Source organism: Polypterus senegalus, chromosome 8, assembly GCF_016835505.1.
Source record: "Polypterus senegalus isolate Bchr_013 chromosome 8, ASM1683550v1, whole genome shotgun sequence".
In the NCBI taxonomy this organism is placed as follows: domain Eukaryota; kingdom Metazoa; phylum Chordata; class Cladistia; order Polypteriformes; family Polypteridae; genus Polypterus; species Polypterus senegalus.
This window is the reverse complement of record NC_053161.1, coordinates 41,673,471-41,961,828: the sequence shown is the minus strand read 5'-3', so window position 1 is coordinate 41,961,828 and position 288,358 is coordinate 41,673,471. Positions and strand designations below refer to the sequence as shown.

The following is a 288,358-nucleotide window of genomic DNA, read 5'->3' as shown; positions in this document are numbered from 1 at the left end:
ACACTTTGCATTTGAATTGACAACCTTTATGAACCAATGGAGGTTCTCTCAGCAAGTCTAGTTTGTTACCAATAACACACATGCCCACAAAAGTTCAAGTATTGACAGCCGGTTGTCAGAGGACAGTAAAGGGTTTGGAAAGTGAAAGCAGAGTGTGGACTAGTGTTTGTCAAAGCTATTTTTAATTCCATTTGTCCATTTTCTAAGCCACTTTATCCTGAGCAGAGTTGTGGGGGAGCTGGAGCCTATCCCAAAAAGCATCAGTAGAACAATCCCTGGACAGGGAGAACACACACACACACACACACACACACACACACTAGAACTAATTTAGTACTTCCAATCTACCTCACCCTCCATGTATTTGGACTGTGAGAAGAAACCATGCAGACTCCATGCAAGCTCCATGAACCCTGGCCTCCTAGTTGCAAGGCAGCGGCGCTACCACTGCACCACCATGCCACCCACCACTGTTAAGCATTTATTGTTCAATACAAAAGTCAAAGGCAAGCAAACAACCATTAAGTTAGTATAAGTTAGTATAACTAAAGTTGTCATGACCCCAATGTTAAAACCACAGCTAACGGGAATAGGTGAATAATAAACCAATACATTAATTAAATCCATTTTACCCTACGTAACAGTGTCTTGTGCGTCACCTATCCTTAATTCTGTAAAGCTTCAGTCTCCTGTTTCATATTTAGCTTAAGAGGGGTCACTTCAATGGGTATATTTCATTATTACAGTATTTTCCTCTTTTACAAGTTAGACAGCTGATCTTGACACTAGTCAGTCTGAGCTATTCAAATGGCTGCAGTGTCCTAATACACATGGTTTATGCCTGAATGTGCCACCTGTACAAACAAAGAGGAGGCAGTCTGAGCAAACATCCATCACAACACTGTGACAAAATATTCAATTACCAGAAATGTCTCTTTCATGAAGTAAATGAAAAATTAAAAATGCTACAACTATCAAAACTGTTAATCCAATCCCAGAATACACCCACATGTTACACCATGAATACATTTTCTAACCTGTTTATCCATCCATTTTCTAACCTGCTGAATCTGAACACAGGGTCACGGGGTCTGCTGGAGCCAATCCCAGCCAACACAGGGCACAAGGCAGGAACCAATCCCGGGCAGGATGCCAACCCACCGCAGGTCACACACAAACACACCCACACACCAAGCACACACTAGGGACAATTTAGAATCGCCAATCCACCTAACCTGCATGTCTTTGGACTGTGGGAGGAAACCCACGCAGACACGGGGAGAACATGCAAACTCCACGCAGGGAGGACCCGGGAAGCGAACCCGGGTCTCCTAACTGCGAGGCAGCAGCGCTACCACTGTGCCACCGTGCCGCCCTAACCTGTTTATATTAAATATTATTTTTATTTTTGTATTTGGAATTATTTCATTATCACCAAATTAAAATAAATCATTAAGCGACATTGGTTGGCCAAATGTTTTGTCAGTTTTGGCCCTCCCATACTGACTAAAGCACAACACATATTAAAAAGAAAAATGTCAAAATGATGCAGTTGTGAGCAACAGGGGCATTTAAGAAGCAGTGGTAGGGTTTTGGAAACCAAGATAATTACCAAAAAGGGGAAAACAACAAATCCTGGATCCCTTCTGGGCCTACCTAGACAGAAATACACATAGGTGGCACAGTAGTAGTAAGTAGATCATGAGTTCAAATCCTTGGGTCCCCCCTTGTGTGGAGAGTGCTTTTTAGTAGTGGGAAGAGCACTATATAAATGTAAAGAACTATTTTTTACCATTAATAGATACATTATCTCCCTGGTTGTGTGGCTGGCTCACATTCCTATCTTGTTCCTCACGTTCACACCCTTTGTGTTTGTCCTTCCTTAGGCTTCACTTTGTCCCATCTGATAAAGCTCATGTCACATTAGATGACTCTTTTAGTGATTTCCAGTCGCAGCTTTCATTTATATAACCTTAGCAAATTGGAGTGCACTTCTGTGATGAGAGTCGCCTAAGGTAACATACCCAGTGATTCACTCCAACTAGCTACGATATAATGAAAATGGCTTGATTTTTCTTTAGTCATAAGGACTTTGTGTGCATGAGAGATGACAGCCATTGAATGGTCATCTGGAAGTATAATGCATAGAATGTAACAAATGAGGAATAAGAAACACACGTGTTTTGAAGCTCAAAAATAGAAGAGAATCTTTTCTGTTTGATGTCTCATGATTTACATACTAAAACAGAATGGAAAAAAGAAAAAATGGCCATGATTGTGGCTCAACTCACCATAGCTATTAACCCTTGGGAGCCGTGAACCACACAAACAGAAGAGAAGTTCATCTCTGTAATGTCTTGTGTTTCACATACCATAACATAATGGAAAAAAGGACCAAGACTGCTGCTGAACACACAGCAGCTGTTAAGTCTTTGCACAGAGCCCATATAACATGTTATTGGCAGAAAAAGGCACACACAGCACTGTGGTGGAAGATCAGCACTTGGTCAGTAAATGTGACATGGGCTGCAATTTTCATTCATGTGAATTTCCCCTTGGGATTAATAAAGTATTTATCTATCTATCTATTTATTCATGTCAATTGAAATGGTGCAGCGACAAGATCAAAAAGCTGCGCAATGTGACAGCAGGTAAGTCATTGCCTTCATCAATACTCTCAACTCTGTGCTTACCTTTCTTGTTGTTGGAAGGATTATCCAGAAATGACTCTAGGAGCAGACCTGCAAGCCACTTCTGGGGTCAAGAGTGTGTCAGGAAACTGTTGGCGCCATCTTGCTAGCATTTGCACTGACTGTCCGATGTGTTCCTGCAACTCCAGCTTAAACATCCAGGCCAGCTTTCAAGTCACTTGACCAGCTCCAGCTGTGATTTAAATTTATCAATAATCAGAGGCACTCACAATCTTATCATTGTACAGAATTGTTTTATTGTGGAGAAAAGTGGCTCTACCAGAAGCATGTGACCACGTCCATGCCTCCCTGACAGCCCTCACCAACCGTGTTAACACACCCACTTGTCACGCGGACACATCCAAAACATTTTTTGTGAATTGTCTTGTTAATTAGATATTTAAAATTAATGGCTTTATTTCTAAAATATTCTTTATTAATGCTAATCATTTTGAAATTTTTTTTAAAAAGGTTGTTTTGTAATTTTTCTATATTGCTTTACTTCTTGCTTTTCCCTTTTTATATGAAGCCTAAGGGGACGGGGCCTGCAGGTGTTTGGCTGATTGAGCTGTCACTTGAGACTGTGCTATATAATCATTTAGCAGGGCCCCGGCATTTCTCTTTGTCTGTGGCTAAACCTTTATGTCTTCCTTCAGATTATTCAGTTAAAGTTCATTCCTTTTTTAGTAATATCTAGCCTTTTTGAACTTTGACTTCACTTAATTCTGTGTGTTCCTTATCTTCCATATTTCATATCTGGATTTCATGGGCTTTTTTCTTGTTTTTTTTTTAATTACCTGCTCTTATGTTTTTGATTGTATTTTTGATTCCTTGGTCATTCTTTCTTTTCCTGTTTCGAAAACAGTTGGCCTTTCCTTCATCATTGCTTTGGTGTTAGTTAATTGATCCTATTTTAATATAAGTAGTTCATAAACCTGCGGTGGGCTGGCACCCTACCTGGAGTTTGTTTCCTGCCTTGTGCCCTGTGTTGGCTAGGATTGGCTCCAGCAGACCCCCGTGACCCTGTAGTTAGGATATAGCGGGTTGGATAGTGGATAGATGGATGGATAGTTCATAAACCATTTTGGCAAATACCCTAAAATCTCACATATAATATATATGATTTAGCCCAAAATTTTCAGGTAATAAAGAAATCTTCTTATATAATACGTTATCATGGCTTTTCGTTTGTCTGTCCAGGATTTTAAATCACCTGTAGCTTGCAAACCATTTGACCAATTGACCTGAAATTTGGTACACATATACTACTTGACGTCTACTATCCGCTTTTGGAGTGATCATTGATATCCAATGTTATTCCTCTTTTAATTGTTATTTTATTTTATTGTAGAATCAACTCTCAGTAGCAGCCAGCAAGGCGGCCGTGTCGCGCATGCATACGGGCGCCATTCTCATATCAACCACCTTCGCCATCACTTCCCCTACCTCTTCATATCTTAAATCATTCCTGAGGCAGATTGAAGACTTAAGTGCCAGCTTAAGTGAAAAATTAAGAAAAACGTAATTGCAATGCTAACACTGACTTAATCAGTTTTAACGCGAAAAGATGCCGATGGAAGAAGAGAAGAAGCGGGCAGCTAGAGTGAAAAAAACAAGAGCTGTTCAGGAAGCAGCAAGCGCATCAACCTCAGAGCAAATGAATGCTAAATGTACAGAGAAAGAAGTGTATCAAGTGTCAAGACTCAAGTGTATTCACTGCAAGTTATGGTGCAGTCCGCCGTTACTGGTTCATATATAATACGCATCCTGAACTTTTCAAGAGCCGACATCTTTTAGGGTGGATGTCAACTTTTGTTGACAGAAGTGGTGAGAGAAATAATCAGCTGTAGGTGTTGAAAAAACACGCCATTACTATAAAGGTAGACTCCCTTTGCTTGGAGGAATGTTAGACTCGTTGACTTGTGACGTCTAATCCCTGCGTGTGTGTGTGAGTAGCAGAGAGCAAACAATGGTAAGAATTGCATTGATATCTGACTAGAGAGTGAAGCGAATGTGCAAAGCAAAATACTCAGTGGACAACTGAGTCTGACAAATCTGACAATTTTGGTGCAAGTGATCTGGAGATCGAGATCGAAAATGAAGCTGAGGTACCGGCATCAGAGGATTGTGGTGCTGAACACATTTCTGTAGCCAATGTGCTTATGGCAATGTTTGCCTGGGACGACAGCCACTTACAATAATAAGAGGTACAAACCAGATTGCATCACTTTGTGACTTCTGCTGCAGCTGATGCCAGAGACAGCAAACATGCAGAGAGAGTAGCCACAGATTTTATGTTGATTTATGTGTGAAACCATTGCTCCATGTATTTTACAGAAAACAACCCAGCAATTGTTCACCCCTCCACTGCCCCCCAACACTGCCACTGCTATTACCTCTGCAGCCAGTAATGGTCAACATGCAGCGACAGCACACTGCATGCAGCAACAGATGTTTTACAATGATTTATGTTAGAAAGTATTGCTTTGTGTGCTTTTCAGAAAACAGCCCAGCAACTGCTCGAAATCACCCCTACTCTCACTGTTGCTGCAGGCAGAGATGGCTAACAGGCGGCAAACAGCGAACTGCATGTAACAATATATGTTTTATGTTGATTTATGTGAGAAACGATTGTTTTAAAATGATGTCTTGTGTATAATGTACTCCCCAATTTTTAGTGAATTAAAATGAGTGAAAATTGCCTGCATTACAGCAATTCTATTCATTTTTTGGACTCACAGTGTTAATTTCTCTTGTGTAACATCAAATCATAAAAAACTGCCCCAGCCAAAAATAATAATTCATTTAGAAGAGATCTGGCCTGGTCACGTTATATCCGAGGGGATGTCAAATTTGAAGAGTGTTGAGTTAAACCTGTGTGATTTTGTTGGGGATGAGTTGCAGTCTGTTTGGACTGAGTTGCTGAATATGTCAGACTACATGACTTCCAGACGACTGCCTTTGACTCCCTACGATTATATAAATGAAGTCTGGGATAGAAAATCACTGGAAAAGTTGTGACAGGGCCTTTAATATAGAAAATTAGACAAGCCTCCACAGATATAAGCTTTATCTACCAATGAATTTTTAATGTACCATAAATATGAATTTAGCTGAAAGGGGATTTAGTTGATGTCATATATTACATAATGTGCTACCAGCTGTGTTTTGCTGGGTTTTTTTTTTGGTATTTGTTGCTCTAACATTAAGAAAAATCCCTAGCAACTGTGTTGTCTGGAAAAAAGTTCAAGTACATGATGTACAAACTACAGTAAGCATCCAAAGTGTCGATATATTCTGCGGCTATAATCAACCATTTGTGAAGCTTCATTCCTGAATGACACTTTTGTTATTTCAGAATCAATATGACACCAGAGAAAATGTACATGTAAAGTGAATATTAAAGGTTCACGCATCCTTACTGAAATGTCAACCATTGTTGATGTAAAGTCTGAAACCAAGCTAAAGCCTTTCAGATCTTTTTCCACTTTTAATACGATCTTGTATCTAAATTTAACTGAAAAAAAACAGATCATTTTTAGGACTGACATCTCTGTTACATAGCTACAGTTCTTCAATTTGTTCTCAGTAATTTAGGTTACAAAATGCGTCCACATTTTTTTGCCGATTCTGTTTGTTCTGGCATTTCAACCTCATGATTATCTAATGTAAATACTGAGCTAAATCACAGCAAATGGCTATTTTGAAAATAATTCACACCCACCATGGCAACCTAATGAATGTTTTCTTCTTTTTATTGGCCCCATTGCAAATGTTATATTTTTTTCTTCCTTTTATGCAGATTTTAATTTGAATGGCCCTGATTCCTTCCAGCTAATGGTATGCTTCACAGTTTATAGAATATAAATACTTAAAGTTTCATAGTTACTTATTGTCACCATATCTGTTATTACTTCTCATTGAAAGCAGTAAGCAGAGGCATTCTAGTGCTGAATGTCTGATACGCCGATGGTGTAAAGTGCATTGTCTGAGAATTAGGCATTTAAACTACATAATGCACTTGGTGTGATCGCTTCAGGACACATCATGGATCACAAGAACCAATTATCTGTCAGTGTGCTTGGCCACACATTTGAGCAGAGTTGCAATGCAGTATAAAGGTAAATGTTGTAGAAATGCCGGAGGGAAACAAATGAGCTCAAATAAAAAACACATGTTGTGCATTTGGCATGGATGCACTTCTAAATGTCTACAGCATCGCCTTGCTTTTTGCATGCATTACACAAGTAAGGATTGAAAAAACTGTTTGGATTATTTAATGTGATTTTTATATATTGTTGGGTGCTGAATTCGAAGTAAAAAAACTTTTTTCTCCATCATGTAACATTTTTTCACATTATATCTGTCAATTATAGTAATTTTTAATGTTTTTGCACTATATTAGTTAAATATGAATATTTGAATGATAATTTGTTTGAGGTCAATATTTTCTAATATTAAAATCTGTTTAAAGCAAAAATGTTATTTTATTCAATAATGAGGTCAGAATAGAGCTGAGCACAGAAGCTGTGTGTCTTCCTGAGTCATCAGTAGGGCCCATGATTTACCGCGGCAAGAAATGGTAAATTCCGCGGCATGTTTTTTAAAATTTCGCAGAGTAGCAGCAAACGCAGTACCAGAACTCCATAAGACTAATTCGTAACACAAGCAAAATAAATGCAATTTTTCTTATTCTTAATCCTTAATAATAATCAATCATAATTCGTAATACTAATCAAATAGGTATATCAAAGTGTTCACATCCGCAAATTTTAATCCACAGATTTGCTTTAGGAAAATGATGCTGCTACATGCTGATGCTATGTAGACATAATATTATTCTCAACAAACTATCGAATAATGTTTCTAAAGTTATTGTTTATTTATTGTTGAAGAAAACGGCACTGTAAGCTTGTAGGTTTTCTTGTGACAGAGAATATTGCAGTGGTGACAACACCGATCCATATTTTGAGAACGAATGTTCCACATCAACAGAAGAGATCGGCAACGCAATGTAAACTTTAGCAAGAGCTGCTAAGCGAGGCAGTCTGTCCTCTAAGGCACACCAAAAAGCTGTGATATTAGCTGGAATTACTTCACGAGATCCTATGTCAAGATAAGCTTGCCATTCATCTGCTGCAGCCATCATTGTTGGCACTGATTGTGCATGATCAGCAAAATTCTTTGATAAGAGTGGTAGCTGTCGTGGATCAAATATTCTCACAGATCTGAATAGATCTATTGCCGGCTGTTTGGTTCGCACAAAATATTCTTCAAGTTTAGCAACAGCATTGGGTTTTGCATCTTCACAGCTGCTGGTTGCAATTGGAAATCCGGACAATTTCAGGCACGACAGTAAATCAGACACTTTGTTGTAGACATCGACAGCCATGAATGACTGTGCCTCAAAAGAAGTCAGAGTGTTCATAATTGGCTGGCAGTGAACAGATACAAATTCAAGTTCAGCTCTCAGCTCGTTAAGTTTATCAGTATTTTGCAGAAACGCCGACAGCTTCTTTAACTGGACTGTAGCTCCACTGTGTTCGATTTCAGTAGCAATGAACGAGATATTAATGAGATGATGCAATAGGCTAAAGAAAGAACTTAAAGAAGTAATCGGAACTAATCATACTAATATGAATATGCCTCAAATGGTGAGATTTCATTCAGATTTGGTATTTTCCGCGGCAGTTAGGTTAATTCCACGGTGTATTGTTTTACCGCTGCAAAACCCTGAATTCTGTGGGCTACGGTAAATCATGGGCCCTAGCCATCAGTCAGGGTGGACATCTGAGCCAAGAACTGATATTCGCTTCAGAAGGAATGCCCAGCTTTAAAAGAGCTACAGCTCGGCACCAACAACATCATACCCTACTTTACCTATAGAAATTCACCTGGCTAATACTGTGGAACATTATAAAAAATTGCCAAAAATCCATTATTTTAATATGGCCTTTTCTTAGCTACATTTCAGCTGTAATCCTAATAAACTATATGCCTGTAGAATTATCATATTCTTCAAAAATCTGCATCTGTACTAATCTGTACTATTCTTTGCCATCTTTTCCGGTCCTCCTGCAGTCGAGATCTATACTACTACCACCTGATCAAAGCACCATACAGCTCATTGTGTTGATGGATTGAAGGCAGGTATCTCAGCTGTCAACAAGGCCAACTTCATGAAATCCTTTCATGTGAAGCCTGAAAACAAAGGGGGTTGATCTGGGAACATTTATGTTTGGTAGAAGGCCCAGTGGAAGCTGGGCAGTTTTTTTATGGCCTTGGAACCCTGCAGATTTTGTTTGTTTGCTTTTTTATTGTTCTATTCCTTAAATTCATTGCCTTATCTTCATCGTTTTTCTTTTCTTTTAACTTTCTTTTGTCGCCTTGTAAAGCACTTTGAGCTTCATGGTTGTATTAAAATATGCTATAGAGATAAATGTCATCGTTGTCATTGTTGATGTTGGTAGTACAACTTGTTTATTAAGAAATAATACACTCACCTAAAGGATTATTAGGAACACCTGTTCAATTTCTCATTAATGCAATTATCTAATCAACCAATCACATGGCAGTTGCTTCAATGCATTTAGGGGTGTGGTCCTGGTCAAGACAATCTCCTGAACTCCAAACTGAATGTCCGAATGGGAAAGAAAGGTGATTTAAGCAATTTTGAGCGTGGCATGGTTGTTGGTGCCAGACGGGCCGGTCTGAGTATTTCACAATCTGCTCAGTTACTGGGATTTTCACGCACAACCATTTCTAGGGTTTACAAAGAATGGTGTCAAAAGGGAAAAACATCCAGTATGCGGCAGTCCTGTGAAAATGCCTTGTTGATGCTAGAGGTCAGAGGAGAATGGGCCGACTGATTCAAGCTGATAGAAGAGCAACTTTGACTGAAATAACCACTCGTTACAACCGAGGTATGCAGCAAAGCATTTGTGAAGCCACAACACGCACAACCTTGAGGCGGATGGGCTACAACAGCAGAAGACCCCACCGGGTACCACTCATCTCCACTACAAATAGGAAAAAGAGGCTACAATTTGCACGAGCTCACCAAAATTGGACAGTTGAAGACTGGAAAAATGTTGCCTGGTCTGATGAGTCTCGATTTCTGTTGAGACATTCAAATGGTAGTCAGAATTTGGCGTAAACAGAATGAGAACATGGATCCATCATGCCTTGTTACCACTGTGCAGGCTGGTGGTGGTGGTGTAATGGTGTGGGGGATGTTTTCTTGGCACACTTTAGGCCCCTTAGTGCCAATTGGGCATCGTTTAAATGCCACAGGCTACCTGAGCATTGTTTCTGACCATGTCCATCCCTTCATGACCACCATGTACCCATCCTCTGATGGCTGCTTCCAGCAGAAAAATGCACCATGTCACAAAGCTTGAATCATTTCAAATTGGTTTCTTGAACATGACAATGAGTTTACTGTACTAAAATGGCCCCCACAGTCACCAGATCTCAACCCAATAGAGCATCTTTGGGATGTGGTGGAACGGGAGCTTCGTGCCCTGGATGTGCATCCCACAAATCTCCATCAACTGCAAGATGCTATCCTATCAATATGGGCCAACATTTCTAAAGAATGCTTTCAGCACCTTGTTGAATCAATGCCACGTACGAATTAAGGCAGTTCTGAAGGCGAAAGGGGGTCAAACACCATATTAGTATGATGTTCCTAATAATCCTTTAGGTGAGTGTATAATGGAGGAGAGGAAATATAGATGAGAAAGAGTATGATGACAAATCCAGAAGTAGTAACATCCAAAGTGAATGAAAGAGAGGTGGAAATGGAGGACCACAGAGATGTAGCTGAAGAGACCTCACTGACACTGTGACAGCTGCAACATATTCATTCATGTTAAAACTAGTTGGCTTCTAAGTAAATATAAAACGGATGTTGCTTGATCAAAATTAGATGAAATTCAGTTAGAAAAATGGAAAGTTTTATAAGGTTTATATCTTTGAAATTGCTGTAACCTGAGATCTACTTGAACTGTATAATGTATGCTCTGCTTTGATTTCCTTACTGTTATTTATTAACAATTTGTTAGGCTTACCAGAATATCCATAACAGAATTAAGTCTATAAATATCCAGTAGATTAACTGTGCATGTAACAGTACTTTTGACATTATGTAACAAGTCTGTTCATTTATTGGTCATTTGCCTTCCTCTGATCTTCCTGCTGTCTGCTATATACTAAGGAAGCTTATTAACACTACTCAGAAATGAAAAACTAATTGCGTTATTTTGCAAAGAATTGTGTTAATCTGCAGTAATTACTACATTATTTTGTAAAGATATTTCCTACTGCTGCTATTATCACCATATAAGCATAGTGTGCAAACGAGTGATAAGAACTGAGCAAAACTTGTAAGTTGACATTTTATTTCTAATCAGGTTAAGATTTAGTACAGATGTTTTAACATATAGGCAGAGTGGTAGCACAGAGCTGTCATTCCTGCCTCACAGCTCTAGGCTCTGCATTGATTTGCATATTCTCCTCACGCACTTGTGGATTGATTGTTTATTTGTGAGTGTGCTTAACTGTATATGACTACCTGTATTAACACCAAAGACTAGAAATGTGTCAGTAATACGTTTCAAATAACAAATTACTTGTAGTCCATCATGTGTTGTAAACTAATTAATATCCATATCTTTTATCCATCACCCAAAACCCTTGAAGATTCAAGGCATAAATATAGGTGACTACTTTAGTAACAAGCTTCTGTTCTGCATACGGCATACTTTTTTCTGATTGGCTGGGTGATTGGGCTCTGCAAAGGACCAGCATATACAGTCCACCACATTTGCTTTTTTTTTTATTTATATATATATATATATATATATATATACAGGTAAAATTCATTACAACGAATATCTATTACAACAAAATTTTCATTACAACGAAGTATTTTTATGGTCCTGACAGTTTCCCCATATGACACGAGTCTATAGAAATCTTTTTACTACAAAGTACATTCAGCAGATACTTTCATTACAAGAAAGTGCCCAAAAGACCTTGAAATGCCTGAACGAATCATCCACAGAGCGACTAGTTCTCTGGCCGCAGCTCAGTTGTGCACAACAATTCCCCCAAACAGAAATATTGTAATTTTTCTTTTCTTTCTTCGAACTTTCATCGTACTGTTTGTTTTTTTTTTGCCTTTTTTGTTTCCTGCGGTTTTCACTGATACCTTTTGCTTATTGCTTGTCAACATTTGAAAAAAATCCATTGGAATTTAACTCATTGTCACCCTCCTATAGAAACGGCAGACACGAAAAAAATGATAACAGTTCATATTAGAGAGAAAAAAAACTTTACATTTTTGCAGCTCTCGATTGCAGCAAAAAGAAAAAAGACATTGCCAGTGAATTTGGAATTTCGCCATCGACGCTGTCAGCTTTCTTGAAAGGCAGAGCAAAAATAGAAGAAAAATCTCGGGTTGCAAACATGCAGTGCATCCGGAAAGTATTCACAGCGCATCACTTTTTCCACGTTTTGTTATGTTACAGCCTTATTCCAAAATGGATTAAATTAATTTTTTTCCTCAGAATTCTACACACAACACCCCATAATGACAATGTGAAAAAAGTTTACTTGAGATTTTTGCAAATTTATGAAAAATAAAAAAGTTGAGAAAGCACATGTACACAAGTATTCACAGCCTTTGCCATGAAGCTCAAAATTGAGCTCAGGTGTATCCTGTTTCCTCTGATCATCCTTGAGATGTTTCTGCAGCTTAATTGGAGTCCACCTGTGGTAAATTCAGTTGATTGGACATAATTTGGAAAGGCACACACCTGTCTATATAAGGTCCCACAGTTGACAGGTTATGTCAGAGCACAAACCAAGCATGAAGTCAAAGGAATTATCTGTAGACCTCTGAGACAGGATTGTCTCGAGGCACAAATCTGGGGAAGGTTACAGAAAAATTTCTGCTGCTTTGAAGGTCCCAATGAGCACAGTGGCCTCCATCATCCGTAAGTGGAAGAAGTTCGAAACCACCAGGACTCTTCCTAGAGCTGGCCAGCCATCTAAACTGAGCGATCGGGGGAGAAGGGCCTTAGTCAGGGAGGTGACCAAGAACCCGATGGTCACTCTGTCAGAGCTCCAGAGGTCCTCTGTGGAGAGAGGAGAACCTTCCAGAAGGACAACCATCTCTGCAGCAATCCACCAATCTGTATGGTAGAGTGGCGAGATGGAAGCCACTCCTTAGTAAAAGGCACATGGCAGCCCGCCTGGAGTTTGCCAAAAAGCACCTGAAGGACTCTCAGACCATGAGAAACAAAATTCTCTGGTCTGATGAGACAAAGATTGAACTCTTTGGTGTGAATGCCAGGCATCACGTTTGGAGGAAACCAGGCACCGCTCATCACCAGGCCAATACCATCCCTACAGTGAAGCATGGTGGTGGCAGCATCATGCTGTGGGATGTTTTTCAGTGGCAGGAACTGGGAGACTAGTCAGGATAAAGGGAAAGATGACTGCAGCAATGTACAGAGACATCCTTGATGAAAACCTGCCCCAGAGCGCCCTTGACCTCAGACTGGGGCGACGGTTCATCTTTCAGCACGACAATGACCCTAAGCACACAGCCAAGATATCAAAGGAGTGGCTTCAGGACAACTCTGTGAATGTCCTTGAGTGGCCCAGCCAGAGCCCAGACTTGAATCCGATTGAACATCTCTGGAGAGATCTTAAAATGGCTGTGCACCGATGCTTCCCATCCAACCTGATGGAGCTTGAGAGGTGCTGCAAAGAAGAATGGACGAAACTGGCCAAGGATAGGTGTGCCAAGCTTGTGGCATCATATTCAAAAAGACTTGAGGCTGTAATTGCTGCCAAAGGTGCATCGACAAAATATTGAGCAAAGGCTGTGATATGTACATGTGATTTCTCAGTTTTTTTATTTTTAATTAATTTGCAAAAACCTCAAGTAAACTTTTTTCATGTTGTCATTATGGGGTGTAGAATTCTGAGGAAAAAAAAGAATTTAATCCATTTTGGAATACGGCTGTAACATAACAAAATGTGGAAAAAGTAATGCGCTGTGAATACTTTCTGGATGCACTGTATGTGAACTGCTGCATTTGAAGACATTGAAAAAGCAGTTTTTATGTGGTTCAGTGATGCTCGTTCAAGAAACATTCCTATTAATGTGGCACGCATTCTATAAAATGTGAGGTTTGTAAACTCTCTTGGAACCTCCCCCAAATAGACAGCATGCCGAAGAGCGTCCCGAAGTCCGATCTCCGCATCTAAAGAGGACTGTTTATCTGTTGCCAGGGCAACAGCAGGCTCAAATCTATGCTGCGTCTCTCCGCCAAAGCAAACAGAAAAGATATCGATGGGTGATTCAAGGAACATTGTAAATTTAGGTAACAGGAATACTTGATCACTGATCTGGCCACAACCCTGCCTGACTGCTGTGTCTGCGTATAGCAGAGTGGCAGATCACGCTACAATAAATAAGTGTGCCATTCCTGTTTCAAGCTGAATAAAGCTGGTTTTGCTAAAGTACTGAGACTCAGAATCGTGTTTTGGGGTGCAAGACAGGGACTTATAACGTGACCCCGATCTTTTATGATTTGCTTCTGTGTCGCTTCACTGCAGCGCTATGAGCCTGCTGTTGCCCTGCTGCAGCAACTGACAAACAATCTTGCACAGATGCTGCAATCGCGCTTCAGGACACACTTCAGCATGTCGTTCTCGTTGGGTGCGGAGTGGGGGTGTCTCAAAAGAGTTCAGAAACCTCACAATATGAAGAAGAAAAGGATGATTCAGCTCCTGACTGATAACTGTGCTGCCCACAATATGCTTCCACATTTAGATAATGTTGAATTCCTCCCACCCAATTGCACAGCAGTGCTTCAGCCATTGGATTTGGGCATCATTCGCACCCTTAAAGTGTAATATCGCAAGGAAATGCTGAGAAAAAATTCTCATCAGCATACCTTGTAGGCAGAAGGAGATTAAAATTAACGCGAAAGAAGCTATTGATATGATAGCAAACGCCTGGATGCAAAGAAAGCACTAAAATGACAAATACAGAATTTCATTACAACAAAATATTTTTTAAGTCCCTGGGAGTTCGTTGTAACGGAATTTTACCTGTATGTATTTTACATATTCTACAGTTCTGTGCTTTCCTGTTGAAGTATCATATTTGTATATGTGTGCAAGTGCTATAAGCCCATACTCAGAGAAGAATAAGGCAAGGCTGGAAGTGTATAAGATTTACAAACAAACAACATGGCTAGAACTAAACCTAAGGCAGCTTTGCCATTGCCCAACAGCTTGGCATGGGTTAAATTAGACTTTAACAACCCTTGAAAAAGAAAATTTGGAGTTTGCAGTAACAGTAATGATACTCAGCCTGTAATGCTGTATCATTTTGCAGTTAAGCTATCTGGGGAAATATGTCAACAATAATGAAATAACATACATCCATCCATCCTCTTCCGCTTATCCGAGGTCGGGTCACGGGGGCAGCAGCTTAAGCAGAGAGGCCCAGACTTCCCTCTCCCCGGCCGCTTCTTCCAGCTCTTCTGGGAGAATCCCAAGGCGTTCCCAGGCCAGCCGGGAGACATAGTCCCTCCAGCATGTCCTGGGTCTTCCCCGGGGCCTCCTCCCGGTTGGACGTGCCCGGAACACCTCACCAGGGAGGCGTCCAGGAGGCATCCTGATCAGATGCCCGAGCCACCTCATCTGACTCCTCTCAATAAACCTCTAATGAAGAATAAAAACCTTGGACGACGTTTTCCCTTGCCCGGACGCGGGTCACCGGGGCCCCCCTCTGGAGCCAGGAATGGAGGTGGGGCTCGATGGCGAGCGCCTGACGGCTGGGCCTGCACCCATGGGGCTCGGCCAGGCACAGCCCGAAGAGGTAACGTGGGTCCTCCTCCCCATGGGCTCACCACCTATGGGAGGGGCCAAGGAGGTTGGGTGCAGTGTGAGTTGGGTGGTGGCCGAAGGCGGGGACCTTGGCGGTCTGATCCTCGGCTACAGAAACTGGCTCTTGGGACGTGGAATGTCACCTCTCTGAAATAACATACAGTAAATATTAATATAAAGAAACATACAAAAAAGAGTAAGTAAAACAATAACAATGTGAAATGAAACATTTTCAAAAATGAACAAAGTAAAATAAAATATATATTAATAAATATGAGGAAAGAAAGAAGACTGTCATATTTAAGATTTATTTTTACTAACCCTGGACAATGAAAATACTCACACAAGTGTAATAACAGATGCCAGAGACAGTAAACAGCTGGAAACATACTGGGGAAAAGAAGAAAATCAGAGTGTGGTATGAGATAAATTGTGATTAACATTGTGGTCAACGTTGTCTCCACACATATTCACAATGCCTGTGGAGTTTGCATGCCCTCATTTCAGCAAAAGGTCTTCTGGAGGTTCACTGGAGTTTTTTTTCCAATATCCATAATGATGTACATGTTAGGTGGGCTGCCAAGTGTGAGTGCCAGTGTGGCAGGGCCCTTGTTCAGGGCTGTTTCTTGCTTTGCACCGTGTGTGTTCAGGATAGGTTAAATCCCCTCCTCACAACCTTGAGCAGGATCATACAGATTTGAGAATACTATTAATGTTATGACTTTTCTAGAAAGTATATTCCCAGTTTATAAATGTAGGGCTGGACTGAGAGTCAACTTCCTAGTTATAATACAAAAGTGGCAAGATTGTATTGTAGTTGTATGGCAGCCTTTTCTTAAGGTTGAGAAAGAAACTGGGAAATAAAGAATGCATACACATTCTTCTAACTATAGTGTTGTAGGCAGACATTGAAAAATGCAAATGCCAGGCCCTGGCTTAATGTGAGCCTTAGTGACAGAAAATGCTGTAATTCTTTGTTTGTCTCTGTATTTAGATTTTAAGTCTTTTGTTTATATTATAAATATTTTTATAATGTGGGGAATTGTGTCATTATGGAATACCACATGTGGACTCATGCTAGCATGATCTCTGAAGTCTTGTCAACACATAGTGGTTTCCATATATGACCACTTAAAACACATTTGTTTGCACTTGGTGCAGAATCACAAAGAAACGATTTCTGAAATCCTAATTATTATATGTGAACTATTGGCCAGGCATTTTTAGAGTTATGCCGATTCTGTGTTTGTTTCACCCATTAGCTCTGTCAAGTTAAGGAAATCCTAACAATGGGAGTATCGTCAAGTTTTAGGAAACACCTCATAACTGATTAGCCATCTATGACCAGACAGCACTGCCTACACATTTATTTTTATTGGATTCATTTTGAACTGGTTTTATGGATCCTCTGAAATTCATACAACAGCTATGAAATTATTGTTGATCAGCTTATAAACATAAACTTGCTTGTGAAACACCAACACTAATGACCAAAGTTAATTAACTTTAGCAGGAATTCATAACAATTTATTAATGCCAAATTCTTTTTTAAACTAGAATTCTGAAAATTACAGCATATACAGTATGAAGAGCAAAACAGTTGCAGGTCTGCATGGACCAAATGTATTAAAGGACCACTCTTATACTGAGCCAAGTAGATGAGGCAGAATCCTTGAAAACGTTTATGAGGTATCAGGATGAGATAGTGAGACAGCTAAACAAACAAGCCTGATGGAATGAAATGGTTTCCTTGCATCTGTCAAATTTCTTATTTGAGTTACAGCTCTGAATTATTAGATGAAAATATCAATAGTCCATACATTTCTTTTAAAACAAAAAAGAAATCTAAACTCTGACACATTCAATCTACAATTTGAAGAAATTACTATACAAAATTTTATGAGGTTTATTTAAATGCACTAACATTTCAGAATGAGTATTCAGCATCCTGCTCTGCTAGAAATAAAACAAAACACGTCATCCACTCCTTGAACTTTCTGTCTTCGCAAACTTGATCACAGAAGAGTAAAATGTATGAGTAATTTGGAAAAGTGAAATGCATCATATATGACTCAAACCAGGGGTGCCCAACACCTGTTTTTCATCTGGCCACTTCCTTAATTACTGACCAGCTCATGCTACCAATTTCACAAAACGCTTATCCCTTCATTATGACTGACTTACTTAATTGTGTTGATCCTAAATTATAAGCTAAGTAATAAAGAGCTACAAGGAGAGCCAACAGATGACCACCTAACTCTGGGGTCTCAAACAGTCCACCATTTTCACTCCAGCTATCCCCTATGTAGCTGTTAAACAAGGGTGAGCAACATTGGTCTTGGAGGGCCGCAGTGGCTGCAGGTTTTTATACCAATCCCGTTGCTTCACGAGAAATCATTTATTGCTGATGAAGCACTTATTTATTGCTCAAGTGATATTTTTCTACTTCATTTTAGTTGCTTGTTAATATTTTGAACCGTTAATTGCTTACTTTAGTCTTAAACAGCCACACTCACTATTTTTAATTGCTCCTTATTTGGAATAAGATAAGATGCAAGGGACAAAGGAACCCAGCAGTTCTCCATCAAGCTTATTTCCATTTATGCCTGTGTGTATTTATCATGAATTATCTGGTTTAATACAATATTTGAAATGAAAACTGAAGAATAAAAACTGAAGTACTGAAAATTAATTATCTGTTTTATGCTTCAAACATTTGCATGATATTCTTGGAAAGGAAAAAAAAGCAGTGCTATAAGAATGATATGATAGAACAAAGTTAAAACACTAACAAGCCATGAAATTAAATAAGAACTGTGATTGATAAGGACTGGTTTCTAATTAGACTAGGTTAGAACAGAAACCTGCAGCCACTGCGGCCCTCCAAGACTGGAGTTGCTCACCCCTTCCTTAAACTATTCGATTCTAACTATTCTATTGACATTACTGGTTATTTTAATATCACATAAATAGACATTAGATGCCAGTTCTAGTGATTCAAGAATTAAATCAATGTGATATTCTTCACTTCATACCTGATGTCATTCTACTGTGTGATTCAATCTTTGCTGCCTATTTCTGGAAAAATCAGCACAATGGATTGGGAAGGATGTTTTTCTTTTTTAATGTTTCATTAAAAATATTGAGTTAGCAATGAGGACACATAATTTGTACACATTTACCTGATTAGTTGTTGTGTCCCTTATTATTAGAAGCTCGTTGTTAAATATGACTGTTTTAATTAAATGAAACAATAAAACCCTGCAAATTCATGAAGAATGAGAGGAAAAGGTCACAAAATTAAAAGTCTCTTAAATTCAAGCTTCTTCGTGAATTTCAAAGAGAAGTAAATCATGCTATTTAAATTTATGAGAAAGACAGTCAGACCAAAGTCATCTGATTGAATGAGGAATTTCATTAATAACAAGAGAAAGTTTAAGTTAAGAAACTGTCTGGAACAATGCCTGCAGCCAATGTGTGACCAGGACTGCCCACTTCTAGGACAAGTCGTTTGTTTCTAATTAAGATTCACTTAGCATGGACTGGGAACCTTCATTTTCTTTTTGAGAAATAGCCCATCTCACACTTGTGTATTTCTTAGAGGACCAGCTGTGCTTTATATTCATCATTTCTCAGGTTTTTTTTATCAGATATTTGGTGAAGTCTTATATTCTTTTACAAGTGAATCAAAGTCAGTCAGTCAGTCACATCCTTATTAAAAACAGCTGCACTTTCCCAACATCCAACATAAAAGCTTAGCTGTTCGTTGTTCTCTGCTTCATGTTCTTCTCCTGTGGTCTTCTTCAAAAAAATCTGTGCAGTTTTGCTTATAAAAATGTATTCATTTTATATAGTCCAGCTTTAACTTTGTTTGAGGCTCTTTCTTTATTGTTGCTAATGTATAAAACATGGTAATTTGGGATATAACTTATGAAGTAAATGTAACTTCCCAATGTGACACACTGCAGTTTTTTTCGCTAAGATTAAACAAAATATTTATTCTCTTTTTCTAGCAAACCATTAAATTTTAGCAGAGATTTGAACATTGTTTAATTCCATTGTAATTTTTTGATATATAATAACCATTTCTAATTTATTCTCTTCTTAGTCTCATAGGTATGCGGTGGGCTGACGCCCTGCCCGGGGTTTGTTTCCTGCCTTGCGACCTGTGTTGGCTGGAATTGGCTCCAGCAGACCCCTGTGACCCTGTAGTTAGGATATAGCAGGTTGGATAATGGATAATCTCCTAGGTATCATGATTGGCAAGTACAGACAAAGCTGTCCTATCTGAAAAAAGAAACCACTTTGAGACCAGCAGAGAGGAACAAAGTCAATTTTTGTGTGTGTAATCGGCAGAAAGTATTCAATTAACAAATTAAGTTTGTCCCAAGAGCCAGTTTTTGTAGCCGAGGATCAGCTAGTGCGCGAGGTCGAGAGGTTCCGGCTAGATATAGTCGGACTCACCACGACGCACAGCTTGGACTCTGAAACCAATCTCCTTGCGAGGGGCTGGACTCTCTACCACTCTGGAGTTGCCCCCGGTGAGAGGCGCCGAGCAGGTGTGGGCATACTTATTGTCCCCCCGACTCGGAGCCTGTGCATTGGGGTTTACCGCCTTCGGGTGGGGGGGAAGGGTCCTGACTGTTGTTTGTGCGTATGCGCTGAACAGCAGTTTGGAGTATCCACCCTTTTTGGAGTCTCTGGAGGGGTTGCTAGAGGGCATACCTTCTGGGGATTCCCTCGTTTTGCTGGGAGACTTCAATGCTCACGTGGCCAATGACAGTGAGACCTGAGGGCGTGATTGGGAGGAATGGCCCCCCCCCGATCTGAACCCGAGCGGTGTTTTATTATTGGACTTCTGTGCTCGTCATGGATTGTCCATAACGAACACCATGTTCAAGCATAAGGGTTTTCATATGTGCACTTGGCACCAGGACACCCTAGGCCTCAGGTCGATGATCGACTTTGTGGTCGTGTCGTCGGACTTGCGGCCATATGTCTTGGACACTCGGGTGAAGAGAGGGGCGGAGCTGTCAACTGATCACCACTTGGTGGTGAGTTGGCTTCGATGGTGGGGGAAGATGCCGGTCAGACCTGGTAGGCCCAAACGTGTTGTGAGGGTCTGCTGGGAACGGCTGGCAGAGTCCCCTGTCAGAAGTAGCTTCAACTCCCACCTCGGCAGAACTTCAACCACGCCCCGAGGGAGGTGGGGGACATTGAGTCCGAATGGGCCATGTTCCGTGTCTCTATTGTTGAGGCGGCTGACCGGAGCTGTGGCCACAAGGTGGTCAGTACCTGTCGTGGCGGCAATCCCCGAACCCGTTGGTGGACACCGGCGGTGAGGGATGCTGTCAAGCTGAAGAAGGAGTCCTATAGGACTTTTTTGTCCTGTGGGTCTCTGGAGGCAGCTGATAGGTACCGACAGGCCAAGCAGAATGCAGCTTCAGTTGTTGCTGAGGCAAAAACTCGGGCATGGGAGGAGTTTGGAGAGGCCATGGAGAACAACTTTTGGACGGCTTCGAGGCGATTCTGGTCCACCGTCCGGCGTCTCAGGAGGGGGAAGCAGTGCAGTGTCAACACCGTATATGGTGGGGATGGTGCGCTGCTGACCTCGACTCGGGCGTTATGGGTCGGTGGGAGGAGTACTTCGAAGTCCTCCTCAATCCCACTAACATGCCTTCCAATGAGGAAGCAGAGCCTGGGGACTCTGAGGTGGGCTCTCCCATCTCTGGGACTGAGGTCACCGAGGTGGTCAAAAAACTCCTTGGTGGCAGGGCCCCGGGGGTGGATGAGATACGCCGGAGTTCCTTAAGGCTCTGGATGTTGTAGGACTGTCTTGGTTGACATGTCTCTGCAACATCGCGTGGACATCGGGGACAGTGCCTCTGGATTGGCAGATCGGGGTGGTGGTTCCCCTCTTTAAAAAGGGGGACCGGAGGGTGTGTTCCAACTACAGAAGAATCACACTCCTCAGCCTTCCTGGAAAAGTCTATTTGGGGATTCTGGAGAGGAGGGTCCATTGGATAGTCGAACCTCGGATTCAGGAGAAACAGTGTGGTCCCTCTAGGAATCCTGTGGGGGGTGCTCCGGGAGTAAGGGGTACTGGACCCCATGATAAGAGCTGTTCAGTCCCTGTACAACCGGTGTCAGAGCTTGGTCCGCATTGCTGGCAGTAAGTCGAGCCCGTTTCCAGTGAGTGTTGGACTCCGCCAGGGCTGCCCTTTGTCACCGATTCTGTTCATAACTTTTATGGACTGAATTTCTAGGCGCAGCCAGGATGTTGAAGGGGTCCGGTTTGGTGGACTCAGGATTGGGTCACTGCTTTTTGCAGATGATGTTGTCCTGTTTGCTTCATCAGGCTGTGATCTTCAGCTCTCTCTGGATCGGTTCGCAGCTGAGTGTGAAACGGCTGGGATGAAAATCAGCACCTCCAAATCCGAGACCATGGTCCTCAGCCGGAAAAGGGTGGAGTGCCCTCTCAGGGTTGGGGGAGAGATCCTGCCCCAATTGGAGGAGTTTAAGTATCTCGGGGTCTTGTTCACGAGTGAGGGAAGAATGAAGCGTGAGATCGACAGGCGGATCGGTGCGGCATCCTCAGTGATGCGGGCTCTGCATCGGTCTGTCGTGGTGAAAAAGGAGCTGCCGTAAGGCAAAGCTCTCAATTTACCAGTCGATCTAAGCTCCTATCCTCACCTATGGTCATGAGCTATGGGTAGTGATCAAAAGAACAAGATCGCGAATACAAGCAGCTGAAATGAGTTTCCTCTGCAGGGTGTCTGGGCTTTCCCTTAAAGACAGGGTGAGAAGCTCAGTCTTCTGGGAGGGGCTCAGAGTAGAGCCGCTGCTCCTCCGCATCGAGAGGAGTCAGATGAGGTGGCTCGGGCATCTGATCAGGATGCCTCCTGGACGACTCCCTGGTGAGGTGTTCCGGGCACGTCCAACCGGGAGGAGGCCCCGGGGAAGACCCAGGACACGCTGGAGGGACTATGTCTCCCGGCTGGCCTGTGAACGCCTTGGGATTCTCCCGGAAGAGCTGGAAGAAGTGGCCGGGGAGAGGGAAGTCTGGGCCTCTCTGCTTAAGCTGCTCCCCCCGCGACCCAACCTCGGATAAGTGGAAGAGGATGGATGGATGGATGGATGGAGGTTTGTGTCACAAGAAGTCGGACAATCTATTGTCAAACAAAAACTTGAACAAGAATTGCAGTCAAAGAATAACAACTGTAAAAGCTCTTTAAATAGTAGCTTGAATTTGTTTGCAAGTTATTACAAAAAAGAATTGTCTTCATGTCTGGAGGTCTCACTGTATGTGCTGCCTTCCTTTAAAGAACTGACAATTGGCTAATGTCACAAGCCACACAGGAGCATGTCTGACTGCAAAAGGTGGTGCCCCTTTAATAACATGAGAAATGATAAAAACTTAAAAAAAGAAAATTTAAATTAATGTTCAGAAACAAGAAAAAATGAACTAAACAGATGTCAGACATGTTTCAAACACTACGTTTGGTGATACTGTTCCTCCAAAATTACAGGATATATATACAATAAAAACAAAGGGGAGAAGCAGCATCAGTATTGCTGGACCAGAGGACACCTTTTTACCCCATGTAGATCATGCTGTAGTTTCCTGGAATTACTTTTTAACTATGAGAACAGCCCTTAGTCACATGGTCTTGGGCACCGTACACATGAAAGCTCATGAACAGAGGACGGTGCCCGGACTTCAGCATTGCTTACAATCTCTGTATATCCTTTTACTGTTGGTTTCTCTGACAAGGACAGGTTTAATTTATCTTATATATAAATGTCAACGTGTTTCCAAAGCACAGTGAGATACAACTTCAAATTTACAAATACAATAAACATAAGTACTCATCTCACAAGGAATCACCTGGTGCCGGATTAAGTATGGATGTGTGTTTTATTTAAAGTACTAGAATGAAAGACTGTGACCAGGATTATGGTTAATCAGGAGCTAGGTGCCACCATCTTTTATAGGTAACACAATGACAACAAAATACATCAGATGATATCTGTGTCACATGACCAGCAATGGGCAAGCAATCGTAAGACAATATGGTAGCAGCTATTGACAGAAGGCCACAAAATGACAGCAACCATCCAAATTTCAGAATCACAAAACAGCATTGTCAGAACAAAGTGAGTTTTACAAAAACAGATTGCAAATGTGCAAAAAAACAAATTGAGAACTAGATGTTTCAAAACTTTAAATATAATATGTTTACCATTTCTGCTATTTTATGTCATTATTTTGCTTTTATTTTTTGCTGACATTTTGCTTGTCATAGGTTCTTTCAGGTTTGCCAGTCATTCTGGGCATTGCAACATATCTCTATTTCTATGACATTACACCAGGAAGTTGCTCATTATGAGCTCCCCTTGCTGAGACTTTTTAAGATGACAATGTGTTCTTCTTGATGTCAAAGATTTTGGATTCTAAACAGATCTCTTGTAGTTGTAATTAGCTTTTCAAAAAGACCTTTAGGGCAACACATTTCTTGCAACAACTTTTGATTAATGTTTTGGTCTTTGGTAATTTGGTTTGTTAGATTTCCTGGCTTTTGACTACAGTCTGTTCATAGGCTTTTGAGTTTTATCTCCTGTTCCTGTCAAATAAATTTTACTGTCTGTTCCATCACAATAGTACAGGCGAGCTTGAGTATGTGATTTTCTATTTAGTTGAAAGAATTCTGCTGGATGAACTTTATTTTTTTTAATTCTGAAGACCCCCATTAGGTTTCCACACAGCCTCTTTTGTTCGAGACTAAAAAGTTTAACCCCCTAAGCCTGTCACAGTAGGACATGGCATTTAGTCCTGGGTTGCTCTTGGTTGCTCTCTTCTGAACAGCTTCAGGTGCTGCTATGTCTTTTTTGTAGTGTGGTTACCAGAATTACACACAGTACTCCAGTGAAGGACTTATTAGTGCAGTATTAAGTTTGAGCATAATGTCCTTTTATTTATATTCAACAGTGTTTTTACAATATAATCTAACTTTTATTTTTTTCTTTTAATTGCTCCTGCACATTGCTTATACAACGGGAATTTTGTGTCAACATAAACCCTTAATACTTTTCAAAAGTTTGCTTCCTTTAAGATAATGTCTCTCATCTTGTCTTCATAATTAGTATTACTTTTGATCATAAATCTTTAACAAACAATTTCATTACACTATGTACACATGACAATAACTTTTAACTTAAACTTGAACTTTCACTTAACAGATTGATACATTTTGTGTCTATAGTGATATGATTCATACTTGTTATAGTTTGAAATGCAAGGGCTGCTGGGCGTGGGAGGATGGTGATTCAGTTTTACAGTTTGTGGCAGTTTCAAAAAAGCTAGCTGAACATTGTAATTTAAGGACTCATTTATTGAGGCACTTCACAATAAATTAGTTTGTGGATTATAAAGACAGCATGTACAGAATCATTTGTTGATGGAGGTGAACCTAACTTGGCAAAGAGCTACTTAAACGAGGGGGTCTGTGATATGGGGAGGCTGGGATCCCAATTGGAGCTTTGTACATGCTCTACTAAGTATATTGTGAGGACGTGTTAAAACCAGGACATTTTGAAGTTCTGTAGTTATTTATCAAGACACAAAGCCTGAAATTGGGACTGTCCCTGTCAATATGATGTCTGGTCACCCTTGTAAATTACAGAGATAGTGAAATAATGAATCATTGTAATCTGCAGGTAATAGTGTAAGTTAACGTTTATATACTCTTGTGTATAATGTTACAGGATAAATCATTCATAGCTAGAGAACCTTTTGTTTTCCTTGGTTGCATTTTATACTTTTGCAATTAGGAAAATCATCTAACTCACCTGATACAACTTAAAGCAAAGTGCAGTGATTCTCCTTTGGTTGTGCTCAAGCTGCTGGGAAGACTTCAAAAAACAGAAAGAATTTGCTGATACGGAGGTTTCTGCGCATTTCTCGCTGGATATGGCAATGGAGGATTGCTGTCCTGTGCACATAGTCAGCCAGTGACAGTGACTTCCTACCCATGAAAGCAGTCTGCTGGTGCTTCATTAACTTTTACTGGGGATCTGTTTGCCATCAGTAGCAGGTATTGGAGGTGAAAAAGAGAAAAATAGATGAAATATATGATATATATGTTGGTGTAATTGGTAAAAAATTAAGGTAAAATTGAAACCATAAGCTTATTTGTTATTGAAGTTGCACAGAATGTTTCTTCATTTTAAGACTGACGAATTTGCAAATTCACCAATGCTTTTCAATGGGAAATTTTGAAATTTTAAAACTGTACAACATAATCTGTGCAAGATATCTCAAAGAAAATTGAACTACGAATATCTTTACATAAAGATTAAATGTGTCACATTTGAAGAAAATTGGTCCACTGTGTGACGATGCAAGGTCAGCCTAATGCTCCCAGCAGCTGTTCGGGATCCCTTGAACCCAACACCATCGGTAATGTTACCGATGAGCTAGACAGTGAGGCAATAACAATGGAGCAAGGGGATGATGTACGAAGTGAAATGTGCTTTTATTTAAAAAAGTAAAACAAAACAGTGTTCAAAGTTAAATAAAGTGCAGTGGTTCAAAAAGTTCAATAAATAATCCATCAAAGAAATGTGGATCGTGGAGGTTTAACTCTTTGAGGGCTGAATATTTTTTCCAAAAAACTCAGCTTTCTGAAAAGCACACAATGCATTGGTGTCACACATAAATCAACATAAAACATCTGTCGCTACGTGCTGTGGCTGCTGTTGGCACCTGTTCGGCATCTCTGGCAGCAGTGACTGCACAGGGGCGACTCGATGGCCAGCAGGAATGCATGGCAGGATGGCTACCTATCTATTTTTGCACAGCAGGTGGGCTACGGTGGCAGTCAGAGTGTGACACAATATGGTTTGGATTTCTTGTCATTATAATTTGTGGTCCTCCTAGGCGAACGCTGCTGTAAGAATATCAGCTAAATGAACATTTCCAGCACCACGATCAGCTAGGGACCAATAGGTTAATGCTTGTACCTCACTTTTGTTTTCAATATTCATCTTCAGATCACTTGCATCAAACTTGGTGTCTGAAAAGTCAAAGTGCGATTCAGTAAAAATACGTAAAATGTCCATGGAGTATTTTGCTTCGCACATTCGCTTTGGTCTCGCCAGATGTTGATGCCATTTCAGAGGATGTTTGCTTTTCACTACTCATGAGGTCAAATCAACAAAGCTTCGTAACTTTCCTTTAAGCAAAGAGAGTTGAACTAAAAAGTAAGGGCGAATTTTGTTGCAGTTTACAGCCGATTACCGTCCTCTACCCCTGAATTTCGACAAAAGTCATCATCAGCCCTGAAAGAGTTAAAATCAAACTAGAAACAAAAAAAATCCTTTAAAAGCCGAGGTTAAACCATTGCTGGAAGCAGTCTCCTTAAAAACAACGCCAAGTCCAGTGCTTCTTTTACTCTAGCATCTCACCTGCTTCTCTCGTTGGACTTTGCAACAGGCGAGCTGCTCTCTCTCTCAGCTGTCCTTCATTCACTCATCAACATGGGTCTGGAGGCCTCCCGATTCCTCACTTTGGGCGTGCACTTATCCCAGGCCCGAGACTTGGTTCTCACCCAACAGCCAGGACGCACACACTAGGGAATCCACCACCAAATCTCCCGACTCCCGCTGACTTCCCGGTCTTACGCAGCCAGTCGCCCTTCATTGGTCACTCCCGCTACTCGTTTACTCATGTCAGCCAAACACCCAGGCTTCCACACAGCTACCTGCGAGCGCTCGCTTGCTCACCTGCACCGGCTCTCTTGCTCGATCTCCTGCTTTCTCCAGCAACCTCCGTTTCCTTCTCTTTTCTTGTTTGTTCTCTTCCTTATTTTTTCTTCCTTTCTATCCGACTTGCGCTTCTATATATTTAGAGGGGCCATAGCAGCTGCAGAACATTAGCAGCCTCAGGAACAATCATGGATGTGGGCAGTCTCTCACCTGTGCACTTAGGTGAGAAACGCCCACACCGCAGATTGCCCTGAGATCCGCTACAGCCACCACACTCCCCCACTAAGCCGCGAGCGCAGTGATTATTTATTTAAAAACAACTGGCCTTTGCAGAGAGAGAGCTGTGGACCCATAACACCACACACTGGAGGCCAAGTTGTTTCATGTACACAAATGGTTGAACAGGCAGACAGACAGACAGATAAGGGATATTGCAGTAGGTGCTTCACACATTCCCGAAACCACCTTAAAAAGTCACATGGAGAGAAAATGTAGAGTTAACAAAGAGACTCTGGGAAAGAAGACATATCTAAGGAAAAATGGGGTATTTTGTGGCAAAGCAAATGGAAAATACTGAATATTGCTCATGGTCAACATATCAGAGAAGGTGACACCCATCTGCAAGATGAGTTGCCATTGCATATTTTGTGTGCTAATGGCAAGTTGCACTGACTATCATAGGTGTAACTATGCAAATACAGTAATATTTTTTATTTCTTACATTGTACATTGACCTCTCAGGAATATTAACATTAAGTTGATAGCTGGAGTGATGATACTTGATGTCAGTCCAGCAGTACTTCCTCTCTTCTTCTCAACCAATTTGGCCATCTTAAAACACCTATTTACATCAAAGGACTGGGAGGCAGTATTGAGAGGGTTATTTTTTTACATAATTTCATAAATATTATTTTAATAAGATTATTATTAAAGTATGTCTGTATTTGGCTGGTTCTCAGTAAACATTTGATCACAAAAAATAATTTTCTCAAAATTTTTATGTACTCCTGTAATATTGTTGTTTCACTTAGCTATGAGATGTAATTGTGGACATACGTGAAATGCTGCATTGCTAGAAACGCATTCTCATCTTTCAGGCAATGCACAGAAGCACTTAAAAAGAATATAGCTGTTGAATACAAATCAAGAGATATGATACTCTAATTCCATTATGCACTAATATGAATGCAACCATGAACTTAAGGGCATGTGCTAGTCTGACAGGCTAAGGGAATTAAACCTCTTTAGTCTTGAACGTAGATACCCATGTGGGCACCTAATCCAGGTCTTCAAAGTTGTTGAAAGTTGTTGATAAGGAAGGTCCAGGAGCATTCTTTCATTAAAACAGTGCCGCAGTGAACACAACCCATGTGGCGTAACACAGCTGGAATGCAGAAATTATATAGTTCAATAGGAAGTGAATAAGCACAGTGTCTTTTAAAGGAGGCAAGATAAAAGTCTCCAGTAATTTAAAAAGCTGTCACACTATGCAAATGGTTCACATGGAGCAACTGTAGACGTACATCTTTTTTTTAAAGATCTTAAATATCTTCTTTTAGTAAATGATTATAAAAGGAACCTTTTGAAAAACTATGTTCAGTGAATATATACTGCAGTGGCAGTAAGGGAATGTTTGGAGAATTTGTGATAAATACAAAGTAGCTCCTCTGAAATTCCCCTAAAGTAACTAAGACTAAATGTGTTTTGGTGACTAATAAATTAAACTGGAAAAACACTACAAACATAACCATAACTTAGATAATTTCATGTTTAACTGATACAAGCAACACTAATAATTCAAGTGGCAGGAAACTGTGCAAACTTACTTGAAAAGCCCACATTGGTTTATGGTGAATTAGTTACCTTGCAAATTCCTTTTTCCACTCCCTGTGGCCTTGGGAATTCATAGAAATGTGACATATTCTTTTGATGTTACCAAGCATCATAAGGTAAGAGGAGGTGGGTACCTTACTCCTTAAATGACCTAGAAGTGTGAGATAATAATTACCGAAAATAACAGAGTTTACTCATAATGAGGTGGCGACACTCAAGTAAGTACTGTTCATTAAAGAATTAAATTAGATAATGAGGTCCACTATTTTTGGGACAGTTTTTCTCTGAAGCTCCAGACAAGCCTTCCTGTAATGTCCTTATTTGCCATAGTACAGACCAAAGTTGCTATCAATAATGAAAAGTACAATTAAAATAACTTAAAAACTATTTTGTTTATTAATATAAATTAAAATGAAACTAAACTGAAGTTATAATTACAACCTAAAAACTAACTGAAATAAAATAGATAGAAACAAGTATGCTTTTAAATAAACCAATTGTCAGTAGTACCATAGTCTGTTCCTCCTTTTAACCTAACTGGTTACCCACCCACGGATATGCAGAGTAATAAGCATAATGGTTAAGCTAACTAGAAAGAACATATTTTTGAACATAAACATAGCAAATAATTGTTCGTAAATGTGAAAATATTGTCAGGAGTATGACACTGACAGTGAGAAATGCAAGTGTGTGATCATAGTACAGTAGGTACCTGGGTTTGTTGAACTCAATTACAGGGACTTTTAAAAATACAGTATGATTAAACTGCTTTCACAATGACGTTCTGTAAGGAGGTTAAGAACTGTGACAAACCTAGTAAAGCAGGTAAAACAATAGTGTGGTCTCAGGTGCACTGGCGAGCTTTGTAGGTGAGCATGAGGCAGTCAGGTAAGCCTCAGTAACTCCAACACACTGTTATTGCCTCTGTATCAGGACCCACTTTCAGAATATCCAGGGCAGGATCCTATGTTAACAAATAGCACACTTTTAGACCATTTTTTTAAATCAGTATTGGGGAGGAATCTCAACAGTCCTGTTAAACGATATTATATAGTATCTAAGAACTCTCCAGTGGTTCTAAAACAAAGTAACAGGTAAAACCAAGTCTTCATCAATTTTCATTTTGCTTTACTGTCAATCTCTGCATTCAACTGGAGTCATACGAAGGACTGGCTTGGGTATCCATTTTTGTCTAAGGTCTTTTGGATTAAAGAATCCTTCGTTTCATACCAGTCACTTTTAACATATAATAGTACCAAGCTTCTATGTGTAAAAATTAAAAATATCTCTATGGGCAGACTGATATAGGAAATAACCATTTATTAATTTGGTTTAAAGTTTTCTCATGTTTGCCATCATCTTGTGTATTGCTTTCATGGGTGCTTCAAGGCTGTAAATAGCAAAGATGCCTGCCCATTGCTAGCAATGTTGGCCAAATGCAATGTGATGAGTGACATTATTATGTGGCTGTTATAAAAGATGATGTCCAACAAAGTGCAGGGACCATGTAATTTTAAACATTTGGTTAAATAACATATCTAGTATTCTTGTGAGTGAGAGGTCAACCAAAACTGTATTAGAAACAGGCAACATGATTCGATCATCTGTATTAATAAATTCCATAAATCTAATCCAGCATATCAAGACTTTTTTAATCATTGCTTAAGATCTGAAACTGAAAACTTTATACTGACCTGTATAAAAGAAGCTGCCTGTTTAACTAGGACATTCTGACATTTGTACTTTTAAATTAGAAGGTGAGTTTTATATATATATATATTGTGGTCCCCGGCCGGGCTCCCAGGAGGACCAGAGAAGGGCTTGTGCCTCCTCCAGACCGAGAGGGGGCGTCCGTCCTGGTTATACTGGAGGCCTCGGGTAGAGGGCTTGGAAGCCCAGCCCTGTAGGGACCCGTGGCCACTGCCAGGCGGCGCCCCAATGCCTGATTATCCCGGGAGCCCCGCACTTCCGCCACACCAGGAAGTGCCGGGGGGAAGACTTTGGAGGACACCCGGAGAGCTGCCGGGAGGACAGCCGACACTTCCGCCATGCTGGGGTGTGGCCAAGGGAAGAATTCCGGGAACACCTGGTGTATAAGGGGCCGCCTCCCTTCAGTGAGCAGTGGATGTCGGGTGGAAGTGGACAGAGCTGGAGAGAGGACTGGAGGCAGCCAGGAAAGAAAGACACAAGGACTGTGAGGCCTGGACATTTGGGGGAACGGTGCAGAAGGCACTGGGAAGTGCACTGAGTTTATTATCTGTAAATAGTAGTGTAAATAAACGGTGTGTTGGGTGAAAACAAAGATGTCCGTCTATCTGTGTCCGGGTCAAAGTTCACAGTGGCGTAGCCAACAGGAAGCTCCACCTGGTACAAGGCGGGGACCTGCGTTAATATCACATATGTCTGTGAACGGCCCGGCGCAGCAGCGGACCCCACACACTGGCTGCGGGAGCGGCCTGTGCACAACCCTGCGGGAGCGGCTTGCCCCATAGTCCGTCGCCGGACCGCAGAATGGCCATCCCCAGGTGCGGAGGAGAAGGAACAGACGTCGCCAGAGTGCAGCGGGCTCCGAGAGCCACGCCGTCAGGAAGGACGGCCCGGTCGGTGTGGCGATACAGAAGGCCACGGGACCGGATGTCCCGCCCGCTGACAGGCACGGGATTGGCTGGTGTGTCTTGTGTGCCCGCCAATGATTGGATGGAGGCGGGACCAAGGAACGCCAGTCTCGTGCCTAAGAGAGACCCGATTGGGCCAGAAGGAATGGACCACAGGAGGCAGGCGTCGAGTGGTGCTGATGGACAGGTAAGCCCACCGGCGTGTGTCTCTTTGTTTCCACCAGCGGCTCGGCGCGAGCCAGAGGAGTCCCTTCGGCCCGCCGAGTCGCCTTTAATGCAGGTGCTGGGTGATCTTGTTCTCCACTTGGAGTAGCTGAGGGGGAAGGCGATCGCGTCGGGAGAGACGCCGCGTAAGACGGAGGATCGGCGCGATGCTGGAGCCTTCTGCAGACAGGACACCACGGGGAAGGTAGGTGGTACCGTCCCCGTAAAGCATGAGGGGGGATTCGCCGAACACGGCCGCGACTGTTTAAAGGTAGACCGGCAACAAGTAGGCAATTCCCCAACAGCGGACGCGGCGGTGCAGACGGCCGATCGGGCGAGGAGAGCGAGCACGCAGGCGCTGGCAGGACAGAGGCTGATGAGTGCCCTGGGTCCTAGCACCCTGCGCTCCAAGCCCGCAGCAGTCTCCTGTCGCTCTGCAGGGACGCAGACGGGATTGGATTTGAGCCGTTGCCATGCTCAGACCCAGACCGTCAAGACGTCCAAGAGAAGAAGGAGGAACCGAGGGAAGAATGCCGGTTTCTCCGATAGGAAGGGGCGTCTCGCTGGGAGCGAGCGTCCGGAGCAAGGCCGTCCTCTGCGGAGGCAGAGGGAATCCCCTGGGTGGCTGGGCGAGCCGCCTGTGAGAGCGGTCCCAAGGAGAGCGAGAGGACGGGCGTGGAACCTGCGGCGGAGGAGCCAGTCAGGCAAGTCGTGGGCTGTCAGAAGGGGGTGAGAGCACTGCCGGTATGGAGACCGACAGGACGCTCAGGGTGAGTGTCCTGGCAGTGCTTCTGGCCCTCCCTTTGCTCTTTTTACAGGTCAGAAGCCCCGACGAGCGCTGGAGCCGACGTCAGTTGGGACCTGCCTTCCTCAAACGGGCCGCTCTGCGGGAGGGGTGACCCAGCTGGTGGGGACGGCGGGGGCGAGAGCGGCGCAGATCAGAGGGGCACGTTGGTGTCAGAGGGAGTGCTGAACTGAGATGTCCCAGGGTGCCGTGTTGGACCCTGGGGATATAGTAGGACCCTCTCTGGGGACGTGCTGCCCTTTCGGGAAGTGTCGCTTGGACCCACATGTCCTCGCTAGTGGTGGGGCACTGTGGTCCCCGGCCGGGACGCCCAGGAGGACCAGAGGAGGGCTTGTGCCTCCTCCGGACCGAGAGGGGGCGTCCGTCCTGGTTATACTGGAGGATTTGGGTAGAGGGCTTGGAAGCTCAGCCCTGTAGGGACCCGTGGCCACCTCCAGACGGCGCCCCAGTGCCTGATTATCCCGGGAGCCCGGCACTTCCGCCAGACCAGGAAGTGCCGGGGGGAAGACTTTGGAGGACACCCGGAGAGCTGCCGGGAGGACAGCCGGCACTTCTGCACGCTGGGCGTGGCCAAAGGAAGAATGCCGGGAACACCTGGTGCTCGTCCGGGAAGCATATATAAGGGGCCGCCTCCCTTCAGTGAGCAGTGGATGTCACGTGGAAGTGGACAGAGCTGGAGAGAGGACTGGAGGCTGCCAGGAAAGAAAGGCACAAGGACTGTGAGGCCTGGACATTTGGGGGAACGGTGCAGAAGGCACTGGGAAGTGCACTGAGTTTATTATCTGTAAATAGTAGTGTAAATAAACGGTGTGTTGGGTGAAAACAAAGATATCCGTCTATCTGTGTCCGGGTCAAAGTTCACTATACTGTATATATATATATATATAACATTAAACATTATATTGTGTTCTCTGGTAACAGTTTACATATAAGAAGTCATTTCTATTCAACAGTATTCACCCATGACTCTTAATGATCGACTATATTGGAATTTTACATAATACTTAATACACAGGCATGTTTCTGGACAATACCATTTATCTGTATGCTGATTGGTGTGTTTGAAGTGCTTTATAGTCATTATATGTAAATGAACTTGGCTGATTAAATGACACGTTCTGTTAGATTTCTTCAGTCTGCCATGCTGCATTAACAAGATAACTAAATAAAGAATGTCCACATTTGGAGTTCATATATAGTATCAGGATGGTTCAAACCTCTTTTTACTAGGTTATTATTATTTACTAGGTAATCATTATTTACTAGGTATTTTCTGCAACACCTGCAATACACAACATACATATGTATACAAATATTGCGAATATTGTGAAGTTTAACACTAGAACTAACACACATTTTTTTCAATATTATAACTGCCAAAGCTACCTCAAGTTGCATCTGAATTAGATAGATAGATAGATAGATAGATAGATAGATAGATAGATAGATAGATAGATAGATAGATAGATAGATAGATAGATAGATAGATGAGGAGTTACTAATGATAGATAGATAGATACTTTATTAATCCCCAAGGGGAAATTCACATACTCCAGCAGCAGCATACTGATAAAAAACAATATTAATTAAAGAGTGATAAAAATGCAGGTATAACAGACAATAACTTTGTATAATATAAACGTTTACCCCCCAGGGTGGAGTTGAAGAGTCGACTAGTGTGGGGGAGGAACGATCTTCTCAGTCATGAAATTAGTCATGAAATCATGGAAGTGTTTTCTATATTTGCAGAATTTGGCAAACTACATGAAAGTCAATGGGGAAGGACTGGATTGTAACGGTGCAGTCATCTTTAAAGTGTCCCTGAGGGCTAGAGAAACTTTTGCAAATATACTGAACCAATTATTGTGGATTTATTGTTATTTATCTTTTGATTTTGAGAAAGTTTGTGAACATACTCCAGTAGCTATTGTGACACATTATGAAGCTTCCTCTTTAAAAATCCTCATGAGAGAAGCCTCTCTCCTTTCTGTTCCCAGCAGACAGAATACGATTTTTAAAGATGTGGGTCTGTTTTTCCAACAGAATCACTGAAGAAAAACAGGCATTGGCTTCAGCCAAGGTCCCTTTCTATGTCCTGTTACTAACCATGTGTGCCAGTGGCAATGTGATCCAAGAAGTCATTGTAACAAGATGGGGGCACACATCTTTTAACTTTGTGCAGGCCTGAGAAAGTTTAAAACTATAGTAAAGCAACCAAAAGAAAGAAAAAATACAAATAGGTTTAGTTTGGGAATGACTTGGTTAGACTTCCAATTTCTGGATAATGTTTCAGTGTTGGTAAATGATTATACTGACTCACAGTTGTCAGACTTTTGCTTGAAGAGTCTCTTTGTGGCTAATCTTATGACATGTCATGATGCTTTTTTTTTAATACCCTTGTGAGAAGAACCCATCCCTTCTCCCTCCCTGGTTGTCAGAAGAGGTGGTATTAGAGAGTGGAGTCAGCCTGGTTGTTAAAGGTCTTGTTCAAAGTCAACAGCTACAAGACAAGGGAACAAAAAAAAGGCTTGTTACGAGGCTTCAGATACTGCCCCTTTCTCTATCTTGATTATTCTGGTCCCCATAAGGACAGTAGAATGGGCACTGCTATGTATATGTATGTGTTTGTAATCCCAGGCAGTGGCTTCTCTCTTAAGGGTCTGAATATTGCCTGTCATTTGATAGCTTCAAAGGTTTGCTTGGGGGAAGGTGTGACCTTGTGACCTCTGATTCTGATCCTAAAGTGCACCTTCTGACTTGAGTCACAAGGAACAAAAGGAAATCTTCATTAAAAGGCTGTTTCTTATGGTTTACCATGGAAAGCTTTTTCCTTCTAGAGAGTTTGCAAAAGTGTGCATCTCTCTTTAATGGTGTCTGTCCCCTTTATAGATAGATATATCTTTATTGTCATTGTCACTTTTACAAAGGAACAACGGAATTGAAGGTGCAGTCGACTCAGTGTGAGGCATAAGAGTTAAAAAGACAAGAAGAGAGAAAATAATAAACTGAATAGTAATAAAAGTACTTATAAACTATACAAATTGCACTGGTTAAATGTACAAATTGCACTGGTTGACTTAAGGTCTATAATGAACATTGGGAGAATGATATGGAGCAGTTTTATTCTGAGTTCAGGGCCATGATTGCTTTTGGATAAAAGCTGTTTTTAAGGCGGTTTGTCCTGGTTTTCATTGCTCATGGCAAAAGCTGGAAGAGGCAATGACTGGGATGTGATGAATCCTGTGAAATTTCTATTGCTTTATGGTGGCATCGGGAGGTGCAGATTTGTTCCAGAGTGGGGAGGGTACAACCAATTGTTCTCTCCGCTGTCCTGACGACCCTGTGGATCTGGGTAGAATACTGTTTAACTGGGTTTGATATTAAAAGTGATCTATTGTAAGTTCTTGCTGATCTAATTCACAATACTTAACAAATGCAACATTTTGATGCCTGATTTTTTTAGGAACATAATTACTATGCTTAATTCAATTTTAGAAGGTTCCTCTTTTAATAATTTGGTATTATTCAAGCAGGCAAGCACTCAGTATATATACAAAGAAAGCACAAATTACAGCTTGAACAAGCCAGAACTCATTTTGCTGCTAACATTCCCCACAGGAGCTCCTACCATCCAGACAGCATTTTTGTATTTGTCTCTCTGTTTGTGAGGTTGAATCTATCACAATGCTGACATTTGCACTGAAACTCCTTCTGCTCTCTTTGTCCTTATTGTTGCCAACTCTTTCTTTAAAATGTACACAGTCCCACCAAATTTTACAACAAGTGTTTATACCATTAAATCACTCTGCCCTTTAATTTTTTTGTGCCTCACTGTTATCATATTCCCTTCTTCACAGTTTTATATATTTGATCTGTAAGTCTTTTTGATGTTACTTTCTATTAAAAATACCAGGTATACTTCTTAACTCCTTCTGTTATCTATTAGTGTTTTCTTTTGTTTAATTTTAATTTTCTGCTCAATGTATGTCCTGTGGGCGGCACGGTGGCGCAGTGGGTAGCGATGCTGCCTTGCAGTTAGGAGACCCAATTTCACTTCCCAGGTCCTCCCTGCGTGGAGTTTGCATGTTCTCCTGGTGTCTGCGTGGGTTTTCTCCCACAGTCCAAAGACATGCAGGTTAGGTGCATTGGCAATTCTAAATTGTGCGTGTCCAGCAGTGGGCTGGCGCCCGGCCTGGGGTTTGCATCCTGCCTTGCACCCTGTGTTGGCTGGGATTGGCTCCAGCAGACCCCCGTGACCCTGTAGTTAGGATATAGCAGGTTGGATAATGGATGGATGTCTTGTACTGATTAGCTTGTATATTTGATATTGTAAAGCACATTCTATTGGTGCATTCTCTTAAAATTAATGGTTTAACAAGATGCATTCACCAACCCATTTTCTTTCTTTTTTTTATTATGGGGTCTCAGGGAGTTGGGGCCTGATGTATGAGTGACAGATGCAAAGTAACAACGTTGGATGTGGTAACAGTCCCGCATTCATATCCAGACTAACACTGTGTGTTTTCAGGTTGTAGGAAGTAACACGTGCACACAGGGAAAACATTCAAACTGCACTCCATGCATGCTTTTATTTATAATAGATTCCAGCCCTAATCTTTACATTCTAGCTGTGCAAACAATCCAAAGAGTTAGATTGAAGTTTCATTTGAAATGCATCACCTTGGAATTAAAACACTGGTACAGATGCCAATCTTATTTCATTTCTGCTCTGTCTCTTAGTTATTTCACCTCATTTGCATTCAAACAGCAGAAATCCTTCTGTTGTAGAAGACTTCTGTTACTATACCTAATTTTAAAAGTGGAAACGTTTTACTTTGTAATTAGTATGAGTCTGTTTAAATTTTACTGTTTATCCAAAGCTATGTACAGTTGGTGAACAAGTAATCACTTGTGTTTGGATTTTTGGCAGATCTGGTGTGACCGCACATGATTTTAGGACTGACAATGTTGAATAACATTATAATGAAGTTAGACAACTAATTTGTGCTGTCCTCTGTAATATTAGACTAAAAATGGATGGTGCAGAGTGGCTCATCAGTTATCTCTCAAATGTTTACCCGGAGGGTTAAATCCAATAGCAATTTTTCATTGCCATCAGACATTGTAAAATGTGTCCCTTAAGGCACAATTTTAGACAACAGTAATTTTTTTTACCTTATACTAATTATGTACCTTGAACACCTGGGCTCTCCAGCCTCCTTCTATTTACACATGGCAGATCACATTATCTTAGTGTCTGCAGGACTGTGATGCCCGGGTTGCCCGGAGCTGACAGTTCCTTCTTGAATCCAGGACATCAACAGTCATGAAATGAGATGGATTAGGGTGAATGAGGACACATGAACAACAATGTGCAATCTTATTCAACAATGACAAAGCATCCAAAATAAAGTGCAGTGCAGTTTCATTAAAAAAAACACAAATAGTTCTGTAAAAATATGTGCTCCTCCATGAAGGATAAAAAGATCAATAAATAAATTCCAATAAGTGAAAATCTAGTTAAGTTAAATTCTCGTTGGTAATCGGATTTCTTTTCATTCTCACTCTCCAAGCCCAGCATATCTTTCTCCCAGCTCGGCCCTTTGATCTCAGCCTGTGGAGACGCTGCAAGCTCCGGTCCCTCTTTCCTGCTCCCAGTGGTGACTGGATGAGGTAGCTAGGATGATCAGAGCCTATCTCCATCATCCTACTACCATCCTTTTGGCCAGCAAGACACCTGGAGAATTCAATCACTTCCGTTCCTCTGCATTATGCGGCAGGAGTGACCCACCGAACGTTATGCCTCCTTCCCAGCTTGTTGGCTCTTTCCCCCAATTCTCTCTTTCATCCCTTCTCAATCAATCTTTTCTTCCCAATTCTTCCTTCCTTTCTGTCCTGCTCAGACTCTCTTTGAGACTACAGCCACCAGAATTATGACCTGTACAGTGCCAATGAAGTACAGCTGATCTGATCACGCCTGCATATTAATAAGCAGTCAGCTCGCCTCTCCACTGGACACACTGTTGGACACACAGTTCTACAGCTGGGAGTCCAAAAGCGCGTAAGCCCCAAAACCACTTCTAAAAACGGCCACTAGATGGGTGATGGCTGAAATCCCATCAAAAACCCCGGATAGATGAAAAAAGGGTCTTGTAGAATCTTTATAAAATAAAAGATTTATTCTTCACAAAGTCTGCTCTATAATACTGTGAAGATTCAAACAGCATAAAAGACATGCAAGGCACACTAAAGGCAATTTCTAAAGCAAACAAAGTTACAAAGGTTTCAGTTAAGGCACATTAAAGGGGGAAATCCCAATGAAAAACCCCAGCTAGATGCAAAAAGGGCCTTGTAGAACCTTTATAAAATAAAAGATGTATTCTTCACAAAAACTGCTCTGCAATACTATAAAGCTCTAATGAGCACAAAAGGCATATAACGCATGTTAAAGGCAATTCCAAAAAGTAAATAAAGACCCAATACAGAAATCAAAGAAAGATCAAAAGAAAGTAAGATTTAAAAAAAAAATCCAATAATATCAAAAAGGCACTAAGCAAAACAAAATGCAAGTAAGCTCACCAACTCCAAAGCACATTCACAACACATTCAGAAGACCCTCGGCCAGGATTATTTTTTGCCATACACTGTAGGTGTCTGCTACCTTTCATCTCTAAAATAAATGTTAGAAAATAAGAATCAAAACAAATTCTGACAAAAGAATACAGACATGGAAACATGAACAAATTTAACAAGTATGAAATTAGACCCAGTTACCACTCGAATCCTGACATTTTACAACTTTATATAATATACAGATATAGATACCCATTTTCACAGAAGCAGCACTGGCTGTTGCAATACTGTAAAGTATGGGCAGCAGATACACAATACAAAGAAGGAAACTGCTCGCTCCTCCAGCATACACCCACTGATGACGACCACAAGCTGATAAAAGTGGATGTTTGGTGTGCAGCCGCTTTTTGAAGCAGGCGCTAGTGTGAGAAACCCGTGGGAGTGGACATACAGAGTTATTAGGGAAGGACTGGAGAGACAGAGAGTGGCTAAGTAAAGAGAAGGCATGATTTAGATTTCAAGTGTTCTGCTGTTTATAAATGTGGTGGCATCTCGTGTAATCCCCGAGAAGTATGGACAGTGGCAAGAAAATAAATGTTGCAGCAAGAGCAAGGTGACTTGTTATTTTTCTAATTTTTCTGCTTATTATGATTTTTCAGAAACTCTCCTCGAGTTCTTTTTTAGTTTCTTCAAAACTGGTGTAGTGGTTAATAAATCCCCAACGGTGTCCTACACTGCTTATGTTGACATCACTCACATGAAACAAGAGGTTGCCAGAGAGAAGGGTGCTACCAAAGTAGCATAGGACAGACAAAAGTCCCAGAGGATACACAAAGAGAAGAGTTAAAGCCATGTTGTTAAAAGAACAGTATCAGCATATTACAATGTGATCTCTGGGGGAAAGAAGACCCTATCAGGCATACAACAGACAGAGATACCAGTGCAAGGCAGAAGCCGAGAGACAAAAAGAGCAGGAGAGAGAGAGAGAGAGAGAGAGAGAGAGAGATGTGCTGCCCCTTGGAAATTACAGTAAAGGTAACCTAATAGAGCTGACTGAAAAAGACAAGACTGAGGGTTACAAAGGAGCAGAATATGTCTTGGCTAGCAGGTAAATAAAAACCAGTTGCTCTTTTAAGGCTGAGGTCTGGTAGTACTGGCAGGAAGATAGTCATTGCCATTGAGTCTGTTACATGGCAGCACATGATCCTCAGCAGGGAGAAATGATAATGTGTTGGCCTTGTTAGGGCAGGCACTATACAAAAAACATGGCTTTGTTAAGTCTACTGAATACTCTAGGGTGTTGGAAAACAATATTATGAAGGAAGCTCCTTGAATTTCTCCCTTAGGCCTCACTCTTTCTCTCTTTTTCTGGTTTCCCTAAATATATTACTTCATGGGTACCTATTATAGTTATAGGGCTTGCCAAATACCAGCTGCAGTGATTTAGATTTTAAATTTACACTGGAGCCTAAAATGGTTCTTTTTCATTCAAATGAGTACATAAATAAACCATGGCAACTAAGAGAAAAAAAACACTCTAGTGGCAGCATTTCACCAAGCCCATTGAGGAAAACTTACGAAAATGACAAGTACAGGCAATGCCAGAACAAAATTAAAGGAAGACAGAATCCCAACCACCAGGCTAAAAAAATTGAGGGTTAAGGGTTAAAGCCAAAAAGGATTCCAAGAATCCAATGCCACCAACCTCCAACCTCCCACTTTCTCATTACTTAAAATCGAATGCAAGAAAGCTTATGTAAAGCAGCATGGGAGGGTTAATGTAGGGGTAAGGAAATGAGAAAAAACAAAAAGGTGGATGAAGATCATAAGATTACAGAATTGCAGTTGAAAAGTGACTAAGAGGAGTGGAATTCCTTTTAACACTTAAATTTGAGTTAATCGATAGAGGCTCCAATATCCTGTACTAAATTAGAAACATCTATGTTGAGGTACAGCATGTAAATGATTCTTGCCAATGAGATGTATGGATGAAGAAAGAGATTAATGGTGTTTAGAGATAAAAATAAGTAGTTTTAGACATGTTCATTTTATAACTAGGCTTGTAGTAACTAAAGAGGTTATTAAAGTTGTGAGAGTTGAAAAAATATATTTCAGAGAAAAAGTAGAAGTCCACAGTGCATTATACCAGTCACGGAAAAACACAAAACATCCCAAAAATCCACACTGCACACATCCACTGCACATCTTCTTTCTTAGACGGACTGTCCCAACTATCTCACTGGCACAAGTTTTAACAAAGAGATGCACATTTACTTCAGAAAAAAATAAAAATAATTCTTTTTCCGAAAGGCTGACAAACAAACTTGAAAACAAAAAATATAAATCAGAGGGCTTAGTAATAATGGTCAAGGTCCAGCTTACTTGTCTGAACTTATCATGACTTACAAACCAGAGCGCACATTAAGATCTCAAGATGCCGGTCTGCTTATGATTCCAAAGATTAATAAAATAACAGTGGAAGGTCGAGCTTTTAGTTACAGGGCCCCTAAACTGTGGAATGGTCTGCCGGCTACTATATGAGGTGCCTCTTCGGTCTCATCTTTTAAATCCCTGCTGAAGACTCACTACTACAATTTAGTATATCCTGACTAGAGCTGCCGATTGAAATTGTACAGACTGCATCTCTGTTGTTAGTCATTAGAACTAAAAAATAAGTAACATGATAGTTATAATTGGATACTAACCCTCACCTATTCTGTTTCTCTTCTCAGTACCCAAATGTGGCACTTGATGCCACGGCCCACCTGCCAAGTTGTTTTGCCTGCCTAAGGTAAAGTCATCCCTGAAGGAGGATCGCAGGAATCGTGTCAAAGAGGGGTCCTTTCATTGGATTAGCGCTATTTCAGCTGTGGAATGGCCAAATGGGGGAGGCAGCTTGATGGATGAGGTCTCCAGGACTCTAAACAAATCCAAATCATATTATGTGATATCATCTACTGTTAAATTCTACTCTGTACTTCTAAAAATTTTTATTTTTACAATGTATTGAGGATTTTGTTCTATGTATTGTATTGTATTGTATTGTATTGTATTGATGCCCTTCTTTTTGACACCCACTGCACACCCCCAACCTACCTGGAAAGGGGTCTCTCTTTGAACTGCCTTTCCCTAAGTTTCTTCCATTTTTTCCCCTAAAAGGGTTTTTTGGGAGTTTTTCCTTGTCTTCTTAGAGAGTTAAGGCTGGGGGCTGACAAAAGACAGGGCCTTTTAAAAATCATTGCGGCACTTCTTGTGTGATTTTGGACTATAGAAAAATAAATGGTATTGTATTGTATTGTATCAGAATGGAATTGCACAAAATCATTCACCAAGAAAATCCTATTCAGTAATCAGGTCCACAAAATTCAAAGAGTAAGATTTAAAACTAGAATATCAAATACTAAACTTTACATGAGCACACATTCACTGGTTAAACCTCTATCTCAGAAATAGCTGCACTACAAATTACCAGCTCATATCAGGTAAGCATATCAGGGGTTCACCATTACATGGATAAATGCCCTGCTAAGAAGAGACATGTGACTGCAGCTCTGAAATTTGCTGCCATTTTGAAAAAGAAACAAGACACTGACAGGCAGTGAAACAAAGGAGCTAGAATTTAATGGTAGTTAATTTGAATTACAAGTAGAGACAAATGAAATCACCAAGGAGCAGTCTGTGATGAAACCAACAAAGAATAAAACATTGAGAGGACACAGTAATGATCTGAAAGAAAAGTAGAAACAAGGGAGGCATTTCTAAATGAGAAAGCATGTGACTGTGGAAAATATGGAGATAAGTCTGGGCTGGGAATAGTAGCAGGAAAAGTATTCTTTGGTGTAGGGGTTTGTGAAGACAAAATAGTTTGCCAGGTGTACATAAAAGGCAAAATTGAAAAATAAACAAGCATGTTGGCAAACTAGGATGAGAAATTCCCAGAACATCAGTTATGTAGTGACATCCCCAGTGGTGTTTGTGTGTGGAAGCCGACAACTAATGAGCACTCAGTCAAATGAGTAATTCATACAATTCACCAGCAAGGAACAAAGGAAAACATGTGTTTAGGACTGAGGTTTGTCTGTCTGATGTTTTGTGTTTGTCATACTACGACTGTCCTTTGGATCAGTGGTTCCCAAACTGGGGTTTGCAGGGATATGTCAACGTCTCCGTGTTTAATGGGTAAAGAGTGCACCTTGTATTTTCAGAATACCGTTGTTACTTCGTTAGTGCACTTGCCATTTATGCCTATTAATATACGCATTTTTAAAATGCTACTCAAAGGCTACTCTAGACGTACACACGTTGCATCGTGGTGTTAAAGCTGTTCACAGCAAGCTATACATAATGTGTTGAATGCTAAAACATACGTAATAATGAGGTAATGAAAACTCATCTTGTAATTCTGCTTTAATTCATCAATTGAGTCATATTCTAAAGCAAAATCTAAATCTAGAAAGTATGAAGCTTCATACATAGAGTTCGGAATTGTGCTAGAAAAAAGACAGACTTGATTACCCCAAATGCGTTCTTTGTTCAAACAAATGTCTAAAGCTATCTAAATTGCAAAGACGTCTAGAACAAAAACATCCAGCTGATGTGGGGAAACATGTTGACTTTCTCAAAAGGAAAGAAGCACTGCTTGTAAAACAAGTGAACACTTTCACACAGCAAGCAACGGTTTCAGAGAAGGCTCTGAAGTCATCTTTTTTGGCATTGTATCGCATTGCCCGTGTCAAGAAATCTAACACAGTTGGAGAAGATCTGATATTACTGATAACCAAAGACATAGTCCGGGAATTGCTTGGTGAGGAAGCTTTCCGTAAGAATGACACTGTCCCTTTTGTCGGACAATTTGACAACAATTACTAGAACAGGTAAAAAAACAGCCCTTGGTTTGTGTTGCAGTTGGGCAAAAGCACAGATGTAGCTAATGCAGCACAGCTTACTGTCAATATCAGATTTATTGGAATTTAAAAGCTTGTTGAAGAGCTGCAAAGAAATTCGGGGAAGACAATGAACAGGACAGGACATTTTTCAAATTTTGGACGTGTTCATGCAGGCTAATTTAATTGACTGAAATTATTGCATGGGTATTTGTATGGATGGTGCCACTGCCATGACAGGTAAGTGTAGTGGAGTCATTGTGTTAATGAAGGCCAGAGCTCCAGATGCAGTGGATACATGCTTCACAGAGAATCACTTGTCCCTAAAACATTGGAGGACGAATTGCAGCAAGTTCTTTATGATGTTGTTAAAGTTGTAAATAGTATCAAAGAAATAAACACAGACTGTTCGCAAAACTGTGCAGTGACATGGGTGCTAGTTTTGAAAGTCTTCTAAGTCATTCTGAGGTCAGGTGGCTGTCTCGCAGGGCAGTTTTACAATGAGTCTTTGATCTTCCAAACAGCTGCATGAATTTTGTTCGTCTGAGAACTCCCATTTTGCTAGCTGTTTTGACAACCAGTCCTGGGTCCTGAAGCTTGTGTATTTGGCCGACATATTTCAACTTTTAAATACCTTGAATTGGAGCCTGCAATGCCGCAATCATAGCATATACTGGGCTACAAATTTCGGCACAGAAACAACAGGCAGACACTGAAATCACTGTTTTGAATTTGCCTCTTAAACAGCAAGAAGAAGCACAAAATACTCTCAAAAAGAGAAATTCCACTTCAACTCTATGATTATAAAAATGCAACACTGACTAAAACAAATGAAGATAATTGGTAACACTTTAGTTTAAGTACTGCAAAAATGCATTGATCTATTACTAGAATGTATTGCAAACAAGTTAGAAAGAAAGCCAACTCAATTCTGTTAGACAGTAGCCATCCTCTTTGCTCTAAATTCCAGCTGTTGCAGTCAGATTTAGGTTTCCAAAGGTAAAGAGCAACAGATTTAAGAACTCTTTTATTCCTAGAGCTATATGCATTTTAAATTCTGTTACTTGTAGGGATGATGCTAAATATTAAATTCTACATAATTATTTTCCATACTGTTGAAAGTAATTATTCCTGTTTGTATTGATCTTGAGTGTGTGTTTAAGCAATAGCATTGGTTGTCAAATGTTGTGTCTTTTTTGTATCTATTGGATCTCTGCAACAATGTCTTCTGTTTTTGTACTTTGCTGCTGCAAACAAATTTCCCTCTGTGATTATAAACTCTTCATAAACCTACCCCATTACACTTAAGAAATAAAAACTTAACAAATCCTTCTTTTAGTGTTAATTATGCTTATAAAGCATGTGGTTATTCATCATTCACATTACGGTTTTTCTCTATTGCTTGGGTGCAGTTCTCACATCAGGAACATCATTTTCACCACTCTTCATTCTCTTCATGAAATGTCCTGACACTGCACTCTATGTGGGAAAAACTGGACAAACACTCCGCCAGAGAATGAATTTACACAGATTCCACATTAAACATGGCAACACAGATGTTCCTGTAGTGGCCCACTTCAGCAGCCATGGACACTGTGAGAGAGACTTTAAAGTCACAGTGCTTATGGGTAACTTCAAAACGCAGCAAGAGAGAATAGAATCGAAAGTTAAACTCATGCTAAAATTGAATACATTACAATATGGCTTGAATAAAGACAAGAGTTTTATGGGCAGATATGAGGACTGTTTGCATCTCTCAGACTGACACAGATAACCTGTCTACAGACCTACATTGTTTTGAAAAAACTCATTAGAAACTTCAAAAGACTTTGTTGGACAGTTATCTTATCCAGAGATCTTGACCATACATTGTTCTTCTCAATTGTTAAATGAACCCTAGCCTGAAGGAATCTATTAATTTTTTACATTTAAGTTTTCTCACTTAAAGATTTACCAATGTTGTTTCTTGTCCTAGTGTGTGGATATAAACACATGGAACTCCAGTTTCTGTATTACATCTTGCCTGAAGAAGAAGCCTGAGTGGCCTCCAAAGCTTGCATATTGTAATCTTTTTAGTTAGTCAATAAAAGGTGTCATTTTGCTTGACTTTTCTCTACATTCATAATGGCTAACACGGTACAACACCGTAGTACTACAGGACTACCCAAAAAAGAAATCAATCGATTGCAATGAGTGCAGAATGCAGCTGCCAGAATCTTAATTAGAAAAAGAAAATCCGAGCACATCTCTCCAGTTTTGATGCCACTACACTGGTTACCTGTGCCATTTAGACTTGACTTTAAAATACGGCTTATGGTTTACAAAGCCTTAAATAATTTCACTCAATTATTAATTTCAGAATGTCTTTCACCCTACACTCCAAATCATAACCTTAGATTTTTAAATGAGTGTCTGCTTATAATTCCAAGATCTAAACTTAAAAGAAATGGTGAGGCAGCCTTCTGCTGTTATGCACCTAAAATCTGGAATAGCTTGCCAATAGGAATTCGCCACATAGAATGGAACACTGTTAAAAACTTCTAAAAACCCATTATTTTAACATGGCTTTCTCATAGTTTCATTTTAGTTTAACCCTGATATTCTGTATATGCATTTAATTATTATTTTTTTCGTGGCTCTGAAACTAACCCCTACTTTCTGTGCTGTTCTTTTTCCTGTTTTCTGTGGTGGTGATCTGCGTCACTACCACCTGCCAAATCAAAGTCCCTACGTCGATGGATTGAAGGCCAGAGGTCCACATGTCCATTGTCATCTAATTCTTCCACGAGAACCCTGAATACAATGAGGACTGATTGAGGTCATTTATGCTGACAGAGTTGTACCTGAAAAAGACAGTGAAAAAATCTTCTAGCATTGTTATACCATGGAAGACCCAAAGAGTGTCTGATTTAAAGAGAACATGCCGCAGAGCTGAGCGTCAATGGAGGAAGACTAAACTTACTATCCACCATGAAATATTAAAAGTCAAAATAACAGAATACAATAACACTGTCCGTCTTGAGAGATGCTGTTATTTCTCCAAGATTATAAATAACAATGCTAGTAATCCCAGAGCCTTATTTTCTACAATTGATCGCCTACTAAACCCAGGTAACTCAAAGAATGCCTCCAAAGTTCTTCCAGTAAAACCTGTGAGGCTATCGCTGTATTTTTCAATCAAAAAATTAATGATATTAGAAATAACATAGTATATCCCTCCAACACTAAGGATCCTCCTAAACCCCAGCATCCTGTTATAAACAAATTAAACACTTTCACTAGGATAGATTTACCTGATTTACAAAAAATAATCTCTCAATTAAAATCCTCCACCTGTGTCCTTGATCCAATACCAACAAGGTTTTTCAAAGAAGTATCAGGCGTGCTAATTGACAATGTTCTGGACATAGTAAATTCGTCATTAGATACGGGGGTCTTCCCTAACTGTCTTAAGACTGCTGTAGTTAAACCTCTACTCAAGAAAAATAATCTTGACCCCTCGGCTCTTGAAAATTTTAGACCCATCTCTAACCTGCCCTTCTTAAGTAAAGTTCTAGAGAAGGCAGTCATTATGCAGTTAAATGACCACCTCAATAAACATGCTATTCTTGATAAATTTCAGTCGGGTTTTAGAACAAATCAAGGCACAGAAACTGCACTCGTTAAAGTAGTAAATGATTTTGCGAGTGAACGCAGACAGAGCCCGTTTATCTGTTCTCATCCTCTTAGACCTGAGTGCCGCATTTGACACCATTGATCATAATATTCTTAGAAATTGCCTTAGTCAATGGGTGGGCCTCTCTGGCAGTGTCTTAAATTGGTTTGAATCCTACCTGACAGGGAGAAAATTTTTTGTTAGTTGTTGGAATTACAACTCGAAGACACAGGATATCCGATATGGTGTTCCACAAGGCTCTATCCTGGGTCTGCTGCTCTTCTCAATCTACATGCTTCCGTTAGGTCAGATTATCTCAGAGCACAACGTGAGCTACCACAGCTATGCTGATGACACACAGCTGTACTTATCAATAGCACCTGATGTCCCCGATTCTATTGATTCACTAAGAAAATGTCTGACTTGTATCTCAGAATGGATGAATAGTAACTTTCTCAAGTTAAATAAAGAGAAAACTGAAATCTTAGTGATTAGCAATAATGGATACAATGAGGCTATTAGAAATAAACTGGATACATTAGGATTAAAAGTCAAGACGGAGGTAAAAAGCTTAGGGTAATTGTTGACTGTAATCTGAATTTTAAATCGCATATTAATCAGATCACTAGCACAGCATTTTTTCACTTAAGAAACATAAGTAAAGATAGACCTCTTATATCACTGAAAGATGCTGAGAAATTAGTTCACGCGTTTGTTTTCAGTCGACTAGATTACTGTAACGCACTCCTCTCAGGACTACCCAAAAAAGACATAAATCGTTTGCAACGAGTGCAGAATGCAGCTGCTAGAATCCTAACTAGGAAAAGAAAATCCGAACACATTTCTCCAGTTTTAATGTCACTACATTGGTTACCTGTGTCATTCAGGATTGACTTTAAAATACTGCTTATGGTTTATAAAGCCTTAAATAATCTCGCCCCATCTTATATATCGGAATGTCTGACACCTTATATTCCAAATCGTAACCTTAGATCCTCAAATGAGTGTCTCCTTAGAATTCCAAGAACAAAACTTAAAAGAAGTGGTGAGGCGGCCTTCTGCTGCTATGCACCTAAAATCTGGAATAGCCTGCCAATAGGAATTCGCCAGGCTGATACAGTAGAGCAGTTTAAAACACTGCTGAAAACATATTACTTTAACATGGCCTTTTTATAACTTCAATTTAACTTAATTTAACTTAATCCTGATATTCTATATGTTCAATTTCCTCATAATAACTATTCATGGTGGCTCTAAAATCCGTACTGACCCCTACTCTCTTTTTCTGTTTCTTTTTCCGGTTTCTTTGTGGTGGTGGCCTGCGCCACCTCCACCTACTCAAAGCATCCTGATGCTCCAACAATGATGGATGGATTAAAAGGCAGAATTCTACATGACCATCATCATCAAGCGTTTCCGTGAGAACCCTAAATCCAAAGAGGACTGTTTCATTTATGTTAGGTAGAATGCCCAGAGGGGACTGGGCGGTCTCATGGTCTGGAATTTTTCTACAGCCGTCTGGAGTTTTTTTGTTTTTTCTGTCCCCCCCTGGCCATTGGACCTTCCTCTTATTCTATGTTAATTTATGTTGATTTATTTTGTTTTCTTATTGTGTCTTTTATTTTTCTATTCTTTATTATGTAAAGCACTTTGAGCTATTGTTTGTATGAAAATGTGCTATATAAATAAATGTTGTTGTTGTTGTTGTTAGGTAGAATGCCTAGAGGGAGCTGGGCGGTCTCGTGGCCTGGAACCCCTGCAGATTTTGTTTTTTTTTTCTCCAGTATTTTTTTTTGGTTTTTCTGTTTTCCCTGGCCACCGGACCTTACTTTTATTCTATGTTAATTAGTACTGCCTAATTTTATTTTACATTTTTTCTTTGTTTTCTTTCTTTATCCTATAAAGCACTTTGAGCTACATCATTTGTATGAAAACATGTTATATAAATAAATGTTGTTGTTGTTGTTATTAGAAGTATAACAGAAATGCAACTAAGAGAAGGCCAAATTGAAAATGTGAGTTTTTAGTATATATTTTTAAAATTGATCAATGTTATTAGCCTGGTGTATTTCTATCGGTAAAATATTTCATATTTTAGGTGCATAAAAGCAAAAGGCCACCTCAAAACTTCTTTCATGCTTAGCTCTCGGTATAATAAGCAAACAGTGTTAGCAAATCTGAGGTCACGACTGGGAATGTCAGGGGACAGGCACTCCAAAATATGAGTGAGCAAAATTAATCTAAGGTTTATATACCATCAGCAATATTTTAAAATCTGTTCTAAACAAGACTTAAACAAGAAAAAAGCTAATAAAAAACTAAACACACAACAATTAGGCAATTTAAGAAAAGACCAAAGCCAAAAATACACAATAACAGAAACACAATAATTTTATAAATTCAGAAACCTTCGACATTATTCTGTAAAAGAAATTACAAAAGGTTAAATAACAGAAAGAAGAGCAGATGGGGATTGGAGACTTAATACAGACATACTGACACTTGAAGCTGAGATATTTGTAAATGCTGCTTCAAGGTGTGTTCATTAGGTGTGTGATCATTACGAAGGAAAGCTCCAGTAAATGCCAGTATGTAACTGATATTGTATGCTTTTGCCTTTGAATGACACTGTATTTCCAAGACAATTTCCCAACCCAGATCAGTCTCACAGAATATCAAAGTGGTGGAAATGCATTCCAGTTCCTGGGTTTTTGTGAAACAAGTATGAATAGATTGCTATAGTGGGGCTCAAACAGGATGTGTCTGATATTACGAAGAAAAATCCTTGCAATCAGAAACCTAATTAGTTACTTGAGCTGACAGAGCTTTTTCATGTTTGGCTTGACTGCCTAAAATAGTTGTTATATAAAGTCAGAGCCGAATTTACATTCCAAAAGCCCAGCAGAATTAACCTGTGAAGGGAGTGCCCCCAAAGTTTCTCAACATTTGCAAGATACTATAAAAGATTCATGCAAGATAACCTGTTCTCTTTTGTAGAATCAATTCTTCTTAGAACCCCCATGAAATGCATAGATGCATAATTTGCAGCTTTTACAATGCAATAATGCATCTTCTATACTTTGCCATTTGAGACCTACAACTGCTGCCATTACAAAGGGAGATAACAAACCAGCTATATCAGCTTACACTGAATCCACCTGGATGTTGGCCCTGGCCACTGTGTGGAACGGATTTAAAACTCGTGAATTTAGTAATTTTAATATACTGTATATAAATGATTTAGAAAGGAATATAAGTAACAAGCTGGTTAAGTTTGCAGATGATACCAAGATAGATGGATTAGAAGATAATTTGGAATCCGTTATATCATTACAGAAGGACTTGGATCGCATACAGGCTTGGGCAGATTTGTGGCAGACGAAATTTCAAGTCAGTAAATGTAAAGTATTACACATAGGAAGTAAAAATATTAGGTTTGAATACACAATGGGCGGTCAGAAAATCGAGAGTACACCTTATGAGAAGGAATTAGGAGTCATAGTGGACTCTAAGTTATCGACTTCCTGGCAGTGTTCAGAAGCCATTAAGAAGGCTAACAGAATGTTAGGGTATATAGAACGATGTGTGGAGTGCAAGTCCAAGGAGGTAAGGCTCAACCTTTATAATGCACTGGTAAGGCCTCATCTGGAGTACTGTGTGTAGTTTTGGTCTCCAGGCTACAAAAAAGACATAGCAGCACTAGAAAAGGTCCAGAGAAGAGCGACTAGGCTGATTCCAGGGCTACAGGGGATGAATTATGAGGAAAGATTAAAAGAGCTGAGCCTTTACAGTTTAAGCAAAAGAAGATTAAGAGGTGACATGATTGAAGTGCTTAAAATTATGAAGGGAATCAGTACAGTGGATCGAGACTTGTATTTTAAAATGAGTTCATCAAGAACACGGGGACACGGTTGGAAACTTGTTAAGGGTAAATTTCACACAAACATTAGGAAGTTTTTCTTTACACAAAGAATGATAGACACTTGGAATAAACTACCAAGTAATGTGGTAGACAGTATGACGTTATGGACTTTCAAAACTCGACTTGATGTTTTCTTGGAGGAAACAAGTGGATTGGACTGGCAAGCTTTGTTGGGCTGAATGGCCTGTTCTCGTCTAGAGTGTTCTAATGTTCTAATCCATTCCACATCAGGAAGACTGAGAAACACTTCACATGAAAGTGTGTGTTCACCATGTCATCATCATCAGACACCAAGCATATGCAGCCCATAAACCTTGTTTTACTGTCTATAGTTGATATGTACCATAGCATAAAAGCATAATAAAGACATATGCAGCAGAACTGATTGTAATTGTTATTCAAACAGAGCAACAGGCATCAGCCTCACCCTGTTCATCATCATTATCATCATCATCATCTCCAGTAGCAGCAGGATCAGCATCTTCTACAGACAACGTGTGGGTGTTTCTAGTATGCTGTGTTAGTGAGACACAAAAGGTCCTCAGAACTGTCATTCATTGGCACACTAAATCCTGGCTGTAATCATATATCCAATGTTTACCAAAGCTCTCCTAAGAAAATAATTTCCATTAACTTTTTTAATCAAAACAATTCAACTATATCAATAGTGGGCATACCATGATCAGAACTGTGCGGAACTGGAGCCTACTTTGGCAACAACGGTTGTAGTGCATAATCTTATTCTGCAGAAATGGAAATGTAGCATTGGCAAATTTCATTAGGACATTAGAAAGGTTTAGATGAGAACAGGCTGTTCAGCCCAACCAAACTTGCCAGTCCTATCCACCTAATTACTCCAAAATAACATCAAGTGTTGAATGTCACTAAAGAAGTACTGTTTACCACACTACTTAGTAACTTATTCCATGTATCTATGGTACTCTGTGTGAAGAAAAACTTCCTAATGTTTTTGCAAAACTGTCCCCATGTTCGTTTTGAACTCATTTTAAAATAACTAATTCCTTTCATAATTTTAATCATATCTCCTCCTAATCTCCTTTTTATAAACTGAAAATACTCAGCTCTTTTAATCTTTCCTCATAATTCATCCCCTGTAGCCCTGGAATCAGCCTAGTCGCTCTTCTCTGGACTTTTTCTAGCGCTGCTATGTCCTTTTTGTAACCTGGAGACCAAAACTACACACAGTACTCCAGATGAGGCCTCACCAGTGTGTTATAAAGGTTGAGCATAACATCCTTGGACTTGTACTCCACACATTGTGCTATATATCCTAACATTCTGTTTGCCCTTCTTAATCGCTTCTGAGCACAGTTGATAGTGTAGAGTCCACTGTGATGCCTAAATCCTCCAGATAAGATGCACTTTCGATATTTAGACCTCACATTGTGTTTTCAAACCTAACATTTGTATTGACTATGTATAATACTTAAGATTTATTGACATTAAATTTTATCTGCCACAAATCTGCACAAGCCTGTATGCTGTCTAAGTACTCCTGTAATGATTCAATGGATTCTAGATTTTATGCCAATCCACCTAGATTGGTATCATCTTATTGTTACTTATATTCCTATCCAAATCATTTATATATTGAAAATAGCAGCGTCCCTAGCACTGACCCCTGTGGAACACCACTCATAACATCGGCCAGTTCTGATGAAGTTCCTCGCACCATCACCCTCTGCTTCCTGTATCTGAGCCAATTCTGCACCCATCTAAAAACATCACCCTGACCTCCCACTTCTTTTAATCTGATGCCCAACCTCTCATGTGACACCTTATCAAATGCTTTCTGAAAGTCCAGATAAATAATATTATAAACTCCACTTTGATTGTATCCTTTTGTTGCTTCCTCATAGAATTCCAGCATGTTAATAAAACATGACCTCCCTCATCTGAACCCATGCTGACTATTCATTAAAACTCCTGTTCTTGAAATGTGTTGCTGAATCTTATTGTTAGTAAATCAGTCTTACAGAATGCTTAAAAGAGGCTGAAATGCATTCCAGTTCCTGAGTTTTTTTTTTTTGTGAGACAAATACCAGTAGATTGCTATATTGGGGATCAAGAAAAGAAAACCTTGCAGGAAGAAACCAGAATTTTTCTGAGAGATCCATACAAACACGGGAAGGCACATCATCTCAAAAGCTGATAATTTGTTTCTTAGAAAGCCAACACAGAGTTACTGAAGATAAGCTTTGAAGAAGAAAAAGAACATTCAGTTTCAAAACAATATCCACCACTGCAAATATGCATCCCTAATAATTAGAATGTGCTCATGTCATTGCGGCATTACCCTTGCATGACCCATCTATATTAAGCAGTCACTCATTTGTTCACTTCATGTAGTAGTTTATTCCCAAGAAATCCAAATAATACATGAAATAGGCAGACCTAAATTTTGTACATAAACAAGCTGCTTTGGCAAGGCACTCCCAGACATTTTTGAAACTTTCACTTAGGGATTACTTACTGAGAAAACAGAAAACATTAAAATGCTTGCTGCCTCTTTTGTCTAATGGATTCCTTCCTACTCCTTTGCGCTTCAACTTCAAAGTTTATTTTTCTTGTCATTGTGTCACAATGTGGCCACTCTACACACACGTTTTCCATAACTTTTTCAAGGCAACCTTCTTGTAAACCCAAATGCACTAATATGAAGAAACACTGAAAACACACAGATTGAGGCTTTGAAATAAAAATAAAGAAAACGGCTACAAAAAAGCCTTTAAAACTATAAAATAAAAAGGCGATGCAGTAGCAGGAGCTAATATAAAGTAAAAAAAGTCTTATTTGTCAAATATGAATACCTCTTAGAGAGCTAAAGGCAAACAGCTAATCCTACAGGAATTCTGAAATGTAATTAGGTTTACATCCATACTATAATTATACATAGGTACTTATTCACTATATTATATGCCTGTTGAAATGTTTATTTTTAATTTCTTCACAGCATGTTTTCAAATTTTTTTATTAGCACTCACTTTCATGAGTGGTGGGTTCAACAGTTTTTACCTTTCACTAACTCAGTTTTCACCCTGGATAATAAACATTATTTTCGTCAGTATGATGAGGGGTTAAGAGAAACTGTTAACTATTTTAAAGTTATGCTAATATGTGTTTACTCTAGGAGTCCATTATTTTCAGTGCTCTCTGTGACAACTTCTAGACTGGCTGCTCTTCATCATATACATCCACACTGTCATGGAAAACAGATTTCTGCATATTTAGGTTTGTCTTGTGATGGCACTCGCCTTGTGCCCAACGCTACCACAAATGGCTTGACCCTGAAATGAATTAACCAGTTTTGAAAATTGCAAAATTTACTATTTAATAAAACACTGTGCCTCCAGTCCCCAAGATCAATCTGAATGGTCAGTTTGGTTTTGGTGACTCGATTAAAAGAGGAAGTGTGAGACTGAGATGTACAAGGAGGAGTAAAGGAGAAGGAAGCGTGCTGCGAGCCCCCTTCAAAGAACGCAAGTATGAAAACCAGACAGGAGCTGAGCAAGATGCCTCAAAAATAGACAGGCTTCACAGAAATGCGTTGGAAAGGGGGCATACTGGTTAAGAGACATTCAAACACATCCCAATACTGAGGAAAGGTGGTGAAAGTGAACATAGGGCAAGAGATAACAAATATTTTTAAATTAAAAAGTCATGTGCCTGAAAAATTATGGACAAAACTACTGAATTCAATTGGTAGTGAACTACATTGGTCTTTTCTATCATGGAAAAAATGTCATAATTTACCATCATTTTTTCATACAAATGAGGCTGTGGTAACTGATAATTATTCTAACCTTTTAAAATTATCCAGTAGCGTCTTTAACACAATGTTTAATACAATTTGTTGGTAACGACCCTGTTGCACATCCATCCAAAAGCATAAAAGGGACACTCTTGCATCCTGATGTTGTCCAAGAATCCGGATACTATACTAAAAATTGTGCATTTGTTTGTTTTACTGTTCTGATTATCTGGTTAAAGAACTCTAGCCTGGTTTTCTGGCTTCGATTTATGGTTTTCATTTGGTCTTGACAACAGTTAAATTGCTTGTCCTGGTTGCAAGCTGTGGTTTCCTTTTGACTACGTCTTGTCTTCTGATTCCATATCCCTTTTCCTGTGCCTGTTACCTTGTAAAGCACAACAACAGGACTGGGAAATAATGAACCTTTATAGGAAATCAAATGCACATCTGTCCAGAAGCAAGAAAAAAAATCAACATAAATATAGCAACAAAACTACTGTGTTACAGGCCAAGTTTTTTTTCCCAGGCTTGTATTTATTGACTGCTTAATGTCTGTTTTTGTTAATTTTGAATTATTGTTTTCCATGTTTTATGTTATTTCTGTTAGAGGTATAATTGTTATTTGTATTTGTATTCATCTCTTTAAATGTGCTGCCATTTTCTCGGCTTTGTGGGTGGAGCCCCAGGAAACTGAGCCACTCTGATATCACTGCTGCTGGGTCCTCATTATGGCTTTCTGTTCATCAGAAAGAGAAAACCTCAACAGGATAGCACTGTGATTGTAAAGGAGTTGTCTGTGAGTATTGCTGTTTCTTTGGATTTACATTTGTTTTGTGTGTTTTACAGTATATGCTTGCTTATTAGATTCTGCTTCTGAATTATGTATTAGGGTCTGTTAGCTATGAGTTGCTATCCCCTTTTGCCTCATTTTTGCCCTTTTCCTATTTTCTCCATTTTTGCGCTCCTTTTGTTTTTTTGTAATAAATTCTCTTTTTAAAAAATAAATTCTCTTTTTATAAAGATTATCTGTGGGACTTGTCTCATCCAGCCGATGGTTTTATAGTTCCTCTCTATTGTAAGGCATGTTTTATGCATTATAAACTTTTAAAAGCCAGTGTCATGTTATAGCCAAGGTTTGTTCTCTGGCTTATATTTTTTTTTGTTTTTGTTTCTGTGCTTTTGTTTACATTAAATTATTTTTCAAATGTTTATCTTAGTTGTGTTTTTTTAATATTGTTATGTTTGTTTATTTTTCAGCATCTTTGTATGTGTATTATGTTCTTTTGTGTTCCTTGAGCTTTGTGGGTGAAACACCAAGAGACAGGCCCACCCTGATGTCATTGCTGAAGGCCCCCCCTCCTCAGCCTTTATCTTCAGAAGCTGGAAGAAGGTCTTTCTTTCCCTTGAGAGGCATACACACACATTTTGGAACATTTTAGCTTTAAATGCCTGTTTTACATTTTTGCGGCCTGGACAGGCCTGAATTCTGTCTGTTGAATTATATTTAACTGTACTGTACAGTTTTGATCAGAAGTTTACATACACTCATCATGGACATGAACGTCATGATAATTCCATCCATTAATCACCCCGCTATATTCTAACTACAGAGTCACGGGGGTCTGCTGGAGCCAATCCCAGCCAACACAGGGCACAAGGCAGGAAACAAACCCTGGGCAGGGTGCCAGCCCACCACACACACACACACACACACACACCCACATCAAGCACACACTAGGGACAATTTAGGATCACCAATGCATCTAACCTGTATGTCTTTGGACTGTGGGAGGAAACCCACGCGGATAGGGGGAGAGCATGCAAACTCCACGCAGGGAGGACTTGGGAAGCGAACCCAGGTCTCCTTACCGTGAGGCAGCAGTGCTACCGCTGTGCCACCGTGCCACCCCATCATGATAATTGTGGGCTTTCAATGATTTCTTTGAACTGTTCATTTTCTGGGGTGGAATCCTTGTACATATATACATTGTTAATTACTCTAAAAAAGAAGAATTTGGTGCAAAAGTTTGCAGAGCCTTGTGGTCAAGTTGTGTCCCAAACCAGATGGTGGTACTTCCTGTCATAATACTTTCAATGGTGGATGTATAGAAGTTCTTTGGTGGGGTAGCCTGAGGCATCCGACGTGGTAAAGGCATTGTTGTGCCTTTTTTACCAAGATGTCATGGTGTTTGGATCAGGTTAGGTCCTCTTTGATGTAGACACCGAGGTATTTAAAACTGTCCACCCTCTCCACCTAGGTGCTCTTAATACTGAAGGGGTGGTAGTGCGTCTGTTGCTTTCTACCAAAGTTCACAATCATGTGTATGTTATTGTGGTTGTTTATGTTTATTATGTGTATAATTATGTATTTTTATCAGTTTTGTTTAGTGTTTGGTTTCTAGGTGTGGATGATTCTTCTGCCATTTCCCTTTGTGTTGTATGGATGGTTCCCTAAGAGGTGGGGCCACCTGTGTGCCTCAGTCGAGGGACTGATCCCAGCCCTATAAAGGCTCATGGACTTTTCAGTTCCTCCATGATACATTGTATGTACATGGTGACTGCTGAGTTTTTTCCTTTTTATTACTGCCAATTCTTGGTATTTACTGGCTTCACCACTGTATTTCTTCTGTTTTGTGGTATTCTGATTTCTGAATAGATTTCTGATTGTGTTTTGGGAATTATTTTATTAGAATTTAGTTGTTGGCAACTCTTTTTGACTCTTTTTTGCCCTTTTGAATATTTTGTGATATTTTCTGTTTTTATTAAATAAATCTCCTTTTATTAAGAATTTTTTGTTTTCCCTTTTATCCATAGCTGGAGGTTTGTGGTCATCCTCTCTATGGTGGGGCTTGGACTGTATTTTGTGATTTTTTTTATTTTTATTAATTTTATTGCAATCCATACAAAACAATCAAGTTTTTACAAAAAGAAAAAATTGAGTTAAGGACAAATCGATCCCCACCCCTGAGAGAGAGCAAAGGCAAACAGTGTGAAATTTAAGGCTTCTAAACATACCTAAATTAATAAATTCTCTGTGCTTTATGAGCTTATTTTAAAATATTACTGATGAGATCCTGCCATGTTTTGAAAAAAGTCTTTACGGATCCTCTGTATTTTGTGAATTGTACTTGTATTCTTGAATTTTTGAAGCTAAGCAAATTTTGGTACAGTGTAGGCCAAAGCTAGATTGGACGCTCACACTGCTGTTGGGTGCATCCTCTCTGGGAAGACATGTGGAAATACTGGCCTGATTTCCTGGAAATTCTTTGGCCATTCCAGGTGAATGCTTCACTATAAAATAATTTTGCTAAACTACAGAGAATTATTAGTTTGTTTTGTTAAATTAAGAGCTTCGGCACTGCATAGACTGAGCTATCATCTAAAACAGGATTCTTCAACTACTTTTTCTTGAGGGCCAGATTACCAAATATTAAATATTGGGAGGGCCAGGCATAATTCTTGGCTCTCAGCATTCACATGGGAATAAGATAAACAATACTAAATATAATATTGTGTATCATTGGTGTTTATTGAAAATATTGAATATTATTATTATTATTATTGATAATTTAAATCAATGTGAATTACACAGGCACAAAAAAAATCTTACAAATTTACCTTGGAATGCCATTTAACTGAATAACAATGGTCTGGATTATCAGTCCTTTGACACTATGTTACTTTTTGTTACTTTTCTTATAATTACATTTTTTAAAATCACTTTTAATTTTAGGAAAATAGAATACAACCACAGGACTACATAAAAAAAATAAATAACAAAATATTCCCAATATCAGTTAACACTCATTCTTTTTCCTTTACTTCTCTTTTGTCTTATTTATTTATGATGCACATTTAACTACCGGTTCTGTATTCGTTTTCTATTGACTATAATTGAACTTACTTGACTTTGCAAGATCATTAAAGTTAGGTTCATATGAAGTGAGAGCAATTTGTAGACATTGATGGAGGTGGGTGCTTGTAAGTGGGTAACGTTTGCTTGTTTCTATTGCATTCAAATGCAAAGAGCTTAACTCACACGTATACATCCTAGAAAACACTGTTAGAAGAAAAATAGCCAACCTTTTAGCATTAGGAAATTGGGCCTGGTTCAGATCTGTGCAAAACTGTAGTTGTACAAATCCCACAGATTGAACCACCTGTTTCAATTCAGATGATTCTTGCAAGTCTATCAGTTCTAATTTCAGGGAACCTTCATCAAGTGACACAAGCACCTTTTTATGCAAACTCTCCTCCCATATCAGTTATAAATTGATCGAATCACCTCAGTGGAAATGTTAAAGTTTTCAAACCTCTCCGTAAAGTTCACCCTTAACTTTTGTACAAATTCTGTCATTATTATGGTAACTTGTGTAGATACTAAGCTGTTTGTTGTCAATTTGGCAAATGAAGTATTTTCTCTGTGATTAAATTAGTTGAAAACAAGTCCTGTTTCTTTTTAAATCCGTTAAGTTTTGTCCTGTTTTGTCGCTGACTGTTTTGTCCTTTCTTTGCAAACCAAGATTAGGTCAGTTTAAATGTTGGAAGATGTCATTCAGGAATAACACTTCTGCCATGAACATCTTGTCTAGCATTTTTGATATAAATGTCTCTGCTCTCTTAAGAGGACAGCTGCAGAGAAAAGCAACAATCTCCTGCCAGAGTTCACAAACCCGATTAAGTGCATTGTCCTTACTTAGCCACCTAAGATCGCTATGCACAAGTAAATCATTGTGCTCAGCTGACATATCAGACAGAAGTTTGCAAAACAAATGGTGTTGTAGGCTTGAAGTTGCTCTGATGAAACTGATCGTCAACATAACACTTTCAATTGTGTTTTTCAACTCATCACTGAGTTTTGCGCACAGAATGCTTTGATGCATCAGGCTATCACCTGAAATTGGGCTCCAGAGACTGCAGCAGAAACTCATTGTTTCCTTATTGTTGTTTCAAATTTTGTGTAAATAAAAAGATATCTTGTTTCATCATTTTGTTCTGCCCTGTTGGACACTTACTATTATGAGCATGTTAAAAGAGCCCAAGTATTAATGTGAGCTTAATAAAAAAGACAGGCGATAAAAACTAAAAGGACTAAAGAAGAGGATCATTAGAGAAAAGCGTGTTCTTAACCAGGAAAATCACAGCCTTTAAAGCATCTTAAAGCGGAAAGGCAAAATAGGTGCAAAAGTGAAAGTTAAAAATGAAATGAAATCTAACAATAATCTCTTTGGATCTAATATGCTGGAATTCCTTTTTTGAAGATAATTTAACAACCACTAATGGATACTGAAATGTTTCATAGCTGCCATATTTATACTAGAAGTGTTACTAATGATATTGATGGAAATGATGGTAGTCATGTGGTAAGGCTGCTAACACAAGGAAAAGTGTGGTAGATAAAATGATGTCACGATAAATAAAAAATAATATAATAAAAAATCACATCCATCTTAAACAGTCCAAATCCTGAATTCAATTTAAAAAGAAACCATGGAAGAGAAAAGAAACTGCAGCAAATTGACTTTATAAGAAATCATAAATGAATGCCCATGAATATCAGACCAATGTAAAGTTGCATATGCTAAGAGCATAGTTAAAACAGAACCTGAACATGTGATGGTTATAATAGATAAAACTGGAGTGGTGTAAATAGTTCTCAGTCCCAGACTCAGTTAATATCTTCTGGAATGTCTATAGATCAATGGGTTTTGTGTCATGATAAAAGAGCCTTACAGCTAGAGCATCTCAAAGGAATTACTGTTCCCTTTGAATTCTGTTTACTATTATTTGAAGCTGATAAGATCCAAGCATTCAGATAACACAGTGGCACAGTGGTGCCTTCTGCCTTAAAGCTCCAGGGACCTGCATTCAGTTCTTTGTCAGCCCACTGTTTCAATGTAATGTGCATATTCTTCCAATGTGCTCCATTTTAATCCCAAACACATGCATGTGGGGTTCTATATAGTCACAGGACAAACAGGTCCAAGCACAATAAAAACTAACTTTAAAAAGTACTCAGGGAAAAGCCAAGCAAAATGACACTTTTTATTGGCGAACTAAAATGATTAAAATATGCAAGCTTTCGAGGCAACTCAGGCCCCTTCTTCAGGCAAAATGTAACACAGAAACTGGTGTACCCTATGGTGTACCCTATTGCTTGGCTTTTCTCTATATTCATAATGGCTAACAAGGTACAACACCCTAGTACAAAAGTACTCAAGGAAAGGTTAATTTTTTTTTTTTTTTTAATTTTATTTTTTTTTTACTTCAGTCTTTCCTGGTCAATAGGAGATCCCTTGTCAATATAATCACTCTGTAAATGTGGCTAGATATATGGAGGAGGGTGTTGTAGTGGACTATGAAAAGAGGCATTCATTTATGCAAATCAATGTATTTTACATCAAAAGGGGGCCGTTCTTTATACTGACAGTACATTTTGCTGTTACAAAAATAGCCCCGTCTGGCAACATGTTGCATGTTGGTCAGCCACACAATTAAGAATTTCATTGTACTTGTTCATATCTTGCAAAGCACTTTCAGATACATGCCTTGTATGAAAATATAAATGGTGTTGTTGATAACCATACTACTACTGCAAATACTGCTACACTATCTGACCATTTCTCTGTTGGACAGGGTGCAGAAATATGGTAGATAAATAATTTATGCTAAACTGACTTAATATGAGTGAGCTTACCTGTTATGGACTTTTTTTTAGAACATTAGAACACTCTAGACGAGAACAGGCCATTCAGCCCAACAAAGTTTGCCAGTCCTATCCCCCTTTTTCACCCAAGAAAACATCAAGTCGAGTTTTGAAAGTCCCTAACGTCTTACTGTCTACCACACTACTTGGTAACTTATTCCAAGTGTCTATCGTTCTTTGTGTAAAGAAAAACTTCCTAATGTTTGTGCAAATTTACCCTTAACAAGTTTCCAACTGTGTCCCCGTGTTCTTGATGAACTCATTTTAAAATACAAGTCTCGATCCCTTCATAATTTTAAGCACTTCAATCATGTCACCTCTTAATCTTCTTTTGCTTAAACTGTAAAGGCTCAGCTCTTTTAATCTTTCCTCATAATTCAACCCCTGTAGCCCTGGAATCAGCCTAGTCGCTCTTCTCTGGACCTTTTCTAGTGCTGCTATGTCCTTTTGTAGCCTGGAGACCAAAACTGCACACAGTACTCAAGATGAGGCCTCACCAGTGCATTATAAAGGTTGAGCATAACCTCCTTGGACTTGTACTCCACAGATCGTGCTATATAACCTAACATTCTGTTAGCCTTCTTAATGGCTTCTGAACACTGTTTGGAAGTTGATAGAGTCCACTATAGACTCCGAAGATCCTTCTCATAAGGTGTACTCTCGATTTTCCGACCGCCCATTGTGTATTCAAACCTAATATTTTTACTTCCTATGTGTAATACTTTACATTTACTGACATTAAATTTCATCTGCCACAAATCTGCCCAAGCCTGTATGCTATCCAAGTCCTTCTGTAATGATATAACGGATTCCAAATTATCTGCTAATCCACCTATCTTGGTATCATCTGCAAACTTAACCAGCTTGTTACTTATATTCCTATCTAAATCATTTATATATATTAAAAATAGCAGCGGCCCTAGCACTGACCCCTGTGGAACACCACTCTTAACATGGCCAGTTCTGATGAGGTTCCTCGCACCATCACCCTCTGCTTCCTGTGTCTGAGCCAATTCTGCACCCATCTAAAAACATCACCCTGAATTCCCACTTCTTTTAACTTGATGCCCAACCTCTCATGTGGCACCTTATCAAATGCTTTCTGAAAGTCCAGATAAATAATATCATAAGCTCCACTTTGATCGTATCCTTTTGTTGCCTCCTCATAGAATTCCAACATGTTAGTAAAACACGACCTCCCTCTTCTGAACCCATGCTGACTGTTCAGAATAACTCCTGTCCTTGTCATGTGTTGCTCAATCTTATCCTTAATAATTCCTTCCATTAATTTTCCTGTGATGCTTGTTAAGCTTACTGGCCTATAGTTGCTTGGATCTGCCCTGTCACCCTTTTTATATAATGGGATGATATTTGCCATTTTCCAGTCCTTTGGAATCTCTCCAGTGCACAGTGACTTCCTAAAAATATGTGTCAAGGGTTTATATATGTACTCACTAGCCTCCTTAAGAACACGAGGATAAATATTATCTGGGCCTGGTGATTTGTTTGATTTCATCTTATTTAATCTGAGCAGCACTTCTCCCTCTACAATTTCCAAATCCCTCAGTACCTCCTTAGTAGTTGTGTTTACCTCTGGCAGGTTATCCACTTGCTCACTTGTAAACACCTCAGAAAAATGTAAGTTTAGGGCATCTGCTATTTCATTGTCTGTATCTTTTAATTCCCTTTACTATTCCTGATGAACTTGACCTCCTCCTTAACTGTTCTTTTACTACTAAAATACTGAAAGAATCTCTTGGGGTCTTCTTTGCCTTATCTGCTATATTCCTCTCCAACTGTCTTTTAGCCTCTCTGATATCCTTCTTAATGGTTGCCCTCATGTTCTCATACGCTACGGTTCTCTTTGCAGTCATTAGTCTTATATGCCTTATACAGCAGTTTTTCCTTTGCAACTTCTTTTTAAATCTTTATTAATCCATCGTGGAGTTTTTTAGTTTCCTATTACTTCCAAATTTAGGTATGTATCTGTCCTGCATTACATGTAAAACATTTTAAACCTGTTCCACTGCTCCTCGACTGTCTCCACATTTAAAAGCTTATCCCAGTCTATCCTACTTAGACTTTGTCGCATCTGCTCAAAATTAGCCCTACTAAAGTTCAACTTAACAATTTTAGTCTTTGCATCTGTACTCTTACAAAATACTGAGAATTGTATTACATTATGGTCACTTGACCCTAGTGGTTCAATCACCTCTACACCCTCAATTCTATCCTGATTATTACAGAATACTAAATCCAGACAGGCTTCACCCCTTGTTGGTGCTTTAACATGCTGTGTTAAAAACAGTCACTGATTACTTCTAAAACTCCTGCTCTTGTGCTCCTCCATCTGTAAGGTTATCCCAGTTAATATTTGGATAATTAAAGTCCCCATGACTATAATATCCCCTGTAAACTTGCCTTTTGATATTACTAAAAGATGTGTGTTGAAATTACTGTCTGAATTGGGTGGTCTATAACACACTCCTAAAATGAGACCTTTTCCCTAATATTTTCCAGGCGAAGCCACATGTCCTCACTAAGATGGGGCTCATCATCCAACTGAAGATGACTTACATTTAATTCCTGTTTGGCATAAACAGCAACCCCACCTCCTTTTCTGTTCTGTCTATCCTTCCTAAAAATGTGTATCCCTCTATGTTACACTCATCCCCATCTTTGTTATTTAGCCAGGTTTCCGTTATTGCTATAATATCATAATTGTGCTCTGCTACATACAACTCCAACTCACTTACCTTATTTTTGATATAGCATTAAGCTATTTTTAATGTGTTAATCCTTCTATCTTTACGTGTTTGCTTAAAATTTACATTACTATGCATTTTTATTTCTACACCATTGTTTGTTCTTCCATGTATAGATCTAAATCTGGCCTGTCCTAAACTCCCTGCCCCCATTCCCTAGTTTAAACAATCCTCGACTAGCCTACACATACGCCTCCCCAATACATTGGTGCCCCTCCGGTTCAGATGTAACCCGTCACGCGGAACAGGTCCCATCTGTTCCAAAAGGAGTCCCAATGCCCCATAAACCTATACCCTTCTACCCTGCACCAAGATTTGAGCCACGCGTTAAGCCTTCTAATCTCCTCAATCTTACCTGGACTGGCGTGGCACAGGCAGAACTTCGGAGAAGACTACCTTGTCAGTTCTGCTCCTCAGCTTGGTACCTAACTCTTTGAATTTGGATCGCAGAACTGACAGACTACCCTTATGTATGTCATTTGTTCCAACGTGGACAATGACAACTGGATCCACCCCCGCTGGCCAAGAGCCTATCCACCCTTCCAGGGAGGTCTCCCACCTGTGCTCCCGGAAGGCAACACACCGCGAGACTCTCTCTCTCTGGAGCACACCTGCGCTTCAATCCCCCTAATGATTGAGTCCCCAACTATCACTACCTCTCTCTTTTTGGGAACTGGTTTTGAGGTGGCCCATTGCCTACCACCTCAGAATTATCAGAGTCACTGTTCAGCTCCGCCAGGACATGATAACGGTTAGACACTTCTAATTCTGGGGTTGATGCCCCCGGACAGTGTGCACCCTTTACCTTACGCCTTGTGACCGTGACCCACCTATTCCTACCTGTCTGGTCTGGAATCTCCTCCCGCCACCTTAGGGGTGCACACTATCTCTAAAGGACACCTGGGCCAAGTCCGCCAATTCTCTATTACAACGCAGGTCAGCCAACTCCTCCTCCAGTTCAGCGACCCTGAGCTCGAGGTGCTGGATCAGCTGGCATCTCTTGCAGATGTAGCCCTCATAGACAACTGGCTCTTCCAAACCATCATCTGAAAAGTCCAACATCCAACAGGACTTGCATTGCACTGGCCTCATTATTAAAATTTGACTTGGGATTACTAAGCTGCCTTAACTTTTTTTTTTCTTAAAATTAAATTTCTTCTTCTTTCAGCTGCTCCTTAACTTAAATGGTAACACTAAGATCTGCTACAGATATTTTACACCTTTTCCCCTTAAGCTCCTGTACTGTTCTCCCTCTCAGCTGCCTGCTATTTGCCTTTCTATGAGGTTAACTTTACTTTTCTCTGTCTCTTCTAACTTTGCGCTCTTCTTACTTATAAGCTCTTCACTCGCACTGTTTGTATTCCCCCGTATTAATGAACCAATACGCTGTCGCCCACTTAACTGTTCTGCCTCTGGACCGCTAAGGACTGTTTAATCTAAAATAAACAAATAAATAAAACTTTACTACCTTATTTGCTCCTACTGCTCCTTGTGCCTGAACGGTGTCTTAACGCAGGCCGCTTACCTGCGCACTACTGAGTTTCCACCTTTTACTGCTTTGAAGTCAGCCGCGGCCTTTTTTTCTTTTCCTTTAAACTAAGGAATCGCTGTTACGACGACGCGGTTATTTATTTACAAATGCCGATATCAGTTACTGCTGCTTTCTACCCTGCCGCCTCGATGCTAATTCAAATACAGATAACAAGAACAGCTACAAGTACAAATAACTTTTCCAAGCGCACTTCCAAACACCCAGCTACTTTTGCTCTTGTGCGGGCGAAAAAAAAGCCCTTCTAAAGGGAAAAAGCTTTAAAAATTCCCACACGGTTCCTTAGAGGCAACCAAAACCCAAGTTTTTAAGAGCAAAATGTATTTTTTTAATGTAAATCTCACACCACAGAACAAACCAACAACTCTCAACAGACTCTAGCGTTTGCAAAGCACACGTGACTCTCTCAGAACTCACTCCCACCCAGGGCAAGGTTCTGCCTTGCACCCCATGCTTTCAGGAAGCACTCCCTCATAGTGATTCTGCAATGGAAGAAAATGTAGAAAGGATAGGTAGATGAATTGCGTGCCTTTGGTCAAGCTCTACATATTTCAAATGATATACTTCATGTTGAAGAAGAGACAATGTGGTTAAAAATACAAATGTTTTCTTGGAGCAGTCTTTACTCATGTCATGACTCTGTCTCAGTGTGCAACCAATTGTTGCAAAATCATATTGGAATGCTGTCATGAGTAGTCTGCAGTCTTTACCCTTGATGGCACTACCTAACCCTATGAAGTGGTTCTGATGTAGCAGCTCAGCAACACTCCTCTGCCTAGACCCACACTGAACGAATAAGGGTTGATTCAAGGTCCACAGTGTAGCCCTTCAGTACTTAACAAGTGCTGATCAAAATTATAAAAGGCTTTGGAAGGCTGCACAGCAATCACATCTCCTGCCTTCCATTCATTTCAAGCACAAAAGAATTCTACAGGTGGATTAACTCTCATTTATACTATTTTTCCGTTAATGGTGGAGCAAAAAGTTATATAATATTTAAGATCTGATTATTATTAGAGAATACAGATGCAGTATTTGATGACTGTGCTATGGAGTGCTCAGAATGAAATCTTACCTTATGCCCGAGGCTGCTGGATAGACTCCCCCTGGACCTTGAACTGGATTATTCAGATTTGCAAATGAATGAATGGATGGATGGATGTCAGCAATACAGACAATGTACAATACATTTATCTATAAGATCATATGGAAAATCAGTGATACCACTACCATCTTACACTAGATATCTTGCCAGCATGCGTTCTCTCAAACTATGTATATCAAACTGTGTTTAAGAATGCTGTGAAAACAATTTGTAAAGAACACACAGCACATACTGTATGTACTCTCTTCACTTCATATGTCAATCACCTCTAATTTTCCATTTTCTTATGCACTAGGGAGTCTACTTAGCAGTATAATCTAAACAAGACCTGTGTATTCAAGAAAACAGAAAATTGAAGTGATAACATAGATTAGAAAGTGTTCAAAGGATTACAGATATTGGGTATGGAAAAAATAGGACACACCATGTCTGCTGGGTACATTTAAATGTCATTCTTCTTTATCTCTTCGTTGTACAGCCCTGTTAATTTAGTAAGCCAACAAGGATTGTGTTGTTTATAGAATGTACATCTGGAAGTGAGACCTCGATTTGTTTGTCTTTGGCGCTTAAAACAGCTTCCAAGGTCCAGGGTCCCTGTGGTTAGCTGAGAGTTCATGGGAACTAATACTGAATATAGATATATATAAAGCAAGCAAAGCACAGGCAGGAAATATACACATGAACTAAAAATCTGACAGTTATGAATAGTAACTTTTTAAACAGTACGTTGTCATGAATATATTTCAGTTAACAACTTAGTTGTCATGGGAATGTTCAAACCATGAGATCCTATACTGATAAAAAATTATTATTAATAAAACAAGTAATGCACAGGTTAAGTGAGGTCTGTGACTATCTTTGCACACTGGGCTGAAGAATCTCCTTCAACGCTAAGTGCTTGCTTTTGAAAATAAACATTAAGAAGCATAGCATTTATTTCAATTTGTAGGTTTCTAGAGAAAGAGTAGTTATACTAAGCTGGATAACATTAACTGTGAAAGCTTGTTGTTACAGTAGTTTAACTCTTCCCATCTGCCTTAATAAAAGTAATGCCCCAGCGGGCAAGCAGGAAGTGGCATGTGGTCAATAGTGTGTAGGAGTAATTGCAAAAAAAAAAAGAGGAATGTGTAGGTGTATTCCTCAAATAAGTACAGAACTGCTGGTGAGTTTGGAACTTTGTCGGCACAATAAAATCAAACGAGAAGAGATTTTAGTATAATACAGGTCAGATGAAGTTAAAAATAACTAGTACTCAAAAGAGCATGTTGACAAGATCACATGTTGAACAAAACATTTTTGGGTTATTATAATATTTGCATTTCCTTTCATAAAATTTAATTTTCCATGTTGCCAGTTATCCTAAAGTATATCTTAAATGCACTGTACATAAAAATGAATTCAGTAAGTTGTTCATGTCAGCTCGAGTATACATATCCTTTAACAGGATACTTACTGGACCACACTATGATTTCTGGATGCTCAAACACTATAAATAAAACCTTTCTGTAATTATTATGTTACATGCTTTCCAAAAGAAGAAGTTGGAAAAAGAATATTCATCCTTCTGAGGGTTTCTATGATACTTTTTACTTATAAAGCTGTGTAACAAATGGGGTCACCTAAAGCATGCCTTCTTCACTTTCTAACAATCTCACTGAGCAACCTTTAAGTTCAATTCAGTTCAGCTCAATTTAGAGTGCTGTAATAAGTTCATTGGTAACAAAACAAACAAACTACAAAGTTTACCCATTGCATATTACACACACATTAAAATACAGATTACCTTGCATCCCCAGCAAAACAAACTGATTAACCTAATAGAATATTAACAACATATGTGCATTAATATTATTGAGATATGGCCAATTGACAATAGAGCAGAGGAAACCAAAATCTCCAGTCAGCAGCATCCCTGAACGGTTCACAATCAGTTATAACAGATAAAGTCACACACAGTTTGGAGATCTGCACCAACTGTCTACCCATCCTCTTCTGGGCAATATACAGTGTTATACAGGTCTGTGCCAAAATGTCTAGTAACACTACAAAATTCAAATTTGCACCAATAAAATTCATTGTTAAAATTCATGCTGTCCTTCCAGATTCCATTGTTCAGTTTAACCCAAGATATTACTCTGCTAACAGGGTTGAGGTGGGGGTGGCAAGGTCACTATTTGTGTAAATCTGTCGAGGTCTTTATGGGTTTTACTCTGAGTACTGCAGCTTTCCAGGGACAAACATTAAATTGGTGGGTCAGATCTAAATTAGAAATGTAGCATGTATGTGAGTTGGCCCTAACCCTAGTTTGGTTCCCACTGTACCAAAAACATAAAAAATAGTGTGCTTACTGAAAACAAACTGCATACAAGGGGATACACAAAAGGAAGAAATCAAAGTGCAAGTAAGCAAGCTGACTACTGTATGCTATTTTTTAAACTCTTGCCAGTCCAGTGGAATTATATTGAAATCCTCCTTTCCTGACATGTCTGTCTGTCTGTGTCTCTCATGTGCTGTGAGCCTTTATAGTTGTATCAGAATTGGTAGACTCGTAAGAAAAAGAAAACAGAGGGAACCAGAACACAGTACCAAAACACAGGTTCTACCTCTAGTCATTAAAGGAAGCCAAATAGCAGCCCTATTTTGATCTCACAAAAGCTTGCTTCACTCACCTGCATCTGCACAGTCAATGTGAGTTGACGCCTATGTTAACTACCTCCTAATAGGTAAAATTAGACAGTGATAAAAAACAAAACAAAGACAAAATCAAAAATATACAATAATGTAAGTAAATAAAAAAATTAAAAGATTGCTGCTCAAAAACAAAAGGTGCTGAAATTATAAAGATATTAATGTGGTGAAGTACAGGCAAAATAATACAAGTTACTTTATGTTTAGATTCAGCTAAATGGTTAGAAAAGCTGATGATCTTACTACTAAACAAAAAATGTCAATTAAGACCACATACTATGACATTCTATATGTCATCACATGCCAACCATGCGGTCACACCCATCTTGCCATGTAACTGAGCCCTGTAATGCCACTGCAACTTGGATCCATGAAACTAACTGATATTGCCAGTCAAAATAGTAATAAAATAAATGGCAAAAAACAAAATAACTCCCAAAAATGTACTCAACTGCTGAGAAACCTGACATACAGAGGAAAGATGAAACCTACTCTTGACTCAACTGATCCAAGTCAAGAATTAGTCCTTGTTATATCACCAAGTCCATTATTCACTTTAATTCAACGCTAGTCTCAGCTACACTAAATTTGGATGAAGGGGAGTCAATACATAGGCAGATTTAAAAATTAATTTAAAGAAATTTATAACAGCACAATGACATGACTTTATTAAAAGTCACTTGCATTCTTTTTCAATATCATTTCTATTTTTACATCATTTCTTCTTAGTTCTTTGCAATTACAAAAATAAATCAAGAAAATTATAAGAGATACATTTGGTAAAATGATTGAGAATGATGTTTTAGATTATTAAATATGTATAAGTTGTATTTGGCACTAAGATTCATTTTAGCCTGTCCAAGAGCACATTTGGCCAATTCAGCCACTGGCCCACGATAAGAGAATTCTTTGTATTTGACACTAGTTACGAGAAGTCAGTGGAGATTAGCAGCCCAAGGCCACAAACAAATGATTATAGACATGAACAGATGATAACGTTTTAGCACGATGGTGAGAGTGGAAGGGGAAGTCTCTCTAAAACAGTAAACTAAAACTATCCTCCTGCCCAGCAACAACATTATGTGATAGTCAATTTCTATAAGGACACTGTACAGTGTCACACATGTGCGCATGGGAGGTAGCTAAAGTGCTTGAGGAAGGGCAATTCCGAATCATACTGGGATGTGGAAGAGTGCACAGACTCTTTTTCTCCCTTGCCTGCAGACCATTCACGGGAGATTCCACCTGGCCGTCTTGACGTCACTTCTGGGTCTGAGCCTATGGAAGAAGACCTTGTCGGCTCTGGCCCCTGTGATGTCACGTCCGGGCTCGAGCCTATGGCTGAAGACCCTTATGAACCCGACAACTTTAACCTCACTTCCTGTCTTCCCCTTTAAAGCCTCAACTTTTTCCATATTCCCACAGTTATGCTTTGGACTGTTGTGTAACATTTTTACGATTTTGCAGCCAGGATACCAATTATATGTGTGGCTGCCCCAAACCTTGCTATGGCTTGTGGTCAAGTTTGTGACAATAGTAAACAGGCCGGGAAACAGAACTCACCTTTCATTAGTTAGCATAGTGTTGACCCTGAGACCATCCTAACATTTGCAGGATTGCAGTTATAAAATGTCTGTACTCTGGTGAGTCTAAGGTGTTAACATTACTCAAAGGATATAGGCAGCACAGAATAAAGGACAGGTGTCAAGACTATGGTGGTTGGAAAAGAAAGAAAGTTGTATGATCTGTTGAAAAGGAATATCTGGTGGCATAGCAATTTTTGGTGCTCTCTTATAACTCTAGAGCCATGGCTTTAAATTCCAGTCTGAGTATTATTTGCACCTTTTCCTCCATGTTTTTGGGGGACTCACCTGATTATTTGGTTTCCTCACACATCCTAAAGCCATTCAAGGTTAATAGACAAATCTAATATAATGGGCAGAACTACTGTCAATGAGACATTTTTGTCCCTGTCTTTTGCCTGATGTTGCTGGGTAAGGTTTCAGCCCACAAGCAGACCTACAACTGAAATGAATGACCTCAAAATAATTTGAGAGGGGAGGAAAAATATGATCTAAGCAAAAAAGGCATAACTGGATCCTCCGCATACTATGCTGAGTATGTCCAGCTAGCAGAATGGTTTTGACTTCCATTATGCATACTTAGTGATTTTTTTTGTGTTTACATGGATGTGTCATCCATCCATCCATTTTCTAACCCGCTGAATCCAAATACAGGGTCACGGGGGTCTGCTGGAGCCAATCCCAGCCAACAAGGCAGGAACCAACCCACCGCAGGACACACACAAACACAAACTAGGCCAATCTAGAATCACCAATCCACCTAACCTGCATGTCTTTGGACAGTGGGAGGAAACCGGAGCGCCCGGAGGAAACCCACGCAGACATGGGGAGAACATGCAAACTCCACGCAGGGAGGACCCGGGAAGCGAACCCAGGTCTCCTAACTGCGAGGCAACAGCGCTACCACTGCGCCACCGTGCCGCCCGCATGGATGTGTCATACCATTGCTAAATAAATAAGATTGATTTTTCCAAAAGCTGGCAAGTATCCTACAAACTTCTGCATAATTAAATTGATTCCAGTCATTATTTCATTTTTTAAGTTCAAGCTCAAGTAAGGGCACTATTGGAGGGTCAAGGAAAAATAGTTGGATTTATTGTGTGCTATTTTCTTTCCGTATCAATGGTGTCCTAAAATAAAAAAACAAAGGATACATATATAAACTATTAAGCTTATCAGAGAGACATAAGTATATTAGTAACAGCATTTTCAATACATGTCCTGAAGCCTGTATGTTACTAGAGTTTCTTACTTCTGCTAATGTCACAAAAAAGTCTTCACATTTTTATGACTAAATTCAACACAACGCTGATAACAGTGCAGAAAACACTAATTTCTCCTTCCAATACACAGTAGCTCCTGTGAGGCTTTGAGAGATTTTTTTTTCTTATTACAAGACAAATTCAGGCCAGGGTATGACGACATTTGTCTTTTTTAGGATATCCTGTGTTTCATAAGATGGGAGTGCATAATGTGTTGTCGCAATCTGGTGAGAGAATTAAATACCATGTGGGATCCTCTATAGCCTGCCCAGGAAGTGCACTTTCATGTGGCTGGACGGATGAGTCATATAGTCAGAAGGCTGATGGTTTACACCCTGCTCCTACTGAGTCGGCGGGGGGTTTGTGTAGGATTAGTAAGATTCAAAGTAATGGAGTAGAAGCATGTTACAGAGAGTGCATTGAACATTTGTATATACTGAATTAAAATTTGCTCTGGAAACCAGTGTTTCTTTATATTCATTTGAGGCAGCATACCAGGAATTATATATTATTGGGAAGACAAATTAATTGAAGCAAAAAATAAAAATACAATAAATGTGGAAATATTACTGAAATAATGACTATAGTTCTTAAAAAAAAAAAAGATTTCTCTTTTATTACACTTTTATACCAAAGAAGACAATGCAACAGATTGTACTATAAAGTACACTCACCTAAAGGATTATTAGGAACACCTGTTCAATTTCTCATTAATGCAATTATCTAGTCGACCAATCACATGGCAGTTGCTTCAATGCATTTAGGGGTGTGATCCTGCTCAAGACAATCTCCTGAACTCCAAACTGAATGTCAGAATGGGAAAGAAAGGTGATTTAAGCAATTTTGAGTGTGGCATGGTTGTTGGTGCCAGACGGGCCGGTCTGAGTATTTCACAATCTGCTCAGTTACTGGGATTTTCACGCACAACCATTTCTAGGGTTTACAAAGAATGATGTGAAAAGGGAAAAACATCCAGTATGCGGCAGTCCTGTGGGCGAAAATGCCTTGTTGATGCTGGAGGTCAGAGGAGAATGGGCCAACTGATTCAAGCTGATAGAAGAGCAACTTTCACTGAAATAACCACTCGTTACAACCGAGGTATGCAGCAAAGCATTTGTGAAGCCACAACATGCACAACCTTGAGGTGGATGGGCTACAACAGCAGAAGACACCACCGGGTACCACTCATCTCCACTACAAATAGGAAAAAGAGGCTACAATTTGCACAAGCTCACCAAAATTGGACAGTTGAAGACTGGAAAAATGTTGCCTGGTCTGATGAGTCTCGATTTCTGTTGAGACATTCAAATGGTAGAGTCAGAATTTGGCGTAAACAGAATGAGAACATGGATCCATCATGCCTTGTTACCACTGTGCAGGCTGGTGGTGGTGTAATGGTGTGGGGGATGTTTTCTTGGCACACTTTCGGCCCCTTAGTGCCAATTGGGCATCGTTTAAATGCCACAGGCTACCTGAGCATTGTTTCAGACCATGTCCATCCCTTCATGACTAAAATGGCCCCCACAGTCACCAGATCTCAACCCAATAGAGCATCTTTGGGATGTGGTGAAACGGGAGCTTTGTGTCCTGGATGTGCATCCCACAAATCTCCATCAACTGCAAGATGCTATCCTATCAATATGGGCCAACATTTCTAAGGAATGCTTTCAGCACCTTGTTGAATCAATGCCACGTAGAATTAAGGCAGTTCTGAAGGCGAAAGGGGGTCAAACACCGTATTAGTATGATGTTCCTAATAATCCTTTAGGTGAGTGTACGTATATCAGTATTTATGGAGGGTCAAGCTGATTGTCATGCACTGAAGCTTTGCTACAATTTTATTTTTATTATAAGCATAATATTACTAAACTGACATTTTATTATTGCTACATTTGTTTAATTCCAACATATAGTAACTTTTGTCCATCATTCACTTATTGTACTCATTGACTCATTTCACTCATCAACTCCCATAGCATTTACTCCTTTACAAGTGTATTGCTTCACTGATTTCTTCATTATCTCTCCACACTTCAGTTCATTGAAAAAATAGTTTTCCTGATGAATAAACCCTGAATATTAAGACTGCAGTCGAGCCTTGTCCTTTTTTTTTGTTTTTGGTGCTTTTGTTATTTTCCCTGATCTCATGATTTTCTTTTGTTTTAATTTTGTTTTGATTTTTAATTTGTCATTATTGTTATATTTCAGCCAGGGTTATTCCTCTGCGTTGTGTTCATATACCTCCTTTATGTCTCCTGATTGATTCCTTTGTTTACAGCAGTGGTTCTCAACCTGTGGGGCGTGTGAAAAAAAGAAAACAAGACTCAAAAATATGAAAAAAACATCTGTTGAAACCAAAACAAATTAACTTAAACTACATTCTGATACTAGAACAATAAATATACTGTAGAGTTAGATAAATGTTGATAAAAGTTTAGTAGGTATAATAAACTATGCATCTACACTTCAAAAAAATGTTAGGGGGTGCGCGATTAAAACTGTTATGAAAACCCGGGTCGCAAATACTTAAAGGTTGAGAAACGCTAGTTTACAGTTAACATTGTTATTTGTGTAAATTATTTGAATTACTCTGTTTTTTATTAGTTTGTATATTTAATTGCTATGCAACTTTGCTTGTTCTGTTATATTTCATTTGTTTTGTGGATGGTTCCCCAAGAAGTGGGGCCACCTTTCCATTATGCATCAGGGGACTGCCCTCAGCATGGGACACAAACTTCCTTGCAGTACATGTAATGCACTAAGTGCTGGTGAGTTCTCTTTGATTATTGCATGGTTTTGTTAAATTACTGGATTTTGAAGTTGTGCTCATCTTTTTATTAATTTTATTACTGGATTTCCTGTTTTTAAGACAACTCCTTCTGTGCCTTTCGTTCTCCTTGGAGATTCTTGTGCTACAGAACATTTTTTTAATAAATCTTTTATTTTATAAAGATTCTCTTTTGGTCTTTTCTTTTATACAATCCAAAGGCTGACCGACCATTTTGCAACACTTTCTGGGACTTTAAAGTATGTCTGCCATTTTGAGGGCCTGCACCGCAGCAACTTTAGAGGCCTCATTTTGGGGTTTTGTTTGGAGAAACACTACAATAAAGTCATTTGTATTTAAGCACAAGGGCCCTTAAATGTCAGGAGCTGCTGTATTTGGCACCACAATCATCTGAATATATACAGTGTGATGGGCGGCCAGGTCCCATACCCAGCCGGTATGCCCCTGCTGCATATGTTCCGGGGGAGCAACCATGGACAGCTCAATACCTCCCCCGAGACACTTGGTGGCAGCCTCCCTGGTCGCTGGTGATTCCTCCCGCATGGTTCCATGGGAGATGGAGTCCTTCACAGCCTGGTTGGGAGCTGGGGTGGCCGCTAGGGGGTTCTGCCTGCAGTCAACATCAAGTTTAATGATGTAGGTTAGATGGATTGGCAATGTGTGCGTGTGTTTCTTTACCCTGTGATTGATCTGCACCCTGTTCAAAATTGTTCCTACTTTGCATCATTCCAATGATTTCTGGGACAGGCTCCAGCTTCCCCCCAACCCTACTTAGAATACAGTAGGCTTAGAAAATTAATGGATGGACTCTGATTTTGTTTATTCAGTTTTTGTTTGTTTTCCCTTAGTAATTTTATTTTCTTGTTCTTAGAGTTATACTTTTTTAAGTTTTATTCTTTGAATTTAGAATTTTTGCATCTAGAATGTTTTGTAATTTGAGTATTGTATTGGAATTTTCCTTTTTCTTGTTTGAAACTTTATTTTTATTTTTTCAAATTATTCTTTTTAGTTAATAAATTTACTTTTTTTAAAACTTTAAGTTGTTGTGGCCAGGAGTTTTGCAATTTTCTTTCCTATTTAAGACATTGGATCATAACACACATAAGCATTAAGCAAAAAGAAGACCATAAGATTCAAAGAGCAAAAAGGTTCAATAAATAAAATGTAAAAAATGCAGGAGCACATTACAGACCCAATGCCTGAACACTAAAAACATGCGATTGACTTTAGCATTTAAGGTTGCCAAACAACTACATGGCTAGAAATTTGAAGCATATCTTAGGTGTAACCAAAGTGGATGCTACAGATATTTCTTGGGATGAGGCATGCTAGTACAAAGATTCTAACATATCATCCACATTGTCTTTATTAAGTGTCTTCCAGAGCTAGCTCACTGTCCCATCTTAGGTGTTACTGACTCCTCCATCTAAATGAATCAGTTCCTTCAAGTCAAAACCATTAACCCACCAAACTTTTTATCTCTGGTCAGAGAATACATTTCTAGATGCATAATCTGCAGTTTGTGCTATGTTGTCTATACTATTGCTGGAGTATGTAAATTTCCATCCATCCATCCATTTTCCAACCCGTTGAGTCCGAACACAGGGTCACGGGGGTCTGCTGGAGCCAATCCCAGCCAGGGTGCCAACCCACCACAGTTTGTGAATTTCCCCATGGGATTAATAAAGTATGTATGTATGTATGTATGTATGTATGTATGTATGTATGTATGTATGTATGTATGTATGTATCTATCTATCTATCTATCTATCTATCTATCTATCTATCTATCTATCTATCTATCTATCTATCTATCTAGATACTTGGATTACTGCTATTTTCAGTGAAGGATTTTGTTACATCAAAATTGGAGATTTGATTTTCATCTGGATACAATAGTAGTGGAATGGGAACAGCTGTACCAGGCTTTAAGTCTTTCAGGGCTGATGTCAACTTTTGTCAAAAGGAGGAGTTGACGATGGTAATCAACTGTAAACTGTGACAAAACCAACCATTACGTTGGACTCTCATTGCTAGAAAGAAAGTTAGATTCATTGGTTTGACTGAGATTCCCTGAGCTCACGTGAGTTGCAAGGCGCACACAACGGCAAAAATGGCACTGACATCTGGTGAGAGATCAAAGCGAATGCGAAAACCAAAATACTCCGTGGATGATGTCTTGCCTATTATCTCTGAACTGGACTAAGACTTGCCAGACTCAAATTTTGATATAAGTGATCAAAAACAAATGTGAGGTTCCAGCTCCAGCTGATCGGTCCCCAGCTAGTCATGGTACTGACAATGTTCACCAGGGAGGACTGACACTTAACAATGACAAAAGGTAGAATTCAGATTATAATGCACTGCAACCATGACCGCCACCACTGCTGTCCCAGCCACGTGAAGACAGCCTGGCAGTAAACCTGCTGCTCATTCTTGGCAAACTGGCAGCTACAGCATCCAGCAACAAACATTTTATATTGATTTCTGTGTGAAAGCATCATTTTTTGGAAAAAATATTCAGCCCTCAAAGAGTTAATGATTTAATAAACATCGAGATCAATAAAACAAAACTAAGAAATCTGAGGTGTCAGCTTCATGCTCAGTGATTAAGCATATGACTCTTAGTACTACCGGTAATCTGGTATCAAAAGAGCATTTTTATAAAAGTTGGAGAAAGAGAGAAAAATAAAGTTTGTATCTCATTTGTATGCATTAATCTTTGCAGTAAGGACAGCACTCTGTTGCCACACTGTTTGCAAATTCTGAGGTGACAACATTATATCCATTAGTCATAATCTTATTAATTATGAAGTCAATTTAATCTAAAGTTATTATGAAACTTGAGAGTTCTCAAATCACACAAAGTTCTGAAATGACCCCAGATGTCCACTAGAGAAAGGAAACTTCAAAAGCCAGCATGTAACAAGGGCAAAAACACAGAATCTTTACAAATAAAAACATATATTTATACAAATATGCTCTGTAGCACACAAATAAGCTCTGAAGAGCACAAAGCAAAAGGCACAATATGCAATACCTTTGAAACAGGAAATTCCAAAATCAAACAAAGTCTCAATCCAAAATCCAAGAGGCAAAGTCACAAAAATAGGTTAAAAAATCCACTAAATCACAAAAAATCAAGAACACAGAAAATCACAGTAGGACACTCTCTAAGTCCCGAGCACATTTGAATGAACCACAAGGGACCGTGAGTTGCCCTTGCCTTTATAGGTCTGAGGGTACTGCCTTGCTTAGGGAACCACCCACAAACCACGTGGTACATAGGACAGATGCTTAAACCTAAGGAAACTATGTAATCAACAACGTTAACATAGGTAAATGAATCAAAACTAACCAAGAGAGACATAAAATGGCATTTGAACCAGAGCCAGGGGAGGAACCCTAGCTAAAACACAACAACAGTCAAATTTTAGTTCTCCCAATGTTAGATACAGGATGTGGGATAAAGCTGATTTGGGTTTCAGTCTTTAGGCCACAAAATGGCCTAGGTCACATTGTTTCCACAAACAGTAACCCTTCTTGGATATTGAGTTGTATTTATTTGTGCATGAGTGTAATCTACCCACAAATTTCCATTTTCTAAATAAACAATCCCTCAAATATAAAAATGTGATCATTGAGTGAATACGCTAAAAAGTCATACACATATCTGCTGCATTTTTTAATTTCTCCATTCCCATTCGTAAATTATGACAAGCAGAATTACAGAGGTCCAAAATACGAAATAATATTCTCATTATGAAGTACAGTATGACTATTACTGTAAGACCCATAATACCATTTATAGCAATAGAGATTACCAGGCAAATTCCAGAAGGCTATGTAGGAAGCTTTACCAGATTTAAAAGAGCAATTTATGAATAAATGACTGCTTTATATTTGGAGTCCACCTTTTTTTTCATCAGCATATTTTCAGTCTGCAGTAACAAATCCTGAGAAAAAAGGAAGTGGTGTGAACACTCACTAACCATTCCGCTGTGTTTTCTCCTGAGATACGATGCTTTTAGCTGTTGCACATTTACAAGCATGACACAATAATAGCCCAGAGGCTCTTCCTGGCAGCGTGATGACTACCGCTGTTTCTCTAAACCTCTAAAGAAGTGTAATCCACCATCTAAATAATTTTGCATGATGAAGGGCTTCAGATTCCCTAATGAGGTATTATTTTGCTTTAATAAAAGCATTCTTCAAAAAACGTAAAAAAAAATCTTAAGAAAACTGTGATAAAAAATGAAAACAGATTTTTGAAATGTTTGATGAGCCTGAACTTGTTGACAGTTTTAATCTAAATACTGGAATTTTCTCAGAAGTGAAAAAAAAAATACAAACTGTGTATTACTGACAGGAAAAAAATGTTTCCGGTTTAAAAGAATTATTTATTTTATATAATATCTTGGTGAGATTGTGTTGACACACAAGCAGGAAGTACTCGCTGAGGCAGTAACATACAATTCAAAACCAGGAATCACTAGGAATTTAGAAGGAAGCTATATAAGTGTTCATGCAGCTTCAGTGCATTAAAGTGTTTTACAAAAACAGAAACAAATTTGTGTTTCCCAATGTCGCCAATGGCAAGCACATAAAAAATATAAACATGTACAAAATGAGAGACAAAGCAAGTAAAGACAAGTTAAAAAAAACAACACTTGGCATTAGGAAGCCCGGAGAAAAGACCCATTAGTAACATGAAAATCTATATATATAATTCACTAAGGCAAGACAACCATGGAAAGCACGCCGGAAGGGGCGTGGATTCACTAAGCCGCCAACAAGTGAGACACCTATGACGCACGCAGGAAGGAGCCACACCCACCAACTCCAAGACCATTGGATACGACAACTCACAGAGCTACGCCCACCAACTTGGACGTGACGACACAGAAAAACCGGCGTCATTTATATTCGTCTGTCGTAGAGGTCACATGCATCTCCGACCCACGTTGACTGTTCATAGAGGCATGTTTCTCGCGGAGGTGAATCGCCATATGCAGCGTGTAAAACTGTTTGCGAGGGGTATCCCATGGGAACCTTACAACTGAGGTTAAAACACAATGAAGTGAGCAGTCTTTAAAAAATGAGTTTTCGGTTACGTGTGTTGGTTTATTCCGTGCATTGGTTAAAACCCAATGAAGGAGGCAGTCTTTAAAAACCAATAAGCCCTGTGCTTCTGTTTCATTACCGTCTCACCTGCTTCACCAATGCAGGCCCTGCAGCAGTCGAGACGCTTTGTCAGCAGCTGACCTTCTCTGTGCCTGACCGGTTCACACAGAGGCACCACATGACCAAGCGGTGTGTATGCTTTTGTTGTCCTATTGAACTTTCCAACGTCACTAATTCTCCAACTTCCTGTGTAGGTAGAAGGCTGAGATTTGGCAGGCTCATTCCTTACAGCTTACTTACAAAAGTTAAGCAGGTGCTTCATCCTCTTCCACCTGACTCCAGCTGACGAATGGAGGGAGGCGGCCCATTTTATGTCCACCCGGACATATTCCAGGTGCCTCCTGACGAGCTTTCTGCGGCAATTCCTGGTGTGATGGAAGTGCCGCATGAGCACCCGGAAGCACTCGGGGTGTCCCTGGTATTTCTTCCGCCAGCACCTCCGGGTGTGGCGGAAGTGCTGATGTCCAGGGCTTCACAGGCGTCTGGGTGCCCCTTGCCCTCTCGTGGTCCAGAGGAGGCATAGTCCCTCTCCCGGTCCTTTTAGGCATCCTGGCTGCCCGCCACAATATATATATACATACACACACACACAGGGTGAGTCAAAATTATGTTAACATTTGAATGGTGGAAACAATTTATTCACAAAACATACTTCATATGTGCAAGGTGATTTACAGGAATGTCTCAACCTGTTTGCCATCATGTTCAACACATGTACAATGTGTGGCACATCAATCGCTCACAAAAATTGTATATAAGTATACACACAGCAGTACCATTAGTGTTAACATAATTTTGACTCACCCTGTATATAGTAACTACAAGGGGGCACCACTGAGGTACAAACCACAGCCTCAATAGTACCCAGAAAAGCTCTGATCTCAAATAGAGGATTTTATTTGTCACCAGACACCTTAATAATTAAGCAACAGCTAAATCAAAGAATATACACAAACAAGTAATTCTTCTCTCCCTCTTTCCTCTAAGCGAGCTTTGCCAGCTGCCTTCCTTCATGACACTTACAATATATACTGTGTATATATATATATAAAGGTATAAATTACTTTGCATTATTTTAACAGAAGGTATACTGTAACTATAATTAATTCATTGAAACTGGTAGATGTGTTTAATTATGTACTGAACTCAAAAATATCGAATCATTTTCAACCTTTAAATGTAAACTTAAAATGCGTCTATTTAAAATGGCTTTTTCTTTATGATTACAGTGGCTTTGTTTGGTTTTAATTTTATATCTTCTGGTTTTTTGTTGTTTTAAGCTGTTTATAATGTGTCTTTTTATTTATTTATTTATTGTTTGTTCGGTGTACCTGAGTTCTCAGTAAAGGCACCTTATATAAATAAAATGTATTATTATTATTATTATTATTATTAATTTACATTTGAGTGTGTTAGATTTGCATGTTACCAGTAGATTTACCCTATGTTCTAAATAACAAGTCATTGTAATGGTTGGAGGTCTAGACAACAAATTGTTAAAATTTTAAAAATTAACCTAAAACAAAAAGAAACACCACAAATAAATTTCTTTGGCTTCAAAACCCAATTCTTTCCAGGGAATTTTGGGTAAATGCCCAAAAAATTTTTAAAAGCAGCTGATCATAATAGTTTTGCTTTAACGTACTCCATATATTCCATGTAATTATAAGGTGCATTATTTTTAATCATTATTACTAATTTATTGGGGCAGTAAAATGTTTTATTAAAAATAATCAGGATTTAGATGTATTAATTAATTTCTATATTTCAATAAAAGGGTATTTTTAAATTTTGAGTTGACTACTGCTTATTTGTAGTTATGTGCAGCAGACTGGGCTTGTAAATTAAAGTACTCTGTATAAGGATACATTGGAGTGAATTGTGTGTATTTCTTTTGTATAACTGGACTGACACTATCACCAGGCTTCAGAGACCCAAGATGCAAGTCATGATTTTAAAGCATTTTAAAAATAAATATTTTTCCTAATGAAGTTTTGAAAATTTAAAATGTGAAACTGGCAAAGGAATTAACCAAGCATGTTGAGCTAGAGGGTCCAATCTCCTAAAACTACTTCAAGTTCAAATGCATCCCCACCTTGGCTTTTGTTTCTGACTTGACTTTCAGAAAATTGCTTTGCCCTAGGCTATCAATGGCATAACTGTATAATAAGCATAGGTGTGGTGAGTTGGAACAGGCTATTTTTGAGAGTTTAATATGGGTCTTCTTAGTTTGTTGTGCTTATTTTACTACTGAATGATTTACATGGAGGAATTCTCTTTTTAGTTTCTAAAAATATCTGTACTTTTTTCTTGTTAGTTTCTTGTAAATTTAATCTGCTGCTCCCCCCAAAAAAGAAACAAACTATTTTTCTAAAAAGAATTTTTTAAATTACAGCTTTTAGTTGCTTATTTTTTTACAAATCTGAATGACTATTTCTAGCCTTAGATAGTGTAGACAAATAATGAAGTGATGTAATTTAATCTATCCTTCAACACTCTTCAGAGGAGCTTTGCTTTACTTACTGAATTCCACCCAGTTCCTTTGTTGCCTTTTCTTGCTTTAACATTCATATTTTTTAAAGGCAACAATATAAAAAAAGATACAGAGGAAAATCTAAACTGCACAGCACATTAGAGAAGAGGCTATTATAAAGTTTTAAGCTCGAGCCCATGCTATAAAGTGTTATACTTCTGTATTGAAATGCAGTCCACTTTCTCACTGTGATTTTTTTCATTACAAGGTCTTGTGGAGCTAGACTCAAACAAATGTATTAAGCACACAATCAGGAAATATCCCCCTTGTAGAAATGAAGCAAGGTAGGACTCCTACAGGCTTAGAAGAGAGTGTCCTATTAATCGACCATGCACTCTATCCTTTCATATATGGAAGGAACCCAGAATATCAGGAGAAAACCTTCAAGAACAAGTCTAGTCTATACAAACAATGACCAGACTCTGAACTGAATTTAAGTCCTCAAAGCTGTAAACCCAATCAGTGTTACACTCCTTCATACAGTAAATGCATTTTTCTTGTTGACTTGTTTTGTTGTGCTATTTTAATTCTAAAGTAATATGTTTATTACCATTTTATTGTTATTTTTGCCAGGGTTTAATAGGAGGAATATTACCATAACAAAGAACATTATGGGTGGCATGGTGGTTAGAAGTGCTACCTCACAGGGCAAGAGTTCTGGGCTTGATTGTTGGACTGGACACATTCTGTACATTTTCTCTGTGTGTGCATGGGTATTTCTCCAGGTACTTCCGTTTTCTTTCCGCATCCCAAAGATGTACTATTAAGTTAGCTTGAATTTCAAAATTGGCTTTGGGTGAGTAAGTATGAATGATCTATGTAATAGATCACTTGGGAATGGAAGGGTTTTTAAGAAGTTGAAGTTTATTTGCATGTATAAATTGTAAAATAAAATTCTTACTCCCTTGAGTAAGAATGACAGTAATGCAATACCAACAGCAGAATATACAACCCAATTCCAGAAAAGTTGGGACACTGTGTAAATTGTAAATAAAAACAGAATGAAATGATTTGCAAATCTCATAAACTGATATTTTATTCACAATAGAACATATAAAACATATCAAATGTTCAAACTGAGAAAAATGTACCGTTTTCAGAAAAGAATAAGGTCATTTTGAATTTGATGGCAGCAACATGTCTCAAAAAAGTTTGGACAGGTACATGTGTTCCACTGTGTAGCATCCCTTCTTGTCTGTAAATGTCTGGGAACTGAGGAGACCATTTGCTGGACTTTTGGGAGAGGAATGTTGTCCCATTCTTGTCTGATATGCAGAAGGATTCTAGCTGCTCAACAGCCCTGGATTTTCCTTGTTGTATTTTTCATTTCATGTTTTCAAATGGTTAAAGGTCTGGACTGCGGACAGGCTAGTTCAGTACTATGAAGCCATTCTGTTCTAATAGAAGCAGTATGCAGTTTAGCATTATCTTGCTGAAAAATCCAAGGCCTTCCCTGAAAAAAGATGTCATCTGAATGGGAGCATATGTTGCTTTAAAACCTGTATATAACTTTTAGCATTGATGGTGCCTTTCCAGATGCACAAGCTGCCCATTCCATAGGCACTAATGCACCCCCATACCATCAGAGATGCAGGCTTTTGAAATGAGCGGATGGTCCCTCTCTTCTTTAGTACGAAGGACGCGGTGCCCATGTTTTCCAAAAAGAAAGTCAAATTTTGTTTTGTCTGACCACAGAACAGTTTCCAGTTTTCCTCAGTTAATTTTAAATTAGCTTTGGCCTAGAGAAGATGGTGGCATTTCTGGATCATGATCACATATAGCTTCTTCTTTGGCCGATAGAGATTTAACCTGCCTTTGTTGATAGAAGGGTGAGCTGTGTTCACAGACAATGATTTCTGGAAGTCTTTGCAATTTTACATTGACGAACATTATTCTGAAATTGTTCCACAATTTGTAGATGCAGTTTTTTGCAAATTAGTGAACCTCTGTCTATATTTACTTCTGAGAGATTCTGCCTCTTTAAGATGCTCTTTTTATACCCAATCATGTTGCCAATTAACCTAATTAGTTGCAAATATTTCCTCCAGCTGTTTCTTTTTAGCATCAGTCACTTTTATAGTCCTTTGTTGCCCCCGTCCCAACTTTTTACAGACGTGTTGTCACCTTCACCTTTAAATTCAAAATGAGCTAATATTTTTCATGAAATAGTAAAATGTCTCGCTTTCAACATTTGATGTTTTGTCTGTTTTACTGTGAATAAAATATGAATTTATAAGATTTGCAAATCATTGCATTCTGTTTTTATTTACATTTTACACAGTGTCCCAACTATGTATGTATATTCACCTCAAGTACTTGTTTGCATTTACAAAGGTACTTAAAATCATGTGCTAGATGGTAAACGCATTGTTAGGCATCCAATCTTCAAAAACATCTTTTAAAAAGTGTGAATATATTACTTTTCTGTTTGCTTAATGTTGAACCTAGATCATCTGTCACTTTTAAGATGCTTAGATATTAAAACAAAGAGAATCATCCATAATTTGGAAATATTTTATTTTCAAAAGTGTATGGTACAAACTGTTAAACCACTGCAAGCGAACATCTACACAGCAAGTTAAAATTCAGGCCAATATGAAATGTTCATGAAAGCTAAACAAACAACACTAAGCTCCAGTAATATTAGGTCTATGACACAGATAACTGTTAATTACCTGTTTACACTAACGCATGCGTGTTTCCTGCAGGCTTTCGAAAGTAAAATCATAAAACAGTAGTCAATCTTATTTTGTTTATCAGAACACAAGGCTCCAATTAAAACTGTGCATAAAGGTGTTCAAAAATGATCAGTAATCAGGGAAAGAGAACTCATTCCCTACTGTAATTATTCTTCCAAAGTCACATTGTATTCACTTTATTCCACATTTCAGACAAAAATTATAATAGTTCTGAAACAAGTAGTACTTTATGCAACTACTACCGATTTGTGGTTGAGCAGAACTATGGAAGCATGCCTGAAGATAATGGTTCATTATACTGATGAGGAATATACACTGAAAGACAGATCCTAGCGGTGCTGCTTCTTGAAATGAGTGCCCCTTCTGTGATAATACTTTCTTCAGGAATGGGGACGCCACTGCTCAATTGAATTACTCTTGGTAACATTGTGTTACTATCGAAGTACTTCTCAAGTTTATTATGTACTAGCAAAATACCCGCGCTTTGCAGCGGAGAAGTAGTGTGTTAAAGAAGTTATGAAAAAGAAAAGGAAACATTTTAAAAACAACGTAACATGATTGTCAATGTAATTGTTTTGTCACTGTTATGAGTGTTGCTGTCATCAAGGATTTGATTATCATTATTTCTTTCAATCAGGTTCGTATCTGGAGGACGTGTTGAGTTCAAGCTACATTCCATGTTTGTCAATCGTTGTAAAGATAACAGGTTTCATTCATCGAAGTGTTCACTACCCAAATTGCTACTCGTGAATCTAAGATGTTTAACAGGTATTCCCGGTATTAACTTGTGGAATCGCCTGCGAGTATTTAGCAACAGCGTCTCTATGAAGTTGTGGATTTGCCTGTGAGTATTTAGCGACAGCATCTCTATTAAGTTGTGGAATTGCCTGCGAGTATTTAGCGACAGCATGTCCATTAACTTGTGAATTTTTCTGCGAGTATTAACGACAGAGTCTCTATTCTTCACAGCTTGGATTGCTGCTGTCATAATCGGTTTAAGTTTCCTGGTTTGTTTCAATGACGTTAGTATTTGTAGGACTTGTGTTGAAGAGACATTCGCCATCTGTCAAGCGTTGTAAGTATACAACTGGTTTCAGCGATAACTTCACATCCAGCTTTTGAGAGTTTAAACATTCATAAATATCAAAGTGTCCACTACTGAAATCGTCACCTATGAATCTAAGATGTTTAAGAGGCATTGGCGGTTGTTTAGTGGCAGCATGTCTATGAACTTGTGGAACTGCCTGCGAGTATTTAGCGACAGAGTCTCTATGAACTTGTGGATTAGCCCGCGAGTATTTAGCGACAGCGTGTCTATTAACTTGTGGATTTTTCTGCAAGTATTTGGCGGCAGCGTCACGAAGTTGTTTCCGTCTAGCTGCATCAGAAAATGTACCACGATGTCTGACACACCTCCTTTTCACTGTTTTCTCACAGCTTGGATTGCTGCTGATGGACGGCCTTATATGGGCAGGCAGTCAATTACGTGGGGGGCGTGGGGATGGGGGACGCAATATAGGCAGGCAGCCAACTGTGTGGGAGGCGTGGGGATGGAGGACGCAACTCCGCCACGGTGACCGAGCTGCAGGCTATGGACGTATATATGTAAGTAAGTAGGATTCAGTTATGACCGTTACGCGTAGAATTTCGAAATGAAACCTGCTTAATTTATGTAAGTAACCTGTAAGGAATAAGCCTGCCAAATTTCAGCCTTCTACCTACAGGGGAAGTTGGAGAATTAGTGATGAGTCAGTGAGTCAGTCAGTCAGTCAGTCAGTGAGGGCTTTGCCTTTTATTGGTATAGATTAATATTGTCACATTTAATGTTTTTTATATATCTGTACATCAGTGCTACAGTATCAGACTGTGTTTACATTAATTTCTTACTCTTACATTACTGGTATTTAAGATTTTATCATGTACGGTACTTTAGTTTTTACATATACAAGCAGCATTTGTTTTCTTAATACAGCTGAATCCCATGTTTAACATTTCCCCATGTTTTTTACATTATTGAACGGTAAGTGATGGTGATGGTTGTACTTTTCAGAAAGAACATTAATTTTGGAGGAAAAGGAGGAATGTTTGAGTTTTACTTCAATTTTACTATATAAATATTTGTATATCAGTAATTTACTGGATTTTGTATGCTGTTCCTTTTTTGTAAGAAATAAATAAGAAACATTATTAAACACTAATTTTTTTTATTCTTCAACTAATCTAGCACTTAACAATTTCATATTCATTTTTTAAGCAGTTCTATGCACAATGATGGTTGTACTGTAATGTGTGTTAACAGAATACAGGATAAGCAGTTAGGACGACAAGATGTTTATTTATTGTATTGTTAATTGAAATTAATAATCACAATTATAATATCAAAGCCAATATTCATCCATCCATCCATTATCCAACTCGCTATATCCTAACTACAGGGTCATGAGGGTCTGCTAGAGCCAATCCCAGACAACACAGGGCACAAGGCAGGAAACAAACTCCAGGCAGGGCGCCAATATTCATCAATTTTAAATTTGTCATAATCATGCACCCCTATTAAAATGTTCAGTTCATTGCATGGCCCATGTATATGTGCAACCTGTAAACGCCAATGCTGAATGAAGTAATTGAAAGTAAACCACAATTCAGTGTTTATTGCTTTTCATCTAAACCTTTAGTCATGGTGCAAGATTACAGATCAAAACATTAGATTGAAATTTGATTGAAACTACCATTTCCACATCATGTGCTACAAACATTTCGACAACTTTAAAGGTCCAGACCTTAAAGTAATGCTAAATCTTCTGCTCAATTCTATGGACAGTAGTCCATTTTCTGGAGCATCACTGCTGTTCCTGCAAGATATTAGAGAAAGAGGCTTAGAACATTAGGACACTCTAGACGAGAACAGGCCATTCAGCCAAACAAAGCTCACCAGTCCTATCCACTTATTTTCACTTAGTTGTAAGACAGTCTCCCAACCACTTAACCTTTGGCTAGAAAGGGTCAATATGTGCCAGAAACTTTATTGTAATCAAATAACTCATTATAGCTACAAATGAAAACTGCACAAGAATTTGAAGTTTGGCTGGTCTGGGTGTCCACAAGTGAGACAAGAAGTGATTGCTGTCTGTACATTGTCACTTTGAGGATGGGAGTGAACACTCAAGCTCTGTTGATGGAACCACAAATCAAACAGAGAGACAGGCAGTTAAGCTCTCAGAAGTCAACCCCCAGACAAATTATTTACCAAGAAGATAATTAATGATGGCTGCTTATTTTGAAGCTCTTTGCTAATTAAATCAAGAAAAAAACAAGCACCACAAATTCAAAATAAACTTTGAAACGCATTTTCTTGTTTTGTAATGAGTCAAGGACACCAATCTTCTTCTTTCGGCTGCTCCCGTTAGGGGTTGCCACAGCGGCTCATCTACGTTGTCCGCATATTGACTTGGCAAAATTTTACACCGGATGCCCTTCCTGATGTAACCCTCCCCATTTATCCGGGCTTGTGACTGGCACAAAGAAACCCACTGGTTTGTGCATCCCCTGTGGCTGGGTTGAGTCAAGAACACCAATGCACTCTCCTTATGTTTATTAACTGTTATCCAGGCTCCTTGTTTGATGAGAGTACAAAGTAACCAGTATGCATGACAATGTAAATGGACTTTCCATGCTAGAAAACAAACAGCAAACAGAATCCAAAAAACACGACACTAAGTCAAAAGACAGAGTGTAGCTTAAACATGATAATCACTGGCAGTGTCAAATCAAAGGTGTAAGTTCACTTCTGGAAAAGTGGTAAGCAGCTAAAAGTAAACTTATTTAAATATGTTTTATAATAAGAACTATAGGGAGGGAATATCCAGTAATAAATAGATAGATAGATAGATAGATAGATAGATAGATAGATAGATAGATAGATAGATAGATAGATAGATAGATAGATAGTTTTATACATTTTAACATTTGTTTTTTTATAAGTGGATTATATGTCTGTCTACAGTGTTGGAGAATGTCTCATTCTGTTTCAGCAGCCCTATTATAGCTAAGCCTTGATAAGATGCTGGCCTGGCAAAAGACACTTATGCACACAAACACACACACACTCTTATTCTCACTCATATCAATAGAATAGTGTTAACATGCATATCTCAGGAAGAAAACCAGAGTATCTTCACAAACAAGGGGTGAACATGCAAACTACAAAGAAAATGACTAGCTTGTGATTGAAACTTTGGGCCATGGAGTCATAAGCAAGTTCCATAGTGCTCGTTTTTAGAGTTCAATGCAGGGTTCATTGAAAAACTGAAAGGAAAAATCACTGTTTGGCTAGTTCACCAACACACTTCATATGAGTTATCTCATATCTGCCAGAACACATCGCCTCCTTGCACCAAACTCATTTGCCTATTGTAGCCTTAACTGCAATGTATACAGCAATATCATCAAACAGTGAAAGAACCCAGCTTATTATTCATTCATAGTTTCATCCACATTTTTCAGGATACATACCTCAATCAAATTATTAATCTCTAACATGAAATTAACCTCCTGTTTCACATTTTCACTGAAGAACCACCGTAATAGCTACAATCTCTCTTTCTTATGTTTCGTATACATCAGAAATAAGTAACCTCTACATTTGGATACACACTGTGCATATATTGCTGTGCTAAGTGCAGAATATTTACACCATATAATTTGTTTCAAAATTCATGCACAAGCAATGTTGTGTGTTGCAATGATGGCTAACATGAATTTTACTTAGAAAATGTAGAATTTGTCATAAATTGTATTTAACCTCTGACTGAAACTATCAACTGAAATGATCAAATCCTGCAGCAAGGCAGCACACAATAAACAAAGAAAAAAGCAAACACACAGAGACATGCAAACACAGACATCCACGCAAGAGCAGCTGAGTTCAGGAATGTACAACTAACAAGTTCTGACAAAGCTAGCAAAATAAAGAATGCTGTCGGTTTAAAGGTAACAGCCATGCAGGGCGCAGTGTCAACACAAGAGTCAATCACAAGACACTTTCTCTAAGTACATTATCCGTGTCTGCAAAGCGAATCATTGCCTGTTGCTTTTTTAGCATTTCAAAAGATAAGCTTTTTGTTTCCTTTTCCAGAAGTTAGACATATTTACCACTGGTAAAACATGTGACTTGTGTGAAGCTCAGTGTTCTATTTATACCGATGTAGCCTTTATGGTTCCACTTATTAATAAAACATGCACATGGTTTATATATATATATATATATATATATATATATATATATTTATACTTAAATATACATTATTATTTCTTTACATTTTAAAGCAGATATTTTAGCCCTGATAAAGAACTAGAGAACAGATAAGCTCTTCATTATGATGTTGGGCAGCTTGAAGATAAGCATATTGAATATAATGAACAAAACCACTGTGATCTGGTTGCTCAGAAATGACTGCTTTAATATGTTTGCCTGTAATTTTATGGCCAGCTTACACGCAAATGCAGGCTTTCTGCTAAGAATACACGCTAACTGCTTGAGGCCTCTTGCTTCAGGGCAATCATGTCTCCAGCTAAGTCTGCCTCCCTAAACACATTGAACTTTGATTCAAATAGACTCACTTTATTCTTCTATTCAACGTGGTGTTTTGATGACAGCAAATGTGCCATCAGTTCAATTATAAAGTGCTTCTCTTGTTATTTACTTGTTGCACATAATGAACTTTCAACAAGGGAACAAAAAAAAATATTATTACGAAATGGCAGACACCTTTTATTTAAGATGAGGGTGACTTAGAATTTTTCACATATATATTCTTTTTTATAGTTGGAACAAAGGTAAATTAAGTGACTTTCACAGAGTCATACAGTGAGTCAATGGTGGGGACTAAACTTTCCATCTTATACAGTCTTACTGAGCCTGACGTATAATATACACATCTGGAGACAACCATGAATACATTTTGCTTAAAAGTGTCTGGGAGCAGTTGGCTCACTGAGTGTCACATTTCTAAACCAATCCAATGCTGCCAGAAGGCGCCTCTCAAAGTAGGGAAGGCCATTTTGAACTGCAGGGAGCAGTGGTGCTTGTGTTAACCTGATCCGACACAGACTAAGCTACTGATTCTGATAAACTGTGTACAGCCAAAAAAAAAGACTCCTTAAATGACCCCATTAAATATGTAAATGTGTGTTGCATGTATAGAAAGCACATTGCATGTGTTAAAAATGAACTTGTTGCATGAAAAAAAACTTTCTATAACATCAGATTATACATTGGCATTAAAGACATCAATGGAATAGTGGTAAAAGTGAACAATACACTGTCATAGGTGTGACAAATAGTGTGTCACACTCGTCAAAAGGAAGTGAAAATGACTGCCTTTAAGAGAGCTCATAACGAAGAGGTACAGGAGATGCAGATTTCAGTACTCAAAACACCCGAATCAACAAATCAGCCAAACAACAGCAGTAGATGCACAGATGAGGCTACACAGCATCCACGTTCTGACTGCACATGTAAAGGAATAACTCAAGGAAATCAGCATTACTAATTGGAAATACAAATATGTCATGCCATAACCGCAGCATTTTAACACATTGTATATACCCAATGCATATCTATCTCTGTTTTCTGTTGTGATGCAGTAACATAACACAAAGATATTGTAATACAGCCAGAAACACTTCTCAAACAGTGTGGAGCAGAGTTTTACGTTTAGTGTATGTGTTTGTGTGCTTGTCTGTTCTGTCACAGCACTCATTACAATGTACACAACAATCATTAAGCTTCAGTTACCTTCTCCAGTTTTAATGTCACTACACTGGTTACCTGTGTCATTCAGAATTGATTTTAAAATACTGCTTATGGTTTACAAAGCCTTAAATAATTTCGCTCCATTTTATATATCGGAGTGTCTGACATCTTACATTCCAAATCGTAACCTGAGATCCTCAAATGAGTATCTACTTAGAATTCCAAGAACAAAACTTAAAAGAAGTGGTGAGGCGCCATTCTGCTGTTATGCACCTAAAATCTGGAATAGCCTGCCAATAGGAATTCGCCAGGCTGATACAGTAGAGCACTTTAAAACACTGCTGAAAACACATTACTTTAACATGGCTTTCTCATAACTTAATTTTAGTTTAATCCTGATGCTCTGCATATTCAATTAATTATCATAACTATTCACAGTGGCTCCAAAATCCATACTAACCCCTACTCTCTCTTCTGTTCTTTTTCCGGTTTTCTGTGGTGGCGACTCACCACCATCACCTAATCAAAGCACTATGATGTCCTTACATTGATGGATTAAAGGCCAGAAGTCCACATGACCGTCATCATCAAGTCCTTCCATGAGAACCCTGAATACCATGAGGACTGATTGAGGTCATTATGTTAGGTGGAATGCCTAGAGGTGGCTGGGCGGTCTCGTGGCCTGGTACCCCTGCAGATTTTGTTTATTCTCCAGCCGTTGTTTTTGTTTTTTCTGTCCTCCCTGGCCATCGGACCTTACTTTTATTCTATGTTAATTAGTGTTCTCTTAATTTAATTCTTACTTTGTCTTTTTTTTTCTCTTACTTCATCATGTGAAGCACTCTGAGCTAAATTATTTGTATGAAAATGTGCTATATAAATAAATGTTGCTGTTGTTGTGCGGTACTGAGCTCCTGAATTGATAACAGCAATTTTATTTTTAAAATTTTTTTCAAGAGTCAAGACATTTGGTTCAGTTTTTTGTCCTCTCTCCCTGAAACCCTGGCTACTCAAAGTACACAGACTGAAGGTATTGAGGGAGCGTTTTTAGAAAGAAAACAGTCAGTAGTCTACAGTGGTCAGTGAACTACAGTGGTCACAGTAGTGGCAGATTGGGCCTGCTATTCACTTCAAATTTTTTAACAAGTTGTCCCCATTTCAGAATCACATCTGGCCCCATGAAACGATATCTTATAATATAAAAGATCCAATACCCTAGACACCACAGCATACTACACACCTAATTATCAGAAATATTGGGTTGATTTGTTTTTGATCCTATTTCTGTAAAAATGTATCCATTTGTATGGAATGTTGTACGATTTCAATAAAACTAAAAAAAAGAAATATTGCAATGGGGAGTCCACTAAGCCCCTCCAAAGCTCAGAACAATAAAATGCCAAACCACAATAATACAAAAGAGGTCTTTTAATTTTAAGAGGTAACAATGAACATGACAATAAACACCTCAGATGTGTCATTCAGTCATTTAGAAAACCCTAGCGTCTTGGTTTAAAATCTCACACCCAGTGATTATCTGTGGGAAGTTTGCACATTCTTCCTGTTTCTGTGTGTGTTTTTCCTTCCATATCCTAAAAATGTGTGTTAAGTTAACTGACAACTCCAAACTGGCCCAGGGTGTGCTTGTGTATGTGAGTGTGCCCTGTTGTTGCACTGGGCTGGCACCCTATCTGTGTGTGGTTCCTGCCTTATGCTCAGTGCTCCAAACTATCCTCAAGTACCCTCAATGTGGCCCTGACCTATATTAAGTAGTTTTGGTAGTGTTAGGTTGAGTTTGGTTAAGTTAGAGATAGGTTAAGGTTGTCCTGACTCCCCACATGCACACTTTCCATTTCTGGTCTACAGTCCGTTTCCTACACATTATTACTTTCTTTTATGGGTGTGTATTAACAACCCCAAATAATATAGGTTTTGGAAGAACACCACCTTCTGGTGGCCCCTAGAATACACTTCACCCATGACATCCTGATATTTGAATAAATACAGTTCTTTGAAACATGTCTTGTTGCATGCACAGCAGAGACATTATGTTCCCAGTGGAGTTCACTTATAGGGTACTGTAGCTACAGATGATAATGCAGTGCCTATGGAAGATACAGGGGACTGTTACCAATCCCTGGTGATATACGTTCACAAGCCCTCCATCTAGCAACCAGAGAGCAAAATCACTTTTTCCCAATGAAAATTCCTGAACTCCCTTAAGACCCCATGCTCCAATGATCCCTGTTACTGTGTTCTGGCTACATGTCACATAATTACTGCATAGTAACAATTTCCAATTAATTTTAAATGTGCCCTTTTTGGTGAGTCTTCTAGCTTTTCTTTTTTTTCTGCTCAAGTTATTATTCCTTATTTGTAAAATGTTCATTAATCCATACACTTTATTTTTGTTAGTATTTTATTATTTTAATAAATTTTATTACAATTTTGGGTTTAGGCCATGCCAGCTAGATGGATCACTCCATTCCAATGGAGCAGACCCATTTAGTTTACTTTATTAGCTTTATTTGCCAGATGTTACTTGGACACTTCGGTTTCCTACTTGGGCTGGCCTCGTGTAGTAACCTGTACTTAACAACAATACAACATAAATGGCTACACACAAAAATGAATAAAATATCATTATGAATTATTTGTATATGGTTAAAGCAGGACAATACATAAGCCGGCACATTAAAAAAGCAAGGGTACACGAGGTTAACATCATGCTGAATCACTGAAAACTGCAAATGAGCTTGTTTTATATATAGGATGTTTAGAATTAAAGCGCAACAAGGGGACAGAGACTGTAAATGTGAAGTCAAGAAAGTATGAAATCGCCAGGAAGGAGATCAAAGGGGAGCAGGCAGAGGCAAATTGATCAATGATTAGAAAGACCAGGGAAAGGTGTAAAATGGGGTGGCAGTCTGCCAGTGAGAAAGTCTTTAAAGACTACTGATTACAAAAGGAAGTGACAAGTCAGCATAAGTAAAAGGCAAGTCTAGTGATAAACTTGGTTAAAAGTGACTATGAATTGCCATGAAAGGACACAGATGTAAGCTGTTGACAGAATGGAGACTTTGTTGTGGGGTCCATAAAGCCATCTGTCAGTGTCCTTCTTGTCTTTCAGATACCTTTGCCAATGCTGGCCGTCTCTTAGTTTCCCTCATCGTTTACTCTTTCTGTATCAAGCGGGGCTTTTCTCATCAAGGTTCCCAACTCTATTTCAGTTTTCTTGTTGTTTATCTATCTATCTATCTATCTATCTATCTATCTATCTATCTATCTATCTATCTATCTATCTATCTATCTATCTATCTATCTATCTATCTATCTATCTATCTATCTATCTATCTATCTATCTATCTATCTATCTATGTGCAAAGAAGTCCATGAAAGGACAGGTAGAAGGTGCATATTCCACACAGAGACTGGAGCTTTAAAAGCATTACACAACTATACCACCTTGCCCAATGTTCCTCTTGCAGTAAACACACAATGGATAAATGGAAGTAGTCAGAAAAAGAAATATGAGTGGAGAATGTAATGATTTTTAAGCAAACAAGTGATACAGAACATGTAGACTGCTGTCTTGCATAAAGTGACTGCTTCTTGCTGAAGCATTGCATCTTTTCAGAGAAGACCAGTACTAGAAGGCACTGCCTTGTGCAGATCTCATGTCTGCATTGTGAGGCACACCTTCAGAGGTGATCCAGCGCTTTCTTTTGAGTGCCTAAAGCATTTTTGGATGTGGCAGTCTGTGGGTAACTCTGAATTTAAAAAAAATTTCGTACATCTTGTGTGTAGCAGACGTGGGTGGAGGAGGTGGAGGAGGAGGAGGTGTTGGAGAATGTTTCTAATTAACAGGACACCAAACCTACTGGGACACGAAATTAAAAGCATTCTTTCAAAATTTAAGAAATAAATCCTGATCTGATTTTGTATCCTCATGCTGTGGGGAGTAGGATTTAGCTGATATCATATCACCCATTGATGGTGCCTTATATAAAGGGTGCTATATAAAAGAAAAGGTATGTTCTACATTCTAAGGTGGTCAGTATGCCATGCTTCATCTAAGACTGCATTTCCTTTTTCTTGTAATCCTACTTCCTATTTCTCATCTACTTGATGGCCTTAATGTGCTTGCCTTGTTAATTTCATTTCAGTAGGTTGTACACCATGTGCTGTTCAAAATGCCCAGCACAGCATTACTTCAGGACTCTATTGCTTCGTTATTGATGGGAAAAAAGAGAGGGCGGACGTGACTTTGTATCTCTGAAGTTATTCTCATGGGGTGAAATCTGACCATACTCGCTGATGCCTTAGCTAAACTGACAGGCACCTTGGGTAGTGTATTAGATTGCACAAGAAAATTCCTCAGCGCACTCCTGACCTTCTCCTTCAGCTAGTGCCCTGAGGTCATAAAACCATGGGGAAAGTGGTGGGCTGGAGTACAGTTTTCTGCTTTTTTTTAAATTTTTTTTTCACAGTGGGGTACGGCTAATATTAATGAGCTTGATGTCTGACACAGCAAGAACCAACAGTGGCGTCACCGCTGCTATTAGCCAAGGATTATCATGGAGCACTGATCTGGCCAGGCCTAGCTAAAACAGGGCTATGAGGTGGAAAATCTGCATGATTTATCAGCAGATTAGGAAAATCATCAGTGTTGAAAGGCAAAAAAAAGGTTAATCCCTATCATTTTAAGTGAAACGCTTAGCTGCATACAAGACCTTTACCGTTGACTGGGTCTCCATATGACACTTTTCCTTTGGCAACAGAAAACCATATGTTTATTTTGTAAAATGAAAAAAGCAGCCAAAAAAGTAACAGGGAAGGAGCAGGGTTATAATCTGGGTTGATCTCACAATTAAGGCACGATCTGTAAAGAGACAGAACCACTGCCTATGAATGAGCGATTTCTAAGTTTACCTAACCTACAAGGACACAAGGCTGAATTGTTCATCTTCCTCTGCAGAAACACATCTATTAGAGGTTTAGAAAATGACATATTTCTTTAAAGGGCAAGAACTGACCTCATTTCAATGTGGACAAATAAGCTCTCACAATGTGCAACTTGCCAGACCAGCAAGGTCTAAAACTCATAGCTGGGCTTCCACATAATTGTAATTCCAGCTTCTCAGTGAGTCACTTCTCCACTGTCTTTTCGGAGCAAAGGGCCTGGACTACAGGGATTATGTTAGACTGCAATTACAAATAAAAACACAAACATCTGGCAATCTGTGGCTGAGAACAAGTCAAAGGAAACTGAGAAACGCCTGTCTCTGCTGGATGCTGTGACAGCAGCAAACCTACCCTGAAGCACAACTGTTTGTTCAATAACTGCAGTATTACCAAGCTCATATTGTGAATGCTTAGATTTCAAATAAGTACTTTTCTGTGGTTGTATTTCTACAACTGACAAACTGTGCTCAGAAGGCAGTTGTCTGTGAGATGGGAGTGCTCATGTGCCTCATGGCATCACTTGTACAAAAGGAGATAGATAGATAGATAGATAGATAGATAGATAGATAGATAGATAGATAGATAGATAGATAGATAGATAGATAGATAGATAGATAGATAGATAGATGAGTGACTAATGATTGATAGACAGATAGATAGATAGATAGATAGATAGATAGATAGATAGATAGATAGATAGATAGATAGATAGATAGATAGATGCACTGTGGTCTGAACACACACCAAAATGACTAAAAAGAAAGAAAGGTTCTGACTTGGCAGTCACAGTCACAGTGAGGCATTATACAGGTGTATTGCTGTCGGTACAAAGGAGACCCAGTAGCATTTCTTGACACACTTTTCTCAATAATTCATTAGCTGAAAGTACTCAGTGTTAGTGTGACAGAGACAGGATGTGCAGCGTTGTTCATAATGGCACTCATCTATGTTATCTTTTTCTCTTTTGCTAGGGATACTACCTCCCATAACTGAGCCTGCCCTTTTAATTAGTTTGTGATTTGGTGGGCCTCTCTTTAAGTTATGTTACAAATCCAACACACCACAGCATAGAAAATTGCGCTGGCCATCACACAGTTGTAGAATATCTCAAGGATTTCACTACACACGTTGAAGAAATGAACTCGCCAAAGAAAGAGAGTCTGCTCTACCCTTTCTTATATAGTTCCTCTGTGTTATGAGATAGATATATTACAAAAAGATCATTTTAACAATTAAATATTATGAGGGCCCCTGACAAATTATTTGTCAAACATGAAATCTTCACAAAATGGTTGATAGACATATATGAACAGTACATTCATCTAATCACTGAGATTATTATAAGATAGGAATAAAATTGTAGTCTGAGCAGCGCTGTGTCCTTGTAGGTTGTTCATTCTAAGGAGTTTTTTATCTGTTTAGAGAGGGTGTCCCAAGTGTAGTGTCAATCCAGATTATAGCCCTGCCTGCTCTTTCCCTGTTTCTAGTGGTTGCTATTCCTCAAAAAGCACAAAGCTAGTACAAACGTCAGTGGATCACTTTAAAAATAATTACAAAAATAATTTTGTTCTCAGGTGGCATGGTGGTTCAGTGGGTAGCACTGCTGCCTCACAGTTAGGAGACCTGGGTTCGCTTCCCGGGTCCTCTCTGTGTGGAGTTTGCATGTTCTCTCTGTGTCTGTGTGGGCTTCCTCCGGGTACTCCGGTTTCCTCCCACAGTCCGAAGACATGCAGGTTAGGTGCACTGGCGATCCTAAATTGTCCCTAGTGTGTGCTTGGTGTGTGCGTGCCCTGTGGTAGGCTGGTGTCCTGCCTGGGATTTGTTTCCTGCCTTGTGCCCTGTGTTGGCTGGGATTGGCTCCAGCAGACCCCCCGTGATAAAGCGGGTTGGATTATGGATGGATGGATTTTGTTCTCAGAGCGCTTTTCTATAGCAAGAGAGAGAAGTATCATCTCTTTCTTCTCCCACAGCCTTGAGTAACCAACCGTCCACTGAGTGTAAGTAACTCCGCCCCCGTCCAGTCTCTCCAATATAAAGCTACCAGCAAGGCTCATCTCACTCTTTGCTGCCAAAGGTGCATCGACAAAGTTTTGAGCAAAGGCTGTGAATACTTATGTACATGTGCTTTCTCAATTTTTGTATTTTTAATAAATTTGCAAAAACCTCAAGTAAACTTTTTTCACGTTGTCATTATGGGGTGTTGTGTGTAGAATTCTGAGGAAGAAAATGAATTTAATCCATTTTGGAATACGGCTGTAACATAACAAAATGTGCAAAAAGTGATGCGCTGTGAATACTTTCCGGATGCACTGTATATGTATATATATATATATATATATATATATATATATATAGTCACAGGTGGCTGGGAGGGGCGACCCGCCCTGGTGGCTATGGGGACCACGGGGACAGAACTTTGAAGCTCAATCCTGTAGGGGCCCGTGGTCACCGCCAGGGGGCGCCCTAATGCCTATGGAGCCCTGGATCTCAGCATTTCCGCCACACAAGTGCTGGGGGGAAGAGGATCAGGGACACTCGGAGTGCTGCCGGGTGCGCAGCCAGAACGTCCGCCACACCTGGAGCTCGTCCGGGTGTGAATAAAAGGGGCCGCCTCCCTCCATTTGGGGGCTTGAGTCAAGTGGAAGAAGGATGAGGTCTTGGAGGAGAGGAATGGAGACAGCCTGAAGAGAAAGAGGCATTGAGTGTGAGGCCTGGACTTTGTGGGAGTTTTGGGGTTTGTGTGCACTTGTGTAAATAATTATGTATAATAAATGTGTGTGGGTGTTTGAACCATTGGTGTCTGCCTGTCTGTGTCCGGGTCACGTTCCACAATATATATATATATATATATATATATATATATATATATATACACACACACATATTTATATACTGTATGTATTCACATATATGTATATAGGGTTTAAATTATGGGTTGGGCATTATCTTATCTACTGGTATCCATGTTTGCTTTACTTTTCGTAGGTCTATTAGATGGAATGGCAAACTAAAGTGGTCTATGTCAGTAAATGCTAATGTGTGTGTATAAGTGGGACCTTGTGATGATCTGGTTCCATACACCCTGTGCTGCTGGCTTGGGCACTGGCTCCCTGGAACTATGAACTAAATAAAGATGTTTAAAAATGAATAGTGTTACCATTGTCCTTCACGTCAGTTCCTTCTGATATTTCCATTCACTTGAAATCGATACTTAGCTTACGGTTAAGGAAGAACACTTTACAAATATGTGAAGCTACAAAGGAACACCCATCCATACAAATGTTTAATGAAACTGTTAAATCCCATTTTAATGACACAAAGCAGCATTGCATACAGGGAAGAACCAGCTAAGGAACCCAGGGTATGTTCATGCACACCGGGTCAATAAAAAGTTACCAATTAATCTAACTTGGGATGTGGAAGGAAAATCAAGGTTCCCCTGAGAAAAACCTGGGAAGGCATATATACAAATAAATATAAACACAAAGCTGGTATTTTGTAAAAGGTAAACAGGAAATTTGAATGAAATATGATTTCTGTCACAATAAGGCACACCATCCTAATAGGAACAGGTAGCATTGCTTCTAGCTTGCTTAAGACAGTCTTACAACATGCCTCGTTTGCATTGCCGTGAATGGCATTTCACAATGACTCTGAAGCAGTTCATACGTGGTTATTCATGAACTCTGTGAAAAACAACTGCATATTTACACTACAAGAGCTGCAGCAGACACAGCTTCTATGGCCTGTCGGTCCATGCCTTGTTTGAAAAGCTATTCTTTTCTTGACCACTGGTTTCCTCTGCCAAAATAAAAATACTACAAGACAAGATTGGCTTTCTCAGATAATAAAAAAACTGCCGGTAGTCCCTAAAAAGGTGCCATTAATTGGGCCCATGAGGATGTTGAACACAGGTCTACTTCTTGTGTTAAATGAAGCAGTTAATATTTCAAAATAAACAGCACAGTAGATTCCCTGCTCTGATATCCTGGGTTCAAACACTCACTTGGTCAATTTGAACTACATGGAGTTTGCAGTCGGTATACAATTTGCCTGTTTACTAGTGACTCTAAATAGACCACATTGGAATGAATGTGGCCATGTGTGTGAGGAAATAGCTCCCTAGTGTGCTTTCTACTTTGCTCCAAGATTTGTGGCACTGGATGAGCATTCTGGTATGCCCACAGTTATCTGTAAAATGCTGGGGAAGCCTTGATGTCTATAATTGTAATTAGAAATGCAAGAAGATGATTTTTCTGTGACATTGGCAGATATAGTAATAGCCTCAGACAGCTCATCTTTTTCTTGTTTCATTAGCAACAGTATCAGAGGTCATGTCAGCAAGGGACTGAGGATGAGGACTTCATTAGTGATGAGCAACTGTGCACGAGTTTCTGGTCCTTCATAGCTGTGCAGGTGTCTGTGGTGAACAAGTGAGCTATTCTAAAATAGTTTTTTTGTAAATATACTGCATGAGTAGACAGTTTCTTAAAAAAATCCCTTGAGCATTTTAAAGAAGCAGAATTGCACTACATAAACCACTAATTACTAGTACAGCGATGCAAAGAGCACAGGCAATGGACTCCTACACAATGAGAGATTGTGATAAATGTCCTGTGAATCATTTTTCATTCATTTAGTTTCCCAAACCATCCATCCATGCATTTAGTGAACCCACTTAACCTTTCTGCTTGGTTACATTTCTGCTCGTTTTTTTCTATTGATGTAACTGATTATACCTTCAGCGCCCTTCATTCGTTCTGCATAGTTTATATCTCAGTCATTTTTCTTTCAAAGTATATCTATGCTGAAGTTCCAAAGCCAATTCCTGCAGCATCAGGGGGAAGGCAGTCATCTGTCCTGGATGGGCTTCCATTTCAATGCAAGGCACATTTCCTCACTATGTCCCCTAGAAACAGAAAAAGGAGCCAGATGTTTCCCACACTGAATGGCATATTTTCAATCATGGTTTAACAGGACCCTTCCACTTTGGAGGGAAGGCCAATGCTTTTCACTTGTAAATGATATGAGGTTTTACTTCTACTACATGATTGCTATGCCCCATTAACAAAGCACATAGGTGGTGACAGTGAAGATGCCCATATGTCAATACATTTTCAGTCACCGGATAACAGACTAGAAGCATATGGCATTTCCATTAAAAGAGCTTGGATGAAGTGACTTTCTTGCAAAGCTCCTGTAGAGTTCTGGACACTAGTAGATTTCATAATACAGCTCTACAAGCTGTTCTGGTGGCATTTGGTGGCCACCACCCTAATGATGACAGCAACCTTTGTAAATGTATTGTCCGTTCTCCTACATCTCCAAAATAAACTTTATTATTCATTTCCTTCTTTATATTATTTAAATCTTACTTTAAAATGTTTTAAAATAATGATTAGATTGATGTTTATGCCTACATGGTTGATAACCATGACCACTCATCTATACATTTTCTAAGCTGGACAACTATGCTGTTAGGTCAGGCATTTTTTGATGCATAGTATCAACATATTTTTTAAGGATATAAAACTTGTTTTGTGATCAAACAAATCGCTACAAATAGTAAGAAGTGATTTTCTCACTAAGACTATATGTCTTACAAAACCGAACCTGTGGGCTCCAACATCAAAGACAGCTAAGGCCTATGTGAGTGCTGGGCAGAAAAAAACCCTGTTAGGGATCCTAGTACATTGCAGAGCACATTCACAGGCTGCCAAAGTTACTCACAAAGACTCAATTCAGAGTCACAAGTTAACCTGACACATGTCTTTGTAATGTGGGAGTAAGACCAACGCCATTTGAGAAAAATATCTATAGATATAAGGCGACAGTGCCCGGGCCGAGATGTCCAGTCAGTCTCTGACAGCTGTGATGTGTTAGTGCTGATGTCTGTGCCATTTTCTTAATAATTGCTTTTGTAAATCATTATATTATATTCTGTATGTTTTAGGTATTACTTATGACTGAGGAGTCTAGATCAAGGACTTAAATTACAGTCATATGAAGTTTGGGAACCCCTCTCAGCCTGCTTAATAATTTACTATTGTGAAAGCCAGCCCCGGACAAAGACAGACAGATACCTCCATGTCTACAAAAGCACACGTTTCATGAACAAATATATACAATGTTCCGTACACAGTACACAATGCCCCTGCACCAATCACCCTCTATAGTCCTTCTCAAGGTCTTTCTCTGCCTCCACTCCTCTCCGCCGAGCTCTGTTCTCTTCCTCCCAACTGCAGCTCCCAACTGGAGGGAGGCGGCCCTTTTTATATCCACCCGGACATACTCCAGGTACTCTCCGATGGACTTCCTGCGGCACTTCCTGGTGTGGTGGAAGTGCCACATGAGCACCTGGAAGCACTCCAGGTGTCCTCGGTATTCCTTCCTCCAACATCTTCAGGTGTGCCGGAAGCGCTACTGTCCTAGGCTCCACAATTGACTGGGCGCCCCCTGGTGGTGGCCACGGGTCCTTATAGGGTTGAGCTTCCATGCTTGGACCCCGTGGCCCCCAAACCAGGCAGGACGGCTGCCGTCTCATGGTCCTGGGGAGGCACAGTCTCTCTCCTGGTCTGTCCAGGTGTTGTGACTGGGCACAGCCCCCAGCCGACCACCAAACTCTACTTTCAACAAAAAAGATAACAGTGGTATGTCTTTCATTTCCTAGGAACATCTAAATACTGGGGTGTTTTCCGAGCAAAGATTTGTAGTGAAGCAGTATTTAATTGTATGAAATTAAATCAAATGTGGAAAACTGGCTGTGCAAAAATTTGGGTACCCTTGTAATTTTGCTGATTTGAATGTATGTAACTGCTCAATACTGATTACTTGCAACACCAAATTGGTTGGATTAGCTCGTTAAGCCCTGAACTTCATAGACAGGAGTGTCCAATCATGAGAAAAGGTATTTAAGGTGGTAAATTGCAAGTTGTGCTTCCCTTTGACTCTCCTCTGAAGAGTGACAGCATGGAATCCTCAAAGCAACTCTCAAAAGATCTGAAAACAAAGATTGTTCAGTCTCATGGTTTAGGGGAAGGCTACAAAAAACTATCTCAGAGGTTTAAACTGTCAGTTTCAACTGTAAGGAATGGGATCAGGAAATGGAAGGCCACAGGCACAGTTGCTGTTAAACCCAGGCCTGGAAGGCCAAGAAAAATACAAGAGCAGCATATGCGCTGGATTGTGAGAATGGTTACAGACAACCCACAGATCACCTCCAAAGACCTGCAAGAACATCTTGCTGCAGATGGTGCATCTGTACATCGTTCTACAATTCAGCTTAATTAGCACAAAGAACATCTGTATGGCAAGGTGATGATAAAGATGCCCTTTCTGCACTCGCGCCACAAACAGAGTCGCTTGTTGTATGCAAATGTTCATTTAGACAAGCCAGATTCATTTTGGAACAAAGTGCTTTGGACTGGTGAGACAAAAATTGAGTTATTTGGTCATAACAAAAGCACTTTGCATGGCAGAAGAAGAACACCGCATACCAAGAAAAACACCTGCTACCTACTGTTAAATTTGGTGGAGGTTCCATCATGCTGTGGGGCTGTGTGGCTAATTCAGGGATTGGGGCCCTTGTTAAAGTCGAGGGTCAGATGAATTCAACCCAATATCAACAAATTCTTCAGGATAATGTTCAAGCATCAGTCACAAAGTTGAAGTTACACAGGGGTTAGATATGCCAACAAGACAATGAGTCAAAACACAGTTTGAAATCTACAAAGGCATTCATGCAGAGGGAGAAGTACAATGTTCTGGAATGGCCGTCACAGTCCCCTGACTTGAATATCATCGAAAATCTATGGGATGATTTGAAGCAGGCTCTCCATGCTCGGCAGCCATCAAATTTAACTGAACTGGAGAGATTTTGTATAGAAGAATGGTCAAAAATACCTCCATCCAGAATTCAGATACTCATCAAAGGTTATAGGAGGCGTCTAGAGGCTGTTATATTTGCAAAAGGAGGTACAGCTAAGTATTGACGTAATATCTCTGTTGGGGTGCCCAAATTTATGCACCTGTCTAATTTTGTTTGATGCATAACAAAAAACATAGCTGCACTACTTTTATTACATTTTTCACCTCACTGCCACAGTAGAATAATTGCATTTCTAGAATCTATAAGACCAATTTTTTTTCAACTCATGCATCAAGTCATCATAATAATATTGCTTCAGACACACACTTATGTCATTTGCGGCCACTTGTGTGCAACCACAAGCTGCATGTGGTCCATCTATGTTAGTCCATACTAAATTTATATACATTAGTCTTTTGTTTGAAGCATTAATTCCTTTGGGTTTTAGATGTTTCATCCTATTATCTCCAACATCCCTGACTTCTTTGGGCAACCAGTATAACCAAGTAAAGGTGTATGCACAAGTGTGCACTGAGATGGACTGGCACCTCCATGCAGGGCTGGCTCCTACCTTTGGCTGGGTGCTGCTTAGGTAGGTTCTGGTCTCAACAAGTCTGAACTGAATTATGCAGGTGTCATATTGGAAGGTCAAATGGAACAAGATCTCTATTGTCTACATGGAGTTTGTTTTGGCTGTGCCACTGAAACCGACAATAGCTTCTCCCCCAATACTCAATACCGCATTTAAAACAAAAACATGCTTAAAAATGTATGATTCAGTCTCATTTTGTATACTGTCTATTTAAAAAATGCATAATCACAGTCTACTTAATTTCATTTATTGTCACTATTTCATCCTTGGCACATTTGCTTTGCTCTTCACAATTGTCTGAGAAAGTCTCAAGAGTGCATTTAAATATTGCTTTCAAAGCTTAATTAAAATATACATATCACTCTGTGAAGCACTGACATCATTAATTTCATGTTTTTAAAAACTGAGACAGATAAACATTTCATAATTAAAAAGGTTGATGGCAAAGCATATACAAAAAGAAAATTACTTTATAAATAATTTTTTTAATGGCTGGGATTTTATAAAATTTTCAGTGCTGTAGTTTTACTTTATGATCAAAAAGTGCCACCTTGTGGTGCAAAAGAGTAACACTCACAAAATGAAAAAGAAATTTGGCTTTAGATCATGAAAGAAGACATTAAGTTATGCATAAAGGTACAAATGAACTTCAAAATACATTTAGTGACTATGCCCTTAAATACAGCAGTCCAGAATCAGGTCAGATTCCTTTCTGCCTCCAGAACTGCCTCAATTCTTTTAGGTGAGACATGATTTCTACAAGATACTGGATTAATTCCTTAGAGATTTTGGCCCATACTAACTTTACAACATAATGCAGTTGGCTACACATTAATTTCAATTCATCCCAGAGGTGCTTTGATTGACTAACATCTGGAATTGATGAATGTGCAGGTCACTGGCATAAACTGAAGTCAGTGCTTATTGAACCAGAATAAGATGTTGCATTGTGATATGGTGAATTATTTTGCTGGAAAGTATCAATTTGAAAAGGGTATACCATGGTTGCAACAGAGTGGACATGTTCAGCAACAATGTTTATGTGTGCTGTGTGATTCAAATAATGCTCATCGATAGTGAAATGCTCGCCAATCTCGCCTCCAGTAGCTTGTATTGCAGATGAAAGGCAGGAATGATCCATGGAGTCATACTGTTTATATCAAATTCGGACCCTAACATCTGTATGTTGTCCCAGAAAATAGGATTGGTCATTCAAGATATACAAGACCTCAAGGAGAACAAGACTGCTGCAGAACAAAGGCACCATTATAGCCGACTGCCCAAATAGTCTCTTCAGTCAATGGCATTCTCCTTTGTTTTAAGGGGATAAAATAATTTGGTTTCTGTAGTGAGTTCTGAAATTGTGCTCTGGTTGTTCAGTGGGATGGCATGCAACAGGATCACTGTTTTTGTGAAGAGAGCCTAGTAATATACAGGACATTTTTCCAGGTTTCAATTGTCCAGTTTTAGTGATTATTTACCCACTGTAGCCTGATCTTCCTGCTTTTAGCTGTCAGGAATGGATCCTGGCATCATCTTCTGATGCTGTACATCATCCAATTCAAGGTCTGCTGTTTACTTACTTCTGAGGTGACCTTCTGCACACCACTGTTGCAAAGAATTGTTGAGTATTTATGGCATTTCACTTACAGTAGGTTGAATGAGTATCTTAATTCTACTCTGACCACTCTCATTAACAAAATGTTTTTGCAAACACAGCTTCCACTTACATACAAAAAGATTTTTTGTTTATTGCACCATTTTCTGTAAACTATAGAAATATAGTTTGTAAAGATCTGTGAAGGACAGCTGCTTCTGAGAGGCTGAAACCATGCCTAACATCAACAATTAAAGGCTGCTCAGATCATGTGTTTTGCCAATTTAAGGTTTAAAGTATAACCTTTGGAGCAAATCTGCATGCATTTCATATGTACTGAGATATTGCTACTCAATTACCTGTTTGTACTTGCAGTCTATTTCTGTTAACAAGCAGGGGTACCCAAATAAAGTGGGTACTGAGTGTATATATGGTGGTATTCCTCAACCTTTCACTGGAAATAACACTCTCCTAAGCTTCTTTTTAGCTTGTCGTTATTCTCCTTAAAAAATCTTTTTCAGGCATAAAAGATTTATAATGAAACAAGCTAATAAACTGAGCCAAATAGAAAATCAATGTAGAAGATAAGGAGACAAGAAAAAGCAGGCAATACAGATTACTCAGGGGACACAAACACAGAAGGCAGTGTCTTAAAACACCAGATCTTCCTGTATCTACAGAGAGTCTTGACACTTGAGGCTCTCCTTTTTAATGAAGGCGTTTTAACAACATTCCCATGTTATGCCCATAATGGGAAACGCAACAAGGGGTCTGACAATTGGTCATTAATGGCTTCCTGGACCTTCTTTGTAGTTATCTTTTCCCACAGAGACTTTTCTTTTAAGCTGTTATGCAGCAAACCCATTTCCTGCATTTTACAGTGTGTGTTTGATAAAATCTTCCTTGACTTTTATGAACTTGAAAAACACTTTTTTTTTTTTTTACTTTACACAGTGTGATGGACTGGTTCCAGTTCTGTACCTGAATGAGAGGCCAAAATAGTAAGCGGACAGGAAGAGAGGCAACAAAGTCCCTGTCTCAGCCAGAAGATTGGTAGAAGATACCAGTGTGGAAGTGGATACGCTGGCATCCCAACAGAGTTGGACTGAAGATACGGAATACTTGCGCAGCATCCCAGGCTACTGTACCCATATGGACACTCACAGGGAATGCTTAGAACTCTAGTCCCTTAGGACAGCCCTGTTGGGATCCATAGAGGCTGCTAGAGGTGCTGTGGGGATTTGTGACCCCTGCTTTGTGAGGCTTGTGCCTGACCTAGATCTGTTTCCTAAGGACAATTTACTGGCACTGGAAGTGACTTCCGGGTCATATGTAAAAGGAGTCGCTCTGCCTCACTCAGGCGTGTTGGAGTTCAAGGTTTTCATTTCAAGAAGTATTTCATGTTAAATGTGTGATGTCACTGGAATAAATAAACGTAAGAAAAAGTAAAAAGAATACTGTCATATACAGAAGTGTGGGGAGAGTTTTATGGAATTTAGGAAAAAGGAAAATGCAAAGGAAGGATAACAGTGTGACACAACTGCTGACATATGGTCTGCTTGTTCCCCTAGTCAAGTTGGGGGAGCATGCACTGGTACAGTGCGTTGCCACACCAACTACACAACGAAACCGGGATCCCAGTTGGCAACCCCTCAGGCAGACACGCAGTCCAGTCCCACCCTCCGGAAATTACCCTCTATCTGCCGCAGCCAGGTGTTACGTGAGTGACCCCTTGGCCTGGTCCACCCACTCGGGTTCCCAACAATGAGGATCTTACGAGCTGGATCACCCTCAGGGAAACACGCCACATGGCCGTAGTGCCATATCTGACGCTCCCTCACAATGCAGGTAATGTGCTTCATTTGGGACTCCATGAGTAACCACTCACTCGACACAAAGTCAAAACAACGGTACCCAAGGATTTTCCGGAGAAACACAGTACCAAAGGAGTCTAGTCTTTGTCTCAGGTCACTAAATAGCATCCATGTCTCACAACCATATAGCAAGACAGGAAGCACCAGGACTCTAAAGACTTGGACCTTTGTCCTTTTGCATAGATATTGGACTGACCACACACCCCTTTCCAGCAACCTCATGACCCCCCATGCTCTCCCAATCCGTCTACTGACTTCATAGGAAGAGTCACCAGAGACATGAAAGTTACTGACAAGGTGGACACTCTGCTGATGGCTGTGCCCAAGAGGTCATTAAAGGCCTGGATCTTGGTTTTTATTCAGGACACTCGCAAGCCCAGACAATCAGACTCCTCACTCAGTCTCTCGAGCACCCCGATCAAAGCCTCCATGACTCCACGAAGATCACAGAATCATCAGCAAAGTCAAGATCTGTGAATCTTTCTTCACCAACAGATGCACCACAGCCGCTGGACCCCACGACCTTGCCCAACACCCAGTCCATACAAGCATTGAACACAGTAGGAGCAAAAACACACCCCTGACGAACCCCCGAATCAACTGGGAAAAATGCTGAGGTTCTGCCTCCATTCTACACAGCACTCACAGTACCAGTGTACAGGCCGGCCATGATATACAGCAACCTCAAGGGGATCCCTTAAACCCTCAGGATGTCCTACAGGGCAGCTCAATCAACTGAGTCGAACACTTTACAAAACTCGACAAAGGCTACAAAGAAACTGCCGATATTCGCATTTTCACTCCATGAGAACCCTCAGTGCTAGGATGCAGTCGATGGTAGACTTCTTAGACGCAAAACCAGACTGTTCTAGTCGCTGGTAGGTGAGCAAGTGATCACAGATCCTATTGAGGACAACCCTAGCAAGGACCTTCCCTGGCACAGAGAGCAGTGTTATCTCCCTGTAGTTGTTGCAATCCAGGCGATCACTCTTCCCTTTCCAGATAGGGACGACAAGTCCCATTTTCCAGTCAGTTGGGATAATGCCAGTCTCCCATATGGAAGCAATGATTGCTTGCAATGCCAGGAGGACAGCTTTACCACCTGCCTGAAGAAGTTCACCCCAGATATCACAGATCCCAGCATCCTTTCCCCCCCCCCTCAGCTGGTTCACCACCTGTGCAATCTCAGTGAGACTGGGTGGTTCACAGCTAATTGGAGGATCAGCCTCAAGAACCGTGGACCCAGAGATATCCAACGTTCGAGCCGGACAATCAGCTTTGAACAATTGCTCAAAGTAGCTATCCCAGTGGGTCACAACTGCAGTGTCATCTGTAAGGACCGTTCCATCAGCTGCACTGATTGCGACTCTCCGAGTAACAGATTTGGATGTTTGTAATGCTTTAATTTCTCTGTAAGCAGGACATGGGTCACTAGACCACAGATGGTGTGTCACTTGCTCACAGATTCCTCTAACAAATGCCTCTTTATCTGCACTCAGAGCCCTCGCAGCTGTCCTTCTCAGTTCCCGGTTCAGACCAGAGTTACCACTGAGCCATGTGCTGTGACTCCTCTTCATGATATCCAGGGTGGCCTACGAGATGAAACACCTCCATCTGGGAACACCAACACAACCCCTCAGCAATCTTCAGGGTTTTGTCACAGAAGGCCTCCTACATCATATTAGGATCGGCAGTTGCACCCAAATCTGCAAGTTCCTCACACAAACTGTGTGCAAACTCATTAGAAACAGCCTGGTCTTGGAGTCTGGCCAAGTCCAGGCTCATTTTCCTTGTAGATGATAACCTACTGGACATAAGCTGAATCCTATAAGTAGCAACAAGTCTGTGGTCAGAATTCATAAACTGGGTACTTCCGTTGACCCTGCAGTTTTGCAAGAGCCTCCAGCGTTTGCAAATGAGGATGTGATCGATCTCCTTCAATGCACCACCAGTATTGTAGTATCAAGTCCAATGATGCGGTTCTGGGCGCTGGAACCAGGATCCAATGATTCGCAGCCTCTGACCTTTTGCAAAGTCAAGGAACATGGAGCCAATTTCACCACGGTCACCAGACCCATGAGGACCGAGACAATCCTCACAGCCAGCCCTGTCAGTGCCAGTGGCTGCATTGAAGTCACCCATGACCAGAGGAGTGTCACCTTGTGGGACCCCATCAACCACTGAGCGAAGCTGTGAATAAAATATCTCCCTCGCCGAGACATCACTCACCGTGGTCAGAGCATACACTGAGACAAGAGACAAGGCACCCTGGGAGTGCCATAATCTGAGTCTCATAATACACTCGTGGAAAGGAATGACATTGGACACCATCGGAATAAGCCAATCCACTACAGCAACAGCTAATCCCTGAGTGTGACAGCCATCAGAGCGACCAGACCAATAAAAGGTGTATCCACCTACAGAGATCTGGCCAGTCCCCGATCTGCGCACCTCAGAGAGTGCTGCCACTGAAATACGGAGTTTACGCAGCTCCTCCGACAGCAGAGGAAGATGATCATCTTGCCTGAGAGACAAGACGTTCCATGCACCTACCCGTATGGGCCACCTCAAATTGGGACATGAGTGCTGCTGTGCAGCAGGCGACGCCTCAGCACCACACCAGTTCTGATCCCCAACAGACCTGACCACACTGGCTTTCCAACGGTTTCGACTCTTCTTCATGATGCAAGCAGCCTTCCTATTGGTGGCTGCAGCAGAGCTACTCCAGAGAAGAGCAAAAAAGAATCTTTTCTTTCATATCGGAGCTGTGTGAAGTTTTTTTTACTGTGGCTGGAGTGCCAATCCTGCCATCAACCCTCATGATTTCCCTTCGTTGGAGGACTGCTTGCAGGGCCGGATGCAGTTTAACGTCATACCCGGGATGTTTTCCCCTAGGGTGGAGGAAAAATCCTCCAGTCTCCCTAGTATTTAAAACATCATCCACCGAGAAATTTGCATTCACTCTTGGATTAGCTTCAGACCAGGTCAGAGCTCCTCCACTTGAACCCTTTTTTACTCTCTCTTTGCTTATGCATGTTTTGTGCTTTCATTTGTGCTCCGGATAACTTTATTAAGTGTGGCATCCTTCAGGACCCTTATCCTAATTCTGTTTTGTCCATTTTGTTCACAATGGAGTAGTTGGCAGGATTTCCTGGACGTTTGTTGTGGCAGGGACTTGCACTTGAATTAATATTGTTGTGGAAAAACCTTTAAAACACAGTGTTTACCTGTAAGGGATTGTGTCTGTAAAAACCCTAGGAAACTGGGCAAAAATCAAATAAGAAGAGTGGAAAACCCCCAGGGAACAAGTAAAGGTCTCCTGAATCTGGAAATTGTGTGTTAGTAGTTCTGTCAAGAGTTTGGGGCTTTAAGATGTCCCCTAGTGGCCACAAAATATATTTCATGATACATTTAACTATTAGGTTCACATACAATTTTTCTATTATAGTAATCCCTCCTCGATCGCGGGGGTTGCGTTCCAGAACCCCCCGCGATAGGTGAAAATCTGCGAAGTAGAAACCATATGTTTGTATGGTTATTCTTATATATTTTAAGATCTTAAAAACTCTCCCACACTGTTTATAAATATTCCCCGCACAGTTATACAGCATAAACCCTTTGTATTCTCTTAGATATTAGGTAAGATTCATTGAAATTATGTATGAAAACACACTGTTTATATACAGTAAAACCTAAATATTATTTTAAAAATATCAAGTGTCTCCGATATCACATATGTTACAGCCATCACAATAGACAGGACACCAGCAATAAATACTTACAATGCAAGAAAAATTGTATACAGTAAATGTGTGTACAGTGACACTAAACGTACATACATGCACTAAGTACTGTAAATAGAAAATTAATTATGGTATTAAATATACGGATGACTTGTACGATAATGATGAGTTTAGTTTTACTGCACAACAAAGGAGAGCAGCTCTTCTAAAGGAGCCTCTTCAGGCGACTGTGTAGCACCGCCATTTTTCTTCTTCCGGCAGTCTTTAATCCAAATCCCTAAAGCAGATTCTATCCAGACTACTGCCTTATTACATCCACTTACAACTTGTTTTGCACCCTGGTTAAAAGGACACTGCAGCCGTAGATCTTATATTCCTTTCCTACTTTTTAAATAAAAAGAATCGTAGCTTCATTGATGCCGTACTGGCGTCCTACAGCGGTGTAGCTTTCCCTTCCTTCAGCACATCCAATAAAGTTACCTTTTCGGCAATCGTTAACATCTTCCGTTGGCGCTTGGGCACGGCCCCTGAAGCAGTAGCAGGAGCAGATTGTTTTGGAGCCATAATGAAGGGCTTGACTATGCACAAAGCACAAAAGTTGACTCTTTACATAGCGAAACACATTGATGCTGAATGAGCGAGACGAGACTTCCTGGTTAACACCGCGGAATCGAATTCGGCACTCTGTTGCTTAGCCATTCACCACACAGGAACTTAACTGCGTGCTCTGATTTGTTAGCTTCTCAGCCGTCCGCCAATAGCGTCCCTTGTACGAAATCAATTGGGCAAACCAACTGAGGAAGCATGTACAGGAAGTAAAAAGACCCATTTAGGATTTTAGGTTAACTGGCAATTTAAAATTTGCTCATTATAAGTTAGTGTTGGCATACTCATAAGTGTGCTTTGAAAGGGACTGTCATCTTACCTGTAGTTGTTCTTTGTGTAGCATCTCATGCATTTGTGGTAGATTCTGCATCTTCACAATCTAAGACTGGATTAAGTAGGTTCTGATTCAGAAAATAGGTGGAAGGACTACCAATGAACAGAGAAAAACGGAATCATTATTTATGAGACAGATCAGTCTTTGAGAAGCATGTGGAGGGAAAAAGGGGCACAAAGTTTTCCTGTTCCTATCTTCAACAAAAACACCAAGGATAAGCCTTAATATTAACTATGCATTTTATTTAACAAAATTTATTCAAGCACATAGAGTGAGAATTCTCACTAAGTATAACTGCATACTTGGTTCCTGTTTATATACAGTATATGTGTTTATTATGTCTAGTCAGGTGTAGACCAATTCAGATGTAAGTACTGTAACTAATTTATTCATCCACGTTCTAACCCACTTACTCAATTAAGGACAGAAGGAGTTAATCCCTGTAGCATCAGGTACAAAGTGGGAACAAACAGTCTACTGCAGGGCACACTCACAAGCAGAGATGATTGTAATATTTTTGATGCCCTCAACTATGTTGTACTCCCCAGCCCATCTTGTTTTGATTGGAATCATCACTGGCAGATGTGTACAGTGAGACCTAGAGACACAAAAAGGAGACAAGACAGGGAACAGCAAAGAATGGAAATTTTGGAGACCAAACAGTAAATTTGCAGTTGATTACTTTTGCAAAGTCTATTTACAAGACTGTTTCAGAAAAATATACTCTTGAGGGATGCCATTTCAGCAAAAAAGTAGGAATTTGACTATATTAGTAGGCTTTATTTACTTCTTTATAGCACTTAAAATTTCTCTAAAGAAAACAGAATTCAAGTGACAGACAGACTATGGAGAAATGCTTTACTGTGCCAAGAACAAATCTCACACATGGTGGTGCATAACAGAGAAAGATATTTGCCAAGTTTTAAAACAAGCTTTAAAGTAAGCCAATTTGGGAGGTGAATATAGTTTTAATTAAATCAGCCTTTAGCAATGCAATCAACAGCTGTAGGCCTGTTATCGTTTTGTTTAATTTTATTTTGCCATGTCTGCCTCTTCTCTGCTACATACTGACTATTACTATTATCATTATAATTAGCATTACTGTTGTTTATGACATTAGTGGATTGTTCAGGTTGTCAGATGTTAACACCTTCTCTAGAATGCTGAAATAATACAGAACAACATGATTGGGCAATGTATTGGGTCAGAGTGTTTGTAAGACTGTTAAAGAAATGCCACTCTTTTTTGCCACCCTAGATGACTGCCTACTTCACCTAAATGGTAGAGCATGTGTTGTATCCAATGCAAGACAGAAACACATTCATGAATTATTTGAAAGGTTCAAGGCAACGCAGTTTCCTACCACATTAGGTCTCAAACGCAAGCCCACAGGTCGTTACCACTGTGCCACCTGGAAGACAAATGTGTTTGTGTTATTTCTTGGTCTTTTTTTTAAAGAGAATGGAATTAGGACTTTGCCCTGATCCATAGGGATGGGCATGCTCTAGTATTGAATTCTATGAAAGCCCAGATCATGGAATGTCACGGATAGATAGACAGATATTTATCCTCAGGCAGAAATCTGACTTTGTACAAGGCTCTTCAAATAAATATAAATACACTATGGTCTGAACACACACCAGAATGACTACAAAGAAAGAAATCTTCTGACATGACAGTCCCAGTCACATTGCTCTTGATATAAAGAAGCCCCAGTAGCTTTTCCTGGCCCACTTCTACAAAATGATTTGTTGGCTGAAGTATTCAGTGTTAGTGTCTCAGAGAGAGGCTGTTCAGCATTATTCTTAATGGCACTGTTTTTTTTTTGTTTTTTTTTTCATTCTTTCCATTACTACTTCCTCCAGGCCATCATTTTAATTAGTTTGTGATTCAGTGGGCCTCTCTTGAAGTGATGTTACCAGTCCAGCACACGTGTGTAGAAAATTGTACTGGCAATCACAAAGCTGTCAAACAAGTAAAAATTGTCACTACTTACAATAAAGGAGTGCAGGGCATGTAAGGAAATGTGCAGGACTAATGAGCTAATTTGGTCCAGTTTCTTGTTAAGGTTGTCTTTAGTGTAATCACTAAATCGCAAGCATAAAATCTACCTCATTCACTTTTCTAAGAATAAACTCTTAGCACCTCGTGCACGACTCATTTATGTCTGTCATTAAAAGTGATCTTTTATGGCTTTAAACATTTCTTGGGTAAACTTAAACTAACTTTCATCCATTCTTCCACTCATCCACCCATGTTCTAACCTACCCAACCAAAATAAAGGTGGCGGGGAGAAAAGTGTACCGCCCACTCACAAACAACCACACTCACTTTAATACTTCAGCATCGTTATTAATTTATTTTAAAAGACACTTATCTTCAAAGTGTACGGAGAAAACCTAGAGTAAGAGAGTGTTAGGTTTCACCGATAACTGTGTTCGCCCTGTTCTGCTCGCCGAGTTATTCATATTCACGTGCCCAACATCTAGCACAATCCGTTCTAAAATTATTCTCAAAACGACCCGGAAAGGAAATTTACATTTCATTATCTACGGACGTACACATACAAAAACGTGAATATGCCGGAGTCAGTAATTTTTTTCCTTGCTTTGTAAATATCTAAGACAGTCCATCGAAAAGATTTTCTTCCGCATTTTGTGGAATTTGCTGCCAAAATACAATGACGTTACAGGAAATGCTCGCAGAATAGCCAATGAGATTGTGCAGGGGCGGGACAGAACAGTTTACGAATTGAAAGTACCTTCACTTACTCAGGATAGGTAAAGGAGTGTAAGCGGATGGTGGTTAAGAGTGCTGGAGGGTATGGACAACACCCTTGCTGACAGCTGGGAATATTCTACAGGAAAAAAATGTCAAAGGGAATCTGATTAGTTCGTGGTGTGTGCTGGCAAAGCTTAAAGAGGCCTGTATCAGGCAATTCGCTTGTTACAGTGTGCGATTTCCCGGTGACTCCAGAGACCAATCCACATGTTGGCTTTAAAGTGTACGTTTGATCTCCACGCTGATGTGATACCCCATCTCTTGGAATTACGGGAAAACACAAATCAAGGGACAGTAGGTAATATACCCTACTTACTGTAATTGCAAGACATTTAGTGCAACGCAGGTCTGAAAAAAGGCACAGTTTCTTGTTTTTGTTTCCCAAATATGTATCGGAATATGCCTTTTATAATGTCGGAGGTTTAGATTGTCTGACAGTTTGTACAGATTCAGGAAAAACAAAACCGTTTGTTCTAAAGTAACACAAACTTAAAGTTAGCGCATGAAAGCAGTATTGTGCAATCACGACGAGAACAATGCGATTTATATGTTTTCTTTTATTGCGGTGTTGGCATACAACTACTCCTATAACTGGAAATGCACATTAGAATACTGAAATATTTAAGTGACACTCTACGACCTTTGACAAGTGGAAAGTAGTTCGTGCTATTTCTTGGAATGCTGAGGCAACGTTGATATAGGCCAAGAGATGGCTCCAAATGACCTTGTGCAAAAAATAATAACAACTGTGCTTGTCACACCCTCAACTCAAAAAGCTTTTTTCTTATTGCAACAATTGGCATGGAAGCAATTTGCACAAACGAACGCAATCTGAATATACTGTACATATATCGATGTTATAGCTTGTCAGTCAACATGAACGGACTAGTTTTCATTCTGTATTGAAAATAAATACTGAAATATGGCCAATGCTTATATTTTGTGTATAAATTATAGATACGTGGTACCGTTTTCTGCCACTTTTTGGAGTTCTGAAAGTCCTGTTTTCAAGTCATCTACGTGTGTGCTTTCCTAACATTTAGTAATGGTTTCCTGCTAGATCCAACATGTAAAAATGAATGGCAAGTTATACTCCCCTTGAGTATTAATTGTATACATTTGTGACCATTGCATTTCAAAAGAATTAACAGTCACACACATTAACTAAAGGCTGTATTGGGACCTTGTCTTGGCACACTGTATAAAACACACTGATTTGAGCTTGGTTGAAACAGTAGTGTTTGTAAGAGAGTCTGCTTTAAATTGTCTTTAGCTCATTCATTTTCAAAACATGTTTAATCCAATTTGAGACTGTGGCTACAGAGCTAGCCCAGGATGTAGTTCACATTTTTTGTCAAATGTAGCTTATTTAATATCAACCAGCGTAATTGATTTCCTATAGCTGCAGAATTTAAAAACTACATAGAGTCTTCAGTTTTTTATTAGGATTACACACTTTTGTTCTTTCAAAATGCAGTTTTATGTCAGCCTATATTCAGTGAGCATCTAGAAATTATTGTTTTAAATTGTTGTTCAGAGTCAACAAAGTGCTTGATATACTGTATATCTGGCTGTAGTGTAGTTATATATACAATGAAAGGCCTTTTCTTGTATAATTGTCAGTGAATGATCAATTATCTAACATTTAAGTTGAAGAATGAAATTATTTGCCACTAGATTATAAACTGTGTTTTGACATGTACTCTGGAGGTATTGATTTAACTTTGTCCCTTGAAGACCACACCAACAGTGTTGTTAATTTTGTCTCTTGAGTAACATTGCCCAGTGAAATCACTTTTTTTTTAATTTTTTATAGAAGTTGAATACTACTCTCTTAGTGAATTTGTATTCACTTTTGTATCTTATCAGATTAATTGATTTCTGCTAATTTGGGTATTGAAAAATCTCAAAAATCGTAGTTTCTTTAAAATGTTTATGATGTTCTGACTGTCTTTGAAATTATCGGTGGCACACGCAAAATGTAAGAAACAATCTTTAAAAATACCTGAATAGAAAATTAGCTGTAGATATACCCATAGCTAAAGCTGCCATATCTCTCTAATAGTGGAGAAGTGAGGACTTTGTAAAAGGCTTTTTCCTATGATGCCTCAATTAATCTTTGCATTGTCGAAATGTCTTTTGGTTTTGGAAACAGTTCATGGTAATCTCAAAGAAAATGAGTTTAGTTCACTGGCAGACTAATAATGGTAATAGTCATTTTCAAATCTGCTTACTCTGATCAGAGTAGCAAGGAACACCGCCCATTCCTGTCAGAAAATGGGCACAGTGCCGTTAAAGGATCAAGGAAGGGTACCAGTTCATAGCAGGATCCACTCATACTTGGAATCATTTAACAAAACTTACAAGGCCTTGAGATTGTGGGAGGAAAACTGGAGTATCCAGAAGAAAAACACTTACACACAAGGTGGACATGCAAACTCCATACAGATAATCGAGTGCTGGATTTAAACCTTGTACATTGAATCTGCAAAGTGGTTGTGCCAATCAGTGTGTGCTACTGTGCCACCTAATCTTAGACTATGTTAACTATATTTTAATTAAATACAATATTCACACTTGCATCTTTCTGTTGACTGCTCTACTGTCTTAAAGTTGTAGAAAACTATACTCTGCCTGGAGAAATGGCATAGTATGGATAAAACCATAAATACTTATTTTCCTTAACATATTTTATTCTACATTCTCTAGACTGCAAATACCCTACCGATTCAGTTTTCCTTGGCTTTCTGGCTACATACAGTAGGAGTGGACATCTCTATATGCAAAATTAAATAATTATTTATTGAAAGTTAAAATTACAGAGATACATTATTTGAAAGACTGACTGATACCTTTATCTACTAAAAATTTATGAACTGTTGTAAACATCAGAAAAAATAAAATAAAACTTCTGAATATTAGTATCCCAGTGCTTTTTATATTTTGGGATTTAAACACCCAATACCCTTTTCCACCATGTGTTTAATTCCCTAACTCCACACCTCCTTTTGAAAATTAACTTCAAGCCCTATGAAGAGACAATGTATAATTTAGTGTGAGTTGGTTGTTTAATTAAACTGTCTTCATCTTTGGCAGTTTGTAGTTAAATTATTTGTCTTTTGTGCATGAAAAGTGGTAACAACTACGTTTTGGTTAATTTTCTTTTTTTCATTAATTCTTGATAAAGCACTTGGTTTACGCAGCTTTGCTTAAAGATTGCCTCCCTTTTATGCATCGAAGTAGAAGTACCTCACTCAGCAAAAAATCTGAGTACCGTATTTAAGACCATAATATCGGAAGAGTACTCCCATTGTAAAACCTGATTTTTTTGGATTCATTTCTGTTGTGCATGCTTATTCATGTATGTGTATAGTTTGTGGTTCTTGTTGCCTTATTACTTGATAACTTTGGTTAGCCATCACTTCTGTTTTTTGTACTTTTCACATACACTTAGCAATTTTGCATTGTATAGTTCATTGCTTCACACTCTTTGGGTTGGTTGCCTGGTTAGCTTTATTCTAACATTTTGTGTCTGGTCAGCAGTACACAAACAATTGTTCTGTTTGATAGGAAGACATAAGTGATAGGTCTCAGTCTGTAAGGCTATATTTAAGAAAAAAACAATGTTAATACAACAAATAAAGGTAGCAAGGTCACTATTATTATAGACTTATGAAATGCCATTCCTTGCACTCCCCGGTACAATAAAAAAATTTAGATATTTTAAAGTGCATACTGTATGTCAAGTTAATCATTTACATTAATATTTCAAAGAGCACTTCGCTGAGCAAGCCAATCAAATAGTTATTTATGTGCTTGAGAATGTAAATTTGTTCAAATTCTAATTAGTAATGGTTCCCTTTTGGTTTTTATCCTAACTTTCACTTCCTCTGGTCAGATCTTTATAACCTAACTTTTTATCTGTTCGCTTACTATCTTTTATTGTTGAGCCACATATTCCAATTTACTGTCGCATTGTGTTACATATATTTGCATTTTTATTTATTTAATGTATTTTTAGTTTGATACTTCTGGTTTTCAGGTATTATTTATTGGATATCCCTTTTTTCTGTGCTTCTATTACTGTACTTTCCTTTTGAGTAGCTATTAAGGGCTTTGAGAATGGTGGAGGTGTTAAATAAAATATATATTATTATTAAATATTATCAGTATTGTTTCTTTTTTGGCTGTTTTTAAAATGTAACTTTAAGAAGACAATTGAGGGGTGACAAGTTTCAAGTGAAAAAAGGTTCAAAGTGTCCGACTAATTTGTAAAATCTCAGAACTTGTCATGCTTTCTCTCACTTCCACCTTCTGATCCCTCTTGGAGGCTACATATTACTTAACTATAGGCAGCTTGCTGTTGTACTTTGTGGTGTGTTTTGGTTTAGATCCCAGCATTTTTAAATTCATACAAGTGTAGGGTTCTTTTTTGTGCTTCCAACACTGAGTGACTGACTCATTGCTAGTGAAAAAAGAAACGAATGAGGTATGGAATATTGTGCATTTATTTTAGCCAAAAATGTGATGGATAAGATGGTAACTCATGAAATAGAGCTTAGTGGTTTTCTCTAACCTCTAGATCTACTATTCTTTTTGAGATTTGAACAAAAAGTCGATTCCTGTGTTGCATCTCCAGGGCACTTTCTTGAGGCCTCAACATATTTTTTCAGGAAGTTTCCATGAATCTGTTTACAGACAGAAGAATGTTATACAATATTCTACAGGGTGGCCCACGAAAAAGTAGCCCGCCTCCCTGCGAAAAAAGGCGCCTTCCATAAAGAAAGAACTTGAAATGCAAAAATCTTTACTCACTCTTTACAGAAAGTGCTGAAAATGATTCTTTGTGGAATGGAATACGTTGCTCAGCTCGTAATCACACGTTTGCACTACGTCTACACAGCTTTTGTGATGAGGGTAGTCAATTGGCACGCCACTCTGGCAGGAAGGCGGGCTACTTTTTCGTGGGCCACCCTGTACATTAAGATTGACTGCTCTTTTCTCTACGCTATCTTATATTTTATATACAGGTGTATTATAAGGGAAGCAACGTATGGCCATAATCAATACTGGAATTTCATTAGAAACCCAATGTGGTGGATAATGAAGGAAGATCAAGGAAGTATGTGTTGTTTTTGCATAAAATACAATCTATTATAAAAAATGTTTTTGTTTGAGGTATAGCTGATCAGAAGATTGAAATATCAATATTCAAGTTACTTAATGTCTCCACAATATTTTGAATATTGTTTAAATTAATTAGGAGTGTTGTTAGTGTGTAAAGGTGCAACTAATACTAACATTCATGCCTTCAGATGTTGGTTTCACTGATGACAGATTTTCAGTAATTGCTAAAACACTAAATTTTCTCTCTTTTTGGCAATTTGTAAATGTTGGTACATAAAATACATTGCACAGTGAAAAAGTAGTGAATTACCTTTTTTTGCAGATGTGGGTTCATTCCCAACAGAGCCCAAATATTTCCTTATTCATTTATATAAATATGGTTTCCAGGTACATAAATTGATAAACAGGTGAAAGGTATGTTGTTTCTCTTGGAGCGATTTTTATAAACCTGTAATTTTATTTATTTATTTAGTCCTGACGGGTCTTTCCAAAGATTCTTCAAAGATGAGCTAACTTGACTTGTCACCTGATGTTTCTTTTTCTTATGAGAAGATAACAATCTTTTCTGCAGTGCATAGTGATAGAGGTAGTGATGTCTCTTATTTTAGAGTAAGGATTCTCATTATGAGTTATCAAAAAAGACAAAGTATGCACAGTACTTAAAACAATAATCAATCTTTCAATTGTACCACTAGGCAAGTTTAAACTGACAGTGGTTGATGTGGATATATATGACTTCTGGTATTCTTGCGACAGAACGTATGGATATGCTGGCTGCTGATACGGCCTCATCCTTCCAGTAATGACAAGCACACTAGCAAAACACAAAATTATAGAAGAATCGGTCAGGAAGGATAAGGAGAGAGCAATTGTCTGTAGCCTCCACCTGCAAAACCATTCTTATTTTGGGGGTTGTCGTGTTGTTGCCTGTTCAGTACACCTGTTGTCACTTTCATTTGCAAAAATGCAGCTGAAGTTTATTCACAATTGCTTATGCTTCCTTACTGGACAGACTGATATCCCTGAAGCTTAATTGACTTGGTGTTAGTCTGTGATTATTAAGTGTTCCTGTAATTCTTTTTGAGCAGTGTGTATGTGTGTATATATATATATATATATATATATATATATATATATATATATATATATATATATATATATATATATATATATAGTGGTCTATGGCCGGCTTGTCATCACGGCCAATACCCCCAGGCCGCAAGCTGGAGCTCTCCCTGCAGCAGGGAGTCATGGACTATGAAGTTTTCCCTTACAAACCTGCTGGATACCCCAGGGGTCAACAGACGACGCTCCAGGGAGGCATAGAGAATCATATGTGCCCTATAACTCGGAAGTGCGTCATAGGCAGAGCGACAGCAGAAGTGACGTACTTCCGGGATGAAGAAAAGGACTTTTTATCTGACCCGGAAGTGATAAAGAATCACATGGACTGGGGATTGAAACACTTCTGGGTCAGGGAATATTAAAGGATTGTGGGAGCTCCCAGACTGCGAGCTGAGCTGGGTGGTAGGCGGGCAATGCGTCTGGGAGTGATGGATTAGTTTATTATTATTGTATTGTGTTAATTTATCAGTATTGTGGAGGAGAGGGTGCTTAGTGCACTGTGCAGTATAAATAAAGTCAACTATTGGACTTTTATATTGTGTCTGGAGTCTTGGACAGGGGTTCAAGGGAGCGATAGCGCCCCCTATCTGTCACAATATACACACACACACATATATCTATACTAATAAAAGGCAAAGCCCTCACTCACTCACTGACTGACTCATCACTAATTCTCCAACTTCCCGTGTAGGTAGAAGGCTGAAATTTGGCAGGCTTATTCCTTACAGCTTACTTACAAAAGTTGGACAGGTTTCATTTCGAAATTCTACGCATAAGGGTCATAACTGGAAGCTATTTTTCCCCATATAATGTAATGGAGTCTTGAGTTGGAGATGGCCGTGGGGGGCGGAGTTTCGTGTGACATCATCACGCCTCCTACGTAAGTACGTAGAGCACAAGGAAGAACTCCAAACAGCGATGAGCACAAAACGCCATTTCACAATTGAGAAGGCAGAAAAACATTATGAAGCAAATGATGCATACAAGCATATTCATAAGTACAGCTACTGCGGAAACAAAGCACGGCGTGAACCGTAAGTTTATATTAAATTAAGTTCATAGGCTACCACTAGCGTTTGTAATTTAGTGCCTGCCCATATAAGGCCGTCCATCAGCGCAATCCAATACAAACACTGCCGGTAAATATTCACGTGTGAAGGACTGTGCTTATGCAGAGGAAGATGAGATGGTCAGGGTGGTGTTTGGCACAAACTCATTGAAACTGCGAGAGAAAGTTTTAAGTGCCGGGTCTTAGCTGACATTACACGAGATGGCACCAGTACAGCTGGGAACCTTCGATGCAAGAACACCAAGCGGCTCACGTGAACTGATGCAGTGCACAGACAAAAGCAACAGTTCCAAAGAGTGCTGAACAAAAACCGAATTACACAATTGAGAAGGCAGCAAAAAAATATGAAGCGTCTTATACATAGAATCATATTCATAAGTGCAGCTACTGCGGAAACAAAGCACACGGTGGAAAAAGTGAATGTCCCGCTAAAGGAAGACAGTGTAAAAAAAAACCCGTGCATGCAGTTTGTCTCATCACAGATAAAAAGGAAGACGAGCTGTTTATTGATGCAGTAAGGAACTAATCGATGAATGAAACCTCTTATCTTTACAACGATTGACAAACACGGAATGTAACTTGAACACATCCTACAAATACGAGCCTGATTGAAAGAAATAATGATAATCAAATCCTTGATGACAGCAACATTCAATAACACTCACAAAACAATTACTGTATATTGACAATCATGTTACGTTATTTTTAAAATGTTCCCTTTTCTTTTTCATAACTTCTACTTCTCCACTGCGATACACGGGTATATATATTGTGAACGATAGGGGGCGCCCTCGCTCCCTTGAACCCCTGTCCACGACTCCAGACACCAGGTAAAAGTCCAAATGTTGACTTTATTTTCTTGCCACAGTGCACAAAGCACACTCTCCACCACAATTCTCATTAAACTCACAATAAACCACAATAATACACAAATAACCAATCCTCCAGCTCCCAGACGCGTTGCCACCCTTCCACCCAGCTCAGCTCGCCGTCTGGGAGTTCCCTCAGTCCTTTTATACCTCCTGACCCGGAAGTGTTTCTGCCCAATAGTCCACAAGTCCTTATTCCTTCCGGTCAGGGTAAATAGTCCCTTTCTTCAACCCGAAGTCCGTCGCTCTTCCTGTGACGAACCTCCGGGTCACAGGGCACGAAGAAGCCCTCTGTCCTCCCTGCAGCTCCCTCCTGTGGCCCCCACGGCATCCAGCAGGGCTTTGCATAAAAACTCCAATGTCCATGATGCCCTGCTGGTCTTCTGGGGACCTCCACGCTGCAAGGAGGGCTCCACCTGGCGGCTTGGGGGTATTGGCCGGGATAAATAGCCGGCCATCCATTACAATATAAATGTATATATATACCCCGATCTACAATACATACTTTAGCATAGACAAGCCACACGCTGTGGCGCAATTGTAGAGTCTTCGCCTCTAACGACATTCGAGGTTCGATTCCCGAGAGGGGATGTACTGACTATGTACGCGCTACCGATTCATTTTACCTTCGATCTCCTTGGTTTGGGACGTATGAAAAATATTAGGTTAACGCAGAATCATGTTACGTTATTTTTAAAATTTTCCCTTTCTTAGCACAAGCACAGCTGAGAAGCTTCGATGCATGTACTCCATAACGCGTTAAAAATAACGATTTCATCACACTTTCAATTCCAAGCAAACGGGAACTTTTGTCAATGCATGATTTCCTGGTACATCCATTACACTGATGCACACATCACAGCTACAAAAATGTTAGAGTCGGAATAAAGCGCGTTCCTACGACTGATCATTTCGACTTCCCGAAAGCCTTGATAAAAGCATTGTTTTGTGCACACTGAAAAGCAAGCAAAATTAGATGCATTACAGAAAGCGGACTTTGTGGCTCTTACTGGGGATCATTGGACTTCCGTGACCGTTAGTAATTCTAAATACATCTAATTACAAAATGTTCAATGATCACACTGTTTTAGCCTAATGTACAAAATAATTTTGGCTAATGTTACTCAGAGTTTAAAGAGTAAGCTGGTCAAATTACCTTTTATGTTTCTGACTTATTTTTTTAAGAAGAAAACTGCACTTTATGTTGAAATTTTGGTTATTATTATTTAAAGACAATACTATTCTGCAAATGTACTTAAAGTACTTAAACTACCACTTTATTTTTAAGTCTGCCCAATTTTAACCAGGGATGATATTTTTGTTTCTGTTTTGAATTCAAATGCAGTTTAAAGGCTTTTTTTTTTTTCAGAAATTAAAACAGCTTCAGTTTACAATATTCATGTCCATGTCTATTATTTGATTCTGTCGCCCACTAAAACCGTTTTAAATAAAAAAAAAACATTTGCATTTGGGGCAAATTTACGTGTGCGATTACATACGATTAATCAAGATTAATTCTTACACAGCCTCTAATTAATTGGATTAATTTTTTAATCGAGTCCCACCCCTAATATATATATATGTGTAGATATATATATGTAGATTTGTATATATATGTGTATATACAGTATATATGTAGATATGTATATGTTGTATATACAGTATGTATATATGTGTGTGTATATATACAGTATGTGTATATATATGTATATGTATATATATGTATGTGTGTATATGTGTATATATATATATATATATATATATATATATATGCCAGCAACACTCATATCAATGACAAAACAATTACATTAACAATCATCTTACGCTATTTTTAAAATGTTTGCTTTTCTTTTCATAACTTCTTTAACACACTACTTCTCGCATGCGCTGGTATTCAGCTAGTATATATATATATATATATACAGTAATCCCTCGCTATATCGCGCTCGACTTTCGAAGCTTCACTCTACCGCGGATTTTAAATGTAAGCATATCTAAATATATATCACAGATTTTTTGCTGGTTCGTGGATTTCTGTGGACAATGGGTCTTTTAATTTATGGTACTTGATTCCTCAGTTTGTTTGCCCAGTTGATTTCATACAAGGGACGCTATTGGCGGATGGCTTAGAAGCTACCCAATCAGAGTATGTATTACATATTAACTAAAACTCCTCAATGATATAAGATATGTGTCCCGCACGGTGCTTGATTGTTTGCTTTTCTCTGTCTCTCTCACCATCTCTGACATTCTCTGCGCATGACGGAGGGAGTGTGAGCAGAAGGGCTGTTTGCACAGAGGCTGTTTGCTTAGAAGATACCGACGCTCCTCTAAAAAATGCCGCTTTATCGCAGTGCTTTGGCATACTGAAAAGCCCAAAAACACGTATTGATTTTTTGATTGTTTGCTTTTCTGTCGGCGCGCTCTCTCTCTCTCTGACATTCTCTGCTCCTGACACGCATTCTTTGAAGAGGAAGATATGTTTGCATTCTTTTAATTGTGAGAAGGAACTGTCATCTCTGTCTTGTCATGGAGCACAGTTTAAACTTTTGACTAAAGGGTGTTATTTCATGTCTAGAGGGCTCTAATAATGTTAACAGTGTGGGAGAGTTTATAAGGGCTTAAAATATATAAAAATAACCATACAAACATATGGCTAGTATCACAGCCAAGTTCGGCAGATTCTCCTTTATTCTTTACGGGGACGGCTTCACTTACCTTCCCCGGCGCGTCTTTCCGGCTGAAGTCTCCAGCACCGCGCCGATTCACCCACTGTCGCAGCATCTTCACGGACGCAATCGCCTTCACCTCCAGCTCCTTCAATCCCTTACGGATGACGCGTATTACCTGCAAAAGCAACTCTGTGGGCTGCAGGCAATCCTCCAGCTCACGCAGAGCCGCCAGCAAGCACAAAGGGTTATCCAACGGCTGCCCTATCTTACAGTTAGGCAGATCCGCCGGCCACCCTCTGTGGGGCCCTTCCTCCGGCCCCATTGGGTCCTTCTTCAGCACGGGATTGATTTCTGAGGCCCGCCTCCATCCAATCATCGGTGGGCACATCAGACACACCAACCAATCCCGTGTCCGCCTCAGAGCGAGACTTCCGGTCCTCGGCCATTCTAGCTCTGTTTCTCCCGGTGCGGTGACGTCGCTCCAAGCAGCTTCCCAGCTGCTGCGGCCTGTCGAGCTGCAGCGACTCCGTCTTCACAGACCCTCACGCTGCCGCCTCTGCGCCGACAACAGCCCGAGGATCGGCCTGCTGTTGCCACTGACCGCACCAGGGGAATATGATCCGTTGGTGGACCGGTGGCTGTCCGTGAGGCGAATCGCTCCCACGGGGTCGTGCGTACACTACTCCTGCAGCGCGCGTGTGGGCTAACCTGCTGTTCCGGACTGCCCACAAAATTATTTTTTTGGGGTCCCTGCCTTATCTCAGGCAGGAAGTCCCATCTGGGATGCCATTGTGGGGTACACAGACAGACAGACATGTTGTTTCACCACACGTGTTTATTTACAAATGCACAAATCCAGTGCCGCAGCACCAATCACTCCTTCAAGTCCTGGCCGCACAATGATGCCTTGCTCAGTCCTCAGACCGCCTCCACTCCTCTCCTCCAAGCTCTGTCCACTTCCACCCGACTCTTGCTATCGACTGGAGGGAGGCGGCCCCTTTTATGCACGCCTGGATGGGCTCCAGGTGCTTCCTGAGGAGCTTCCACCGACACACCCGCTTTTGGCGGAAGCACCAACTGTGTAGCCGGAAGTCCTCCGGGTGTTTTTGCTTCTCTTCTCCCCAGCACTTCCTGGTATGGCGGAAGTGCTGAGGTTCAGGGCTCCCAAGGCACCGTGGCCCCCAAAGCAACCAGGGTGGCAGCCCCCACGTGATCCCAGATGGGTGCATGCCCACTTCCGGTCCCTCAAGGCGTCCCGGCCGGGTCATCGCCCCTGGCATCCTTGACAATATATATACACACAGTGGAACCTCGGTTTGCGAGCATAATTCGTTCCGGAAACGTGCTTGCAATCCAAAGCACTCGTATATCAAAGCGAATTTCCCCATAAGAAATAATGGAAACTCGGATGATTCGTTCAACAACCCAAAACTATTCATATAAAAATGATTAATCCAAAATATAAAGTAAAATACATAATACAAATTAACCTGCACTTTACCTTTAAAAAGAATCATGGCTGGTGTGAGTTTCTAAACTCATATGGGATTCCACCCAACGGGACGACACGCGGAAGAGCGTCCCAAAGCAATCGCAGTCTCCCAGCGCTGTAGCAGTTTGCCGTATAAGCGCATCCAAAAAGATCGCAGACATGCTATTAACGCCTGTCGTCAATGGGTTATACAAGAAGCATTATAAAGATCCCGCTACAATAAATAACAGCGCTGTTGCTGTTTCAAGCTGAATAAAGCTGGTGTTAAAGTACTGAGACTCAGCCGTGTTTTGGGGAGCAAGATGGGGACTCGCACTTCACAGCACACACACACAGTCACAATGCTGTAGTAAACAGTATACGCTCATACGGATGTTGAGTATATGAGTGAGGCACAAAGACTCAGACGGAGAATAGGAGATGATTGCCAGAGAGAGAGAGACACACGCTGGGCGAGCGAGCGAGATAAGGAGAGAGAGAGAGAGACGCACTGGGCGCGAAGCGAAGCGAGATAAGAGAGAGAGAGAGAGACGCGCTGGGCGAGCGAGCGAGATAAGGAGAGAGAAGAACCATCAGCTCAGTTGTGATCACATGATGCTCAGCAGACAAAGTGTGTCCATACTACTCTTATTGCAAGACATCGCTTGTTTATCAAGTCAAAATTTTATTAAAAAAATTTATCTCGTCTTGCAAAACACTCATAAACCAAGTTACTCGTAAACCGAGGTTCCACTGTGTGTGTGTGTATATATATATATATATATATATATATACTAGCAAAATACCAAGCGCAGAGCGTAAGTACTGCCTGAAAGTTTTTATTAAGAAGAAAATTAAACCTTTTTAAACTGAGGGAAAATATACCAATAATTATTTGTTATGGATCTCTTTATATACCACATTGTGAGTTCGGCCCTCCGGTTGTAATATGACCAAGCTGTGCGCTGAGCTTACTCTTGAGCATGTAACGTACAGTTGGCCATGTGAAAAGTAATCTTGTTTTAAATCTCACAGCTTGGATTGCTGCTGTCATAATCGGTTTGAGTTTCATGGTTTGTTTCAATTACGACAGTATTTGTAGGACTTGTGTTGAAGAGACATTCGGCATCTGTCAAGCGTTGTTAAGTATACAACCGATTTCATCGATAACTTCACATCCAACTTTTGAGAGTTTAAACATTCATAAACATCAAAGTGTCCACTACTGAAATCGTCACCTGTGAATCTAAGATGTTTAAGAGGCATTGCCGGTTGTCAAAAGGTGTAAAATATTTGGCCGTTGGTACACTTGAAAATAACAACCGAACAATTCACCGGCAGCCATCAACTCACATGCAGATGCATAGGTGAAGGGCTTATGCATTTCACTCTTCTAGTGCTCCTGTGTGGAATAATTATCTCCTGTATCGTCATCAGTCCACACCTTGAACCTGTCCCAGTCATTCAATACATAAGACACAATGTTCCTCCGGATATCAAGAGTGAGCCTGATATGGCCTTGCAATATGTAACAAAGAGAATGGAAAAGATAGGTGCCATCTCCGGGCATGGAAACCACTCGGTAAGTGACAGTTCTTTGATCGATGGTGATCACCTCGATAGACATGTTAATGGGGGTACGGTTGGAATGATAAAGGAAATGGGTACCTGAACAATGTAAAGTAAGTCTAAAATACCTACACAATAACTATAATTGTAATAAACGAACAATAAAACAGCGGAGAAGCCGTGGATCAAATAAAAAGGCTGTAGTTATCAGCAGGGAGACATGAATCCCGTGGCGAAGCAAGGAAGGGAATGTAGAGACTGGAGCGACAGATGGCCTTATATAGGCAGGCAGCCAACAACGTGGGAGGCGTTGGGATGGGGGACGTATATATGTACGTAAGTAGAATTCAGTTAGTGTTGGGAACCCTCATACCAAATTTCTTGAAGATGGGCCCATAAGTAACAAAGACCGTTGAAAAGTTCAATATGGTCGGCCGACAGTGGCATCATACCACCGAAATAAGTACCAAATTTCAGCCTTCTACCTACACGGGAAGTTGGAGAATTAGTGACGTTGGAAAGTTCAATATGATGGCTGACAGTGGCGTCATGCCACCGAAATAAGTACGTGCATTGGTTTCGGTTAGTGCAGGGAAACCGCCTACCAAATTTCGTGAAGATGGGGCCATGAGTAAGAAAGTTCAACATGGCGGACGTTGTTGACCATTATGACCGTTACGCGTAGAATTTCAAAATGAAACCTGCTTAACTTTTGTAAGTAAACTGTAAGGAATGAGCCTGCCAAATATCAGCCTTCTACCTACACGGGAAGTTGGAGAATTAGTGACGTTGGAAAGTTCAATATGGCGGCCGACAGTGGCGTCATACCACCGAAATAAGTACGTACATCGGTTTTGGTTAGTGCAGGGATGCCACCTACCAAATTTCGTGAAGATGAGGTCAGCCTTCTACCTACACAGGAAGTTAGAAAATTAGTGACGTTGGAAAGTTCAATATGGAGGCCGACAGTGGCGTCATACCATTAAAATAAGTACGTACATCGGTTTCGGTTAGCACAGGGAAGCTGCCTACCAAATTTCGTGAAGATGGGGCCATAAATATGAAAGTTCAACATGGCGGACGTTGTCGACCGTTATCAACCATCATGACCGTTACGTGTAGAATTTTGAATTGAAACCTGCCTAACTTTTGTAAGTAAGCTGTAAGGAATAAACCTGCCAAATTTCAGCCTTCTATCTACACGGGAAGTTGGAGAATTAGTGATGAGTGAGTGAGTGAGTGAGGACTTTGCCTTTTATTAGTATAGAAGATACTAGCAGAATACCCGCGCTTCGCAGCGGAGAAGTATTGTGTTAAAGAAATTATGAAAAAGAAAAGGAAAAATTTTAAAAATAACGTAACATGATTGTTAATGTAATTGTTTTGTCTTTGATATGAGTGTTGTCATATCTCTCTCTCTCTCTCTCTCTCTCTCTCTCTCTCTCTCTCTCTCTCTCTCTCTCTCTATATATATATATATATATATATATATATATATATATATATATATATATATATATATATATATATATATATATATATATATAGCAAAATACCCGCGCTTGGCAGTGGAGAAGGAAACATTTTAATAATTACGTAACATGATTGACAATGTAATTGTTTTGTCATTGTCATGAGTGTTGCTGGCATATATATTTGAAAGGGGTGCTATTTATAAATTATATGATGAATGCATGATTGTAATGCTTTACTACATAGTCAGGTCCAGTTATTCTACCTCTTGCCATATGTTGCAGTAAACCTTCCAAACTTCAGTATTAGGAGACCTTTGGCTAATACGCTGACATATGTTTTTAGATGTTGATCCTCCAATGATGAACATCAAAGAAAATTCACAGAATAAACCGCAGCCATCCCTTTTGTTCTTAAAAAAATGTTTTTCCTCTCCAAATCGTTTCTGTGTACATCTGGCTCAGAGCCTACTCTTCCAGGAAAATGGTTTTGTCAACAATGTGGGCTCAAACGTTGAAACATTTAATGTGGCTACACTCATAAAACATGTCTTTTCTTCTTACAACAATCTCTATATTTGTATTTTACTGATTCAATATGGAAAGGCTTGGTACCTCTGTTTGTGTGTGTGTGTGTTTGTTTGTTTGCTTGTTTTTTGTCTGTTTTTGTGGTGATAGAGTTGAAGGGATGTATGTTGATGAAAGAGGAAATACACATACGGCCAGTGATGGAGGTTGAGGCATGAATAATTATGAAAGAGGTAAGAAAGGGCTGGTGATACTGGTGTAACTGTGAATGATGATGGTAATGCAGTTTTTTTTCAGGGCCTGTTAAAAAGGTTAGAGCAAAATTGTTCATGGGGGGCATGGTGTAGGACTGTTTTGGACTGAGGTGATTTGTATTTACTGTATTATGTCTTAAGTGTACTGACCTGATCACAGTGACTGAACTGTAACAACAATGAAATTTGCTATTTTCCAACAGTTCAAGTTATATTTTGCAGTAATATTTTTACAATGATATAATCTAAACAAGGTGGCCCAGTGGTGAAGTGATAGTATTGCTCTCTCACAACAAGAAGATATTGAGGTTGGGTGAGTTGGTATTGCTAAATTGACCCTAGTGAGAGTGTGCCTATTTGCCCTGCGATGGACTGGCACCCTGTCCACGTATTGTTTCTGTTTTGCACTCGATAACTGCTGGGATATGCCCCAACAGCCCCTTAACTCTGCCCTGGATAAGTGGATTAGGAAGAAGGATAAATGTATAGATAATTTAACAATTACAAAGTTCAGTATATTAAAATAAATAAATGCTGTTGTTGGAATAGCATTACAAGTGAACCAAGTAAAGAGCTTTCTTCTACTTCATTCTGCTTTTAGTCCACATGCTTTAGTTTTCACTATTCTTGAAACATGATGTGTTCTTCTTTCTATACTGTAGATTGTATTTCTGTCAGAGCATTACTAAAAATGAAGCCCTTTCAAGGTCAAGTTGTCAGTATTTTTGTTTTTGTTTTTATTGGTGTCATGGGTAATCTTTCAGCCTTTATAGATCTGAGCAGTATTATTTGTGTCATACAGATGAGGGTATTGTTGTAAGTTTTTTTTGCGTTGCATGATTCCCTGTCTAAGCTACAGCTTTTTTTGGTTGTATATTTTTAGTGGCAGTTAGTGTGCTCTCATTGGATGATTCTCAGAGATTATGTCTGTTCACGTGAATAAATGCAGAAACATTTGGCTATGCTGCTTATTTTTCAGTGTTTTGACCATACAGGGCAAAGTTTTGAGAATCTGAAGTACAGAGGAGCCTGGGTAAATGACAGGCCACCAAAATTCAGTTTTTTTCTTAGGGAATTAACATCAGCTCAGTAGTGAGCTACACATGTCATGAATGTAGTCCACAGTAATGGAATTAAGTCTTCATTGTTCACTCAAGTGTGTAATGTTCTGAGGAACATACTGTGTATGTGTGTGTGTGTGTGTGTATATATATATATATATATAAATATATATATATATATATATATATATATATATATATATATATATATATATATATATATATATATACACTGTGTGTGTCCACTTTACATCAATACTCTTAAGAGGTGGAATACTCACAAAAGATTTTATACTTGATACTTGACATACATAATATATGATTAAGTTAGTGGAATTGTTTTAAACAAGTCAAGCGTTCATATTGTTTCAATTTATTGTACTGAAAATAGGATTCACAGTTCTTAATATTGTAACAGCACTGACAAGTGGTTTTCCATCACCATAAGTATAGGCACCTATGAAAATGGCCAACCTGAAATAATGAGAAGCACTTTTAAGGATAGCAAGCCACCTCAAAGAGACATGTAAAGAGAAAGTAAATCTGACACCAGTACTATGTTGGTGTCAGGTGCGGGATGGGGAAAAAAACCTAATGTCCGACACAGCTAAGCACTAAGTGCTGCAAAACCCTACAATGAACTTACCTGGCTCTTCAGAGGAGATGCTGGAAAGTGTTAATGGAGCTTTGGGCTCATGGAGCTGGAGAAAAGTGTGGCTGATTGAGTTGCCATTGTCCCCAGACAAGCCATGTACAACAGAGCTGATGGTAAAACTGCACAGGCAAAGGATGAGGCAGATTGCAGGGTGTTATAGGGAAGTCATGTTGGGAGAGTCTTAAAGCTGAGATCCTGACCGCTAACAGTGTTTGCAGTCTCAGTCCAGCACAGGAAAACAGGTGAAATACTGTTAGATCAGCAGCTCCACACAAGGAGTTTCTGCGGTTAACTTGCAATCGTCAGATCAGTGGACAGACACCTACTCTGTGCCACCTCACAGTTCTTTTTTGCTTTTTTATCAATAATAACTTAATATTGAAAGATATACAGGTAAAATTCTGTTACAATGAACTGCCAGGGACCTAAAAATTTATAAAAATATTTATTGTAGTGTGATCTGCCACTCTCCTATACACAGACACAGCAGTCAGACAGGGTTGTGACCAGGTAGTGGTCAAGTAATCCTGTTCCCTTCATTTACAATGTTCCTTGCATCACCCATCGAGATCTTTTCTGTTTGCTTCGGTGAAGAGCCACAGCAGAACTGTGAGCCTGCTGTTGCTCCGGCAGTGGATAAACTGTCTTCCACAGATGTGATGATCGCACTTCGGGACACTCTTCGGTGTGTTGTCCAGTTGGGGGAGGTCCCAAGAGAGTTTAGAAACCTAACATTTTCTTGAGTGAGTGCCGCATTAATAGGAATGTTTCTTGAATGAGCATCACTGAACCACTGTAATGGAATTATACCTGTAATATGCACTCACTCAAAAAATCTTAAATAACACTAATATTTATATATTATGATTTTAAGTGATATAATTTTCCATATTGTTTATATATTTTTTGACTTATTCCTCCTCTGCAAGTTTCTGCAATCTGTCAGAAAGCTCCTAAAATATTTATATTTATTATTCACGGCCATCTTGTGAATAACCAAAATCGCAAATAGTTCGCAAATGTGCAGTGGTTACTGTATTTTAATTACTACTCTATGTATTTAAGGCAAATAGATATAATATGATAGATCCCCCAACTGCTACAATATATATCTCTCCCTTGAACCCTCAGGTACCACACCAAACACCAGGTAAAAGTGCTACAATAATTATTTTTATTCTTATAACAAAGTACACCAAGCACCCTCCACTCTACACTACTCATAAATCAATCACAAACACAATAAACCAATCCTCCGACTCCCAGGCGCGTTGCCCTCCTACCACCCAGCTCAGCTCGCTGTCTGGGAGCTCCCACAGTCCTTTTATATTCCCTGACCCGGAAGTGTTCCCAGTCCCCAGTCCGTGTGATCCTGTATCACTTCCGGGTCAGGTAAAGTTCTTTTCTTCACCCCGGAAGCCCGACACTCTTCCTCTGACGAACTTCCGGGTTATAGGGCAAATAAGGCTCCCCAAGCCTCCCTAGAGCGGCTCCTGGTGGCCCCCACGGTATCCAGGGCTGTCCATAAAAACTACAATGTCCATGAGGCTCTGCTGGAATTCGAAGACCTTCCATGCCGCTGGGAGGGCTCCCTCTGGCGGCCTGAGGGTATTGGCCGGGATACAATATGGACCACAATATTTAAAAATCCGTAAAATATAATGGTAAAAAGGTAGTTAAAAAAAGAGGAAACAATCATCTGCTGCACTAATAAGTGTTCTGTTCTTTTGCTTTCTTCTCCTTTAGTATCTAAAGATAGTCAATTACTTATCCATTTGCCAGACTTGAGGCTTTAAAGCAAAATGTTTTTGTATTGGTATATACTGTAAGCAGATGTTTCCACCCATGGTGAATTGTGCAAACAGACTGGTTAAAAAAGCCTGAATGGGATTCCTACATTTTTGTAGTTGTTCCTTAAAGCTGTTCAGATATCTTTTGTTTAAGTAGTGTCTGTATTATACTTGAAGGAAAATAACCACCAGATTTCTTAAATGAGCAACATTTACACACCCTTATGTTGACTATTCAGCTGTCTTACAGCTACAGAAAATTATGTGCTGACAGGAAAAACAGCATAGCACATTTTTTTTAATATACAGTATACTATATTCTAATATACTGTACTTATATTTCTTACCCTGTTTTTTTTTTGCATTCTGTGGATGTTTCGGTATTTCTTTACTAATACAGTTTTTCCTTGCCAAATCTTTGTTTTTGGCTAGATAGGAGTGGAAATTTACTGTATTTATTTATTTAAATTTAAAATTGTAGAAATAGCAAATTATTTATTTCAACTCTTCATACTTCAGAAAGAATACGTTGTGATATTAAAAGAGGCATAAATTTTAAATTTAAAAGTGCTTTTTAAACTCTGTTGCTATTTACGGAGAATTTAAAATATGTGAAACAGCTTAAAATAGTGAAGTTCCATAGGATAACTTGCATTTGAGCAGGAAAAAAACAGCTTTGTCTCAGTTGACAGAAGGCTGTCCATTTGATTGATAATAATAGCAGTTACATGTGAAAAATATGAACATGTTGTACCTGGAACTCTGGACTTCTGCCACAGTTCTCATATGTTTAACTTTTAGTTTCTGAATTGGGTCGTCGCCAAGATGAGTGAAACTCATTCAATTAGTCTTACTTATTTCTGTTTTCATTTTAGGTGGCAAATGTCTTGAGTGAAATCAGGAGTAATTTTTTTCATTCTCCATTTCTATTCTTAAAGCTCTTATAGATAATGCCTAGTAAAAAGTAATCTATACTAGCTATGCTACCCATCTAAAGCAGATTGAAATCTAAGTGATCAATGTAGACCTTAGTATTAACGTTTGCAGTGCACCATATTTTGGAATGTATTTTGTAATGCATATAGTAATAAATAATAAAATGCATTACTACAAATGTTTGTGATGCATCATCTGTTGGAATAACAAATACAATACATGTCTTTGTTATTTGCCATTTAGCTTGAGATTTGTAAAAGTACTGTTAATGTTTGTGATTTGCCATCTGTTGAAATGACAAATGCAAAATGCACATGTCTCTGCTGTATGTCATTTGGTATGGGATGGTTAAAATCAGTATTAATGTTTGTGATGCACCATCCGTTGAAATGATGGAAACATTGCAATCCAGATGTACACACAGATGCACAAACATTTGTCCTTTTTTTAAGGCGGATCTGTGAAACAGACTGCTGTTTTTTCACAATGCCAATGTGGAAGGGATATTGTTTTACATCCTTTTCTGGTAATAATATATACTGTATATGGGGCATTTTTATATAGATGATTACCTTTTTAAACTTTGCATTTTCGTCAGAATACATTTAAAACCTTTAGAATTTTTATGAATGAATACTACTTAGCTACATACTGCCTTTTGTTCAGTATTTCTAGCCACTGTAGTAATCTCTTCTGAGGTTTAATGTAGTTGGTGACACAATATTAAAAATAAAATGTTAACTTTTGATTCATATCCTCTAACAAATGTATGCAGCGGCAAATAACATTACTTTTACATTGTAAGGCAAAAGTTAAACCGAAATATGTTTGTTAATCAAGTTTTTAATATAGTATACTAGCAAAATACCCACGCTTTGCAGCGGCGAAGTACTGCCTTAAAATTTTTATTAAGAAGAAAATTAAACCATTTTAAACTGAGGGAAAATATACCAATAATTATTTGTTAAGGATCTCTTTGTATACCACATTGTGAGCTCGGCCCTCCGGTTGTAACATGACCAAGCTGTGCGCTGAGCTTACTCTTGAGCATGTAACTTACAGTTGGCCATGTGAACAGTAATCTTGTCTCAAATCTCACAGCTTGGATTGCTGCTGGCATAATCGGTTTGAGTTTCATGGTTTGTTTCAATTACGACAGTATTTGTAGGACTTGTGTTGAAGAGACATTCGGCATCTGTCAAGCGTTGTAAGTATAGAACTGGTTTCATCGATAATTTCACATCCAGCTTTTGAGAGTTTAAACATTCATAAACATAAAAGTGTCCACTACTGAAATCGTCACCTGTGAATCTAAGATGTTTAAGAGGCATTGGCGGTTGTCGAAAGGTGTAAAATATTTGGCCATTTCGGTACACTTGAAAGCGACAACCGAACAATTCAGTGTCAGCCATCAACTCACATGCAGATCCATAGGTGAAGGGCTTAAGCATTTCACTCTTATAGTGCTCCTGTGTAGTATAATTATCTCCTGTACCGTCATCAATCCACACCTTCAACCTGCCCTAGTCATTCAATACATAAGACACAATGTTCCTCCGGATATCAAGAGTGAGCCTGATACGGCCGTGCAATATGTAACATGAAACCACTCGGTAAGTGACAGTTCTTTGATCGATGGTGATCACCTCGATAGACATGTTAATGGGCATACGGTTGGAATGATAAAGGAAATGGGTACCTGAACAATGTAAAGTAAGTCTAAAATAGCTACACCATAACTATAATCATAATAAATGAACAATAAAACATCGGAGAAGCCATGGATTACATTAAAAGGCTGTAGTTATCAGCAGAGAGACGTGAATCCCTAGCAAGGCGTAGCAAGGAAGGGAATGTAGAGACCGGAGCGACGGAAGACCTTATATAAGCAGGCAGCGAACCACGTGGGAGGCGTTGGGATGGGGGAACCCAACACCGCCTCACACAGTGACTGAGCTGCAGGCTATGGACGTATATATATGCGTAATTAGGAATCAGTTAGCATTGGGAACCCGCGTACCAAATTTCTTGAAGATGGGCCCATAAGTAACAAAGACCGTTGAAAAGTTCAATATGGTGGCATCATACCACTGAAATAAGTACGTACATTGGTTTTGGTTAGCGCAAGGAAGCCGCTTACCACATTTCGTGAAGATGGGGCCATAAATAAGAAAGTTCAACATGGCGGACGTTGTCGACTGTTATGACTGTTACGCGTAGAATTTTGAAATGAAACCTGCTTAACTTTTGTAAGTAAGCTGTAAGGAATGAGCCTGCCAAATTTCAGCCTTCTACCTACACGGGAAGTTGGAGAATTAGTGACATTGGAAACTTCAATATGGCGGCCGACAGTGGCATCATACCATCGAAATAAATACGTACACCGGTTTTGGTTAGCGCAGGGAAGCCACCTACCAAATTTCGTGAAGATGGGGCCATAAATAAGAAAGTTCAACATGGCTGACGTTGTCGACCGTTACGTGTAGAATTTCGAAATGAAACCTGCTTAACTTTTGTAAGTAAGCTGTAAGGAATAAGTCTGCCAAATTTCAGCTTTCTACCTACACGGGAAGTTGGAGAATTAGTGATGAGGGAGGGAGGGAGTGAGTGAGTGAGTGAGTGAGGGAGGAAGGAAGGGAGGGAGGGAGGGCTTTGCCTTTTTTATTAGTATAGATTTATTTATGTAAAACATTTTTTTGTAGAAACAGCTACTTTTCCTCATGAGAGAAAAGCTCAGATTGTCAATGTGGAAGGAAATGGCTGCATCCTGTACACATGGAAGGTAATATCTTTTTAACTTTGTCAGGTTTCAGTGACTAATTGAAATGATTTACAGAAGTGATGTGTGTCTTTATAAGATAGTTTAGGGAGAGAACTATAAGGTATAGGGAAAATGTCACTATATTTTAAATGTTTTTCATGGGATTAGACCAGATGGGTTAGCCTTCACTCCCCACATGCATCATTGAGCTCAAGAGCCTATTGCCGCTTTGCTGGTTGTCCTGTCTTGGACCAATTTTGGTAGGTACTAACGACTGCATACTAGAAACACCCCACAAGACCCGCTGTTTTGGAGATTCTGTGACCCAGTTGACTAGCCATCACAATTTGGCACTTGTCAAAGTCGCTCAGATCTTTACGCATTCCCATTTTTCTGCTTCCAACACATCACCTTTAAGAACTGACTGTTAACTTGCTGCCTAAAAAAAGTAAACTTTTTTCATGTTGTCATTATGGGGTGTTGTGTGAAGAATTCTGAGGAAAAAAATTAATTTAATCCATTTTGGAATAAGGCTGTAATATAACAAAATGTGGAAAAAGAGATGCGCTGTGAATACTGTCCAGATGCATTGTATTTTTGTTATCCAAATAAGTCAGTATTAGTTGCTGTGTGTTAAGTGAAAGTGTTATTTTTCTTTGGCAGGGTGCTTATGGAAGTACATATGTGGGAATTTATGATCCGTCTTCAAGACAAAACAAGGTATAATCTAAAAGTCTAAATCTAAGGAAAAGTTTATTGTAAACAATATTTTTTACTTTAAATATGCACTTTATAGTATGCTGTATTTGATCTGATTTTTAACATATTTATGTTTAAAATACATTTGTAGAATGTTTTGAGATGGTATTGATATATTTGTTATATGAAATAACACAAAAACTATTATACAATAGTTGACTTTACAGTTCATTGATTATCGTTTTCTTATATACTTGTGTTGCCATACGATGCAGCATGTTTATTGTTTCCTCAGCAGGTCTTTCCGAAGTACTCAGGAACATTACTGATGTATTTACATCTTTTCCATGACTTGGGTCAACCCTGGCCCTTAGACCGGACTTACCAGAGTTTTTGCATTTCATTTAATACCAGTAACGGCGCACTGCACAATAACGTGCAGTGAATACACTTGTCTTATACATTTCATCCTCTTTCTCTGTACATTTAGCATTCGTTTGCTCAGTGGTTGATGCGTTTGCTGCTTCCTCAGCAGCTCTTCTTTTCTCCACCCTAGTGGCCGCCCTTCTCTTCTTTTGTCGGCATCTTTTTGCGTTAGAATTAAGTCAGTGTTTGTGTTGCAAAAACATTTTCTCTAATTTTTCACGTAAGCTGGCATTTAAGTGTTCAATCTGCCTCAAGAATGATTTAAGCTATGAAAAGGTAGGGGAAGTGATGGTGAAGGTGGTAAGGATGAGAACAGCCCCAATATGCATGCACTGCACGGCCGCCCTGCTGCCTACTGCCAAGAGTTGATTTTACAATAAAATAAAATAAAAATTAAAAAGAGGAATACCCTTGGAGGTCAATCATCAACACAAAAGCAGATAGTAGACGTCATGTAGTATATGTGTACCAAATTTCAGGTCAATTGGTCAAACGGTTTGCGAGCTACAGATGATTTAAAATCCTGGACAGACAAACGAACAGTCATGATAACGTATTATATATAAATATAAAGAAAAGAAAAGAGGTTCATGGCACTGCTTGTCTGTTCTTGAGCCTTCTGCATTTGTCAGATGTTTGTGCTAATAAATTTCTTGGATATTTTCAAAGTTGCTCAGTCGTTTGTTTTCTCCTAGTTCATTGTAATAGTGGAACAATCACACAATAATTGTATGTTAGTTTGTAAATGTTTGAAAAATATGTGAATGGAGTTATCCAGTCAGGCATCAAGAAAAATTATGCTATCTTTCCACTTCTTTCTTTTCACTTACATTGGTTCAATAACCAATTAAAAATGTTCAGAATGATCATACTAAGAAAATCTAGAAAAAAAAAAAAATCTGTCAAGTAATTTTTCTTGGTCTTGTAAAAAATATGTTAACTACGTGTCTGGCATGTTCATTTTAGAGTTCTTGCCAAAAGGTCTGAACAGATCCAAAGAGAATTAGATTTTTTTAAAACTGAGATAATAGACAACATTGCTTTCCCACAGAAAGTTACAGCATAGAAGGTGGATTGCGATTCTTCTAGTTGAGTAAAATAAGTCTTTGTGAAAGTGGTATAGCATAGGATAGAATGTTATAACTGATTTTTTGTGGCACACTTTTAATCCATCTGTTAGAAATCCAAATATTGCTGTTAAGGCAGTAGGAGTGGTTGTAAACCTGAGGCATACTGAGAGAGATATATGGTACAAATCTTTTGTCCAAAATAGTTTAAGTGAAGGACATTCCCAAAACATGTGATCTGGTTAGGCACATGCTTGATAACATTACTCACTAGTTGAATGTTGCCCTGGGTACAAATGTAAGTAAGATACATGTGATCATTGAAAACATATAATTGAATTATGGTTTGTTTGGTATATATTGAACTAGTACTTTATCAATAGATGAAATTTCACTCATTTTTTGAAATGTAAATTGATAACTCTCTTTCCTATTGCTCCCTAAGATCAGTAAATAGCAAATTCTGTGACTTATATACTATGCAGGTACTATTTCAATCTTCAATCACACTAGTTAGTATAACTACAAATATAGACATGGATTAGGATTTATAAAGTTCAGTAATAGCTTTTATCAAATCTTATAATTTGCATATAGTGGAAGGTATTTTGCTGGGAGAATAAATCTGGAGCTTAATTGTTCAAAAGATCCAAACATATTAGCCGTGTAGAGATCCACAGATTTAAAAAGAAAAGGCTGAAATGGGAGATTGACATGTACAGGGTGGAACAGAATAAAGTTTTTTTTGCCTTAAAATTGTAGTACATTCATTCCATAACTTTAGTAAGTGGTGGGCCATTGAATTGATGATAATTATGATGATAATTGACTAGAGTACAGTGGAAAGCATTATTTATTGTATGTGTTATAGTAATATATTTTTTTCCTCATAAACTCATAGTTTAAATGCTTTTGCTTAGCTGAGAAGGTTCAAATCAATTTGGATTCATCCAAATTCGTTCAGGATTTCCATATATTTTTTTTATCCCAACAGAAAACTTTTTTTCTCCTAAAAGCTGTAAAATACAACTGAAAAATATTTAGGGTCTTATTAAAATATACCTGTAGCCTCTTCTATGTTAGTTTCTTTTGAAGACTGGTGAGTTGGTGTCCAGGTTGACTTCATTTTTGTTAAACTGTTTTTTTCCACAATTAAGATACCTGCGACATTTCAAATGTGAACACATTAGGGGCATTCTTCTTACCAGCACACAAACTCTCTGAACATGTATTTCATTTGTGGAATCCAGAGATACGTTTATTCGATAGATAGATACTTTATTAATCCCAAGGGGAAATTCACATAATCCAGCAGCAGTATACTGATACAAAAAACAATATTAAATTAAATAGTACGGTAATAAAAATGCATGTAAAAGCAGACAATAACTTTGAGTAATGTTAGCATTTACTCCCCTGGGTGGAATTGAAGAGTCGCATAGTGTGGGGGAGGAACGATCTCCTCAGTCTGTCAGTGGAACAGGACAGTGACAAAAGTCTGTCACTGAAGCTACTCCTCTGCCTGGCAATGACACTGTTCAGTGGATGCAGTGGATTCTTCATGATTGACAGGAGTTTGCTTAATGCCCGTCGCTCTGCCACAGATGTTAAACTGTCCAACTTTATTCCTACAATAGAGCCTGCCTTCTTAACAATTTTTTCCAGACGTGAGGCGTCTTTCATCTTTATGCTGCCTCCCCAGCACACCACCACGTAGAAGAGGGCACTCGCCACAACCGTCTGGTAGAATATCTGCAGCATCTTATTGCAGATGTTGAAGGATGCCAACCTTCTAAGAAAGTATAGTCGGCTCTGACCTTTCCGTCACAGAGCATCAGTATTGGCAGTCCAGTCCAATTTATCATCGTGCTGCACTCCCAGGTATTTATAGGTCTGCACCCTCTGCACACAGTCACCTCTGATGATCATAGGGTCCATGAGGGGCCTGGGCCTCCTAAAATCCACCACCAGCTCCTTGGTCTTGCTGGTGTTAAGGTGTAAGTGGTTTGAGTCGCACCATTTAACAAAGTCCTTAATTAGTTTCCTATACTCCTCCTCCTGCCCACTCCTGATGCAGCCCACAATAGCAGTGTCATCAGCGAACTTTTGCACGTGTCAGGACTCCGAGTCGTATTGGAAGTCTGATGTATATAGATTGAACAGGACTGGAGAATATTATATAGAATATATTATTCAGTAACATGTTGAAATAAGCTACAAGTTAAATATTGTTTTATGCATTTTTGTTTCATTTCACACAAATATTTTTCATCCATCTGCTATAGTTAACAATATTGGGGAGCCTATGAAATAAAGTACACTTACTAGAATTCAGGGTGGAGTTCTTTTTCTCATCGGTGCTCATTCACATTCTCTCTACGGTCAATTTACTGCCACTAGTCCACTTTCTTTCCATGTCTTTGGGGGTGTGACAGACAAAACTGGTGCATCCATAAGAATTCATATGAAAACACTGGCATTTTCTAAATCGAGACTGATCACGTGTTGGATTCCAATAGCAAACACTGGATCTGTTTAAGTAGCAGAACTAGTTCATCCACCACTGTGCTGTTAATTTGCTTTTTAAATTGATTTCTGTTTTGTGTATTCGGTGGCATTTTTGCCAATTTCTGTGCCCATCTTTGTGAGCTTCCTTATTGTGGTGGAAACTTGCATGCAAACTGTTCAGATTAAGGATTCAGCAGTTAGCTGACAATATCATGGGCTGAGTTGCACAATGAGGATGTAACATCTGGCAGAAAAAGAAATCATGTGAAACAGTGAATGTCTCATGAATATTATTTTGTAATGGTGAAGCAATAAAACTTACTTGTTTAAATGTGATGATTTTGTTATTGTTTATTTGGAATAAATTATATAATATTGAAATTATTTTCAGATTCTCTATTCCTTTGAGAAAGAAGTTTCCATTATCAGCTGCTCCGTCAACAGAGCAAACACACTGTTGGGTACTGTATGTCATAATCTTAATAATGCATATACTAATACAGTACAATATAATTTTGGTGTATTTTTGAGATATCATTAGCCTGTTTTCTGATATATCTATACCATTTCTTAATTTGATTTTACTAGTGATATGTTATAAGCGTCACTGTGTTTGTTAAAGTTAAATTATTTATCTTTTTTTAAAACTGAACCACTGGAGCTCATTTGTTTTCTGTCTTTTAGTCTGAGAAACATGGAGTAGGCAGATCAGTTTTCTTTAGAAGAAAATTTTACTGGGACAGTTTCTAAGCACTTGAATAAAATTAGTTAATATAACTTATTAAGCTATATTTGTTGCATTATATTGTTGTACACAATGTGTCTCTTCTTGGCTTAAAAATCTGTCTTTCATTTTAGCTGTTAGTATTTTGCAGAAGACGGACCATTTGAAAGATCACTTCCGGCCAGGTAATTTAATTCATCATTACAGTTTCTTACATAAATTGAGAATGGCAATACCCTTAAATTCAATGCACGTTGCAAATTTAATATTACATTATTTAATGCATTTTACTGTTTTTACAGATGACTATAACAGTGTTGTACATCCCAGCTTTCATTGAAATCTTAAGCTGCATTCATATTAAATAAGGCCAAGCGTACAACTGTTTTGTAGGTTTTTTTTGGTGATATCTGCATAGTAGTAGCACAATGCTGCCCATGAAGACATTCTTACGTCTGCTTCACCAGCCATTGATTCATCAGCCTTAGGCCTCATTGCACTCTTTCTTTACCATTAACATGCTTCCCATAATAATGTGAAACATGGCGCACTGCCATCTTTTTATTGAACCTTAAGTCTACACTTTTCACTTTCTTTTTCTCCCCGTGTCAAAAGCAATCATTAGTGTTTAATTTTTAAGTGTTTGTCTGAATTTTAGTATTTTGATGAAAATCTAAATGGAATTAAAATCTTCATTTTCTGATTTTTCTGGCAGGTGGCATATTTGGCTGTGTCATGATGGCAAGTTTCTAAGTTTAAGCAAAAGTAGTTCTTCCAAATTTTAGAGAATGAATAGGATTCTTCCATCTGAGTAAATTAAGATAATGAGCAAGTATTGTAGCTTAAAATATTGCTCTGGAAAAGGCTGTCAGGGGATTTGGAGTACTAATAATAAAATGCAAATCATGCTTTGGTGTTTTTGTATAATCTTCTTAATCTCTTGTTTTTGGAGGTAAATACCTAAAAATTTAAGAGGACTTGTGAAAAGCATTGGTGATAATGGATTGCCGTGTTCATTATCATCAATGCTGATATAAATATATGAATATTCTGAACGATCTTGCATAATTTAGTGCTGACTGAATTGTTAATCCCTGCAGTTGCAATTTGAAATTTCTGCTAATATGTTTGTTCAGCTAAAAATTTATTATCCTTTTGTCTGTTTTTATATTGAGTCTGGTCAGACTTTAGAATTAGGTCTCAGTAGTAGGAATGCCCTCCTAGTTTTTTTTATACAAAGCATGACATTTTTACTCTTTATGAACACATCTCTTTAGAAACACCTGTCCCCCATGGTTTTACATTTGGTACGAGGGACAACAAGAGACAACTGACCAGAAGATCTAAGCACTCTGGATGGCTGGTGTAAAACACACAATTCAGATAAATAGGCAGGAGCGAGCCCATGTAAAGATTTAAAAACTAGCAGCAAGATTTTAAAATCAATTCGAAAACTGACAGGCAGCAAGTGTAAAGAAGCTAAAATAGGAGAAACAGAGTCATACTTCCTTGCCCCAACCAGAAAGTGACAGGCAGCATTTTTTGTCCAGCTGTAACCTGTGTATCAGAGATTTGCTAATCGGCTTGATCTTACCTAATAGACAAACGTTGGAAAAAGCAACTCTTGACTACAGAATTTACTTGTTTCTCAAAATAGAGGTTACTGTCAAAGACAACACCAAGATTGCAGACTTGAGGTTTGGAAAAGACAGAGAAAGAGCCAAGAAGTCCAAGACCAATTTGGGCTTTAGCTGGTGGACCCACTATAAGCACCTCCATTTTATTTTGATTTAGATCAAGAAAACTATTAGCCATCCATGATCTTAGTTCAGATAGACAGTTATGGAGTTGATTTGTTGCAGAGTTGCAGACTGGAATATAAACTTGAGTATCATCAGCATAGCAGTGAAAAGAAATGTTAAATTTCCAAAAAATCGCTCCAATTGGGTGAAGGTATATAGAGAATAAAATAGGACCCAAAATGGATCCCTGAGGAACACCATATTTAGGAGGAGCAGTAGATGAAAAAGAGGAATTTAAAGTCACTGAAAAGTGTCTACTAGTTAGATATGACCTGAACCAGTTAAGAGCAGCCCCTTTAATCCCAACAAGGTGTTCGAGCCGCATCAACAATATTTCATGGTCAATGGTGTCAAAGTTGACGGACAGGTCAAGGAGGACAAGGACTGCCGCATCACCTGAGTCAGTAATAAGAGAGATGTCGTTGAACACTTTCAGGAGTGCCGTTTCAACACCATGATAACGCCTAAAACCAGATTGGTAGGTCTTAAATAAATTATTGGTGTTAAGGTGATTGACCAATTGATTATAAATAATTTTTTCTAGAATTGTAGCCAGAAATGGCAGCTGGGAAATTGGACGAAAGCTTTTTTAGATGGGGACATACTGCAGCATGTTTAAACAATGAGGGCAAAACCCCCGAACTAATAGAATCATTTATAATGTCTAGTAAAGATGGGCCCAACACATCAAAGGCTTCCACTAAGAGACGTGGTGGTACAATATCGAGGGGGCTGGAAGCTGGTTTAAGGGTGTCAATAGTTCTTTTTAGCAGTGAAAGTGAGACTTGATCAAAGGAATCTAGAACAATGTCATGATTAACAGTAGGAAGTTCATAGCCAGTTTGAACAATGCCATGACGGATAGTATCAATTTTGCTGACAAAGAATGATAGAAACTACTCACATGAATGAACAGTGCTATTTAATCCCATCATAGAATGAGGGTGAATGGCCACATTAATTGAATTAAATAAAACCCTAGGATTGTTTGAATGGCGGGAAATCGGCAAAGAAGTCATGTTTCGATTTCTTAACTTCAGCCTGGAAATTGAAAAGAGAAGTCCTGAAAATCTGTTTAGAGATAGTCAGTCCATCTTTTTTCCAACGCCATTCAGCAGTTCGACAGGCGCGGCGCAGTGATCACGTAGTTTCATTTAGCCAGGGAGCAGGTCTTCCCTTATTACTGCTTATCTTGAGCGGAGCAATTGAGTCTAAAACCGTTTTACAAGAAGAATTAAATATTAAGACAGAATCATCGATACCATTATTTTGGACATGCACATCAAGACTAGAGAAAATGGTTGGATGAATTTAAAAAGCCCGAGCAGCGTGGTGGACGGCTATTAGTTGGGAGATCAACAGTAATATGCAGATCCATCATTACAGAAAAGTGATCAGTGAAAGAAACATCACATAAATCAATATTATTCAATGAAATATCACGAGTAAGAACAAGATCAAGGGTGTGACTGAGAGAGTGAGTTGGCATATTAATATACTGTATAAAATCAAATGAGTCCAATAGTGATAAAAAGTCTTTGACCAAAGGTTTCGATTGACAACAAACGTGAATGTTGAAATCACCAACAATAAATACTTTGTCATGGGAGAGGGTGATATCAGCCAGGAGATCAGAGAATTAATGCTTTCTGTTTCAGTTTGTTTTAATGTTCACTTTACAGCTTCTCTTTTTAAACGCCATTATATTTTGGGTGCAGTGACGTGTGGGGAGGTTCATGTCTGTTGAGGTACTGACTCCTTTAGAGTCAGATTTACAAATATATGAATCCAAAAGAGTAGCTTACTCACTATTCAATTGGCAGCATGCACATTTACTGCTGGTTATGTTTCATATCTCATCAGCATTATTTATACACACATAGGTAAGGTACATATTGGCTAAGAAAGAACGTTACATAGAGAGTGAAGAGAGTGCATTTGCTCTGCACCCTTCCATGTGTTCTAAATTTCAGTTCTACAATTCATACTCATTCAATACAAATGAAAGTATAGAGTGGTGTACAAAAAAAAAACAGATTTCAATTTTGACCTTAATTGAAATATTTGGCTGTTTTTAAAAGCTTTCAATTCTGATTCTTTAATCAATTTAATACAGACTGTTTAACAAAAGAATATTTTATTTAAGGTGAAAATGTAGTTTTTAAATATTGGGTTGTTTTTTTTCTTAGTCTGACCCTATTTTTTATAAAATTGAAAACTCTTAATAGTCTTACCTTTATTTGTAAATGAAGTCCATGTGCCTATTCTTCTCCACGAAAATCTCTGTCACTTTCTTGTAAGAGTCATCCTTATTTTCATATATTTTTAAAAGACTCTCAGCCTCAAAGGAGGTTATCACCAAGGAGGAAAGTCGTCCTAGATCTGTACTATTCCTACTGTGTGTTTTCAGTATTTTCAATGCAGAGAATGTCCTTTCCACAGATGCCATTGTAGCTGGTACAGTGAGCACCAGCAGAAGTAACTTTGTCGCCTCAGGAACAGTCTGCATCAGATCCTTCTGAACCAAAAAGCTGAGAAGCTGTCCAAGATATTTACATTCATTCCTTACTGTTTGTCAGCTGTACAATCAAATGGGATCAGCCTTTAGACTAACAAAGTCAAAGAACCTTGCATATTCTGACAGGCTCTGCAGTTTGGTGTCATCAAAATTTTGTGACATTTTATTAAATTTTGCACAATCAACCAAACCAAGGAAAGCTAGCTCACCAAAATGGTCAAAACTAGCTTTCATTTGAACACTGATGTTATCCAGAATGTTAAAAAAAAAAAACACATTTGTTTACTTCCACTATCTGTCAGGCCAAGTGTGGTGCACTTCTGCTCAAATCCCTCATAGAATGTGTCAAACTCCTGTCTCAAGTGTTCAACAACTCCAATTGTGTCGCGGATTTGCGCAGAACAATATCCAATGTCCATGACTTTGTTTTGCAGCAATCTATAATGTGCTTCGGTTTGACTGAAAATGCCCTCATATACCATAAATAAAAAACACGTTGATGCTTTTGACAGCCACCGATCATATTCAGCAGCCATCATTAGAGTGTCATTATCCTATCAGGATTTTCACTCATAATACAAAAATCAGATCAGGGTTAGGGTCAGATCAGATTGATACATGCTTATTGTCTGCAACAGCCAAGAGTTTGAGAACCATCTTGTGGGCGCTGCCCTTGGTAAACATCGCTTTACAACATCATACATCATCCAGTAAGTGGGTGCTCTTTGTAGACTTACTCAAAATTGTCCCTAGTCCCTCAACTGTTTTTTTTAAAAAAAAAAAAAAAGTTCTACACTCAAGCATGTATTTTGCTGAATGTAACAGCACAAAGTTCAATTTGTGTGCATAATAGTGAGTAAACATGTCCTTGGGCACCTTTTTTTTAATTTTGTCCTGCACCCCATTAAGCTCTGATGCCATCACAGAAGCTCAGTCATACGTCTGAGCTACTAGTTTTTCAAAACAGTTGTATTTCTCCAACACTCCCAAGACATACTTAGTTCAGCAGGGATTGTCTATCTTCACTCAAATCATCAAATCCCAAAAACACCTCCTTCACTTTTAGCCACATTGCGCAAACTGACAGAGATCCGGGCTTTGTTTGTGACATCCATTGTCTCATCTACTTTTACAGCAACAAATAGAGCTGCATTAACCTCTTTTTTAATATAATTTCTAATCACATCACTGAATGATTGAATTAAATCGTTCTCTATTCTGTTTGACAAGCCAAAAAACACAGTGGATGTCTCCAAATGTCTAGCTATCCTTTCATCTTTCCCAGCAAAAGCATGTAATAGCTCTACATAGCTGCCACGATTAGAAGAGCTTCTACTCTCATCATTATCACGAAATGCCACCTCCTGTTTGGCTAGGAAGCAGGATGCATTAATTAGGTCTTTTTAAAATCTTTCGTGTTTTCTTTTACCTTAGCATTGTGGATGCTAATATTTAGTGTCTGCTGTTCTTTCAAGGCCAAATCGATCCTTGTGGTTCCAAATGTTTTTAAAGTAGTTGGGCTTTGAATGTGAGTAGTCAATCTTTCATATTTGTTGAGGAATTTTGATACATCGTCCATATTACAGTATTCCATGTTAGTCCTAACATTGAGTTGAGAACAAAAAGCACAGAAAGCAGTAAAGGCTGTTTCTTGTAGGACAGCTACAGTCTTTTCAGGTGTATCACTCCATTTGAAAAAAGCGAGTTGTCTTTTGTTCTTTAGTTTGAAGCAAATCTTTTAGCTCCAGCATTGGTCTGTTATTTATCACTTCCTGTTTTGATTGAAAGTCCAGTTTTGAGAATTTTTTAAGCTTAGATATATAAGCTTCCATTTTGGCAGTCAGTTGGAACAAAAAATTAAAACAAACGGACCACTGCAGTGCACTTGACTTCCTGATATCCCTAACTTATTGGCGCCTAGAGCGCCTGCATAGAAGAACAGCAGCAGCAAGAACCTGTTTGGCTCATATCCTCCCCCTTCAGTGTGGCACGGTACTATCTGCCTCACCTTGTGCCCTTTCACTGTGGTTTTATGTCCGATCAGTAAGACTAAATATGTCACACACATTCATTAAAGATATTAGCCAGACTGTGGAAAATCAGGGTGCATAATAAACATGTCTGCAGACATTATGTTGGCGACATACCGAGAGACAGCAGCAGGCACGCGGCAATTGCATACATTACCCATGTGTGTGAGGGATAGTGCAGTCCGAGGTGAGGCTCGTCGCTGCCACATCTCGTGTTTCTCCTATATATTTGAACAGGAAATCCGCAAATTCAGTGATTTTGACTATAAAAATGATAAATATTATTGGAATCATACAGAAAATAAATTTATAGCACAGACCAGTGGAGAAATGTGTTTTATGTCATCATTATTAGTTTGTTTACTTTTCATGATGACATTTGCCTCTCCTGTCTGCACATCCCTGTTTGGGTGAAGGCTCTGCCACACTTATAAATACTGATGTTATTTTAGAGTGTCAAAACACGTAGAAATGTTCATGATTTTTTTTTTTTTTTTTTTTGCAGCATTGGTTTATTTTATCCACTAGATTGTAGCAGAACGCTAACCTGAGAGTTATTCAGGCTTAAGACTGTAAAGCTGATCATTCCTATCACCCCAAGTCTGACTCGGGAGTTGGGGAGCCGTAATTGCATAGAATTCCAAGCTATGTTCAGAATTAATGCCACAGAAGTTAAATTGGGGCTAGTATTTTTTCAATCTAATTATGTTAGATTTTTGTGGAAATCGGGTTTGCAATATATGCTTTTCCTCTTCTTTTGGCTGCTCCCGTTAGGGGTTGCCACAGCGGATCTTCTTTTTTCATTCATTTCTGTCTTAGCCCTCTAAATTATGAATGGAAGTTTTGCATATTTTTAAAGAAACCTGTGAAAATTATGGGAAAGTGAGTCACAAATTAAATCAGTACTTATTTAGAATAAGGGAGAAAGAACATGGAAAAATGAAATTGTCTCAACATGTATTTTTTTTTATTTATTTTTATTTGGAAAAATGGAATGCAAATTCTGTAGAACTTCAAAATCTTAGCTTGTTTCCTTGTGACTTTGTGCAAAATGGTAGTAAATGTTTTTTTCTTTTCTTTCCTACACATCTCAAAATAATGAAATTCTGCAGAATATCCAACAAGTACTTTATTTATATGGGTCTCTATGTGTTTTTAATTTGCAAGTCAGGTACATTCCTTCTTTCCTGGACATGCTACAGCCTTGTTTAAAAAATATACAAAATTAATTTACTCAAGAACTTGTACAATAAACCATTAAAGATATACTGCTATTAGAATAATAAATATAGTTACCTTTAACTACCATACAGTATAAAAACATATTAGAATGCTATCTTTCTTTGGTCTAAGTTTAACATGTATCTGTTCTAAGTTTTTAAAATAAATCTGTTCTAACTCTTAACTACATGCAAGTACACTTGTTTAGGGATCTTTACATTTATCCTCCTTTTCGGTATCTAGGAAGTGTACAGTGTTCAGAAGCGAGGCATATAACATGAAGCTAAAATTTTGAACTTTGAGTAATTTCAATTGAACAAGCAATTATTTATATTTAGCAGTAAATCCTTGTTTTGGAGACCCTTTCAAATTAAAGAAATGCAAAGGTTTATCTTGGAGATAATTTATTCTTTGGTATTTATAAGTTCTGCTGTTTATAGCACACGATGTGTAACTTTTGTAGTTCTAAGCATTTTTTTTTTCTTTCCACAGTTTCTAAATGTCTAACACTACTTATTGAGATTCATCCTGTCAATAACACCAAAGTTTTGAAAGCTGTGGACAAACATGTACGAGTGCAGGTAATTATTTTTATATTTTGTGGTCCTGAAAGTATTTCTGGTAGTCCGTGCCTTCATTTTATTAAAGCATAATTTAATAGATATTTGACATTTAAATAATTCAAGTAAATTCAGATTTTTGTATTCAATGCATATTCTTAAAGCATTATTCTCAAAAGAGCACTTACACTGACTTATTAGTATAAAAGGTAAGAAAAAAAAACAAATTATTGCCAAAATTGTACGATCAATTTTCATGAGAATTGAGTCGCATGTAAATTTAAATGATCTTAAATTTTTGTGGCCAGTTGCACTATATTGAACTTTCTATGATTTTGCCATAAATGGAAAATTATTTTGCTGGTAGTTGGTGACACAAAAAAAAACAAAAAACTTCACCATGGACCTGAATAGATCATTCATGAGATACACTATTCCTAGGATACTGAATTAAAAAAGGTTCAATGGTTGAAATGCCAGGAATACCCCAGTGTTTAAAGGAAGACACAAACTGGTGTGTTGGAATTAAAACATTTTTTATGTGAGGTGTGCCAAAGTAGTAAAGTATGTTAAAATTATACCTAACTTTTGCCAGGAGCCACTGTAGAGACTTAAGAGTGAACAGGGCAAAAATAGGCACACTTCTTGTCTTAAGAATGAATCCTATAGAAGCATTTTAAATGTACTTAATTTTATCATTTATTTTTTAATCATACATACAGTATATGCTGTATCAAATCCTGCAGAGTACGGTGTAATGACTCAAACTAAATATGAGAGCATTGTACTGTATTAACACAGTGTTTATCATAAAAGTGGATGTAAGTCACACAAAGTAGCAAAATGTTTCCTTAAGATAAAAGCAGAAGCTTTTTGAGTACAGCAGGACTTGCTTCATATATTTCCAATTTTTTTTGTTTAAATCAATTTTATTTCTTTTCTAGTTTCTATATCCTGAGTATGAAAACAAATGTATACTTGAAAGTCATTTGCTGCTTATTTCAGAAGACAGGTGTAAGTATTGTAGTTTTATCTAATTAGTTATGTTGTAAAAAAATCTAACTTAATAACAATTCTTTGCATTTATATAGTACTTTTCTCACTACTCAAAGTGCTCAGCAATTGCAGGTTAAGGGCCTTGCTCAAGGGCCCAATAGAGCAGAGTCCTTTTTGGCATTTACGGGATTCGAACTGGCAACCTTCCGATTCCCAGTGCAGATCCTTAGCCTCAGAGTCACCACTCCTTCCTTCCTCCCTTCCTTACTATGGTGTGACCTCCCAACATTTTGAGAGTGAACATTTCGATAAGAGTGCTGCTTTATTTGGACGTCTTTAGTATATAAGCTTTAAATGCTTCGATGACATGATAATATCAGTGAGGCAGTTGTTTAACCAATTGACTCCTATTTTGACTGTAAAAAAAGAAAAAATCTATGGTGAGCTGCAAAATGAGTTATAGCTTGTATATTTCTTCTACTGTATAAAGTTTCCTATTTGAGACTTCTGCTTTATTGCAGGACTGAACTCTTCTCTCTTAACCTATAGTAAATATTGTTCTTATTTGTTTTTTAATTTTTGGAAATTTGTTAGTTAACACTTTAGTGTTTTGTTAAACATTATTATTTTTGCATTGATGATAAGCTAAAGATAGTTTAACTTGATGCTGACATATGTCTGTCTTTTATAATTATCCCAATGAAGTCATAATTGTAATGTCCCTATGGTCTCTATTTTGTCTTATTTTAAAAGTAATTTAATAATAGCACAGTATGTTTATCCAAAAATTTGAAATCTGGTATGAAAATGCTCCTCCTTGAACCGTCACCTTATCGTGGTGGAGGGGTTTGCGTGTCCCAATGATCCTAGGAGCTATGTTGTCCGGGGCTTTATGCCCCTGGTAGGGCCACCCAAGGCAAACTGGTCCTAGGTGAGGGATGAGACAAAGAGCGGTTCAACAAACCTCCAATGAAGAGCAAAAACTTTGGACGACGCTTTCCCTTGCCCGACGCTGGTCACCGGGCCCCTCTGGAGCCAGGCCTGGAGGTGGGGCTCGATGGCGAGCGCCTGGTGGCCGGGCCTGCACCCATGGGGCTCGGCGGGCACAGCCCGAAGAGGTAACGTGGGTCCTCCTCCCCATGGGCTCACCACCTATGGGAGGGGCCAAGGAGGTTGGGTGCAGTGTGAGTTGGGTGGTGGCGGCGGGACCTTGGCGGTCTGATCCTCGGCTACAGAAACTGGCTCTTGGGACGTGGAATGTCACCTCTCTGAAGGGGAAGGAGCCTGAGCTAGTGCGCGAGGTCGAGAGGTTCCGGCTAGATATAGTCGGACTCACCTCGACGCACAGCTTGGACTCTGGAACCAATCTTCTTGAGAGGGGCTGGACTCTCTACCACTCTGGAGTTGCCCCGGTGAGAGGCCGAGCAGGTGTGGGCATACTTATTGCCCCCACTGGAGCCTGTGCATTGGGGTTTACCCCGTGGGCGAGAGGGTGGCCTCCCTCCGCCGGGTGGGGGAAGGGTCCTGACTGTTGTTTGTGCGTATGCGAACAGCAGTTTGGAGTATCCACCCTTTTGGAGTCTCTGGAGGGTTGCTAGAGGGCATACCTTCTGGGATTCCCTCGCTTTGCTGGGAGACTTCAATGCTCACGTGGGCAATGACAGTGAGACCTGGAAGGGCGTGATTGGGAGGAATGGCCCCGATCTGAACCCGCGGTGTTTTGTTATTGGACTTCTGTGCTCGTCATGGATTGTCCATAACGAACACCATGTTCAAGCATAAGGGTGTTCATATGTGCACTTGGCACCAGGACACCCTAGGCCTCAGGTCGATGATCGACTTTGTGGTCGTGGTCGCCGGACTTGCGCCATATGTCTTGGACACTCGGGTGAAGAGAGGGGCGGAGCTGTCAACTGATCACCACCTGGTGGTGAGTTGGCTTCGATGGTGGGGAAGATGCCGGTCAGACCTGGTAGGCCCAAAGCGTGTTGTGAGGGTCTGCTGGGAACGGCTGGCAGAGTCCCCTGTCAGAAGTAGCTTCAACTCCCACCTCCGCAGAACTTCAACCACGCCCCGAGGGAGGTGGGGACATTGAGTCCGAATGGGCCATGTTCCGTGCCTCTATTGTTGAGGCGGCTGACCGGAGCTGTGGCCGCAAGGTGGTCGGTGCCTGTCGTGGCGGCAATCCCCAACCCGTTGGTGGACACCGCGTGAGGGATGCCGTCAAGCTGAAGAAGGAGTCCTATAGGACTTTTTGTCCTGTGGGTCTCTGGAGGCAGCTGATAGGTACCGCAGGCCAAGCGAACGCTGCTTCGTTGTTGCTGAGGCAAAACTCGGGCATGGGAGGAGTTTGGAGAGGCCATGGAGAACGACTTTGGACGGCTTCGAGGAGATTCTGGTCCACCGTCCGGCGTCTCAGGAGGGGAAGCAGTGCAGTGTCAACACCGTATATGGTGGGGATGGTGCGCTGCTGACCTCACTGACGCTGTGGGTCGGTGGGAGGAGTACTTCAAGACCTCCTCAATCCCACTAACATGCCTTCCATGAGGAAGCAGAGCCTGGGGACTCTGAGGTGGGCTCTCCCATCTCTGGGACTGAAGTCACCGAGGTGGTCAAAAACTCCTTGGTGGCAGGGCCCCGGGTGGATGAGATACCGAGTTCCTTAAGGCTCTGGATGTTGTAGGACTGTCTTGGTTGACACGCCTCTGCAACATCGCATGGACATCGGGACAGTGCCTCTGGATTGGCAGACCGGGGTGGTGGTCCCCTCTTTAAAAAGGGGGACCGGAGGGTGTGTTCCAACTATAGAGGGATCACACTCCTCAGCCTCCCTGGAAAAGTCTATTCGGGGTTCTGGAGAGGAGGGTCCGCCGGATAGTCAACCTCGGATTCAGGAGGAACAGTGTGGTTTTCGCCCTGGTCGCGGAACAGTGGACCAGCTCTTCACCCTTAGCAGAGTCCTGGAGGGTGCATGGGAGTTTGCCCGACCGGTCTACATGTGTTTTGTGGACTTGGAAAAGGCATTCGACCGTGTCCCTCGGGAATCCTGTGGGGGTGCTCGGGAGTATGGGGTACCGGACCCCTGATAAGAGCTGTTCGGTCTCTGTACAACCGTGTCAGAGCTTGGTCCGCATTGCCGCAGTAAGTCGAGCCCGCTTCCAGTGAGAGTTGGACTCCGCCAGGGCTGCCCTTTGTCACCGATTCTGTTCATAACTTTTATGGACAGAATTTCTAGGCGCAGCCAGGGTGTTGAAGGGGTCCGGTTTGGTGGACTCAGGATTGGGTCACTGCTTTTGCAGATGATGTTGGCCTGTTTGCTTCATCAAGCCGTGATCTTCAGCTCTCTGGATCGGTTCGCAGCTGAGTGTGAAGCGGCTGGGATGAGAATCAGCACCTCCAAATCCGAGAGCATGGTCCTCAGCCGGAAAAGGGTGGAGTGCCCTCTCAGGGTTGGGGGAGAGATCCTGCCCCAAGTGGAGGAGTTCAAGTATCTCGGGTCTTGTTCACGAGTGAGGGAAGAATGGAGCGTGAGATCGACAGGCGGATCGGTGCGGCATCCGCAGTGATGCGGGCTCTGCATCGGTCTGTCGTGGTGAAAAAGGAGCTGAGCCGTAAGGCAAAGCTCTCAATTTACCAGTCGATCTACGCTCCTACCCTCACCTATGGTCATGAGCTATGGGTAGTGACCGAAAGAACGAGATCGCGAATACAAGCGGTTGAAATGAGTTTCCTCCGCAGGGTGTCTGGGCTTTCCCTTAAAGATAGGGTGAGAAGCTCAGTCATCCGGGAGGGGCTCAGAGTAGAGCCGCTGCTCCTCCGCATCGAGAGGAGTCAGATGAGGTGGCTCGGGCATCTGATCAGGATGCCTCCTGGACGCCTCCCTGGTGAGGTGTTCCGGCACGCCCAACCGGGAGGAGGCCCCGGGGAAGACCCAGGACACGCTGGAGGGACTATGTCTCCCGGCTGGCCTGGGAACGCCTTGGGATTCTCCCGGAAGAGCTGGAAGAAGTGGCCGGGAGAGGGAAGTCTGGGCCTCTCTGCTTAAGCTGCTGCCCCGCGACCCGACCTCGGATAAGCGGAAGAGGATGGATGGATGGATGGATGGATGGTATGAAAATGACTCAGACCTTTAAGTGCCTTGTTTCAACAGAATAATTTTTATAAAAGTGTAGTGCCCACAAGCCATATTTGTTGTTCATGGTTTGTTTATTAATGTGCCTATTCCATTTTCAGATAAAAGTGGTTAGTGGAGCTTTTTTTTGAGTCTTTGTCTGTGCACATTCATTTGAAATGGGGAGTAAAACGATAATGACAATTGTTTCATTTTGGCAATCATCATTGAAATTTTAAATTGTATGTATTTGAATTTAATAAATAGCATTCTTTAAACATCTATCAATGTTTACTTGAATTTTTCTCTGCATAATCTGTTTTTCTACAAAATCTCAAACACGTTGATATTAAATTTATAGGTCAGATCAAAGTGGCCAGTATTGATGTTTGTGGGCGAATGTGCCTTGGATTGAATTGACCTCACTCTCTCAAGAGTAGGTCACTTGCCCTGTGCCTAGTATGACTGACATCAGTTCTGCCTCCGGTGGTCTTTGTTATACTTATGTGTCCTGTAATTGTCCTTTCGTTTTTTGATTAATTGTGAAAGTAAATGTAAATGTGAGGATGATATTTTTTTTTAATTTGTCCAGTGTTGCAATTTCTTAGGCTTAGATTTGTCTGATTATAGATGTGAACAACACTGAAGCACCATAAGGAACAATTCTGCCCACCCCCTTCACTCTCTACACCTCAGACTATTAGTATAACACCAGGTTGTGTCACTTACTGAAATTTTCTGATTTTGCAATAATGAGCTGCATTGACAAGGGGGATGAAATAGAGTATACGAGTCGGGGGGAGAATTTTGGTTCTTGGTGCAGAAAGAAGGAAAGAAACTGTTAAAATATTCTTTTTCATATACAGTACACCCCCAGAATTTGCAGGGGTTACGTTCCAAGAGCACCCGGGAATTGTGGAAAAACGCAAATTTTGGATGTGCTTAAAAAATGCCTATTTTTATAGTTTAAACCCTAATTATACCCCCAAAACACTTTCATTTCATTTCAAACTCAGCTTAATACATTACCTAAAAAAAGAATGTAAAGGTAAACCTGTATACTTTACAGTACTGTACTGGTATGTCTCCTGCAGTGCTAGAATGTAAAATACTGATGTTACCACTATATGTACTATAACTCATGCAAGCGCGTTTTCATTGCCAGAAACCTTAAGGTGCAGGGAGTTTCGGTGGCATCTTAGGGCTTTAAGAAGAACAAAACGGAAAATACAAGAACACTCAGCTGGAGATGTGTAACAGGGCAGCAGTCAATCAGCAGCAAGGAGAAATGGATAACGCTGTAGCAGTTCAGTGCCGCTAAGATTCACACCATCGAGAAGACGGTGATTTATTTATTTTTATGGTGGAGATTCCAGAGACACACCCAGCCTTGGCCCAAACCGTATGCACTCACAGAGACAAAAACAAAGCAAACCGGTAATCAAACAGCAAATAAAGAATGTAATGGAAACAACGATACCACCCCTATTCCCCTTACGCCGATTACACATTCAATATAACAAATCACAAACAAAACACACACAGTAAAGTCCATAGAAAACTGCAGCGGATCAAATGTAATGATGAAAATAGATAGTCCAGAGATCCGCATGTTGAATGGGAATGTAAAGATAGTCCTACCGGTAGTTCCTGAAATTGTGAAGATGGGTGGACGGGTTCAGGAGCGCGCCTTTCTTCGCAGGATTGCCATGAATCCACTTACAGTTCTTATGTACACAGGCAGCCTTTGGTCAACGGCCCTCTTTTTAAAAGCTGCGCTGACATCCTTTGACCACAACAGCCCCTGTACCCTCAGCAGAAGACCAATCAGAGCCACTGCAGGGACTGCTGGGAGTTGCAGTTTCAAATTATGTAGGCTACTTTCACCATCCCAAGCCGCGTTTTCCTCTACGGTTGCTTCCTGCTCTCTCTACAGTACAGTATTGCCATGAAAAATGCCATAAAAATTGTGGCAGATATTTGCAATTTCCACTAACAATTTTTAGGTTCTAAGGAAAAATCCATGAACTGAGGCCACGAACTCTGAACCGCAACTTTGCGGGGGTCTACTGTACCTGTCCATTGTCTCACATTCATTTACAGAGAAGAGCTAGAACAGCTGACAAAGCCCTCATGGAAAAGTACTCTTCATACAGAGGGTAGTTCTTAATCCAAAATCTTCTTTGAGCCAGATGAATGTTTTGTTTTTATAATTCAGTTTAGCTCTACTGTTTTCTGTGCTGCCTCTCATCAAAATCTGTGTACGGATCCTTGCTGATTTTTATCTTGTTCAAGATGGTCATATTTGTTACAGTTTCAGTTATAACACATGGTCTGTTTTGAAACAACCTTTATTTTGTATATTCTGTAACCTTTGCCTGAATGTGCCCACTTTTGATTTTTTTTCTTTACAGATATTGAACAACTACACATAAGCCTTACTATAGAAGAAGGATACAGAGTTGTAAGCAAGTTCTGTTAATTATTAATATATTTTTTTAATGAGGTAGTTAATTTTCTAGGTTACTATATATTGAAACAAAATTTTACTGAAACATCTAATGCTCCTGATAATTTTGTTTTGATTACATTATTTAGTTCAATTTGAAATGCATCTTTTTCTGATTTTTTTATTTTTTTATCTTAAGGTTTTACAAAACTTGGATTGCATTCCTAAAGACAAAGTGGCAGAAGATTTTTCCTGGGTTCAATGGGATGCACAGACTCAGATGCTGCATCTCCTTTTTTTAAAGGTATTAATCTAGTAAAACTGTAATCTTAACTGAAAGTATAACTTATCTTTAGAAGCATTTAAGGCAACATATTCTAAGTGGTGATTATTTTAATATGTTGTTTATTGACTAAAAATGACTGACATTGAAGTGATATGTACAATTACAGAAATGAGCTTGTATTTGTATTTATTAAATTATTACATTGTTACAATCTACTAACCTAGTAAGGTTTCTTTTTACTTTAATTCAGTTACAGTATGCCTACTCTCTAAACCTCTAGTTAGTCTGGTTTAGAGACTAGGCATAGTGTGATTATTTGGTTGTAACTATTAACTTTTTCTAAAATGATTTTTATGGTATGTCATTAGTACTAGGGTGTTGTACTGTGTTAGCCATTATGAATGTAGTGAGAAGTCTAGCCAAATGACACCTTTTATTGGCTAACTAGAAAGATTACAATATGCAAACTTTCGAGGTAAATCAGGCCCCTTTTTCAGGCATGATGTAATACAGAAACTGGAATTCCTCACTTTAAGTGACACATCTTAGATATAAAAAAGGAATAGACTTGTCCAGGCTAAGATTCATTTAGCAAGAGAGGAGAACAATGTATTGTCATGATCTTTTGATAAGATAACTGTCCAAAAAAGTCTTTTGAAGTATCTGTGTTGTACCTGTTTGTTAAAAAAAGTTAGGCAAAATAACACCTTTTATTGGCTAACTAGAAAGTTTACAATATGCAAGCTTTCTAGTCAACTTTTAGCACGGACATTTCAATGGAGATAACCCAAATATTCTGCCTACTTGTTTTCTGGGCAAAAATAAATCTGAGTAATGTCTCTCTATTATAAAAAAAAATCGGGGAGATATGTGATCTTCTCAGAAGACAATTTGATGTCCCGCGAGAGACACTTTAACATCACGTGAGACAAGGCAGTGAGACAGAAGGACAGCTGCTGTACAGGCTTTTAAATTATCGACGCTCAGCGTGACAAGCAGAACACGCATCTCGGCAGCAGCAGCACAAAGCCAGTAGCTGATCCATCCACTTCTTCTTAGCTTGTGTTCAGCTCCCCCCTTCACAACACGAGCGGGAGAGCATCTCCTTAGCGTCCATTCAGCTCCACCCTTACACAACATGAGCGGGAGAGACGCAAAGTGGCAGGAGCGTAGCATGCCTCTGGGGGGTTGAGCGAAGCAATTGAGAAATGATCATCTCAGAGAGACACTTTGACGACACGCGAGACTAGACATCACAACCTTAGGAAGCAAAATCCGTGAGACGGTGACTTTTGCACGTCACGCCCTACTTACAAACAATATAAAAAGTTCACAGACATCTAACCTAGCAGTTGTTGGAATGCTTTTGGCAGACACACTTCATGTGTTCCCAGCTCTTAAAGCAATGACAATCAGAATACACAGCTCGCCAAGCGGATGACCCGAGCACATCTCCTTAATGCGTGTTCAACCCCAAAACCTTCACAACACTAGCGGCACAGACGTAAAGTGGCAAAAGGACAGCTGCTGTACAGGCTTTTAAATGATTAATGCAAAGCACGACAAGCAGAACACGCAGCTCGCCAGCAGCAGCAGCAACACAGCAGCTGAATCAACTGCATCTCTTTTACGTGCATTCAGCCCCTCCACTTTTCACAATGAGAAAAGTGTTATATGTCCCGCAAGAAAGAGATTTAACCACGCCCGGGGCAGGAAGTAAAGGGCAAATTTTGTTTTTACAAAAGTTTTAAAGTAAAAGTGAAAATAATGCATATGTAACAATTCCCATGAAAATAATAATCTCTTTAAATTGTTTATTCAGTTAACCAAACCCGGGTTTGGGCAAGCGAAGCGAGTTTAGTTAAACATTACATATGAAACCAGATATCTGCCTATGGTTTTAAGTCAAGATATTGTGATGACAATTAGCTATAATCCTTTGAAGAAGCAATGTTCATATTTACCTCATAAACTGGAGCAAGTCAGTTTATAGTAATTCAAAATTTCAAGGTTGAAATTGGAGGAATGATTGGGGAAAGTATAGAGGATTTGAATTATGGTACCAGTCTCTGAGATTTTCTGGTTGAGTAGAATGGTCTATTGAGCATCTTGGCAGCCTACTATTGTTGTACATGCTGAATGCAGAGTTTGGCAAAATTTTCCAGGTGTTTTTGTGTCTCAGATGTCCTTATTGATGAATATTTTCATGTGGCCATCTTAGGTGAACATTTTCACAGCAGCCATGCACAGAACTTTCACACATGTGTACTGTGTACTATTGTGGATGCATTTTTAAACCAAAAAAAAACTTATTATGAGTATTGCTACTGAATATATAACACTGATCCCTGTGCACACACTCATTCATCGCTATGCCACATGGCTAAGTCTTAAAAGAGCAGAGTCAGAAAACACATGAGACCTGTGAAGTAATAATAACAAAAGATTTCTTATTATTTAAAAGCTGTTTCTGTATTCTTGATGAAAATAAAAAGTGTGAAGCATCTACATAAATATATTGGATATAAAAAAAGATGGTCTAGCTGCACTTATGACTGTGACTTCAAAACGAGTCAGTTCTACAATGCTGTGTTGTGAAATGGCCAGTGTGTGCCCTGAATGGATAGATAGACAGATAGATACTTTGTTAATCCTCCAGGGGAAATTCACATACTCCAGCAGCAGCATACTGATAAATACAATATTAATTAAATAGTGATAAAAATGCAGTGCAAGTTAAAAAATGCAAGGTAGGTATAACAGACAATAACATTGTATAATGTTAACGTTTACCCCCCCGGTGGAATTGAAGTGTCGCATAGTGTGGGAGAGGAACGATCTTCTCAGTCTGTCAGTGGAGCAGGACAGTGACGACAGTCTGTCGCTGAGCTGCTCCTCTGTCTGGAGATGATACTGTTCAGTGGATGCAGTGGATTCTCCATTATTTACAGGAACCTGCTCAGAGTCCGTCGCTCTGCCATGGATGTCAAATTGTCCAGCTCTGTGCCTACAATAGAAGCCTGCCTTCCTCACCAGTTTGTCCAGGTGTGAGGCATCTCTCTTCTTTATGCTGCCTCCCCAGCACGCCACCGTATAAAAGAGGGCACTCGCCACAACCGTCTGTTGCAGATGTTGAAGGACACCTTCCTTCTAAGGAAATATAGTCAGCTCAGTTGCACAGAGAATCAGTATTGACCCACCAATCCAATTTATCATCCAGCTGCACTCCCAGGTATTTATAAGTCTGCACCTTCTGCACAGAATCACCTCTGATGATCACGAGGTACAGGAGGGGCCTGGGCCTCCTAATATCCACCACCAGCTCCTTAGTTTTGCTGGCGTTCAGTTGTAGGTGGTTTGAGTCGCACCATTTAACAAAGTCCTTTATTATTAATATTAATATTTATTATTAATATTAATATTGGAACTCTGTGAGTGGAAAGATATAGAATTATTTTAAATTTTTGCCAGTTTTAAATTAAATTGTTGTGGCCAGTTGTATTTTGTTAATGGTTATTGATCTGTCTGCATCTTATGTTGTTTGAGGCATTGTGGCTCATTGGTTAGAACTGCTGCCTCACAGCTTAGATCACATTTTTTTCCAGGTAATTGGTCTAGCATAGTTTTCAAATGTTTCCCTTGCCCTCTGGAACACTTAAAAGACCATTGCACCATTATAATTCCCTCACAAACTGTTCAGTTTCTCATTCCCTATTGATTTCAATAAATGTTGCTGAGTTTGGCAAAGTTCCCGAACATTTCCACAATTTCAATGAATTCATGGCGAGGCATACTCTGAAGGATTCGCTCATCACTGCTTATTAATATAATTTTAAGTGATGACATTTATTTTTCTGATATTCTTATAGACAGCGGTATAATGTTACTTAATGCCTATGTTAAAGTAAATTGTTATGTTGTATTATTATTGGTTTTTTTCTTATTGATGCTGTTGTCTTTTCAGGATAACTGGATTCTAAAGTGTTATCAGTTTTATCCTGATCGTAACTTTGATGTTATGGTAAGTCTTTTATTTTTCAGAATTGCAGTTGCTAAAATGACAGAAACATTAAGATAAAGTAAAATTTTGGGCTAGTATTATTACAAATTTTTGGGTAGAGATTATTAAAAAATATGATTATCTAATCATTTTTCTATATTTAAAGTTTCAGGTACCGCTTGATTTGCCAGTGAAACCCATTTCTAAAGGGAGGTAATATTTTCTTCATCTTACTTATTTCACAATGATGTTTTTTTTTTTGTTTGTTTTTTTTTTTACATAATTAGATTTTTTTGGGCCTTTTCTTCTAAACCCCTCCATTCATCCAATTCAGAGTTTGCCTAGCCCTGTACAATTATTTTGTGTGGCAGCAGCATATTTCAGCGCGAGGCAGCAACCAAACATAAATGAAATATCATTCAAATACAGGGACTTGCACACCCATATATTCTCTAGTAATACTACTACTACTACTACTAATACTACTACTTCTACTACCACCACCACTACTGCTACCATTACTACTACTGCAATTCCTGCTTGCCTAAATTGGAGTATCTAGTCTACCTAACATACAGGTCCTTGTCATTTGGCAGAAAAAAACTCATTCAGACAACATAAATTTCATATTTATTCAGAATCTTTGAGAAAATAGTGGACAGAATATTTTTTTAGGGTGTCAAGCTATTGGGAAAAATATGCTTTTGGGTAATAAATATTAAATAATTACGATATAGCTTGCCATCCAATGTTTAAATTTAGGTTCTTAAAATGTCAAAATTAAGTTTTTAAGGTTTGGGGTCTTGCTGAGATTCTTGGTACTGAAAGATTTATATCACATTTTTTTCTGTCCACAGTTTTACTGCATATTTATCACACGTTCCTAGCATGTTACTATTTTTTTTTCTCCTTTGGTAGTTGGACATGGGCAGCACGGTGGCGCAGTGGTAGTGCTGCTGCCTCGCAGTTAGGAGACCCAGGTTCGCTTCTGAGGTCCTCCCTGCGAGTTTGCATGTTCTCCCTGTGTCTGCGTGGGTTTCCTCCGGGCGCTCCGGATTCCTCCCACAGTCCAAAGGCATGCAGGATAGGTGGATTGGTGATTCTAAAATTGGCCCTAGTGTGTGCTTGCTGTAGTGTGTGTTTGTGTGTGTCCTGTGGTGGGTTGGCACCCTGCCTGGGATTGGTTCCTGCCTTGTGCCCTGTGTTGGCTGGGATTGGCTCCAGCAGACCCCCGTGACCCTGTGTTCGGATTCAGCGGGTTAGAAAATGGATGGATGGATAGTTGGACATTTTAAATGGGGCATTTTAGTATTTTTTTTTGGTGGTCTTGAATTTCAAAAAATAAAGTATTTGTTCATTAATGACTGTCATGGCACTCTTTTATTTTTAGGATGTAGCTGACTGTAATCAAAACTTGATAATATTAGCTATCATAATAAATAGAATTTACCCAAAAACTGTGAGATGCATGAATGTAACATCTTGATGTTAATTGCTTTCCATAGTATTTGAATAAATGTTCCTGAGTTTGTTTGTGTTGAACTGGTTGATAGTGAGCTTTTGGGATTGATTAGTATTGTCCTTATATTTTTATGTGGTATAGATGTTTACTTATGAGCTTCACCACATAACATTTCACACAGTGACATTTTTGGATAATAAATCATTTACTTTATTTATTTACTTTGTAGCTTACAAAACTATAGACTGATGTTAATATAAAAGTAAAATATATGTTGGCTGTATAGTTACTGTAAATAATACAGAATGTAATAAATTCAGTCCGTCATGTTCCAACCCGCTATATCCTAACACAGGGTCACGGGGTCTAATTGCTCTGCTTTATTTAAAAATATCAATTACAGCGCTCATAAAGCATCAACTCTAATATTAAATAACACTGTCACAAGGAATAAAAAAGTTTATGTATGTCTTTTTAAGACAGAACAGCAGTATCACACATTTTGAGAAAGTCTTCAGTTTTTGAATAAAATTAAAGAAATTGATTAGCTAATGTTTACTAGCACACAAATCTCTTTGTAACATTCATCTTTTAATTTGTTACAGTAGTTGCTCCTAGAAAAATTATTGTTATAATTATCATTTAATTTCAAAAGAGATACAATTTAAAGAGATTTAATATGTCAATGTCTACAGATAAAGGGGATTATAAATAATCATTTTCTTTTTTGTTTTCCCCATTCTATAAGTGGCATGGCAAAAGTAGTTATATATACACTACACAGTTTAATTTTAAAAATCTGAAAAAGGTATTAACAAGTCAGTTTAAATATTGTCGAAACCTACAGGAAAATGTTTACTTGGGCTTGATCCCAGTGTAACTTCATTAGTTGAGATCTTTTAATTATCTTCAATTCTTTTGTTTGCTCAGACTTGTTAACTTTGGACATGGATACTGTGAGGAAAATGAGACTGCTGCTACATTGAATCTTCGTGTTTTCACAAGTGGAACAGGTATATCAAAGATATACTTTAATTTGATTACTTTTACATTTTTACATTGCATTTAACACTTTTGTAATTTCTGAGGATATTTCTCCAAAAAAGAATAGAACTAAGAACAGTAATAGTTACGTATGAACCTTTCTCTGACTGTAACCAATAAACAACGGCTCAGCATTTTGGGCCTCTTGTTAGAGAGAAAAAAGGAGCAATAGAAATGTACTAGAAGGAAATCATGGAGCATAATTTCTTGAAATTAATACACATCTTGTATCTGCATGGTATTCTTTAGCAATATGCCCGTATTTGACTGTCAAATGTATTTTTCACTTAACAATTTTAAGGTTAAAATCTCAGGTTTTGGAAATTCATACCTCCCTGCTAGATAAAAATGACACACAGTGTGTGATACACAGTGAAAGAGAAATATTCTGGGACATTAACAGGCACAATTTCATATCACCTACATAGGAAGCTGACAAAACCGCTTATCACACACACATACACACACTGGACTCTTTCATTCAAAACTTTTTAACCAGGAAAACCCAAAAAAGATTAGGCAGCCAAAAGTTTTAAAGGTTCATTTTATTTTTCTGCATTACATTAACTCTCATCATTTCTTTTTAGATTAATGCTTAACCAACCATTTTCCTGCTTTGAAACATTCACTTAATTTGCAAATATCTGATATCCAAATGCAGAATGTTTCTTTAGATATTAAGTCTGTTTTAAGTTTGTTTTAAATATATATGTTGTTTGTTTATATTTCTGCAAAGGGCTAATTCTTTTCTGTTAAGGTTTGAGGTTTATACAGTTATTAGATTGTCTCATTCATTTTTTTTATCATAATTTTGAATAAAAATAATTTGTATCAAATCATGTAACTGAAGTGTGTAATTTGACAATGAAATTATGAGGTACTAGGATGGACTAACTGTTGGCTGACTAAGTAAGCATGATTGACATGATGATTTTTTAAATTTCCATATTCTAAATAAATTTGAAGTTACGCTCCCTCAATGTATTTTGGTGCCAAAACTAAAAAAAAATATTTAAAATATTGGGTACTTGTTTTTGCACAAATTGATAGTTACTTATTTTGCAGTTTATCAGTTTTTTAACTTAGAATGTACTCTAAAGCTTAATGTTGTTTTTTTTATTAGTTAGTAGGAGGCATTTGCACAGATTTGTTTGCATCATAGGATGCAAAGACGTTGTCTATATAAAGATCTCTAAGCAAGTTAATTCCAAATTTTTTCCAGATATTAAAAACTGCTTATGTTTGTGAAGGTTGAAAGAGGTGGTTCTCTTGCAGAGGTGCCACAGATAGAAGCTTCTCCATCTTAAAATGCTTTCTACATTGGTTACAGATTTTAAGTGAGTGGAGCACAATTGGGTTATTAGTGTATTGCCGATAACGTGTGTTTATTGGAGCACAAAGCAAGGAATACAAAGAAGTACTGCAGGATTTTAGCTTTCTCTCCATGTTCATAATAATGATGTCTGTATTTGTAGATTAGTTGTTCAGTTTCTTTAATTGTCAAGAGGTTTAATTCTGAATGTAGAGCCTGCCTCCTCCTATGTAGAGTCTCGCTTGGTAGTCTGGCGTGTTCTTCATCTATTTTAGTAATTTCGCTTTTTATCTCTGCTACTTTCTTCGCTTCGGATTTATTTCTGTGGGAAAGATATGAGATAATCTGACCTCTTAAGAAGGCCTTAAGAGTTTCCCAGAGTATTCCTGCAGAGATCTCGGGGGATGTATTTGTCTCTAGAAAGAATTTGATTTGTTTGGATATAAATTCTGTACAATTCTCGTCAGCTAATAGAAGCGGGTGTATGGGGCTTAGTAATTTCAGCTCCAAGATCATAGGTGCATGGTCCGAAATAACAATAGCATCGTATTTACAAGATTTAATCTTAGGCAAGTAGTTATTGTCTATAAAGAAGTAATCAATCCTTGAGTAACAATGATGTACTGGTGAGTAGAAAGAATATGTTCTTGAATTTGGGTTTAAAAACCTCCAGGGATCTGATAAGTTGTGATCAGTTATAAACTCTGTAATTATCTTTGCGGTGTTAGTTGCCGTTCCCCCTGTGGAGGAAGTCCTATCTAAAAGTGGATTTAGAACACAATTGAAGTCCCCAGCCATTATAACTTTATTAGTGTTCAGATTGGGAATGGATAAATTTTGTATAAATTCCTTATCATCAACATTAGGTGCATAAACATTTATCAAAATCATTTTACAGTTAGATAAGTCTCCCATGACCATTACATATCTCCCTTCAGGATCCAATACTACATCTGATGCTACAAATGGTACTGTTCTATGTATGAGAATTCCCACCCCTGTAGTTTTCTTCGTAAAACTAGAATGGAACATTTGACCAGTCCAGTCTTTTGCAGCCGGGACTGATCCTTGCTTAGTAAGTGGGTTTCCTGTAAAAATACTATTTTAGCATTTAGACCTGTTAGGTGAGAAAGTACTTTCTTTCTCTTTAATTCATGATTCAGGCCTTTAACATTCCAGCTTACGAAGTTAACTGTCCCATCATGGAGGCACTGATTCTGAGTTTTTGATGTCATTTTATAGTCTTAACTGGAAGTGAGATAGTTTAGGTCTTAATTTCCTATTTCCCCAAGAGTTGTTGCCATGCAGCTTATTATTACGTTGATAGTTATAATTATAAAGATTGAGAGGATAGATTAGGTATTGATCAAGCCTGCTCTCTTTCAAACCACCCTCCCTTTTTGCCTCCCCAAGTGAGGCTAAAACCCACTTCACGCAGTCCCAGTCCTCTGACATACCCAGAGACAGAGCACGTCCAAAGCACAACAAGCCCCCATGCAGTGGCGCTTTATGGTTAAAAGATAGAGATATCTGTTACTAACATAGTCTTTAAAAGAGAGAGAAAAAAAAAAAAGATTTTGCACTTAAAATATATATATAGTCTTCAGCAATTTTAGTTCATTAAGATGATACCCCCAGATAATAAACCTGGATGATGGTGTTAAAGATGTGTCCAAAATAAGCATAACATGTCTTAATGCAGTAATAGCAATAACAGTAAACTAAGGGTATGATATTGATATATATATATATATATACAGTGGTGTGAAAAACTATTTGCCCCCTTCCTGATTTCTTATTGTTTTGCATGTTTGTCACACAAAATGTTTCTGATCATCAAACACATTTAACCATTAGTCAAATATAACACCTCATAGCATCTCAATTGGATTCAGGTCAGGACTTTGACTAGGCCACTCCAAGGTCTTCATTTTGTTTTTCTTCAGCCATTCAGAGGTAGATTTGCTGGTGTGTTTTGGGTCATTGTCCTGTTGCAGCACCCAAGATTGCTTCAGCATGACCTTAAAAAGGCGGTTCATGCTAGAAAACCCTCAAATAAAGCTGAATTACAACAATTCTGCAAAGATGAGTGGGCCAAAATTCCTCCAGAGCTGTAAAGACTCATTGCAAGTTATCGCAAGCTTGATTGCAGTTATTGCTGCTAAGTGTGGCCCAACCAGTTATTAGGTTCAGGGGGCAATTACTTTTTCACACAGGGCCATGTAGGTTTGGATTTTTTTCTCCTAAATAATAAAACCATCATTTAAAACTGCATTTTGTGTTTACTTGTGTTAAATTTGATTAATGGTTAAATGTGTTTGATGATCAGAAACATTTTGTGTGACAAACATGCAAAACAATAAGAAATCAGGAAGGGGGCAAATAGTTTTTCACACCACTGTGTGTGTGTATATATATATATATATATATATATATATATATATATATATATATATATATGTATGTATGTATGTATGTATGTATGTATGTATGTATGTATGTATGTATGTGTGTGTATATATATATATATATATATGTGTGTGTGTATGTGTATATATATATGTATGTATGTGTGTGTGTGTGTGTGTATGTGTATATATATATATGTGTGTGTGTGTGTGTGTGTGTGTGTGTATGTATATATATATGTATGTATGTGTGTGTGTATGTGTATATATATATATATGTATATATATGTATATATGTATATATATGTACAGTGGTGTGAAAAACTATTTGCCCCCTTCCTGATTTCTTATTCTTTTGCATGTTTGTCACACAAAATGTTTCTGATCATCAAACACATTTAACCATTAGTCAAATATAACACAAGTAAACACAAAATGCAGCTTTTAAATGATGGTTTTTATTATTTAGGGAGAAAAAAATCCAAACCTACATGGCCCTGTGTGAAAAGTAATTGCCCCTGAACCTAATAACTGGTTGGGCCACCCTTAGCAGCAATAACTGCAATCAAGCGTTTGCGATAACTTGCAATGAGTCTTTTACAGCTCTGGAGGAATTTTGGCCCACTCATCTTTGCAGAATTGTTGTAATTCAGCTTTATTTGAGGGTTTTCTAGCATGAACCCCCTTTTTAAGGTCATGCCATAGCATCTCAATTGGATTCAGGTCAGGACTTTGACTAGGCCACTCCAAAGTCTTCATTTTGTTTTTCTTCAGCCATTCAGAGGTGGATTTGCTGGTGTGTTTTGGGTCATTGTCCTGTTGCAGCACCCAAGATCGCTTCAGCTTGAGTGGACGAACAGATGGCCGGACATTCTCCTTCAGGATTTTTGGTAGACAGTAGAATTCATGGTTCCATCTATCACAGCAAGCCTTCCAGGTCCTGAAGCAGCAAAACAACCCCAGACCATCACACTACCACCACCATATTTTACTGTTGGTATGATGTTCTTTTTCTGAAATGCTGTGTTCCTTTTCGCCAGATGTAGCGGGACATTTGCCTTCCAAAAAGTTCAACTTTTGTCTCATCAGTCCACAAGGTATTTTCCCAAAAGTCTTGGCAATCATTGAGATGTTTCTTAGCAAAATTGAGACGAGCCCTAATGTTCTTTTTGCTTAACAGTGGTTTGCGTCTTGGAAATCTGCCATGCAGGCCGTTTTGCCCAGTCTCTTTCTTATGGTGGAGTCGTGAACACTGATCTTAATTGAGGCAAGTGAGGCCTGCAGTTCTTTAGACGTTGTCCTGGGGTCTTTTGTGACCTCTCGGATGAGTCGTCTCTGCGCTCTTGGGGTAATTTTGGTCGGCCGGCCACTCCTGGGAAGGTTCACCACTGTTCCATGTTTTTGCCATTTGTGGATAATGGCTCTCACTGTGGTTCGCTGGAGTCCCAAAGCTTTAGAAATGGCTTTATAACCTTTACCAGCCTGATAGATCTGAATTACTTCTGTTACTTCCTATTGAAGTGATTTCTTGATTGAAACAGGTGTGGCAGTAATCAGGCCTGGGGGTGGCTACGGAAATTGAACTCAGGTGTGATACACCACAGTTAGGTTATTTTTTAACAAGGGGGCAATTACTTTTTCACATTGGGCCATGTAGGTTTGGATTTTTTTCTCCCTAAATAATAAAAGCCATCATTAAAAAACTGCATTTTGTGTTTACTTGTGTTATATTTGACTAATAGTTAAATGTGTTTGATGATCAGAAACATTTTGTGTGACAAACATGCAAAAGAATAAGAAATCAGGAAGGGGGCAAATAGTTTTTCACACCACTGTATATATATATATATATATGTATATATGTATATATATGTATATATATGTGTATATATATATATATATATATATATATATATATATATATATATATAATATATGGATGTATATACAGATATGGATGTATATATATATAGATCTTTGCTTGTTCAGCTGCTGACTTGCTCCTGCTGTCGTGCTGCGTGATCTGCATCTTGTGCGGCGCTTCGACCATTTAAAAGCCTGTACAGCAGCTGTCCTACTCTTTGTCTCTTATTTCTGGCCCCAGGTATGGTTAAATCTCTTGGCACAGTCTTGTCTTGCGGGATATGAGTCCTTTATATTTTTTTTGTTTGTAATTTAAAAATGGAATAAGAATCTGAAAATATAATATCAGCACATTAAAGTTCAATAAATTCTGAAAAGAATGATACCAAACATATATATGTAGGTTTTAAAATAAGCCTGATTTAAAGCATGACAAAACGCGTCACATAAAATCGTTGCACTTTTAGGCTTAGGATTTTATATATAATAGGGGGCTCAGCCAACCCCCGGGTTTGGTTAACTGGATATACAATTAAAAGAGATTATTTTCATTTCATTCATTTTATTTCTTGATATTTGCCAGTGATAGAGCTGTAGTGAGTGAGAATGGGGCTGCTAGTGCCGTGCTGCATGATCATTTAAAAGCCTGTACAGTAGCTGCTGCTGCTTGTGATGTGCTGCGTGATCTGTATGTTGCACTGCATGACGATCATTTAAATGCCTGTACAGCAGCTGTCCTTTATGCCAGCTGCTGCTTGTTCCGTGCTGCATGATCTGCATGTTGCGCTGTGCATCGTTCATTTAAAAGCCTGTACAGCATCTGCTGTTGTTTGTGACGTGCTGCGTGATCTGTATGTTGCACTGCGTGATGATCATTTAAATGCCTGTAGAACAGCTGTCCTTTTGTCTCACTTCTTTGTCTTGTGGGACGTTAAAGTGTCTCCAAGAAATTGTTTGTAAGTAGGGCATGATGTGCAAGTCGTCTCCCAGGACTTCAAAGTGTCTTCCGTGCAAGTAGTCTCACGGGACTTCAAAGTGTCTTCTGAAAAGATGTGAGAAGACCTGCCGTACATGTGAACTTTTGTCACTGTCCTGCTCCACTGACAGACTGAGGAGATCGTTCCTCCCCCACACTATGCGACTCTTCAGTTCCACCCGGGGGAGTAAATGCTAACATTAATTTTATTTAAATTTTTTTCATTTTTATTACTATTTAATTTAATATTGTTTCTTTGTATCAGTATACTGCTGCTGGATTATGTGAATTTCCCCTTGGGATTAATAAAGTATCTATCTATCTATCTACCTTACCAACATTTTTGAATTCTTTACAACGTTCTACTTTGTCATGTACTCTTTGTCCTATATTTCCGGCCCTGGGTGTGGTTAAATATCTTTCTCATGGGACGTATAACGCTGCATGCGTTGTAAAGGGAGGGGGATAGGAAGGGGCTGAATGCACGGTAAGGAGTTGCAGTCAGATCAGCTGCTGTCTTGCTGCTGTTGCTGGCGAGCTGCGTGTTCTGCTTGAAGCGCTGCATGTCGATCATTTAAAAGCCTGTACAGCAGCTGTCCTTTTGCCACTTCGTGTCTCTGCCGCTCGCATTGCAAATGCTGGGGGCTGAACACACGCTAAGGAGATGCGATCGGATCAGCTGCTGTCGTGCTGCTGGCGAGCCATGTGTTTTGTTTGTCGCGCTGCATGTCGATCATTTAAAAGCCTGTACAGCAGCTGTCCTTTTGTCTCACTGCCTTGTCTCACGTAACGTCAAAGTGTCTTCCGAGAGGATCTCGTCTCGTCTCCCTTGACTCCCTCCCAAGATTTTTTTTATAATATAGAGAGATATATAGAGTAGATATGTATATATGTATACAGCATATACAGTGTATATGTATATACAGTGGGATGCAAAAGTTTGGGCAACCTTGTTAATAGTCATTATTTTCCTGTATAAATCGTTGATTGTTACACTAAAAAATGTCAGTTAAATATATCATATAGGAGACACACACAGTGATATTTGAGAAGTGAAATGAAGTTTATTGGATTTACAGAAAGTGTGCAATAATTGTTCAAACAAAATCAGACAGGTGCATACATTTGGGCACCACAAAAAAGAAATGAAATCAATATTTAGTAGATCCGCCTTTTGCAGAAATTACAGCCTCTAAACGCTTCCTGTAGGTGCCAATGAGAGTCTGGATTGTGGTTGAAGGTATTTTGGACCATTCCTCTTTACAAAACATCTCTAGTTCATTCAGGTTTGATGGCTTCCAAGCATGGACAGCTCTCTTTAACTCACACCACAGATTTTCAATTTTATTCAGGTCTGGGGACTGAGATGGCCATTCCAGAACGTTGTACTTGTCCCTCTGCATGAATGCCTTAGTGGATTTTGAGCGGTGTTTCGGGCCAGTGTCTTGTTGAAAGATCCAGCCCCGGGCGCAGCTTCAGCTTTGTCACCGATTCCTGGACATTGGTCTCCAGAATCTGCTGATACTGAGTGGAATCCATGCGTCCCTCAACTTTGACAAGATTCCCAGTCCCTGCACTTGCCACACAGCCCCACAGCATGATGGAACCACCACCATATTTTACTGTAGGTAGCAGGTGTTTTTCTTGGAATGCTGTGTTCTTTTTCCTCCATGCATAACGCCCCTTGTTATGCCCAAATAACTCAATTTTAGTTTCATCAGTCCACAGTACCTTATTCCAAAATGAAGCTGGCTTGTCCAAATGTGCTTGAGCATACCTCAAGCGGCTCTGTTTGTGCTGTGGGTGGAGAAAAGGCTTCCTCTGCTTCACTCTCGCATACAGCATCTCCTTGTGTAAAGTGCGCCGAATGGTTGAACGATGCACAGTGACTCCATCTGCTGCAAGATGATGTAGGTCTTTGGTGCTGGTCTGTGGGTTGACTCTGACTGTTCTCACCATTCGTCGCTTCTGTCTATGCGAAATCTTTCTTGGTCTGCCACTTCGAGCCTTAACTTGAACTGAGCCATGTGGTCTTCCATTTCCTCAATATGTTCCTAACCATGGAAACAGACAGCTTTCTGTATCCTTCCCCTAAACCATGATGGTGAACAGTTTTTGTCTTCAGGTCATTTGAGAGTTGTTTTGTGACCCCCATGTTGCTACTCTTCAGAGAAAATTATAGGAGGAGGGAAACTTACAATTGACCCCCTTAAATACTCTTTCTCATTATAGGATTCACCTGTGTATGTAGATCAGGGGTCACTGAGCTTACCAAGCCAATTTGAATTTAATTAGTTGTAAAAGTTTTGGAATCAATAAAATCACAACGGTGCCCAAATTTATGCACCTGCCTGATTTTGTTTGAACAATTATTGCACACTTTCTGTAAATCCAATAAACTTCATTTCACTTCTCAAATATCACTGTGTGTGTCTCCTATATGATATATTTAACTGACATTTTTTATCGTAACAACCAACGATTTATACAGGAAAATAATGACTATTAACAAGGTTGCCCAAACTTTTGCATCCCACTATATATGTATATACAGTATATGTATATGTATATGTGTGTGTGTTGCCAGATTAAAATGCTAGCAGAAAGTTGGATTAAACCCCAAACTGAAACACTATAAAGGCATGATTTATCCATTTAAGTATGAATCCATATGCTACCCTATGACAATCATTGACTGTAGTTACACAGACCCTTTTATTTAGATTGAAAACAACGTCCTCTGAAATATTGCAATCAGTGGTGTTTCAAATGTAGTGGTACAGGAATTTACTCCAACCATTTTCTTTACTAAAAGCCAGTTATTACTGTAATGAAACCCAATATTTAAACCTGTGGTGTGATAATGCTCTTATTATATCACATCAAACATGTTTACTTTTGTTATTATTATTTTTCTAAGAACATCATCCAAATGTTTTGCTGTGTGGCAAAGATAAGCATATTTTAGCCTTCACTTTAATTTTTTTTAATTTGTGCAATAGATACAGTGTGATAAACACCCAAAGAAATAAGAATTATGTACTGTATATGGTTAGCTATTAGTTCATTTTCCATCTCATTTGATTAATTTTTTCTTAAGTGACAGAAGGAAATCTGGTTTAATGATTTCAGTTTGCATCCCACTATTTGTCTTACATTTAAAACACATTTCAATTTGACTTTATGGAAAAAACATCAATATTAAAGCAGAATTTGTACAGTTTTCTATATGGTTAGCTTCAGTAGGTTTTGTGAACATCTCTTCTATTTGTCCACAAATTTAATTCTGTACCAAAGTCTCATGTTTATGTTTTGTCACATTGCTTTTTAACATTTTGTGATCTCTATCGAGAATTTCTACATGTATTTTACTGGAGAAGATTTCTAATTACTTAAAATCACTTCCAGAAAATGTATTTATGTCTCTTTTTATTATTTTAAAAAAGTTGATTTAAAGGCTGGTACATACTAAACCAATGTTCACCAAGTATCTTACATTCTGTGATACCTGGGCCACATTAAGTAGGACATCCTTGACATTACATATCAATATGTTTTTATTGACAGGTTTGAAAATATGACACTGTGAAATTCTGTTTCCTTCTATTCCCCTAAAATGATCTATCCAGTTTGCTGTATGTTTTTACGACATGGTGTACATATATAGGGTTTTAGTCTTTTTTCATTAGTTTTAATAAATTGTTCACTGTCAATGAAAGTGGAGGAAATGCAGCAGCATTTTAGATAGTGTTTTGTCTGTAGTAATGAAACATTGTCAAGTCAATATTTTGTTTGCTGAAAATAATTACATGCTTTTTTATGCTTTTTGCATTGTTTCATTTGGACTTGCAACCTTCAGAGAGTAAGTGTATACTATTAACTATTTTTAAACAATTACTTTCATTAAAATGATTTTTTTATCTAATATGGCATGTATAACTAAGAAAATTACATTCACTAATTTTTAATCATGAATTAGGCTTTAACAAGATCTGCTTAAACAATGAACGCTTTAGAGTATCATTTAGTTACTAGAATTAGGTGAATTGTAATAATTAATATGCTATTTGAAATAATAATTAATGTTTGTCTAACACGTCATTTTAAGAAATTACTGAATAGAAAAATAATGATCTGAAACTGAATATGTGGAATAAAGACTATAGCCGGCTACTAATGTTAACATGGTAGTGTTAAAATGCATGCAGCTATAAATCTAAAGAGATTATAATAATTTGTCAATTAACATCAGATTGACCTGAAAATCATTTTCTTCAGTGTGATTATTAGTAATAAAAATGTATTCATGTATTTTGTTATTAGTAAAGTTTGTTTGTAGTTTCTTATACTACACTATTTTTTTTTTTTGCAGAGGTTCATTACTTGTATTGTTCAATACAATATTTACTGCATTATTTATCCAATACCTCAATCTTTCCTGTTGCAAGATATTTGCTTAACAACTGCACTGAAATAAAAACAACACATACATTTGATGCATAGACTGATAAGCTTCCTATCTCAATCACTACTCTAATTATTTCTATAAGCTATAGTTTTTGTGATAATAATGTCTGCGGCCTAATTATCTCTGTTATAAACCTGGAAGTTCTTCTTTTTTGTGAAAAGAAATAAAAATATTAGAAATCTTAAAACTGAATACAGTAGTTATGTTTGTAGACTGAATGCTAATCCCACTATCGGATACAATTTATGTAATAAGACAGTTCTTTCACCAAAATTGGAAGAGTGTTTTTAATTGCCCTATGATATTGACAAGAAAGAAAACAAAATAGGAAACATTTAATAATAGCTGGTAATGATTGCTGCATTGTTAAAGAAAGATGAAAATCAATAGTACTGAAATATGAACGGTCTAATTAGTGTCTCTAATGAAACTTCAGTAGATTAAATATTGAATCTTTTGCTGAGAAATAAATGTTTAGAGCAATAGAGAAGACATGTTCCAGCAGGAAAGTTTATTTCAGAATTTGAGCCTTGATGCTAAAAATGCTGTGTTTCACAATAGTTCTGTATGTTCTTGGAATTTTTAGGAGATCTAAATCTTGTGACCTCAGACTATGAACTGGAACCTAGACGTTATTTAGTTTTGCTTAGTAAGAGGGACTGAAGCCATTTAAAGCTTTTTATGTTAGAAGGATTTTGATGCCACAGTGTTTATGGCCATGTATAATAGTTTAATATCCTTTCAGTGGCATTTAAAAATTTTTCCAGACTAGAAACAGAAAGATGTGGACATAGATGTTTTTGGAATAGAGCTGTACATGGATTAAGTTTTCTTAATGTTTTATTGTAATTTCTTAGCTGATACAAACACATCTTCAAAGGTATAGTAATATAAGTACTAATTGGTAATCAAAGTTAAAACTCATATTTTGTGTTCTACAAAATTAATATTCTGGCTTTCCAAGGTAAACCTTAAAACATATATGTTGTTACTGCCTGCAGCATATCCCGCTTCTTTTTCTATGTTTAAAGACATTCACTTGTCATTTATCCAGTGTTTAACTTGATGAAGCAAATAATTCAAGATCCAGTTGAGTAGTCATTATTTGGTTTAATGAATAGGTAGCTGAAAGTCATCTGTATAATATATATAATGTTAAGTGTTGATTGTCTGTCACGCAAAAACTCTTGCACCCTTGGCCCCTGAAGCTTCAACTTAGTCTCAATTGACAATCCTCGAACAACCAGAGGAGATGCAGCCACATGCCTGGCATGGAAGCAGAACATAGACATGGGCATTTGACAGGAAGCATGACAAATTGCATGAAAAATTGTGATGAATGCTGACAATCAGGCACATTACACAAACACTGGCAGTTTCCTGTGCAAACTTGAACTCTAATCCCAAAAAGAAGTTATATGCACCGACTGATATGGCAAGAGAATATTGTACATTCCAAAAAGAGAGATCAGCCTAAATTTCCACAGAAAATGCAAGAATAAACAATTTAGAACTTGAGAGCTTGAAAAGTACCTCCTTACTGCTTTTACAAAACACTAGAGCCGTTATTACACATAGTACTTTGTACATTTGATGAGCACTACTTAATTACTAAAACAGACTATAACTTCCACATGAAGTGAAAGACATCACTACTTACAACACATATGCAATATCAAAAGCTCCTTATCATTTCCATCCATGGGACCCTCTGTGCTAATTCCCCGGGACATGGTGCCTATGGGGTCACAATTCATAATCTTGTTTATCATAGTGGCCAGTTAAGTTCAAGAAGTAAAAATTTGCAGTACTTCCAAACCGATTTTAGACAAACCTAATGACATTATAATGTTCCAGTGTGACAGGCTGTTGCTAATGTCTTCACTTCAAATAATGGGCAAACACCACCTCAAACAGATCTAGTCATTTACTCCAAAGAAGACAAACCCTGACCCCTATCCATTTTAAGCCCTCGTGTTGATCCAATTGTTTTCCACTCCCTTTTACTTGAGGACTGGAGGTCCACATGTTCCACTAAGTTATCCAGGACTGTGGAGTTAAAGTTGGAGACAATTATTGGGATACTGGAGTCAGAGTTGGTGAAAATGTATTGACTTTTGCTAAATAAAAATTGTTATTTAATGTGTTAAAATTTCCAGTTTTCACATATACTAATTCAAATAAGCTATTTTTTTCTTCTAGCCTTTTGATACAAATACATCATCTTTTGTAATTTTGTAAGTTTTTTTCTTTTGTTTAATGTTTGTAAGTTCTTAATAAATATTGTAAAAAAAAGCTATAATGGCATCACTACAGTCTTTAAACCCAAACTATAACAGGTTAGGGTGCTAAAATGATGATGATTCATGCTGATAGTGATAAAATGCTTTATATCTTGTATGTTGTGTGCTTGAGTCAAGATAGATAAATAGATAGATACTTTGAGTATTAGAGTGATAAAAATGCAGTTATAACAGACAATAACTTTGTATAATGTTAACATTTACCAACCCCCCAGGTGGAATTGAAGAGTCGCATAGTGTAGGGAAGGAACGATCTCCTCAGCAGGACAGTGACAGCAGTCTGTCACTGAAGCTGTGCCTTTGTCTGGAGATGATCCTGTTCAGTGGATGCAGTGGATTCTCCATGATTGACAGGAGCCTGCTCAGTGCCCGTCGCTCTGCCACGGATGTCAAACTGCTCAGCTCCATGCCTACAATAGAGCCTACCTTCCTCACCAGATTATCCAGGCGTGAGGCATCCCTCTTCTTTATACTGCCTCCCCAGCACACCACCGCGTAAAAGAGGGCGCTTGCCACAACCGTCTATTGCAGATGTTGAAGGACACCAGCCTTCTAAGGAAGTATAGTCGGCTCTGTCCTCTCTTGCACAGAGAATCAGTATTGGCAGTCCAGTCCAATTTATCATCCAGCTGCACTCCCAGGTATTTATAGGTCTGCACCCTCTGCACAGAGTCACCTCTGAGGATCACGGGGTCAGTGAAGGGCCGGGACCTCCTAAAATCCACCACCAGCTCCTTGGTTTTGCTGGTGTTCAGTTGTAGGTGGTTTGAGTCGCACCATTTAAAAAAAGTCCTTGATTAGGTTTTTATACTCCTCCTCCTCCTTCCCACTCCTGATGCAGCCCACAATAGCAGTGTCGTCAGTGAACTTTTGCACGTGGCAGGACTCAAAGTTGTGTTTGAAGTCCAATGTACAGTATATAGGCTGAACAGGACCAGAGAAAGTACAGTCCCCAGCGACGCTCCTGTGTTGCTGACCACAATGTCAGACCTGAAGTTTCCTAGACGCACATACTGAGGTCTGTCTGTAAGATAGTCCATGATCCATGTCACCAGGTATGAATCTACTCCCATCTCTGTCAGCCTGTCCCTAAGGAGCAGAGGTTGGATGGTGTTGAAGGCACTAGAGAAGTCCAGAAACATAATTCTTACAGCACCATTGCCTCTGTTCAATTGGGAGATGGATCAGTGTAGCATATAGATGATGGCATCCTTCGCTCCCACCTTCTCCTGGTATGCGAACTGCAGAGGGTTGAGGGCATGGCGGACCTGTGGCCTCAGGTGTGAAGCAGCAGCCGCTCCATGATCTTCATCACATGTGACGTCAGAACGACAGGCCGGAAGTCATTAAGCTCACTAGGACGTGATACCTTTGGGACAGGGGTGATACACAATGTTTTCCAAAGCCTCGGGACTCTCCACTTGTGGTAATGTGCCTTACTGGCATTACCAGTAATTAAATAAAATTAGTTAAGCGTCCTCTGCCATGTAAAGAGGGAGTCTTTTGTTTGAGGAAAAAAGGTATAAAGAAAGGAAACTTACCTTTTTTCATTTATATAGTGCAGTCAGACGTCTTCGCTGACGATATTAGCGTCTTTTGGGGAGTGTCACGGCGGGTCTCATGCAGACTGGAGAGACAGCCTTGCCATTGACTGGCCGGGATGGCGTTGTCAGTCCTCCACTCACTGCGTGTGCCTCCTGCGACACCGTAACTCTAAAGTAGCAAAAGAAAGTGTGAAGCGCCTTAATATTATTTAACCCGGGTTAGCATGGGGATCCCGTATTCATAGTTGTCTGAGCTGTAGCTCAGGGGAAGGAGAAAATATGGAAAAATGCTTACGTTCACTTAAGGCATTAAGTGCAGTCTGCATGTGAAAAGCCGGCACAGATATACGCGCGCGCGTGCGCCGTCTGCTCGATTTTTATAGTAATTATATGGGAAAGTAGACGCCGCTTTTCGCAAACGCGTTCATGTCATCGTGTACCCCGGGAGGGATGACGTACGGCGGTTTAATTGGTCAGTGTAGGGGCGCCGAATACAAAAGGGAATCGTGGCCTCTAGAGGGGGTCCTTTCTGACTAGTTCGTCTTGGAGGAAGGTACTGTACTTGGTAGATCTGCGTCTTAGAAGTTACCAAGCATTACGGCTTGTGCATTGTTTTTGTAAATATTTTTTCATATAAATATCTCTTGATTAACTTTGGTGGAGGTATTTATTGGGTTGTGGTTAGTGGTGCACTGTTTATTTTTGTATATACACTTTTTCTGTATTTTGAATATTTTTGGGTGAATTCTGTATTATACACTGTTTGGAGGAACAGCTTCCTGACTTGGATCGCTGTGGAGGAAGACCGCTTCACCTTTTGCTTTGTGTGTATATATATATGGATTCCACTAGTTTGTGTGCAGTATTCTTTTTCTTTTGGGACTTTCAAGAAGCACTGTAAATACTGTATACAGTAATCCCTCCTCGATCGCGGGGGTTGCGTTCCAGAACCCCCCGCAGTAGACAAAAATCCGCGAAGTAGAAACCATATGTTTGTGTAGTTATTTTTATATATTTTAAGCCCTTATAAACTCTCCCACACTGTTAACATTATTAGAGCCCTCTAGACATGAAATAACACCCTTTAGTCAAAAGTTTAAACTGTCCTCCATGACAAGACAGAGATGACAGTTCTTTCTCACAATTAAAAGAATGCAAATAGATCTTCTTCTCTTCAGGAGCAGAGAATTTCAGAGGGAGAGAGAGAGAGAGCGCTCGCAAAGAAAAGCAAACAATCAAAAAATCAATACTTGTGCTTTTAAGTTTGCCGCAGCATTTTTTAGAGGAGCGTTAGTATCTTCTAAGCAAACAGCCTCTGTGCAAACAGCCCCTCTGCTCACATCTCCTCCGTCAGGCGCAGAGAACGTCATAGAGAGATAGCGAGATTAAAGCAACAATCAAAAAAACAATACGTGTGCTTTTGTGCTTTAAAATATGCCGAGCACCGCAATAAAGCGGCATTTTTTTAGAGGAGCGTCAGTATCTTTTAAGCAAACAGCCTCTGTGCAAACAGCCCCTCCGTCAGGCGCAGAGAATGTCAGAGAGGTTGAGAGAGAGGCAGAGACAAGCAAACAATCAAGCTCCATGCGGGATGCATATCTTATAGCATTGAGGAGTTTTAGTTAATATGTAATACATGCTCTGATTGGGTAGCTTCTAAGCCATCCGCCAATAGCGTCCCTATTCAAATCAACAGGACAAACAAACTGAGGAAGCGTGTAGCATAAATTAAAAGACCCACTGTCTGCAGAAACCAGCGAAAAATCTGTGATATATATTTAGATGTGCTTACATTTAAAATCCGCGATAGAGTGAAACCGCGAAGCGCGATATAGCGAGGGATTACTGTATAGTCATTTCTGGGCTCCATTTAATTACTGCTTTAGAGTGTCCTTTGCGGTATTGGACTGTGTATTAATATATATAAATTCCGCAGGACATTATTTTTGATTTTTTTCTTTAAGTGCACTTATAAATTAAACATCACTTTATTCCTCAAAAAACCCAACCCTTTTTGTGTCCGTGTCTCCCTGTCTTATACTATCATCCTGGTCACGCTCGGTCCCACATACTAGACACCTAGAGTGTAGGCTGGTGATTCCAATTCCCACTACACGGGGTGTCACACCCCTGTTCCAGGTTCAGGTTGAAGATGCGCTGTATAGGACTCTCCAACTCCAACGCACAGGCCTTCAGCAGTCGTGGCGATACTCCATCTGGACCCACTGCCTTGCTGGCACAAAGTCTCCTCAGCTCTCTGCTTACCTGGACTGGAACTACAATGTCCATACAGAAGTTGATGTAGTCAGTAGTGCAGCCAACAACCTCCTCAATGTTCTCATTGCAGGATATCCCAATCCGTACTTTCAAAGCAGTCTCTCAGAGCCTGCTCTGCCTCAGGGGACCACTTCCTCAATGAGCGTGTGGTTGTTGGTAGCTCCCTCACTCTTGGTTTGTAGTGAGGCTGAAGCAGAACCAGGTTATGATCTGCTTTCCCAAGCACAGACATCAGGGTGGTGCTGTATGCGTCTTTAACGTTTGCATACAGTAAGTCAATAGTCCTATTTCCCCGGGTGTTAGAATCCACATTCTGAGAGAAGGCAGGTAGTGTTTTGTCCAGCATCACATGGTTAAAATCTCCAGCGATTAGCACAAGTGCCTCAGGGTGCTGTGTTTGTAATTTAGAAACAGCAGAATGGATGATATCACCCACTATCTCCATGTCCACCCAAGGAGGGATGTGAACAATAACAACAATGACGTGTCCAAACTCTCTGGGCAAGTAATAGGGATGCAGACTTCCGGCCAACAGTTCGATGTCCCTGCAGCAAGTGGAGATTTTGACATTTACATGTCCAGAGTTGCACCACCTTGTATTCACATAGAGAGCGAGTCCTCCTCCTTTTCCGCTTCCTGCAGGTGTTTTGTGTCACTGTCTGCTCTAACTGTGCTAAACCCGGGTAGCTGCACGTTAGCATCTGGGATGTCATTTGTTATCCACGTTTCACAAAAACACAACAAACTGCATTCTCTGTAGGTCCTGACATTTTTCACCAGCGCAGCCAGTTCGTCGATCTTATTTGGTAGTGAGTTCACATTTCCCAAGATCACAGAAGGCACCGAAAGCTTGTATCGCCTCTTTCTCGCTAGCCACTTAGCCTTTAGCTTCGCGCCAGCTCCGCTGCCATGATACCGCCTTCTTACCTTGTCGGCTAAATAGGGAACCACGCCGGCACAGGCCTTTGTTCTCAGCGCTTGAAGTTGACTACCTGAATAGATGAGTCTCGACTTATAAAAATACATGTCTAAGTAGTAAAAAAGTAGTAAAAAGTGTCCATGGAATGAGTCCACATAAAAGAAAGTGGTATGAGTGATCAGTGAAATAGAGAAAAATTGAGAAAAAAGGTAAAAAGATGAAGTCATACATGGAGCTGCTGGAAAGGCTGCCTCTCGTGGCGGCACCTGTGTCCAATTACATAGTAATTATACTATCATTCAAACGTTTTGGACCACTTAGATTTTTATGTTTTTGATAGAATTTCTTACATATTTTATCTAGATATCATTAAGTTGATTTTAAAATATAGTCTTTAAGATGAGTAAGGCATTTTTTCCCAAACTACACACTCTGATATTCTTATCCTTGTAAGCTGTTGCCCATCTGGGTACTCTCCTTTTGTTTCTATCCTGGTTAGACCCAGTTCTCCCTTTTCTCTCAAAACAGTACAAGACACCTTTTTACGAAATCTTCAGTTTTTTGGCAGTCTGTCACAAGAAATAACCTTCATTCTGCGAAAAATAGACTAATGTGTTTCTTGAGAAGGCCGATTTTATTTTGGCTATTTTTGAACCCAGGACTGAACTTTAGGAATGGCAGTACCTTGTAATACAAGGAAACAGGAGAACAGGTTTCAGTGGTTTTAATGTACTGTAGTTAGAGAGGTTTCTCTAACAACCAATTAGCATTAACATATGACTAGTTAAGGATAAGCGGAGGGAATTTAACATTAGGACAATGAAAGATCTGCTGCTAAAATGGGGCTTTGCAGCCATACAGTATGTGAAGAATTTTTTAAAAATCTTTCATTTCAAGCAGTAGTAGCCATTATACACATTAGTAATGTCCTGGCTGTATTTTTAAATCAATTTAACGATATCTTGATAAAAAAGCTGTCAGTTTCTATCAAAACATGAACATATCTGGGTGACGTCAAACTTTTGTCTGAGTCGGTAGTACTGTAAATTGAGGAGTCGTAGTCAAAGATTTTGTGTACCGACTCTACAGTTCTGGTGTTATCATACACTAATCTCTTAAAAAGTACTTTTGTGAATTTCCCATTGGGATTAATAAAGTATCTATCTATCTATCTATCTATCTATCTATCTATCTATCTATCTATCTATCTATCTATCTATCTATCTATCTAGCTATCTATCTATCTATCTAAAGAGAGAAAACAGTAAACATTTAGGTACTGATACAAATACTACATCAGTTTTAAAATGAAGAACTGCTATTACATGTCTTCTCATATAGAACACTATTTAAAATGTATGAACTAAACTCTAGTCAATCAGTGGCTCACTTTCTAAGACTATTTTCAAGCCTGCATAATAAAATAGCAGCATCAAAATGTCAAAAGCTGAGTTTAGATTTAATAGCATTTATCTCTGTCAAAAGATACTGGAATGTGATTGACAACATACCTTAAGGCTTTAACTGTAATGTGAGTTTAACCAAAAAGAAGCAACAAACCCCACTTTTAGTGAAAATTGTACATGTCAGCTAGGGTTTTACAGTAATCAGTTTATTTAATTCCTATATCTGTTGCATAGTCTTGAGGTGCAGGTGATTGGTTTCTGTTTTACAAATTAAACATGGAATTTACTATTCTGGTGTTATCTTAAAATTACTAAATTAATGGTTTATACAGATTGACCATCTGTAGTCTTATTATGTCTAGTTTTATTGTTAAACAAATTAAGGCTGATATTTGGGTGGAATTTAATATATTAGGTCAGATTCCTCATTAGTCAAGTTACACAGTGTTTTAAAAAGTTATGAGAATAGTCTCTCATCTATTAATTAGGAATAGCTTTCAGAATGAGATGGATTATTTTCTGTATTATTCTTTTTAACATTATTAGTCAATATTATTTGGTTAACCTGCAATATGGTTCTCCAGGTTTAAGTTATAGTCAAGCTTTTAAGAGCTGATAATTATTATTGTTGATTAGTTTTTTTTCTCAATGCTTTTTAATCTCTATAAATTGAAATATATTTATTACCTCAGTGTTGTTTTTATGCAGTTCTAAATGAAATGTTAATTTAAAGCTATTCACCGAGCGTCATTATATTGTTGTTGTTTTTTATATATAAATAAATCTCAGCATAAAAACATTTCCTTATATGGTACATGTATAGGTAAATGAGCAACATTTATTTCATTCAATTTTATTCTTTTGCTGTCATGAAGGAAAAATGCAGAGCTAGATTGGCAGGACACCCTATGCTTAGCAACTTTTTCAGTCTTAACCTGAGGATTGATGGTTCTAGACTATTCAGTAGATGTAAACCCTCTAGCATGCCCTGAGTAACTCACTTTTACAGCTTTGATATATGTGTATAATTTCGCTAATACAATAGAAACAAGTTAAAAATATTTGAACTAATTGTTCATCACAGGATCTAATTTTATTAAGTATTTTTAATATATAGCATGTGTATATGGTATTACTGTATATATTTTTATCTGTATACTTAGTGTATGTTTTGCCTGTATATGTGTGTTTGTCTAAATGTGCAGTCAGGATCATCAGTTAGAGGCCTCCATGTGATGTTTTTTTCAAGCCCCAGATATCCTGATATAACAAGTTTTTCAATTATGTTTAAATTATGTAGAATTTATTAATGCCAGACATGTATCAAGTTAGACATGTTCAGAAGGTTTGAAAGGGGCTGTCCTGGAGTTTTTGTTAACAAGGCATGCAAAACATGAGAGAAAATTCATGACAAACTTAAGTAGTTCACTTCATTTTTGATGTTTAAGTTACAAAGTCAGAGGGCAGAAGCAGGGCAAGCTGGAGGACTCCACCTCAAAAGTAAGATGTATACAAATGGTTCAAAAGCAGCACTTAGTGAAAAGGGAACAGTTATTCTGGCATCAAACATTGAACGTTCCTACTGTTACTCTGTGAAGTTGACACCATTTAAATATTGTACATTCTGTAACATCACAACTGTGCCACATTATCCTGCCAGCCAGACTGACACCTCCATCACCCAGCTTTAGCTATTCACAGCCAAGGCATGAAAATGATGTTTCACAGATTCAGAAACTTCTCTGTTGATTTTTCAGTAGAAAACTCGGACAAAAAAGTCCTTGAAGCACCGTATTAATACAGTACCACCTAATCAGTGAAGGCTTTATTGAGCTTAGCCTGTATCCATGTAACTTGTGATGGGTTTTTAAAGACACACTTTTCAGTCTATTTATCATTGAATTGATGATTCTCTGTTTCAATTTTCTGCTTAAATAATTGAGACAGAAACATTTTTGCTAGATAATTAATTTAGGTGTGCAGAATGAGTTTTGAATAATTCTTCCTGATTAATCAGTAAAAGTTACCTGATTCAGTATATAGGGGGGTCCAGATCTAATTATGCAATTTTCATTACGGTATACCTTATTAAGTTTATTACATAGAACATCACCCAAAAAATCCCGGACCATTAAGAAGTGTGCAAAGTGACGACATGAAGAATCGTCTTTGTGCCGAATTGGAATCGCCCCGCATAAATCAAAGTCATCCAGATGATCTGGATCTGCATAATTAGATCTGGACCAGCCTGTACATCCAATGTGGATTTTAATAAGAACAAAGATATAAATTTAAATAATGACTGTTACTATTTTGTAATGACAGCAACACCACAATGAATTCAGTGTAACATATGTTTATTTTGTGTAAATATAAATTTGGCAGGTTTGAACTGACTTACTATGTGTAATGTGAATGATTGGATCCGAGTGTCTAAGACTGAATGAAAAAACCTCTCTGCTAAAGTGTGTGTGTGTGTGTTGGGTTTTATGACAGAGGGGACTAGCCTAAAGATTATTTGCTGAGAAGAATTTGGCCCTAGGTGATTTATTTTTTTTGATAACCATTGATATATTGTGTATACAAGTATCTATATTCTTATTTATTTATTTTTAGGAAGTATGTGTGTATGCTACAGTCATCCAACAGTACCTAATAAGGAAGAAGCTTACACAGTAGCTTTCATTCACAGAGGTTTGTTTTTAATCAATATGTCAGTTTTTTCATCTTAAATTTGTACTTTATACAACCCAATCACAATGTCTGAAAGATTATACAGAAAATATAGGGAAATGTGACATTCACAAATTACTATCTTTTTGTTTCAAAAGTATAAGTGCATATGATTTTACATTCTATTAATGGCATAATATTTTACATTAAATAAAAATATAATGGCTCCAATGTAATACTTTCTAATGTAAAGTTATGATTATAAAGTTGCATTTTGTTCCATTAACTGTTACCTTTTTAATAAAAGTGTAAAAATTTAAAATTAATGCTGTTTTTCTATTTTCTTCAATGGTATTCTGTCACACTTTTTAATATTTCCATAGCAGATTCTATTGTGTGCTGTCTGAATTTATGGATAGCCTAAAGTAGTAGTGACACCAACTTATTTCACTTCACATCTTTTATGTGGATTTGCAAAATTATAATCATAATTATGTGGTTTTTTTTCTTGTCCAAGGTTGTAGTAAAACATTCACAGTTTCTTCTGAAATAATGAATTCGCCTAGGCCAAGTCAAGTTTTTTTTGTTAATTTAGGTAAGTTGTAAATACATATTTTATTCATTAATTTAAACACGTTTCTTTCAGAGAGTCAAATTCATATACTTATATTACTAGCTGTGTTAAAATCCGCTGCCTGCAAATTATGATCTTCCAAGATTGCTAGGGAAGAAAACTTAGTTTGACTAGTTATGTGTAAAGTAAAATTTTCTCGTCACTTTGATGATCCTGTTATTAGAGATCACTGGTCTTCTAAAACCAGTGTCTTTCAGCCATCTGCTTTCTTTTAGGTATGGTGTATTTGGCCCTTCTTAATTTTATATCTTAACATTAAAGTACAGAACAGCTGCATTTTAATCATTGTATTAATAATGCAAATTGAAAATTCCGCCCTATATTTAGTTTGTTGGTAAATTAATTTCTTGTGTCCATTGTAAACATTTCTGGTGAAGGAGTAGTTTAAATCAAAAAGGTTTTGGATGTTTATTTTGTACTACTTATTTGATACACTTACCCAATAACAAAAATGTAATATGGTTTTATTATTATTTTTTTTAGAGGAAGTTTAATCGTTTTGATTACATTCCTTAAATGTATTTTTAAGTTATTGCTTGATTATTGCATTTCAGCGTACTGTTGTGCATATTAAAATACGCTAACAAAACAAAATTATCACTTTAATTTGTACCAGTTGGAATAAATATGATCGGTGATAGGGTATCTGCCATACAGGGCTAGTTTCTATCTTACTTTCATTCCCTTCTTAAAACAGCTTTTAAAGCATAAGAAAGCTATTAGAATTACTTTCCTTTTCTCTCTCTATATGTATGTATGTATATATTGCCCACAACACAGAGATTGTGAATGATAATTAGTATATGAAGCCATGCCTTTTAAAGTCAATAGTCAAAATACAGTATATCATACTGTACTATACATCTGTTCTTTTCGTATTTTTTTATTGCTATGGTAAATAACACTTGAATGTATTTTTCATTTTGCAAATTAATGATTGCCTACTTGATGATGCAAAGCTTTTTAATATAAAATCAGAAAAAAGCAGAAGTTTAGAAATATGGTGGTTTTCTTTTTAATACAGCATTGACAGCATTCAGTATTTGAAATAATTTAATCAATAATATTAATTATTTAATTTATTATATATAATTTTTATATTTAATACCTATTTAAACAATATGATTGAGTAAAAAAGAAGATATCCACCTTATGTTTTGTACTGTTTTGTGTAAACCAGGTGCTGTGCTTATTCAGACATTTAATGAGAAGTCATTTAGTATTAAAAAAAGTTCACAGCAAGTAATCACTAAATAGCTAGCCAAACTGCTTTAAATTATTGCATATGTTGTGTACACCTTTAAATAGTAATAGACTGTGGGATTCTCAGAAATTGACTTCTGAGGATGAAAAGCAGCAGAATTCAGGGTTGAACCTAACAAATAATGTTTTTACATGCACACCCTGACTGTTGTCTCTTGGGAACAAAAGAGATTCAGACCTTTTGTGCTACTTTAATACCCGTGCTATTCTGACCTGATTGAGATCTAAAGGGAAAATGTTTTAATACTACTATTAACTAATGTTTTCATGGTTTATTTGTCTTAGGCTGGTTGGAAAGAGACGTGGATGTATTGTGGTAAAAAACAGACACAAGAATAATTAAACAACATGAAAATGAAGTAAAAAAGACTGAATAAAATCAAATTAGAATGTTCTGAGTTGCAACACATTATTTGCCATATGGTAATTTAGACAATCTCATTTATATAGCATCATTAATACAGAGAACTTAAAAACTTGGGAATACTGTAAAAATTAAAACAGTGTTTAAACATGACTGTGGGTGAATATAATATGGGCAGAACATGGCATTAAAAATACAGTACTTTGTAATATGTTGGGGAAACAGATTAATTGAAACCTAAAAGTCAGAAGAGGGTGTGTATAGTTTTTTTTCCATTAATGCACATGTGATACTTGTAAAAGCAGCAGTTGAGGGTATGTGTTCTCAGTCATAATATTACAATAAATGCAAATTGAAGTATACACCTAGGAAGAGATTTAAAGGAGAAAAGTCAAAAATAATTTAATCAACATTTCATCAAGGGTTGTTAAACACACCCTTATTACAGTGAGAAGATATATTGTTATATAACATTTTATAGGCTAACCAGCTTAGGAAAGTCTTCTGGGGTATTAGTTTTAAAAGCCAAATAAGTTAAAGGCTACAGTTTTTGGTTTATATAACTGTCATGCTATGTTTGAGCAAGTATTCATGCAACTAAATTTTTTTGACCCTATACAGTCTTTTAATTTATTAAGGACAGTTTGAAAACTAAACAAAAGTTATACTAGTGAGTGATGATTAAGGATGTCCTTTCCCCCTCATTCACTGGTTAAGTGTTCTGCCTTCACTTTAAGAGTGCAAGTCTTTCTGTTTGTGGAAATACTAACTTGACAATATGTTAAAAAAAATATGTGTTTTGAACAATGTGGGCATACAAATGGATATGGAGGTGAAAGAACAGAAAGAGAAAGAAGAGAAGTCCTGTGTGCTGTTTATTTGACTGTGCTTGTTTACTGTGCTATTTAGGGGGTAAATGACCAGGGAAATTTTACCCAGGCCAAATAAAAAAAAATGTATTGTGCTTGAATTTGTGCCTAGTTCTGTCTATGCCGCGGGTGCAACCCACAGTGGCCACAGGGGATTTATATAGTTAACAGTTACAAGTTTCAATCAACCCATACAAATACAAACATTGTGACCAAGCTAGAAATTATATGTACCAAATTAAACATAATACTGTGACGCCTGGGCATGTACAGCTGCCCTAACCCCAACATAGACAGGCAGGGCACAGTTTTTAGTCCACGCAGCACACAGTTTATTTATATTTGCCTTCACAGCACACAAGGCTCACAGTGCACAACACAGTCCCTGTTCCTGCCAGTCCTTCTGTCTCCACACCTGAAGATCTTTGTCCACTTCCTTCTAACTCAGGCCATTGTATGGTAGTTACTGGCTCTTTTTTATAGGGCACCTGGAAGGAGTCCAGGTGCCGAACGAGCTTCTGTGCTCATAACCCGTGGTCCCGGTGCAAGCCAAGGGGGCTGCCCTCTGCCAGTCCAGGGAAAAAGCGGTCTTGAAAATACTCTCAACTCCGGTCCTTCCATACTCAGGGCATCCCGGCCGGGTAAGGACTCCAGCTGTCCACCACAATACTTGATATATAGATTTCTGTTTTTGTACTCATTGAGATTCAGATTAAGCAGGCCTTTCCTCCTTATTCCATGCCTCTAGGGGTCTGTCATTGTTCATATTACTTCTGAAACCTCTCAGTAAGACTGTAGAGTGATTATACAAAGTACATGAAGGTATTGAATACTCTGAAACATTTCAGAGCTACTCTTGTATTTACAGATGTGTCTGACTATATTTACCTGTTATTTTTTAGGTTCTTAAATGAGATGTTCCGTAGAACCAACTTTCTCAGGGCTAATAGGTCTGCATTTGTTCAATATGTTTGTGTCAACTGACTGGCCATCATACTTGATCCCCGATGTTTCACCAGTTGGTTCATTGAACTTAATTGAACTTTATGGGTTACTTAGCTACCAGGTGCACTGTGACAAACACTAGTCCAAGCATTTGTTCATGAATGATTCCTGCTGTACTTGTAGCAGGTTAGCTTTGCTTTATTTTAATGGACTGCATTACTAAAAGAGCTATATTTTCCCACTTCTGCTTCTATTTCAAGTAAATCTCTAAAGAACATTTAAAGGCTATCTGCCCGTGTTTTCTTGAATTGATTACTTTTTTGAGTGAGCAGAACTTTCAGAAATTTTGTTTTGGGGAATCTTTTTTGCTTGCAATAATCCAGAGAAGATTTTTTTAATAACCATGACAGTTAATAGGACCACATTGAATATATGAATGTACCTAACTTACACTTTGTTACATAATACTACTTACACCTAGAACATATATTCCAATTTGCTTGAAAATGTTGATGGCAGATCAGCATGGATAGTTATACAAAAGGTTTGACAGTGTATCAAGTAAAAAGGAAATAATATAGAGCTTTTTGAATTATAGTGATTTCAGTGTATTGTGTGACCACTATAATACAAGATGCCTTGATGATGCCCTCAGCAATACAGATTACTAAATAATGAGCGTGATAAGAGTTGCCACAAGGAGGGCAAACCAGCCCAACATGGAGCTGGAGAAAGAAATGGATAAGTTTAAAGTGAAAGAAGGAATACTGAATGATGGGACAATGAGTGCGAAAGGAAGAGCGTTGGCAGATTTGATGGAAACAAGGAAAGTGGGAGAGTTGTGTGTGCAGAAAAACTAGATGGAAAGGAAATAATGCATGCTAATTGGTAGGAGACTTTGGAGGAGAAGAATGGAGAAGGGCTTTGGAAGATAGATTGGAGATAAACAGGAAGAAGACAGAATATTTAAGGTTTAATGATGATCAGGATTCAGATGTTAGCCTGCAGGAAGAGCTATTGAAAAAGTGGGTAAATTTAAATATCTAGGGTCATTGGTTGCCCAAGATGGAAAAATAGAAGGAGGGATAACTCATAGAGAGCAGTGTGGATGGAACAATTGGAAGAAAGTATCAGGAATATTATATGATCGAAGAATTAAGTTTAAGGTTAAAGGTAAGGTTTTTAAGACAGTGGCAAGACCAGCAATGATTTATGGAGCTGAGACATGGTAAAAGTAAAAGGAGTGCAGGATAAGAAGTTAGATGTGGCAGAAATAAAAATTTTGAGATGGATGTGTAGAGTTGCAAAAAAGGGAAGAATAACAAATGAGACAATCAGAGGTACAACAGAAGTGGGGAAAGATTTCCAACAATGTATAAGAAAATCTGTTGAAGTGTTATGTACATGTGATGAAGATAGACGATGAATATGTAGGCAAAAAAGGGATAGGAAAGGAAGTACATGGGAAGAGAAAACAAGGAAGACCAAAGCAGAGGTGGATGGATAAAGTAAAAGAACAACTGAAAGAAAAGGGCTTGAATGGCAAGGAGATGCAGGACTGAGTTGTTTGCAGAAGGATAATCAAGCACATTGACCCCATATAGAAGTGGGAAAAGATGAAGAGAAACAAGATGTTTAGTAGGAGTTGATTTTTTGATATTCACAGGGTCACAAGATCAGTTTATCATATCTTGGTATATAGCTTCAGTAAAGTAAAAGTATGTTGTTGCTGGGAGTGATAATTACAGAGAGAACAGTGCAATATTTGGAAGTGTTACGACCTGTAATATAGTAGGTTATTACTGCTCCAGCATTAGTGCTTTCCAGCATGTTTAGAGATGTGGTGTATTTTAATGGTTCATTCGGTAATGAAGAGGAGCGACTGCATTCATAGGTTCCAGTATTGTATTATCCATTGACTACGTACCATCATTTACTATGTTTGAATTGATATTGGGCTTGAAAAACATATGTGGAGTGACATGATGGCTTTTTCAGTAACCTTCTTGCTTTTCTTTTTTGGCTGTTATTGAATTCACTTATGGAAACACTCTCCAGATTCATATTTGGAAATTATTCTTATTCTACACATTTTGCCCACCTTAACAGTTTGTGGGTAAATTGCTTGTCAGAATGTGACATGAGACCCCATAGCCACATGTGTAGATTAATGTGAAAATAAAGCACATACTTGGCTGTTTTACCAACCATTGTTCTTTTTCTAGTACATAAATGCTATATCTAAACCCCCCTCCCCACCTCCTACCAATGCCACCATAGTATAGCTCACCAAACAAATTAGTCTAGGTTTGAAATGATTCTTAAAAGTATTTACAAATACAGTACGCCACATTAATCTGCACCTTTTCATTTGAAAAACCCCGCTCTTGGGGCATGTTATCTATGTGGCAAATTCATTCTTCCTAGTGAAATTATCTTACAGTATTTTATCATAATTAATATGAGACAAAACAAGGTATACTAATTGATCAAACATTTTTTAAGTTCATTTAGGGTCAAATGCTTTGATTGAATTATGTGATATTAGGTGGTTATGCAGCTGTCCAAAGTACTTTTATCTGTCACTTTAAACAAAGTGCTGGTTCTATAAGCAATTTCTTTGTGTCATTGTATTGATTATTTAGACAAAATAATGACTGTTTAATTTATCAGCTTTTTGTCTACAGTAGATATTTGCAATAATGTTGTCCCTCATCTTTATTTCTGTTCACTTCACAGATTATTATATTGCTGTGTGCTCGCCTGGACATTTTATTCACTTCATTAATACAAAACAAACAGATTACCCTTGTCATAACCTATATTTCTCAGGTATGTGTGGCAAGACTATAAGAGAAACACTGGGGTTTTTCTGTCGTTGCAAGTTTTATAAAAATAATAAAATAGAGTGTAACTTTGCCTCAAGTGCTCAATATTAACCTAATGGCAGCTTGCTGCTTTTCACAATAAGTAAATACTTACCAAAGCTTTTTTACCTTGCTTTTAGAAAATTCAGTTCACATGACTATCATGTAGTTTAGGCTTCTTCAACCTGCACAATATTTCATTCATTGCAATTGTAGAGAACTCTGTACTGATGATGCACATGCCTTGCTTGCTCAAATTGCTCCACATATTGACTTCAGCAGCACACTACTACTTCTATGTGCAAGTTAGAAACTTTGTCTAAAAAAACTGGAATAAATCCCTTTTCTTTCCTCTATGCTAAAATATATTTTAGATGGAATTTATTCATTCACAACATAATCATTTATTTTATCTGTACAAAGCATAATATAATTCATCTTACATTAAAAAAATAATACATTTCTCTAAAATTTAAAATCTATCAAGGGCAGAATCTTTTTTTGCAAAAAAGAAAAAAGTCATCATGCACCAGCTTCGCTAGATTATGTTTTTGGGATTGTCCCATACTAAGAACATTTTGGGGAAACATACTGTATTTGCTTCTTGCTCAGAAAGTGATAGCTTCATAATTATTTGGGCTAACAGCAGATAGGGAAAAATTATGAATGCTACAATAAATTTATCTTACACTTCTTTGCTTGTACACAGACTTACCTTGCTCAGCTGAAAGAATTCTAATCCATCTTCCTAAGCTTAATAAGTAAGCAGCATCTAATCTATACTAATAAAAGGCAAAGCCTTCACTGACTCACTCATCACTAATTCTCCAACTTCCCGTTCAGTTAGAAGGCTGAAATTGCAGGCTCATTCCTTACAGGTTACTTACAAAAGTTAAGCAGGTTTCATTTTGAAATTCTACGCGTAACGGTCATAACTGAATCCTACTTACGTACATATATACCTCCATAGCCTGCAGCTCGGTCGCCGTGTGAGGCGGCGTTGCATCCCCCATCCCCATGCCTCCCACGTAATTGGTTGCCTGCCCATATAAGGCCGTCCATCGCTCCGGTTTCTTTATTCCCTTCCTTGATTCGCCACAGTATTCATGTCTCCCTGCTGATAACTGCAGCCTTTTTATTTAATCCGCCGCTTCTCCGCTGTTTTATTGTTCATTTATTACGATTATAGTTATTGTGTAGGTATTTTAGACTTAGTTTACTGTTCAGGTACCCATTTCTTTTACCATTCCAACCGTACCCCCATTAACATGTCTATCGAGGTGATGACCATTGATCAAAGAACTGTCACTTACCGAGTGGTTTCCATGCCCGGAGATGCCGCCTGCCTTTCCCATTCTTTGTGTTACATATTGCACGGCCATATCAGGCTCACTCTTGATATCCAGAGGAACATTGTGTCTTATGTATTGAATGACTGGGGTAGGTTCAAGGTGTGGACTGATGACGGTACAGGAGATAATTATACTACACAGGAGCACTATAAGAGTGAAATGCTTAAGCCCTTCACCTATGGTTCTGCATGTGAGTTGATGGCTGCCGCTGAATTGTTTGGCTGTCGCTTTCAAGTGTACCAAAATGGCCAAATATTTTACACCTTTGGAGAACCGCCAATGCTTCTTAAACATCTTAGATTTACAGGTGACGATTTGAGTAGTGGACACTTTGATGTTTATGAATGTTTCAACTCTCAAAAGCTGGATGCGAACTTATCGATGAAACCGGTAGTATGCTTACAACGCTTGACAGATGCCGAATGTCACTTCAACACAACAAGTCGCAGGATACTAACGTAATTGAAACAAACAATGAAACTCAAACCGATTATGACAGCAGCAATCCAAACTGTGAGAAAACAGTAAAAAAGGAGGCATGTCAGACGTTGTGGTACATTTTCTGATGCAGTTAGACGGAAACAACTTTGTGATGCTGCCACCAAATACTCGCAGAAAAATCCACAAGTTAATAGACACTCTGTCGCTAAATACTCGCAGGCAAATCCACAAGTTCATAGGGACGCTGTCTCTAAATACTTGCAGGCAGAGCCACAAGTTAATAGAGACGCTGCCGCTAAATACTCGCAGGCAATTCCACAAGTTCATAAACACGCTGTCGCTAAATATTCGCAGGCAAATCCACAAGTTAATACTGGGAATGCCTGTTAAACATCTTAGATTCACGAGTACCGATTTGGGTAGTGAACACTTCGATGAATGAAACCTGTTATCTTTACAACGGTTGACAAACACGGAATGTAACTTGAACACAACACATCCTACAAATACGAACCTGATTGAAAGAAATAATGATAATCAAATCCTTGATGACAGCAACACTCATAACAGTGACATAACAATTACATTGACAATCATGTTACGTTATTTTTAAAATGTTTCCTTTTCTTTTTCATAACTTCTTTAACACACTACTTCTCCACTGCGAAGCACGGGTATTTTGCTAGTAATATATAAAACTAGAAAAAAATACCTCTGTGCAAATGTTCTTCTGAATTTGGCAAGAATTCATTACTGTTGTTTTAAGATTTTCTTCCCCTGTTCTGTTTTTTCTTTTGATGTTTTAATATACAGTGTATATGTTGAACTAAAGCAAAGACTTTTTTGTTTCATATATTGTATTGTCCTGCAGTGAGAAGAGCTGAGGTGTTAACGTTAAATCATAAATAACATTTATCTTAATTTTTTGGAGTGATGTAATGTAACTGTTGTAATTATGTTTTACTCATTGTAGTGTGATCTTTAAGCTCAGTAAATATAATAGCCACTAAAAAAAGTGAAATCAGTTCATTAGATTGTATTCTTTCATTTTTTTATAAATTAAAAAAAAACTATTGCACTGCTAACAGTTCATGTTATCACAAAGTGCATTTTAGAGTACTATCACTTACCTTTTAACTGAAAAATAGACTGCACATTTCCTTCCCCTTATGCTTTAAGTCCTTCCCATCTGATCTGTTTTGTATAAGTATGTACTGTAGCTGCAACTGGAATTCGAGACCTCTGATACTTTGCATGGTTTTGCTAAACATCCAAAAAAAGGTCAGGCTCACTAATCTTTCAACTTTTTTCTTTCCTTTTCTTTATCTGTAGGTCAAGATTCTGAAATTTGCTCACTAAGCTCTAAGAGCATCATAGTATCCACGCCTGATGCCACACTAATTGATGTACAGATGGGGAAGATATGGAAAGCCAGCTTAAGTCACTCTGCTCTGTTGGAGTTTTTGCATAGGAGTAAATTTGATAGTCATAAACTGGGTGCTTTGCACTGTGCTGTTGTATATCTGGCCCGAGAGGAAAATTTGGATGTGGAGGTGTGAAATAACCGTGTCATTTACCAATGATACCACTATTTTTTTGTTAACATTATTTAGAAGGAAAGCTAGTTAAGATGCCATATATTTTGTATTAATCAGAAACCATTTTCATTCTTCTTTCACAACTTTTCAGTTTCCACTATTGGTTTTCAATTTAAGCATGCCTTTCAGAGAAGTGTTGTCTTTCTCTGAACTTTAGCTTTACAAGGCAAATAGGCATAGTTTAAAAAAGTGCTTTGTGTTTCCTTTTTCATTGACCACATGTTTATAACAAGATGTAAAATTCAAAAAGTATACTTTAGATTTAGTGCCATCTTTCTTCTTGGGATGAAATTCGGTCAGGTTATAGCATACATTTAAACACACTTTGGATTCATTTACCCAAGCTCAAATCTAACGGTTGCAAGAAAATATGTGAACCCTTTGGAATTACCTGGATTCTTCTGCACGTATTACAAATTACTATTTTTATATTGCAAGTTGCCTCAAACCCATACTCCCAATCTTATCTACAATTAGTTTTTGGAGACGTCGTTAGCCATTAGGTTCACCGCTTTTTTTTCCTGGCCTGGATTATGAATGTTTAAACAGTGTGTTTAGTGTTGACAAAAGAAGTAGAATTGTTTGTTTGTTATTTGAACCTGAAAATACTGCTACTGATTCTGCAAATATTATTTATTTGGGAATATTTATTGGTGTGATTATACTGGAGCTTCTGAATAAGTTACTTCAGGCTGTGTGGTTGTTCTCTCCACCTGATGGAACTCCAGAAGACAGACTGTGCCTGAACAAGTTGTTCGGCAAGTTTTAGATTGAGGTCACACCTCTGTGTTCCTAGGTCATCCTGGTATTACAGAATCAACAGAATTCATCAAAAGCTATTTGTGGTGGTCAACAATGAATAAAGACATAAAGGATTTTATTTAAGCTTGTGAATTATATAACAGGTCCAGGACCCCATCTGGTGCCCATTTTGATTTATTACAACCTTCTTCACCCTCTGCTTGTTCTTAGAAGAACATTACTTTGGATTTTATAAATAACCATCCACCTTCAAAAGATCTAACTAATATTGTAGTTATAGTAGATTGTATTTCAAAGAAAGCTCATTTAATTTCACTAAATAAACATCCTTGTTTCTAATCGGTAAGTAGAAATATTTATCCATCTCTATTTTAAACTTCATGGACTTCTTAAATGTATTATTTCAGATTGTGGTTCTCAGTTTTGGAAAAAAAATAGTTTTGAAGTTGATATGGAGGTGAAACTCACTTTGGGAAAGTAATGAACAATATGAAAATTAGCCACTTATTGCTGACTTGAAAAGGGGAGAGTCACCTAGGTTTAAGATTGGGCAATAGGTGTGGCTGTCTTCTTGACACTTCTATCTAAGACTATCTATGTCCAACATACATAGTTTTCATTTTTGAATTAATTTAAACTGTGCTGATTTTTTTTATCATCTCTTTTTTTGTTTTTCACAATGCTGCTTCTTTGTGTTTTGGCAATGACACATGAATTCCATTACTGCAGTCATTAACATCAGTATCTCATCCAGTATAAATGTGGCAGCAAATTGACCATTTCATGTTATGTTTCTCTTTTGTATTGATCATTTCTTTGTTCTCTGCTTACTGAATGTCTTTTAAAATTCTATTCTAAAATGTTTCAGTGTTTGTGTTTTTCGTGATTTTGACCCTGCTTTCCTCTCATATTCACAAGAATCACTGGGCTTCTTTAACCATAATCCAGGTACTTCCAATGATTTCACAAACATTTTTCTTGTCTATACACTCTGATACTGATGCAAGATTAATGCCACTGTAGCTTCTCCTTTACCCTGTATCAAATATTTTCCCTTCTGAAATTTGTTATATTAGGTTTTGTTGCTTATTTGTGTCACATTTGAAACTGTGATCGTACTGACATTATTGAATCTTGCATTAATTTCCATGAAACTTGTGGATTTGCATTGCATTGTATTTGGTATTTCATGTGATTGTGCACTAAAGTAAAAAAAGTCTCAGATGGTTTCACTTATTCGTTTATTTTCTGAACTTTCTTAATTTAATTCACAGTCAATAAGGGCCACAGCATATTATGTCAGGATCTGGTGACAGACACTTATAAAATATGGAGTTGTCATCGGTCCATCTCTGGGATATCTGGAGAAAATTCACATACTGTAGGTATAGAGTGAGAATGGACAGGGTGTGCCTATGAAGATATTTAAACCCAAGAATTTGTAGCTATGAAAGTTTGGCATTATGCCACTGTTTCACCCCAAGCTTGGCTGTTTAGTTATTTAATATTATTGATGATTCTGTGAATTACCCCTTTTATGTTAACTGAAAATGTGTTTTGTAAAATGGAAATTATGTTGGTAGTAGAATGGCACTGACTTAATATATATTGATAATTTAGCTTAGTATGTGTTCATGTTTATAAATGGAATATGGTTCTGACCTTTTACTGTATCTATATTAGATTTGAAATCTATGTAAGTGTTGAGAGCTTGAACTTGGTGATGAGAACTATAAAAGAGAATAACAGGGCTAATTTTTTTTTTTTTCTGAAAATTTACTAAATCGTCAGTGACCACCTATGGTTATCGTGAACTGGAGAAAAAGCTCTTTTTGTGAAAATACATCCTTTTAACATTAGGGCAACCCTATGCAACTATTTTGTCATTGTTAAACCACCTGCAGTTCTGTCATAGTCACTGGCTAGCATTTAGGGATTTGTTTTGTGCTATACCTGGTTTGAATTATCATGCTGTCTATTACAGCACATACTCAAAACATGTTAATAAACGTGGTAGTTTTGAAAACTAAAATTAAACCACATTCTAACGAAACTTTCTTTGTGTCTAGATTATAAACTGGCTAACTGAGAAATGGACAAGTAATACAAATTTCAATCTTTATCAAGAATTTATATTGGGTAAGTTATGTTTTAGTACATTTTCCTGTTTCTTAATGTGAATTTATCATATTAAATAAACAAACATGTTTCTTCTGTATTTAAATACAGCTTCATTATACAGAAAAATACGTTCTGATTCATTCAGTTTAGACAAAATTCTTCCATATACTTCAGTGTCTGTTTGGGAAGAGGTAAGCCTTTTTTGTGCTGTACTTATTTATGTAATGGTGCATTGAAAAACAAATGCTGTATGTATTCTGATTGGTAATGCTGCTTTTAATTTGTATGTAATTTATTTGTTTGTTAGGAATGTTATGTAGTAATTTAAGCTAATAATACTATATTTTAATGAGAGACACAGTAGTAAGTTAGCACTACTGCCTCACAGTTTCAAAGACCTAATTTTTCTTATGTGGTCATGCTACTGTGTAGTTTTCATGTACCAAGTGCGTATGTTTTCCCTCCCACTTTCCACAGCTGTATCTTTTATCCTAATAGTTGACTTGTGTGACACCGTATGTATGAATATGTGTGTTGAATGCATGTATTTTGCATAGTGAATGGGCATACTATTTTGTAAATGTGATTACAGTTTAAGTTGCATTGGATGTTAGTATTATGTTGATAAATGAAGAATTGTTTAATTGTGTTGGTCATATTGGACTACCTTTAGAAAATATGGTGTTCTCTTCCTACTGATAATTATACTATATATTCCTTCTGCTTCAAGGTAGCAGAGACCTAAACTGATCTGGAATTTTAAACAGGAGCCAACCCTCAAAGGGGAGGTTCCTTCCCAACACATTATATGAATGTAAGAGTGAATCTATCAATATTTACAGTGTTTCTCTATATTAAAAACCTTTGAGGCCTTAAAAAAATACAATAATACAGAGTTTAACTAGCACAAAGAAATACTAATTGTATACAGTATGTTTCAACTCTGTCTTTGATGGATGTTTGTCATTTTTGTCTTCTTGGAGTATATATTCTTGTTTTACTGTATTAAGGATTAAGAAGCTGATCTATTACTTTTTATTTATTTTTGTCTAAAGGAAATCCCTGGAGTAAAGTGCTCATCTGATCTCTTGCCGCAACCAACCTTCTTGGACAGGGTATGCAGTTGTTTTTGTGTTTGTGTGGATGTGATATTATGAGTTTTTAATGTAATGCTAAATAAACAAACCTTTGGTGAGCTAAAGTTTGTTAGTGAGAGGTAATTTTGATTTCTTTTGAAATATTGATCACCAGCATTTTCTAATGATTGTACCTCTAAACTGAGATTGCCTATATAAAGCATTTTCTATATTACATTAATAATTTGCAGCAGGCATGGTTCAAATTAGCCATGTATGAATGTGATTACTCTATAATTGCATGTTAAATTTTGTAATGACTAAATAAAGACACTGACTAATACATTTACAAATTACATGATTGAAAACGAGGCTGCTTAAAAATGTAATTCGCACATAATTTGTGGGTGAAAGTGTTTATTTTGAATAAAGATGCAGACTTACTTGAGCAACCCTCAATGGAAAATTGTACTGGGGTTTAAAGTAAAGAAGACTTTTAATGGAAAATGTACCATATGCTCAGGTACTTTCTTTTCATGATAAAATGGCAGTTATTGGAGATGCTCTATTCTATACATAGAAAGTTTAACAAATGTCAAAAATACATTAATGTCTGGGGGCGCAGTGGTAGTGCTGCTGCCTCGCAGTAAGGAGACCTGGGTGTGTGCTTCCTGGGTCCTTCCTGCGTGTATTTTGCATGTTCTCCCCGTGTCTGCATAGCTTTCATCCGGGTGCTCCCATTTCATCCTGCAGTCCAAAGACATGCAGGTTAGGTGCAATTGGCGGCCCTAAATTGTCCCTAGTGTGTGCTTGGTGTGTGTGTGTGCCCTGCGGTGGGTTGTCGCCCTGCCCAGGGATTTGTTCTTGTCTTGCACCCTGTGCTGGCTGGGATTAGCTCCAGCAGACCCCTGTGACCCTGTGTTAGGATATAGTGGGTTGGGAAATGATTGACTGATTGACTGACTGACATCAATGTCTATAACAAATAATAAATGAAATTAGTGAATAAAATAAAATTTAATAATTAAGCAAAATATTCACTCATGCTATCTTCTATATTTAAATTATAATTTATCAGTACTATACTGAATTTAATAGAATCCCTTATCTTCCCTTCTGCATATTGTCTTGGTAATCTTTTATAAGCTTCAGCCAACAAATATAGTTTTGTAACTATCATAATTTATTGTTGATGCATAAATATTTTTAACTCTGCACATTTTCCACAGACAAGAAATCTGAAAGGATTTTGGGAAGAATTCAGATACAATGTGGAGGTCCTCAACTACTTTGACGCTGCCCCAAATCTAAGATACAACAATAGTTTAATCAGAGAAGAATGGAATAACCTCCTTGCTGAGATGGTAAAATAATTTGAAGAAAGCAATTTTCTTAATGAAAAAGTTTCCTTTTATTCTTTTATGGATTCTTTGTTCCTTGCAAATTGAAAAGGTAGCACTTAACATTCTTTGCCTCTGTTAGTTAACATTGTCTGAAATGCTTTTAGTTTTAATCACTACGTATTTTTTGTGTAACTGTGAAATTTTGTTTCAACTGTTTGTGCAGTCCATTTCTGGTTTTCGATTTAAAATCTAAAATTAATTTTAATGTATCAGTTAACTTCTTAATTACAATATTTTTTGTTCATTTTCTTGACTTACTCCAGTGAATCCAAAGCATCATGTGTTACTAATGCATATTTACACAGTTACACCAGGGTAAATTAAACTTGACAGCTGACCTGACTGATCATCTTTAGATTACAATAAGGGCCATATAATTATAGAGATAAAGCAAGCACAGACAGCATCTTAGCCTGCCGTGTAACCATTGTCCCAAGCAATTTAAGATGAATAAAAAAAAAAAGCAAACATTTAGATTGCAAAATTTTGATTGGAATAAATGGTATCATTTTTATCTTTAAGTGAGGTAAATAACTTCATCTTTAGATTTGGTAGTGCTCTTAATGAATAAATGATTGGTAAAGATGTAAAGAAGTATTTGTTATTGACTTACTAATGAAAGTAATTATAGAATGTTGCAATTTATGATATGTAAATAAAATCTGTAAGAATGACTAGTGTTAACTTTTTACACTTAATGCTTCACCCATAGTTTTTTTTTTTTTTTTTTTAATTTTTGTCTTGGTAAAAATTGAGTGTGCTATTTTTAAACAGTACTTATATACCCTGCTAGGTTCAGAATTTTTAATACAGCTTTGGAGAAAAAATATGTTAATGCTAGTGAGGAACAAGTTATAGGCACATTATTTTATGTAAGTTTTGATGTATTATGTGAATTTATTAACATACAGTTTTTAACAATTAGTTTTCAGTGCTGAACATTTATCATTTTATTTTCTTTTTTTAAATATGTGTTTTGTTGGATTGCATGGTTAGGTGATTTCATATCACGACTGTTTTAGGTTGATTCAGAGAAGTATGTTAATTTGAGCTTAAGGCCTTGTTCACACGGGCGTTAAAATCGAGCGTTTTTGCGTTCGTAGCGTCCGGTGAGCGGATCAAGCGCCAGTGTTTTCTACACGTAGGAGTCAATGAGAGTGTTCACACGGGCTTTGGTGACGGCGCTTGTCCGCAGCGCGCTTATACGGCATCAAAAACGTTGCATGCAGCTTTTTCTTGGCGTTCAAAACCTAACGAACGCAAGGAAACCGCTTCTAGTTCGTTTTCTGCGCGTTTATTTTTCGCTTCGGAGGACCGGATATATATAAGTTTACATGTTGTATATGAAAAAATATTAATATTTTTATGTTTTCATGTACAACATATATTTTCATATTGCTTATTTTATTTTATTGTCTCATGTAATTTGTAAACCATGAACCTATTAATTTATGTTCTAATATAATATTTGATAACGATTATGTAGGGGGGGCAATCCATGGCCGGGGCTGAGGGGCATTTCAGTGCATAACACCGGTGTAAGCGCACACTGACTACTGTTTCCTTACCTCAAAGTGACAAGTAGTCTCTCTTCGGGGCTAACACCAAGTCGCATATTGGTTGATCGGCGTGCAATGTGGCATTGCACCAGCTGCAGCAGACAATCAAAAGTGGAAACCGACATCCTACAGTAGTTAAAAAACTTGCGCAGAAATTTTCGCATTTCTTCATAAAGCACAAAAAACTTCCTTTAACCCAGGGTTCTCAAATAGTGGGGCGCGCCCCCGTGGCTCCGTCAAGGAGGTCACGTTTGACCTCGGGGAACATGCTTTTTTATTTTTCTTTAAAATTTTTTTTGAATTTAGAATGCACTTTAAATCTTTTCTGTTACATTTAATAAAGCTATTCTTTGTTGTAAATTGATTCATATTTCTTTCTTTTTTATTCTCTTATACGTTAATAAGGATACAGTGTTATGCAGTGGTGTACTTATAACAATTTTAAAGACAAATGATACTATTTATAGTCGTGCGGGGGGCGCGAGATGTTTTCTTCTTCTTAGGGGGGGCATGACAGAAAATAATTGAGAAGCACTGCTTTAACCCGACGTTGTGCAGTCAGAGGATGAACCCAGTAGCGGCGATTTTTCTCTCCCTACGCCAGATTACGAGTATTTTTAAAACAAGAAGATTAATATCTAACATAGCAAAATGGTCCATATTGAAAGGAGGCACCTCAGATAAAATGACAAGGGCTTTCATATCCAGTTCCCGACACTGCCTCCACAGGTTAACACACAAACTACAATTTGGGCTGCAGGCTGGCGTTAGACAGAGACAAACGAACGCCGGTGTAGAAGTCAATCGATCGCCACCACAAAATGCAACATAAACGTCTAGGACGTTCAGAGCAAGTTCGTTTATCCAAAAACCTAACGCCCGTGTGAACAAGGCCTAAAGGTTTCCCCAAATGCTTGGAAGGATTTCTGCTTAATTCAAAGTCATAGGATAAAGTAGTACAATGTGAATGCGAATTAGTCTGGTCTGTTGGCTCATTCTTTATAAGTACTTGCAGCAAATACCACTGGGCAACAACATTTTGTCATTTTAGAAACTGAAATCAGGCCACATAAATGCATGCAAAATTTGGAAAACTAATGAATGACACATGGAGTATTTCTTCTATATTTCATGCAGTAAATATGTTTTTCTTAACTTTGCTTTATAGACAGTAACAGCCTTTTAGCAAAACTACTTGATATAGTGTAATTGAATATTTATGTGGCTTCTTGTTTTCTTGGATTTTTTTAACATGCATTCAGAGTTCTGAGGAGTCAAAATCATCCAGTCACTTACGACACTTTTTGGAAAACACTAAAAAGTAAGTAAGGAATGTTTGGGAGAGTAATAATGTTAAGAGCTATCTGAATGCTAGGTTGAGCAATGTTTGACTTCAGTCAGTCAAATGCCATTTTACACTAAAACTTTGACATACTGATTTCATACCAGTGCCATTGACATACTATATACCAGGTGTGGCCAACTCCGATCCGGGAGAGCCACAGTGGCTACAGATTTTCATTCTATTTTCTTAATTAGTGACTGATGTTTGCTACAAATTAACTTCATTTAATTTATTTGCGATTGAACACTCAGATCTTTTAAATCAGGGCTGAGCAGTGTTGGTCCTGGAGGGCTGCAGTGACTTCAGGTTTTTGTTCCAACCCAATTGCTTCATAAGAAATTATGCATTGGTGATGAAGCACTTATTACTAAAGTGACAAGTTCTGCTTCATTTTAGTTGTCTCACTTGTTAAGATTTTGAACCCTTATTTGCTTATTTTAGTCTTTTACAGTTATATTCATTACTTTAACTGCTCCTTATTAGCAATAAGATGCAAATTACAAATGAACCAGCAGTTGAACATCTAGCTTGTCTCCCTTTACACCTATGTGTATTCATCATTCACTATTTGCTTTAATTATGTACTCGGAAGGAAACTGAACAGGAAGTGAAAAATTGAAAATTACTCCTCCTTTTTAAGCTTCAAACCACTTGGATGATATGTATATAATTAGAAAGGAAAAAAAAATCTGTGATTTAAGAATGAACTTACATGGTAGAGTTAAAACACTAACAAGCCATGAATGCAATGGTGAGGATTGGCTTCTGCAGTAATTAAGCAATTGGGCTGGAACAAAATCTTGCAGCCACTGCGGCTCTCCATGGTCAGAATTTGCCACCCTAGCTCTGTATGACAGTTTTTCTTTAATGTTAAAAAGAGATTGTGAAATTGATTGAATTTCATACATTAGTAAATACTTTTAACTGTAAATACTATGGCAGCTCTCTTCATGATACTGCATACATTTATTTCTATAGCACACTTATATGCTAATGATGTAGCTCAAAGTGCTTTACAAGATGTGAAAGAAGCAGTTACATACAAAGAAAACAAATTAAAATTAGATAATAATAATAATGCTTAAATAATATACAAAAATAAATAATGCAAACATACATAAGTTAATTAAGAGAAATAATCCTTCAGTATATAGTTGTTTTTTTAAGTCCCTAAATCACAGCCTCATGATAAGGTTATTTGGCTAGAGTGGACAAGCTAGAGAAAAAAATAAAATAAAAACATAGTCTGTAGGGGTTCCAGTCCAAATGCAGCTCCCACTGGACATTTTGCCTAACATGCATGTCCTTAAGTAGTTTTTTATTGTTTGTTTAGGGGATTCAATGCAGTGGGTCCCATGAAAGTTTGGGGTATCCACTTTCATTTAAACATTTAAAAATCACTGGCAGCTGTACAGGACTTTGATCTGGTTTTTGTGGTAGAAAACACTATCACAGAAGAACCAGAAAAGAAAAAAGTAAATACATATGAACGAAGAAAAACTAGAATACACAAAAAATCATAAAATATGTTACTATATATTAAACACACATACAGTGCACACATGCAAATGTGCCTTTATATACATATATGTACAGGTTAAGTATCACTAATCTGAAATGCTTGGGACCAGAAGTGTTTCAGATTTTGGAATATTTGCATTTACATAATGACATATGTTCAGGATACACATGATTAAGTAGGGAAAAGCAGCCAAATCAGCTAAATGATGACGTGTAATATTTCATATAACCGAACCATTATTAGAATGAGCCTCAAAAGAGATGAATATGACACACACACACACAAGGGGAACACAGCCAAAAACCTTATCTAAGTCAACAAAACATGTAGAACAATTAGGCATACTCCCATTCCACCTCCAGGATCTTCTTGAGGGTAAAGAGCTAGTCCATTGTTCCATGGCCTGGATGGGAAACAACATTGCTCCTCCTGGGTCAGGGGTTTCACAACTGGGTGGTGTCTCTTTTCCAGTACCGTGGCCTAATGTTTCCCCATAGACCCTCCATAATAATTTGATCACACCTCCCAGTCACCCTTTTTAAAAATGGGGACCACCACCTTGATCTGCAACTCCAGGGGCACAGTTCCTGACAACCATGCAATGTTGAAAAGGCATTTCAGCCATGACAGCCCAAAAGTGTGTAGAGCCTTCAACATTTCATGGCAGATCTCTTCTGCTTCTTCGGCTTTGCCACTGTGAAGCTGCATAACTACCTCAGTGACCAACCTCAGGGAAATGGACATTGATCTCCCATCAGCTTCTGGCTCTGCCTCCCCCACAGAGAGCATGTCCATCAGGTCCAGGAGCTCCTGAAAGTGTCCCTTCCACCACCAGACTACATTCTCAGTCCGGTTCAGCATTTTTCCACCCTTAGCTGAGAACAACCTGGGTGAAACCCTGATTTCCCTTTCTGAATCCCCTGATGGTTTTCTAGAACCTTTTTGAGCTTAATTAATAGTGACTGTCCGTGGACTCTGTGAACTCTGCAGCCTTTTTAACCTGTTGGTACCTTTCTGCTGCTTTGGGGGTCTCCCATGCTAACCACACACAGTATGAAAGAGTCCTTAAGCCTGATGGTACCTTAGTGGTGGAGAGCTTTCTGTGCCCCTGTGACTATGTGATCTATGTTGTTTGGAGAAGAAGCTCCTGGTAGAACAATCCCAAGGTAAATTGTTCCTAGATGTGGGGTCAAACAAAGAACAATTCACAGCCCCTGGTGATGCAGAATCATAAATATAAAAGTTTGCTTGTCGACTAGGTTTACCATGAGGCCCAGTTGAGCATAGCCCAAAATCATGACGTGGGACTACCCTCTTGTGGACCATCTGCCTGCAGAAGGAATACAGACCAAGTCCAATGCGACCAGTGTGTTGGTTGAAGGTAGAGGTCTTCATGAACTGCAAACTAGAAACATAAACAGATTCTTCATGGGGGATCTCTCCTGGGAGGAAGAAGCCAGAGTACTGTAGGTGGTTTGGTTCTGAAACCAAACCTCTTGAAAGAGGTTGGACTCTTTTTTAATCTGGAGCTACCCAGGAGGAAAAGCATTGGGTAGGAGTGGGCTACTTTTTGAGCCCATTCCTAGTCCATGCCATGTTGGAGTTTGTCCTGAAGAACCAGAGAGCAGCCTCTGTGCAGTTGAAAGTCACGGAAGGAAGGACTCTCACTGCCATATGTGTTTTTACACCAAATGTTGATTTTGAGTACCGGAACTTCTTTGAGTGCGTAGTGGGAATTCTAGAAAGGGTCTTAGCTGGGGACTTCACTTTAATGCGGGGCGAGTTCAACTTCAACCCCGCCATGATTAATGATGGAGAAGCCTGGAAAGGGGTGATAGGAAATGGCTTGCCATGATCTAAATCTGAGTGGTGTTTTGCTACTAGACTTATGTGTTAGGCATGGTTTGTTCTTGACAAAGACCATGTTCTAACATAAGGTGACTCATAAGTGTACTTTGTACCACAGCACCTTAGGCCAAAGATCTGTGATGATTTATAATTGTATCATTGGATTTGAAGCCGTATGTTCTGGACATTTGGGTGAAGAGAGGGTCCAAGCTGTTGACATGGCAAGGGAAATGTTTTATCATAGGCAATTAAAATAAAGAGCTTATACTGTGAAATGCTAGAAGATAGTACTTTATTTGTCCAATTGGGAAATGCGGATTTACATTTTCAGTGATTAATGTTTTCTGTACTCTAATAGTATATTTATGTTATTTATTGCTAAGGGTTCTTTCCATTCTGGATACTTGGCGCTTAGGTGAGATTTATTTTCATATTTTATTTATTTTGTTATTGTGGGTGAGGAAAAAAACTAATATGCAGTGATTTAAAATATATTATCATTATTAACAAGATTATTATATAGATTATGTTTTCACTGTAAGTAGTTACCTTTGTAGCCATGAATGGACAGATTTGAAAATGGATGAGTGGTTAATAAGTTAAAGTTTTAGTAGATGTTTAACTGCAAGTGATACTGCAGGTTTTGGATAAGTGAGACCCTAAACAAACCAATAATTCAAAATAATGGTATTTATTTATTTAAAATAATTTACACAATCCGCAGTACACCATATGGATTTATTTCGCTTCTGTAGCAACTGCAGTGAGATATTTCTTTTAGTTACTGATCTGTCCATCACATCACTGTGGATGAATTCTGGCTCCTTGAGAAACATTTTCAGCACGGTACTCATTTCTCAGATTGACACACTGTCTTAACAACGTTTACATAAATATCTAAAAATTTAAATAAGTCGTGGTGCTCATATAGACAAGAAAATTGGAATTTTTACTTCTTTGTCATTAAAAAAATATTCATAATGCTTAAAGATCTTTTAGGATCATTTGGGCACTTGTACTCTTATCAGTGGTTTCCAACTTTATGTTGTTGCCCAGCTTCTTTCTGATATAGGTGTCTAGAACTCTTGCTTAACTAAGGCAGAAGAGGCCCACAGGTTCTTTGATCGTATTCTAAATTCTTTGTGATCACTTGTGGAGAAAGATTTGCTGGATGGCCAATGGAGATTGTCTGCTGTTGCATACATTCTCCTTTTTAACCCTATTAAAACAAAGACAAATCTTGGATCCAGGTCCCAGATGAAAAGCCCCTTGTATCGATCCTCTGTAATTTGACGTGTGTACAAACACACTACTGAAGTAACTATTGTATAGTACTATAGTTGATGAACGATTTTGATCTAGGACAATTAAATTGTTCCTTAGTTTAGCCTTTATAATATAAACTGGGACAGAGTCAGGTTGGGGTCACTGCCCTCCACATTCCAGATTGTGGAAGAACCAGACAGATGTCACTACTCTATTTTGTTAATGTCAATTTTTGTGAGACTCTGTTTTAACTCAAGAATTTAGATCCAGGTTATACCTGTAATTGCTATTTTTGAATGCTGCTTTTCATTTGAAGCATCTTTAATTATATGTTCACTGTTTTCATTAAATGTAAATTTAGACAAAGAGCTATGGCCTAATCATTATTTACAATATTAATGCCGACATATATTTTCTCTGTTCATCTTTACTTTTATTACCAGATCTCTTGTTATTTATGCACATTTCTGGGACTCTGTTGTTGAGCTTTGGTGCAATACAGACTGTTTTGAAAAGTTTAAAAATTTTGCTGTAGCATTTTGCATAATTGTAAATTGAAGGTGCATTCTGAGCACTGTAGCAGAGTAATTTGTATTTCCTTGTCCTAAATTCAAGATACAAGAGTGGTTCCACTGTTTCAAGAGGAAGACAACCAGCAGAGGGTGCTCATTGGCCTGGTAGGTTTCAAATGTTAATACACATTCATTCACTAGTTGTTAGTTTTCTGCAGAAACTATTCAAGGTTTGTTATTTTATATAGCTTACATCTTTCATAAAATATCTGAATATTCTTCAAAACTTAATTAGAATTAAATTACACAATCAACTCAAATAGTACTTGTATAGCCCTTTATGTATTATACTATAATAAACACTGAACAATCCAATCTACACAAAAATATGTCATTATGGTACGATCAAGATATGCATTTAAAATAAATTCCTAAGATCTCAATTACTGTATCAAATTTGGCTTTTTTTTCCATTTAAATCTGCGCTGGTATTCCGATGGTTGCCGGTTCGAATCCCCGTCACTGCCAAAAGAGATCCTACTCTGCTGGGCCCTTGAGCAAGGCCCTTAACCTTCAATTGCTCCAGGGGTGCTGTACAATGGCTGATCCTGTGCTCTGACCTTAAGGGGTATGCGAAAACTAACAAATTCTTAATATCAGAAACAAAATATGTGAGGCAGCATTTGACTGCACATATGTTGTCAAATACAGTATTCTTTATATTTGTATGTTGTATGTCCTTTGCATGTATTTCCTTTCACCTTTAGAAGCATTACATAAACAATGGCCAGTACCTCTGCTGGTATTAACTAATAAAAGTAAAAAAAATTGAATTCCTGAAACAGACTGTATTTCCATAAAGATAATTAAAATATATACTTAAGACCTGCAAATATCAAATAAATCAAACATCAGTGTGTTTTTTTTTTATTTAAGTATTTAGTACATAGAATCTAATGCTATATTTAATTTTTTATTTTTAAATAATGCAACTAGTCTGTTTTAAATAATCTAGTTGCTTATAAAACAAAGTTGTCCGTCAACTTTTGTTGAATAGACCTGTAGTAAAATAATATAATATTATTATAATGAAAAATGGAAAGGCCGTTGGTCCAGATGACATACCTATGGAAGCATGAAGGTGTTTAGGAAAGATGGCAGTGAAGTTTTTAACCAGATTATTTAATGTAATCTTGGAAAGTGAGAGGATGCCTGAGGAGTGGAGAAGTGTACTGCTGCCGATATTTACAACAACAACAACAACATTTATTTATATAGCACATTTTCATACAAACAGTAGCTCAAAGTGCTTTACATAATAAAGAATAGAATATTAAAAGACACAATAAGAAAACAAAATAAATCAACATTAATTAACATCGAATAAGAGTAAGGTCCAATGGCCAGGGGGGACAGAAAAAACAAAAAAACTCCAGACGGCTGGAGAAAAAATAAAATCTGTAGGGATTCCAGACCATGAGACCGCCCAGTCCCCAGTTACTTGCTTTCTGCAAATGAATCTAATTTCTAGGAAATTTAAAAGGCACTTTTTACCATGTATTTGCACTTTTCATTCCATGAAGTGAATTGTTATGTACATTTTATCAGTAAAACTTGGTATTGTGGTCTTATTGTACTGTACATAGAGTTTAACTTCTTAGAACTCTCTGAAATTGAGAGGAAAGATGCTGATGTTAATGTAGTATATTTATCAGTGTCCTGCAAGTGTTCTCCTTTTGCATCTGTTCTTTTAGACCTACTATAAGACAAGAGTTTGGCACTGCCACAATTTACTAGTTTCTCACTTTCTGTAATACACAACAGACCCTCCCTCACATGCATTGTAAACAGGAACTTGTTTTAGCAACTGAGCTGTTTGTCAGTTTTACCATTAGCCAACATTTGATGAGCTTACTTTCTTAATTTCATATATTAACCATACATTTTAGTCAAACGTGAATTGATATCTCTGACCTCTTTGCCAAATCAAGAGGCACCTGGAATAACATTCATCTTGCCAGATCAAGAGGCACCTGGAACAACATTCATCTTAATTTTGTAACCATACTTGAATTCTTGCTTTCTCATGATCTGCACTTTGAATTGGAGTCTCATCGTCAGGAGATGCTACACATTAATTTAAAATCTAAGTGTATTTATCTCTTCCCTCCCTTGCTTAGCACTTTGAGCTTTTGCAGCTTGAAGCGCTCTAAAATTCCTCTTTATACACTTGGCCACCATCAGCTCAAAAATCAGCTCTTCTACAGTTTAACTTTGTTCCAGTTGCTTTGAGAAAGAAATCTTTTCACCTCACCCTCATTGTAAAAAAAAATATTGCTTTTCCCTAAGAAACGTGATACCCAAAGCTACCTGAGGAAGTCAATGTCTCACCACAGGCAAAACACCACGTGGCAAAGACCACACGTCCACTCTGAACATTCTTCATTTGAACACTAGGCAGCAACAACACCTGTCCACATCACACATCTTCTTAATAGCTTGGTATTGCTAAAACAGCTTTATCTGTGTCAAGATGAAGAGCTCTGAGTAGTTAGTAAGCAGGCAGCTATACAACTTAGTTTCTCTTGCTTAATTCTTAATACAAGATCAAAAGGCAACATTTTGTCTTTTATAAACTTTTGACTGCTTTGAAAACAACAGAGCCTCAAAACACAGCATAACAATATTTAACCTTCTATCACCCATGGCTATCCATTCAAGTGTACAAAGACAAGATGCTGTGTCACAAGTTCAAAAAAGAGAAATGCTAAATGAAAAACACTACAAAATCAAGAAAGTCCACAAAACCTCCAAACAAACTAACAATAGCATTTGTTGTTGTTAGTCTTGTGTTGATATACATGCAGTTATCATATTACTGTGATCCTTGTTTTCATAAGTAAATTGTGTTGTTTTGTTTAACAAGTGTATTTTAATTATCTTGATATAAGTCTAATGACCTGGAACCCAAATCTATAGAAAATTGTAAGAAAAATAAAATATGAGTCTTCCTGAAATGTCTCATTAATTAGTGTTGTTGCCAAAAGCTAAGCTGATAAATATTTGATGATTACTGTTAATCACTTCATTTCTTTCCCCTATACTACAGTTGACCTCTTTCGTAGAATAAGATATCAGCTAGTGTTGGTACAGTAGGTCTCACCATAAAGAAAATATTTGCTTATATCTATATACTGCATATAGCAATGCTAATCTGATAAAAAAAAAACACATTTAATGGCACTTTTTATATATAAAATGATGATAAATGTGAATATTAAACTGAATTTAAAGTAGCTTTTAATAGATCTAATATCCTGAATATGAAGTCATGTTGTTTTTAGTCATGACATTTCTGTTTTTTGTACTTGACAGATTGTGGACAAACTTAGGGACCACCTCAATCGACATTTCAGTCGTCTAGGAAAGAAAAAGATTGACATGCTTGCTCTTAATTATGTGGCTGAGCTTGTAAGTACTATATAAAACTTTGTAATTTCCTAAGATATACCAGAAGATTTTCTCTTATGTTCCATCTTGACACCAAAACAAGTATTTAGCACCATTTTTATTTTTTATCTTGATGATAAACAGTTGTGGTCAAATTATACACACTTAATATTAGATTTTTTTAGGGAGGGAACACACAAAATATACTTATTGTACTGTACTTTTAGAACATTAGAAAGATTTAACGTGAAAAGAAAATTAAGCCCAACAAATCTCAACCGTCCTATCCACTTAATTCCCCCAAATTAACATTAAGTCAAGTCCTACTGTCTATCACACTACATTGTATTTTATTCCCTATGTCTGTGGTTATTTGTCCTGGGTATAATGTTAACGCGCATCTGCCCTGCAATTGGTCCTCCAACTTGCAGAAAAAACTTGGCGGTTGGTGACAGGATTAGCACTCCAGCCACCATAAAAGAAACTTCACACAGCTCCAAAATGACAGACGGGACTCCTTTCTGCCCTCTGCAACAGTATTTCTGCTATAGCCACCCATAGGAATGCTGCTCACATTATGCAGGGGATGGGGGGAAAGCCCTTAGGAACCATCTCCCTGGAAGAGTCTAAACTGCCGGATAGCCAATGGGGTCAGGCCTATTGAGGATTGGAACTGGTGTGGTGCTGAGTTGTCTCCTGCTGCACTGCAGCACTTGGGTTACAATTTGGGGCAGCCCAACAAGAAAGGCACATGGAACATCTTGTCTCTCCAGCATGATGATCATTTTCCTCTGCTGTCTGAGGAGCTTCGTAATCTCTGCATTTCATTGGTGGTACTCACTGAGATGCTTAGACCTGTGACTGGACAGATTTCTGTCATGGACGAAATTATCGGCACCCCTGGAATTTTCCCAGAAAATGCACCATTTCTCCCCAAAAATTGTTGCAATGCAATTCCAAATGTTTTGGTATACACATGTTTATTTCCTTTATGTGCATTGGAACAACACAAAAAAACAGAGAAAAAAGCCAAACCTGGCATCATGTCACACAGAACTCAAAAACCGGGCTGGACAAAATTGGCACCCTCAACTTAATATTTGGTTGCACGCCCTTTGGAAAAAAATAACTGAAATCAAGCGCTTCCTATAACCATCAACAATCTTGTTACATCTCTCAATTGGAATTTCCGACCACTCTTCTTTTGCAAAGTGCTTAAGGTCTCTCAGATTTGAATGACGCCTTCTTCCAACAGCAATTTTGAGATCTCTTCATAAGTGTTCAATCGGATTTAGATCCGGACTCATTGCTGGACACTTCAGAACTCTCCAGCGTTTTGTCTTCAACCATTTCTGGGTGCTTTTAGAGGTATGTTTGGGGTCATTGTCCAGCTGGAACACCCATGACCTCTGACGCAGACCCAGCTTTCTGATACTGGGCCCTACATTGCGCCCCAATATCTTTTGGTAGTCTTCAGATTTCATGATGCCTTGCACACAGTCAAGGCATCCAGTGCCAGAGGCAGCAACACATCTCCAAAACATCTTAGAACCTCCACCATGTTTGGCTGTAGGTACTGTGTTCTTTTCTTCATAGACCTCGTTCTGGTTTTTGTAAACAGTAGAATGATGAGGCTTCCTCAAGTACATTTTGGCAAACTCCAGTCTAGCTTTTTTATGTTTCTGTGTTAGCAGTGGGGTCGTCCTGTCTCTCCTGCTATAGTGTTTCATTTCGTTCAGATGTCGACGGATAGTTCGAGCTGACACTGTTGCACCCTGAGTCTGCAGAACAGCTTGAATATGTTTTGAAGTTGATTGGGGCTGTTTATCCACCATTCGGACTATCCTTCATTGCAGTCTTTTATCAATGTTTCTCTTCCGTCCACATCCAGGGAGATTAGCTACAGTGCCATGTGTTGTGAGCTTCTTGATTATGTTGCGCACAGTGAACAAAGGAACACGAAGATCTCTGGAGATGGACTTGTAGCCTTGAGATTGTTGATATTTTTCCACAACTTTTTTTCTCAAGTCCTCAGACAATTCTCTGCTCTTCTTTCTGTTCTCCATGCTTAGTGTGGCACACTCAGACACACAACAGAAAGGTTGAGTCAACTTTTCTCTATTTTAAATGGCTTCAGGTATGATTGATATATTGCCAGCACCTGTTTTTTGCCACAGGTGACTTCAAACAAGCATCATATGCTTGAAATAAAACAATTTACCCACAATTTTGAAAAGGTGCCAATAATTTTCTCCAGCCCATTTTTGGAGTCCTGTGTGACGTGATGTCAGATTTGGCTTTTTTGTCTGTTTTTTGTGTTGTTCCAATGCACATAAAGGAAATAAACATGTGTATACCAAAACATTTGTAATTGCAACAATTTTCTGGAGAAATGGTGCAGTTATTTTGGTCATGACTGTAGATACACCTTTTATTGGTCTGGTCACTCAGATGGCAGTCATATTTAGGGAGGTGCCATTGCTGTGGTGGATCAGCTCCTCCTGATGGTGTTTGATGTCACTCTTTTCAAGGAGCATATTATGAGACAAGGCTACTTTGAACAGCTGTTTAAAGCTGATGCTCCGGCTAGGTCAGTGGACATCTCTGGGTCCATGGCTCTTGAGGCTGATCTTCCAATTACCTGTGATCCACCCAGTTTCACTGAAATTGCACCTGAAGGTTGGGAAGGCTGCAGGAATCTGTGGTGTCCAGGGTGAACTACTCCAGGCTAGTGGTAACACTGTCCCCCTTGCATTGCAATCAATCTTTGCTTCCATTTGGGAGATGGGTGTCATCCCAACCTCTAAGGAAAAATAGGACTTATTGTCCCTATCTGCAAAGGAAAGGGTGATCATCTGGATTGCAGTAACTACTGGGAGATAACACTGCTCTTGGTGCTGGATAAGATCCTTGCTAAGGTCATCCTCAGTAGGATCCTTGATCACTTGCTCACCTACCAGCGACCGGAGCAGTCTAGTTTTTTCGCCTAAGAAGTCTACCATTGACCATATCCTGGCACTGAGGGTTCTAATGGAGTGCAAATACGAATATCAGCAGAGTCTCTTTGCAGCTTTTGTCGATTTTCATAAAGCTGTCGACATCTTAGGATCCCCCAAAGTTACTGGACATCATGTCCAGCCTGTACACTGGTACTGTGAGTGCTGTACAGAGGGGAGGCAGAACCTTCGTGTTTTTCCCAGTTGATTCTGGGGTTCATCACGGGTGTGCTCTTGCTCCTATTCTGTTCAGTGCTTGCAGGGACTGGGTGTTCGGCAGGGTCATGGGGTCCAGCAGCTGTGGGGCAGCTATCTGTGAAGAAAGATTAATTGATTTTGACTTTGCTGACAGTGCTTTGATCTTTGCAGAGTCAATGGAGGATCTGATTGGGGCTCTTGAGAAACTCAGCGAGGAGTCTGTGATTGTCTGGGCTTACAAGTGTTCTGGATAAAAAACAAGCCTTTAATGATCTCTAGAGCACAGCCATCAGCAGTGTGTCTGTCTGCTTAGAGAGTGTCAAACTTTACTTACCTCGGTAGAAACATTTATGTCTCTGGTGACTCTTCCTATGAAGTCAGTAAATGGATAGAGAGAGCATGGGAGGTCATGAGGGCACTGGAAAGGGGTGTGTGGCGCTCCCAATATCTATGCAAAAGGACAAAGGTCCAAGTCTTTAGAGTTTTTAGTTGCGAGACATGGACACTATCCAGTGACCTGAGACGAAGACTGGATTCCTTCAGTACTGTGTCTTTTCAGAGAATCCTTAGCTGCTGCTGGTTAGACTTTGCGTCGAATGAATGGATGCTCACGAAGTCCCGAATGTGGCACATTACATGCATTTTGAGGGAACATCAGATACGGCACTGCAGTCATGTGGCACGATTCTCTTGAGGGCGATCCGGGTCACAGGATCCTCATTGTTGATGACTCGAGCAGCTGGACCCCAGGCCAAGGCATTGCCCATGTAACACCTTGCTGTGGCAGATAGATGGTCATTTCCAGGGGTGGGACTGAACCGCGTGTTTGCCTGGGGGTTTTGCCAAATAGGATCCCAAGCGGTTTCGTCTTGTGGTGGGTGCAGCAATGTACTGTACCAGTGTGTGCTCCCAAACCTGACCCTAACTGACATGACCTATGGTTGTCTGTGAACAACTTCCTAATGTTTGTGCTAAATTTCCGCTAAACAACTTTCCAAAGGTTTCCCCGTTTACTAATTCCTTTCATAATTTTTAATACTTCAATCAAGTCACCTCTTAACCTCCTTTTTCTTAAGCTGAAAAGGCTCAGCTGTTTTAATCTTTCCTCATAACTCATTCCTTTCATTCCTAGAATCAGCCTAGTCACTTTTATCTGGATTTTTTCTAGCACTGCTATCTCTTTTTATGAAGCCTGGAGACCAAAACTGCAGTACCCCAGATGAGGCCTCACAAGTACATAATAAAGCTTGAGCATAACCTCCTTGGACTTGTACTCTACACATCTTAACCTAAAATTCTGTTAGCTTTCCTAATGGCTTAAGAACATTGTCTGGAAGTTGATAGTGACGAGTCCACTATGACCCCTAAATCCTTCTCATAAGGGACATTTTTAGTTTTCAGACCTCTCATTGTGTATTCAGACCTAACATTTTTACTTTTGATGTGTAAAACTTTACATTTACTAACATTAAATTTCTTCAGCCATAAATTTGCCCAAGCCTGAATGTTGTCCAAGTCCCTCATAATCATTCAGCGGCTCATTAATTATCTGCCGATCCTCCTAGATTTGTATCCTCTGCAAACTTAACCAATTTGTTATTTATATTCTAGTCCAAAACATTATTTGTATTAAAAATAGTAGCAGCCCTAGCACTGACCCTTGTGGGACACCACTCTTAATTAAGGTAACTGATTCTGATAAGGTTCACCCTCTGCTTCCTGTGTTTTAGCCAATTCTTCACTCATCTATACACGACACACTGAACTCACACCTCTTTTAGTTTGATGTCCAACTTTTCATGTGGACCTTATCAATTGCTTTCTGAAAATCAAGATAAATAATATCATATGCACCAATCGGATCATATCCTTTTGTAGCTTCCTCATAGAATTACAGCATACTAATTAAAAACAACCTCCCTCATTTGAACCCTTGCCAACTGTTCAGTAAAACCCCTGTTCTTGCCATGTGTTGCCTAATCATATCTTTATATATAATATGCTACTGTGGCTGTTCATTTGTCTGTCCAGGATTTTAAATCGCCTGTAGTTTGCAAACTGTTTGACCTATTGACCTGAAATTTGGTACACATATACTATGTGACGTCTACTATCCACTTTCGGGGTGATGATTTTTATTACACTTTTTATTTTTATTTTATTTTATTGTGGAATCAACTCTCGGTAGCAGCCAGCAGGGCGGCCGTGTGGCATATGCATATGGGCGCCGTTCTCATTCCCTACCACCTTCACTGTCACTTCCCCTACCTCTTCATATCTTAAATCATTCTTGAGGTAGATTGAAGACTTAAGTGCCAGCTTAAAAATTAAGGAAAACACACAAAGTAATTGCAATACTAACACTGACTTAATCAGTTTTAACGCAAAAAGATGCCGACGAAAGAAGAGAAGAAGTGGGCCACTAGGGTGGAGAAAAGAAAAGCTGCTCAGGAAGCAGCAAGCGCATCAACCTCTGAGCAAACAAATGCTAAATGTACAGAGAAAGAGTATGAAAACTAGGAATGCTCAAGTCAAATGTATTCACTGCATGTTATTGTGCAGTGCACCGTTACTGGTCCTTAATAATTCCTTCCATTAATTAACCTGTGATTCATATTAAGCTTACTATCCTATAATTGCTTGGATCTTACTGATTACTCTTTTTATATAATGGGATAATATTTGCCATTTTCCAGTCCTTTGGAATTTCGTCAGTGCACAGTAACTTCTTAAAAATGTTCGTCAAGGGTTTATTTAGGTACTCACTAATTTCCTTAAGCACTCTGGTCCTGGAGATTTGCTTGATTTCAGCCTATTTAATCTGAGCAGTACTTCCCCATCTACAATCTCCAAATCACTCAGAACCTCCTTAGTAGTCCCTGTTAATGCTGGGAGTTTATCCACTTCCTCACATGTGAAGACCTTAGAAAAATGCAAGTTTACAGCATTTGCTATTTCACTGTCTGTATGTTTTTATTTTCCCTTTACTAGATCCTGTAACACACTGTAGCTCCTCCTTGACCGTTCATTTTCTACTCAAATACTGAAAGAACCTTTTAGGGTCATCTTTCACCTTATCTGGTATAGTTCTCTATAACTGCTTTTTAGCTTCCGTAATGTCTTTCTTAATAGTTGTACTCATGCTGCGATACGCCATAAGATTAATATTAGTGTTATTAGTCTTACCTTATGCAGCTGTTTTTCCTTTGCAGCTTCTGTTTTATCTCCTCCCTTACCCACTGAAGATTATTTTTTGATTTCCTACTAATTCCAATTTTAGGGATATACCTATCCTGCATTATGTGTAAAACGAAATCTTCTTGATTGCCTTCACACATAAAAGATTATCCCAGTTTATTCCTTTTAGACTTTGCCGCATTTTTTCAAACTTTGCCCTTCCAAAGTTGAACTTAACAGTTTTAATCTTTGCATCTGTGCTCTTCAAATCACTGAGAATTGTATTTTATTATTGTCTCTTGACCCATTAGTCATCTTTTCATCCTTGAGGACAGGGTTGACACCGATGGATACTATGCAGTATATGGAAACAAAAGGAGGCTTTTAGTGGTAAATGACAGTATTGACAACATTTGTATGTGGCTTAAGTATATTTGCTTGCTAAGGTACATAAACATTAGACTTATGCATATTTATATGTTTTAAATTTTAAAGCAAAGAGAAAAATGTGTACTCTCAGATAAGTACTGGATTACATGTATAGTAAATCAAGAATAACAAATTATTTCTGGATATTAATAAAGTTAAAAGGGGACATGGAAATGTAATAATTAGATTTTTTTTAATAAAATTTGAGATGAACAGAAAATTGTCAATATATAGTAGAGTTGATTTTTATTTGCTTTGTTGCACTGAAGATTTTGGTGCAATACAGTATATTAACTTCAGACCTTTAATTTGCTTAGCAACTGAATAAATACATATTTTTTTAAACTGTTGATATTGCTTCAGAAGCTTTCTGCTTACTGTTCAGAGGAAGCCTGTTGAATTGTGGATATGGGTGTCTATGTTAATAGTACTGGAAAAAATTAGGCCATTACATAGTACTGTATATAGAAAGTTCAGTTTAAAGGTCAAGAAAATGCCACTAACTTTAGACTCTTTCTGTTGTGAATCCAAGGCTCTGTTCAATACCATTGGGTAACTGCTGGTGTGTTTTGAATGTAGAACAAATCATTATTAATAAAAGCTATTCCATTTATGAGCCCATTCAGCTATGCAATACTTACAGATACATGTAGCATGAATAAATTAACTGTAATTTAAAAACAAAACAAAATGTTGAAACAGAAAATTGTCATGCTAGACATATCTGTGTATGCATGTGTACTGTACTTATACAGTATACTGTATGCATGTACTGTATATACAGTATGTATGTATATATGGGCATGTACTGTATGTATGTACAAATTATGAGTATCCTAGTTTTGTTACATCTTATACAGAATTATAATTATTATAATTATAATTATTTAGCTTTCCTGTGCAGTTACCGGTTCAACACTACATTTGTGACAAAGGCATTCGGTTAGCATCATTCTTTCACTGGCCAAATTCATATGCTTTGTTTAATGGTGAAATGCAACAGATTCCATATGCATGACATATTCATACAAGAGATAGTTTGTGTGTTCATTAGGCTTTGAAAAAGTTTAATGTTAATTAGCTGTCTAAAGCATCAATAGACAGATTTGCAGAGGAAAACATTCTTATGTGCTTGCTTAGTCTTTCTGCATTTAAAATTTTTTTGTGTGCGTGTAATTTTTTTTTGTGGACGTTTCCTTGTCCAGTATACCACAGCAATATGCTTTCCCATCCAACAGATGCTAGTCTTAAACAGATTTTAGTCTCTAGCAATAATGGCCTTAAATATTCACTTTATCTAGAAGTTCAGCGAAGCAGATCAGTGTTTGCACATGTTGATCAAATTTTGTGCTCTCCTTATTCATCTGCCTAAGCAATGTGATATGGAATAAGAATACCATACTGTGTGTTGCATGGGGTGTATCTTAAAAAATGTAGACACCATGCAATGACAAAGATCATTTTCTATTAGTTTTTTTTTTTTTTAGATTATATGGCTTTGTACTTAACCAAATAAACATACTGGGCTCAGATAAATATTTGGTGGGCATTGCAATGGCTTTGGCTAATTTTGAAGCCCTCTAGTTATCTATGTACCTATCTAATGATGTAGAAAATGTGTGAATTAGATTAACTGTCAAAGGAGAAAGTATAGAAAACACAAGACTGAGCCTTAGAGGCCCCTATTTCTCAACCTTGAAACAGTAAACATCCTCACTTAATATACCACTTTTAGTCTAAAAATTAATAAATTTGTTAGTTTACCTTGATGGATTCTGTTGTTAAATACAACAATTTATCACAAGAATTCACAAAATAATTGCTTATATTTCCCTAATATGATTTTAAAACAAAATCTATTCAAATGGAAAAATGAAAAGGGTGATTTATTGGATTTCGAGCGTTATGATCTCCCTTTTGGGATAGACCATGACAGTCATTGCAGAATGATACTGACATATTTTAGAAATATAATGAAATTTAATTAAACTGTACTTTTGTTCATTGCATATGAAAGATTTGTCCTTTGTTCCTCTTCTTTTTGTATAAAATGAAGTGTGTGAATTTTTCTATATATGTGATGATAGTGATGGAGATGCAGACTTTTGACAATAGCAGTAGTAGGGTTTAAAAGAGTGATAGATATGGAGGTGCTTAGTTAAAGAAATGAAGCATAGTGTACAGGGCATAGAGATGGATTTTTGGGATGACAGGAAAAAATTGGAAATGAACCCAAGACTGCTGATTTTGAAGAAACTGAATTTAATTGGGCCACCACCCATAGTAGATTACACCAGATATTGGTCATTGAGCCGGTTTGTTTTTTACTTGTCATCACTAAAAATTGAGTTTCAGTGAGCACCCTAATGTAACAATTCTATAGTTTGATTGAGTTGTTAAAATCACACAGGAATGTGAAGGAAAGCAAATATTACCAACACAAGGTAAAGTTAAACAGATTTGCTCTGAATAACCAGCCACACTATTGTATGATCTTTATTAAGTGTTAGCTATTGATTGTTATCTGTCAAAACAGAAATTTAATGCCTGACTGGAGTTTTTTCTATGTACCTTGTTTAATGTACCACAGTTTAGTTTTGTTTCATCTATACAGATAAAATATTCTGAACTTTTAAATACTGAGAAATATTGTTGACTTTCGCAGCTACACATAATAATTTCTTTCAGATAGACTTAAAAAAGAAATGATTTTTATACACTATCAGTCAAGCATTTTAGAACACCTCAGTTTTTTCAGTTTTTATGGAAATGCATGCAGTTTAATATCTTAATGTTTCATGAAAACAAGGCATAGAACAAATAATGGCAAATAAAAAACCAACTATAACAGCCAAATACACACATTTCATTCTTTCTGTAGGGCAAATCAAATATTGGTCAGAAAGATCTTCCCAACACTGTTGCAGACATTTCCACAAATATGTTGCATTTGTAGGTTGCTTCCCCTTTACCCTTTTGTCCAGTTCATCCCAGACTAACTCAGTGGGGTTTAGGTCTGCAGACTATGCTGGGCTTTCCATGTTTTGAAGTATGCCTTCTTGTTCTTTTCTTTTAATGTTGTTCTCACATAGCCTGGAGGTATGTTTTGGGTCATTGTCTTGCTATAGGATGAATGAACCCGTGACCTACTAGACACAGACCATAAATTGTGTGGTTCCGTAAAATGCTGTGGTAACCCTTTTGATTCAGAATGCCAGTCACTCTTTGCAAGACACCAACTCTGCCTCCAGCAGAAGAACCCCAGAGCATCACTCTTCTTCCTCCATATTTGACATTTGGTGTTGCACACTGTGGAGCCTTCCCTTCACCTGCTCAATGTTGTACAAACACCCTGTGTGATGAACTGAAGATTTCAAATGTGGATTCATCAGTTCATAAGTCTTTCTTCCAGTCTGCAGTAGTCCACAGCTGGTATTTTATAGCCTAGGCAAGCCTCACTTTCTTACTTTGTCCTTTAAGCAATGGCTTTCTTACTGCCACCCACCCTGTCAAACCTGAAGAATAAAGTCTCCTCTTTACAGTAGAAACTGAGACTTGCTTTTTTCAAGCACAGCTAAGCTGTTCTTGGAGCTGTTGTGCTGTGAAGAGCCTATCACTCAAGCTGGTGACCCCCAGAAACTTGTCTTCTGATTGGGTTGTGACTTTTGGCTGCCAGATCTCTTCCTATTAGAATTTCTTTTTTTTATTTTCCAAATGCCCTTAGATTGTGTAGGACACAACACTCACTGACACTTTGTTTATCCAGTTTCTCCAAGTGAAAGACCTACACTCCTAAGGGTAATATTGCTCTGTCTAATTTCACTTGTTTATTGCAGTTTTCTTGCCATTATCACTGGAATTTACAACTTTCTACAGTGTAATATTGTCCAAGTAGTACTTAAGAAGATGTAGTAACACAGTATGTTCCAACTCTGCTTTAAGACAGAGCATTTTTAAGTAATCAACAGAATTTGGGACACCTGTGCAAACTGGTTGCTTCAACATGCAAGGCTTAATTTACTTTAATTGCCGTAGAACATCTGTAGGTTGCAATCTATTAGTTGTTCCCTGAAGGCCCATTTATAATATTGTGAAATTTCCTTTTTTCAGTTTTTGCTAACCTAAAATTGAAATGTAAACCTCTGGCAGTTTACTGCTTACCTTTTCACCATTTTAGGTACCGTAGATCCCGTTATATAAGCCGAGAATTTCATCCTAGATTTTTGGCTTGGAGTTTGGGGGTCGGTTTATACAACGAGTATCGTTTCAGATTCAAGATTTCCAGCTCAATGCCGGTTTTGCCGATGAATACGGAAGTAAATAATGACGAAACCACAGAGCCATCTTTCAGATGCATGCCGGTACTTTAAATTAAATAAAGAATTTATTCAAAAAAGTGTTTTAGTTGTTGATTTTTTTAATAAAATTTATAATAAATTATCGGGAGGTTTAAAATGAAATTTTTTCTTTTGATTTACGATAGACATCTTGCGTTACGAAACGGATGCGGTCACGTGTATCCGCTTGCGCGATTGTAAACAAACAACCGAGAGCGTTAGTAGCGTCAGTTGGAGCCCAGATACATGTGTTTGTGGATGTAATTGCAGTGATTTACCTATATATATATAATTCATTAAGACCATGCAAGCAAGACACATAATTGCTAAGGAAGGAAGAGAAGGTAAAAGTAAGCGATCGCAATCGAAACGAAGATGGACATTGTGTGGAAATATCTCCTCCCTAACTGCAGCCCAAAGATGTCAAATTAAATGGTGAGTACAGTATGAAATTGTTTCTAGAATAGAATGCCTGTTATTGTCACTATACGTAGCTACAATGAGATTAAAAGCAGCTCCTTCAGTGCAGAAAGAAGTTCTGTATAGGGCTTGTATGGTTGTTTTTTAGCTTTAGCATAACGCCGGATCTGCGGCCCCACTTCTGCTTTCTTTCCCTCCTCCGTCTGTGTTGTCTCCTAGACCCGACAAGTTGGGTCGGCGACAACAATCCACGGAGAGCCCGCTGGTCTCGCTGTGTTGTCTGGGATGTTGTGCGTGTGATGAAAAACACTCGAAACAGATGTCTGGCTCTGGACACCGATGTCTATAAGGTTCTGAATGGTGTAGCGGATGTTCGCCAAACCGATCGTGCACAAACAAGGACAAAAAAAAAAGTACAAAAACAACAAAAAAGTGCACTGAAAAGGAGAGCCCTGAGCCGCTGCGTCCATGCATGCCGCCATGCTCCTAGCTTAATCGAAGTAGGCTAGGCACTTTTTATAACTTTTTGGTTAGTACATTAGAAAAATTATTGGTGTTTTGGTAAATTATGCACATTATATTATATATCAAAAATGCCGGCAGTCTCAAATTCTCGCCGATAAACATTATAAATATACCCGAAGAAATTTTTTTTTTTTTAAGGAAATTTAGAAAATTTTGCTTGGAGAAGGGGGTCGGCTTAAATACCGGTCATCGGCAAATGCATGTAATTTAGTAGGTAGAGAAGGGGTTCGGCTAATATACCAGGTTGGCCTGTATTCCGGGATCTACGGTAATGCATTGCATTTCAACTGTTTAAATTTGAAGAAAAACAGGAAAAACTGAAGTGTTCTAAAACTTTTGACTGGTAGTGTAGGTGATGGCAATTGTGTTACAATAATTATATCCAATGTTTTTACATTTCACAATGATCATCTGATGCTATTTTTATTTTTCTGTTTTGCTCCATAGCTGGCATTAATCAAGCAAATACTGGAAACAGTCTGGGTTAAATATGAGCTTGATTCACAGGCTCTCTGCTTGTAAGTAATTCATACAATATGTTTCTTTGCCTAGTTTTATTCATTTAGATTTTTATTGTAATTGTTTCCAATCTGTTACGGTTGGCCTAATAAACTAAACTGCTGGAGACAGAAATCAGTATAGAAGACAATGACATAATATTTTTATACTGGCCTCTTTATTATGTACAATAGCCTTTTCAATGTACTGTAACTAATAGCTTCATCAGCGATAGCATCACATGTATGAGCTGATAATGTGTATATTCAGTTCATAATAAATTAGACTGAATTAAGGTTATTGTAACATGGCATTGTAATGTGTGCCTGACCTGCCAGCATGAATGCATCAGGAACATCAACCATCTGTTCATTTTTAAACTTATTTTACTTCAGGATGACAGGAAGTAACATTGCTGGAGTTTTCTGTCAACAGTTTCTTGGGTTTATTAAGAAAGGGACTCAACTAAACCTATTGCATCAAATAACAATCTTTGTATCAGAAGCAAGTGGTTGGTGAAAGCGGGCGATGGATGCTGACGCAACTTGGACAAAGTAACAGAGTGGTTAGGATATGTTAACTAATGAGTAAACCGGCAATGCCACCAAATGAGCGCTGTCAGAATGTTTTGTCCTGTATTGATACAGATAGTAAAGGCAAACGGCCTCCAGTCCTCTCAGTTATTTTAAAAGTAGGCATTTCGGCCTTCGGTATGCAGCACCTGTAAACCACAATATTTTCACTATCTTTGGTCTCTGAATTCTAAACACACACACTATAGTTGACTGCTGTTTGCTTTTGTGGAAGATCAGCCCGTCCACAGACAAGACACCGAGACACAATTTCAAGCACAACACGCCCTTTAATCTTTTTTCTTTTTTTTGCACCATGCAATACACACACTTCTTCCCAATACGGCTCAATCCCTTCTTCACTTTTCTTTCCTCTTCCTTTCTATTTCTCTTTCTCTTTTGCCGCCTCCACTCCTCTCCCGCAAGCTCTGTCCTCCACCTCCCGACTCTGGCTCCCTGAATGGAGTGGGGCAGCCTCTTTTATACTGCACCTGGAAGTGCTCCAAGTCCTACAAGGTAAAGTGGTTGAAGCAAGTATTTTTAGTACTTTGAGATTTTGTAAGCCCATCTGTACAATGGAGTTAAATTTCTAAAGAGGTATGAATGTTGCAGTAGTTAATGTTGAACTAATAATACAAAGCTTTCCTTTCATAGAATAGACAGAAAATAATGTAAATGCACACATTTTGCAAAACATTTTAGTCTTCTCATATATCAGTGGCAAAGTAATTTTAAATTAATTATGCTTCACTATTATCCTCAAAGCATGTTGACAACAATTTTTCCAGTTCATTAAACAATCAAGGTAATACTGACATTGTATGAAATACAACATATTTTTCTACCGCTCAAAGAACTGATACACATTCATTGTCTTTCAATTTGCACAAGATGTTTACTTTAGTTAGTTTTATTGGTATTATTCTGCTTCTATTTTTAAAATACTGTTGGAGCATGTATTAATAATAAATCTTTGTAGTACCACATTAAATATTTACCTCATTTAAACCAGGGTTTTTAAAAATTTTAATCTGAGTACCAAAATAATACAATCTGTACCACAGTTGGACTTAAGAAGGAGAGGTTTTGTTTCTTCAGAGGCATACTTCTCACATTATTATCTCTCTATTATAAAAAAAAAATCTTGGGTGTGGGAGACTAGGGAGACGAGACATGATCTCCTTGGAAGACAATTTGACATCCCGCAAGAGACACTATAATGTCCCACAATGCAAGGCAGTGAGACAAGATTTAAAACAAGTTCATGGACATCTAACCAAGCAGTTGTTGGAATGCTTTTGGCAAACCAGGCATCATGTGCTCCCTGCTCAAACTTAACGTTCCTTCCTAGCTGAAGCTTAAAACAACGACAAGTCACAAGCAGAACACGCAGCTCGCCAGCAGCAGCAACAGCAAGCCAGCAGATAATCCGACGTCTTCTCCTTCGCGTGTGCTCAGCCCCTAACACCCCCCCCCAAGAACAACGTGAGCAGAAGAGAAGCGAAGTGGCAAAAGGACAGCTGCTGTACAGGCTTTGAAATGATTGACACGCAGCTCGCCTGCAGCAACAAGCCAGCAGATGATCCGACTTCAACTCCTTAGTGTACATTCAGCACCCCCTCCTTAACCCAACCCCCGCCACCCAAAACAACGCAAGCGGCAGAGACACGAAGTGGCAAAAGGACAGCTGCTGTACAGACTTTTAAATGATCGATGTGTGACGCAACAAACAGAGCACGCAGTTCGCCAGCAGCAGCAGCAGAAAGACAGCAGCTGATCCGAAGGCATCACCATAGCGTGCGTTCAGCTGCCCCCCCTTCACAACACAAGCAGCGTTATACTTCCTGCAAGAAAGATTTAACCACGCCCAAGGCCGAAAATAAAGGACAAATATTTTTACAAAAGTTTTAAAGTAAAAGTAAAAATAATGTATATGTAACAATTCCCATGAAAATAACAGTCTCTTTAAATTGTATATCCGGTAAACCAAACCCGGTGGTGGGCGAGCAAAGCGAGCAGGGGGCGGAGCCCCGTAGTAATTAAAAAAGAAAAGTGAAAAGCAAACATATTGTTAATAAAAACAATATCATTGAAAACACAGAAAAGGCTCCTGAATCATATCACTACCAGTGTAAATACTTAGTATAAGGTTTAGGTAAGAGAAATACCTAAATAGAGAGTCCCCAATGACATCTTCTGGTGGGCTGTCCATCCATACCCTCCGGCCATCACTTCTGGGTCTGGCTCCTTCCTTTCTCCTGGTTGGGATGCCCATCTGCCTGCTCAGAGTCTTCTGTCCAGGTAAGGAACCATCCGCTTCTGTGGTCGGGATGCCCGTCCAATCCCTGTGGCATTTATAGAAAGGATAGTGTGGTCACTGAAAGTGGTCACTTGGCTAAGGTCGCTGGAAAGTGGCAACATGTTGCATGTTTTTCCTCTCAGATATTTTAGTCATGTTAAGTTAGATTAAAAATGAAAGTGTCCAAAACATTACTTAATAGATGCAGTTTATTAACCTTGTCTTAAATAGTATATTTTTATTGTTATTTTTCAATTGAGCACCATTAATAATAAACTAATCAGTGTTTCTCACAAGTGTTCAAGTAGTACTTCCAACAAATTATATCTATACTAATAAAAGGCAAAGCCCTCACTGACTGACTGACTCATCACTAATTCTCCAACTTCCCGTGTAGGTAGAAGGCTGAAATTTGGAAGGCTCATTCCTTACGGCTTACTTACAAAAGTTAAGCAGGTTTCATTTCGAAATTCTACGCATAACAGTCAACCACGTCCACCATGTTGAACTTTCTTATTTATGGCCCTATCTTCACAAAATTTGGTAGGCGGCTTCCCTGCGCTAACCGAAACCAATGTACGTACTTATTTCGGTGGTATGATGCCACTGTCAGCCACCATATTGAACTTTCCAACGTCACTAATTCTCCAAATTCCCGTGTAGGAAGAAGGCTAAAATTTGGTACTTATTTCGGTGGTATGATGCCACTGTCGGCCGCCATATTGAACTTTTCAACAGTCTTTGTTACTTATGGGCCCATCTTCAAGAAATTTGGTACGCGGGTTCCCAACGCTAACTGAATCCTACTTACGTGCATACATACGTCCATAGCCTGCAGCTCTGTCACTGTGTGAGGCGGCGTTGGATCCCCCACCCCAACGCCTCCCACGTTGTTGGCTGCCTGCCTATATAAGGCCGTCCATCGCTCCAGTCTCTTCATTCCCTTCCTTGCTTCGCCACGGGATTCACGTCTCCCTGCTGATAACTACAGCCTTTTTATTTAATCCACGGCTTCTCCGCTGTTTTATTGTTCATTTATTACGATTATAGTTATTATGTAGGTATTTTAGACTTACTTTACATTGTTCAGGTACACATTTCCTTTATCATTCCAACCGTACCCGCATTAACATGTCTATCAAGGTGATCACCATCGATCAAAGAACTGTCACTTACCGAGTGGTTTCCATGCCCGGAGATGGCACCTATCTTTTCCATTCTCTGTGTTACATATTCCACGGCCATATCAGGCTCACTCTTGATATCCGGAGGAACATTTTGTCTTATGTATTGAATGACTGGGACAGGTTCAAGGTGTAGACTGATAGATAATAGATTTATAGATAGATACATAGATACATAGATAAATACTTTATTAATCCCAAGGGGAAATTCACATAATCCAGCAGCAGTATACTGATACAAAGAAACAATATTAAATTAAATAGTAATAAAAAAAAAAAATGAGAAAAAAAAAAAGCAGACAATAACTTTAAGTAATATGTTAGCATTTAGTCCCCCGGGTGGAATTGAAGAGTCGCATAGTGTGGGGGAGGAACGGTCTCCTCAGTCTGTCAGTGGAGCAGGACAGTGACAAAAGTCTGTCACTGAAGCTACTCCTCTGCCTGGAGATGACACTGTTCAGTGGATGCAGTGGATTATTCATGATTGACAGGAGTTTGCTTAATGCCCGTCGCTCTGCCACAGATGTTAAACTGTCCAACTTTACTCCTACAATAGAGCCTGCCTTCTTAACAAGTTTGTCCAGGCGTGAGGCATCTTTCATCAGGCGTTCAGTTCAAGCGTCATGATGACGGTACAGGAGATAATTATACTACACAGGAGCACTAGAAGAGTGAAATGCTTAAGCCCTTCACCTATGGTTCTGCATGTGAGTTGATAGCTGCCGCTGAATTGTTCGGTTGTTGCTTTCAAGTGTACCGAAATGGCCAAATATTTTACACCTTTGGACAACCGCCAATGCCTCTTAAACATCTTAGATTCACAGGTGATGATTTCAGTAGTGGACACTTTGATGTTTATGAATGTTTAAACTCTCAAAAGCTGGATGTGAAGTTATCGATGAAACTGGTTGTATACTTACAATGCTTGACAGATGCCGAATGTCACTTCAACACAAGTCCTACAAATACTGTCGTAATTGAAACAAACCATGAAACTCAAACCGATTATGACAGCAACAATCCAAACTGTGAGATTTGAAACAAGATTACTGTTCACATGGCCAACTGTACGTTGCATGCTTAGGAGTAAGCTTAGCGCACAGCTTGGTCATATTACAACCGGAGGGCTGAACTCACAATGTGGTATACAAAGAGATCCATAACAAATAATTATTGGTATATTTCCCCTCAGTTTAAAAAATTCATTTAATTAATTTAAAATTAAATAATTTTCTTCTTAATAAAACTTTTAAGGCAGTACTTCGCCGCTATATATATATATATATATATATATATGTATATATAGATAGATAGATATAATGTGTGTGTGTATATATATATATATATATATATAGATATATATAGATATATATATATAGATATATATATGTATATATAGATATATAGATAGAGATATAGATATAGTGTGTATAGTGTGATATAATGTGTGTGTATGTATGTATGTACAGTATGTATGTGTATATATATAGAGAGAGAGATATAGATAGATATACTGTATATATAATGTGTGTGTATGTATGTATGTGTGTGTATATATATTAATATATATATATGTGTGTGTATGTATATATATATATATATATATATATATATATATATATATATATATATATATATATATATATATATATATATGACAGCAACACTCATCACTTACAACAGTGACAAAACAATTACATTGACAATCATGTTACATTATTTTCAAAATATTTCCTTTTCTTTTTCATTACTTCTTTAACACACTACTTCTCTGCTGCGAAGCGCGGGTATTTTGCTATAAATAATAAAAATCTATAACCATTTCCTATGTCATGATTAATGCTTTTTAAATGAAAATTGTTACTCACTTAAATACATATTTTCAGTAAGAGCTGTCAATATTTATATTAATTAATTTTAGGCATTTAAATTACATGTAGCGTCACATTAAGATTTTGACTTAACTAAAACTTTGCCATGGAATGTGGTTTCATGCAGGCTGTTCAGAAACTACAATTGCATATTTTTTAGTTGAAGATGACATATTTTACAAGTGTCCTCAGATTTACAGTGCACAGCCTGTTTTTTTTTATTACAGAACCTCTTTAACTTTATTCATTGTTTCATTTAACATTGCTTCTACAACACCAATTAAACTGTCAGTAATGTATTTGTTTTAACTGATTTAAACAGTTAATTATAAAATAGCTAGCACTGTATGTACGTCAAATATTTTTATTTTTTCTTACACAGTGTAGTTTCATTAGCAAGCCAAGAGTGCAGTTTAGATATTCACACAACATTGACTTAAATGCTGAGACAGCATCTCTGTTATTATACAGTAGCTTTATTTTTTTCTTTGGATTTTATGAAGAACTGCATCCTTTGATTGCAGTGTAACAAATCAGATACAGTCATTATTAAGTCCAAGACAATGTGCTCATTAAAATGTCAATTTATATAGTCATATTGTCAATCTTCTTTTGTGAATAGTAATAAGAGAGTTTGAAAAGATTAATAGTGAAGTATTACAATAATCATATACTGTATGTTGTAAGGTACTGTAAGGAGAGTATATCAGAATGAATCATAAATATGTACGCTTGTGTGGATTTGACAAAATGAACACCTTTTATTCCTCAGTGTTGCCTCACCAACACTAGCACCCCCCCATGTAAATCATAACATTATGTTCTTTTCTGAAATGTAGCAATATATTTCTTTATAAAAATGTGTGCTAATTGTTCTTCTTATATAAAAGTTGTGGACACTCTAATGATGTGTTGTTAATTTACAGTATTCTAATTATGCTTACTTTTTCCTTTATCATCATAGACCACTTTAGTAATCTTCTTCTGTCTCTTACTAGTATTTTGTAATGGAAAGTAGGTATAACACAGTTAATATCAAATAATTTTTTTTAGCATCTACTTAATCCTTGCATCCCCATTCTACTTTTATGAACATGTTTCATTTCAGTAACCATTTACTATTTGCTTTATTTCTTATGTCATAAACATCATTAAAGGTTTCTAAGATTTTTCAGTTTCTTGATTTGTTTTAGTAATTAATTTTCCTTTCTAAATTTCAACTAAAGTACACTTGCATTTCATTTCATTTTCTTTTCTTTTGCTGTTTAATCTGAGCCAAACTTTTTTTGCAGTGCTTTTTTGTTATTTGTTTCAGAAAACATCAAGGGAACTCTGCTGAGTGGGCAGTCTTCCACATAATGTGTCAGATTTTGGAAGCAGGAAAGGATTTATGCTTACCTTTTCCCCCTGGTAAGATAATTCACTTTACAAAATCTGAATTCTAGTGAATTTACAACCAAATGTAAGTTATACTTAAATGTGAGGCTCTCATCTAAAAATTTTAGAATGATTTATTAATGGTTATATGGTAGGTAATAACAATTTTGTAAACTCAACAAATACACATTATGTGTGATGAGTGCAGCCTAACCTTGTGCCATAACAACAAACTGAACAATATAGGAAGTTCTGTACTTTAGGGATTTGACAATCCATCTAAACTTTTCTCTTAACCCAAAATGCTAATGATTAATCTCTAGTCTATCAGTGACAATATCCAAAGGGAGGGAAGTAAGGGAGTTAACTATATGGCTTACAGAATATGAGCTACTTAAAAATAAGAAAGGGAAGTGTTACTGAATTTGGAAGAAAAAACACCACACCCTTGAACTTAAATTTTAACAGAAACTGTAAATATACAGATTCATGTTAGGCAATAGCGCAGCACAGATGTACTTTTTGTGCAATCTAAGGATGTGTAAGGAAGTGGTATTTTTCAGCTTGAAGTTATTTTTCACCATTATACATTCATTTGCAATGGGAAATTGTCAGATGTAGTACTTTTTTTAAAATAAATTTCAAAAAATCCATTGCCATCTCTACCGGGAAAAAAACTTAAAATTAACTTAATATTAACTGAGTACGTCAGTTCTTATTCTTAAATTTTACTTGAGTATTGATCCCTGTCTGGAGATTGCAGAAATACTGAAAAGCAGCATATCCACTTTGTTTTTGGTAAAGAGGTCAGATTGTGCTTTTCTTCTGATTGCTTGTTTCCTATGGCAGACTTTTAGCCATGACAGTCAAGAAATGAAAGAGAGCTGTCAGTATTCTCAACATAGAAGCAAGTGGCCCAAAGAACAGGAGAAAGCAATGATGAGAGTGATGTGAACGGTTTGGATGAAAAATAGTCATTACTAAAATCATACCTAAAAAAAAATCAGATGTTTGCCACATACTGTATGGTTGAAAAAAATGTGAATTCAGCTGCAGTGTGAATGGAGTCTTTTTGGTTTTGAATATCAAACACAAGGTTGTACATATAATAGTGGCACAATTGGACAGCAGGTTCATGAAAAAGAATAACAAATGTAAACAACAAAAATGACAATAATAAGTTTCTACTGACACCAGGGAGAAAATATTAATATTTAGGCATATAAATAAAGCATCGATGAAGGCATAGTGTGAACTGGTAGTGACCAACCTGACCAGATGAAAGTTTAGCCAAACAAATACAACACATTAAAATGCTTACTTTTTAATACAAGTTGCATTAGAATCAAATATATATGAATAAGAGGGCCTGAGATACTGTAGGATTGCGGCGTTATCATGCTACATGGCAAATGGTTATTTAATCATTCAATTTGTGTCAAGCCCAACACAGGGTAATGCCGTTCAAGTTTTTGTCTCTTAATTTTAAAAGACAAGAGTAATGAAAACAGAAATTATTATTTTAACCAACATTGATTATAATATGGTTAAATTTGAAATCATCTTTGAAAACACATAAATGTACACCAAAACAAAGACTTATAATCTGTGAAAAACAGACTTTATGGTGATGAGTAAATATCTATTAACAGAAAATGGGAAAGTAAAACCTAATACTAAGTGACAGATGGTTATCACATCCTGGCATGAAATTTGTATATTCCAGAAAACAAAACAAAATGGCTAAAAACATGGTCAAAATACATGAGTAAGGACATCAAATAAACAAAGTAAGACTGAAATGATCACTGTACAATAAAATACTGACTTGGAGATATACCTTAACACTACATCAAGGGATCAAAAGTATTCACAACAATTGCTACTCCATAAAAAACAAGTAAAAGAAAATTTAAGAAGCTGCAGAGAGACACATAGAAAAGACATTGCGAATGATAAGCAGATGGCAAATGAACTAAATAACCATTTTACCTAAATATTTTTAAAATAACTGGTTTGAGATTGTTATTTACAAGCACACCTATTCTGTCTTCAGCATTTTGAGAGTCCACTGCATTATAAAGGATGTATAGTGAAACCAATATTATGCCACATTACAGTTTACATGCAAATGACTGCATTTTCTCTTAATGATCCTATGATATTTTATGAAAGTTTATTCACAGTGCTATGTGTTACCTTTTCTTTAATCATCATATATGTTTCCTTTATGAATATGGTGGTTTGCATTCTAATTAATTGCGGCTGTGTCACACTTCTGGGGAAAAAAAAACAAAAAATTCAGATTTGAATATCTTTTTCTGTACTTGATCCAGGTTTTCACTCTCTTCATGCTGTTTTGGGTGTTCGTTGTCTTCCAATCCACACTTTCCTTTTGTATATTGATCATGGTGTTCTACAGCTCACAGAAACATTTGTGACACTTTTGATGAAAGGTAAGGAATCAAAGACGATATTTTTCTCTAAACAATGTAATACAAATCATGTAAGGTGGACATAAGTAACTAACTAACAATAATTTCAGTTAGTTCATTACCTGGTCATTAATAATATATAATTTTTTGATTAAATCAGCGATTGTAGTTGTTTTTACATGTAAGTTCTGAGCATTTTTAAAAAGTTCACTTTTTTGACGTTGATCTACTTAATGTGTCCTTAATCACTGTTTATCTGTGAATTAAAAAATGAATATTGCTAATATAATTAATAAACTATGTTGAATATGAAATGAAGGTCATCGTCACATCACATGTGGTATCTTAAGTATGTACAGAATCTATAAAAGTGTTGGTGTGTATACTTAAATTAGCTCTTAGTGGCTAAACAGTTCAGGATATGCTTCTCAGCAAACTGTTGTGCCCTAGCCAAAGCAGCTCTGCATTACTTAAAATCGGTCTTCAGCATGCGCCTTTGAGATCAGCTTTTTTTTGTGAAGAACTCCTTGGACACGATTAAAGACCTGTTCCTAGGCAGGTAAGGCTGAAACAGTAGATGAAAAGACATAACTGAATTTTCCTGTCCTGTCTGTCTCCTAAACTGACATAAAGTTGCTATGGAATGAACTGACACCTCAGAATTTCATTCTGTTAATGTATTATGTTTACAATGCTGACTACTAAAGACAGATTATTATTTTTTTATCATATTTGTCTCAATTTTTGAGGTTGGAATCAAAGCTGAAAATATAGTGATAACTATACGGAATAATGAAATGTATATACATGCATGTTTGTTCATAGAGTAAAATTACCTCATGCGTAGTTGATTTATATTTCATAGGAAATTATGTCTTTTTATCTCCATTTTATTTCAGTTTTTAGCAAAGAAATGGGAATGATACATCTACCCAGTCACTCGCACCTTGCATTCTGTAGAAAAAAGGTCATTATCTAGGAGAATGAAGAAATGCCAAAAAGATCAAAAATAAATGGCATTTTGATTAATATTTAGAATACAGTAGAGGGAATGTACTTGAATTTGACTATCCAACATGTTGAAACGATTAAGAACACAATTAAAAAGCATAAACTAGGTTTAGTATAATGGTAAAACAGCACTTTGACTTGTTTTTCTGGTGATTGAGCTTTTTGTAATCTGACAGTTCAGGTCTTTCTTCATTTACATCTTCACCCCATGTTAACATGGATTTCTTTGCCATAATTAATAGACATTGTTACACATCTGTTACTACTCCTAAGCTGTCTGATTATTTATTTATTTGTTTATTTTTTAAGTTAAATAGTTAACTTTGTGTGCATTCCTAAATGACTTTTATCTGATGACAGTGATCTACTCAAAAATCAATTGTGTTAAATTTATTTTAAATTAATTTTATTTATGTTAGTGTTGGGAAATATATTATAAGTAACACAATTTAGAGGCCAGAGCCAGTTGAACTTTCAAAGTTCACCAGTAGTTGGTGGGTGTCATGGCTTGTATTCATATTTATGGAAGAATCCTGTTGGGTACATAAAAGTCATTGTTCTGTTAAAACAAACACCTTACATAATGGTACAAATGGACAATGAAGCTGTCAGTGTGAGAAATAGGTTTTAATAAAAATGTAAGGAATGTATAATGACTCATAGGATACCAATCGGGAACATTTGTCTGATGTGTTTGAACTTTAGACGGGAAAAGAATGCTCAGTATGTTGCATTTAGTAATTTCCTGATGGATTAAATAAATGGTTTATTTTAAGTTAATTTTCTGGTTACATGCATTTGCCTGTAAACTACACAACATTCTACAATAGATACTATAATATAGCCATTCTTTTAGTGTAACCTTTATTATTACAGAAATCAGTAATTATACATTCACTTGAAAAAATATATATACATAATATGCATAATATATATAAAGTTATGATTTTAATTTTTTTAATGATTGAATGTTAGCATGCAATTCGAGAATTGGAATTTTGCCTTGTTTTCCTGAACGTCACTTATCTTTTTCTTTAGTCTCTGTAGGATATTTCCACTTAATGTTTCTTGGCATGACCTGCCTTTTTAAGGTGTGTGCACCATGAGTATAGCTTGGGATTAAAAAAAAATATGACAGCATTAAACATTGAAAGTTATATGAAAATATGTAAATTAAATGTTTATACAGTATATACACGTTCTTGAAAAATGGATAAATTAATGAAATGCTGTAAAAAGACAAATGATAACTTTGTGAGCATATTTATTTGTATATAATATATTAACTTGTTTGTGGAGCTTACAGTTATTTACATGCTTCATTATACTGTTCCAGTTTAGTTTTCTTCCCTACCAATTCATCCATCCATCCATTACCCAACCTTCTATATCCTAACTATTGGCTGGAGCCAATCCCAGCCAACACAGGGCGCAAGGCAGGAAACAAACACTAGGCAGGGCACCAGCCCACCGCAGGGCATACACACACCAGGGACAATTTAGGATCGCCAATGCACCTAACCTGCATGTCTTTGGACTGTGGGAGGAAACCAGAGCACCCAAAGGAAACCCACGCAGACACGGGGAGAACATGCAAACTCCACGCAGGGAGGACCTGGGAAGCGAACCCGGGACTCCTAACTGAGAGACAGCAGCACTACCCTCTGCACCACCGTGCCGCACTACCAATTCTTGCTATATTCATAAAGGAGCAGTTAAGTTACATTAAATATCTCATCACCATTCCTTCTTATGTCTTTGTAATTTATTTTGTTTACCTGGAAATTCTATGTTTTGATAGTATGTTTTAGATTATAGATCCTCATGAGTTTTAAAGTCTATGGCCCATAGATATTAACTTGCATTTTTTTAAATGCCAGTGTTTCTATGCAGAGTGGTACAATAGTTTTTGTTGTTTTTGAGCACTTTGGAGTTTGTAAATGTATATATTTATTAAGCTTAGATTTTGTAATACCATTTAAACCTTGTTTTACCCTTTTTGCGATTCCTGTCATGCATAAGGGTAAAAAAAATAAGTGCAAGACACAACTGTCAGATCTGCCTACTAAACTGGTCGGAGCCCATTGGAAAGACATCACTCTAGCCCTAAACTCAAATGGCAGGCATCCAGCCTACATAATCCAAAAGAGGAGCTAAGGCTTTTAAATAGCAATACATTTAGAAGTGTCCTTTATGGAGAAGTGGGAAAACCCATTGTCATGGTCTGTCCTTTGGACAAAAGGTTTTTAATACAGCACAAATATATATTCATTTGTCTTAAATTATTTATTATATTCAAAACAAAACAGTATTAAAGAATTCTGAAATAACAACGAGAAGCAAGGCAGGACAAAAAAGACTAAATATAAGTTTTGCCTAATGGCAAATTAATCCCAAACATCACAAAACCAAGAAAATTACCTGGTCAAAAGCCAAGAAATCAGTCTTGAAAATGTTTTAATCTAAAATAAGAACCCAAAAACAAAGCTGTAATATATGCAACTGTAGTAAGCACTACAATTTATGTTTTGTTTTTTTTAATTAATGAAACTGGTATATCCCTGGCCCACAAGCAATGGGATTCTGTTACTGCGCATCTGAATTCTAAGAATAAGGAAAAAAGCCTTCATGATCCATCCATCCAATCCATCCATCCTCTTCTGCTTACCCGAGATCGAGTCGCGGGGGCAGCAGCTTGAGCAGAGATGCCCAGACATCCCTCTCCCCGGCCACTTCTAGCTCTTCCGGGAGAATCCCAAGGCATTCCCAGTCCAGCCGGGAGACATAGTCCCTCCAGCGTGTGCTGGGTCTTCACCGGGGCCTCCTTCCGGTTGGATGTGCCCAGAACACCTCACCAGGGAAGCGTCCAGGAGGCATCCTGATCAGATGCCCTGAGCCACCTCATCTGACTCATCTCGATGCGGAGGAGTAGCGGCTGTACTCTGAGACCCAGATGACTGACCTTCTTACCCTATCTTTAAGGGAAAGCCCAGACACCCTGCGGAGGAAACTCATTTCAGCCGCTTGTATCCGCGATCTCGTTCTTTCAGTCACTACCCATAGCTCATGACCTTAGATGAGGGTAGGAACGTAGATCGACTAGTAAATTGAGAACTTTGCCTTACGGCTCAGCTCCTTTGTCACCACGACAGACCGATGCAGAGCCCGCATCATTGCGGATGCCACACCGATCCGCCAGTCGATCTCACGCTCCTTTCTTCCCTCACTCATGAACAAGACTCCGAGATACTTGAACTCCTCCACTTGGGGCAGGATCTCTCCCCCAACCCTGAGAGGGCACTCCACCCTTTTCCACTAGAGGACCATGGTCTCGGATTTGGAGGTGCTGATTCCCATCCTAGCTGCTTCACACTCAGCTGTGAACTGATCCAGAGAGAGTTGAAGATCACAGCCTGATGAAGCAAACAGCAAGCCTTTATGATTTCTAAAGAAAAAGTTAACAAATAGAGAATTTTGGGTTCCTGAATTAAAATGCTGTTTTACCCTTTTTCCAAATGGTTGACCAGAAAGAGTATCAACAAAATGGAGCATCCCTGTAAAAAAACATTATTATTATTATTGGCTAAGGGCATTGGTTACATCATTTACAATTAGGCCTCACGTTTGAATCACGTGGGGCAGGACTGAGTTGAGGAGGGGTATGTCAAGAAACAAGGTAAAAAAAAAAACTTTCAAAATGGCAGAAACTAATTTAGATTTTTCAGTAGCATGCTAGCAGGGAGCATGTGAAAAGCTAAAACAGGAATACTATCTGAAATAATGAAGCCTTAGAGTAATCAGTGTGGTTCTCTACAAAGGAAGCTAGCATACTTTTTGTAGCAGATGTGTTTAATTGGATTGAGTCAAGTTTTCCATAAGAAACAAATCACTGAATGTACAGAAACAGATAAGCAAACTTAGTATGTGCTGTGACGGGAGATTAGATTTCACCCAAGATATACAAGATATACAGTTACCAGGTGGCTAAAAACCTTATGACAAAGCTAGATAAGGTCAAAGGAGGAAAAACAAATTTGAGTAAAATAGATGTTTTGGTTAGCACATGTTTTCGGTGCTGAGTGAAAGTCAGGGACAGTGTTTTATGACTGGCTTACTAGAGTGGTGATATGTTTTCTCAAAAAGACAGAGAAGCAGATAATTTCCACTTACTGAGGAGTCGCTCATCTCAGGTTTACAGGGTACTGTAACAGAGACATTATCAGAAAGTCAAATCTCTGATTCTGGAGAAATAATACAGATTCCTTTCTGGCTATGGGAAGGTGAATCAGGTCTTTGAATTTAAGAATGTTTTTCCTGTTTTAAACACCAGCGGGGCACAGCCTGACCAGATATTGTGCAAATAAGAAATAAGTTTCCCTCAGTAAACTGACATGTTAAAAATGTTTATAAGAGCCATCAGGTTTGACTTCTTTTGCAATCACTTGTCTTGAATAGTATTACTGTTTTAATGTATGAAATTGTCTTTGTGCTGGTTGAACAGTTGGCCTTGCAGTGTGTGTGCCCCTAAACTCTCCAGTTTAACTGTGAGGTTTAAAGATTATTGTCCATATTAAAGTGAGCACTGCGTGTTGATTATTCATTTGTCATTTGAACTCCCAGTTCACGTTTTTCTCCGTAGAGACCATAAATCACTTTCCATGAAAAAGGTACAAAAAGTACAGTACCATTAAGGAAATATTTTCAACAGGACACTCACATGCTGTCAAAAATCTTCTTTAATAACATATTGTTAATAGTAACCATTTTCGAGTCATATTCATTTGAGCATTTCTCTTGTCTGTTGACTGTTCCATCATATTTAAAGAAGCATGACCTGGCAAATTAACCTTTATGTTAAGCAGCTATTTCATTGTGTACACTATCCTTTCTCACATAATTGACTGCTCAATAATTAACACGTAATATATGCAGACAGGACTGTTTCTATAAGGGGCCAGCTGATTGTGTGTTTTGTCGAATCTGATGGATAATATGTAAGACTAAAGAATTAAGCTACTTTGAATGCAGCTTGGTAATGAGCTCCAGCAAAGCCAGTCTAGCTGTATCAGTATGTATCAAGAGAAGACTGCTATTCAATAAATATACTGTACAGCCGTTGGCAATTATGTGGCTAGACTCAGACTGTAGGCTGGCATACCTTGTGCAGAGTAACACATTGGCTACAACCAATACACCACACTGTTTGCCAATAATATTAGCCCTTGGTTTTATATATAAAAAAAAAAAAAAAAACTACAAATTTTATATACAAAAAAAGTACTTAGTTACATAGTACTTCTGATACAACTGATTAACCAATGGCACTATAACTAAGGCCCATTGTCTTACAAAATTTCTTGGGCAATGCAGAGTATAATGCAGAGGTTAGGAGCACGCACTGGTACAGCGCATTGCTGCATCCACCACATGACAAACCAACTCAGGATCCCAGATTAGGACCCAAGTGCAGCCATGCAACAAGTGACACTTCAGCATCACACTAGTTCAGAAGGAATGGAACCAGTATGAGTTTTTTTTTGTGGTGGCTGGAGTGCAAATTCTGCCACCAACCCCCAGGCTTTTCCTGCAGGTTGGAGGACCTACATGCAGGGCTAGATGCAGATTAACGTCATACCCAGGACGGAGTATAATACAGATAATCTATATATATAATTCACTAAGGGTACGCAAGACAGAGAGCGCAAGCAAGACAGATAATGCACACAAGACAGAGAGCCACGCCCACCAACTTACAGAGCCCCGCCCGCTAACTCTAAGACCATGAGATACCCTCGACAGAGCCCTGCCCGCCAAATCTAAGGCCAAGCAAGACAGAGAGCTCACACAAGACAGAGAGCCATGCCTGCCAAAGCCTGCCCGCCAACTCTAAGACCATGGGATACACACGACAGAGCCTCGCCCACCATCTCTAATCCTACTTCCGCATCTACCATCGCTCTTGATCAAACAGCAATAATTAGCAAACAAACAAAGATAACTGGCAGTAACAGTGCAAAATTCACAATCGGTATGTCAGTTTAAAAAGATAAGTTTTGAGTTATTCTATGTGTTATTGAATCGAGCTGATGTATATGAGAGAGAAGAGAATTCCCGAGTTGAGGAGCACTATGAGAGACGCTCAAGCTCCCATAGCACAGAGTTTGATGTGTGGTACAGAAAGTACAGTTGCAGATGAGAATCTGAATGATCGAGACGAGTGTCAGTCTGTAGGAGATCAGTGAGGTTGTGGAGAGCTTTGAATGTTAAGAGCGGTATTTAGTATTGTATTCTGTAGTTAACAGAGAGCCAGTGAAGTTGAGAGAGAATAGGTGTAGTATGTTCAGTGGATTTAGAACAGCAGGTTATTATCCTGGCAGCAGAATTTTGATTAAATTGTAAGCGATGGATACGTTTTTGTGGGATGACAGATAGAATACAATTACAGTAATCTGTACGTGAGGTGACTCAGACATTAACCAATACTTTTTGTACTGTGTTGCTTAAGAACAGGATGAAGTCTAGAAATGTTTCGGAGATGGAAGAAAGCAGTCTGAGAAATGTTACTTCTACGGGAGGAATTATTTAATAATAATAATAATAATAATGGCTATTATTAAATAATAACCATTATTAGTGTATAAATGCATATAAATAATTGCATGTAAACGATTCGCCAAAATCTGTTGTATGTAAACGATACTGTTTAAAACGTTATTGTTTTTTCATCAGAAACCCTGGCTTCCACATCTACCTGTATTAGTTTAAATGGCACTTTTACCACTCGCAATAGGGCGGACACGCTGACCTATCATGTCGACTGGGCAACACAGTGAATGCGGCGTCTATCTATATATGTTTATGTTTTCCATAGCCTGCTACAGGAAGGTACTCTCTCGACCATTGGCATTGGTTTCACTCCTTGCTATTTTCGTTATACTGCGACGGTGGTTTCCTAAGCCTTTGTTATACTGAATTCCTTTCTCACCGTTTTCCGTTCCTAGTCTTATACCGCCGTATGCTACGCCGGGCTTCGGCTAGTAAATATATAAACCTGTATGTGCTTCCTTATCTTTTACAAGTATGTCAGACTTTGATTTTCCAAAAAGCAGATCTCTGTGATTTCGACTACATGGTATTTGTGCAATAGCAGGCATTAATAGTTCATGTCACAGTTTCTGTGAATTTTCTACATGTTGAAATCTACACACTTAATGAGACGTGGTTTACAGGTCATTGATGTCTTCTAAAATATTTTTATCCTCACACTTTTTTCTATTTTGTAGATCTTGATAACACCCAGAAAAATGAACAGCTTAAATTCAGTGTCATGTCCAGACTTTCAGAGGTGAGTTTTTATTCATACCAGATGCACATCAGGACAGTTAACCCACCATTAGTTAAGTATGTTTGGGCCTGACCAGTACTTAAATGGGGGAACATCTAGGAAAAGCGTGTTGGAGAGGCCAACAGGGATCGCTTACCCTGTGGTTTGGTTGTAGATTCCCAATGTCCCAATACAGTAATGGGGACACTGTGCTGTAAAAATGGTGCCATCCTTCAAATGAGACTTAAATCTTGGGTCCTGACTATTTGGGGTCATAAAAGATCCCTGGGTATCCTTTATAAAGAACAGGGTGTATCCCAATGTTAAGGCTAAATTGTCCTCCATGGCCTAGTCATTCTGGCCCCCTAATCATCCCTTGTCTCTGATTGGCTATCACTCTTGTCCCTTGACCAACTAATAACTAATAAGTGTACTGGTGCAAAATGGCTGCTGTTGCATCATCCATGTGGATGGTGCACATTGGTGGTAGCTAAAGTGGCTCCTCACTCAATATGTAAAGCATTTTGAGCAGTGAGAAAAGAACTATATAAATGTAAAGGTATGCTACAAAACTGTGTATAAATAGTATGACAATAGATCCACTTGACTTAAAGAATTATTGTGTATTTATTTATAAATTATTCTTTTCATTTATTCCTGGAGATTACACTAATTTAAACTATTTTTGCTAAATAAAAAACTGCTAGGTACTGCAGCCCATTCCTTCTTATGATGTGTACACATGAGGGAGTGCAAGTTCATTGCTTACAATTATATAAGGTGGTGATCAGTGCCTTTGTTTATGTAAATTCTTCTTTATTATATTATAATGTCCAATTATATAAAATGACTGTCATTCTCACACTAAAATTGATTGCCATCAAATATTTTTGAATGTTTTTTTTATGTATCTCTCAAAGCATATGCAGGACAGCAGTGGGATCATAAAAGCACTCAGTGCACGAGACATTTTGTGGAATAGTTTGAAACAGAAGTAAGAATCCTACATATGAAGCAAAGGGAGCATCAGCCTCTTTAACTTTGCGTCGGCACTGAAAGTGCATTTCATTATGTATCTTGTTAACACTGAGTTGAGAACAAGGAATACATCACAAAGGAGATGTTGGTCTATGTCAACCATAGTGTGTCCCATTGTTAGTGAAAATTAGCTTCTGGTACATCTTTTGTTGCATCGCATCAATCAGATGCATAGTTGATTTGACTTGGGAGGCCATCTTCATTAAGATAACCTCAATGTTATATTACTAAAGTAATTCCAAGACTTGTTTAGTCTTGTGCCAAACAACATTTTTCTGCTCAAAATGTCATTCATTGATGGGTATACTACAGCCATGAAAGGATAGGCCTACCCCTGATTAGCAATGAAGTTCAGATACCTGGTAGCACCGACAAATTTGCACAAAACACAACCCATTCCATTACAATAAATGGCTTGCACTGACACTCATGATGATGGATCCAGTTCACAGTTTCCCAGTATATGCTACACAGTAGGGAACAATCTGCTATCTGTGAAATGTGTTTTTTTATGTGAAACTTCTGCAGAAACCAATATCAATATCCACAACAAAAAAAATAGCATTTAAAATATAGTGTGTTATTTAATACCAGCTTACACTTCAAAAACCTGAAGAGCCTATTGTGTATAGCAGAATGCTGAAAATTGTTGTTTAACACTAGAATTACCAGAGCCTACGAAAAAACTTGTAAATCCGTCCCACCTTAAATCGCTTCTTAAAACCGTTCTCACCTCTCCGTCAGCGTCTTTTGTTAATCTAAATGTGCTGATAAAAGAAAAGCTGCAAGGAGCCGGCTATTCCATCCCCCCACCGACTTAGAACGTGCACAAACTTCTCCCAGCTCATGCCTTGATTGATTTTCTGGGAGTGAAGTGGAGTTTTAGAGTGGAAATAATAGATCGTTGTTTGGAACACACGCATTTCATGTCTGTTCCGTTTCTACAGTAATCTGTGTCAACACATTGTTAAAACAGAAACGTTTTTTATATTCTACTAGTAGATGACAAAATGTAGGCATAAACTATATAATGTATGACGCCTGAAGTCCAAATAGCAAAGAAATATTTTCACAGAAGGTACAAATCTAACACAATTGCACTTTTATTCAAAAATATAACTGCAGAAACAAAAAGCCGCCTTAACATGCGGCATTGACACTTGCTTATTACGACTGCCTCCGTGGCGCAATTGATTCAGCTCCCGACTGGGAACCAAAAGGTCGCGGGTTCGATCCGAATTATTTATTCACTTCCTTCCTAAAGTCACAAGTAGTGTGCAGAACTGCTCAAAAATGTGTGTAATGCCACGAAAAGTGCCTGCTGACACTTTAGTATGCAAGCAATGGTATGTGCATTCTTGCTCCGATGTAGAAGGGAGCTGAGTTTACCTCTGTTACAGCGCGTCTATGTGAAAACAGCAGTATCAGATGCGGGGGTGGGGTGTGTTTGGGCTCGTGAACACAGCCGAGATAATATAACTGACTAATAAAAAATAAAAATAAAAAAGCTAACGTTTACAAGTATCATAAATTACACCGGCTGTTACAGATTGAAATCAAATGTATGTTTTTATTCTAAAATTGTAAGACTAAGAGTAGTTTACTTCTCAAAACGGAGTGGAGCAGGATTGAACCCGCAACCTTTTGATTCCCAGTCGGGAGCTGAATCATTTGCGCCACAGAGGCAGTCGTAATAAGCAAGTGTCAATGCCGCTTGTTAAGGCGACTTTTTGTTTCTGCAGTTATATTTTTGAATAAAAGCGCAATTGTTGTGTTAGATTTGTACCTTCTGTGAAAATATTTCTTTGATATTTGGACTTCAGGCTTCATACATTATATACAGTAGTTTATGCCTACATTTTGTCATCTACTACTAGAATATAAAAAACGTTTCTGTTTTAACAATGTGTTTACACAGATTACTGTAGAAACGGAACAGACATGAAATGCGTGTGTTCCAAACAACGATCTATTATTTCCACTCTAAAACTCCACTTCACTCCCAGAAAATCAATCAAGGCATGAGCTGGGAGAAGTTTGTGCACGTTCTAAGTTGGTGGGGGGATGGAATAGCCGGCTCCTTGCAGCTTTTCTTTTATCAGCACATTTAGATTAACAAAAGATGCTGGCGGAGAGGTGAGAACAGTTTTAAGAAGCGATTTAAGGTGGGATGGATTTACGAGTTTTTTCCGTAGGCTCTGGTAATTCTAGTGTTAACTAAGTAAGTGGAGCAAACATTCTTGTCTTTGGATGGGCTCCCAGTTTCACAGAGCAATGGTAGCTATTTTTATACTCTGCAAGGCTGCTATTTTCTTGAAAACTGCACTAGTCAAATGGCCACAAACACTGCCTTCTTCAGTAACTTTAGGTAAGAGCAAGTGTGATAACAGGAGCAGGTAGATGCCGATCACCAACTTAACAGGCCTTGTGGCTGTCTGCACATATCAGCAAAGGTGCTATGTTTTGTGATAAGTTGTGATATTCTAAGCTGTTAATTGAGGTTTATGTGCAGTTATTAAGAGTATCACTCATATAACAGGGAGCTAAAGTTGTACCTAATAAAGAGGCAATTTGGTGAGTAAACAGTAATTAATGTAAGTTGATTTATTGTAATGCATAGCACAGTAGTAAATTTGAACTTATTAAAACCATCTTTAAGCAACACCTTATACTAAAGGCACTTTAAAAACAATTTAAGCCAATGGAGAACATGTGCTCATAGGTTGGTTTAGTGTACACTTTAGGTGTATAAAGTGAAATGCATACTGATGGTGACATTTCAGTGCTTTCATTGGATTGAATGCACATTTGCAGGCATATCTTAAAAAAAAATCATTTTCTTCTTAGAAACTGACCCTCTGGAGCAAAAACCTTTATTCTGCTGACTTCATTTGTTTTTGATTTCAAGACATCTTCTACTTTATCTATTTAACATCATAAGTCAGTAAGAGTATATATTTGCAAGTAATGTACCACACTAAAATAACTAACAAATGAATGGGCCTGAACTTTTTTTTCACAAACCAAATTTTTAATAATGGGATTTTGCTTTTTTCCCCAAAGTAGAGTGAAGAGATTACTGAAATTCATTTTCTGTGAACTTGGCCATTACATAATAACCATTTTCTCAACTAACTGCAGTATACTAGTGCTGTTGCAAATGCAACGTACAATAACTTTTACTGTAGTGTTGCCATTCATTTTATGTGCAAGCCTCTGGTTTGATTAATTTTTTTTTGTACTCATTCTGAAGAGAATCAAAATTTAAGTTCACTCCGTCACAGTAGTTATAGCAACTTAACCGATGTATGATTTTTTCAATAACTAGAATCATTTCAGTTCAGTTTCAAGGAGGAGCACACATTGACACTGCATTAGCCAGATTGATCAATGACTTATTTATGGCAGAAATTGACTTCATCTAAACCTAAGCACTACATTCAGTACATTTGAATCCAGTATTTTTATCATCCAGAATGTTGTTTTAATGATGTCTCTGGTATAAGTTTATATATATTAATTATTTACAACTAGAAGTCCAGTATAGAGCCAGTCACATATACTATACAAATCATTAAAAAAAAATCTGCACCGGCAATCCTTCTTGGTCATACAGTATCTTTCCAAGATTTGGCCTTCGTTGTCAATTTCATGGAGACAACTTATAGGTTTACATTTGTTTTAAAAATGTGCCTTTGGCAGGTAACTGGTTAGGAGATAAAAAATTCTGGATGAACCAAAGCAATATAAAGCTATATCTTCAGAACAAACCCATTACAATGACAGCCCAATCTTGCCTTTATACGCTAGAAGGAATAGTACCATCGTTATTGGTTCTTCTCTTTCATGTATAACTAATGGGAAATGATTTGTTTTTTAGATCGCCATAATACAATTCGTAATTTTAAAATGGTTGGATCTCTGTTATTAAAAAAAGTAAAAGTAAAGTATTTACTTTATATGGACAGCACTTGGAACACAACTCCTGTGGTTTTTCAGATTGAGTACAATATTTTGTTGATAACTTACACAGCTTTATCTGGCCTTGCCTCCAGATAAAATATGAGCTAAATATTCTACAAACTTTAAATTATTTGTATATTGAAAATGAAAGGTTTTATGAAATTTAAATTTCCTGTTGTGAACTTTGTGTACAGTTTTACACTTCATTTTAATATGTGGTAAGGAATTTTGTCTTTTAAAATATAGTTTGATTTCTTATGGAAAGAACACTAATTTATTTTGTTTGTTTATAATTTTAGACTATGAGTCAAAAACTGTATCATTTGTGGGATCATCCAATAACATCTGCCTTCATTGCACAGAACTATGTGAAGACTCTGTTTGCAAATCATGGGAGCAAAGAGGTAAAAAATACAGGGAAATAAACAAAAGCATTTAAAATGTTAATGCAGAGTAAAAATAAAAAATTACGGTAAAGCTGGTAAACCACTAATTCTAAAATGAATATATAACCGTGGTTGCCAACAGACTTAACACAACCATATGTGTTTTTTCACTGAAAGGTCATATTGAGTTCTTCCAGCAATATTTGATTGACCTTTGAACCAAACTGCAAAATCACTTGAGCCTCTGCCCTAAAACATCTATTTATTTAATATATTTATTGTGTTTTAAGCTATTATCTATACTAATAAAAGGCAAAGCCCTCACTCACTCACTCACTCACTCATCACTAATTCTCCAACTTCCCGTGTAGGTAGAAGGCTGAAATTTGGCAGGCTTATTCCTTACAGCTTACTTACAAAAGTTGGGCAGGTTTCATTTCGAAATTCTACGTGTAAGGGTCATAACTGGAAGCTATTTTTCCACATGTAATGGAGTCTTGAGTTGGAAATGGCCGTGGGGGGCGGAGTTTCGTGTGACATCATCACGCCTCCTACGTAAGTACGTAGAGCACAAGGAAGAACTCCAAACAGCGATCAGCACAAAACGCCATTTCACAATTGAGAAGGCAGAAAAACATTATGAAGCAAATGATGCATACAAGCATATCCATAAGTACAGCTACTGCGGAAACAAAGCACGGCGTGAACCGTAAGTTTATATTAAATTAAGTTCATAGACAGGCTGCCACTAGCGTTTGTAATTTAGTGCCTGCCCATATAAGGCCGTCCATCAGCGGCAATCCAATACAAACACTGCCGGTAAATGTTCACGGGTGAAGGACTGTGCTTATGCAGAGGAAGATGAGATGGTCAGGGTGGTGTTTGGCACAAACTCATTGAAACTGCGAGAGAAACTTTTAAGTGCCGGGTCTTAGCTGACATTACACGAGATGGCACCAGTACAGCTGGGAACCTTCGATGCAAGAACACCAAGCGGCTCACGTGAACTGACGCAGTGCACAGACAAAAAGCAATAGTTCCAAAGAGTGCTGAACAAAACCGAATTACACAATTGAGAAGGCAGCAAAAAATATGAAGCGCCTTATACATAGAATCATATTCATAAGTGCAGCTACTGCGGAAACAAAGCACACGGTGGAAAAAGTGAATGTCCTGCTAAAGGAAGACAGTGTAAAAAAAAAAACCCGTGCATGCAGTTTGTCACATCACAGATAAAAAGGAAGACGAGCTGTTTATTGATGCAGTAAGGAACTAATCGATGAATGAAACCTCTTATCTTTACAACGATTGACAAACACGGAATGTAACTTGAACACATCCTACAAATACGAGCCTGATTGAAAGAAATAATGATAATCAAATCCTTGATGACAGCAACATTCAATAACACTCACAAAACAATTACTGTATATTGACAATCATGTTACGTTATTTTTAAAATGTTCCCTTTTTTTTCATAACTTCTACTTCTCCACTGCGTACACGGGTATATATATAAATGTATATATATACCCGATCTACAATACATACTTTAGCATAGACAAGCCACACACTGTGGCAATTGTAGAGTCTTAAGCCTCTAACGCCGACATTGAGGTTGATTCCCGAGAGGGGTGTACTGACTATGTACTGCGCTACCGATTCATTTTACCTTGCATCTCCTTGGTTTGGGACGTATGAAAAATATTAGGTTAACGCAGAATCATGTTACGTTATTTTTAAAATTTTCCTTTCTTAGCACAAGCACAGCTGAGAAGCTTCGATGCAGTGTACTCCATAACGCGTTAGAAAATAACGCATTTAATCACACTTTCAATTCCAAGCAAACGGAACTTTTGTCAATGCATGATTTCCTGGTACATCCATTACACTGATGCACACATCACAGCTACAAAAATGTTAGAGTCGGAATAAAGCGCGTTCCTACGACTGATCATTTCGACTACCCGAAGTAAGCCTTGATAAAAGCATGGTTTTGTGCACACTGAAAAGCAAGCAAAATTAGATGCATTACAGAAAGCGGACTTTGTGGCTCTTACTGGGGATCATTGGACTTCCGTGACCGTTAGTAATTCTAAATACATCTAATTACAAAATGTTCAATGATCACACTGTTTTAGCCTAATGTACAAAATAATTTTGGCTAATGTTACTCAGAGTTTAAAGAGTAAGCTGGTCAAATTACCTTTTATGTTTCTGACTTATTTTTTAAGAAGAAAACTGCACTTTATGTTGAAATTTTGGTTATTATTATTTAAAGACAATACTATTCTGAAAATGTACTTAAAGTACTTAAACTACCACTTTATTTTTAAGTCTGCCCAATTTTAACCAGGGATGATATTTTTGTTTCTGTTTTGAATTCAAATGCAGTTTAAAGCTTTTTTCAGAAATTAAAACAGCTTCAGTTTACAATATTCATGTCCATGTCTATTATTTGATTCTGTAAGCCCACTAAAACCGTTTTAAATTAAAAAAAAACATTTGCGATTTGGGGCAAATTTACGTGTGCGATTACATACGATTAATCAAGATTAATTCTTACACAGCCTCTAATTAATTGGATTAATTTTTTTAATCGAGTCCCACCCTAATATATATATGTAGATATATATGTAGATTTGTATATATATATGTGTATATACAGTATATATGTAGATATGTATATGTTGTATATACAGTATGTATGTGTGTGTGTGTATATATACAGTATGTGTATATATGTATATGTATATATGTATGTGTGTATATGTATATATATAACTATATATATGTGTATATATATATATATATATATATATTTATATATATGTTTATATATGTGTCTGTGTGTGTGTGTATATATATATATATATATATATATATATATATATATATATATATATATATATATGCCAGCAACACTCATGACAATGACAAAACAATTACATTGTCAATCATGTTACGTTATTATTAAAATGTTTCCTTTTCTTTTTACTTTTCCGCTGCCAATCGCAGGTATTTTATATATATAATATAAATAGATAGATATGACAACAACACTCATATCGATGACAAAACAATTACATTAACAATCATCTTATGTTATTTTTAAAATGTTTGCTTTTCTTTTCATAACTTCTTTAACACACTACTTCTCCGCTGCGAAGCGCGGGTATTCTGCTAGTCTTTACTAATAAAAGGCAAAGCCCTCACTGACTTACTCACTCACTGACTCATCACTAATTCTCCAACTTCCCGTGTAGGTAGAAGGCTGAAATTTGGCAGGCTCATTCCTTACAGCTTACTTACAAAAGGTGGGCAGGTTTCATTTCGAAATTCAATGCGTAATGGTCATAACTGGAACCTATTTTTCTCCATATACTGTAATGGACGTTATCTCGATGGCCGTGGGAGCGGAGCTGCATGTGACATCATCACGCCTCCCACGTAATCACGTGAAGTGACTGTGACCACAGTACGTAGAAAAGAAGGAAGAGCTCCTAAAGCGCTGAAGAAAAACGCCGAATACTTTATTCACGAGATACAAGTTTAATGAGAAGACACGAGGTATAAACGAGACTTTGGATCACTTCATAACGGAGTTAAAATTGTTGTAGCGAGAAACTTTTAAGTGCCGGGTCTTAGCTAACATTGAATAAAGCCGTGGACATCGCAACATCACACAAGAGAGCAGCTCACGTGAACTGACTGAACGCAGTACGAGTGATCACTTCCATGCATCAAACCTGTTCAAAAAACGCATTACAAAATTGACAAGGTAGGAAAAGAATATGCTCCGAGTTGAGCTCCACAGCTAACGTGGTCTTGCGGAAGCAACTTCGTCACGCTGCCACCAAATACTCACAGAAAAATCCACAAGTTAATACACACGCTGTCTCTAGAGTTTCTCCACACTCAATGTATTCCTCGCGTCCCCTTTATACCCTTTGATCTCCCATTTCAATTCAAATGCCTCCAATTTCCAGTAAGGCTCTGCTGCGTGATGACAAGTACTAAGTCTCAGGGACAGACCCTACAAAACGATGCCATTATTTTCAGGCAAGATTGCTTTTCTCCTGGACAACTTAGCTAACATGAAATAAAGCCGTGGACATCGCAACATCACACATTAGAGCAGCTCACGTGAACTAACTGAACGCAGTACGAGTGATCACTTCCATGCATCAAACCTGTTCAAAAAACGCATTACACAGTTGACAAGGTGATGGCCTTATATGTCGTTCGTTTATAAAACAGTGGAGAAGCTGTGTAAAGGCTATTTCACAAAAAACCAGCAGAGCGTCTTATATGAGCAGGCAGTCAGCTAAAGAAGGGAATCAATAGATATCTATAATCATAATAAATGAACAAAAAATAATGTACAAGCCGTGGATTAAATAAAGGAAATGGGTACCTGAACAGTAAAGTAAGTCTCAAATAGCTACACAATAACTATAAGAATCGTAATAAACGATCAATAAAACAGTACAGAACCGCAAAGCAAGGAGAAATGATGGCCTTATATGGCGTTCGTTTATAAAGCAGCGGAGAAGCTGTGTGAAGGCTGCTACACAAAAAAACAGCAGAGCTCCACAATTTGAATGTATTCCTGGCATCGCCGTTATTCCCTCTGATCTCCCATTTCAATTCAAATGCCTCAAATTTCCAGTAAGGCTCTGGTTCGTGATGACAATTAATAATTCTCAGGGACAGACCCTACAAAAGGTTGCCATTGATTTGAGGCAACATTGCTTTCCTCCTGGACAAAACCATACGTTGCATTCTCAAAAGTAATCTCAGTGCACAGCTTGGTCATATTACAACCGGAGTGCTGAACTGACAACGTGGTATACAAAGAGATCCTTAACAGATAGTTATTGGTATATTTTCCCTCAGTTTAAAAAGGTTTTCTTTTCTTCATAATAAATTTAAAAGCAGTTCTTTGTTGCTGCGAAGCGCAGGGATTTCGCTATATACAGTATATATATATATATATATATATATATATATATATATATATATATATATATATATATATATATATATATATATATATATATATATATATATGTATATATATATATATATATATATATAGATATATATATATATATATGTATGTACGTGTATATATATATATATATGTAGATATGTATATATGTGTATACAGTATATATGTGGATATGTGTGTGTGTGTGTGTACGCCCAGGAGGAGGAGAGGAGGGCTTGTGCCTCCTCCAGACCGCGAGGGGCATCCGCCCTGGTTATATTGGGGACCACGGGTGCAGGGCTTGGAAGCCCAGCCCTGTAGGGACCCGTGGTCACCGCCAGGCGGCGCCCCGATGCCGGTTTACCCTGTGTGGTCTTTGGCCGGGGATGGAGCCCGGCCGGGACGCCTTGGAAGACCGGAGGAGGGCATGTACCTCCTCCAGACTGAGTGGGGCGTCCGTCCTGGTTAGGCAGGGGGCCTCGGGTACAGGGCTTGGAAGCCCATCCCTGTAGGGACCCGTGGCCACCGCCAGGCCGCGCCCCGGTGCCTAATTATCCCGGGAGCCCGGCACTCCCGCCACACCAGGAAGTGCCGGGGGGAAGACTTTGTGTGGCGCCCGGAGAGCCGCCAGGAAAGCAGCCGACACTTCCGCCACGCTGGGCGTGGCTAAGGAGAAGAGGCCGGAAACACCTGGGGCTCATCCGGGGGCATTATTTAAGGGGCCTCCCTCCAGTCATTGGTGGAAGTCGGGAGGCAGTAAGACGGAGCTGGAGAGAGGACAGGAGGCGGCCAGAGCAAAGGCACAGAGACTGTGGGCCCTGGACTTTTGGGGGATTCAGTGCGAGAGGCACTGGGGTTCGTGAGTGCACGTGACTTTTATATAATTGTAAATAGTGTAAATAAAGTGTGTTGGGTGAAAATATGTCGTCCGTCTGTCTGTGCCGGGGCCAGCGTTCACTATATATATATATATATATATATATATATATATATATATATATATATATATATATATATATATATATATATATATATATATATATATATATAGATTTGTGTATGTGTAGATATGTGTATATGTAGATATGTTTATATGTGTATATATATATATATATATATATATATATACTCAGCAAAAAAAGCGTCCCTTTTCAGGACTGTGTATTTCAACAATAATGTTTTAAAAATCCAAATAACTTTACAGATCTTCATTGTAAAGGGTTTAAACAATGTTTTCCATGCATGTTCAAATAACCATAATCAATTAATTAACATGCACCTGTGGAATGGTCGTTAAAACCTTAACAGCTTACAGAAAGTAGGCATTTAAGGTCACAGTTCTAAAAACGCAGGACACTAAAGAGACTTGTCTACCGACTGTGAAAAACACCCAAAGAAAGATACCCAGGGTCCCTGCTCATCTGCGTGAACGTGCATTAGGCATGCTGCAGGGAGGCATGAGGACTGCTGATGTGGCTAGGGCAATAAATTGCCATGTCCGCACTGTGAGACGCCTAAGACAGCGCTACAAGGAGACAGGAAGGACAGCTGATCATCCTCGCAGTGGAAGAGCCCGGATCTCAATCCCATTGAGCACGTCTGGGACCTGTTGGATCGCAGGGTGAGGGCTAGGGCCATTCCCCCCAGAAATATCCAGGAACTTGCAGCAAGAACTGACAAATCTGGTCCAGTCCGTGAGGAGGAGATGCACTGCAGTACTTCAAGCAGCTGGTGGCCACACCAGATACTGATTGGTACTTTTGATTTTGAGCCTCCCTTCATTCAGGGACACATTGTGAAACATTTTTAGTTTATGTCTTATGGTGTTGACTCTTTTAGTGTTCATACAAATATTTACACATTAAGTTTACTGAAAGTAAAAACAGTTGAAAGTCAGAGGACGTTTCTTTTTTTGCTGAGTAAAAATATATATATATGACAGCAACACTCATAACAGTGACAAAACAATTACATTGACAATCATGTTACGTTATTTTCAAAATGTTTCCTTTTCTTTTTCATAACTTCTTTAACACACTACTTCTCCACTGCGAATCGCGGGTATTTTGCTAGTTCTTATATATGCGCACATCCTAATTCACTAACTACAAGCCATGTTAGTGTTGACAAGTGACTCTGACAGAAAGGAAGGAAACCTGGAGTACCTGAAGAAATATGCAAACATGGGAAGAATGCCATGGTGCCCTTTTCAGTTGCGAGAAGCAGATCATAGAATGTTACATAGTTTACTGTCAATTAATGCAGAGTACGCGACACGTGTCCCGACCTTGAATTGGGCACCGTGGTGGATGTTTGCCGAATGGCAGACCAACCACAAGCGTTACCTGGTAGGTAACCACTCACACAATTCAGGTCAGGTCAGGAGAGAGAGAGAGAGAGAGATATAAGAGAGAGAGAATATATAAAACAGACGTCATTGTGAAATAAAAAAATGGAAACTAATAAGAGGTGCCATGGTGTTGCCTCACTGTAAGAAGGCTAAGGTTTGTATCCTGAGTTCTCTCTGTGTTGAGTTTACATGTTCTCCCCATGTCTGTGTGGGTTTCCTCCCACAGTCCAAACTCGTGCAGGTTAGGTGGATTGGCGATACTTAATTGTGCTAGCTGGGACAGGATCTAGCACTGCCTGGTCGGGACTAAGCGGGTTAGAAAATGACTGACTCACTAAAACTAACATTATGATGGAAAGCTTTAAGTAGAATGAATTTCCAAGTAAGATCAAAAGTAATACAGAAAAAAAAACTAACAAATGGGGAAAAATATAATAACCTTTGCTCTGTTTCCTTTGTAGTCAAAATGTATTTTCCAAATATGGATCCAACATTTTCCAACAGAGTGCCTCGTTCACTGATCTATCATGTAGCTGATCAAGTAAACAAACATGCTAATCAACTTTGAAGCCCTTCTGGATTGTACTTTATTTTTATATGAAAGAAATGTTTGTTTGGTTTTTTTTTTTTGTAATATTCCTGGATTGTTCTCGCAGAGAATTCTGGCGACACATTGGTCTCTCTAAAATTTATCTCCACACAGATTGGTGTTTTCTTTAAAATCTTTATGAACTATCATTAATGGATTATGTCGCTGGTTTTGTGTGTTGGGCTTGTGGGGCATAATGATTTAAGTTCCAAACTAAGAGGAGCATGGTCAGAGGTAGCAACCCCTTTGTATTTGTAGTTTAATAGAACGTAGCAACTTGATGATGTTTTAAAAAAGTCAGTTATTAAATTACTATGATGTATTTCTGAAAAGAAAGTCTATTATCCCAAGTTTGGATGGAAATTCCCAGGGTCTAGATGGATCACAGATAGAGCTTTATTTGTCCCAGGGGGAAGATTGGCTTTTTACAGAAGCTCTTTAAATAAATACATACATAAATAGCTAGATAAATAAATACAGTATATATCATGTACACACACACTTTGACCTGAACACCCACTGGAATGACTATAAAGCAAGAAAATTCAAAAGAAATTAAAGTTCTGAATTGGCAGTCACCGTCCTAGTGGGCATTATGAAGACGTATTGCTGTTGGTATAAAGGAGTCCTTGTAGCGTTTCTTGACATACTTCTGAATGATTCATTGACTGACAGTACTTAGTGTTATTGTGTCAGACAAAGGATGTGCAGCATTGTTCATGATGACACTCAGTTTTGTTTTAAATTTCTCCTTTGCTACAACCTCCAGAGTGTGTCCTATAACTGAACTTGCCCTTTTAATTAGCTTGTTGATTCAGTGGGACTCCCTAGAAGTGATGTTACTGGCCCAACACACCACAGTGTTAGATAGAGTTATAGAAGATGTGAAGGATGTCACTACCCACATTAAAGGAGCGCAGTCTCCTAAGAAAAAAGAGCCTCTTCTGCCCTTTCTTACATAGCTCCTCTGTGTTCCGAGACCAGTCGGATGTGTCATTATTGTGGACCCTCAAATACTTGTGGGAGTGGATCATCTCTGCATCCACCCCTTGACTCATGATCCTAAATATACTGTAAAATGACTGCAGCAGTTTTAAATGTTATAGACACCATTTCTACAGTGCTGTCTAATTCTGGATTTAATACACTGTGGTGGACAGTTGGGTCCCATGCCCGGCTGGGATACCCCTTCACTATATAGTCATAGGGAGCAGCCCTGGACAGTGCAATACCTCCCCCTGGACGCTGGATGGCCGCCCCCCTGGGTTGGAGTGGTGCCTCAGCCTCCCGCAGGGCTCCATGGGGGATGGAGTTCTTCACAGCCCTGTTGGGTTCCACTGGCACTGCCAGGGAGTGCTGCAGTAGTAGCTGCTGGACCCTTCTGGGCAATAGTTTCACCAATAACAGGAGCCAGCAACCACCACTCAGTGGCCAGAGTCGGGTGGAAGGTGGACAGTGCTTGGAGGAGTGGTGGTAGAAGAGGTGGTGATTTACTTCTGTGAGTTGTTTGGGACTGTGCTGTGCCTGTGGGGATTACAGGGAAGACACTCCCCACAGGTGAAGAGAAATAAAAAGTCTTTTTATTTTATATGCGTGCCTCGGTGTCAGTCTGTGTCGGGTTGGGTGCAACAGAGCCTTTTGTTACAACACTAATAATACCTCCAGTCATTAATTATATCGACAACAAAGTTGGAACTGTTTTGCAAATTAAAATACTCACATTTCTGGTTCTCTGTCATCATTACAATTAAAAATGTGATTTTTCAGCCTAAACTAATCCTACGTTTTTAAGTGAGTCTGCTTGAAAATACTTACTCTGCAAGATTTAAGAGCACCTCTCAAGATCGTAATTGATACCTTTTACATTACAGCTCACAAATTTATTGATTAATCCGAATTGTACAGTTTCTGCCTTCTATGAAACATTATCCATAATTAGATGAAAAAAGTGAGTGATCGATTTTGACTTTTCATTGTTTTTGCATTATTGAGGTGCCATGTATATGTGAATGTGATGAAACAGAATGGTTGAAACATCAGATTTTTCCAGTCCTCCATTCTGAATGTTTGCTCTTTTCTTAAAACATTTGTGTTTCTTAAGATGCATTTGTATGGATGTTTTAAATACAACATTAAACAGTTGCCTTATTATTTTATGACCTAGACCATCCATCCATCCATTTTCTAACCCGCTGAATCCGAACACAGGGTCACGGGGGTCTGCTGGAGCCAATCCCAGCCAACATAGGGCAGAGACCATCACTATCAAACTTCCTTCAATCCTTTTTAAAGCAAGTGCTGGACAGAAGAAAATGATTGGTTATTTTTGTCTTACTGCTGGTTTCTGGAGATTTGTAGTATTATAACTTTGCATCCTTTTGTGGTTTCAGTTCTCCGGGTATTATGGTGTTCTGTTATGAAGAGCACATTTGTCGGGTTCTTGGAATGCACGAGATGGTTACAAGTAATTTAACTGTTTAAGCAAATGATACACTGTGACTTTGAGAAATTGTCTACATGAAAAGTACATGAAAAGGTGACATGTAGCTTTAAACAAAATACCAGACTGCCAAGTTCACATTACTGTTTGAATCCTATTTCAGTTTGAAAGGAATTTGTACTGGTAATGATGTGCACTTTGTTTTTTATTCTTCACTAATTTCCAGTACTATGCCTCATCTGTCACCACAGTTTCCCAAGCAGCATTTATGTCAATTACTTGGTGTTAACACTTAAGTAGTGCAAACCCTCCTAAAACATCAGTTACTTGTTCTGTTATTGTGTGGTATGTTTGTTTATGGAAAGAAATGGTCCAGAGTTCTTCAAATATAATCTGTTAATAGTCAAATGCAAACCAAAGTGCAGAATATACATACTAAGCACATGTCTCCAGCAGGGGGCGCTTTTTCCCTGGGACAGTGTTCTTTATTGAAGCAAACTTAAGCCATACACATCTCTTTAGCAACCATGGCAGAAATAATCGGACAATATGGTACAGTAAGAGATACATGTCTTTAACTTGCTTCAAAAATGTAGCTTCCACTCCCAAATGACATTGTATTTATACATGCATGTCCATGCTGGAGAGAAGCCAATGGAACAGTCCAGTCATCAAAGCCAGTTCTTTGGTGGAGAATGTTTGATGACTGCACATTATCCAATCCAGCAGAGTGGTCGGTGGCTCTCAGACGGCTTCTGGCTTCTTGATAGATCCTTACCATTATAAACACTCACCTATTTACATATTCATAGAATTTGTTATGAACCTTGCCCGGTATGGGCAACTGCCATTTCAGCTGTCTGGGTTGTGCCCAAATAACACCTTCCCCTCTTCTAATCACTCATGGCTTCTGCAGCCTGTGGCCCTCTCCATCTGTTGATCAGCAGACATCAGCACTTTTCAAATAGCCTGCCTGTGTGTCCTTCACATGTGTCTGTCCATCTCTCTGGCAATTTCCCTCGATCTGCTGAATGTCATGGTTTCAGCTTTATGGCCTCATAACATAATATCCATCCATTATCCAACCTGCAATATCCTTACTACAGGGTCACGGGGGTCTGCTGGAGCCAATCCCAGCCAACAGAGGGCGCAAGGCAGGAAAGAAACCCTGGGCAGGGTGTGCACACACACCCACATACACTAGAGACAATTTAGGATCGCCAATGCACCTAACCAGCATTTCTCTGGACTGTGGGAGGAAACCCACGGAGACACGGGGAGAATATGTATCCACGCAGGGAGGCAGCATACGGGAAGAGAACCCGGGTCTCCTAACTGCGAGGCACCAGCGCTTACACTGCGCAACCGCCGCCCGCCATAACATAATATGTTTGAAATAAAACTTCACAGATCACAGTGACCTATGGCTACAACACATCATTGTTTCTGCCTTAAAATCATCACTGAAAGTCAGTTGGTTTTAAACTCGCTGATCATTGTACTTCATTAATCACTTTTAAAATATTTCATTCATATAAAATGTTTGAGAAGTGTTATCAGCCCAGAGTTGAAGTACAATATCTCATGCTGTGAGGAGAAATTGTATACTGTATGTATTATAAATGAGGAGCCATTATCATAGCTGGTTAATTTCTGTGTTGCTGATTTCTGATTTGTATTACAACATAAGCCTTTTTAATATTTTGAGCCTAACACAAAGGGCAGAAAAAACATTTTCTTTATTCATGTTATTTGTTTTATTTTTTTGAGAACCATTTGATATAAATAAGGTTTTTTTTTTCTTATTCCAAATTTGGTTGGAAAGTTACAAAAAGACAATTGAGATATTACACACAAGCACATTCACCCCCACACCTCCTTCTTTGTCTTTAGGCTGAGTCCACTCACTACATCCATCCATCCGTCCTTTTTCTGAACCTACATATTCAGAGCCGGGTCATAGGGAAGCTGGAGCCTATCCCAGCAAGGAGAAAGGCAGGAACTATCCCAGGCCAGGGGCCTCATGTATAAATGTTGCGTACGCACAGAAATGTTGCGTAAGAACTTTTCCACGTTCAAATCGCGATGTATAAAACCTACACTTGGTGTAAAGCCACGCACTTTTCCAAGGTACCTCATGTCTTGTCGTACGGAAGTTCTCCACTCAGTTTTGCAGACTGCCGGCACCCAGCGTCAAAGCAGTGCTACTGTTGCTGTGTGGCTATCTTTCTTTTTCAGATCCACACTCCTGATGCAGCTTTATAAATACACTGAAATTTACTGCATATTGTTTATTAGTGTAACGCATCTGATTGTAATTAACTCGCAACAATATAATGGTCCAGGGAATAGCCATAGTATTCCAAATACCAGAACTGCTTTAGCGTTGTTACTCTCACTTCTCCTTCTTCTTCTTCTTCTTCTTCTTTCAGCTTCTCCCATTAGGAGTTGCCACAGCGGATCATCTTTTTCCATATTACTCTCACTGCAAGACTCGGAGTATTTATATCACTGTATCTGAGTGTGAATCACAGCAGCAGCTGATCGGAAAGAGAATTATCGGTATACAGTATTAAGCACACGCTGCCTCAGCCATGGCAAAGCCTTTCCTGTACGGACCTCGCGATTCAGAAACAGTTTCATCCCAAGAACTATAAATGATCTCAATCAATTGCTCCTTGTAGAACTGTTTGTACTTATAAGTACAGTCACCTCACTGTAAACTTGCACTACAGTTATAATATTGCACAACCTGCGCAACTTTATAAAGCTTGTATTTACATATGATGACGATATCATTTTTAAGGTGAAATGCAGCAAAATATGTTTGTTAAATTATACACATAAAACTTTAACTTCATTTAAATAATCTATATTCTTCACTGGGAGTGTTGTTAAGGATAGAATAATTAAACATGTACTACGAAGATATTTCAATGTTCCTTAAACGTTTTGAAGAATCGGCGCTAAGCTTACAGATGGCTTAACTTCTATTACAGAGCTGATTGTGTGGCGATCGGTTACTTGGGGAAAGAAAAGCACTGATTGCAGTGCATATACTGAATATAAAACAGAAAGAAAATAACACCGCTAAAAACGCAGCGACAAATTTCGGCAAAAGTTAAATGCTTGTGTCATGAGCACGAGGCGGCTATGCAGTGTCTGCAATGGACGTGGCCATCCACTGTGCATAAGCTACCTTACTGACATTGGCGGGTGAAGGAGCCACCGATTCTTCCTCTGCCCAGTGCCACCACAAGCCTAGACCGCCCATGAGTACTGCTGCAATAAATTATTTCATCGAAGTGAAACACATGTTTAATAACGTGCTTTAACTCCTATCATCATGAAAATGACATCACGTATACATCTCAGTATTTTAGTTATTCAGAGAGCGGTAATATCACGAATGTAATGGATTCTGTGAACAGTTGGAGGAAGAGAGCCGGTTTAAGAAGCAAGTAGTGATTCACACACACAGAGCACATACGAGTAGAAGATCAAATACAAAACAAAGTATTTAACATGCTACTTTAATTACGATGTGATTTTAGAAACTAGTAATTTAATCGATTTTAAGATGAAGTTTATGATGTTCTACTTTAATGACAAAATAAACTACGTGATTAAAGTGGAAATGTTGAGATTGAAGTTGACATTTCGTGCCTTTTCCCCACTCTGTGCCTTTTTTCTCTGTACCCTAATAAACTTTCATATGACACTCAGACGGTGGGCTACAACTCGGCTTTTCACGGCGACTTTGATATGTGACTTCTTTTTTATTTCCGGCACTGTGCGATTTTGTGAATGTGAGCTTTCAAATTTCTCCAACACGCTATGTCACTCGATCAACTTCCTTTTGTTGATTATACTACGGTTTATTTGAACAAATAGTATGTTTTTCCTTCGCCTCCACTTGGTATTCGCTGAAATTCTTATATTTTCCCCGTGCTTTTCCCATCGTCTTTTCACAGAAGGCTGCGCTTAAGGGCGATTTATATTGATTTGCATATTTATAGAGTCGTAATTCTGGAAGGAGTTGGGGCGTTACATAAAGCGAGTGCACGAGCGTTAGTTTTCACGCTGATCGGGATTTATGTAGCGGAAGAACGTGGAAGTTGGAGTACGCACAGATTTCTGCATCTGGATTTTTATGTGCGTAAGCACATTTCGGCTTTTGTGTTTACGCCATGTTATAGTGCGAGTTCTACGCACGGCGTTATACATGAGGCCCCAGGATACCAGGCTATCACAAGGGAGCCCATACTTCCACAAAAATACACACAAGGGGCCACCTAACCTGCATGTCTTTAGACGGTGGGAGGAAAATTGAGAGCCCAGAGGAAACCCATGTGAGCACAAGGAAAACCTGGAAACTCCACGCAAGAAGCACCCTCTCTCACAGCACTACATGTTTATTCCATTATGGTAGAACAGTTCACAAAGTTTTTTTAATGCCTATTATTATGCCAAAAGAATATTTGGATTTCTAAGTTGTTACCAGTTACACAGCTTTTAATTCTTTGAACATTATGCATGTTATACACCTTCATAGAAAATATATGATCAAATGTGGAAGAAGAGGCAGCATACCAAGCACAGAACAACATCGTGTGTTAGATATAGAAGGGCTTCCTTTTTGTCTTTCATAGCTGAAACCTGTGCACATAGTTACAATACAATTTATGTTTGTAGAGCCCAAAATCACACAAGAAGTGCCGCAATTGGCTTTAACAGGTCCTGCCTCTTGATTCTCTAAAAAGACAAGGAAAAACTCCCAAAAAAAAACTTGTAGGGAAAAAATGGAAGAAACCTTGGGAAAGGCAGTTCAAAGAGAGACCCTTTTCCAGGTAGGTTGGGCATGCAGTGGGTGTCAAAAGGAAGGGGGTCAATACAATACAATACAATACAATACACAGAACAGAACAAATCCTCAATACAGTATAAAAATACAAATTTTACAAGTACAGAGCAGAATTTAACATCAAATAATATGAGTTGGATTTTTCAGAAGTTGGTTCATAGTTATGCATATGGCCAACCTGGCAGGATTTTATGTGAAGTGGGTACGCCTAAAGAAGTGAAGAGTTTGTTGAAAGAAATAAAGAAGAACATGTAATTGGAAAGGAAGTGTCTATTGAGATATTTTTTGAATGTCGTAATATAGTACATAGTATGTTTTTAGAAAAACGCATGAGAAGAACAGTTATTAGGGTAAGAACAAAACATTTGGCAGCAAAATAGGTATGCAGTTCTTTTTTATATATAAGATAAAAAGACCAGTCTCCTATGCATTGGGCAAAAAATTGTAACATATATTGTAGACTTCACTTGATTCAGCACTTTCTTTGCCACTTTCAAAGAAAAAACAGTGCATATAACTTGCAACAGTTGGCTGTTAATCCCAAATGAGCTACAGTACATTAGCTGAACCATCTTCTCTTGGCTGTAACTTTATTAGCATTATTAAAAAAAAAGTCTGTGACCAACATGTGTGTAAAATAAATTCACTGACTAGTGGTAGGGAAATTTATGGCGTAATGTGTTTGAACTGATATTCTAATTGGATGGTAATACAGTCTTGTCATCCTTGGATCCTTTTGTAAGTCTGGTGTTAATACTTTACATATTCTAAATTCCATTTCATTCCAGTCGTCATGTCGTGAATTTCATCGCCTGTTAGCTGCGGTTGCTCTTGGGATAAAACACTCAAGTGTACAGATTGTGTTTTTTGTTTGTTTTTTTTCCATCTGTGCTGCAGTTTTGTGCTGTGAAATGTGCCTGCAAGGTGCATTAGAGTAGCCACTTCTACTGTTGAAATGCAACAAAAGTATTTAAAAATTGGCCTTGAGTTTCTCATGTGTTTCGTGTATGAAACAGAGTTACTAAGTAAGAGAGCAGCAGCACTGAGTCTTTCACTCTTTTACTATTCCCTTCTAATCTTTACCCTCTTGGCGGATTGTGTTTGTTGTTTTTTCTGTTAGGAAGTTTCTTCAAATTAAAAGATGTGCCAAGTTCATGCACTCTGATTCTTGAAAATCACATTCAATTCCCCTGCAAATGTCTCGCTACAAGTGGTTATCATCATGTTAGTTTAATTTTTACTTGAAAATCTGTTTAATTTTGTTGTCTTCAAGCCAGAAATCTGCTCTTGTGAACAGTGAAGAGTTGAATAGGACTGTTTTGTAAATTGTCGACTTAATAACAGAGCGGACCAGCTACTGACTAACCACGACTGATGAAATAATGTAACATATAGTGATTAGTACTAACTATAATTATTAGCTTGTATTTAACTGTATATGAAAGAGGGAGAGAAAGACATTTAGTGTTCTCAGAACAAACTACGTTTCAATTATTCTTCATTTTACTGTTACACCATAACTACTGCATTTCAGTTTACACACCCGTCCTTAGAGTGGATGCATGTGCACTTACTGTAGATTATGAACCCCAATACTTTCCTGTATATTCTGTTTTCTAAATAGAAACAAAATGTGCAGAATCACATAGATGTCATGTTTTAAAAACAAGATGGTTTAGTACTCTAATAGCAAAGGTTTTTGAATTGCTTACATATAACAATAAACTATTGGGATGCAACATAAACCTCCGGTGAAGCTTGTGTACAGTCGTACAGTATACTGCTCGTATTGCTGGTGTGCATTTCTGCTAGACATCTGTATGTAAAATACAGTATTGTTAAATGTTGCATATAACATTTGTTAGTCAAGAAGGAGACATGCAATTACTTTTGTATGGTTTGAAATTCTAATTACTTATCTATGCATCCCTGTATTTTTAGTAAGTATACCTTTCAGGTTCAAAAATGTGTGAAACAGAAAAAAGGTTTGCCAAAGTTGACCAAAACACACTTGCCTGCCAAGGGAATAGACAGTCCCCTTACGATGCCACGTACTCGTTTGTAACCACAGCTTTAACTGTGTATTTGACTGTACTTCACTCATTTTGCCTAACCATGTAAAAAAAAAATACTCCAATAAATCGGGTAATTCCACACTTTAATATTTTTTTGTTTTTGTCTTTACAGTGCTCTTTCATTAATGAGGATTACAGCAACTTTCATCTGGGATTTTTGCCTCTTGCTTACTTGGCACAAAAACTGTCTGCAATGGAAAATATGGGTATTTTATTTGTTTGCTTTTTAATCATGAAAAGGCTAAATAAGATTAAATTATAGCTAAATCAAATTAGATTTTTTCAGTTTTCATAAAAATGTGAAACATAATTGTTAAATTGTCATCAGTATTGTATGACTTTCAGCTGCAGTTCTGTTTTATTTTTTTCCTTATTCATGTACATTTATATTTAGTGTAATTAAAATATATCCATTTCGGTATACGTGGAGTTCTGCAAATGTCACATTTTCTGAATTTCTACATTTTTGCATATTTATAACATAACTGCTATCACTTTACCATCCAAGTCATAACAGAGACAGCGTGTCTAAGATAATAACCACTTTCAACTATTTTCAGTAACTGACTGCACTTACACGGTGCTCTTACACATTTCCTGTGATTGCTGGGTGGTGTGTGTGTGTGTGTGTGTGTGTGCGCTTTTTAATCAATTTAGTCCTAGTTCTCCCTTATTTATTTTTAAGAGTAAATGAGATTTAAAAAGGAATACTCTGAACCAGTTTTTTCAGCATTTATATTTTAAACTTGTGCACTCCAAAGCAAGTGTTATTAAAGAACACTTTATTTGTATTTTTCAATTGGTGGCACCTTATTACAAAGGTATGTTCAGAAGAAAAAACATGTAGAATACGTTATTCTGTTCACTCTCTAGTAGGATAATATTGTAGTGACAGCCTATTAATGGAAATAGGATTGTTTAAAACTAGAATTACCAAAGCCTATGAAAAAACTTGTAATCCCGGCCCACCTTAAATCCGTTCACACCTCTCCATCAGCATCTTTTGTGTTGTAAATGTATCATTCAACACAAGTAGCAAGCAGCCTGCCATAAACCAACACAGAAAGGGCAGAAAGTTCTCTCAGCTCAAGTCTGTTAACCTGCATGTGAGTTGCTTAGAGCTGTAGAGGGTAAATAGTACATTGTTATTTGGAACACTTGCATTTCATGTGAGTTTGGTGTCTACAACAATCTATGTAAACACATTGTTAAAACAAATTTTTTTTTCATGTTTTAGTAATAATTGACAAAATGTAGACATGAAGTGTATAGTGTGTGAAGCCTGAAGTCCACAAATTAAGCCATGAGAATAAATACTTTCATTTTGGTTTTTTTTTTTGTTTGTTTTCCTTTTTCAAAAATGTAGGTTCTGATACGTATATAAAACATTTTATGGCACTGTATTAAAACTTTCTTACGTGTAAAGTGTGAATAGCCGGGGTGCACCTTGTTTTATTTGGATGTTTTTTTTTTTTACATTTTGAGCGCTGTCTTCCTAAGGCTGTGTGGTGCTGAGGTGTCACCCATTACATGGCTGCCCTCGGATCTTAATCTGGGTGGTTTGCCGTGTAGTGGGTGTGGCAACAGCTGTAATGAGCACATACTGCCAACCTCCTCCTCCTAAGTGTATTCATTTTGTTTCTCAGAGGATTTTTTTTCTTTCTCAGTCTTTACCCCTTTTTCCATGATTTCCTCTGGACCCTTCTCCCCCCCCATACTTTTTATGAAAACCTTTGCTTTTGTCTTGGATTGCAGCCAGATGCCTCAGAGCTGCCTGGTTTTCCTTGAATTATGAATCAAGCATTCAGTTCAAGATGTTTGAACTTTTCTAAAGAGCAGAGTTATTGACCTCTCATCTTTGAAACTACTGAATAAATGACCCAAACTAAGCATGATGAGATACAAGCTGCTCGGTTACCACACCAGAGTACACCAGAGAAGAAAGCCCAGCTTTCATTGTAATTTGCATTATTTTCTCAGGTGTATCTTTTATTTTGGCAGTTGCCTGCATATAGAATATAAAAGATTGGGGCGTTTGTACAAATAGCTAAGCGTAGCAACCCCATCATCCTTACCAAAGGTTACATGCAGAAGCATTTGCAGGGCTGTGTGTAGGAACAAGTGCATTGTGCAGCAATCATTGACACTTTGTATGTTTCTTGTTTTTGCAGCTGTGAACCCATTTGAAGAACAAGAGAATGTGGATGCAAAGTTTGTAGAGGAGTTTGCTCTTAAGAATACATCAATAGAACTTGGCTTTGAGAAAAAATGAAGGTACACGAGTGCTGAAAAACGTTTAAGCTGCTACACTGTTCAGACACACCTAACTAATTCAAAGAAAGGAAAGTGTTCTGTTAAAAATGACTCTGTTGGGGCCACTAAGACTACTTAAGTACCAATTACTTTGTACTGTATATAAATGAAAACATAATACTCAAAATGTAATGTGTTTTTTCAAACATGTAAAAAAACTAATGCAAAGGGATTTCTGTCTGACTTAAGTCATTATAATATTCATTCTAAATTTGGAAAAACATTACATTTTTTTATACATTTTCCATAACAGTATGCTGTTTTCACAAACCCTCCAAATGTTGTGTTTGTGGAATGTATTAGTAAATTGTTTACCGTAACTTAAATTAATTTGCTGCTACTAATTATAAAATAAAATGAATTTTTTCTGATCACGTATTCTCTTTTTGCCGTCTGTTAACACAGAGTCTTTCGAAGCGGTTTAAGGTCCATCCGCGGTCTCCTACTTGCGCGTGCGTGACACGACCCCCCCCTCAGCCCAAGACCGTCAGGTCAGGCGGACCTAACCGAGAGGTCGTTGATGCGAGAGAGGGCATCGGCATTGGCCTGAAGGCCTCTGCGATGATAAGTGACCGTGAACTTATAGGGCTGTAAGTCCAGAAACCACCTGGTGACCCGCGGATTCGACTCTTTGTGTAGGGACATCCACTGAAGCGCAGCGTGATCAGTCACTAGAGTGAATTCGCGACCCAACAGGTAGTACCGAAGATAAGTTACCGCCCACTTAATGGCCAGGACTTCCCTCTCCACTGCCGCATACCTGGTCTCTCGGTCCAGCAGTTTCTGGCTTAGGTACATCACGGGGTGTTCGACACCATCGACGCTTTGGCTCAACACGGCGTCCAGGCCTGTGTCCGAAGCATCGGTCTGGAGGATAAAAGGCAGCCCAAAATCAGGGGTCCTTAGTACAGGTGCCGACGTTAGGGCCTTTTTAAGGTCACTGAATGCGTGTTCCGCCTTGTCGTTCCATACCACATGTAGGGGAGCGCCCTTCTTTGTTAAATTAGTCAAGGGTGCTGCCCTCTCGGAGAAACGGGGTACGAACCGGCGGTAATACCCCACTAGCCTCAAGCTAGAGCACCTGTCTCTTGGTATTCGGACGGCGCCATTCCAGGATGTCTTTGATTTTGGAAGATTGGGGTCTCACCTGTCCTCGTCCCACAAGGTAGCCTAAATACTTGGCCTCCTTTAAGCCAAAGAAACACTTATGGGGGTTGATGCGGAGGCCGGCCTTAGCCAGTGTCGCGAGGACAGCAGAGACCTGCAGTAGATGCTCTTCCCAGGTGCCGGAATAGATGACGACGTCATCCAGGTAGGCGGCACTATAGGACTGGTGGGGCTTCAGCACTCTATCCACCAGACGTTAAAAGGTCACTGGGGCCCCGTGCAGCCCAAATGGGAGGACCTTGTATTGCCAATGTCCACTAGGGGTGCTAAAGGCCGTTTTTTCTTTTGCAGATGCCGTTAAGGGAATTTGCCAATACCCTTTTGTCATGTCAAGGGTAGTCAAGTATCAGGCCGCACCCAACCGCTCAAGTAGGTCGTCGATGCGGGGCATCAGGCAGGCGTCGAACTTCGAGACCTAGTTCAGACGTCTAAAGTCATTGCAGAACCTCCAGGAGCCGTCCGGCTTGGAAACGAGGACGATTGGACTGGACCAAGGGCTATGGCTTTCCTCAATAATGTCTATATCCAACATTTGTTGCACCTTCAGTTCCACTTCGGCGCGTTTTGCCTCCGGGAGTCTATAGGGCCTCTCCCGGACGATTACTCCGGGGTCCGTGACTATATCATGCGCAATCAGCGAGGTCCAGCCCGGTGACTCGCTCACTACTTCGGGGATGGCGTGGATGGCCTGGGTTATCTCTCGCCACTGTAAAAGTGTCAGCTCGTCACCGAGGTTAAGGGCAGACGTGCTAGCAAATAGGGAGAGGGATCCACGAGTGTCGGGAGACTCCTCCCTGTCCTTCCAAGGTTTTAACAAATTGACATGGTAGATCCTCTCTCTCGGTCGACGATTAGGTTGTTTAACTAAATAGTCAACAAGCCCCTTTCTTTCCTTAACCTCGTATGGCCCCTGCCTGTGAGCTAGCAACTTGGAGTGGGAGGTAGGAACGAGCACCATCACTCGATCCCCCGGGCAGAACTCCCGGAGGACGGAGTTGCGGTTGTAACACCGGGCCTGCGCTGCCTGCGCACGAGTCACGTGGTCCTTTAGGAGTGGCCTGATTGTAGCGAGCCTGTCGCGCAGTTGCGCCACATACTCCAATATATTGGAGGAGGGAAGGGCCTCAGCCTCCCAGCCCTCTTTTAGTATGTCTAGAAGTCCCGGGGTTGTCGCCCGTACAGTAATTCAAAAGGGGAGAAGCCCGTAGAGGCCTGAGGCACCTCCCGGTAGGCAAAAAGCACGAGCGGTAGGAGCTGGTCCCAGTTCCTGCCATCGGCATTGACTACCTTGCGGAGCATCTGTTTAAGCGTCTGGTTAAAGCGCTCCACCAACCCGTCTGTTTGGGGGTGGTAGACAGACGTCTTCAGGTGCTTTATTCGCAGTAATCTGGCAACCTCCCTGAACGTATCTGAGGTGAAGGGAGTACCCTGGTCCGTGAGGACTTCTTTGGAGATACCCACTCTAGAAAATAAGTTGACTAATTCCCGTGCGATATTCTTGGTATTAGCAAAGCGCAGGGGAACCGCCTCTGGGTATCGGGTCGCGTAATCCACCATGACCAATATGTATTTATGGCCACGGTTAGAGGGTTCCAGGGGTCCTACTAAATCCACCCCTATTCTGTCAAACGGGATTTCTATCAGGGGTATTGGGACGAGAGGAGCGCGGTCCCTCCTAGGAATCTGGCGAATCTGACATTCCGGACAGGATTGACAGAAGCGCCGGACCTCCTCATTGATCCCGGGCCAGTAAAAGTGGAGCTTGATTCTCTCCAATGTTTTTTCGGCCCTGAGGTGGGCACCTAGGAGGTGAGCGTGAGCTAGTTCACATACCTCCCGCCGGAAGGTACGAGGCACTAGCAGCAATTTCCGCACCTCACCCTCGTGGGTTGCCACCCGATACAACAGATCATTCTCCAGCACAAAGAAGGGCTTGCGTGGCATGGAACCGTCAGCTTGTGAGCTGCCTGGAAGAACAATCGCATACCGGGCAAACTGCAGGGAATTGTCATTCCACTGCTCCCTTTTAAATGAGGCAGGCGTGGACCGAAATTGATGGTTCAAATTGCTCAGGGGGTCTTGTGAGCGGGTTGGCGGAAGTGTTCCCTGGCTTGTCCCTTCCCCGGCGGATACTTCCGGGTCAGGGTCCGTCGCCTAAGAAACGTCCCCCGATGGGCCTGCGTCACTAGGGCCTACCCCAGAGCACGGCGTGGAGACCGTAGGAGGGGTGCCTCGCCCCCTCATCACTAGACCTAGTGAGGCCCCGGTAGCTGTGTTAGTCTTACCGCGTTTTCTGTGCGACCAGTCTTGTCCCAAAATTACTGGATAGGGGTTGGGCAACACCGCGACCGTCAAGTTGGATACCTGCCCCTTCCATGTGATGTAACAGCGGGCGGAACGGTAAGACTTGGTCTCCCCATGCACACAAGTGACTTGCAAATGCTGCGTAAGCCACTGTCGCGGTAATACATAACGGCGAGCAACAATGGTAATGTTGCTGCCGGAGTCGACTAAAGCCACCACCGAGTGCCCGTTCAATAACACCACTCCCGTGTTTGGACTTGCCAGCGGGTGCGACGGATTACAGTACCTTTCTGCGGTGGCCCAGGTGCAGTCCATCGGCTCCGAGGGGGTGTTGAGGGGACAGGTCGTCAGTAGATGGCCGGTCTCGCCGTAATTGTAACAGCGCGGGGAGGCCGGCTTTTCTTTGGGCCTTTGCGGTGCTTCCGCAGCGCGTCGAGAGGGCTCGGGGGTGGCCGCCCGTCCCTGTCGGTTCCCACGAGCGTGCCTTTCCGACCCCCTGGCTTGGTAGACCGCGAGCTGACGCTCCAGGACTAACAGGAGGCCTGGCATATCCTTATAGGGGTGGCGCCAGACCTGCTGGGCAAGGGAGCTTGGCAAGGCGTTCACCAGGCCCTCACAAGCCATCTGCTCCACGACCTTCCGGGCTTGGGGACCTTCGGGCCGTAACCAGTGTCCCATCTTTCCCCAGAAGTCGAAGGCCTGTGCACGGGCCGGCTTCTCCGGGTCAAACTGCCAGCTCCGCCATTCAGTCGCCTGCTGGCCCAGCATGATGCCGTAGCGTGCCAGGATCTCCTGCTTTAGGAGGTCGTAACTCGTGGCCTCCTCCTCGGGGAGGTCGTAATAAGCCCGCTGCGCGGGTCCCTTCAGGTAGGGTGCCAGAATGGACGCCCACTCGGACCGCTGCCACTCGTTCCGGGTGGCCGTCTGTTCGAATATGCCCAGGTAAGATTCAATGTCATCCACCTCTGTCATGGGTACCAGAGGCGGGGGCATTGGACGAGGCAGATCGGGTCTTACCCTTTGGGCTTCTGCCAACCTGGCCTTCGTTTCCTCCAACTTGCGGGTGGTAGCGGCTTGCGCTTGCTGCAGGGCCAGGATCTGGCCGTTCATTCCCTGCAGCACTGTGTTGAGGTCTTGTCCTTCAGTCATCTCTCTCGGACTGGAATCGTGCCGGCTATGCCACTGTAAAAGATGCAACAACAAACAGCATAAAGGTTTGGGGTTTTCCGGCCCCGTATATTGTAGACAATCCACAATTCAATAAATCAAAATCCGGTCAAATATAAACAAAACAGTTCATATGCGCGACGCCATTCTGAGGCGGCGGCCATTTTATAGGGGAGGAGCCGGAAGTGGAGGAATGCTGGGAAGGAACCGTGAGGGAGGATGGGACTGCTGACGTCAGGAAAGATGGGGGAGAAAGGGCAGAAGTAGACGTACTGCGGGAAGGCTTATGATGGCGGAGCGCCTCTTTTCCTGGAAGACATTAAAGGAGAAAGGTTAGTACCCCGCCACTCCCTGCCCGTGAACGTCTTTTAAAGCGGTTTAAGGTCCGTCCGCGGTCTCCTACTCGCGCGTGCGTGACAAGCCTTATTCCAAAATGGATTAAATTCATTTTTTTCCTCAGAATTCTACACACAACACCCCATAATGACAACGTGAAAAAAAAGTTTGCAAATTTATTAAAAATAAAAAACTGAGAAATGTACATAAGTATTCACAGCCTTTGCGCAATACTTTCTCGATGCACCTTTGGCAGCAATTACAGCCTCAAGTCTTTTTAAAAATGTTGCCACAAGCTTGGCACACCTATCCTTGGCCAGTTTCGTCCATTCCTCTTTGCAGCACCTCTCAAGCTCCATCAGGTTGGATGGGAAGCGTCGGTGCACAGCCATTTTAAGATCTCTCCAGAGATGTTCAATCGGATTAAAGTCTGGGCTCTGGCTGGGCCACTCAAGGACATTCACAGAGTTGTCCTGAAGCCACTCCTTTGAGATCTTGGCTGTGTGCTTAGGGTCGTTGTCCTGCTGAAAGATGAACCGTCGCCCCAGTCTCAGGTCAAGAGCGCTCTGGAGCAGGTTTTCATCCAGGATGTCTCTGTACGTTGCTGCAGTCATCTTTCCCTTTATCCTGACTAGTCTTCCAGTTCCTGCTGCTGAAAAACATCCCCACAGCATGATGCTGCCACCACCATGCTTGACTGTAGGGATGGTATTGGCCTGGTGATGAGCAGTGCCTGGTTTCCTCCAAACGTGACGCCTGGCATTCACACCAAAGAGTTCAATCTTTGTCTCATTAGACCAGAGAATTTTGTTTCTCATGGTCTGAGAGTCCTTCAGGTGCCTTTTGGCAAACTCCAGGCGGGCTGCCATTGTGCCTTTTACTAAGGAGTGGCTTCCGTCTGGCCACTCTACCATACAGGCCTGATTGGTGGATTGCTTCAGAGATGGTTATCCTTCTGGAAGGTTCTCCTCTCTCCACAGAGGACCTCTGGAGCTCTGATAGAGTGACCATCGGGTTCTTGGTCACCTCCCTGACTAAGGCCCTTCTCTCCCGATCGCTCAATTTAGATGGCCGGCCAACTCTAGGAAGAGTCCTGGTGGTTTCAAACTTCTTCCGCTTACGGATGATGGAGGCCACTGTGCTCATTGGGACCTTCAAAGCAGCAGAAATTTTTCTGTAACCTTCTCCAGATTTGTGCCTGGGACAATCCTGTCTCGGATGTCTACAGACAATTCCTTTGACTTCATGCTTGGTTTGTGCTCTGACATGAACTGTCAACTGTGGGACCTTATATAGACCAGTGTGTGCCTTTCCAAATCCTGTCCAATCAACTGAATTTACCACAGGTGGACTCCAATTAAGCTGCAGAAACATCTCAAGGATGATCAGGGGAAACAGGATACACCTGAGCTCAATTTTGAGCTTCATGTCAAAGGCTGTGAATACTTATGTACATGTGCTTTCTCATTTTTTTTATTTTTCATAAATTTGCAAAAATCTCAAGTAAACTTTTTTCATGTTGTCATTATGGGGTGTTGTGTGTAGAATTCTGAGGAAAAAAATGAATTTAATCCATTTTGGAATAAGGCTGTGACATAACAAAATGTGGAAAACCTGATGCGCTGTGAATACTTTCCGGATGCACTGTAAGTTTTGGCAGTGTGGCTTATCGTTACGTCACGCAAAAAGAAGGCCATGGACCTGGGGCCTCATGCATAAACGGTGCGTATGAACAGAAATGTTGCGTAAGAACGTTTCCACGTTCAAATCACTTTGTATAAAACCTACACTTGGCGTAAAGCCACACATTTTTTCACGGTACCTCATACCTTGTCGTATGCAAGTTCTCCGCTCAGTTTTGCAGACTGGCGCCACCCAGCGTCAAAGCAGTGCTACTTTTCCTGTGTGGTTACTCTTTATTTTCCTGACACGGCTTTATAAATACACTGAAACTAACTGCATATTGTTTATTAGTGTAATGCATCTGATTGTAATTAACTTGTAACAATATAATGGTCCAGGGAACAGCCATAGTATTCCAAATACCATAACTGCTTTAGCGTTGTTACTCTCACTGCACCTTCTTCTTCTTCTTCTTCTTTCAGCTGCTCCAGTTAGGGGTTGCCACAGCGGATCATCTTTTTCCATATTACTCTCACTGCACCGCTCGAAGTATTTATATTACTTTATCTGAGTGGGGAATCACAGCAGCAGCTGATCGGAAAGAGAATTATCAGGATACAGCATCAAGCACATGCTGCCTCAGCCACGGCAAAACGCTTCAGAGACTTTCCTGTATGGACCTCACGGTTCAGAAACAGTTTCATCCCAAGAACTTTAAACAGTCAATCAGTCCATCAAGTGCTCCTTGTAGAACTGTTTGTACTTATAAGTGCAATCACCTCACTGTAAACTTGCACTACAGTTATAATATTGCACAACCTGAGCCACTTTATAAAGCGCGTATTTACATATGATGATGGTATCATTTATAAGATGAAATGCAGCAAAATATGTTGATTATATTATACAGATAAAACTAACTTCATTTAAATAATCTGTATTGTTAATAATTAAACATGTGAGTACACGGTTTCGCAGCGCTAGCTAGTTCACAGATTGATCATACATCGTGTTGTATTCTTTCTGGGGCTGATGCGACACTGGAAGGATAGATGGATAGAATAATTAAACATGTACTACAAAGATATTTCAATGTTCCCTAAAAGTTTTGAAGAATCGTCGTCGTAAGCGTACAGATGGTTTAACGTCTATTACAGAGCTGATTGTGTGGCGACTGGGTATGTGGAGAAAGAAAAGTAAGGACAGGAATTGGGGGTTAATACGTTTGAAAGAGACAGTACTGCTGCAATAATTTCACTGAAGGTCACACACAATCACGCACCGTATTCCCATGTTTAATAACATGATTTAACTCCTATCATCATGAAAAAGATATCACGTATACATCTCAGTATTCTAGTTATTCAGAGAGCTGTAATATCACGAATGTAATGAATTCTGTGTCCAGTCGAAGAAAGAGAAAGCGGAAGCACGTAGTGATTCACACACATAGAGCAAAAGATCAAATACAAAACAAAGCATTTAACGTGCTACTTTAGTTACGATGGGATTTGAGAAACTAGTAAATTGAACGATTTTAAGATGAAGTTTATGATGTTCTACTTTAATGACAAATTAAACTACGTGATTAAAGTGGAAATTTCGAGATTGAAGTTAACATTTCGTGCTTTTTTCCTACTCTGTGCCTTTTTTTTTTCTCTGTACCCTAATAAGCTTTCATATGACACTCAGTGGGCTACGACTCGCCTTTTCACCGTGACTTTGATATCTGACAACTTCTTTTTTATGTCGGGCACTGTGCGACTTTGTGAACTTGAGCTTTCAAGCTTCTCCAACACGCTATGTCACTCGATCAACTTCCTTTTGTTGATTATACCACTGATTAAACCAACAAATAATAAGTTTTTCTTTGCCTCCACTTGGTATTCGCTGAAATTCTGATATTTTCCCTTTTGCCACTGCCTTTTCACAGAACACTGAGCTTAAGGGCTATTTATATTGATTTGCATATTCAAAGAGGCGTAATTCTGGGAGGAGACAGGGCGGGACAGAAGGCGTGTGCACATGCGTTACTTTTCACACTGATCGGGATTTACGGAGCGGAAGAACGCAGAAGTGTGTGAACGCACAGATTTATGCATCTGGATTTTTCTGTGTGTAAGCACATTTCGGCTTTTGTGCTTACATCATGTTATAGGGTGAATTCTATGCACGGCGTTATGCATGAGGCCCCTGGTGAGCATCTCCTAGTAGGTGTTTAGTTCTGTATTTGTTAAAAACAGTTGGTCTGGCTCTGGTCCCTGTCTTCTTTCTGTGTAAATTATAAAATGAGCAAGTTGTGGTCATGGGAACTGAGCTACTAATGCACTCTAGATAAATACGTGTTTAGTTACTGTCTGAAGCCCACTTCAAAGTTACACTGAACTGAAGCCTACCACAATGGTGCAAATTGGGAAGTAATCCTGGATGAGCCACAAAATAAAAGAGGAAGTCAAATGAATTAATGCCTAAAATGTTGCTCGGTTACACATCAAATTGATTACATGCGTCCAAAAATGTCAAACGGTTACACGGCAAATTGGTTAAATGCGTATCAATAGACTATGCTGAAAGAGCTGGTGGTGATTGTGCGGAAGATGAAAACAACAACTTACAATATATAACGAAGAATGTCTACAACCATTAACAATGTCCGGTCTTAAAACACACGAATTACTGTAGAAAGAAGGATGTATCCAAGAAAGGTAATGTAGTACCTTTTACCTTCCACAGATAACATTAAAACAAAAAGGAGATCTTAATGTGCCATTTGTATTAATAAGTTAAAAGTTTGCGGTTAGAATAGCTTTTGCCAAGATAACAAATCTCAGAGCCAAACATTCGAAAAAGTCATTTTATTTAATAGAGAGAAAGAAATGAAATTCAATCACAGGCAGTTATATATTGTGGTGATGCATATGTAACAACTCCCATGAAAATAAAAATTGGTTTAAATTGTACATCTGCATCCCCATACGCAAGCGGCAGAACTGCAAAGAGGCAAGTGTATAGCGCAGGCACAGGGGTTGGCAAGCAAAGTGAGCAGGGGGCAAAGCCCCCTGGTAACCATAAAGATTAAACTTTTATTTTAGGAACATTTGGATGTCCAATTTTGATCAACCGTGGATCCCTAAGTTCTAAAACCAACCCGGGAGAGACAGAAAGCATCTCAATGCCCATCTTGTCATTGTGATATTTGGCTGAACGCATTAGTGTTGGCAGGCCTCATCACTGGAAAATTTTAAACTTTTCTGAAAGTTAAAATTTCTGAAGAAGTTTTAATTTTCTTCTCCTCTTTTAGTAGATGATCTTAAAAAAAACAAAACACATTAAAGATTACAAAATTTTGATTATACATTGAAGTAGTTTTGTTTCAAGTTCAGTCAGGTGATTGCATGTTCTTAATTTTACATCTACTTGATTTCATGTTTTAATAAGCTGGTCTTCTATTCTGCATTTAGAAAAATAGTAGTGTGAAATAAGTCTAATAAGACTTTTCAAAAATTTTGGAAATATCCATATTTTCCCATAGTTTTACATTCTTAATTCTTTTATCATTTACTTATTAATTCACCTTTTTTTCTATAGAATTTGCTACGTTACGTTTATCTGAATAATTAATGGAAAGGCAGCTTACTGTACACACCCAGGAAAACAACACCAAATGTTAAAGTCTACAGCTATCAATGTTATACCTAATAGCATGTTTATTATTCAATATGCCTGGAACATGTAAATGAATACCATAATATTTATTGTTAAATGTATCTTAATAATGAAAATTAAGGGAGCAAGCTGCACAGTAAAAAAGACGAATTAATAGTGAAAGGACAGATGAAAGTTAATCATTTAAAACTATGGCCAGAATGCAAACATTTCTAAATTTCTTACAGAAGTAAATTTCACACTACTGTGTTTTTCAAAATACAGAATAAGTTAATGAAAAAAGATCAGCTAATTAAGCAATGAGATAAGTAGAGATGAAACTAGTGGGAACAAAAACCTGCAGCCACAGGTTTCCCCCAGTAAAGAGTTTATAAACCACTGCATTAAGGTTTGCGAGTTGGAATGTTAAACGTGCCAATCATGAGCTTAAATGCAAAAAAGTGCTTTCACTCTTAAAAGTCCCATTTAAATAGCAGGGATCAAGTTTGGTTGGATCTGAGAAGTGGGAATTCTGATCAACTGAAAAATCCCTACGTAGCTACCAAGATGATGGAGGACCCATGTTATGCCACCTTATGGTGGTTATGGAGAAAGTAAATGAAAGTAATATAATTCTCTACATACTGTATATGTCAACATCTGCAGCCACAACATTTAACATTTTGTAGACCCATAGAGATTTCTCCACACATTATGAAGACAATATTTTTTTTTCAACAGACTATAGATAGTATGAACAGTGTCATCTCCAGGCAGAGGAGTAGCTTCAGTGACAGACTTTTGTCACTGTCCTGCTCCACTGACAGACTGAGGAGATCGTTCCTCCCCCACACTATGCGACTCTTCAGTTCCACCCGGGGGAGTAAATGCTAACATTACTCAAAGTTATTGTCCGTTTTTACATGCATTTTTATTACTATTTAATATTGTTTTTTTGTATCAGTATACTGCTGCTGGATTATGTTAATTTCCCCTTGGGAATAATAAAGTTTATCTATCTATTAGTTAATTGATAATTTCTTAATTACTAACCATCTTTTGATTTTTTTCAATAATATATGATACAGTCCTCATCACCTCAGACATTGCTGCTCCTGTTTTGGAGCTTAAATCACTATGCTGTACAGATCACTGATAATTAAACCCATCACTTTTAAAGAATTAAGAGCTCTTTGAATTAATTTCATCACAAAATATTTCTTAGACACCAACAGATCTCCAGAAATATGTAGCATAGAATGAGACAATTGTTTCCTATTTCTCTCAGAAAAATAAACTTCAGACTAGAAGGACATTAAAATATTTCTCCAAGACTTCTAAGATACAGATAAAGAATGTTCAAATTTATCAAACACAATTGAATCTTCTGACCTCAGGAGATGCAGACAAACTCATTTATATGATAAGGATAATAAGATTCTAGCACAACAAATACATAAAAAGGGTCCAGAGCAATAAACACTGCAAAAATTAGTAGGCTTAAAGAAATAGCCAATATATTAGGAATAATCCTCTCTGTATATCAGACTGCAATGAAAAGAAATTAAACAATTTGATTAATAAACTTGAATTGCCGCACTCAATATTCTACTCATGGAGGAACTGGACACACCACTGAGGCTCATGGGAAAACCACTGGTCCAAATGTGTGTCTAGTAAAGGTTATAAAATTTTTATTGTTAAATTAGCCAGGTTATTGTTAACTATGTTTGAAAAAGCTGGAATACATAATATTCTGTGTCAGGGAGCAGTTACCGTCTTTCCAATGAAAGAATGAAGACTGCCTTGAATTTGCGTCTTACAGACCAATGGTATTGTTAAATAACGATGTCAAGGTTTAGGTGAATGTTTTACTGCATAGAACAGATTGATTTAATTGAAAACAGACGTTTAATATCAAATCTCCAATGATTGTTTGACGTTCTATACAAACCTACAGTATCTGAACTTAAAAGAGGTTTTGTGTTCTTTGGATGTAAAAAAGGAGTCTGGTTGTGTGAAATGGACATGTCTCTTTATTGTATTACACACATTTGTGTTTAGGTCCAATATTTGTGATTGAATCAAGCCGATTTACTCTTGCCCAGAACCCTCTGCTGAGGTAAATCATATACTGTAGATTTAAATCTCTTCATATTAGAGCATGGAACTAGAAGGGGCTCTCTGCCATTGACAGTGTTTACTGTATTTGCTATTAAATCTCTAATATCAAGAAAACAAGCCAACTTGGCCCACTAGCAAAGGCAAAAGTTAATACTAGAACTCTTAAGAGTTCAATTTTATAATATAAAGACCTGAAAGAAATGATGGAAAAAACATTTGGAAAGACTGCCATATTGTTTCGAACAATTCTACTCAACCACAGGAGTATGTATAAGGTGGTCCAGATCAAATTATGCAATTTTCATTATGCTATAACTTATTAAGTTTATTACATAGATAATCACCCGAAAAATCCCGGACCATCGAGAAGTATGTGAACTGACGACATGAAGAATCACCTTTGTGCCAAACTGGAATCGTCCCTGCATAAATCAAAGTCATCCAGACGATCTGGATCTGCATAATTAGATCTGGACCATCCTGTACTTCTTTTGTGGGCAGTAGTTGGAAACACCTTTTGAGCAAAGATACCTTGTGAAAAAAGCTCTCTCCTCTGCAATGTTAAATTTAGCAATAAATATGTATACCTTTTACTATGAACAGGCTTTTCTGTTTGAGCATTCTGTCATAAAGCTCTGTCTGGTGGAGTGGTACAGTGATGGTTGTCCTTCTGGAAATTTCTCCAGTCTCCTCAAAGATTGTCTAAAGCTCAGCCAGAGTGACAATTGAGTTTCTGGTTACCTCTCTTACCATTGCACTTCTCTGCTGATTGCTCAGTTTTACTGGGTGGCCAGCCCTAGAACAAATGCTGGCTGATCCAAACTTATTCAATTTAAGAATTATGGAGGCCACTGTGGTCTTGGGAGCCATCAATGCTTCAGAATTTTTTGTAGCCTTGCCCAGATCTGTACCTTGACACAATCCTATCTCTTAAACTCCTTCGACCTCATGGCTTGGTTTTTGCTTACCTGTGTGCCTTTCCTAATCATGTCCATTCAACTGAATTGACCAAACAAGGTGTAGAAACATCTCAGTGGGTATGAACAGTTATTTATTTAAAAAAGAAAAAAAAAAAAGAAAAAATGTATAAAATCCTTCTTTCATTTTGTCTGGGATTTTGAGTGTTGCTTCCTGTGTGCAAAAAAGGCTTCAACATAACAAATTGTGAAAAGGCGAAGGGGTCAGAATGCTGAATACTCTGCTGTATATTAGTGTTCTTATACGTATTTAGCTTATTTAACATTTAAACATGCTGTGTTGAATACCAGCAGCTAAAATCTTTCTTAACTTTCATCTACATGCATTATACTGTATTTACATATCAATGCGTTATTTTATAAGTAACACAGAAAACCAAAATACCGTATTTACGTGTGTACCACTCGCACATTTTTTCCTGAAAATTAGCATTAGAAAATCAGGTGCGCGTCATACACGAGGAAATGTAATTCTGTAATGCTTACTTCTTCTGTTTGGGCTCGCTCTCTCTCTCGCTCACTCGCTTGTGCACTCGCACTCTCTCTCTCTTGCTCGAGCTCTCTCGCTCGCACTCTTTCTCACTTGCTCACACACTCGCGCTCTCTCGCTCGCGCACTCGTGCTCTCTCTCTCTCGCTCGCGCACTCGTCGACAGCGCTCTCTCTCTAAATGCTTCCTATACAATCACAACGTGCTTTTGTACACAGGGCAAAACTTTTTTTGCGATTTTCTTTGTAAAAATTAGGGTGCACGTATTACACGAGGGCGCGTGGGTACACGAGTAAATACGATACTGTAGTACAGTAATTTTTTCATCATCATGTTTTTGATTACTTGAAAACAGAATCGAAAAGAAAATCAATTAACAACCACGGATACCTCCGTGACCCTGTATTCGGATTCAGCGGGTTAGAAAATGGATGGATGGATGGATGGATGGATATGTTTAAAATGTGAAATGAGTTTTCACATTTGTTGGTGTTTGCCATTTAAATTTTAGACAGCTTTGCAGAGTCTGTCTTGTGTCCCATCATAAGCTGACCACAGGAATATTATATTAATGAAGAAAAGGGTAAAGTGTCTGTTTATTGTCCTCTTGCACAGTTTAGAAAACATACTACTCAAATTATATAGT

At 38.6% G+C, this 288,358-nt stretch overlaps 1 protein-coding gene and 1 long non-coding RNA gene across 7 annotated transcripts; one reads left to right on the top strand and one right to left on the bottom strand.

Annotated features, from left to right (window-relative positions):
• Positions 1-75,352: 75,352 nt before the first annotated feature.
• On the bottom strand, positions 75,353-117,487 carry LOC120533918. 5 transcript variants are annotated; one of them, XR_005634651.1, is made up of 4 exons: positions 115,241-117,487; positions 114,813-114,919; positions 102,954-103,123; positions 75,353-75,583 (listed from the first exon to the last, which is right to left on the bottom strand). It is a non-coding gene; the product is annotated as an uncharacterized LOC120533918 (long non-coding RNA). The 5 variants fall into 5 exon arrangements; XR_005634654.1 differs by lacking the exon at positions 75,353-75,583 and having other exon boundaries at positions 101,606-103,123; positions 115,241-115,425; positions 116,191-117,487; XR_005634653.1 differs by lacking the exon at positions 102,954-103,123.
• An 82-nt stretch (positions 117,488-117,569) lies between these two features.
• On the top strand, positions 117,570-274,254 carry LOC120533917 (gamma-secretase activating protein). Of its 2 annotated transcripts, XM_039761030.1 has the most exons (32): positions 117,570-117,906; positions 140,909-140,988; positions 141,631-141,687; positions 146,059-146,128; positions 146,526-146,576; positions 154,455-154,543; positions 155,467-155,536; positions 162,044-162,093; positions 162,278-162,382; positions 166,329-166,385; positions 166,531-166,577; positions 168,757-168,839; positions 179,289-179,291; positions 190,963-191,040; positions 191,537-191,614; positions 197,834-197,926; positions 201,087-201,307; positions 204,184-204,253; positions 204,344-204,426; positions 205,291-205,350; positions 206,541-206,675; positions 209,536-209,594; positions 213,372-213,403; positions 214,870-214,931; positions 218,142-218,237; positions 230,746-230,816; positions 238,038-238,132; positions 240,436-240,555; positions 248,829-248,890; positions 254,170-254,274; positions 271,680-271,773; positions 273,739-274,254. In XM_039761030.1, the coding sequence occupies exons 1-32, from the start codon at positions 117,816-117,818 to the stop codon at positions 273,837-273,839; spliced, it is 2,568 nt and encodes an 855-aa protein (XP_039616964.1). In that variant the 5' UTR covers positions 117,570-117,815; the 3' UTR covers positions 273,840-274,254. The 2 variants fall into 2 exon arrangements, with proteins under 2 accessions (XP_039616964.1, XP_039616966.1); XM_039761032.1 differs by lacking the exon at positions 179,289-179,291.
• The last annotated feature ends 14,104 nt before the right edge of the window (positions 274,255-288,358 follow it).

Coding starts and splice junctions, on each gene's coding strand:
- LOC120533917 (XM_039761030.1), top strand. CDS start 117,816: ATGTTGGCTTTAAAGTGTACGTTTGATCTCCACGCTGATGTGATACCC. Junction 191,041..191,536: donor AGTAGCTTTCATTCACAGAG/GTTTGTTTTTAA, acceptor TTCTTGTCCAAG/GTTGTAGTAAAACATTCACA. Junction 201,308..204,183: donor AGGAAAATTTGGATGTGGAG/GTGTGAAATAAC, acceptor CTTTGTGTCTAG/ATTATAAACTGGCTAACTGA.